The sequence below is a fragment of the Acomys russatus genome, chromosome 11, assembly GCF_903995435.1.
Source record: "Acomys russatus chromosome 11, mAcoRus1.1, whole genome shotgun sequence".
Lineage (NCBI taxonomy): Eukaryota > Metazoa > Chordata > Mammalia > Rodentia > Muridae > Acomys > Acomys russatus.
In genome coordinates this window covers 25,346,872-25,635,229 of record NC_067147.1, presented here as the reverse complement: position 1 = coordinate 25,635,229, position 288,358 = coordinate 25,346,872, and the positions used below count along the sequence as shown (strand labels likewise).

Sequence of the window (288,358 nt, the reverse complement as noted above, 5' to 3'; positions counted from 1 at the left end):
GAACAACAAAGTGGAATGTGTCTGAGTGATATAAACTGAGACAGACTATTGATTTCTACCTGCATGTGAACAGCACAAACAAACAACTATGTACACTTTCACACACCATAAACTAAATTCTTGTTTGCAAATGGTGATCAATTAGAGTTAGTTTCCGGATTAGAGATGGAGACACATGTCCACTTGTCCCTTCAGCTCTAGGATCCCATCTGAAGCAGACCTGTGCATGCTACCTGATTCTCTGTGAGTCCCTATGTAAATAGATCTTATTGACTTAAACGGCCTTGTTTTGTTGGTGTGTTCAAACCCTCTGGCTCGTATCATCTTTTACTTACTTCAACTCCTTGTCACATCTCTTCTTATTCTTTGTCATTCAGATTGCTTTAAGATAAATTTTCAAAGTAATTTTGATTTGCATTCCCCTGGAGAATGAAGATGTTGAATATTTCTTTATGTGCCTCTCAGTCATTTGAGTTTCTTCTTTTGAGAATTCTCTCCTTACATCTGTACACCATTTTAAAATGGAATATTTATTTTTATGTTATCTAGGATGTTTGGGGGTTATTTTCTTGTAATTTGAATATGAGACCACTAATGGATGTATAGTTGGTTAACACAATATTTCTCAATTCTGACATTTATCTAAATACAATGTCTCTTACTATACAAAAAATTTCAGTCAGATGTGGTCTCATTTATTACTCATATTCCTATTGCCTATATTAATAATGTTCTGATCACAAAGTTTTTCCTGTGTCAATGAGTTCAGGATTATTACTCACTTCCTCTTCTGTAAGGTTCATTATATCTTGTTTTATGTTGAGGTCCTTTATCCAATTGGATCTGAGCTATGTTTAGGGTCATAAATATGTATCTACTTGCAATTTTCTACATGCAACCTTCCAGTTTGACTAAAACCATTTGTTGAAGATGTTGCTTTTTACAGTGTGTATTTCTGTCTTTTTTATTAAAAACTAAGGCTGTCATATGTGTGCAGGTTCATGTCTAGGTGTTTAATTTTACTATATTGATCAATGTGTCTGTCTTATGTGACAATATCAATCTGTTTTTGATATTGTATCTCTCTAGTACAAATTTCAGTCAGAGATGATGATACCTTCAGAAATTCTTTTACTGTTTATGATTGTTTAAGGTCATAAACAATCATAATTTATTTGTGTTTGCATATGAAGCCAAAAACTTGCTTTTCAATACCTATGAAAATATGTGTTGGAATTCTGATAATGATTGCATTGAGTCTGTATTTGTTTTCGGTAGGTTGATCCCTTGTTAATTTCATTAATCCCACCAATCCATGAGTATGGAAGGTCTTTCTGTATACTGATAATATCTTTAATTTCCTGTCTCCATGTCTTTAAAATTTTATCAAACAAGTATTTCATTAGCATGATAAGGGGTACACCCCAGATAGTTTATGTTATTTGAGGCCATTTTGTCAACCCTCCTTGGATTTTTGTCCATTGTTGTTTGTATATGAAAAGGCTACTAATTTTTAGGAGTTTATTTTTTATCCAAATGCCTTCCTGAAAGTTTTTCTCAGCTGTAGGAGTTCACCGGTGAATTTTAGGGTTACTTACACTATCATATCTTCTGCACATAAAGATTCTTTTACTTCTTCCTTCCAAAGTTATATCCCCTTGTTCTCCTTCAGATCTTATTGAGCTAACTAAGGCTTCCTTTAATATATATGAAGAGAGTGGACAACCCTGTCTTGTACCTTAATTTGCTTTGAGTTTCTTTTCATGTAAGTTGATGTTGGCTCTGGGCTTGTTGTAAATTGCTTTTAGTATGTTGATGTATGTCCCCTGTATGCCTAATCTCTCTAGGACTTTTATCACAAAGAGTTGTTGGATTTTGTCAAATCTTTTTTCTGTATCTAATGAGATGATCATGGTTTGTTTCTTTGTTTTGTTTTGTTTTGTTTTGTTTTGTTTTGTTTTTTTGGCCCATCAGTTTGTTTATATGGTAGCTTACATTTTCATTTTACTTATGTTGAATTAATCTTGCATTTTTTGAATGAGCCTAGGAAATCATAATGGATGATATTTTGAGTGGGTTTTTGATACAATTTGCAACTATTTTAGAGTAATTTTGCATATATGTTCATAAGGAAAATGGGCTTTATTATCTTTCTTTGTTGTGTCATGATAACTCTGTCCTCATAAAACAAACTGAGCAATGTTCCTTCTGTTTCTATTTTGTGGAATAATATGAGGATTATTAACATTAACTCTTCTTTGAAACCTGATAGTATTCTGCACTAACACCATCTGGCTCAAGGCAATTTTTGATTGAGAGACATTTAATTACTACTTCCATTTCACGAGCATTTATAGTTATGTTTTAATTGTTTATCATAACTTGATTTAATATGGTAAGTGATAAGAGAAAATTACCCATTTCTTTTGGATTTTCAAGTTGATGGATTAAAAGATATTCGTATACATATGTACATATACATTGGATTCTTCTCTCTAACAGTACATCTCATAGATCTCAAATACAGTTTCCCCTCTCTGCACTTCTCCTAGTCCCAATCCTACCACCCAGATCTACTTTTCTTCCATCTCCCAGAATAAAAGAGCAAGCCTCTAAAGGACAACAATCAAGTATGACAAAAGAAAATACATTAAGTCAATGTAATAGTCCTCACACAAAAGTTGGACAAGGCAACCTACTAGGGGAAAACGAATCCTGAGAGCAGGCAAAAGAATCAGAGACCCACCAGTAACGGAGGAGTGTTCTCCTTTCTGCACATCATCACCAACATGTGCTGTCATTTGAGTTTTTATCTTAACCATTTGGAGGGGTACATAAGAGAGATTCTCAGAGTCATTTTGATTTGAATTTCCGTGATGACTAAGGACATTGAGTATTTCTCTAGGTGCTTCTTGGCTATTTGAGATTCCTCTGTTTAGAGTAGACTCTTTAGCTCTGTACCCCATTTTAAAATTGGATTATTTTGTTTGGGGGGGCTTTAATTTTTTGAGATCTTTATATATTTTGGATATTAGCCCTTTGTCAGATATAGGACTTGTGAAGATCTTTTTTCAATATGTAGACTGCCGTTTCATTCTATTGACAGTGTCCTTTGTCTTACAGCAGTTTTTCATTTTTAAGACATTCCACTTGTTAATTGCCAATTTAAAGCCTGAGGAACATGCCTCTATTACTGGTGGTGGTGTGTAAACTTATATGAACACTTTGGAAATAAATCTGGTGCTTTCTCAGAAAATTAGAAATAGTTCTACTTCAAGACCTAGCTATGCACCTCCTGGGTATATTCCCAAAAGAATCTCTACCACACAACAAGCTCACTTGCTCAACTCCATTCATAGCAGCTTTATTTATAATAGCCAGAATCTGGAAACAATCTAAATGTCCTTCAACTGAAAAATGGATGAAGAAATTTTGGTACATTTACACTCAGCTATTTAAAAAAAGAAAATCACGAGACTTGCAGGTAAATGTATGGAATTATAAACTATCTTGAGTGAGGTAACCCAGACACACAAGGACACACATGGTATATATTCACTTACAAGTAGATTTTGGCCAGTACACTAAATACACTAAAAATGTACGGACACAAAGAATGTAAGTAACAAAGAAGACACAATGAAGGATGATTAAAACTCCCTCAGAAGGGGAAATGACAAAATAGACAGCGGAAATAGTTGAAGAGAGGGATCACAGAGAAAAATGGGGGATGGAGTTCAGATCTGGGGACAGCAGGGACTGGAGGATAGTGGGCATGCTGAGAGAAGAGAAACCATGGTGGGGGGAAGCATCTCAGTAACAACCTGGAAACCTAGGACACAGTATGCTTCTGGGAGGATAAGGGGTGACTCCAGCTGAGATTCCTAGTAACAGGGGTCATGCAGATTGAAGAGGAAACCCTTTAGCTAGACAGCACTCTTAGTGGAGGTGGGAGAACAACAACTCATCCATAAAAACTTGAATGAAAAATCTACCCTCCCTACAAGATGTACAGGGATACAGATAGAGCAGAGGTTGAGGTAAGGCCCAACCAATGCCTGGCCCAACCTGAGATCCACCCCATGGGAGAGAACCAACCCCTGATATTACTAACAAAGCTCTATTATGCTCACAGACAAGAGAGGCTCTGTCCAGCATCAGAACCAAACAGGTGTGGAGACTCATAAGCAAACATTGGATGAAGTGTAAAGGGTCTTGTGGAAAAGTGGGGGGATGGATAGAAGGAACTGGAGGGGACAGGAGCTCCGGAAGAAGCCAATAGAGTCAACTAACCAGGGCACAGTGGGGATTGTGGAGATTGAAGCACCAACCTAGGACCATGGATAGACTGGATCTAGGCCCTCTACACAGATTTAGAAGATGGCCAGCTCAAGCTTCAAGTGGGTCCCCAAGTAAAGGGAGCTGAGATTGTGTCTGACATGGACTCTGCTTCCTGCTTTTTGATCACTCTCCCATGTCTGAATCACCAGGCCACAAGTCCTGGTGTGACTTGATGAGCTGGGGTATGTGGGTAAAGGGGTCCCCTTTTCTGAGGAAAAGGGGAGGGAGGATGGAGGAAGAGGGAGGGAGAGAGGGACTGGGATGGGAGAAAAGGCCTCTGAGATACCACCATCTGTATGCATCATTAAGTATCCTCCTAGATAATAATCTTTAAATTTAGCTTTTTATTCCCATTAATATCATAGCATATACAATTGGGTTGTTACTTAATAATAAAAGTCTGTAAAAAGACTAAATCCCACTAAAATTATAGTTCTGATACTTATTTGCATTTATATTTAAGACATTAATATTTTGATAATATTTGTAATTATCAATACCATCAATTATTTAGTAAACACATTATATTTTTACAAAATATTATATATTGACCTCTAGGCTTTTACTTTATCTTGTCATCCCATTGTTACAAAAAATAACTTATTTAAAATGTAATCATTTTTTAATTATATTAAGTCCCATTTATATAGATCAAATTATCCCTTAAATATGTCACTAAAATTAGTTACAATTATATACATAAAATTCAAGTACATAAATCATGCATATATACTATATTTATGTAATACAATACAATGCATTTGATTTATAAGTTTTACTACAACTATTCTAAAACTACTGGCTTACAAAATACAGCCCTTACTGTAAGGATTGCAGCATGACCATGCTTTTGTTGATGCCTTAGTCTAATTTTTTAAATAGGAAAGTTTTTGACAAAATGAGTACTCACAAGTGAATCACAATTTATTTGCTACAAATTAACTGCATTTTGTTTCCATGTCAGTTTTATCTTCATTTAGTTAATTTGTATCTTTGCAAGAAGCCAAGTAAGAGCCAACAATATTTACTTGAATCAGACTGCAGCAGCTCTTGTCTGCCCAGCATCCTTCTTATGTTACTGCAGTTTTACAGTCATCATTATTTATACTACATTGATTGCACCCTCTGTCCTGATACATTACTGCTGCCAGTGACTCCTACACTTAGCTCGCTAATTAGTCCACTCAGTCCATTCATCTCTCCCTCAGCCTCCTGTCCATTTGCCAATTTGTTGGCTGCACATTAATGAGCAGTACCTATTATACCTTACACATCATAGTATTAACTTTACCCCTAGTTGATCCTGCTGCGGTATGAGATGTGAAGAAATTTATTAAAATTATTCATTATTGACTATAAATTGATCTAATCTTACTTCAGTTATAGTAAACCACAGTAATCCCATGAGTTTTTCAGTAGTTTTCAAGTGCACTAGAGAAGATGGTTCTCATAGAAATTATTTTAAAATGTACCTTAAATCCAAACTCACGTCTTATAAGTACTTAATCCGTTGCAGTGTCCATTTATAAATATTAGTATTGAATGACTTCCACTGTAAGTAATCCTGTGAGATAATCCTTACTACACACACACACACACACACACACACACACACACACACAAACACACACACACACACATATATATATAAAGTTCTCGCACTGTAATTTTTAAAACTTTAAAATAATTATAGAAAAAACAGATCATTTCAATCCACAATTATATATTCTGATAATCTAGCCTTTAACAACTATTTTGAAAGTTAATAGATAAGAAATATTTAAAATAATCAGGCTAAAGAGATAGGTAAATAGATAAAAGGCCTGCCCACAATAATCAAGGAACTGTCAGTTCATGTCCCCAGTACTCACATAAAAAAAACCAGGAACTACTGCACACACCTGTCATTACAGTGCTATGGGTTCCCAGATAGGCCTATCCCAGTAAGCCTCGGTGAGTCAGTAACCGTCAGATCACTGAGAGAGCCTGTCTCAAACATGAGGTAGAGAATATTGATGACAATATACAGCAACGACCTCTGGCCTCAACAGGCTTCCATACCCATGTATATACACAAACATATTGTTATGCCACACACACCACATACACACAGAGAGAAAGCCTGAAGAAACGGCATAGGTCGGCTGTTCCTAAGCAGACCAAAATAAATACAATTTATTTTATAACTGATTTTATGCATTCATTAATTTGTTAACTTTACTATGAAATCCCAAGTCTTTGCATTGCTATTTTATTACATATAACATTGAGGAAAACTAGTGGTGTCGATAGAAAAGTCCACTGAGTAAATAATAATATTACAAAGCTATGCATTTTTGAAGGCAAACTTGATTTATATATTCATTTAAAATTGCTTTGTTTAGAAGGATAATTATAGTCTTTTGGGCAGTGTTGAGTCTTATTTTAGCCTTACTTTTATGCCACATCGATATAAAAATATACACAAATATTTATAATTCTAAGTGAATTCTAATATAATTCTAATTGAATTCTGTTCTGAATAAACCTCTTTCTAAAGTATTGCTCACAAGTTTTCATACGAAATATATGAACTATTAATTTCTTTTTTATTTACTTATATTTTTATATATTTATTTTACATCCCAATGTCAGTTTCCTCCCAGTCTCTCCACCTGATCTCCCATCTTCCTCCGACTCCGCACCCACTCTCCCTCGGTTTCTCTTTAGAGCAGACCTGGCATCCAATAGATATCAACCAGCCGTGAGATATTCAGTGGCAACAAGACTAGTCACACCCTTCCTTATTAAAGTTAAACAGTGCAACCCAGTAGGATAAAAGGGTCCCAAAGGCAGAAACAGAGTTGGGGAGAGCCCTTCTACAGTGTTAGGAGTCCCACAAGAAAGCCAATCTACACAACCATAACAGATGTGCAGAGGACCTAGTGTATGCCCATGCAGGATCCCTGTTGGTGGTTCAGTCACTGTGAGCCCATATGGGCCCAAGGTATTTGATTCTCTGGGCTTTTCTTATAGTGTCTCCGATTCCTATCACTCCTATATCCTTTCTTCCTGCTTTTATACAGGATTCGCCAAGTTCCTCCTAATGTTTGGCTGTGGGTCTGTGCATCTGCTCCTGACAGTTGCTGGGTGATGCCTCTCTGCTGACCATTGGACTAGACAGCAATCTGTAGGTATAGCAGAATATCATCAGAAATCATTTCATTGCATTTTTTTTTTTTTTTGCCATTCCCGTTTGGTTCTATAAACAAATTTATAAATCCACATTCTTACTTTTAGAAATATTTGCTTCTTTACTGCAAACTACTCAACAAAAGAAGGGGAATTTTAACTAAATATTAAATATTTTTACACTGGAGACAAACAATATAAACTAAGTTGACATGTTAATTTGTGTAACCACATGTACATATGAACAGGGAATTGCTCATTGCATTCCATAATATTAATTAGAGTGCTAGAAGGGCACTTGTTGTCATTGTGCTTTGCAATAACTATTTGATTTGTATAGCCAAAACAAAATTGTTATTCTTTTAATTATTTTGTAGGACAAGAAGTAAATTGTACTTAGGTGGATGTTGTTCTTCATCTTAAATTAGAAGTGGAATAAATCCACACAGCTACTAGAGTGCCCTTGATAGAAAGGGCTCTGAGGAGGAATCCATTAGCAGCTTGTAGAAGTTGTCTGGGACAAGCAAGCATAGAGGCCACAGTGACAGCCTTCAGCTATACAATAAGTAAATTTAGTTTTTGTTGTACTGGGGATTTTTTGTTTTGTTTTGTTTTATCTTTTGCTTGTCCTGTCTCTTTACATTGGAAATTTAAGAAAATAATAACAAGGAAATTATTACACAATCCTAATTAGAATCAATTGTTAACTTGAGACAAGCCAGAATCATCTGAAAGGAAAGCACTGATTTAGGAATTTTCTGGATCAGATTGGCTTGCGGGCATGGCTGTAGGAAATTTTCTTCTTTGGGAATTGGCACAGGAGGACCAGGCTCACCCTTGGTGGCACCATTCCTGGACAGTCTTGTGCTGTGTAAGGCAGCAAGACAAGCAAGTTGCTCTGAGGGAGGCAGCATCCTCACCACCTACATACTTTCTGCATCATGTATTGCTTGAGTTTCTGGCCTCACTTCCTTCAGTGGTAGACTAAGACATAGTTGTTTAGGATGAATAAGTCTTTTAGCTCATTAGGCTGATTATTTTCAGTGCTTTTATTTATTTATTTATTTATTTATTTATTTATTTATTTATTTATTTATTTTTGCTTTTTAAAATCGGTTTCTCCGAATTTGTTTTAATTTGAGTTATGAATCAAGATGTGAACTATTTCTTAGGGATCACTATTATGGAACAAAGTGTGAGAATGCAAAACTGTAAGGAAGAAAGTTAATCTACTCTACACAGCTATCAGACCTTGTTTACTCTAATGAGGGTCTTAGAAGTAAATATAATCTAAGAGACCTGTCTCACAACAGGGACATGGCTGGTGCCTGAGTCAACAGTTCCTCGGGGTAAGCATGCAGGCTGCTCCAGAGTAGGATGTATCTGTGGCCTCTGACGGCTTTGGCAGCCAGAAATGCCTTAGCTTACTTCCTGTTGTTAGGCAGGTAACGCCCATTAATTTTAATCATTGAACCAATATTGTTCTATTGAAGTTTCTTTCTTTTTAATTTTTTTCAAAAAAAAAAATCTTTGTGTTACTTTACACGAGTTCAGCCTTAAGGATTTCACATGAGAAAAACTAATATGAAGATACACATGACTTTAAACAAAACAAACATGGATACGTGTATATGACTCAATATACTTGTAAACTATTGAGGGTGACTCCGATGTCCACACTGGTGTTAAATGGTTGAACTGATGAAATACAGACATTCTTTTCCTCAATTTCCAGAATAATACTCAGTACAAATTTGTGCTGCTATACTTGCTCTTGACAACAAATTTGAAGCTTTTATTTAGTTTTATAATCAGCATGTTCCTTATATTAACCCCTTTCCCCCAGTGATCACAGTATTAATGCGAAATACTTGTTTCATATGACAAGAAGCGAACATGTTATTTTTTTTTGCATAGGTGATTATACACTGTAAAACTTGCAAAATGTATTCATACTTCAAGGTTTGCAACCATATTTTTCTGATTAAATTTTATACTGTCTCACCGTACAATCAGACTCTATCTCAGACTTCTCCAAACAGTTTGTCATAAAGTACTCAAAATGGAAGGACAAAAACGGTGACCATTCATTTAAATTAAGGCCAATCTTCAGAAATATACACAGCATTTTCTATTTACTATGGCTTTACGAATTTACCTATTCCTAGAAAAAGCATATGATGGTATCATTACACTTACTCTGAGTGTTATTACTGATAATCTTTGCACTCACATGTTCCTGCATCCATACCCACATCTTTCTGATCCTCCAACATCTTGGACACTGTGTAATCACATTTCCTGGAATCCTTTTGTATTGTACTTGTGGATAGTGAATATATTTTGACCCTTAGAGATACTTTAGAGAAAGATTTTAATACAAACAGAAAGTTGTTTTGATGTGTTTTTCCCACACAATTATTTATTTTCATTTAAGATGTAGATAAACTCCATGAAGAGTAACTAATATTGTTGTGGGAGCTACCAAGAAGAGACTTGATACCCTATGAGCATATACAGGGGGAGGAGGTCCCCCTCAGTCACAGTCATAGGACAGGGGAGTAGGCAGAAAGTGGGAGGGAGGGAGGAATGGGAGGGTACAAGGGATGGGATAAGAATTGAGATGTAATATGAATTAATTAATAAAATAAAATTTAAAAAGAAGAAAAAAAAAGTCATAGAGCTGGATTTTTACTAAACTATTGTTCTATCCAATCTTAAAATAAAGACAAAGACAGGGAGATATGGAGGGTGAAACAGGGAAGTGAGTGCCCCCACCCCAGACCTCTGTGTTTTTTAAACCAGGGGTATCTGAATCACAGGAAACACACCCAAGACAGGTTTGTCTCCAGGGTAGCTCTTATTTGTGTTTCTTCAAAGAGGTAGCTTTGACACCTTTTGGCCTTGTGGACTGTTACCAACATGGGGAAACCCACCTATTTCTGAGCAGGAAGCTTACCTGTAGGAGGCATCTCCTCCACGTACAGACAAAGGCCCACAACTGAGGATTCTTGGTGTGTAATTTGATGTAGAGGCAATACAAAATGTACCAAATCATGAAATGAATATTTAATTTAATGAGTAACTGGACTACTGAACAGAAGCAAATGGCATTTTATTTAAGAAAATATTTGTTGAGCTTCTACTTATATATTTTAAACATTATGTTCAGTAGTTTTTTTTTTTTTCAGAAAAGTCTGATAGTTTAATAGGGAATATAAGTTTACATTTTATTTATTATTCATTATATATTATTATACATATAAAAATATGTATTATTTTACATATTTTGTCAATATAAATTCATATATTAGCTTAAAGAAGGCTGGAACAGGATGAGAAAATGGTTGTGTATAAGTAATAACTGGATTCTTTGAGGGTTTTGTGGGAAAAAAACAAGGATCAAGATACAAAATAAATGCACACTAAGTCAGAATCTTTTATGTCTATGGTTTTGTTGATTCTTTGAATTATTCTCCCTGTGTCTTATCTTTTATTTTAGTCCTCAATTTGATGATTTCCAGCCTTCTACTCCTCTTGGGTGTGTCTGCTTCATTTTATTGCTAGCATGAGATCTCTCCAATTTCTTTATAAAGGCACTTAGTGCTATGAACTTAGTACTGCTCTCATTGTGTTCCATAAGTTTGGGTAAGTTATGCCTTCATTTTCATTGAATTCTTTGAAGTCTTTAATTTCTTTTTTATTTCTTCTCTGACCTAAGAGGTCATCGTGAAGGGAGTTGTTCAGTTTCCATGTGTTTGTAGGCTTTCTGTTGTTTCAGTTGTAGTTGAATTCCAGTTTTAATGCATAGTGGTCTGGTAAGATTATGATTTCTCTTGGGTGCTGCTTCACCTGCATGCCTCTCCTACAGTAACTTCTAGAAGATTTTAAACTGAAAATGACAGCTGCTCCTGTTGACTCTAACTGTACCAGTTTGTTCTGCACATGTGGTGTTGTATATATGCAGCTGGGAAGTTTGCTAACTGGTCATTCAGGGATTTAGCAGTATTTCTGGTAGCTTCCCTGATTACTATAGACAGTGATTAAAAACAACAACAAAAAACTATGGATTGTTAAGGACTATTAGCAAAGCAGGATCTGGAGAATGGAACTCAGACTTGCTAATTGTGCCTTTAGGGATAAACGGCCCTGGCATTGTTAACTATGTGGTTGAAAGCATAAACAAAATTAGCTCTTGGTGATAATGCTGCTCTCTACTGTACTTTGTGCAAAGTTCAACAGTGTGAAGCTGTTACTGTGCAGTGATAGGTCAGAGGACAAAGGACAAATACAAGCATTTGAATAAATACACAGGATGCACTTTAAAGCATCATAGAGGACTGTGCTGAGTTTTCTTACAGCTTCACTTTTGTCACTGATTTTTACTATTGCTCTTCTGTCCTAACACATCCACAGGTGTGCTGTTTCACAGACTAAGCCCAACTCAGGATTCCCATCACTAATATACATATATCATACCTGTGTATATAACATACAAAATTTAAAATCCCCATTAGCATAGTTTAAGAGCAATGCCATATATAAGAAGAGCTTAGACATTTCTAATGTGATGAAAAAAGAAAATCATAGTAATATTATATAAAACTTAAAGCTTATTTCTAAAATGTCATAAAAGTGGAACAGAGTGAAGTTTCTTGTCCTAGTTGATGTTTAATTATCTACCTTTGTTATTTATCATTTTTCTTACTAAGGGTAAGATTGCTGTGATGAAACACTATGACCAAAGAAACTTAGGGACTAAAGCATCTATTTCAGTTTAGGCATCCTTATCACTGAGAGAAGTCAGGGAAGGATTTCAAACAAGGAGGTATTTTTTCTTCTTCCCCTCACTTTTCCACAAGACTTCCAATGTTTGGCTGTGAGTCTCAGCATCTGTTTCGAAGTGATGCTGGTTGGAGTCCCTCAGAGGATAACTCTGCTAGGATCTTGTCTGCAAGTATAATGGAGTAGGGTGGATGTGAAGGGCGTTTTCTGTTTTCTGAGGAATAGGGGAGGGGAATGGGGGAAGAGGGAGGGAGAGAGGCCATGACTGAGAGGTAAGGAGGTATGGGGTTATGACCAAAATGTAAGTGAATGAATGAATCAATCAATTAATAAAACAAGGCAGGAACCTTGTGGCAGGAGCTGATGTAGACGCAATGGAGTGATGATATTTGTTGGCTTGCTCTTCATGGCTTGCTCAATCTGCATTCTTACAGAACCCAGAATGACCTGGCCAGGGAAGACACCATCTACAATGGACTGGACCTTCATCCATCAATCACTGCTGAAAAAATGCCTTATGGATCTTATGGAGACGTTTTTTCCTGTTGGTGTTGCCTCCTTTCAGATAACACTACCTTGTGGCAGGTTGACATAAACCTAACCAGCACATCATCTACAGCAACACCATTGCTTTTTCAATAAATGCATTCATTTTTCTTAAAGCAGCAGCCAGAATCAGGAAACAACCAAGATGTTGCACAGTCACAGAATGGATAAAGAAACTGTGGTACATTTAAACAACAGAATACTATTCAGCTATTAAAAACAAGGAAATCTTGAAATTTCCAGGCAAATGGATAGAACTAGAAATGATTATGCTGAGTGAGATAACACAGACCCAGAAAAATATACATGGTATATACTCTTCAACTGTGGAGAATATTCTGACCATTGGCTAGATCTGGGAAGGGGTTTAAAGTTTACCTCCTGTATTGTCCTTGGCTGGTGCCTTAGTTTGAGCGGGACCCCTGGGCCCAAATCTGCCTATCATATTGTTCTACTTGTAGATTTCTAGGACCCTCTGGATCCTTTTATTTTGCTGTTCTCCCATGCGTCTCTCATTTAGAGTCCCAATAGGATGCCTTCCCCTCTGTCCCAGTTTCCTGGTAAGTGAAGGCTTTCGTGGGACATGCCCCTTGGGCTAGTATGCAGATATAAGTGAGTATATACCATTTGATTCTTTCTGCTTCTGGGTTAACTCACTCATTATGATCATTTCTAGCTCAATCCATTTATCCACAAATTTCGGGAATTCCTTGTTTTTAATAGCTGAGTAGTATTCCATAGTGTATATGTACCACAGTTTCTTTATCCACTCTTCTACTGAGGGACACTTAGGCTGTTTCCATGATCTGGCTATTATGAATAGTGGATGTTAGCCCAACATGGATGTCCTCTGAGAGTCTTCACTCATCCGGGAATAGGGACAGATACTGGGACTGGCTATTGGACTCCATATGAGAGGGGTATGGAAGAATGGAGAGATAGACTGACCCAGAGGGTCGAGGAGCCCCACAAAAAGACTAGCAAGGCCAGTGGATCTGAACCTGCACAGACAGCTCATTCTGCATGGTTGTGGATAGAGCAGGGACTGCCTCTGACATGAACTCTGGTGCCCCTATTTGACCACTTTCCTTTGGTGGGGATGCCTGATGGCACTCAGAGGAAGGGGAAGCAGGCTATCCTGATGAGACCTGATAGGCTGTGATTATATGGTGGGGGAGGAGGTACCCTTTTGCCACAGGTCTAGAGGATGGAAATAGGGTGAAATAGGGAGGGAAGGGGAATGGAAAGATACAAGTGAGGAGATAACTGTCGAGATGTAATTTGAATAAATTATTTGAAAAGTAAAAATTAAAAAATATGTAAAAGAGCTAAAAAAGAGTTTTTTTTAAAAAAGTAGCAACGGGTCATTACATCTTCCCAATTAAACTCAGGTGAGTTCTAGTAGACCAAAGAAGGAAAACTAACAAAAAAATGTTCAGAATCAGGATCTATTTGCTTTTTTACTGTTATATTTTATATTTAAATTAATTTGTCTTTCTTTTCTCTAAAATTTTAACGACACATATTAATAGATAATTATGTTAATTATAGAGTATAACATTTTTCATCTATAGTTTCCAAATCCCTCCTGAAAGCAGAGAAGGGTAGAGAAGAATGAATGTCATTATGTTCTTCTATGGACACAGATTACAAGACTTGAGCATGTGACCACTGTGCAAATCACCTTCAGGAACTGTCACACATCAGGTAAACACCAGAAAAAATAAAAGGGATGTCATTGAAGTGACTTTGATGGAGTTTAGTGTACAAATACTGTAATAGAACAATATAAGGGATTTTATCAGACTTTTATTATACACAAAGGAGAATTCTAGTTATGTGACAAAAGCTTAAACATTCACTGCATTAATAACCCTGTAGAGTAGTTCATCTTATTTCATATCATAGCAAATTACCTATACATTTATGTGACCGTATTGAGGAGGACTCCAGTCAAAGACACAATCTGCAATTTCCTCATCTTTTTCATGTAGATAGGAACTAAAATTAGTTCACACTGGGAAAGGAGATCACTTGTTTGTTGTTTTCATTTTACTTTCTGAAAAGTGAGATGAGGAATTAGGCTTATATCACACATGTCTATGGAACATAGAAAATTTAAAACACTTAAAATCTCTATCTTTTAAAAATCTATGCCATATGTATTTAAAAAAAATTTCACAAGCACATTCCATTCAGATGAATTGTAAGGAGTCTGTGGTCCAGCACATGGTCACTGACAGATCACCACGCTGACACCTTGTGTGTGCATCTCCTCCTGCATCTTTTCCTCTCCTCTTGCATTCACTCTCACTATAAAGATGCTACCATCTAATGTCATTCTATCAGTTATTATTAACACCTATCCCACTCAGTTATTGAGAGCTCTAATCAAATTTGGATTGTCTTAGAATCCCTGGTGAATCCCATGGTCACCTTACTAAAATGTAAGTTAGAAGCAGAGAGTTCATGGCCTTCTCCACAGACTTTCTGTGTTATCATTTATAAGTAGAGCAAGGTTGGAAAGATTCAAGAACAGGAGTTGTTTACATTATAGTTAAGTTATTCTCATAAGACAAATATTGAGAAAACGTAACTGGATAATTATTAATCTGATGAAACACTGAAATGAGAAAGAGGACAGGGCAAATGTATAATGAAAGTGTTGACAGAGACAGTTGTATTTCAGACTGAAATACTGTTAATGCCAGAATTATACAAGCACATCACTGTATAAATACTGAATCCATATTAAGATACGTGTGAATTTTGGGATCTATTTTTAAATATATTTTATTAATTTTTTCATATTACATCTCAACTGTTATCCCACCCCTTGTATCCTCCCATTCCTCCCTTCCTCCGATTTTTCCCTTGGAATCTTTTATAAATGACAGTTTATTTATTTTAGCATGGTGATAATGTTTGTATTCATCAAAATAATCTGAAGTTTATTTAATATATCCACCCAGCACCATTGGTTAAATATCTATATACTTATCATTGCAAAATATCATATACTTGAGAAATAATAAGGATTTTATTATACTGCTTTAATCAAAGACTACAGTACTATCTAAAATATGTATCGCATTTTAATAAATTTTAAATATGATGAAATATGAACTAAATATTTGGAGGAAATAAATATAGGTAAAAGTAAGACATGGAATTTTTGTTTGGCTTTGTTTAAAGTGTGGGATCTAATAATATGCTTGTTTTCATAGTTATGTTGGTGATTTTGACATTCTGATCTCTACAGTTACTTCACTTCCCTCCTTGTTCATCTATAAAGTAGAAATAACAACATACATCTAAGAGTTGAAAAAACAAGCTTCTAGAAGCAAAGGAACAAAAATATCTTTCACAGGAGTCTGTGAAACTGTTGTGTAATTACTATACAAATCATCAAAAACATCAATTAAAAGTAATTAATCATAAGGAGTCTTTTGAAAATTATTTCAGAATTCTAAATTTAATAGGATATTTTTTTTTTGAGATAGCATCAGATAGATTTCCAAAGTGGCTGTACTAGTTTGCATTCCCACCAGCAATGAAGGAGTGTTCCTCTCTCCCCACATCCTCGCCAGCATGTGGTGTTGCTTGAATTTTTGATCTTAGTCATTCTGATGGGTGTAAGATGGAATCTCAGAGTTGTTTTGATTTGTATTTCCCTGATGACTAAGGAGACATCTTATTGATTGATAAGTTATAGTTGGGTTTTCAAAACACTTGAATATTCAAAAGCTGAATATTAGGTTAAATATAATTATTTTTATATCCTTACATATAGTTGTTGTGTAATATCATAGTGTTTTTATGAATACACTTCTCTTAGTGTATAGGAACATAAATTGCTAAACAATCAGACCATTTATCTAGACATTATTTCCTTTTGTCCACAAATAATTCTCCTTTACATTTCTCTTTTTTCTACCCAAAGAATGCTTATACAGTTTTATTTCATAATTCATTTTCTTCTTCTTCCTTCTTGTTTTCTCTCTCTCTCTCTCTCTCTCTCTCTCTCTCTCTCTCTCTCTCTCTCTCTCTCTCTCTCTCTCTCTCTTTCTCTCTCTCTCTCTCTCTCTCTCTCTCTCTCTCTCTCTCTCTCTCTCTCTCTCTCTCTTTCTTTTCTTATCAGTTACTGAGACCATGCATGCATGACTGGTCTGGAACTCACTATTTTGAAAAGGCTGGCTTTGAACCTGTGGCATTTATCTTGCCTTTGCATCTCATGTGTTTAGATTACATATATCTGCATCTACATCTGTCCTATAACTGATCCATTCCAGTTGGGAGTTTTTTCAGACTTAAAATTGGTCATTTGTTTAACTTTTATGCAAGATAAATAAATGTAAAATACCCAGGAAGTTATGAAAGGCTTACTCTAATTCATAGTTGTCAGGTGAAAATTACCCAATTCTCCTAGACCCACAGGCTTGTAATAAGTTTTGTCTCTCATATACATTCATATATACACAATTTCAAGAGGACAGCTGCCCATCAGCTCTGTCTTATGATTGAGTGGCTTCCTTCCTTTCACTATTTGTCACCAAAGGTTATTACTGCAACTCTATTATATTTCTTTAACTTATCCTTATGAAAACATTCATCTTACCTCAACAAATTGCACAGAGTATGTACCATGACAATATATTTTATACTATTTCTATGTTTTTTATTAATATAGATAGTGCTTTTGAATATTTTTCCTTTATCTATTATTAAGTAATAATGCTTTAAACTGATAATCTATTTTTATATTTACATTTATTTACATTTTAATTTTTAAATTATACTTTTATGAATTATTAAGTGCAGTTTTAAAACATCATATGTTAACAGACACTATTTGGAGTTTGACCTTAATTTAATGGGTCTGATCCTATTTGGGTGCACTGGCTATGTTTGCAAGGACATGCTGGATAGCAGGCCAGGTGATCCTGAAGAGGGAGACAACAGAAAAGACCAGCAAGGGAGTGGTCTGTTGATGGTCCAGTTAAAATTTCAGTTACCTTCCCTTTGTGCCCTAGACACTCAAAAAGGGTTCCCTTTATTATCTGTTGAAATGGGAGAGAAAGAGCATTTATCTGCTGTGTGCGAGCTACCTGGGGAGACTCAACTTTCATACACTTAGTAAACCATGCTCAGCTCCACACTCTAGTTTCCAGTAATTCAGAGAGAGCCCTCTGTCAGAACACAGGCATCTGGTTTCTGAAGGACAACTGAAGTTAGATACTTCCAGCCTTAGAGTTCTTTCACAAAGGTGTTTCCAAGTCCATAAGAGGACAGAGTTGTTGCTCGTTCTGGGCTGTGATATGAGGTGGACAAAGAATATTCAGCACTGTCTACCTCACCCCACCACGCACACATCTTTGTTCGCTAGTTACATCTGCTGCACAGGGTATTTGGGAATAGTGGTCAGGCATGCCTCTGTGAAATACTAACTTAGGAAAGCTGTTATAAAACTGCAAATTCCTGTGGAATAGCTCCTATCCCTATCATATTCTCTCTTCTGGACCATTGCAGTGGTTTAAAATAAAATTTAAAAAGAAAGCCAGGCATGGTGGTGTACACCTTTAATCTGAGCACTCAGGAGGCACAGGCAGGTGGATTTCTGTGAGTTCAAAGACAGTCTGGTCTACAGAGTGAGTCCAGGACAGCCAAGGTACACAGAGAAACCCTGTCTTGGAAACAAAATAAATAAAAAAGTATTTGTCTGCAAACATACATACAAATAACATTATATAGACTGAACAGGTTATATGTAGGAATAGTTATTCCAAATTGAAGGGGTAAAATAGTCCCAAACTACTGGCAAACAAAGTCAAATTGTCACTAAATAATTCAAAATATTCTTATGAATTTTAAAAGTCTAATAAACTTTTATCTTATTGAAAACGATAAAACAAACAAAGAAAACCCTGAAACATTCCAGAAATCTTGTGTGAGGCATGGTCATCTCGGATTACCATTCAGTTCATTCCATTGACTGGCCCAATAACTGTATTCTTCTGGAACAAAGGTACACAGTCCAGGTAGGAAAGAGAAGTGACAGGTGAGGAGAGAAGGGACTGTGACAGAGAGTGACAGCCAGTGATCAGGATCAGACACATAAAAGCTGCCACTGCCTAGAGAGAAAGCAGCAGAGATCATGACAATCCCTCACAGGAAGAAACAAACACAGATCTGAGGCAGAATGTTTGAGGGAGCTTAGGTGAGAGTGAGAATGTGAAAGAAGCAAAGACTTTGACAACCTCTGGTGGAAAAGAACTGTTACAGAGCAGCACACAGATTGCTGGGGAGTGGAGAAGCACAGGCACAGAGTAAACGAGAGAGGAAATATTGCAAACTTTATCAGAACAGACAAAGAGCACCCATCAAGGGCCTCAGAGGTAGCAGTACACCTGGGTTCCATCGGTCTGAATTTTTCATGTTTTGGGGGACACTCCTCCTACTGGAGGTCAAACTTTGTAGTAAGTGAAGATTTACATCTCCAAAGAACAGGAAAATAACATTGCTATCTTTCTAAATGGAATGTTCTAAGAGAAAATACTAGATGCTATCAGCAAGGAATAAATTTGTCTAAACTTTTGGGTGGATCAGGGGTTAATCACTGATCATGGTCAATATCAATAATTCCCTTTTGATTTACTATTCTATTGTGTTTTTATATCTACTTTTCTATTGAATGTAAACTACTAAAAAGAAGTGTAAAAATTGCTTCTTGAGTCAGGTGCCGTAGCACACAGCGTGCGGTAGCACATACCTGTAATCCACGCACTCTGGGAGGCAGAGGCAGGAGGATCGCTTTGAGTTCCAGGTCAGTCTGGTCTAGAAGCAAGTCCAGGACTGCCAAACAGCCAGGGCTACACAGAAATACCCTGTCTAAAACACACACACACACAAACACACACACACACACACACACAAAAAAAAAACTAAAACAAAAAAAAAAAATAAGAACAAAACATTTTAGAAGAAAATTTACAGAATAGTGTTGCAATAAACTATTTATTTAAATGGGAATTGCAATTTGACCAATTTTTAAAAATTAGAAAACAATAGCAGCAAGTTTTCTTAAATGTTACAGAAACATTCATTAATTTTTCTGAAGGTCATAGCAATGTAATTGAAATATTATTAAGATATTCAAAAATAATGCATTAGAAAAATCTTTCATATGCCTATGCAATTTGAGACAAATGAGTGTATTGATTTTACAACATTGTTACTATTTATTACTTGATGAGATGAATTTACAGAATTCATATGATTAGGCTTTGAATAGAAATTGAATGAATTCAGTAGATTTGGTTTTTTTCCTGAAATGTAAAAAGCATGTTTCTTCAGTTTAAGCACATTAGACACGGCATCACACAACACTGTTGTTCATTAGGCACATATTCTGTATTAAAAAAACTAATAAAATTTACAACTATATTTCATGGATAATTTGTTACCACCAGGAAGATGTCCTTTAAGGTTTGAAGAATGGATTCTGTGTCCACTTTGATTTAAAAAAAAACAAAACAAAACAAAAACAAACAGGTTAAGCTTGATCTCAGAACTCAGCCAAATTTATTCAACGAGGAAGCCACTCAAACAGAGAAAAGCAAACAAAGGGAACTTCTTTTCCAGGTTGGAGGAAACATTTGCCCTAGTGTGCCCCAACAGTTGAGGCTTTTATATTGTTGGGAAGAGGATAAATTCTCATTCTTCCTAAGAATTATGTTTGGGGATATTTCAGGGATTGATTGCTAAAGAAAAATATGAAGAAGTTTGTTGGTTCCCACATAGAAGTCCAAAAGATGGAGATTTGAAAGTTTCCCCAAACAGTAAGCTCCCAATGCCAGACAAAAGTTGGGAAGCCATTTTGTCAGATGATGACCATCTTAAACGTACGCATGAGAGCACCATCAAGCTGCCTAAATTCTTCCTCCCTGCCTTGTCTGCGTCGTGGGGAGCTCTCTGATCCTTAGCTCCACGTTTGGATTTTCTGAGACAGTTTTCCTTTTGTAAATAAAGAGATATTAAAGTCTCTAATATTTTTCACATAAACACTAAGGCCACCAAGTAAGGTATTTTTAATGCAATATAATTTTTATTTGCAACTTAAAAACAATTTCATGTTATTTGGGGGTGCTTTAGAATTACGTATGTATGTATGTATATACATACATATATAATTTTAATATAGTGCCTCTCCTGTCTCTGCTTAGTTGCAAAGTAATGTTACAATACAGACATTGCAAAATTCTTTAATGACCCTTTACTACAACTGTTTCTGTTGTGGTGGCCCCCAAGCATAAAATTCTTCTCATTGTTACTTTGTAACTGTACTTTTGCTACTGTTAAGAACTGCAATGTAAATATCTGTGTTGTCTTAGTCATACCTGTTAGAGTCCTTTGACCTTAAAAGAGGTTGAGATTAACAGGTTGAGAACCACTAATCTAAAAGATATACAAAAGAAAAATTAACTTCATGTCTAGCAGAGAAGTGAAAAAGAAAAAACAAACAAACAAACAAACAAACAAAACAAACAAAAAAACCAAAACCAGGCTGGCTCACTGTAGACTCACACTGAAAACCCTATGTTTCTGCATAGAGGTGATAATTCTGGGAAGGAAGCATAAATATTCCTGTTCTTTGTTCATGATAAAATGGAAGTGAAACTCTGTCAACTTGTTTGCTGTGAACTTTCAATATGGAAGAGGCTGCTACATGAATCAGGAGATACCAGAAAAAAAGTAAAATGGTAAAATGATATGCTTGCACATGAAATTAGAACAATGAACTGTTTTCAAGTTAATATTATTCTAATCCTCATACTGGTGAGGCAAAAATTTTCCTGATGACAATATTTCCACAATATTTCTTCAGATACTCTTTGTCCTATATCGCTACCCACTAGCACTGAATGGATTTAGTAATTTTTATCACCGTTTTGTCGGAATTTTCTTTGAGACTTCATGTTATTATTAATGTGTGTGTGTGTGTGTGTGTGTGTGTGTGTGTGTGTGTGTGTGTGTGTGTGTGTGTGAACAATGTCATATGAGAGAAGGATGCATGCCAAACGTGTATGGATTTCAATGGACAACTTGGTGAGGTAAGTTCTTCTCTCCCCCTTTAAAGTTTTGAATATTGAACTCTAATCTTGAGCTTGCCTGGCAAACAGCTTTAGCCACTGGGACATTTGGTTTCTCCATGCGTTTGTTTTCAGTTAAATTGTAATGAGAGGTAACATCAACAATTATTGAAGAAAGCATTTAATAAATTTATAATGAAATTAGCCTAAAACAAAGTTAACCATCATTCTTCATTTTAGGAATCTGTCCCCATCCTTTCTCTCTGTTCACACATCAAAAGCAGTTTTCCTCCACAATCATCTTTTATTATAGTAATCATGTAAAAGGTTTATACCGAAAGCAGGAAAGCTGCGAATTCAAATGTAAAAAACACAGAATGATCATAGATCGCTCAAACTTGTATTAACTTGGATGAGCTTCAAACATTAATATTGGTATAGATTTTAGCTGTTAAAGGCATAAACACATTGAAAATTATTCATTGAATCAGTCAGGAGAATGGAAACCAGACTGACATGAGTTATTAATCTCTCAATTGGTTATACGAGGGTCAGTAAGTTCATGTTTTATAACTGAATTGATATGTTTGGCCAGTATAAATTTCCCTCAATAAATGTCTCCCCTATTTATCAAAGACCAGTAGGTTTTACTTCTTCTGAAAATGTAAGATCAACTAGACTGTGTTGAAATGGTATCAACTTAACCTGTTCGTATCAGTAGACAATCCATCACAGGGTACAATCTGAGATTGAATAAAATGCGAAGACTATATCTCAGAAAGAAATGACTCATAACTGTACAATAAAGTCTAGCAAATATGTTCTCCACATAATTTGATTAGTACTAAAGAAAGTAAGAATAACTATCTCATGGTATTAAACTTAAAAATCTAAAATTAAAATTAAATATTTACTGCAATGTTGTAAATTAGGCAAAGGTGTGAAGTACACATGTTTTAATTTTAGTGATAACAGTTGCATACACTTATAGACCACAATATGTCATAGAATAAATCAATCAAGTTAATTAATTAGGCTTTACCTAGTTTATATTGGCAGATTAAAACATTTTCAAAGAATGAAAATATGCATTATTTACTGTGGCCATGAAACAGTGCAGCGTGCCAGCATTTTAATTTTGTTTTTGTCTTGTAACAACTGAAAGCAAATATATCTGTGAGAGTGTGCTCATATGTGTATTCATTAGTCTCTGTGAAGTTTAGTTGTGTTTTGGAAAAATTTTTACAAAATGAGTTTGTCGCTGTCAGACATGTCTGGCCTCATCCTGACTCCATCATGTAGGTTGTCGCTGCACTTATGGTCCTTCTGCTTTAGCTTACTGAGACCTGTATTTATGATTCTGCAACATCACGGTCTAAAGACTAGAGTAAAAGGAATAATGTATTTCACCAGAAATATCTTCCTGCTTCTTGACCACACCCCATGCTAAAAGGATATTTTGTTATACTGCACAGGAATCCAAAGATTTAATCCCAGGGTTGTATAGGTCACCACAGGATCATCGTGTTTGTGTTTCTCATTTCAAAATATTTAGGAATGTCTAGAAAATAAACTCTAACACAGTTGACATTATATATATTGCTTAATTATCAAAAATTATAAAAAACAGCATTAATGCTTAGATTTCATAGTAAGACATTTTAAAACAAAACCTACCTGCTTTGTTTTGAGCTACACCTGGAATTGTTATGGGCATTCTTAAACCTTTATGTGATAGTACAATTGAATTGTTCTTTTGCATATGAAAACCATCACTGAAAATCTAACCAGTGGGAAAGCTCTGGAAGCTGAGAAAGTTGCCTAACTGAAAATAGACACAGGCCATTGAAACACAAGAAATAGCACAAGCTGCAGAATATTTGCTCTTGTTTTAGAAGTGAAACCTGCAATAGTTCCAAGAGATTGGAAGTAAAGATTGCCAGGAACTCTAACAGTCTAGGAGTGCTATGAGATGTCTGACTCTGCAATAGCCTCTAACCCTTGCACCTTCACACAAAGAGATAACAGTGATTTCCTCTATGGTAAGCACCGCCATCCAGGCAATTTCTCCTTCAACACAATTGAGCAGGCTTCCTCAATACGCATGAAAACACAGCAAGTTTGGCTTAAGCTTATTGAATGATTATCCGTGAATAGCCAGCCTCCTACCCATTCATTCTTAGGCAGAAATACACATGTTGTGGGTTTTGTGTTGAATGGAGTTATGCTATTGATCTCAATCAATTCCTGTGTATGACAGATATGAAAATCATGTGCTATGTTTACAACCCATAACACAGTCTGCGTATTTCAGTTAAGCATCTTTTTATGAAGAGAGATGGTGAATGTTAAAAATGAAGTTGAAAAGGTTCTATCATCGACAAGTGTGTGCTACTTAATTTTGTCAGTTAAGAGTTACTTTTTTTCAAACTTCTTTCTTCTCTCATTACATCTGTACAGCATTTTCCTCTCTGTTGACTCTTCCCAGATTCTCCTAGTACATTCCCTCCCTCCTAGATTAACTCCTCTTTTTCCCTTCAAAGAGAGAGAGAGAGACAGACACACACACACACAGAGAGAGAGAGAGAGAGAGAGAGAGAGAGAGAGAGAGAGAGAGAGAGAGAGAGAGAGGCGTCTTGTGTCACCATTGCACCAGAAAGTCCTGCAGGCAGCACAGATTGTAGTTCTTAGGCTGTGTAGTTGTGTGGATGTCCTAGTTTCACTGTTGGAGTTTTGCCTAGTTACAGAAAATGGCCAGTTGCTTCCAGCTCCATATCCTCATTTCCAGGAGACTTTCCTAGGGTCAGTCTCATAGATTCCAGGGAGACGCCACCACACTAGGTTTCTATGGCGCTCCTCAAATGTCACGCAATTCCAGGAGTCTCTCTCACTACTCTCCTTGTTTCTCTTCCAACGCCTGCCTGATCTCTCTTGTTCTCGTTCCCACCTTCACCAACTCCATCCCCGAAATGTAGTCTTCCCTCTCAGAGTTGTAATAATGCTACATGTTTGCTAAGCACTCGAGATCTAACTGTTCAGTAGGAATGAGTTTATGTAAAAAAAAAAAAACAAAACAAAAAACAAAACAAAAAACAAACAAACCAAAAAAACACCCTCTCAGAACATCACTGGATTTTAGTCTGAGTTACTTGCTGAACGGATTGGTATCCATAAAGTAAAGGCACTGTGCTCTCTCAGAGGGCTGCTTCACAAGAGCATAGAGATAAGAGTGAGAATATTGTTTAAGGGATGTCAAAATAGCTCTGTGGGTGAAGGCATTTGCTCCCAAATGTGTTTGAATGCCCGAACCCACATTGTGAAAGAACAGAACTCTGACTTCTCCTTATTTTATATAATGTAAGCATGTACACACACACACACACACACACACACACCAACCTAAGGTTTTCTAAGATATCAGAAAATTGGTAAAATAATGAAAAGATAACTGCTCAAGCTAGAGTAACTTTTTGTAAATAATTTTCCAATAGAACTCAATGAAGGTAAGCCTATCTTCAAGTTGTGATACAAACTGTAGGAAGATAATAATAAGTTAGGTCTATTTGTGTGTGTGTGTGTGTGTGTGTGTGTGTGTGTGTGTGTGTGTGTGTGTGTGTGTGTAAGAAGTATTTACTCAATAAACAGTACAAACACACAATTTATTTTTTTCTTCTTTTTTGGACTTTTTTTTTCCTTTGGATTTGGCAAAGTGACTTTAATATAGATAGCATTGATGCAGTTCAATTGTTCAACAGAGCCATGACAATCAAGAATCTAAATATTCTCAACATCTTTTTTTGGTACATATCTTTTAAATAAATGAGTCCCCTTACACTAAATTTTACATTTAAAATATTTTATATATGTCTGTAGACATATAAATCAAGTTTATTCAAATTTTATGTTAATCCTGGAGGCTTTATCTCTTTAAAGGCACCTGACACATTCTCTTAGCAGTGTATGACAAGTAGGGGAAGAATTTTATAATATTATTGTCTTTTTAGTGTTAACATGAAACAATTTTATTGTCTGAAAATGCAGTGATGTTCCAATTTTCTGAAAATCCTACTATTTATATCTATATCTGTCTGTCTGTCTGTCTCTGTCTCTGTCTCTGTCTCTGTCTCTCTCTCTCTCTCTCTCTCTCTCTCTCTCTCTCTCTCTCTCTCTCTCTCTCTCTCTCTCCCTCTCTCTCTGTCTCTCTCTCTCTCTGTGTATATAAAGCTACAGAAAATAAAATATAATTTTTTAATCACATGAACATTAAATCAATAAAACTAATGCACAATTAAATTACATAAAGTGATTTCAATGATAATCTTTTGTCCTTTAATACATTAGGAAAGTCAAGAATCTACTATAAATAATGTAATGATCACTGCCCATTGTGGATAATGGAATCTGAAAAATATAATCAGTATCAGAAACGTTGAGCACAGACTGTTATATACATTATGGAGGAATTTGTGAGGAATTGACATCTCCAGTGTTGGGCATTGATGGACCACTTTTCTTTTAAACACCTGTAGTGAGGAATTAAAAAGGAATAAAAGGGTAGGTTTGGACCCTTGACAAAATTGAAGGGGAATTCTATGATTGTAGTTCAAACACAATGATGAAGTTTAATTCAGAAACCATCTGAAAACATAAAACCAAATTGCACATAATTTTTAATGAAGTAAATAATTTACTTTGCAAAAACTATTTTTACTTTCTAAATTTTCAAAATGCTCTCAAACCCAGATTAACAGAAAATGTAGGATACTTATTAAAAATACAAGTTTACTGTCTACAGATAATTAAAATATAGTTGATGACAACTACCGCAGGTTACAGGAAAGAATAGGCATCCTTAAAATGTCAATTGACCTTCATGCATGTACACTTGCGTGCCAGATCCCCTTCCACATGGATATTTAAAAACTTTTAGATTGTAAGAAACAAGAATAAATTACATTTGGTCATTTATTATTTTCTGAAATTCAGAATAGTTCATTTTTGCTTTGAAAATGTTTCTAAATAAGCTTTAGGACAAGAACTATACACATATATGAATCTGATGTTTAATATCAAGCAAGACATGATTACTTAAAATATATAGCATCACTTAGTTCTGGATAAACACAAATTATGTTACCCTAGTTTACTATTCTAAATGATTTTCTTCCCTACTCTCTATCTATAGATGAATACTGTACAGGGTCGTCTGAATAAGCCACCATTAAATGGTTGCTTACATTTATACTTGTCTGTTCTGGGAAAACATCATATAGAAAGTGATAAACACTTTATTTAGACTATGGTCATTGAAATGTGATCCAATGCAACTTCTGATGTTGGGAGGGCATTAATAGCTCTGAAACAAACTTTCTTTCTCTCCTAGCCAGTTAAAAAAAAACCATGAAAATCTGAAATATATTGCCTATGGTTTCTGCATCCTTAGAGATGACAATGAATAGATCTGCCACTATGGACTTTAACTAGGCTTGTGTTCAAACACTGAGCTGTCGCTGTTTTAACTCCTGCCATCAGTGGTTCTCCTGATCATTTTATGCTACACTTCCTTGGATGATTAGTTCCATTTTATTCTGTAACATCAAAGGTGGATGCTATTGAAAATGGATGAATGTCATAATAGTCTATTCAAGGGAAGAGGCAAAATGAACACATTCTTCACACTGACAAAATGTGCAGTCTGGTGAATTCTCAATTATTATTATATAGTTACAAATGAGACAAGGTAAGAGTACAAAATCGGATACATTGAAAAGAAAATTATACAAGAAAGGAGCCTCTTTAAATGACACATGAAGGACATAGCCAATTATAATAAATTCAGAGAAATTTTATCATCATATCAAAATTCAGTGTCATATTCCCTTTCAAAATCTCAAAATGTAAACTTCTGGTATACACATACATATAAATATATTTAGGTTTACCAAAATTTTTATGATTTGCTAATGCTTTGCAAAAGCATAAATATTATAAAGATTTCAAAATAAATGTATGTCACCTTTTCAGGTTAAAGTTCATGTTAAAAGGAATAAATACCCACATCTCTGCATTCTGGCGAAACTGCTGCTATGTTCACTCTGCTGTGAGACACTTGATTCTTTTGGTTCAGCTTCATCAGTAGGTTAGAATATAGGTTCACATTTGTAGTTCACATTTTTGACTTATGAGAAAATAACTATTTTCCAATTCTTTTCTTTGAAGAATCCACAGGCTAAAAACTTTTATTTTCTTTTCATTTTAACCTTTAAAAACACTACTGATGTGAGGACAAGTGTTATCTACTAAATAGGAGAAGTGAGTCATGAAGTGTTACGGCTAGCTGTGACTGAAATGCAGACTTGAGATTTAACATGCCAAGAATAATGCAGCCATAGTCTAAAGCAGAAGTCTTAAAAGAATTCCATATGGATGGCTGTGACACTAGGTTATTATATCTGAGGAATGAGTAATAGGCATCTGGCCAAGGATTAGTTTGTGATAACTTAAGTACAGGGTGTTAGTTAGTATCTCAGGCCATAAAGTTCTGTGGGAGATGTGGATTCTCAATTGCTCAAGCCGATGCTGTATCATGAGCTGATAAAAAAAAAGTGAAATACATCAAACTCAATATTTAATCTCATAAATGTAGTTTAATCATCTTTGGGCTAATAACAGTTATCTGTATCAATCTTTAGGGTGTGGCCATAAAAACCTCTAATCAAATCAACTTTCAGTTTCTCAGTGTGTCCAATGTGCCACCTACTATACTTTCATGCTTCTATTTTTAAGACATGAAGACTTGTTTCCCTTTTGAAAGTAGCCTCTGACAAGTGGCCTATTTATAATGAATATAATTTGTTAAAGTGATGAGATTTCACTTTTAAAGTTAGGCCTTTGAGCCACTACTGCTGCCCAGTGCTCCCTCTTGCTAGCTTGGCAGGTATGCTGCAATGACACGGGAAAGCCTCTCGGTGTAACAGTTAAGGACATTGGTTAAGCAGTGATCTAGGAGACTTTAACCCATCCTCAAGTTGTGTTGATTTCAACTATTACATGAACATTCTTCTAACTTGACATGGACATGAGGACAAGTCATAGAGGTTTTGCTTGACAAATTTTCAAAGATGTCCAGCTGATTAATACTACCCTAAATATTATGTATGGCCCAGGTATAATTTTTGCCAAAAAACTACTTGGAAATCTACTTTTTTTTTTTCCTAAACCTGTCTTTCTATTTCTCAGCCCTAATGAAATTTACACTGGAATAATTTTTCCCACGTAGAATGTTGAAAGAAGGCATATGGGCAAAGCTTTAAGACAATGAGAGTTTCTTGGCATTGACTGTGAGCAGTTAGGCAGAAACTGCTTGAAAGAAAGTTAGGACCTTGACATTACAGGATATGGCTAGATATTGTTAGCTACAGAAAAATTTCTTTAGAATTTGCTTTGAAAGCAATAGAAAGTAGGCTTGGGATGTCATGCTTTACAATATTTTACAATAGAGGACCCACTGGCAGTTAGCTTAGGCTTGGATAGCACAGCTGTTGGTTTGGGATTGGAAATAAAATAAAACTTTTCTGTGTTGAGAATATTTAGTTCTAGCTATACTGCTATGACAATCATGTAAACACAATGGCTTTAATCTAGGAAAATTTATGATTAAACTTTCTGGAGTAATATTTAAAAAATAATAATCAGATCATGCTTACCATTGCTTGGAAATTGAGTGATTTTTACTATATGGTTTAATGTAGGCTATAAAGAAGTGTTTATATCTCTTTGTTAGATTGTTTTATTACTCTGCTGATTTTTAAAGGTGCTACTGATTGTAAAGGATGAGATAATCATGATGGAACCAGCAATGAAAAAAGTGAATTTCATTTTAAATAAAGTACTGGGGTTGGCCCAAGGAGAAACAGAGAAGAAAAATAGAGTTCCCCTGAGCTACAAGACCGTTCAGTTTGCACCAAATATGCCTGTATCTCAATCTTTCTTTCTTTCATTCTTTTCTGTTTCTCAATCTCTCCTAAACAGCTAGTTCTTCTAGCTAGTTGTTTACCAACAGTTGTCTTCCCTTAACCAACTGTTCACCACCTGCTTAATTCTCACAACCTAGAACCACCAAGACTTTCTCTTCTCTCCTCTTTATTGGTTGTCAGAGCTGGTCTGTGGGAGTAACTGAAAACCTCTTAGAGAATGTCTGGGTATTAAAAAATTTCAGCATAAGCCTATCTAGTTCCCAGCTTAATGTATGTGGGTCAGTCATCTTTAGTCGTGGTAAAATGAAGGGATCACATTTTAAGTCTTTCTCCTTAACCATATTCCGACAAGGGAGTTCAATTCCAACTTGTTTCATGTTTTGCATTTCTAAATAAGTTTATGTATGCAAAAATAACATTGGAAACCTTTACTCTGATCATTTTAAAAAATAAGATAACCTACTACCCACAAGAAAACCATATATGCTGCGCACATACCTTCTCCTCTCTCTGTTCCTCAAGACCTAGTTCCTTCTTCTTGTCCCTAGCAGTGCAACAGCCTCCCCTCCCTGCTGCCCATGTCTCCTGGGACTCCCACAGATCATCTATTCTTAACTCCCTCCTTTGACCTCTTACTGTAACTCAGTCTCTAGTAGGCATACCCTTTGCTTGACTATAGACCATGTCTTCCAAAAAAACCAGATAGATTGCTCTAATGCCCCCAAACCAACCTTTCATTCCTATCCCCAGATCTGCAGCAGAGTACCTGTGGCAGCCTTACCTGTAGCCCTGCTGCCATCACCTGAGGGTCTCACAAGTCTTCCCCCTTTCACAACTCCCTCTCTCATATGCTGGTTTGTCCCAGACCCCAAATCTAGCATAGGCACCCTGCTAACTCAAAGAACCAAGTAACCCAAAAGGAGATTCACAACCCACCTACTGTTCTTGAGATCCCATCCCCCAGTCTCATTCCTAGTTCTGCAGCAAGGAAACTGCTGCAGTCTGTCTGTTCTCTCTGACCTTATTCCCGATGAATCACAGAGACCTTCTCCAGCTTTCCTTTCTCCAACATATCCCAACATCTCAGCCTCTAACACCAGCAGGCAGTCCCTGTGAACACAACAGCTGAGAAGGCCAGTAAAACAGGCAGCACACAACTATCATACTCTCTGAACATTCAAAGAGGAAACAGAAACCAGGAATCAAGACAACCACCCAATGAGGATAAACCCAGAAATCAAACCTATACATACAATCATTCCAAACCGTGATGCTTAGATACTATCATATAAACACAACCAATTACTGCCAGGGAAATTTGTCTCTACTTGCACCCAGCTGTGCAACCATAGCAGGATCTGAATATCCCATCATACTGAAGCAAAAAAAAAAAAAAAAAAAAAAAAAAAAAAAAAAGACAAAAACACCTTTAAAACCAACTATATAAAGATAATAGATGGCCTTAAAGAGGAAATTAAAAAAAAAAAAAAAAAAAACCTTAAAGAAATCCAGGAAAACATAAACAAATAATTGAAAGGAATTAAAAAAACAATTCAAATTCTGAAAACAAAATATATATTGACCTCCACTGTCCCAAATTCTACCTACATCAATAAAATGATAAAATTCTTAACTTGAAGATGAATAGAATAAACAACTGTGTAAGATAGGACATTGCTTTAGTATATATGTAAATTGAACTAGAAAATTTGAAACTATCATGCAGCTTCTTTCTAAATGTGTCACCTAAATGATTTCTACCATTCTGAGTAGAGAATTTAAGAGTTAATATTCACGTGAATACTGGACTAATCAACTAAGAACAGGAGTCAATATTTTTTTCATGATTTTATTTCATTATTCTTCTTTCTTAATATTAGTTGTGGATGTGATTAAAAAACATAAGCATCAATTTATACTCACCCCTTTATAACCTAATACATGTAACTTCTACATTTGCATTTCCTTTTTATTTGAATTGTCATTCTCTAGAAAAATATGATTACATTAATATAATTATTAAATGGTTTGCCAATTAAATTCATTGTACTAATTTTAAGGGAGTGAAACAATATATCACTGTGAGAATATATTTTAATACATTAATAAATACTACCTAACACTGGCAAATATAGAATCCCATTTGTTTTCTTTTATGGAAAATAGAGTCTTTTCTCATGCAATATATCCTGATTACAGTAATCCCTTCCTCTTCTCTTCCCAGTTCCTCCCCATCTACCCTATTCTCAGTATCGACTTTATTTATGTGTCTCATTAGAACATAACGGACTCCTAAGAGTTAACAACAAAATATGACAATACAAAATATGAGAGGAATCAAAGGCTATCATGTAAAAGTTGGACAAGGCTGCCCAGCAGGGAGAAAAGCATCACAAGAGAAGGCTAAAGATCCAGAGATTCATTCATTCTCACAACCAGGATTCTCAGAAAAATACTAAGCTAATAGTTATGGTGTTTATGCAGAGGACCTGTAGCTCCATATAGGCCCTCTGTTTACTACTTTCATCTCTGTAAGCTCACACACACATTTCTTAATTGATTTAGAGGTCTGGCCCTTCATTTCCTCTGACTTTTACAGTAATTTTTCCTCCTCTTGCTCAGTGAAAGGAGGGATTTGATTGAGAGCTCCCACTTAGACTCTTTCTTTCTGTATAATGTATAATCTCTGAATGTGGTTTCATCACTGCCTGTACATCTCTCGGAAGATGACTGGATATAGCATTGGTCTATGAATATACTAGAAAATCATTAGGACTCATTTTATTGACTTTTCTTTTAGACCAGTCATATTTGGCTTTCCTAAGGTCTCTGAAATATCTAGTCTATGATTTTTGGTTACCCAATAAGTGTGGCAAAAGGGGTTTTTTCTTGAGGAGTGAGGCCTAAGTCAAATCAGATATTGGTTGGATATTCCTCTAAATTCTGTGCCAACATTGCCTTAGCATATTGTAGATCAAAAGTTTTTATGGCTGGGTTGGTGTCCAATTTTCTCTTTTGGTATCCAGAAGAGTCCAATCAGGCATCAAAGGGACTAAATCATAGGGGTTTAGGCTCTATGTAGGCAACAGCTCAACTTCTTTCTGTTGTTGTTGGGGGGTTTTCTTTTTATTATATGGGCCTTGTCATTGTTCTTGAGCATTAAAATAATATGAACATGTCGGTAAGAAACACACAAATGCTATCGTGATGATTCATGTTGAAAAGTCCAAGCTACAAAATTAGGTTAAAGAAACTGGTTATTTGTTTCTCTATTCAGAGAAAGACAAACTCTTCTGACTTGACTACAACAGAGCAAGGAGGTAAAAGCATAAAACCCTGAAAGATCTGGGTTAAATAGAATAAGTTTATATTTACACAATGCATATTAAAATATGTGGATTCTATCAAATATCTAAATTAAATTTAATTAAGATGTATACATATTTAGACTATATTAAAGGGAAATCTTAAAGATGATATACATAGATCAATAGAATCCTGTCTCATCTACAGTTGAGCTGAATATATTACTGCTCTTATATACTTAAGTTTTTTTTGAATCTTACTTTATGTTTATTTTTTTAATTTTTTATTAATTTATTCTTGTTACATCTCAATGGTTATCCCATCCCTTGTATCCTCCCATTCTTCCCTCTCACCCCCCCATTTTCCCATTATTCCCCTCCCCTCTGACTGTTCCTGAGGGGGATTACCTCCCCCTGTATATGCTCATAGGGTATCAAGTCTCTTCTTGGCAACCTGCTGTTTCATTTTTAACTGTTTCTGAAATTTTAAAGCAATTGTAAAACTTAGTATATCTTCTAGAACTTCAAGTCTAGAAGATATACTTAAGTTTTACAATTGCTTTAAAATTTCAGAAATAGTTAAAAATGAAATATAGCTTAATAAGGGTACTTACTTTCATCATATATCTTATATGGAGGCAATATAGAATGATATAAAATATTTCATCAGTGGCTATACTCTATAGTTGACCTTCAAAGTCCACGTGATGATTGAAAGTCATTTTGAAATCACTCACGCAATTTTATGGAGTGTTAATAATATTCGTTTCATCCAAATTGCATCCAATGAGGACATTTAAACTTCTTTGGACAAAAAGAGTGACTGAAAAATGCCTTTTGATATGTCTGTGAAAATTAAGAGTTCCTACTATGTGCATCAGTTGATTTTTTTTTTAGTTCTTTTCTTTTTCTTTCATATTTATTTATTTATTGCACAGTAATGTCTCATTGACTCTAACATATCAAAAAGGCTTATTTTATTTCTATGACTATAGAAAAGGAGAGGGGATCAGGGAATGGAGGGGAGGAGGTCCTTTTATTCAAAATTTAATCTAAATTAGAGAATGAATAAAAGCAAGAGTTCATCAAACAAATGAGAAAACTATTCATGGCTAGTGAAATCAGAGAAATTGTTTCACAGGGAAGCCACCCATTCATGGGTGTCTTTATTTTGACTCTAATGCTGGTTTGGCATTAGGAGAATTGCCACAGTATAAACCTATCCAGCAACTTCTTACTCGATACACTGGGCACACCAAACTTAATGACTTGAAGTAGTAATGATGCCAAAAATGGACCTGAATTCCTTCAACATGCTAAATGAATAATGCAGTGAAATGTGAATAAAAATAGAATGTGAAGAAAAATAGAATAAGTTCTATGACAACCAGAAATGCTATTGTTTATTAAAATATACACTTCAGCAAAAATTTTTAGATTCTTAGTTTTAGTTTACCTTATGAAATTAGGCTTTTCTCATAGCTTTGCAAACATTTCTCAGAATAAGCAGTGTCCTCTTGATAGGAGTCTTCTCATTAAGCTGTACTAGAACTTCACAATGCTACTCTGCTGTTGAGAGGTGAAACACATTTATTATAGAAGATCTATATCTGTTGTGGTTTTGTTATTCTAGGTATTTGGTCTTTTTATGTTCTGGAAAACTTTACTTTTTATTTTGTGAGAGAAGTTTTGTATAAAAAAGTTTAGGAGTTTTGTATAATATCATTTTTGAAGAATGATATTTATTTGTTATTTTCTTATATTTTCAAGAAACTGCAAAAAAGGATAGCTTATTGTTTACTCCCTTTTCATTTATCTTTATTCCTAAAACACTATCAATTAACTCAGACAGCTCAACTAAAATATTTTATAATAGCATCTTTACTTTTTTGAAACTATATCATTTCCCTCCTTCCCTATTCTTCCCCTAACCTCCTCCCATGTACCTCTCTCCTTGATCTTTCTCAAGTTCATGACCTCTTTTCCTTTAATATATATACCTGAACACATCAATTCTATCTTCTCAGTTCATTCAATGTTATCAGTATTCTCTGTTCTCAGGACTGACCATTTGCTCTTGGATAGAGAACTGAAGAGCCCTTCTTTCAGAAAGGACATTTCTGCCACTCTGCGGTTTCCTGGTTGCTTGTAGTTTCTATCTAGACTTGAAGCCATACAGGCTTTTCCTCCTCCATTTAATCCATCAGATGTTGTCACTGTTGTTAATGTCTTGTTTAGGCAATCATGTTGATGAGATTTCATGGGTTTAACATATTTGATGTTGCTAGGAGATACAATCTCACTTTAAGTCTCCTGGTCCTCCAATTCTTATGATCCCTGGCACTTAGGCAAAGGACTTGTGCTGCAGATGTATCAGAAAGTTGTTATTGCTATCGCTACCATCAACTTACACACTATGAGATACAAATACTGTCTTTCTCTCAGGAGTGGTGCAGAAGTTGATAGGACTTTGAGGATTTCCTAATCCTTTAAGGGCTTCCACTCAGTAAAAGCCACAGCCTTGACCTCACAGAAGAATATAATTCATTACAAGCAATTCTGAAACAGGGATGAAGTTTATCAAAAATAGAAAAGGAGGTGCTCAGAAAATCCATGAGGCCACATGCAAGACTGAGTGAATACTCAACAGGGGGAGTCACTTTTAAATATCTCAGGGGCAAATATATATAGGATTTTAGAACTTCTAGAATTTTATTACTGGTAGACTTCTAAGTAACAACTCTGTTTTGTCTTTTTTTTTTCCCCACTTTTTTTTTTAATTGAGAGAATAGGTTGACTCCAAAAGTGCCTAGAATGTGAATATAAAGTGAAAAATAAGCACATCAGCCCCAGGCTAACACAGAGGCTTAGAGTAAGTCTTTTACAGTAAGTAAACTTTTTACAAGGATTTATAGAAAAATTCAAATTTAAAACTGGTAAAGAAAAAAGGCTGTTTACACTAAGATGTAAGCTTGATTAGTTGTTATTTTACCAACATTACTTGAAATGTCTCTCTATATGAAGAACGCTGTCTCTGTAACTCCTATGGCAAAGGCCATTGTATTAGAGTTTATTCTCAGAAACAAAAAGCTTCATTTTGGCTCAAGAGTGTGATGGTCCTCCTTCTCCTCATGACTCCATGGTTTCCCATTATTCTGCCTGCCTCATTTTCAGTGGTATAAGAAAGATGAAGTCTCCATGTGATACTATTTCTGGGTGCCAGGTGCATTCTGTTTGTTCTCTCAGGGACTGAACCATTTTTATTCTGCATAACATTTGTAGTTACCTCAAGAATAAATTTGTATAGAACATTGGGCTCATTTCTAACTTATCTCTTTTTCTTGGTAATCTTTTCCCCCGTGGGAGCTATTATGCTTTTAAAAACTTAAAATTTCACCTCTTCTTTGTAAATAACATTAAATCTGTAAAATATTATGCACAGCTTTTCCACATTAGGTATTTCTACAGTACTTGTGCATAAGCAAATACCCCAGAAAAGCTTCAGATACGTTAATTAACATCAATGAGTTTTCTCAATTGCCACATTCATTGTTTCCACAGTATTGACTATCTTTAAAACCTATGCAGTATTTGCAAAGTTATTATATATATATATATATATATATTTAAAACTATTATCTGTGTTATTTGTTGCAGGACTAGTCTAACGATATTATTGAGCATCGATACAAAGTCCCATCTAGAAGACCCAACTTTCATACACTTCTAGATCCCGAAAAATATTTATTAAATCAGATTTAACCATGTAAATATGTATTTCAATAGTGTATCTCAATATATTTGATGACTTCACAAATATATTTCATTAAGCCATCCTTGGATACTTTTCTTTAGATTTCATCTTCTCTGAATTTATGCCACATTACAAGTTTTAGAAGGGAAAAAGAGAATGTAATCACATAGTTCCAGATGCCAGGAGCCTCCTGATACTCTTGACAATAGTTAATTTACTGCTCAATTTATGCACTTGTAAATGTTTCTTTGAGAAATAACAATTACAGAGGTAATGATGTCTCTATAGCACATTTACACTAGTCCAAACAAATCTGCCAAGGAGAAACTGTATATACCTTAGAGTATTAAAATGTTATTTTATAAAGATTTATTAATATGTCTGTGGAAAGTTTATTTTATCTGTAAATACACATTTAGAACTATTTATGGATGTGTGCATATGCCTTGTGCATATGTGTTACATGTTTGCTTGTGTGCAGACATGTGTTTAAATGATTAACTCTGAATAGATTGGGACGGTCTAGTTTTGCATTTATATGAGTTTCTTCCATATCCTATTACTAAAGTATGCCAAGAAAATGTAGTAGGTGAACAATGGAATTATAAAAGCTAATGCTGGATAGATAGATAAAAATATATTGCCATATTTTCCCATCTGAACTCATGGAAAATTTAGGATTCAGCACAGGAGAAAATTACTTCTTAAGTCTGATATTAGATGCGAAGGTTATGGAAATTTTCTCCCTAGATAGTTCCTTTCTCATTCAGCACCCAATTACCATTAACATAACAGCTGTGTCAGCTAGCCAGGCTGCTTCAGAGAGCAAACAGGAGTTGCGTAATCTTTCACTCACTGTCATGTGAGATAAAGTGCGATTTTACATATAGAGTTCTACATAAAAACTAATTATAGGGAAGTGCCATATTTATTGATAACAAATGTGAAAACTTATCAAGAAGCAGCACACTTCAAGTTCATAGGTTACAGTGCCTATGAACTGACCACAATGAGGCAACCTTTCATTCTACAGCTCAAAACATAGAGAGCCAATTGGTGTATTCCCCCTGGCTGTGACAAGCTCTCCTGCTTTTGGCGTTCCTTCCTTGCCTCAAGTTCTTTGTCTACAATTAAGGCTTCTTGAGCTTTCCTTTTCCCTGTCCACATTGTTATGCCTATTGCTGTTAGTTACCCTTCTAGGTGCCTGTTGTGGGAGTCAAGTTGGTGAGATTTTATGAGTACAGATTCTGAAATTCTGATATTTCTATGAGGCAAACTCCGCTTTCTTCCTGCAAAGATCAAATGGTTAGTTCTGAAATTGTGACTACATGTAGCCTCATACATACTGTATTTATGAATATATAGTTAAAGAAAAAAAAGTAACCTGTATTTACAAGAGAGAAAAAGGTCAGTGGGAAGAAAAGAAAGATTATAATTATGTAATTATAATCTCAATAAATAGAATAAAAATTACTTAAAATGCTGAAACTATCTGCTAGATCCCATGAAAATTCTAGCATTTAAAAAGCTCTTAGGCTTGAGAAAAAAGAGAGATTAATAAAACACATGTGACAAAGGGTAGGGCAGTGAGAAGTAGGATCAGAATATAATGGGGAAATATATTAAAATAACATGATGAAAACCATCATCTTGTATTATCTTGTATGTTAGATGCTCTAGTTTGATCCTCTTTGATATGACAAAGCACTGACGAGAAGCAGCTTGGGACAGAGCCAACTTTATTTTATTATGATTATTATTTTACACTTCACAGTCTGCCATGGGTGAAAGCCAAGGCAGGAACTCAAGCTGGACCCAGCAAACAGGAGTGAGAATAAAGTCTTTGGAGCTAAACTGCTCACTGACTTGCTTTATTTGCCTTGCTCTACCATCTTTCTTTTACATCCTATGGCACTGACCATAGAATGCTATGTCCTCCAAAATCAACTAGCAAATAAGAAAATGTCCCACAGGCTAATGTTCTGGAGGCAATTCCTCAACTGTTTTCTGGTCTTTCTAAGTGACTCTACGTTATGTCAAGTTAACTGAAATTAACCAGCATACAACCTTTAAAAAAAGTTAGTAAGGCCATTTTCACTGTGTATATTCTAAATATCTATGAGCATGGGAGACCTTTCCATCATTTGGTATCTTCCTCAATTTCCTTCTTCAAAGACTTGAAAATTGTGTCATACAAATATTTCACAAGCTTGCTTAGACTTCCCAAGATATTTTATATTATTTGTTGCTATTGAGAAGGGTGTTATTTCTCTGATTTCATTCTCAGTCCTTTTGTGTATAAGAAGGCTCCTTTTTTTGTTTTAGTTCTTGTTTCTTCTTCTTCTTCTTCTTCTTCTTCTTCTTCTTCTTCTTCTTCTTCTTCTTCTTCTTCTTCTTCCTCTTCTTCTTCTTTTTCTTCGTTATTGTAGTTGTCATTAGTAGTGTATCCAGCCACTTCAATAGAAGTGTTTATTGGCTGTTGAAGTTCCGTAGTAGAATTTTTGGAATCCCTTCTGCATAATATCCTATCATCTACAAATAACAATATTTTGATTTCTTCCTTTCCAATTTGGATTCCAGATCTCTTTCAGCATTCTTATTTCTCCAGATAGAATGTCAAGTCCTTTATTGAATATATATGGAGAAAGTGGACAGCTGTTTCTTGTTCCTGATTTTAGAGGAATTGCATCAAGTTTCTCTCCATTTAATTTAACATTGAGTATAGACATGTTGAAAATTGTATTTATTATGTTTAGATATGCCCCTTTTGTCCTTAATATATCTAAGACTTTTAACATGAAGAGGTTTATTATTATTATTATTATTATTATTATTATTATTATTATTATTATTATTAATTAGTGATATTATATTTTCATTTTTATTTTTTCCCTACTCCTCTCCTCTCATTCTTTCTCTCTCACCTCCGCTCTGTACCCCAGTCCACTCCTGCTTCGTTTTTCTTCAGACTAGGGCAAGCCTCCCATGGATATCAACCAAATATGCCATATAAAGTTGCAATAAGCTTAGACACCTCCCTTTTAATTAAGGCTGGATGAGGCAGCACAGTAGGAAGAAAAGAGTTTCAAATCAGGCAAAAAGTCACAGCCAGCCCCAACCCCTACTGTTAGGAGCCCCACAAAAAGACCAACCTTTACAACTGTAACACATGTGCAGAAGGCCTAGGTTGGTCCCATGTAGGCTCCCTTGTAGTTTCTTTAGTCCATGTGAGCTACTATGAGCCCAGGATATTTGTGGTCAACTTGAACCCTATGGGTCCTAGAATCCTTCATTTCTTCCACAGGATTCTCTGAGTTCCACCTAATGTTTGGCACCAATCTAAGAGTATAACACATTATCGTTGGGTATCATTGGGTATTATTTTTCCAGTGTGTTTGGTTCTATACTAGGTTTCTGGGCTATCCATCTTCTGAATCCTGGCCCTTCAGGCAGTGTCAGGGGTTGGCCCCTTCTAATGGCATGAGTCTCAAGCTGTCATTGACTGGTCACTACCACAATTTCTGCATCACCTTTACCCAAGAACATCGTTTAAGCATAACAAATTTTAGGTTGGACGTTTTGTGGCTGGATGGTGTCCCAATCTGTGCACTGGAAGTCTTGCCTTGTTACAGGAGATGGCCAGTTTAGGATCTGTATTTTCTATTGCTAGAAATTTTAGATAGGAATACTCTCATAAATTCTGGGGGAATTTCTATAACACAACATTTTCAGCCTGTCTCTGAGATGCCCTCCAATTCAAGATTGATTATTTCCTGCCATCTACTTCTCATACATACACTTGCTTCTTTTCATTCTAGATTTTCAGGTGTGCTGTCAAGTTGCTAGTATGAGATATCTCCATTTCTTTTAAAATAGGCACTTAGTGCTCTGACCATTCTTCTTACCACTGTTTTTATTCTGTCCTATATGTTTGGGTACTTTGCACATTCATTTTCAATGAATTATAGGAAGCCTTTAATTTCTTTATTTATTTCTGTCTCAACCCAGTAATCATTCAGTATAGTTGTTTAGTATCCATGAGTTTGTAGGCTTTCTGCTGTTTCTGTTATTGTTGATATCTAGCTTTAATCGATGGTTGTCTGAAAGTATGTAGGGGATTATTAAAATGATCTCTTATCAGTTGAGATAAGACTGAACATGGGACTGATCATGTGATCAGTTTTGGAGAGAGTTCCGTGAGGCGTTGAATGGAAGCAATACTCTATTTTTGCTTGGTTCATGAATTTTTCTGTAGATAACTGTTAGGTCCATTTTGTTTATAACATCTGAGCCTAGTCTTATTGCTTGTTTGGGTGATATTACGGGGAGCATTGCTACTTTCTGAATGGAAATAGAGGAGCAGTGAATCTGGGGAAGAGGAGAGGTGGGAGGGAAATAGGAGATGTTGAGGGAGAGGAGGCTGAAGTGGGATGTATTTTATAAGAGAAGAATGAATAAAAAAAGAAGAGTGAAATAAGGGAAATAGCTTTAATTTTATGTCAATCTATGTAGTCCATGAGCAATTAGTCAAAGGGACATTCATAATTCATTGTTTGATATAAAGATGAAAATAGTCAAGTGGATTTTCTTTGAAAAAGTTAAAAGTCATCAAAATTATCCATAATTGTAGAATTTGAATGCTTCAACACAGACTTTCAGGAATATACCCCACTGCTCAATAGTGGTATGAATACTCTTGGGGTAACTTATTGCTTACTTCTTGGATTTGAGCTTGCTCCATGGGAGGGAATATATGCCTGGCACTGTAAATCTGGTGAAAAAAAAATATCTGTGGCTAGAACATTCATTATCAAATTAGACACACAGTTAAACTTCTTCTACAATTATGTGTATATATAGTAGAGTGGTACAGCTCTCAGCCTTGGCAGTGCAGAACAGTCAAAGTGCAGACTTGTAACTGATTTTGATGCTGAATAGCCCCAGAAGAGATGTTTATAGCAAACTTTTAAAAATAGCATCTAATTTAATATTTCATGTCTTTAAATATGATAAAATTCTAATAACATATCACTGGTTTCTCTTTTTTCATACATTCTTAAATATTCACTTGAATTTTGAAATCAATTAGATTTTATTGAAGGAAACTAGTTAAAAACATGGGCACATAAAGCCTGGGGTGCTTTTACAAGGATCAAAGGTAACTTTTCAAGTAGGAGTGGTGAAAAGTACCTGCAACGCACGATTCAGGTGATTGAGGCTGTGGTATCGCCAGTTCCATATCAATGTGTGCTACACAAAGGGGACTTGTCTTACGAACACCGGCAGCTGTCACGTGAAATGACTAGTTAAACTAAAGTCAAGAAAATAATGAAAGTCACAAGCTTGTATAAATAAAAACAGATATTTGCATATTGTGTTTGCTTATATTTTCTTATGATCATGTTCCAAGGTATAAAATCCCTGTGTGGATCTATGTGTATAACATCTTATCATGACTAAGGTAGAAAGGAAAATGAATAATAATTTTTGCAATTTTCAATAGACTGTACCCACAATTTGAATATAAGATGCAAAAATCACAGACAAATATGTTTATATTAATAAATATATAAACATTTCCATATTTATATGTATATGTGTATATATATGTGCAAGGAATAAAAAGATTGTTGATTTTGCTTTGCTTTGTTTGTTTTTGCTAATATTACTTGAACTTGATATTTTATTTTATATTCACATTAGATATTAGGGTTTTAGAGTAAAACGACCTTATACTGTAATAATATGATACAATATTTTACTTTTGTTTGATTTTTAGGTTTTGATCATTTTGATTTGCTTACTTGACATTTGAAGGACATAACGATAACCATCACAATGTTGAATCTGGCCACTTCTTATGTTTACTGATTTCAATATTTTTTTCTGGAAAATAATAAGCACATACTCATAACTAGTATTTTTCCACCTGTCTGGTAATCCTGTATGGTTATCAAGTTGATATACAAATTTTTCATCTACCATCTCTTATAGTTTAGTCCTTACCAGAGATGAAAAAGATGGCATGCAGTTACTCTGAGGGATACATGAGATTAAGACATTAACTATACATTATTTGAACAGTTATTAATTTTATAGGCTGTGTATAGTTTGCCCTTTGACCGAGATTATAGCTAATCCCTTCCTCGCAATGCATTTAATTTTTTCAATAAAACTTAAACGTAAATAATTTTTGTACTTTTCTGGCTTGACATTACACTGGCATTTTGCAATAGTATATGACTATAATATACTAGTATTTTCTTATACGTTCAAAGTCTTAAACAAACAGAATTTACTTTTTACCAGGTCATACAAGTCAAGAAGAAGAAGAAGGTATGATTTTAAAAAATTTGTTTAAAATGTAATTATATCATTAGAGCCTTAGTGAGAATGATGATAGTCGCATATCACGTTTTTAAACTGTGAAGAGTGTTTATCCTGTGAAGCCATTAAAACCTGTCAGTAACACATCTTAACCTTATTAATATAAATGTTTTTGCCCTGCTAAAATTATACCCTTCCTAGGAAAGAATGATTTGTTGGGATTCTTGTAGAAAATTCACATACATCACTGCTGCTCAAAATAGCGAGACACATGTTCTCCTATTCAGGATGTGCTTAATTTATTTCAAAATGAATGGCATTGGTAATTGACACAAATGAAAATAGTTTCTTCTCTAAATGTCCATGATCGATGGCTGAGGGGAAGTGTGGAAGAAAACAATCATCATTTACCCTTAAAAAAAAAAAAAAAATCAGCCGGAGTAGTTCTGATGGTGAAGGGGAGAAATTGTGCTTTCAATCAGTGTCTTGTGAAAGTAATTAGAAATCTGTTAGAGAAAGCAAATCAATGAAAGCTGTATGTGATATCCTGTTACGGCACCTGCTTTGCAGAGACTTTGCTTTCCTCACATTTGTAGGAACTTTGGAAATTAGAAAAAAATACAATTTAAAGATGAAAATAGCCATTCCTTTTTTAGTCGGAAATAACTTGAAAGTCGTTTATAGGATTAAAACATTGAGAGTTAATAATACTCAGCTCAGTACCACAGTACAGCTACCCCAAGGATGTGCATAGTGTTAGGTACATGGTTCATGTGAAGCTGCTAAATTCATAGGAAATGAGAGTAAAAATAATTAGTCATAATCACTAAAATGAGGCCAGGTACTTTGGCTCTTCTATGGCCAGGTAAATAAATTTATGTTATAACTGAAATTGGTAAACCCTTACGGAGGACATCTACATATAAAAATAGTTATATACACTATCATGATGATTAAGACTGTAATAAGAAAAGGGGTGTGTCCTCAAGGAATAACTTGCCATTCCCAACATGGTTAATGAAAACTTAATGAAATTCACATATTTTATTCACTGAAAATTGTTCTGAGATTCTATGGCTGATGAAGGCATAGGTGTTTTAATTTTTATTGCCTCTGGGATCTCTCAGTTCATAATAGTTTTAACACCTAGTTAAATTTTTGGTTAACACAAGACAGATTTCAGGTTCAAACTAATTCTGTCATTAAATTAAATCTAAACTTATTCTTTATAAATATATCAAAATATGAAATTTAATATTCATGGTATACCATACGTTGCCTGAATTTACTCAATGTATAAGTAAGAATAAGGATATTTATCTCCCCAAATATTTGTCATTTCTATGGTAAAACCTTAAGTGTTTATTGACTAGATTAAAGGAAGGTTATTGGCTTATTTATAATTATTTGTTTGTACAGATTTCTGTAGTGATACAATACATAAGAGAGAAATGAAATACATTAAAAAGAAAAGAGAAATGAATGAACAAACATGACCCATATTTAATAAGCATATCTTTACAAGAATTTGTTTCTAAATTCCTATGGCCTCCCCATTTCCTGCCCAGTTTAACTCTACCTGTGCCAATACTCCTCTTTCACTCTTTATACTAGTGTATAAAATGTCACAAAAGTCTTTTCTAAAAGATAATATGGAAATCTACTTGAGTATTTCTGTCTGGATTCTAGATTATAAATATGTTTACAGAATAGATAAAACATGCCATAGGTATATTTGGAAAAAAACCACAGCTTTTAATCCATTGTGCCTGTAATATTTTGACATTTTTAATGTGTTTTAACAAATGTATACATCTGACATAGTACCAAACTGAATTATAATAGAAATTATTTTAGAAAATTTGACAAGTATCCAAATTTAATAAAGTATACAATACTTTTCTAAACCCCTGTTCTCACAGGTTTATAGTGTTTTGGTAGGTTTTTCCTCTTGGCTCCATGTTCCTGGAATAATGACTCATGAGATTCAAAATATATTCACATATACCTAGGCTATATATCTAGACTCTTCTCTGATATAGCTCATAATGTAAAATGACTCACAGATACTAATCTACATTCTGCCATGTGGCTGGTTGCCTGAGATCAGGTACCATGCACCTGTCCTCCTCACATCTTGCCTGCTGAATCTCACATGCCTAGTTCGATCCCAGAATCCTTTCTGCTTACTGGATGTCCCACCTTCTATTTCCTTCCTAAGCCATAAGCCATCAGGTTTATTATTGACGGGTGCTATATCAATCCAATACACAAGATACTCTTTTTATAGTACTCCTGAATTCTCGTGTCGCTTTCATACAGAGCCTGCTCTTTACATTAGAGTTCCTAGTACTATATGGAGTTTGGAGTCTGTTGATGTTGCCAAAAGCAGAGAGAATATACACTGCACATCACGTACTCTATTTCCATTTGGTTAAATCCAGTCTTGGCATTCTTGCTTTCTTCTGTATTTCATCCACTCAGACCACCGATCTTACTTGCTTGCATAAATTTTTCCTCTTCTATAAAGCCATACAGATTGCTGAGAGATATTATTGATTAGAACAGAATTTAGTGGTTATGACCTTTGACATAAAGTAGCTCTCAAACAAAGTGTAGTGCAGCGCAACATCTTTGTGTGTAGGATTTATGCTGGTCTGGTTTTATTGTACAGCAATCTTTCCTGTTTTGATGCTTACAACAAAGTAACCTCAATTTTGCTTTCAAAATTTAAGCCTGACACTTTTACATCTAGAGAGCACTCATCCACATACTGTCATTCAAATGCACAGGCTTTATAGAGTACTTGATTTGATTCTAGAACCATTCAACTTTGTAAAGCTCTAAAGAAAGGCATCATAATTTACCTTTATAAAAACTGAACAGGGATTTCACAAGAAACCGATGGAAAGCTGATGCATGAGGAAGAGAATTTGGTTGTTAGCTTACTTACCCTGTAGTGAAAAACTCTTTGCCTGAACATACTACTGGTTTGCAAATGTTAAGGTTTAAAAGTAATGCCTTGGGTTTTTGATGTGTAAGCATTTTGTAAATGCAGAACAAATCACCATGATTCATTTGCTTTCTATAAAACATTTTGATTTTCCAATCTCATAGGGAGTGAAACGATTTACAAAGGCCTATAAAATGTTTTGAATGTTATACTGCACAAAGTACTGCTATTCAGCTTCACTGAAGATTGTGTGTGGTGGACAATGAATTGAATGGGAAAGTTTGTAAGAGATCATAATGCTCACCCGATTCTTTCCTTTGGGGAAGGTGATTTAATGTTTCTAAGTTTACCTTTCCTGATCAGTAAAGTAGAAACAGACTAGTGTTGCCTGCAGCTTTTTGATTCATTTATAGAAATGTTGTGTAAAGTACTGAAGCTTATTTCAGCTACAAAAAAAAAAAAAAAAAAAAAACCTCTGATGATGTTTTCTGTCCTTAAAAGAAGATATCTAAAAATGTGAGGAAGAGAAATATGCAAAATGCAACAGTATTCTAAATGCATATTTAGTAATAAGTAGTTTCTTTTAGTGGCCTGTAAAGTGTTCCCATTTCTCATACAGAAGGGTCAGTAAGTTGTATTTTTTTGGAAATAATGAGCCTCTATAAGTAAAAATATTGACATATCTGTGAAATTTACCACATGTAGGGAAAAAAAGTTTGAAGTTCTTTTGTATCTGATTTATTTGACATTTTATTACAAATGCAAGAATATCCTTTGTCCTCACATCCTTCCTACCAGAATCTAAAGTACCTTAAATGCTATGGTGTAAGAACATAACTTTGTTCTGTAGTTGGTCCAAGGATGAAAAACTGTATCACAAGGTGCTAAACTTCAAATCCAGGGGTCTAAATCAACCATGATCTTAACAGATGTGTGAGACAGTAGGCTTTTGAAGATATAGGCTGTGTTGAGGTGCGTGTTTGGTCCAGAACTTAGTGGTGAAATTTTTGTTTATCTGAGGGTAGGTGGGACACAGTCAGGTGATAACTGATATGCCTTTAGAAACATGTAGAAATGTGCAAAACATTCCGAGATTAAGGCTGACTCTGTTCCCTCTTTGATTTATCCAGTCTCCACTCATATTGAGTCTGATGATGGTATTTCCAATAGGCAGTAAAAGTGGGTGCCCTACATACATAGCAGAAGGTTGGCAGCCTGGTATAGAAGCAAGGAGGGGAAGGCACTGTTTCACTAGCTTCAATTGTGAAGCCAAATATAATAAACACTGTACTATTACCATATTATTGTGAAAATTATATTTACTAGCACTGGTATTCTCCTTACCGCTGGGCAAGTGGCCATCAAAACATATAGCTGAGAGAAGCAATGACCATTCCACAACTTAGAAGCTGCTATCATAGTGAACATTGTGCCTGGCATGAAGGTGTGGCCCACTGATCTATCAATTACAGATGGAAAATTAACAAATAGACCACATTTTCAAAGATGCCTCAGTGAAGCTTATGTCTAGACATAGATGAAAGCAGGAAGCACAATATTTTTAAAGTTAATATCTTATATATTCAATGCTGCATTTTCCTTGCTTTTGGAAGTAAATGAATTAATTAGTTATCTCTGAAGAGCAAGTATTCTGTTGCTTTTCTGTGAAACATCCTGTTGGATATACTTTCCTTCTTAAAGATTGTAGCATTCTTCTCATTTAGAAAAACAATATTTGAACACACATAAGATCCAGAAGATACTTCACAACCAATAACATTTTGATAAATATTTTAAACACATGAGTGATCACCACTGTCAACTTGGCAGGACTTGATATCACTGGGAGAAACACTTCTTATTATGAATGTGAAGTAATTTTCAGAGAAGTTTAACTGAAGGGAGAAGAATCACCTTGTGATACCTGGTATATCAAATGAATTTTAAAAATGGATAAAAAGAGAAACCACTGAGCAGAAACTCAGGAGCGCTCTCTCTCCCCTTCCCTCCATTCCTACCTCCATCCCTCCCTTTCTCTCTCTTTCCATCCCTTGCTCCCTCCCTTCTTCTCTGTGCATCCCTTACCCCGCTCCCCTCCCCGCACACACACACTCTCTCTGCTTCCTGACTGTGGATATAATGTGATTGGCTGTTGCCATTAGAATCATAGCTCTTTTTGCTAACTTTTCCCACTATGGTGGGTGAAACCCTCAAAGTATTTAGAAAGTTGGCATTCATTGTAACTTCTTACAAGAAAATTTTGGTCCCTTATCATTATTGTAATGTATCAGTAAGAAAGAATAAATTTGGCTTGTTGCATCAAGGTGAGGTCACTGTCTGTTGGGAAGAGACTTTCTCTTGGTGGGAAGTGAAGACTATGTTTATCTGTGGATATAAGGATACATGTTTTAATTCTTTTTTGGGATTATGCAGGCTAAATAAACCTCCTCCAATAACTATGATTTACTAGCATTCGGTAGGTAGCTAAGTAACCTGAAGCAGGCATAGCTTCCCTTCTGTTCAAAAGGTTTTAAGCACAACTAGAGATCTTTTTGTTACCACCTAGATTGTATGTCACTACTGCTCTCTTAGAGTTGCCAAGCCATGCTGACCATTGAAAGGGTTCATATTCATCATAGCTTCCTTTTGAAATTTTCATGGTGCCTTTTGGTACAATGAAAACTAGTCCTCAAAGAGGAATCATTAGGATCTGTTCTAGCTCAGTGCTCTCTGGACTCTGCCATGTGTGTAGGCTTCAGCAATAGGGACTTATGCTCAGTCTCTGGGAGCAACCAGGGGCAGAAATCATTTGCTGTATGTTTTGGGAATACAGACAACAACTCAAAATCTTGGATACTCGTCTGGATTTTTTTCTTCAGGTGGTCTTTGGCTATTGGAGAAAACATTGTAAGCACAAAGAAGAAAAGTTTATTACAGCTATACATGTATATTTATACACAGAATCACATATATGATTGAGTTTTAGATAAATAGATAATAGTATTATTCCTAATGGCCTTTATTCAGATAGCCTTATTAATTTTTTACCTCATACTACCCCTAAAGAGCTACCATTATATTTTATCTAATCACTTGACTCATCTTTGACATTTTGTATTTCATATTATGATGCTACTTAAAATAAAACCATTGTAAATTATTTAGATAACATGAAAACCATTTATCTCCTGTAATAACAAATTCTGTCTTTAACCTCATTTGAATAGCTGTTCACCTAGCACTTACTAAATGTTAAAGAGTGTGACTAGTCTTTAGCACAGGACATTGGACAGTTTAGCATGTTCATCATACCCACTGTTGATGATAGGACTCAGGAAGACAGTTTCAGTACCTTCCTTAAATTTGCAAAGCTAAAAGGTACTTAGGATTGAAATTGAGATCAAATAGTTCGTGTCATTGTGATATTTTAAATGTCCACGGCAGAGTTACATGTAAGTAAAGCTATCAATGTACCAGAAATATATGTCTTTAGTGAGATCCTCATTAACATGTGACACTTCTTTCCATAAGAATGGCATAAGCAAAGCCTGACTACGCTTGAGGCCTAAGGTCCAGGCATGATGTAAGGCTACTTTGATAGTAGGGAAAATATGTATGTTAACTCAAGTTGGACAAAGTTCTCTTTTAGATGAATAAGTCTGAAGCCCTATTCCACGTCTAGATAGGAGTGATTTCCAAGTGAAAGGTGCCCGGAGATGGGGGGTCAGTTTTCCTTAAGGGCAAGATCATTGGTACATTGACTCACCTGGATAGGCAGATTTCCAATATATACACATCCCAGCTCAGACTATGGCTGAATATGGCTAAACTCAAAATCTCAAGTGACAGCACATGCTAGAGAAGATGTAGAGAAAGTGAAACACTCCCCCCACGGCTGGTGGGAGTGCAAACTTGCCCAACCACTTTGGAAATAAATCTGGCACTTTCTCAGAAAATTGGAAATAGTGCCACCTCAAGACCCAGCTATTGCTCTCCTGAGCATACACTTGAAAGATGCTCCACCATACATGAAGGACATTTGCTCAACAATGTTCATAGCAGCTTTATTCCTAATAGCCAGAATCTGGAAACACCCTAGATGTCCCTCAATCAAAGAATAGAGACAGAAATTGTGGTACATTTGCACAATGGAATACTACTCAGCTATTAAAAATAGGGAAATCTTGAAACTTTCAGGCAAATGGATGGAACTAGAAATGACCATCCTGAGTGAATTAACCCAGACCCAGAAAGACACTCATGGTATATACTCACTTATAAGTGGATATTAGACCAACATAGATGTGTCCTCTGAGTGACTCTACCCAGCAAGGGATGGGGACAGATACTGGGACTTGCAGCAAGTTTCTGGGGGAAGAGCTGCAAGTTTTATGAAAGAGATAGTAGATGAAAGAAATGGGGAAAGGTTGTCGGGAGCTCCACAAGGAGACTAACAAGGTTGACGGATCTAGATCCATGGTGCCTCCATGGCCTGATAACACCAACCAAGTACAGTGCAAACAGGACCTGGACCCACTGTTTGGGTGTACCCAATGGACAGCTCATTCTCCACATGGAGTAGTGGGGAAGCAGAGGACTGCCTCTGACAAGATCTCTGGTGCCCAGCATTTGCTCACTCCTCCTTGGCGGACAGGCTCTGTGGAAACACAGAGGAGGGGGATGCAGACTGTATGGACGAGCCCTGATGGGCTGTGGTCAGAAGGTGAGGGAGGAGGACCCCATCTGTCAGAGGTTTAGGGGAGGTGAATTGATCAGAGTGGTGTGGAGGCGTGGGAGCAGTAAGATAAAAGCAAGAGGATACAATCTTAGGTAATGTGAATAAATTATAACAATAATATAAAAACACCAACAAAATGGTGGATAGAGATAAAGTTGTGGATCCCAGAAGATCTAGGCGAGTAGTGAATGTTATCAAAATACATTATATGAAAATTTCAATTTACTAGTAAAAATGAGAGTGAGAAAAATGATGGAAGGCCAGAACCATTTTTACATGATTAAGATTTGTATCTATAGCATATAAAGTACTTAAAATAATGTCTCTACAATTCAATTTAGCTTGATTTCTTGTATGTATTCAGACACCTAGCCAAATTTAGGTGATCACAGTTTTATAAACTCATGACTAAAGTATAGGTTGACCATTGTTTTGACTTGAGTGAGCCATTTCAATATAAATTATTCACAAGGAATTCCTTGGAATCACATCTTTACATTACCTGAAAATTATCTCCTATTAATGGAGCAATTGTCATAGCATTTTTTCTTATAATAAAAGGTTTATGAAGACACAATAAAATATATTCCTTTACCCTTAAAGGCAATGAAATAGCAAGCATCCTATATATTAGCAATGGTGTTCAGGCTTCTTATATTTTCTTCAATGAAATCACTCACACAGTGGCTTTCTCTTAGGTTTCTGAGAGGTATTAGAGATATCAGGCTTTATTTTTGTTTTTGTTTGGTTTGTTCTGGCTTTTTGGGATATGGTTTCTCTGTGTAATAGCCCTAGTTTTCCTGGAACACTCTCTCTCTCTCTCTCTCTCTCTCTCTCTCTCTCTCTCTCTCTCTCTCTCTCTCTCTTTTAAATTTTATTAATTTATTCATATTATGTCTAAATTGTTAGCCCTTCCCTGTTTCCTCCCATTCTTCCCTCCCTCCTACTTCCCTCCTTCTGCCCTCCCCTAAGTCTGTGATTGAGGGAGACTTTCTCCCCCTATATATGCTCTTAGTATATCGAGTCTCTTCTTGGTAACTTGCTATCCTTCCTCTGAGTGCCGCCAGGCCTCCCCATCCAGGGGACGTGGTCAGAGAAGGGGCACCAGAGTTCGTGTGAGAGTCAGATCTCACTCTCCACTCAACGGTGGAGAATATCATGTTCGTCGGCTAGGTCCTGGTAGGGGTTCGAAGCTTACTGCCTATATTCTCCTTGGCTGGTGCCTTAGTTTGAGGAGGACCCCAGGACCCAGATCTGCCTGTTATAAAGTTCTTTTGTAGGTTTCCAGAACCCTGTGGGTCCTACTATTTCTCCATTCTTCCATGCTACTCTAGCCTAGAGTCTCAATAGGATGTCCTCTCTTCTGACCCACTTTTTTTGTAAGTAAAGTTTTTCATGGTACGTATCCCTTGGACTAGTGTTTTGATATAAGTGAGTATATACCGTTTGTCTCTTTTTGCTTCTGGGTGAACTCACTCATTATGATAAATCCATTTGTCAACAAATTTTGGGAATTCCTTGTTTTTAATAGCTGAGTAGTATTCCAGGCCTTAATGTCAACAATTAATAAATGGGACCTCATGAGGCTGAGAAGCTTCTGTAAGGCAGGAGACACTTTCAGTAGAACAAAGCAACAGCCTACAGAATGGGAAAAGATCTTCACCAACCCTTCATCTGACAAAGGTTTAATATCCAAAATATATAAAGAACTCAAGAAATTAAACACCACCAAACCAAACAACCCAATTGTGAAATGGGGCTTGGAACTTAACAGAGAATTCTCAACAGAGGAATATCAAATGGCCGAGAAACACTTAAAGAAATGCTTGTCCTCGTCAGTCATTAGAGAAATGCAAATCAAAAGGACACTGAGACTCTATCTTACACCCATCAGAATGGCTAAGATCAAAAACTCAAATGACACCACATGTTGGCAAGGATGTGGAGAAAGAGGAACACTCTTTCATTGCTGGTGGGAATGCAAACTAGTACAACCACTTTGGAAATCTATCTGGCGCTTTCTCAGAAAGATGGGAATAGGGCTTCCTCAAGACCCAGCTATCCCACTCCTTGGAATATACCCAGATTATGCCCTACCACACAACAGGGACATATGCTCAACCATGTTCATAGCTGCTTTATACATAAGAGCCAGAACATGGAAACAGCCTACGTGTCCCTCAGAAGAATGGACTAAGAAACTGTGGTACATTTACTCTCTTTTTTTTTTTTTTAATTTTTATTAATTTATTCTTGTTACATCTCAATAGTTATTCCATCCCTTGTATCCTCCTATTTTTTCTTCCCTCCCATTTTCCCCTTATTCCCCTCCCCTATGACTGTTCCGGAGGGGGATTTCCTCCCCGAGTTTATGCTCATAGGGTATCAAGTCTCTTCTTGGTAGCCTGCTATTCTTCCTCTGAATGCCACCAGGTCTCTCCCTCCAGGGGACATGGTCAAATATAAGGCACCAGAGTTCATGTGAAAGTCATACCCCACTCTCCACTCAACTGTGGAGAATGTTCTGTCCATTGGCTAGATCTGGGTAGGGGTTTAAAGTTTACCACATGTATTGTCCTTGGCTGGTGCCTTAGTTTGAGCGGGACCCATGGGCCCAAATCTGCCTATCATAATGTTCTATTTGTAGGTTTTTAGGACCCTCTGGATCCTTCTACTTTGCTATTCTCTCATGGGAAATCTCTTTGTAGACAAGGCTGGACTTGAATTCACAGAGATCATCCTGCCTCCAGAGTGCTGCGATTAAAGGCTTGTGCCACCACTTTTAGCTTAAAGCAGTTTTGTTTTGATAAAGGGTTTATTTGTGGCTGAATGACTCTTTCTTTAGCCATAAAGCAGAAGTGTGCCTGTGTGTATGCATGTGTGTATGTGTTTATGTGTGTGTGTGTGTGTGTGTGTGTGTGTGTGTGTGTGCGTAAAATTCATTGACAATGCACAGACATATTTGGGTCCATGCAACATAAGCCAAAGGCTTTCAGAAAAAATAACTAAAACAGTAATTATATAAAACTGTTCCAATGACACAAATAGATTCAGTTAATCTTAATGCAAATATGTGATTTATTGCTGCCATTATCTTTTAAACAGAACTTTCCCCTCTATGCCTGCAACTCTGCTTTGTATTTGTCGTTAGTACTATATTTCAATACCCTGTCTGGTGCCTCATATTTGACCACGTTCCCTGATGGGGGACCTGGTGGCACTCAGAGGAAGGACAGCAGGTTACCAAGAAGAGACTTGATACCCTATGAACATATACAGGTGGAGGAAATCCCCCTCAGGAACAGTCATAGGGGAGGGGAATAAGGGGAAAATGGGAGGGAGGGAAGAATGGGAGGATACAAGGGATGGGATAACCACTGAGATGTAACAAGAATAACTTAATAAAAATTGAAAAAATAAATAAATAGGAGAAAAATGGAATCTACAGGGAGTTTCCTTCATCAAGCTGCATTCTTCTGAATGTAGTACTTGCAGCAGTGATTGTGATTGAAGTTTCCTAACTCGTTTGGATAAGTCAGCTCAACTTTACTTAGAGAAGATGCTGTGTGCTCTGTGGAATCCTCCCTAGAAGTGTGCATGCACAAGTATTAACATTTTGAAAATAGAAGATCCTAATATTTGTTGAAATTTCTACTGAAAATGTGTGTCGTATTGACAACTAATGCTCATAGTAAAATTATTCCTATATTTTGATTCAGAATTTCTGGTTCCATAACTTACTGATCAAGAAATACTTTGAATTAGACACAAAAAATACAAAATTTTTAATACATTTCACTTCATTATGTGTACAGATCTGACTTAATAAAGTAAACAAATCAAGGTGGAATATCATTTAACAAAATATTTACAGACAGAATGTGATAATGTAATGATAATATGGAAAAATTTAAGGGATGTGAAAATGAAAATAAATGACCTAAATGTTGTGTGTTACTACTTGTCACTAACTTCTATTATCTATAAACTTCAGTGGAGGGACAGAAAGAGCAAATGTGAACATTTTCTATAATTATATGTCTGCGGTTACAAAGATGATTTTTAAAAAGTTTTTCCCAATGAAATATTTAAATATGCTTAAAATAAATATTATAAGTCTTAATGTTAATGTCTGGTTCCTTTATGTTTTTGAAATTTGTGGACAGACATACTATATATGATGATTTTCTGAATTGTCTTTGGTTGCATTTGCTACTGAAGTTAATCCTAGCATCCAAAGTGAGGTTACTACTATGGTGGCTGCCACATTTAACAGTTATTCCCCTGGGTAGAATAGAAACTTGATGAATGAGAGTAAAATGTAGTGAAGAGAAGCATGTTACAGATTATTAACTCACAAATCACAAACAAAATGTACTGCTTTATGGACTATTGTAATGTATTTTATGGAGTTGCATAACCTTGGATTAATCATCATTCCTTTTCATGAAAGATGTTATTTTACAGGTCTGAGATGAACCTCTTTTTTTGTGGCATCCTTTAAAATCTTTGTCACTGAAGAGGACCTGCTGTCTGAGTTTTGCTTTTACTGAAGCTATAGCTTTGTCTTTTTATATACACTCAATTAAACTTTGTTCCCTTCCTCCTTTCCGTTATTGTCATCAATAACATGGGAAACTCCTATCTTCATTTCCACAGGTAATTGAATTGGTGAATTATTTTCACATTAATCTAGTTTTTTTAAATGATCATTCTCATCAATGCAACTTCCAACCTTAATGTTTTTTATGTCTTTCCCGTAATTAAATTGAACATGAGTTCTTAGAATCCTGAAGGTAGAAGATTGGAAAAGCACCATTGCTTCCCATGAGATCATTGAATTTTAGTGGAGTTTATTTTGTCAATAAATTCCTATTCACTTCTTTTATACCCCTTTAAGAGCCTGGAGTTAATGAATGAGAATATGTTGTCGAATGCTGACCACTGGACATGACATAGCTATTGCCCACTTGAATGGTCAGCAGCTGTGATTACCTGAAGTAGATCTTCAGAAGTTTGGGCCCATTAACTTTCCGTAATGGAGGAGTGGGAAAGAGCTCTCACAGACCCTTCCCTTCCCAAGATTTATGAATAGTTAATAGCTATTGGTGGAGAAGGCTTCTAAGGTCAACACTCTTAGAGATCAAGAGACAATGAACAGTGGATGTGAGAGCAGAGGCTTCTCAAGCCACATCCTCCCTAAAGATATCTACGGCTAGCTGAGAGATATTTTGTCTTTATTGTTGTTGCCTCTGTGTGGCCCATGCTCTATATGTAACTATCGACCCCTGCTTTTAGAAGTAACTTTAGTTAGGCTCATTGTTCAACCAAGATTTGGTTGGGTAGAATTGTTTCTTTGGTCTGTCATTGGCGCTCTATCTGAGGTGAATAATCATTTTCTTTTGCCCCATTAGAAAAAGTTTGTATACAATTTGGCACCTAAATGTAGTCCTCCAGAGAAACAAAGCTGAAATTAAAAAGGAGCCTTGCTATGTCTCTGCTGTGGGTGGTGAAAAATACAACTGAGATTAACGTTGAACAGTGAGGCATTTACATGGAAAAATCCTGAAATGGCCCTCCTTTACCATATGCTATGTAAGAACGTGTCTTCCTGATGGTATGGTACCACTTTCATTGTCTATATCTAAGTGAAGTTTAGGCTATGTTGCTCTGTCTGATCGCACAGGGCCTGTAATCCCAAGAAAGATACATTCCTCTTTGCGGTGCAGAGTGACAATCCTGAGTTATGTATGGATTTTGAAATGTGAGTATGGGATTCTCTCATACGATTGACAGACTAAGTAACACATTATGATCCCTAAGTGACACATGAGATAGAATCATAAGTGGGTTGTGGTATCAGTCACATGACTCTTGCAACTGAGCTGTCCACAAGGAAATGCTTCTCCTCATAAGAGAGAACCCACAATTAGTTAAAGACTTACATTGCCATCCATATGAACTTCTGAATTGGCAAGCAATATGAAAAAGAAAGAATTATTTGGAGGTACTGCTTTCCATTTCATACAGCTAGGAGGTGGAGGTTAAACCAAAAGTGAGAACAAATTTGTTCCATGATAATAGCCACTCCAGGGCTTGAAAAATGTAGTGTATGGAAATAATTGGACGGTGAAAAAGCAGAACTGGAGAGCAAATACCCCTCGAGTCTATTTTTTAATGGAGAGAAAAGAGAAGTCTATGGCACAACATACACACAGGGGTCTATGATTATCAGGGAACAGTCTTATTTGACCTGTTTGAATTGGGAATGGTTTTAAAAGAAGAAATAAGAGAGCCTCTCACAGGGTGCTCATTAGGCTTTGTGAGATGGGCAGCAGATAGACTCAATCTCATTACTGTGGAAGCAGAGAAAATAAGTAACATAGCAACCTATTCTGTCTTATGACATAGTGAGGTTCTTTAATCTGAGACAACAGGAAATAAATAAGTCCATGAAGGATTGTGTCATAAGAGACCTTAGGACAACTTGGATATCATCAGCTAAAGTCCTCACGGATACCCAGTACTAGAAGACTCTGGTAGAAATCGGATAGATGTTAACTGAAGTAACCAGATGTGAACAAGCCAGTCTTTGGTGCTGAGCTCTTGATGCCAGAGATGGACATGCCTGAATGAAAGGGAAGAAGGTGGTTGATTCTTCAGAGACCCCGGAGTTGGTATGGAACCTCGATGAATTTGCTGATTCCTATAGTAGGAAGTCCTGAATGCTTCACTCTCATGTGAAGGAAGTTGATGATGTGCTTAAGTAATCAGAAGTGATTGGGAAAAAAAAAACTAAGAGGTGTCAAAAGAAACTTTCTGGGTCAATCAAAACCAAGTGTTTGCCATTTTTGTCCAGTTAAAGTTTCTAAGTGATAAATAAGGATAGAAAGTGAAATTTATGCTTGTGGACATCTGAGAGGTTTTGAAACCTGAGCAAAATGTTAGAAAAAGTGTACAGAGCAGTGCAGACGAAAAACACTATACTTATTAAAGAACAGTTGTTTCCCCAGAATAAGGAACATGCATTTCTCCCACACAAGATGGTATGACGCGAGAGATATATTATCAGGAAGCTGAGAGACCTAGCCTCAGACAAAGGTATGGCCAATGAAGAGACAACAATATATTATGAATAGGCATTACACCAGAGAACCTGTGCCACAGTCTGTATGCGAGCATGGCTCTGCTCTTTCTCTCTTTTTCCTAGGCTGAACATAAAATTGAGAGACAGCCCAAATCCTATGAAGTAATCTGGAGTTAGAGAGATGCATCATAACCCTGTAGGGGCATCCCAGAGTGAGGAGAGAAGATTTCTCATGAAGAATGGCTGGGGCTGGTGCCTCCTGTCCACAACACTGCACTCAATATTGATCTTTTGAGAGAACAATACATGCAATGGAAGTTTTTCTTTGAGTTAGCTAAAGTTTTTCTTCAGTCACTTTCTAATCCAGCTGCTGACTCCTAAGAGCAGGCGGTACTATCGTGCAGTGAAAAATATTAGGACTTCAGAGACCCTGCCTACCCTGTGCAAAATAGATGTTATTTCTCACTTGATCTGCTTATAATTTCTTTGATGTTTTACAGATCGAGGAAAGCATCAGAGCGACACTGCAAGCATCTAAGTGAGAGAGGAAAGCAAATCAGTTCACACAGGGCACAAGGAGCAGATATACATACAAAATTATTGAGAATATCTATGTAAAGAAGAAAAAAAAAAACCCAATAGCCTTTTCCAATTAAACTACAAAACAGTTAAAGAGTTTAAATTAAGGTAATTTGAGTACATGAAAATAAAATTCCCCTAAAAATCACAAGGTTGTTAAATGGGAAATCAGGTTTGAGAGATGGTCCTACAACCCTAGGACTTGGTGGACAGGGAGCTCCCTGAGAATCCCAAGCACTACAAGGTTTTGCCGTTATTGCTGGTTACCTGCTAGAATGAGATAGTAATGTCCTATTGCTGACCACACTACAGACGTTGTTGCAGGGTGTAGTTTTATGTACCCTCCTATTGGCTGATCTTTATAATTTCATACAGGCTGACAGGAAGAAATTTTATTATTTTACAGCTGCCCTAAATTCATCAACATCTGAGATTTTATTTAATAATTTTGAGACATTTTAACATGTAATAAATGTATGGTTTCTGGTTACTTTTGAAGATTTTTATTATTTAGTGTTTCATCCTTTCTCCGTATCCCTTTAGTAATATGTTACACTAAGTTGTGTTTTGAGGACACAGGAAGTAAATTCCTCAATTCCTCTAGGATTTAGGCTCTAAGGGATGCGTTTTCTGAGTTAAAAAAAAATGTGCCCAGTCTGTCCTCCTTTTAATTAAAAGATGTGGCTATAATTTGTAATATCATTTAATAAAAGAGTCTCCTAGAGTGTCCTAGATGGGAGGATTGTTACGAATTATAAGCCAGCTAGAACACAGCAAGAGAAAAACGACTAATTATGTTATAGGATGGGACACTACCCATTCCTCTTTAAGTATTCCTCTTAGGAAAATACACACAATCTACCACACATTCCACGCATTTTCTGGGCCACTTTAAAACTTTTAATATGTTGATATGTGCTTTACAACAACAAATTATGTTAATATGCATTTAACACTATCCTTAATTTTCCTTAAGCATTTATTTAAAAATATCTAAGGTGCCATTGTTTCCAACACCAGTGGCTTCATAAGCATTGATACATTGAGATTTTGGTTTATTTCATGTAGTGTAAGGGGAGTATGAACGAGCTCAAAGTCAGAATGTGTGTTCACCATGCTGTTTCTGTCATACTTACATATCAACAATAAATTCAACATACTGAACCTTTATTATGAGAAAATATGAAAAACAATATCAAATGATTATTTCTTTCATCACAAGCATATGAATATTATAAAAATCCAAACTAGAGCATAGCAGTATAATAAAAACATGTGGTTTTTTGATAAGTGTTAATTTAGTGCATCCTCAAAAATATTTAGATGACTGCCATGAAAAGTTATTCACCAAAATTTGATATTTTAAGAATTATTTTAAAACAAAAAGGAGAAAATGGACACTAATTGTTAAGTTGGTATTAATATTAATTTTGTTACATAGAATAAAGGGGTGCTAAAAAGATTGACCTGAGGTGTCAACTATTCTAAGCATAACTACTTGAGGACACTTTAAGAGCTGGCATGAGTGGAATTCCAGTTGTATAATACTATTTAGGGAGAAAAGGGTTTCTAAGTCAGACAGGAGATGGAAATCGATGTGGTAATCCACACTATAACTTCAAACATTCTTCTCACTGATTTATTGCTTTATTTATTTATCCCTTCAATAGCAGTTTATTGAATTTTATTATATTCTATGCATCTGAAACTCAGAACTACTAGTGAAGACATTAGTAAGAAATCTCAAGGCCTTTATGCCATTGGCTACAATCTCAAACCTATAGCACAGCAGTGGATTATCCAATAACACAGAGTCAGTTGGTAAAATACACACCAATTCAATTCAGTTGAATTGTGAACAGAGACCATGTCAGATATGGCTCCCACTCCACTTGCTAGACGACCCACATGAAGACCAAGCCGACTATCAGCTGCATACGTGTAGGGAGCCTACATCTAGTCCATGCATGCTCTTTGGTTTGATGGACTGGGAGCCTCCATGGCCCCAGGTTATTGACATTATTGATCTTCTTGAGCAGTTCTTGTCTCCTCAGGGTCCCTCTGTCCTTCCCCCACTTCTTCCACCGGACTTCCTGAACTTGGCTGTTGGTCTTAGCATTTGGTTTGTTCTACTGTATCACCTGTCTGCAAGCATAGCAGAACACCATTGATAGCTTCAGGGCTCGGCTTTCTTCTTTTCAGTTGGGAACAGTTATTGGTTGGACATTCCCTCATTCTTTGCTCCATCCTTATCTCTGCATTTACTGTAGGCATGGCAAAATTAGGGAAAAAGGCTTTTTTGAGTGGGTTGGTGTCCTTCTACCTCTACTGGAAGTCCCACTTGGTGAGGAGGTGACCACTTCCATCTCCAAGTCCCTGGTAGCTAGGAGTCTCAGCTAGAGTCACCTCCCCCTTAATCTCATAGGAGCCTACTCTGTCACAGGTCTTCAGCTTGTCTCAGCAACAAACCAAATAACCTAGTTAAAAATGGTGTACAGAGCTAAACAGAGAATTCTCAACCAAGGAAATGCTAATGGCTGAGAAACACTAAAAAAATGTTCACTGTCCTTAGTCATCAGGAAAATACAAATCAAAATGACACTGAGATATCATCTTATTTCCATCAGAATGTCTAAGATCAGAAATTCAAGCCACACCACATGCTAACAAGGATGTGGAGAAAGGAGAATAGTCCTTCATTGCTGGTGGGAGTTCAAATTTGTACAACCACTTTGGGAATCAATCTGGCACTATCTTAGAAAATTGGGAATAGTTCTACCTTAAGATCCAGCTATACCACTCCTGCGCATATACCTTCATAATAACCCAAGGACACTTGCTCAACTATGTTCATAGCTGCTTTATTCATAATAGCCAGAAACTGGAAATAAGCCAAATGCCTCTCAACTGAAGAACAGGTAGAGAAAGTGTGGTACATTTACACATTGGGATACTATTCAGATATTAGAAACAAAGATATCACACAATTTGCAAGCAAACGAGTGGAACTAGAAAAGATCATCCTAAGTGAAGTAACCCAGACCAGAAACACACACACACACACAGGGTGTGTATTCATGTATAAGTGGATATTAGTCATATAGTGTAGGATAATCATACTACAATTCACAGACCCAAAGAAGCTAAGTAGAAAGTAGGGCCCAAAGAAGGATACCTGAATCTCACTCAGAAGTGCAAGTAGAATGAATGCCAGCAGTGGATGAAGAAAAGAAACTGCATGGGAGGGGGTGTGGGGAGAGGAACAGTGGTGGAGATTAGATAGAAAGAGAGTGGAGGTTGGAGGCTAAAGGACTGGGAGACAGGAGGGAAACTGAGGGCAGAGAGTGTCTCTAAGAATATTTACTTTTGACACTACTTGTTTGCAAATTCATACCAGTCTCTATCCACATACATATTAACCTCTATTAGAAATTACTTAGAGAAGACGACTTGAACATCCTATAAGGTTTCATTGCTCTCCTCAATTAAGTCAACATTAAGACTCTTCAAATACTCATACCCTTTTTCCCAATAATGGCTCATTGTTTAGAAATAGGTTTCACAATTATTCTTCTGTTGAGAAGAAAGGAGGCCTCAGCAATAGCCACAGGTCAGAGTGATGCAAAACTATTAATACTTATAGAGTATACCAATCATTGATTTTGTATAATGTGTTGAATACTTGGAAAAAAACTTGCAATTAAGAAATCAATTAATGATGGTGGGTGTTCCTGCACTTGGGTCATAGATGCTCAGAATTGAGGCATCATCTTGACTTATTTTTCCTTTGATGAAGGTGAAGTATCCTTCCCCATTTTTTTTATTACTCTTGGTTGAAAGTTTATTTTATTAGATAGTAGAATGGCTACTCCAGCTTGCTTCTTGGGTCCATCTACTTGGGATACAGTTTTCCAATCCTTTACTCTGAGGTAATGTCTATCTTTATTGCTGATGTGGGTTTCTTGTACACAGCAGAATGATGGTTCTTGTTTTCACCTCCATTCTGTCAGCCTGTGCCTTTTTACTGGAGAGTTGAGGCCATTGCTATATATTGTGAAGGGTGTTGCTTCAGTAATTTCTTTCTCAGCTCACTTATCTTTTGTATACAGAAAGCTACTGATTGTTTTGAGTTAATTTTGAACCCAGCTACTTTGCTGAAGGTGTTTATCAGTTATAGACGATCTCTGGTATAATTTTGGGGGCTCACTTATATATACTATCATATCATTTGTGAATACATCAGTATTCCTTGACTTCTTCCTTTCCAATTTTATCTCCTTAAACTCCTTTGGTTGTCCTATTGCTCTAGCTAGGACTTCAAATACTATATTGAAGAGGTAAGGGAGAATGGAAAACTTTATCTTTTCTCCAACTTTAGTGGAATTACTTTAACTTTCTCTGGAGAGGGGATGTGAGGGTGCAGAAGTGGGGATTAGAAGAAGGAAGTGCCAGGGGAAGATGGCAGGGTGGGATAATGAAAATTGGAGATGGGGGCACCTATGGGATTTTCCAGAGAACTGAGATAGGACAGGCCCTAACACATCTGTGGGGGCCACCCTCATTGAGACTTCAAGCAGCCTGCAATATGGAGCCTAAAGTAGCTACCACCTGTAGCCAGACAGTATTTCCAGTGGAGAAATAAAGACTCCAACACACACACACACACACACACACACACACACACGCACACAACTTTAGATCCTGAGTTTGTCCTGCCTACAAAATATGCAGGGACAAAGGTTGAGCAAAGGTGGAGGGAATGGCCAACCAAACACTGGGTCAACATCAGATCCATCCCATGAGAGAGAACCAATCTCTGACACTATTAATGTTAATCTGTTTTGTTTGCAGACAGGAGCCTAGCATAGCTCCTCTGAGAGACTTCACCCAGCAGCTGATGGAAACAGATGCAGAGGCCCACAGCCAAACATTAGAAAGAGCTCAGAAAGTCCTATGGAAACACTGGAGGACTGATTGAAGGAGCCAGAGGGATCAAAGTCTCCACAAGAAGACATACAAAGTCAACTAACCTGGGCCCATGGGGGCTCACAGAGACTGAACCCCCAACCAAAGAGCATGTATGGACTGCTCCTAAGTACTCTACACATATGTGGCAGATGAGCAGCTTGGTCTTCATGTGGGCCCCCTAAAAATTGGAGCAGGGCCCTCTGTGACCCAGAGGCCTGACTTTGGGTCCTATTCCCCCAACTGGGTTGTCTTGTCTGGCCTTAGCAGGGGAGGGTGTGCCTAGTTGTGCAGCAACTGAATGTGTCAAGATGGGTTAGTAACCATGAGGGACCTCCCTCTTCTTTGTAGAGAAGAAAGGGGAGAATGAGGAGAGGGTATGTGTGAGAGTACTGGGAGGCAAGAGGGGCTGTGATCAGGATGTGAAATTAATAAATAAATACATTTTTACAAAAGGAAATATTCCAATGAATGTGGCCTCTAGGAATCAGACCATGGAGGTCTTTCAGGGAGGTCTAATCCAGAAAATGTACAGTTCTTCATCATGGACATCCTTTCATTGCTCGACGGAAGCTACTTTGGTAGTGCAGTCGATGGCTGTAGATTCACAATTGATAAACAGGGACATAGCAAGCTTCTCTAACAAACTTTTTTCCCATGCTTCAAAAAAATATAACAGCCTACATAGAGAGCAATACAAGAGAACTCTTAAAGTTGTAATAAGGATGCTAAAGTGTAGCTCTTCACAGCTATAGTCTTCTGACAAAGTACAGATGGGGGAAAGAATCAGTTTCCTTTAAGGGGCTGGCCACTAGGACTTTGACTGTACTCTGGTGAATATATAGGCACACAAATTTGTCTTTTTTCTTTCTCTTCTGTTTTTTGGGAGTAATGTCAAAAGGGTGGGGCATGAGCTTGGAAGAACTGGTAAGTGAGTAAGACTAGAGTTCATGATGTGAAAATATCTAATAATCAATAAAAATATGCTGTAAAAAATAAAAAGGAAACTTCAATCCAGTGGTCTTGGATAAAGGATAGAGGTTTTGATTAAGAGTTACCACTTTTTTCATGGGATCCTTGCTTCCCCCTCCACACACACCAATGGGCACACATGTGCACCCACCCACCCACACACACACACACACACACACACACACACACATACGCACACACACCACTCAGATCCATGCACACACTCTTGTCATAAACGAAAGTGCTTCTATTTCACAGAAATCCAATCTCACTAAGATGAAATGAGTGTCTGAGTTTCTCTAAATTTTAATCAAAGAGCAACTTACAAAACAAGAAATACACACAAACACATGGACAGACAGACAGAAAGATAGACAGGTACACACACACATACACACAAACACCTCACAAAATAAAGGAAGTAAGGGAAAAGTAAAGAAAATTGATTATACTCTGTGTAATTTTAAGAAATTCCAAAAAAATTTTCCCAATGAATATTTGATATGATTTCCTAGTTGAAAACATGAAGTGCAGAAATTTACCCCAAGACTTTTATTATTTAATTACTGATAGTGTTATAAAGGCCTAAAACACTTATGTTACTCCACCAACTTTTCATTGAAATTTAGCTAAGAGCAAAGGAGTTTCTCAGTGAAATCATGATATTTGTAAACCAAAGATTGGCCTGGACAGAGGCTGTTAGCTTACTTTACACTGCCATGTACTTTAACCCTCACTAGTTATGTCTCACAATACACTGAATTTTGTCTATGTACATACTAACATATGCATGTCATTCCAATTAGCATGGGCACTTTTTGAAGAGCTTGGGCGTTTTAGAAACTTAAGCAAAGCACAGGTCAACACAAATGTGATCAGTATTCCCACTGCCATCATGTAAATTTACTCAAATAAAAATTACATATAACAGACAATTTCTGATCAATTTCTTGTGAGGTGAGGCTAGCCTTGAACTTCTGACCGTCCAGAATGATGGAGTGGTAGACATGGGCTACCATGCACAATTTATGCAGTGCTGGGGTGCAATCTAGGACTTTCCATACTAGTAAAAAACTCTACTAAATGAAGCAAGTGCCCACATTTCTACATGCTTTTAAAAAAACACTTAGCATAATATAAACACCAAATGTATAAGCAGATTTTTAGAACATCACATGTACATTTTTTTACCCAATTTTCTGAAACTACCATGTAATGCTATCGGGTTTAGACTGGTATAGTTTTACAAAGAATAGCAAAAGTAAAGCTAAACTTGGATTTAAAAGTTATGTTATTATTTAACATATGACCTAGAAAACTTCAAACTTATTCTTCCATTTATAGTTTGGAGATATCTTCTTAGATAAGGGACCCCAAATCACTGAAAGTAAAATGCAGTAGTAAGTTCTCATAGGTTCTGGAAGATGCCTTCAAGGTTATCATATCTTCAACAGAGTGCTCCCGCATTTCTGAGTGAGGCCCACGGAAAGACTTAGAAGGCTACATTACTTATAGACTGATGGCTGCTTGTAAATTTTTAATATTAGTTAATAGTTACCCTTTTCAAGAACAACAAAATAAATACTGGAATGTGCAAATTGTAATGTTGTACTATAAAAATAAATATATTCTTTAAATTTCATATTTAGAATGCAAGTGGTATATAAATGCTTAATTTTCTTGAAATAAATTGTCTTTCCCTAATGTGAAGTGCCATAGCATGGTCTGGTGCTCTGAATTTGATTGTTAATTATTGTCTGCAACAGTGAAATATTTCCTATCTAATGCAGCGTTTGCTAGAGTTGCCATGTGACTTACACAGATAAACTAGAATAGATGCACTCTCAACGTAGTCTAAGTGAACAAAACCACTAACTTTGTAACTAGTCTCTTAACTCCATGCACATATACCTGCATGTGATAGGAAAAAACCATGTTTGACAATATGCCTGCATGTTACCTTTAGCGCTAACCACCTTATGCTGTTAGATCCAAACAAGTAAATCTTAGCTTGACTAGAGTTTCAAACCATAACTTACAGGTTTGGGTTATTAAGAAGGTATAATCTTTTGTGTGAAGATTGTTTATCTTTACTCCATTTTATTTTGATACTTAAAAATAATTACTTTTTGAGGCAGGAAGATGATGGAAATGATGAGAATAACAACTAACTACTTTGATACAAGAAATCGGAGGTATATGACTAGTTGAGTGAAACGGTGATAGAGCAGAAACCCCCAGATTAGTTTACATAAAAGCTACCCGTGGTTTCAAAAGCAGTGATTCTTGGCATTATTCTTCATGTGGGATTACAAGGCTTCAAAGAGTGAGCCTAGTTCAGTACAATTGACTGTACGGGAACAATGAAGTAAACGACTTACATTCATACTGCTCACACAACTGCAACTCTCTGAGGAGCACACAGACAGAATTGGGTTGATAAATATTTCACAAAGCCATTATCCAGTAGTTCTGAGAGTTTCTTATTGACACTATCCAGGACTTTGAGGAGGCATTCTGCATAGTAAATGTGCTAATACAAATATAGGAAGGCCTTTGTTGGATAATGTCTTTTAATTTAATAGATAGGTTAGAGGAAATCAACTTGCCAGGGATTGCAACTCCATGTCAGCTCTGAGTCTTGATATTCTGTTGTAAGTTAATCAGAACATTCTAAGGTGGATCCAAACATAGAAACACCTAAAATTTCAATTTACATAAATGATATCCAAGAAGCCATTGAAATGTAAAGTTTACACTGAATAACTGCATGATCATCTTAACAGAACCTGTAGACTTGACCCAAACACATATCATGCAAGGTCAAAGAACACAATAAAATCAAACAACCATAAAACATTTATTTGTTGCAAATTACTCAGGGCTGGAAAAAGAAGTTTTAAGTCTTATCTTCTTGACTTTTTAAATCATCTATTAAATCAATCAATTGTCAGTTCAAACAAGTGCAGAGAATGTTTTACAAAATGGAAGATACGAAAAATAAAATCAATGAAAATCTCGAAACTGAGTATACACTAAAGGGATAGGAGAAGATTCTAGAATGTGGTCTAAGCTTTGTGAGCAGAAGTGCTGCTTTATCAGTGTAGACATAGTCTTTGCTTTATTTTAATGTGAATTACTAGAAATGTATACAGTTAAAAAACCCATAATTGGTTTTGTTTCAATCAGAAACATTTCATGACAGATGAATGTTTTGAACATTATTATAACTTAAAAATGTTGAAATATTTCAATAAGCTGAGCTCACAGGGATATAATATAGAAATATAAACACATATGAATAGTAGACATACACATATACACACAAGCATATTCAGTATTAACCATTCAAAAACATTCATACTAGTTTCAGGAAGCAATACATTTATGAACCAGTTGTTATTACTGTAACTGTATTATATTATGAGTTTAAATGGCAGATATCTCTGAGGAAATTTTGTATCCACCAGTAATTATATGTCTCTCAACTGTCTATCTATACCTTTCCGACAGATGCTTTTATGTACAGCACTAACTATAATGCTCGAACTGGATAAACAAACCTCCAACTATGTTTGGTGAAACTATTTTAATACACAATCCAAGAAACTGGACGTAAATGCCCAGCAAAATCATAAAAAATGTTAAATTATCTTTAATTAACTTTTAGGAAAACTAATATTGGAATCACAGAAAGATATCATCTCATTCCAATTATAATAGCTACCGACAACACAACCACATATAAGAGGTAATGCACAGGGAAAGAGGCATATATGTATGGTATCAGTGAAAGGAAACTTGAAGGTACTTTGGGAAACAATGAGCAGTTTCCTCCCAATAAAAAAATAATAATAGCAAACAATTCAACAGTTTCCTCAACTCCTGAGCAAGTATCCAAAGTAAGAGAACTTCTATGTCAGGGAGATATTTATAGTCCCATGTTTATTGCATCTTTATTAAAAAAATTCCTAGGTGTTTAGATACTTGAGGCATGCCTATATAAGATGGTACAATTATATAAAACATGTATGCACCACCAACTTTTATTCATCTAGCTGAAAGGAAGTACTGTCACATTTGACTGTAGATAACCTGCTAGGCATTATGGTAAGTGAAATGACACAGCTATCAAAAGGCAAATATGAAGTGTCTCTTCATTTGTGTATGCCATATGATTATAATTTTTAAAGAATATGGTGGAATAATGTTTGTTGAATAGTGAGATATATGAGGAAAGTCAAGAGGGCAATATACTTACATCATAGTCCAACATATAGAAATAGTAAATTAGTTAGGATTTAGAATTGTTTATTACACACATTTATTATACATGTATGTACATAATACATTATATAAGTAAAATATATAAATATATATCATAATGTATCCTTGATGTGAGGTGCCTGAGTATTATGTGTCAATTAAGTGCATATAAAAAAAACCCTGCATCTATATAACAGAATCATAGACCTTAATATTGGATCTGGAACAAGAAACACATTCAAAATAGAAATTGAAACTGGGATTTGAAATAAGCATTTTATGTTGATTTTAAAAAACTCAAGGAATATGGTCAAATAGTTGACACTAATCTGATTGGGAAGCATTTCTCCTTATTAGAGAAATAGCTGCTATTTCTACAGGAAAAAAATATTTTTTATCCTCACGGAGAACACTAATATGGAAATGACTCAGTCACATAAAACAATTCTGGATGAAGCAGCAAGAAAAGGACTAGAATAAATATCACTCAATTCTCTCTCTAGCGCCACCTTCCAACACTTCCTGGAACAGACATCTCTCCTCTCTAGTGCCACCTTCCAACATTTCCTGCAACAGACAGACATCTTTCCTGAGAGGTTTTCTATGGTGAGACACAGGCCATTTCCTGAGCTGTAGAGGAACAAAGTGTTTTGAAAACAGTTGGAGCATCAGAACACTCGCTTTCATGTTGTGCGACCCAGATATGTGCACAAAATTCACACTGCTAAATGAGGACAAAAAAGATATAAAATCTGAAACAAAATATTAGCAACTTAGATCTAGCTGTACATATTAAAATTGTGTTAAAGTATTTATACTGAAGATGAAAGTCCAATTAAGTTGTAAAAACATAAAACAACATGAAACCCATCACATTTGTATACTAAAGATAAAACAGCTTTTATCTTGGAAAAAAAAACTGAGTCGACTAGCAAAATTACAAAGAGTTTTCATGATAACACACTCTCAGCAAAGTAGCAATAACAGAAAATCTCTTGAATTAATGAAAATTTCTACATCTTAATTTATGGGGAACAGTTCAAATTTTCATTTCAGATTGGAAGTAACTGCAGATGTCCATGCTACTTGGAGTTCCTATTCAGTATAAGAATACTGTGCAGGAAATGATTATAAAGATTGGAAATTAGGAAACTAACTAGTCTTAGATTATGCCTTCATACTCAGAGGAAGCTCCCAAAAAGCTAACAAGGAACATTACTAGAATAAATGACACTAATAACATCTCATGACACAAGATGTCTGTCCAAGACTGTGGCACACCCAAAACTAACAAAGGTTTTGCAAAATAGTAATGAATGGCTGAAAAGTGCAGAAGTATTTGAAGAGGACCCACCCATAAATGTAACAATATATACTATGTTCTTGGATTAGAAGAAGAAAAAATATTTAATATGATTTTTATTACCTCTAATTTTATTTATGAACTCGCCACAATCTCAATCAACATGTCACAACAATGGAATGACTTTGACAAAAACGTCAGGTCTTTTATCATTTATATTGGGACTAATATAAAAGCTGTTAAAAACAAGACACTGTGATGGAAGTAGGGACTAGTCATTGCTGTAAAGTACTTCCCACATGGTAAAAGTAACAAAAATGAAAATAATATTTTAAGATTTTTTTTTGTGAAACTATTTTCCAAAGACATTCCAGAATCCCAATTGAGGGCACATTGGAAGCTTACAAATTCACATATGTATATACTTATCATCTTCCACAATATTGGATTTTTATGTTTCAGGTTGTCTTTTCTATACAGTGTACCCAGTTACCTGGGAAAGCCTTGGCTTTTTTAAAAACTATTACCTTATCAGAGACCTGTCATTGTCAATATTTCTACATAAGTTGTAATTATTTTAACACTTCCTAATTTTAATGGATAAAGCATATTTAAAAATACTATCTTACTGGCATTCTAGCACAGTATTCCAGCATTATTTAGTTCTTATGAGAGTTAAAACATAAATATTATCATAAGTAACATTTTAAATTAGGCTAAAGTAAGTGGTATGGTGAGAGTTGTATGATACCAAATGTGTGCTTCTCCAGACAAATATAATACTGTCTATTTTATGGATTATTTATCTGTCCTCCGAGTTAGCTTTTAACTTTTCTTTACTGTAAAACAAAAATAATTAGTTATTATAAAGGAAGAATTACTATAGAATTATCACAGTATGGACCACACCAAGGAGCAGGTACAGATTGACAAGTACTTCTTGGTCTAAGCTCGCATGTAGAATCTGGAAGACTTGTTTCTTCAAAGTTACAAGTAAATTGTGGCTTTCTGAGACCAGAGAGGGTGGAAATAATACTGGAGAAAGCTGACTGACATGAATCTATGACTAGAGGGAATAGATTTTGTATACCATTCTGCACACTGTGGGTAATGAGCAGCGATAATGTAGTCTAAAATTCAGATAGTTGGAGCATAGTATTTTGAAAGTTTTACCGTCACAAAATGAGAAGTGTTGTTTATAGTTTGCGTATGTGATTTGTGCACCATACGACTGACAGGACCATTATTCTTCCTCTTCGTTATTCTTCTTAGTGCCGACCAAGTCAGGCACAGTAAAATAGATGTTCATCAAGAGCACTAGTTTTGAAGTCCAGTGAGAGTTCCACAACGTTGAAACATGGGAGGTAACAGACTCCAGATGCTTGTTTTCTCTTAGTTGTTTGGCTATACGGTTGATGTTGTTTGCAACCCTTGTGTATATGCAGAGTGATCAGCTAACATTTCAAATCTCTACTTGGAGCGTACTGTTTAGGATTGACATGGACACTCAGCATAGGGAATCACTCGTGTTCCCTATTCACTCCGTATTAGAAGAAGTGGCCATTTAACTCTTTTATCTAAAAATCACTGCAAAAAAGGTGGATAGTTTTAAAGAAATTTTCACCAGGGTACCTAAACAGAGCTTTATATGTTTGAGTATCATTGACAAGCAGATGTTTTGCTAAATGTTGCATTGATACCCATGTTTTTGTTTAAGAATGAATAATATTGGTATAAATAATGAGAAGATATTAACTTATTACTCATGTAACTTGTTGAAATGATTAGACTATATATTGTGATAAACTATACATTCTGTGTATGGGTTATTAAAAAACTCAATTAAACTCTGTCTACTTCAATTTCCACTTTTGCAAATAGACCTAAAAATATGAATCGCATTTATAGAAATTTTCCTAAGAAGAGCCTTAACAAAAGAGCCTAATATAAAATATTTTAGGAAGTTCAAAGGTATTCAGTAAATACCATTAACATGCATCTTTCCTTCAACTCTGACATATATTAAGAAGTTCATAATGTTAACTTTCATTAGTATTAGGGGAAATGAAAGCTAATTATGCAACTATAAAGTATAATAAGTGATATTATAAAAATTATCCAAATTCCAGAGATATATCAAAAAGCAATAAGTATATATGTGAAGCTATAATTATTCCGATATTACCACTGAAGGAGAAAAACAATTTACAAGGAGCAACACTATAAATATGTAGACCTTGATACAAACCAACAGACCTATATAATGGATATATATGTGAAATATTAGCTGATTTATTATAATTTCCCCCCTAAGTTAGTAGAAGTATTTAGTCTGAGTTGATGTAATTAATAAAAGTATAAAATAATATGAATTAGGGTAATATGAAAGCTGGATATAATGAGTACCTTTGAAGTTAAAAGATCTTGAAATTTTAGAGGAATTTTAACAAACCAATATGGATGTTCTGGCAAGGATTCACATTCAAAGAACTTCTAGGTCTACGTGTCTGGATGTAATAGCACCCCTTATTCCTTATGGATGGAATACAGACAAACTCTTAGTTCTCACCTTTTGTCCCAAACAATGTAGGTAAGGAGAGTTTGTGGAAGGAGGCAACCATGTCTGAAAATGACATTTAAGTGATGGAAAACAAAGTGATGAAAGATTTAACAGAATGAGTCAGAGAGATAGAATATGCCAAACCCTCACAAGAACAGTACAGATAAAAGAGGCAATTTAAGAGAGAGCAGGCAGAGAGAGGAAGTGTTGAATCAGATCCATTGAGTTCAGTCTATTGGGAGTCAGTTCATCAAGTGCAGTTCAGCTGAGTTCAGGCAATGCAGTGGAGTTAAGTTGAGTGGAATTAAGTTCAGTTTGTAAAATTCAGAGGCGGCTTTTCCAAGCAGAACAATTCAGTGAGAAACCAAGGAAGGCAATTTGAATCAGTCAGCTTGTAGAGGAGTTTGAGCCAAGACAGCTGAGTTGAACCATCCAGACAAAGTTTAGAAAGAACTATAATGGGTGAGATTATTCAGTAGTAAGACTCTGAGACAACTATTACATCAGGCAAATAACAGATACTTTTACATGTGAATAAAAAAATCATCTTATCATAATTAACATTTCAATCAAATAAGAATACAGTTATTTAAGCAGATAATTTGCATTCCATATAAAATATGGTAATACAGGCTGCACCTGTGTGTTTAAGAATATTTAAAAATGAACTGTTACATTTGTCTTTAAAAGTACAAAGTAAAAATACACAGTCTCATCGATTTCTTGGCAGTTAAATAATTTATATCTTAAGTAGTTTGTTCTACATTTAGGAAGTGTGCCCTCTTATGTTTTTATTTCATACGATAGTGACGTGTGACTTCCATAGGCACATAGATTCCTCATTTGATCTGTTTTTAATGCTACATGTTCTGTTTCTTTCTTTTCAAACTATGATGATGATTTTGCCTTCAAGATTTCAAGAGACGATTTCAAATGCAAAATATAATTGTCCTTAAAATTTTGGTGTAATTTTAAAAAAATTTTTATGGTACTTCCCAAGTTCTATTCTGGAGCATAAAATAAAATAAAAGAAAAAAAAAACTCCCATGTTGAAGTGTTTGACACTTTTCACTGTTATCCTTTAAAGACATTTAAACACATTATAAAATATGATGGAAGACATAAAAGTACATAATCACTATGTGTATTCTTAGATGAAATGAATGTAGTAACAGCATGGCTATATAATTACTTTGAAATATTCTCTTCTGAAAAGATCTTGCAAAAATTACTTAGAGAATTGACTTGTGTCTTAGCATAATGCCATTTACTGGCTATTCTCTACAATGGCTTTGTGTGTGACTCACTGTTAGGAACAGATCTCTGTGGGGTTTCAGTAATTATCTTCTTATCAAGAGATGAAACAGTACACTACTCTGAAATTTTAATTCCAGTTTACTTTAATAATGTTTCAATTGCAATGTAATTACTAATATAGCTAAATAAAATTGACATCTTTTTTATTAGTAAAAGCAACAAGTTATAAATAAATAAAAACACAGCTGGTAAGAAAGGCTACACTTGTATGTTCAAGAAATGTTTGAAAACACACAGTAATGATCTTTCATTAGGTAGGTTTCTGGGTTAATGTCATGGAGACTTGTATATAGGTTATAAACATAATACATAGAAAGCACTTTATTCTTCCTCCATGAACTAAGAAAGCACAAGCAGTCACATGCTTAAAGTAAACATCCAAGAATGACCCAGAACATATGATTTCATCCTCCATCTTCTAAACCAGTGGTTCTCAATCTTCCTCATATTGTGGTTCTTTGATAAGAGTTCCTCATGTTTTGGTCATCTCCAACCGTAATATTATTTCTGTTTCTACCTCATAACTGTAATTGTGCTACTGTAATGAATTGCAGTGTAAATATTTGATATTCAGGATATCTGACATGTAGCTCTTTTGAAAGTGTCATTTGATCTCGAAAGGTATCATGACCCACAGGTTAAAAACCACTGCTGTATGCCATTATTCCATCAGCAGATTTTGTAAAATTTGTCATGATATTATGTTCCAATTTTTAGTATTATTTCTAGCATCACAGTTTTTACACCCCTTTCTTTCTTCTTCCAGCCTTCTCCCAACTGTCACACTCACTGTCATACCATCACAAGTCCCTGCCTGTGTTATCTTCCCTCTACTTTTGTTTCTATTCAACTCTTTCCTATTGTGACAATTTGAGTATGCAGGAGTTTATTCATTTTGGTTTTGGATATGCAATCAAACATAGAGAATAAAATCTAATATTTTACTTGGTTACAAATGGCTTTATGAACTAATATGTGCCTACATTCTCAGCTTTTTCACTCTCTCTCTCCTTCTGTTACTATTTTTCATATTGTCTCACATGCTCTTGCATAACTCTTCCTTCACCCTTGCCCCTGTTTCCTTCCCCCTTCAATGATCTATTTAAGATTTAAATTCATTTAACTATCAATACTAATTTTTGCATCTGAGACCATTGCCTTCATTTGCTCCAGCCATTGAGACTTTTTATCCATATTCCTGTCATCAGTACATATAAAATATTTATATTGTGCCATGTGAAGTATCTCCTTATAGAGATCAGACTGAGCTCTGTATCAATAATAATAAATCCCTGGATAATACCACATTATTACAAACTAAGTACTTGGCATTCCAAGATAGTTTTAAAGACTGTCACCTGAAAACAGAAATATGTTCATCTCCTCAACCATTATACATGTCAAAAGTAAGCACAATGTTTGACTAACATAAAATACCTGTGGTGATAAAGGAATATGTGAAATATAGACATACTTTTTAGAAATTAGACATAGATAACCATAGATAGATCTCATGGTTTCAATCATAGCTAACCTTTAATTTGTATAAAATTCCAAAGCTAGTTAACTCATACTTGTTAGAAATGATGTTTTTTTTATCTTGCTATATATACTATAAGGAGCCCTATTTATTAAGAAATTTAATTTTCTCAATACAGAAAGAAGGCTCTCCACTTACTTTCATGTTGAATTTTTGTATTTATGGATTTTTGCAAGTTATTTATTAAGATACTATGGTATGTGTAATAGAGTTAGGAAGAGTCAAATTAAATAAAGTTGTGGCAAAAGATTTGGCCTTGTACGGTTCTGTCACTATGTATTAATAGGATTTAGAGAAAATATATAATTCAATGTCATATAAAAACTCCACTCAACTGCAATTTTCCAAGGTTTATTATTTCCCTAACATTTCATTTTACTATCTATTTCCAGTTTATTTCAATATATATATATTAATATGGTTAATGTATTAGTATGCTTAAACTTGCTAAAAATTTTATTTCTACTACTTTGAGAGTTTTATGTTTTTATCTTCCAGAATTAAAATATTAAATGACTCATTTTAACATTTACAACAGTATGTACCACTAAGAATGTATGTATATTAACTTAGATCAATTTGTTTACATTAAATAAAATACAATATAGAATGAAACAGCAAAGGTTCCAACAGCAGTGTGGAAATAAATATGAGCAAAATATGATATTTATGTATTTGTGAAAATGTCATAATACAAATCATTTTTCCTATAATAACTAAAATCATTAATAAAACATCATATATGCATGTTTTCTACCTATATAATCTTTTAAATAATATTCCATATAAATTTTAATACAATAGTATTATTGTACTCCATTTTGAATGAAATTTCTAAATTTTTGTGATTTTAAATATTGGTTTGTGTATCAGCCAATGTTTGTATTATTTTGTACTCCTATATTGTTTATAAACCTGAAATAGAAGCAAACAAAATATTTATACATTTATATTATAAATGCCAACAAGGTTGACATCTGAACTACTGTTTTAAATTAGAATCAATCTTTTTACAAATATAATTTTAAATTTGTTATTTTTTAATTTTTAGTTTTTTACATATACATTTATATTATTACACATACAGACAATAGATTACCTATAACAGGAAGAACCATGACACAATCAGGAATTACATAAATGTTACATTCTTATTGTTTGGGCTATTTGTATTTGATAGTCTGGAAGAAAACATCTTTCCTATCTTGGTACCTCTAAATTTCTGAATGTATATCAATCTTCATCACCTATTGTCATTATCAGCTTAAAACACCTATCTAGACCTAAAAAGATCTTAAACCCTAAACAGCTAAGTTTCATTGTAAAACTAAGGTACTTGGTTTTCAACTCTATCAGACACCTGAGAATGAAAGAAATTGATTACCTGAGTATGCTAGGAGTGCAAGTTAGTAGCTTTCCAAATGAGAAGATGACAGAGACAGTTTCCTACCTCGATAGTCACCCAAACTCTCTCTATAGAATGAAGGAGCATCTCCTTCAGCCTTCTGGCCCACCATATCTGGCAGACATATTTGTGAGGGAGGAACTATTGATGACTTGCTTACCCTGTCTTGGCAGAGTTTGACTGTCAATTCTGCCTGCATCCAAACTTGCCCCTTTTTTTTTTACATCGAATTCTATCTGTGGTAGATATGAGGGTCTTTTGCCCAGTGACTTGTTTGCCATATTTGAAGCCATCTCCATAAGGAGGTTCTTTGATGCTCATTATCCTCCTGAATGTAGGCTGGCTGTTGCCAGGATTTAACCTGTCTTATTGTCAGTGGATCTTTAAAATAATAAAAAACATTTTTTAAATGCCATATTCTGTATGCATCTGACTAAAGCAGAAAAAAATAAATAAATAATGTTCTACTTGTAGGTTTCTAGGACCCTCTGGATCCTTCTACTTTGCTATTCTCCCATGCTTCTCTCATTTAGAGTCCCAATAGGATGTCCTCCCCTCTGCTCCAGTTTCCTGGTAAGTGAAGGCTTTCCTGGGACATGCCCTTTGGGCTAGTATGCAGATATAAGTGAGTATATACCATTTGAGTCTTTCTGCTTCTGGGTTAACTCACTCATTATGATCATTTCTAGCTCAATCCATCTATCCCCAAATTTCGGGAATTCCTTGTTTTTAATAGCTGAGTAGTATTCCATAGTGTATATGTACCGCAGTTTCTTTATCCATTCTTCCACTGATGGACACTTAGGCTGTTTCCATGTTCTGGCTATTGTGAGCAGATTTAGGCCCAGGGGGCCCGGCTCAAACTAAGGCACCAGCCAAGGACAATACAGGCAGTAAACTTTAAACCCCTACCCAGATCTAGCCAATGGGCAGAACACTCTCCACAGTTGAGTGGACAGTGGGATATGACTGTCTCACGTAGCAGGTGCCTCACATTTGACCATGTCCCCTGGAGGGGGAGACCTGGTGGCACTCAGAGAAAGGACAGCAGGTTACCAAGAAGAGATTTGATACCCTATGAGCATTTACAGGGGGAGGTAATCCCCCTCAGGAACAATCATAGGGGAGGGGAATAATGGGAAAATGGGAGGGAGGGAAGAATGGGAGGATACAAGGGTTGGGATAACCATTGAGATGAACCAAGAATAAATTTAAAAAAAAAAATAAATAAATAAACTATTTTGTTTACAGGTAAATCAGATAAAAATTTGTGTTATAAATTATACATATATATATACACACACATTTTGTTTCTATATGACATATACATACAGATCTTAATATTTGTGATACAATAATTTTAAAATGTTACATTTTTTCAAAAAATATTTTAAGGGGAGCCCCCGCCCCGACTACCCATGCCAGCAGCTCAACTGGCATCAGAACTGAGCTCATCCTCCACCAAGGCAGTGTGGCAAGGGAGCCCCTCCAGGGAGAAGTGATTGAAAAGTATGCAAGAAAGCCTTTGTGAGAGACAGCCCCCTCTCCCCTTACTAGAGGACACACCTGAAGACCAAGATGCCCATCCAGTGGGGAAGGGATGGGGGGTATGTGGTTGAGGCAGGGAGGATGGGGCAAGTACGACAGGAGGAAGAGGTTTACAATTGGGATGTAAAGTGAATAAATAAACAAATAACTTTAAAATAAAAAAGCGATTGATCTACATATCCAACACCAGAAAATGTTTTATATTTTGATAATAATTATTATAAATTCAGAATATTAAATCTTTTCTGGTCTAAAGTAGAGAGTGTTTGCTACATGCCCTGGTTAGTTTTACTGTCAATATAATATAACCTAAAGGCATGTAGGAATAGAGAATCTCAAATGAAGAACTTACTCGATTATATTGGCTGATGGGTATGTCTATGCAGGCATAGTCACGGTAACTAACGGATATAGGGTGGTCCCATACCACTGTAGACTGTCCCATGCCTAGACAGAATTTTCTGGGCCATAAGAGAGTTACCTCAGCCTAAAGCAGTGTGCCTGCCAACTTCAGCTCATTCTTGAGTCTCTGCCCTGACTTCCCTTATTACGGATTGTGTACTGGAAATGTAAGCCAAAAAATCATGTTACTTTCCACCCTTCGAAATTATTTGAATCTGACTTGAGCTACTCCATAGAGTGCCCTGAAACTCCTATGCTCCTTTTTTCAGCTATTACATGCTTTATGAAACTTCAGCTGGCAAACGTCCACCAGACTCAGTAAAGAGCAACCCAAGGCCTTTGTGAAATTAGAAGGGACAGTTTCCCAAAAAAACTGTTGTTCATGTCAGCTAGGGCCTCACAGGATGGTGTAATTAGTACCTCAGCACTTCATGGACCCTTTTTCTCATAAGTTTTATGACTTCGGTTCAGGATATTTTGTTGATAGTAGACAATACTTCATTTCTGAGTCAGTTTTTTACTGTAAAGCATAAAGAACATATATACTAAAAAAAATGAAAAAGAAGAAAAAATAAAGAACACATATACTGTAAAGCTTCTGAATAAACAACAGAATAAAAGATAGATATTTGAGTGTAAAGAATGTTTGATAAATCGGGGATGAGGAGACAGAGGGCCCAATATCCCAGCCAGCAAGGCTTTTTTTATTCAAGGCCTCTCAGGTTCTAGAGACAAAACAGAGTATCTCAGAAGAAGCAACCCTGTTTTAGTTTTTCTCATTCTAATTCAGGTAGAACAGAAATGGGTGGCATGACTGCAGGTAAAAATGTTTATAAAATTAGAAATTCAGAGTGTAGTCTAGGGCTAGATGGCTTGTTGCCTTGTGTCTTCTTCTCCTTTAATGCTGTAGAAGGATGAATGAAAGTCTAATTTTCTTAATGGCCTAACTAAGGGGATACGGAACTCGAATAGGCCACATCCTGTAGCCAAATGGGACTTCCAGCAGAGGGAGGGGATCACCAAACTACATACAAAATCTTTGACCCAAAAGGTGTCTTGCCTACAAGAAGTGTAGGGGAAAACATGGAACAGAGATAGAGGAAATGGCCAATCAATGACTGGACCAACTTGAGACTCACTCCGTGAGACAGAGCAAACCCCTGACACTATTAATGATATTCCCTATGCTTTTACACAGGAGCCTAGAATAGTTGTCTTCTGAGAGGCTTCATTCAGCAGATGATGGAAACAGACGCAGAGAACTTGGGGCAAAGGAACAAGAGGAATCAGAGCCACTACAAAAAGACCAACAGAGTAAACTAACCTAGGCCCATGTGAGATGACCAGAGACTGAACCACCAGCCAAAGAACATGCATGGGCTGCACCTAGGCCCTCTACACATACGAAGCAGATGTGCAGCTTGTTCTTCATGTAGATCCTCTACTAATTAGAGTGAGGACTGTCTCTGACTCTGTTGCCTGCCTTTGTGTCTCTTTCTCATATCTGAGCTGTCTTGTGTGGACTAGGTAGAAGAGGATGTGCCTAGTCTTATGGTGACTTGATCTACTAGGGTGGGCTGGTGCCCATGGGAGTCTCCTCTTCTCTGAGGATAAAGTGATAGGAATATGGGGGAAGACTTGAAGGGTAGATAAGAAGGTGCTGCAGTTAGGCTGTAAAATAAATAAAAAGAATGCGGTACAATACGTTGTTAATAAAGGTACTCTTTTATTATTTATAAAGCACAATATTTTAAGATACTTTGAGATAAAATATCACCAGTGTCAATATGACATTTTGAACCCAAAGAGAACAAGCAAAGTAACATATTCATTAAATTCAAAGTTCTATATAAAAAATAATTTTACTTTATATGCAAAGTTATTCTGACTTCCTTATCATGCACTACTTCTTTATTTGAAAAAGAAAGGTGTAGATAAAATATCTCATCAGATTTCCAGACTGCCAAAGAGACTTACTACGACAAGGAAGCTATAAACTCTGTATTGCATGTTAGCAATTCAAGTGTTACTTTGAATTACAACAGTTTCAAAAACTGACAAAAATATAATGCTAGTACTTTGAACTAGAGTCATTCTAGCAATTCTTCCCAAACCTTCTTGAGGGCAGATTAAGCAAGGACACAATGCTTCCTCGATAGTGTTCAGGCACTAAACTATGAATTATAGAAAGTGATTACCAATCTCACCTTGCCTGAAGTAATAATGTTCTGGTTTTTACAGGGCTATCAAAACCTGCTGTGTCAAAAGTGAGCATGATTTCTGCTATTATCAAGTACACAGACATAAGGTCTTGATTAAAATTGTGCCTTGATGATATCTGGAAAGCCTTGAAGCTAATTCAGTGTTGTTCACTACAAATTTATATTTGATATTAAAATTAGCTTTCACATTTTGAAATATTATCGAAGCAAATGGCAGGGATTATTTGAGTAGAGTAAGAAAACTGTGTAATAACTAAATGAACTAAGAAAACTGTGTAATAACTAAATGAACTAAGAAAACTGTGTAATAACTAAATGAACTAAGTTAAGCGGTAGAAGAAAAAACTTGGATGTTTTTTAAAACTCATATAAAATATGAGTAGGAAATATAACAAAAATCCACATACTTGGTTTTATCACTTGCATGTTCATGTATATGATGCTTATATCAAAAAATAAGAGTTGAATACAGTACCATTTAATAATATGGTTTTTTTTTTATTCAAGAAAGAAACACCACACATTTGTTGAAGAAAAAATGATTTCTGCTCATATTTCCCCAAAAATTATTATAAAATACTCCTGGATAGATTGGCCATACCTCATCCAACAAAAACTGTCTGACCTAGACGCTGTTTAGGATAAGCTCGAGGAAAATAAAAGACAAATCTGGGCCAAGAGGAATGTATATGAAACATATATTCAAAATCTTTATGTTTTTTTCTCTTCCTAAAGGAAATAGAATTAGAGAGCTGCAAGATAGAAAGATACTGTCAAGTTTATTTTCCTCATCAAAAGGTAATATTTCATTGAATGAAAAGGTTGCTCTAAAGAATCAACTGGAACAAGTACTGTGCCATTGAAACTAGCTAATTAATCAGAAACAAATAGCATTTCTTTAAACTAGTCTGTTTAATTGGAAGGCTGTTTGTTTAATTAAATATTCTAAAATGAATTAAAATGGACTGTACAGAGTAATGCACATTAAAATACAACCATACTATCATTGCTGGAACCTATTAATATTGCCTTATATGTACAACATTATAATAAGTTTAATATCATTAGCAGCAGTATTTGCACTGGATTACATGGAAGGTCCTTCAATGTACTCATTTGTGCTTCAGACAAAACAGAGACAAAAAAATCATCAGTACAGCCATAAATTAGGGTATTGTAGCCACAACCCAAGGAATCTCTACAGTAACTAGAAACTAAAGGCAAATGGGAGTGGTTTCTGTCCTAGAGGCAGAGAAGGAAATGAAGCCTGGGTTTCATTTCAAATATTGTACAACTTGACTTCATGGCTGTGAACAAACCAACATTTAATGGAGGTCTAGGGAAAAACACTGTTTGACGTAAAAGTGAGTTGTGCTCTTATAACAAAATACCAAAAAAAATCCAAGAAAGTGGCTTTAGGATTGAGAACTTGTCTTAACCTATTATCCTTAGAAAGTAGAATAGAGGGGTAGATAAAAATTATGCTCTTAAAGAATATGTATGACAGTTGAATGTAAATAGAAACTTACAATGTCTTTTGATATTATTATTACTTCACTCCTCATCTTGTACTTACTGCACTAAAAGAAGGAAATTTTACTGTCCATAAATTTTAAGCAATCATATTTTAAGGTATATTTAGCTAAAAAGACAATTTACTGGATCCTGAACTAATCAGATAAATTAGTAAAGATAATTAGAACATTATGCTTGAGAGAAAATTGACCTTATACTAGATAAAGTTGTCAGAAAGGAAAAATAAAACAAAGTATATTCACAAAAATGTTAATGGCTGGTAAGCTTCTATTCTGCACATTAGTCTTGGATCAGTTGATAGGTTCAAGATTATTTCAGTAATTAGTAAGAAAAAGAAGATTCAAAGTAACTAAAATTGAAAGCTGGTCTGAAAAATGTACACTTCTATTCAGTGTACCACTAAACATTTAAACTCAACACCTAAAGTCCAGCTACCATGATCAACTTATTTCAAGATTTAGCTCAACTATGGGATTTAAAAGGATAACATTTCTATTCTGAAATTCTATTCACGGCATTATTATACATTTGAGGCATTTCTAAAGCTATCTTGAAATTCACTAATTCTAATGAAAGAATCCTTAACACTGTATAACTTACAATGCTTTGTCAAGCATAGTGCTTCATCCATGAAATTATAACAACTAGGAATAGAAGGCAGGAGGATCAGTGAGTAGTTTATCATCAGCACTACCAATACAGGAACTCTGAAGACATTCTGCAGGACATGAGTGTCCACCTAAAAGTTATTATTGTTTAATAAAGGAAAGAATGCAGAATAAGGCAAACTAAAGCACAGAAGCACAGTTTAAAGTCTAGGAATATGTCAATGGCAGAGACTGTTTTTGTCCTATTTTCATGTCATCCTGACAAAAGTATGTTCTTTACTTGACTGTGACAAGAAGCATGAAGTATTGCCAATAGCATGTCTTATTTAAGAAATAATTCTGTAGGGGTCCATGGCAAGGCATCAGTTTTGAAGGTCCACATGAGTGGTGGATCTCAGTTTTGGGGTTAGATGACATGTTATTACCCAATTCTTTACTATTCATCACAATGTTGGTCATCCAAGAATGAACAGTTTTCACCTTAAATACGATCTAATGTGTAAATTTTCATAGTAGAAGTACAGAGAATATATATTTTAACATTTCCACCAAGCTGTTCATATTTGTAACAAATAAGATAGAAAGCCAAAAGAATTGTAATAAATGCAATTTGGGTTTTCTTGTTAAAATGCATACTATAATAATCATTCTTTTACCAATGTGTTTCTGTAACTATCCTAGCCCTTGTAAAATCCCTATTTATGCGGGGAGTTTAAAAAAGAATCTCTTTCTTAGATAACGGACATATTATTTCAGAGTTTCTGAGAATTGAGGAGTCATCAGTGTCATCCCTGTACGTCCCAGATTGATATTAGGAACTATAAGCAACTACAAAATATATATATATATATATATATATATATATATATTACATGTTTCATTTCACATACATTATTTATTAGTATTATTACTATAATGTAGTCTATAGCATTGAGCTCATTTCTGCTTTCACATTACAACATTATATCTATTGAAAAATGTTCTACTTTTCATTCAATACCTTCCTCAATTTTTGGTAAAAGCTATTCTATTCCATTTGAAATTTATTAACCAATAATCTTATTTTATCTTTTATTTTGTGCATACATGTTTATGAATGCATGTGCAAACATATAAATATAAATATAAACTAAAATCATACACAAAGCTTTGCTTACCATATTGAAAACTAAATATAAAGGAAACAAACACTATTAATACATAAATGCTATATTTTATTTGATTAAAACACACTTGCTATTCCTATTCTGATGTGAATAAAATACATGTAAGGTTACCTTTCTGGAATTATCTGCACTGTTGTAAGTTTAAGTGACATTCTTGGGAAGACAAGGAAAGCTCTGTCTTTCTGATGTGACCCTTTCCAAATGTACTAATATTGTAAATATCTTGAAATTAACTTAATGACCAGTTTCTAATGTAGTACATTTATATTCATACAAACCTGTAAAATGGAGAAAGAAAGGCCCTAACATATGGTTCGAATCCTAACTAGAAACCGTTCCTCTATTTGAAATTCATCTTTGTGTGGCATGCTGATATTGTATTTATTGGCCCGGGGCCATGTGGTGTAGTTAGCCTGAAGAGAAATAAGAAGTGTACTTTCTCTCACTCTGTGTATCAAGGTGAATGTGAAAGAGCAAAGAAAACAAAGAAGCTACAGGATGTCTTCACAATAGGAGAGTTCAGAGGTAGCTCAATTCAACACACTACAAATGAAAGGCTTAAAAAACAAATGGCAATACTTATTTTCTTAAAACTACGCCTGTATACTCCTTGAGGATTCTTCTGTTACTCAAACGTACACTTAAGAGTGCTCCTATGAAGGAATAGTGGGTACAAAGGTGGAGGCCAATGAAATCCAGGACTTAAGACCAAATGTGGGGCTGAGGTCATCACTGCAGACCAGCCCTTTCAAAAACAAAAACAAAACAAAACAAAACAAACTCATGTTCTATTTTCTTATTTGTCAAGGCTGGGAAATGAATCTTGTTTTTCTAACAGAAAGAATGAGGAAGACTGACAAATGTCTGAAGAGGAAATTATTTTCTAACTTACCATTTCTCGGTTATGCCACTAAAAAGTAACAGAACAAATAAGAAACTAGGATTTGAGGATAATGAACTAGAGGCCTTGAAGCAAACCAGTCCTGGAACACATTCAGAACCCTGTTCTCTTCTCTTCTAATCCACTGTGTTCAATGGTACCAAGTCAAGCACTCTCTCTGCTACTGGGATTGAAATCTCTAATCAAAAGCCTTGCCTCTCTCCTTTCGTACCTCATCCCATCAGACAAGGCACTGGCATATGAAGTAGAAAGTTCCAAATGCTCATCAGAACACTCCACTTAAAAAAAAAAATCCTAGCACAGAGAAAAGAGAAACGGTGGGGCGGGGCCATCTCTGTTACAAGCTGGAGACCTAAGTCAGGGGGCGGGGGATCTGGCCGAGCCTCCTAAAAGCAGGGTCTATAGTGTCTGAAGAGGACACTCTCTAACTAGACTAGAATCCTAGTGGAGGGTGGGGAACCCAACCCACCCACAAAACCTTCAACCCAAAATTTATACAGACGTACCACGACGGACAGTTCATGACTAATGTGGGTCCTCTAGTAAGTGTAGTGAAGGTTGTCTCTGACATTGTCTCTGTTGCCTGCTTTTTGATCCCTTCCCTCTGATTGGCTGCCCAGTCAGGCCACAGGGAAAGAGGATGCCCTTGCTCAGTCCTGATGCAGCTTCAAGAGATGGGGTTGGAAGACAGGGGAGGTTAGGAGGGGTGCTCCCCTTTTCTGAGGAATAGGGGAGGCAGTATAGGGGGAAGAGGAGGGAGTGTGGGATAGGGAAGAGAAGAGGGAGGGGCTACGACTAGGATGTAAAATGAATAAATAAAATAAAAATTAAAAAGTCCCAGTATCTGGGCATAGTGTTGCGTGTATGTAATCTCAGCACTCAGAGAGGCATAAGCAGGCAGATTTCTGTGAGTTCAAGGCCATCCTGTCCTACAAAGAGAGTTCAAGACAGCCAGGGCTACACAGTGAAAGGCTGTCTGTGCCGGTGGGGAGGGGAGAGGATGGGGGCCGTGGAGGGAAGGGGAGGGGAGTGCCAGGACACTGATCCTTGCTATCCAAGGCTATAGTTCAATGAAATTATTGTGGTATATCGAAAAGCAGACTAGATAAGTAGTCATTACTACATTTCAGATATAACTATTCCTTACACCAAACACAGTTTAAAAATATAATGTCCAAGTAATATGAAATTTGAAATTTGCAGCACAAATTGCTTACCACCTTTAACACTCTGTTAAATAAACTCTACTTGCAATAGGCTGTGATTATATTGCAGGATAACCACACTTGCTATGTAGGAGTACAAGAGATCTATACATTACTTATTACTTCCTCAGAATTTACTAACCATAAAGTGTATCTGTGAAGGATACAGGCATATATATTTATGTGATGGAAACACTGCCAAAAGTCACTCTTTCTGGGGAAAATGTTCTTTACACAATGCAACTGACTTTATTCTTTAAAGAACTAAAACCTTTGTCCAAAATATTAGGCATTTATATGTAGCTAGCAATGAGATCAAGAGTAACTTAATTAAAGGAGCTTTTTGATTGTGAAAAGCAATCAGAGTGCACCTTATTAATTCAAACAATGTGACCTCAAAAATCAGACAGAATATCTCATCATGACTATTTCTTAGCATGGATGATGCTAAAATTTTTATGAAATTCTTCTATAGATAGTCACAATCATATTCTCTCTCAGTTCTCTCTCAGTTCTCTCTCTCTTTCTCTCTCTCTCTCTCTCTCTCTCTCTCTCTCTCTCTCTCTCTCTCTCTCTCTCTCTCTCTCACACACACACACACACACAAGTGCACAAATGCATGAATGCACACACACAGTTCCTAGAAGTACTTACATAGCAGATGATATTACTCTTGACTCTAAAAGTAGTTCAATGAAAAAATAATTTATTTCAACATTTCTGAATTTTCGGTGTGTACAGACTGGCTTTGTATGTCAACTTGACAGATGTAAGAGTCATCAGAGAGTAAGAAGCCTCAGTTGAAAAAATGCCTCCATAATATCCAGCTCTAAGGCATTTTCTCAATCAGTGATCGATGAGGGAGTGTTCAGCTCATTGTAGGTGGAGCCATCCCTGGGCTGGTGCTCCTGAATTCTATAAGAGCAGGCAGAGCAAGCCGTGGGAAGCAAGCCACTAAGAGGCTGCTCCTGCCACCCCTCCTACCCCCTTCCCCGACCCCTCCACCCCCCATCCCCATGGCCTCTGCATCAGCTCCTGCTCCGGATGCTGACCTGCTTGTGCTCTTGTCCTGACCTGTTTCATTGATGGACTATGATCTCCAAGTGTAAGCTGAATTAACCCTTTCCTTACCAACATGCTTTTTGGTCATAGTGTTTTATCACAGCAATAAATACCCTAACTAATCGAGGTTGGTAGCTAATAATTAAACAAAATGAATCTATAACCTATACATCATATTAGAAGACATATTATAGTGAACAATGAAGCAAGTAGGAACTTAATATGTTCTATAAATAAAATATAAAAGTATGTTTCATTTTGGTGACCGCTTTTTCCTTATGTAGTGGGAGGTTAAAATGAAATACATTTGAAAAGGAAATAATACATATTTTCTTCTTAGAGCCAGTATAAATGTTTCTAATATCTGAATCATAAATTAATATTTAATAGGTATATCTGCATTGTACTATACTTGACAATTGCCAATATTTGTTTAATAAGGAACTTTTTATGTAGCATTGAATAACAGGAACAGGACTTCAGAAATTTGTTTAGACTGTGTTTATTTGTGTTTCATATAAAATACCTATATAACATTACACAACTGCACAGAAAAATACTGGCTAGAAACTCATTTTTACTCAAATTTAAATCCAGAATACCATCACTATATGGTTAATTGGTTTTAGGTCCACTAGCACAAAAAGTAAACAATTTCAGAGAAGAACTACAATTTGAGACAACTGATTGATATTTCAGTAAATTAAAATTTTCTCATCTTAGTACTTGTGTCACTGCACATTTTATTTAATTTGTAACTTCTGTGGTTTCCTGCTCATCTGTTCTACAGTATAAGATAAACAAGTTTCAGAAATTTTATATGCATGTGTTCAGAATTCCTTCTGTGATTAGCCTATATAAACTTTAGCTTTTACATCAACCTTCCAACATCAATATCCATAGCAATATTTGGCACACACTAAAATTGAAGGCATCTTAGTGCTGTCAACATCAGGCAGAATGTGCACTACTCTCTGGCAGAATATCTCCTCATCACAACACCTTTACCTTCCCATTAAATGGGTTTAATGTGTAAAACAATGGACGATGAGAAGCCTGGTATTAATTTCTATCCTTTCATGCTAGTTTACTTGAGTATCAGGAGCTATTTTACTATTATTTTATAATTGTGTTTTCTCTGAAAACAATGCACAATACTACTCCATTAAATTCTTTTCAGCATGAAGAGCAAATATATTCAGGGGGTAACCTGAAGGTTGATACTGGGACTTAGTACAAATTCATTTTTAGAGCTCCCCCATTAAACCTTCAGGCATAATAAATTGAGAGGAATAAATCCAGATTATATTCTTTATTGATATTAAATTCATCTTCCCATATTTTAACATTCTAATTAATATTTTATAACCCAAAGTAGTAAATTTTAATTGTTTCATCTATTTTAACCTCAATTTCTATCATATTTAATTAAATGACATAATAAATGACAAATATTGTAAGAAATTGCCATGTGATTTTTAAGAAAATTATATTTAAATATTCACAATTGCATACACAATACACCTAATTATATAACTACACTAACAAATAATCAAAATGTTCTACGTTTAATTACAAATATATTTTATAAGAGTTGGAAATTTTCTTTATAATTCTTTGTGGATGTTATTTTTCCTGATGTTAATAGTTTGAGAATGAACTTATTGAAGATACTATTTCCACTTTAAATGAGGGAAAATTCTCCAAATATAGGTGATCATTGCAAAATCCTTAAATAGTTCATATATCAAGAAATTCTGTAAATGATGCCTTTGAATCTTCTGTTTGTTATGTTATGCTCAATTTTCTTGGTCCAGTGCTTTTAAAGACTTACTCCACTTCTAAATTCGTCAGGAAGATTATATCAGTCATGTACCTTTGAGAATAAACAGTTTTGTCCTCTGAAGAACTGACATTACTTATTTATATTTACCTCTAACTCACATAGTTAAGGGGAAAGGATATGTTTGTTTTGTAGTTAGTACTTTTCAGGACAGATATTTTCCTGTTTCAAAATCATTTATGATGACTGAAATCTAATCATTACATTTATTCATACATCCATCTTATGACATATAATTAAATAATGATTTAGATAGCATCATCATAAATAGTTTTCTATTTCTTGAACATATGAAAGAAAACTTTTTATGATAATTGTATAATTTGGAGGTTGTGCTGTTTAATTATTAAATCATTTACGTAGTTACTTTATTTTAAAAATTTTGTGTTGTTATCCCTAGATAATACATAATAACAATTACTTGCTTACTATCTCTATTAAATAGTGAAGAATTATCCATGGCTGCTTTAATTACAGAGAAATCTGTTTATAATTTGCATATGACTTGTATGCAAATGTTCTGTTATTTTACATAGAGACCTACCTATCCTCAAACTCTGATCTGTATGGGGGAAATCTCAAAACTGAGATCCCCACCAGGATTCAGAAAGATGACAGCATATTGCAATTGTATGAGAGTTAATATAAGCCTTTCTGAAGAAGTCACATCCCTTCTCTGGCTTACTATAAATTTAATTAACAATCTTATTCTTCATGTTTTTTGTACACTGGTATATTTCAAAATTCATAAAATTGTTAGCTGAAAACATTAAAGAATAGTGTATACAAAATGTAATGCAGTGTTTATTGGAGGTAAAACTTTCAAAATATATGCAGGTAGCAATAAGAGACATATATTTGCATGTATATCGCTCTTTTAAATTTTATGATTGTATATGAATTATCCAGATTCTAAAGGACAACTGACTAACTTATAAGCTAAATTAGGTTCCTTTAGAAATCAGAGTTTAAGTCACCTGTGACCTCAGAATTAATTTTTATTTGAAGATAGATACTTCACCATGATGATTAAGTTCAAATGAGGTCATTAATGTATGCTCTCATGTAATGTGATGGGCTTTTATAAGAAGGAACTTTTGAAACTGCCCTACAGAGGTCAACAATAGAATAGCACAGGAAGAAGGCATCCATCTCCATATCAAAGGAGCTGGCCATGCTGACAACTTGATCTCAAAGTCTGAACCTCTGCAACTGTTTGGGTTGCAGTGGTACTTGGCCATTGCTGCACTGGAGACAAATGAAAATTTTAATAGGCAGTAAGAAATATCTTATTAATTTTTGATTTGTTAAATTTTTCTGTTAAATCGTATTGTTGGAAATATTCTCCATAGGACTATCTTTTTTCCCCCAACAGATATTAGAATGTTGTATTTTCATTTGTAAAAAAAAAAATACATCTTGATAGCTTTTTTCCCCCTATTTCCATCCAGAAGTGTCCTGCTAGTTATCCTTGGAATAATGTCTGCCATTTATAATTTTCTTGAAACTTAGCTTCTTTCTTTTGTGGTCAGATAGAATATAGGAGGCTATTTCAATTTTCCTAAATCTGATGATATTGTTTTGTGCCCTAATATATTGTTGATTTTGTGGGAAGTAGTGAGGCTACTAAGAAGGAAATGCATTCTTTAGTGCTTGCTTAGAATGTCCTATGAATGTACTTTCAATACATCAGATTTATAATGACATTTAACTTCAGAATTTCTCTATTTATATTTCTTTAGAGGACATGTCTATTGTTCAAAGTGAGGTATGTAAATTATTGACTATAACCGTGTTGGTGTCAATCTGCATTTTAAATCCAATAGTATTTATTTTACAAAATTGGATGCAGCTCTGTTTGATGAGTACATATTTAGAATTGTAATACTCTCCTTTAATTGAAGTCTATCTTTTCAGATATTAGAATAGCTTTGCCTGCTTGTCTCATTGTCCCATTTGCTTGAAACACCCTTTCTACCCTTTTAACCCAAGAATATAACTATTGTTGATCATAAGGTTATGTTTCTTTGATGCAGAAAAATGATGATTAATTTCTGACCGAGGCCATTAAGCTGCATTTTTTAATACAGGAATTGAGATTTTGAGTACTGAGAATTACTATTGAACAGTTTTTACCACTTTTCCGTGGTGGTGGACTTTATTAAAATACTTTTAAATGATCATTCTAGGGTTATATATTATTTGTGCCCTCTGGGCATATTAGAACTTCTATTCGGATGGAAGTTTTCAACCTTGAATCTTCTGTAAAGCCGAATGAAAGGACATACATTTCTTAAATCTATTTTTACCATAAATAATTTTTCTTTCTCCTACAACTAGACCTAAATATGGTTGTGTCAACCTGGAGTTTGGGCTCAGACTCCATGCAAGGCCATGAGGAGGGGTATGAAGGCCAGGTAGGTTTAGAATTAATGTAATGGAATTACCTTGAATTCTGGGTCTGCCTCTATATGGTCTATGTAGGACAGTGGGTACCATCACTGAGAAAAGGTGGGTCAAAAGGGTTTGTCCCTGGAGTTCCTAGTTAATTTCCCATTTACAGCCAATGCTTTAACATAGGGAAATACAATATTAAAGTGGTTGAAGATTAGTTCTTACAAGATAAATTCGTGTTTTTAGCCAACTTTCAACAACTCACTCTAAACATTAGAAAAAATTTCATAGAAGTCTTTAGTAGAGAGACATATCTATAGATATTACAAACCAGAGCAAGAACTATGAGTCTCAGCAATCCACAGACTGGTATATCTATACTTGTTTGCCCTAAAGTCACTCAAATTCCAACAGACATCATAACATACTCTATCCTTTATGTGTAACATGCACCACTAAAATCCAGCAGTATGCAAAACCATCCCTGTGCAGAACACATAGTACGTTCCATATTTCCATGTGATTTTCTTTTTCCCTATTGTTTTATTTCATTTTTATTTTATTTTTTTCAAGATAAGGTTTCTTTGGGTAATAGCCTGGCTTTCCTGGAACTCTTTTTGTACACAATGCTGGCCCCGCACTCACAGTGATCCACCTGCTTCTGCCTCCTTAGTGCTGGGATTACAAGCTGCACATTTTAAGCACCTGTTTGCATTCAGTCCTCATATTCAACATCATGGTTTTTATTAAGACCAATATCCTCTCTTACTGAATGACACAGAACGTATTTTCTAACTAGAATGCTGTATATCATGTTCAATGGTTACTGACTTTCTGAACTTCTCTCATGTCTCTTTTATTCTCTAATTGTTCTATCAGATAAGTTGGGATCTGGTAGATCCAAAGTTTTATTATGGATAGACCTCTCTCTCTCTCTCTCTCTCTCTCTCTCTCTCTCTCTCTCTCTCTCTCTCTCTCTCCACAACAATTGCTTTATATTTTATTCCTCTAACTCCCCCTCTGACTCTCCTCCTCAGGCCCCGCCCTAGGAGGGGGTAGCAATAGGTTTAATTCATAGTAGAGTTTGTAATTCAACTATTGTTACTTGCCAGTTTTCTTTAAATTTTTTTTATTAATTTATTCTTGTTACATCTCAATGGTTATCCCGTCCCTTGTATCCTCCCATTCTTCCCTCCCTCCCATTTTCCCCTTATTCCCCTCCCCTATGACTGTTCCTGAGGGGGATTACCTCCCCCTGTATATGCTCATAGGGTATCAAGTCTCTTCTTGGTAACCTGCTGTCCTTCCTCTGAGTGCCACCAGGTCTCCCCCTCCAGGGGACATGGTCAAATATGAGGCACAGTTTTTAAATTTACAAGATCTCAAGTTTTATTTTATACTGTGATATATCTACTAAAGCAAAATAGATGTTATATAACCTACTGTGTTCTATTTAACCATATTTTACACTCACTAAAATATAATGTTCTATAGTCTGAGGTTCATCTATAGACCTGATCGTTTTCTCTTCTTTTCTCTAGGAGGCCCAAGTGTTTCCATTATAAATAGTTATTGGCTAAACTATGCTTATTAGAATTTCCTATTCATTATGGAATTAAAAGAATTCTTACATCTACCTTTAAATGCTCTAGAACACTGCAAGAGCCATGTTAATTTCATGTTTATTCCTCAAACTGAGTTGTGTTTTTTCCCCAGCATTTCCTTGTAACGCACTTCAGAACTTTGAAGCAGCAGCACAGTTCTCTTGAAGAATGCCACTATGAACTGTTAACTTTAAACACTGATATCTCAAAATAATCAGCCCCTGTCCACAGTATTAAGGCAAGAACACTTTTATAATCCATTTGCAATTCCTAGTTTTGTGATGCATTTATTGTTCTGCCACGGTGCTTCCTTCCTTCTCCATCCTCTCTAGTGACACATGTGTTTTCATACCACTAGCCACCCACATTGCAAGCATAATCACCCTTGATGAGGCTCACAGTGCACTTTCTGTTTTTCCTATCCACATATATGTTTCCATTTTAACTTTAATGTGTACTTAGAGGGACAGAAAGACTACAGTATTCCTTCATTTAATCACCAGAGTCAACTGTATTCTGCCTGCAAGTTGTGTTCTTTTTATTTGGAAATATCTTCCTTCCTTTCCATTCCAGTAACTTTCAAAATTTAAGGAAATACTTTTTGTAACCACATGGGATTCTTTTAGATTTTGCTTCATAATTTTTTGAAATTTTTTATCTTTTCATGTTTGGAATTGAAATGGAATTATATAACTTTTCCCTTCATTTCTCCTCCCCAAACTCTCCCAGCTACCCATAAACTCTATGCTCCTCCCTACTCTCAAGTTGATAGCTTCTTCTTTTTTGTTTGATTGTATTGTTGCATATATACATAATTTATCTGCATGAGTCATTTTGTTGTTACATATATATGCCACTCTGTATTTGACAGCCAATGAGGGGTACTCATCGTTGGTTGAGGTTAATTCTCTCGGTAGTCAATGGTTACTAGTAGGTACTTTTACAGGTGTGGAATTCTACATAATTTCACTCTTCTATGTAAACATGTCCTCTGATGTTGCCATTATTTCAGTCTTGTTATATAGCCATAACTATGAGTTACTCTTTTACAACTGGTTTCCTGGTGTCCTGTCTCTCACAGTCATTCCCCCTGCACTTTATATATTGTTCTTTGGATCTGTAATGAAGATGTATCTTTGAGCCTGAACGCTCCACAATTCATTGGCCTCTGCACTATGCCCTGTTGTGGTTTTAAGATCATCTTTATTTTCTGTAAAGAGAAGCTTCTTTGATGATGTGTAGTAACTACACCATGTCTGTGGGTATAAGGATATGATTTAGAGTGTGGTAAAAAAATTATGCTGGTCTAGCAAATGACCCGGATATATCACGTCTTGGCACATGCCCAGAAGACTCCACATCATACTTTAAGGTTACTTACTTAGCCATGCTCACAATAGCTAGGATATAGAAACAACCTAAATGTCCTTCAACAGATGTATGGTTAATAGAAATGTAGTGCATATGCATGATGAAATACTATTCAGCTGTAAAGAAAAGTGAATTTGGCAGGCAAATGAATGGATCTATAACAGATACTATTGTGGGATGTAACTCAGATGAAGAAAGATGAGAACAAAATGTGCTCTCTCATCTGAGGTTCCCATGTCCAAATCCTCAGATTTTCATATACATCATAAAGTAACCACAGAAGCTAGAAAACTATAAAGATACCATGGGTAGAGAGTAGGGTGAGAGGAGAATAGCAGGATACTGCTGAAATGAAAAATGAAATGGAAGAATCGGGATGAGGCTGGAACTCAGGATGAGGGATGGGTATCAGTACAGAAGTAGGAGAAGAAGATAAAACACATTGTTTGATAAAAATAGCAAGGAACATCCTATTTAATATTTGTCTAAAACTATTAATATATAAGTTAAAGGAGTTTAAGCCATTTTGACTAACAATTTTCTTCAAAAACACTAGAAAAATACCTACATTCCAGACCTGAGAAGCTACCATTGGAAGGGCTGGTCATAGTATTCAATGTGACTTCAAAGAAATACAGAATATGAATGTAGTTTTTATTTGCCTTGATGCTTGAGATGTGACCCTTATTGCTAAATACATCACACACTAAGGGCAAAGGATTCAAACAATTTTAGTTGGATCTGGCCTAAAAGTGTCTTTCCTACAGCCCACCTTCCACAGTTAAAGAAATTCATATGCAAGATGCCATGGGAGATAAGCAATTAAAAATTTCTATGTAGCTACAGAGCTAGTGAACCAAAAAGTTGCAAGCATTGTAAGATATGCATAAAGGTGCACTAAGCTGTACTTTTACACTATTGCAAACAAGAGCTGTCTAATTTAACTCACTTACCATTAAGAAAACCATGTCTAGCCTTGGAAACATAGCCAGCTTCCTGTAGCTAGTAAGTCCATGGACCATGGAAAAAAAATCTACTCCTTCCATGTCAGTAGACCAGAATTATTTCTGTATGTTTCAAGACAACTTTCTATCAACATTTATACATTTCAAATAAAAACAATATTTATTTACACAAAAACATAACTGATGATGTTTTCTTGGTATATTTAAAAATGATATTCTATTGGTTGTGGTAGTGCATGCCTTTAATTCTAGCACTTGAAAGAGTGAGGAATGCTGATCTCTTAGTTTGAAGCCAGCCTGGACTATAGTGTGAGTTCAAGGACAGCTGAAGGTACACAGAGAAAAACCTTGTTTCAAGAAAAAATAATATTCTCCTTATCACCTAGATCTTCACATGTGAGATGAGCTTATACATTCTCTATTTTTTCAATATATCTATATGACCCAGGCCATACTAAGCATAATGGTTACTTGAGTGCTTAAGACTAACTAACATTTAAGTTTTAAACAAATTTGTTCTGATTACATAGTGAATTCCCATCACAATGGCTCAAAGAAAGCTCAAAATGCAAATAAATGAAAAAGTTGTTTCTATGAACATAGATATACATATCTCCCAATGCCATAGATTTTATTTCTGTTAGTCATGACTACTGATTTTTGCTAGCTAGTTATATAGATCCTTGAAGTGGAAGTTTCTGGTTTCTTTAAAAGATTCAGCTGTAATGAGGGAGGGTGATACAATTGGGATGTGAAGAATTTAAACTGCAGAACAAGCAGGCAGCTTATATTACTAATCCCACTGTATGGAAATAGCTCTGAGACTGGCTGAGATATGAATGTCTAGGTGTAAGCAATGCTTCTTGTTGGCTACAGAGCACCTATGAATTATTATTATATGCCATCTTTCATATGGCATGAATGAAAATTTACAGATGTCCTTTTTTTCTGCTCATACAAAGAGCAGAAAACCAGAATTAATTGTTCTGTGCATCACGCACACCTTACACACTTACAACTTTAGGACTGTATAATGCCTGTGAGAAATTATATGCTTTCAGAACAAAAGAACCAGACACTGACACTGCGTCAGATCTGATAGGATGCATTCCTCTCAGCATGCTGGACAGTGACATCCTGCATCCTTCATGTTCCAGCACCAAGTGCTTCCATTGCTGTTCCTCCTCAGAACGAGACAGCTCCCAGGACACTTTCAAAGAAAGCTTCCAAACCCAATTGTTCCAGCATTTCAAAATTCCCTGCACAGGACTCTAATTAAACCTGGAAGTTCTCAACATTCAGAAACTGGACCACAATTGCTGGACCATCATTTACACAATTTTATTTGGGCCCCTACAAAGGTAGTATTCATCCTAAATTAGCCAAATGAAACTGTCAGAGAATGTCACTTCTTAAAGGTGTTTACTTGCTTTCTTGGGCTATAGAGGGTTACTAAAAATGAGAGTTGGTTACAAGTTCGTATTGGTCTTACTTAGAGAGAAAACAAGGTTAGAATCAGTGATGCCTCTCTTTTCCTTTATCTTAGATTCTTATGTTTGGAAATAGACATTGAAAAGAATGAAGGGGAAATGTAGAAATATATAGGGAAAATAGACAAAAAATAGATTAATGAATCGACTCCTCAACTTAATGCCTCAATTGTCACTCACAAGGTTATTTTTAATTAACTGGTATAGCATTTTGTATATAGATGGAAAACAAGTTTAATTCTAGAAACAGTGGTATATAATTCAAAGGTAATTTTGCCACACACATTATATATATTTCTACTTTAGTATGAGGTATTGTACCCATATATTAGTACAAGGTTTACTTCAAATACTTTGAAAGTGCTATTGCAGGCTGTTTGGAATAAATAAGTTATGCAAGACAATTGTTAGTTGATCACATCATGGTCATGTCAATTACTAGTCTACTTTCATCACAAGAATATACATCTTAAAAAAGGGCAAGGGATATGTACCATGAAAAATTTTACTTACCAAGAAAGTGGGTCAGAGGAGAGGACATCCGATTGAGACTTTAGGCGAGAGTAGCATGGAAGAATGGGGAAATAGTAGGATCCACAGGGTCCTGGAAACCTACAAGAAGAACTTTATTACAGGCAGATCTGGGTCCTGGGGTCCTCCTCAAACTAAGGCACCAGCCAAGGAGAATATAGGCATTAAACTTCGAACCCCTACCAAGACCTAGCCTACGAACATGATATTCTCCACCGTTGAGTGGAGAGTGAGATCTGACTCTCACATGAACTCTGGTGCCCCTTTTCTGACCACGTCCCCTGGATGGGGAGGCCTGGAGGCACTCAGAGGAAGGATAGCAAGTTACCAAGAAGAGACTCGATATTCTAAGAGCATATATAGGGGGAGGAGGTCTCCCTCAATCACAGACATAGGGGAGGGGAGAAGGGGGGAAAGTGGGAGTGAGGGAGGAATGGGAGGAAACAGGGGAAGGGCTAACAACCAAGATGTAATATGAATAAATTAATTTAAAAATGCCAAAAAAAAAAAGGCAAAGAAAGGGCATTCTCAAAAAAAAAAGGGGGGGGGCAAGCTTGGATGCAGGCAGAGTTGATGGCCAAACTCTGCCAAGACAGGGTAAGCAAGTCCTCGATAGTTTCTGCATCACAAATATGTCTGTCAGACATGTTGGGCCAGAAGGCTGAAGAAGAAGATGATGTTCCATCATTGTTGAGAGTTTTGGGTTACTATTCAGGTAGCAAAACATCTCTGTCATTTTCTCATTTGGAAAGCTACAAACCTATACTCCTGGCATACCCAGATAATCAAGTTTATCCTTCTCAAGTCCCAGATGGAGTTGAAGGTCAGGTAGCTTAGTTTTACAATGAAGCTTAGTTGTTTAGAATTTAAGATATTTTTAGGTCTAGATAGATGTTTTAAGTTGTTAATGACAAAATGTGATGGGGATTGATTTACATTTAGAAGTTTAGATGCACGAAGATAGGAAAGATGTTTTCTTTAAGGCTGTCAAATACATATAGCTAAAACAGTAAGAATGTAACACTTATATAATTCCTTATTGTATCATGTTTCTTCTTGCTATATGTAGTTTATTTTATTTATATGAAATAATATAAATGTATATGTAAAAAATAAGAATGGTTAATTAATAAAAATACCTCAGCTGTATCATGTAATATTTTTCAGGAAACTGTCTTTTGAGAAGGCATGTGAAATTTTGCTGAAAACAGACACATGAGAGGATGCCTGATGTTTAGAAAGAATATAAATAGAGCACAAAAGACAGTAAGAACACATTTGTATTACCATGGTGTGCAAAGCTTCACTAGCCTTCAGTGTTCTTCACTTCATAGAGAGATATGCAACAGAGACCTTCTCGTGCTATCCTAGCTGAATCTGGCAGCTTCTACTGACGTGTGCCTTTTCAACAAAGCCTTGATGAAAGAGAGTGAGAGAGAGGGGGGAGTGAGGGGGTGAGGGTGAGAGTGGTTGTGAGGGGGTGAGGGAGATAAAGAAGGGGAGGGTAGGAGGGAGAGAGAGACACACAGAGACAGAGACAGAGACAGAGGGGAGAGGGTGAGGGAGAGAGAGAGAGAATCATAAAAAAAATCATGGTGATAAAAAGGAAACATCTGATATGGCATCATTGAAGAGCACCTGCCCAGTATATAAAAGAAGATATGTTTGTTCGCTAATATTGAGAAAAGAATTTTTTCTTGTATTGAATTGTTTTCTTGTAAACATCGGACCACAGTTTTCTCTTCCTCCTCTCCTTACATTCTTCTCTACCTTGCCTCTGTAACCTCCATACACTCTTCCTTCATTTCTCTTCATAAAATGCCAGACCTCCCATAGGTATCAACAAAACATGACATATCTAACCATTTTGAATGGAAACAATTTAGAAATAAACAAAAATTAAAACTTGATAAACAATTTCATTCTTTTATATAATAATAATATTTTAGTTTAAATGGTACAAATTGTCTGGCTAATTAATCATACTGGTTTTTTTTTTTTTTTGACATTCTCTTCATTAATTTAACTCTCACCATTTATATCAAAAGAAAGAGAATGTAACACAAACTTTATTTACCCAGTACTAGAAGTCATATAATATTCCTACACATGTCCATTAGGACTATAAACAGTGATCTCAATGTCACTGTCCTTCCCAATCCCAAACATGCTACACCATGGATAGAATTTAACAGATTTTTATCTCTTTACATTCAAAGTTTAATCATATAGCTCATAATGGTTGTGCTTATTTTATTGTCATGGAGGTCAGTTGGGGACTTTTACTTTAAGAATGTGTTTCCAGTTTTATAGTGAGTATTAGAAAACATAAGAGATATTCCATTTAAAGTATTTGAGTTTCCAGCAAAATGATTAATATTTGGAATTCAACCCTTTATGAGAAATGGCACTACTTCATCCTATTAATATTCTGCCATATTTTCATACGGGAAATACACTTTTTTCATTTTCTCTTTTTATGTGCCAGGAACATAGACCTAAAAAGGAACTATCCTCTCTGGAGAGTAACTAAGCCAAGGACATTTCCTTCATCAACTTTATGATAAACTGCAGGTTTCACATTAAGAGGCAAATTCTTCATTTCAAAACATTAACCCACATAGTATTTAATAATTGAAGCTTGTATGATTTAGAGTTCAGAAATGAATGAAGTACTGAAATAGCTTTCTCCACTCTCCTTTGATTTAGGTCTGGATTGGTTGCTATTCATTTTAGAAACTTGCCTTTGAGAACTTTCTTTTTAGGATCTTGGGAAGTTTTCAATATATACTAGGTCAAGGGGTACTCTTGGAAACGTGACAACATTTACACATCTCACTGAGCATAAAGAGGTCAAGATGGCGCCTTCATAAATTCTTTATCCCAGTGATTTAATCCTTTAGTGTCAGAAGGTACTCTGCAGACTACTAAAAGAGAAAGCTGAACACCAACCTAGCCATAAAACCTTTGACCTGCAATGTGTCCAGTTTGCAAGATGTGCTGGGACCACATATGTGGTGCAGAACTTATGGGAGTGGCCAGCCAAGCCCTATTTAATTTGACACCAATGTCAAAAGAGGAAGTCAAATACCTGCACTGAATGGATGGCCAGGATCTGGAGACTGTATAGTCAGAAACCTAAGGTAGAACCAAACACCACTGGCCATGAGTTAATTAAGTAATTAAAACATTTAAAATCAAGGTAATGATTTATTGTGATACCCTGGTATACTCATGAATGGTGCCTTGTCCAGCCATTGTCATAGAGGTTCCCTCTTGCATTAGATAGATGTGAGCAGGTCCAAAAACCATGAGCCAGACATTAAGCAGTATGTAGCGAGAGGCTAAATTAGAAGGTATTCATTGGATTCCTCCTCTCAGAGCTTGGGAACCACGTGAACAAATGATTTTAAAAGGCAGAGGGTAGGCTGATTTGGGCCCAGGGGTCCCGCTCAAACTAAGGCACCTGCCAAGGACAATACAGGCGGTAAACTTTAAGCCCCTACCCAGATCTAGCCAATGGTCAGAGCATTCTCCACAGTTGAGTGGACAGTGGGATATGACTTTCTCATGTACTCTGGTGCCTCACATTTGACCATGTCCCCTGGAGGGGGAGACCTGATGGCACTCAGAGGAAGGACAGCAGGTTGCCAAGAAGAGACTTGATACCCTATGAGCATATACAGGGGGAGGTAATCCCCCTCAGGAACAGTCATAGGGGAGAGGAATAATGGGAAAATGGGGGGGGGGGGTGGGAGGGAAGAATGGGCAGATACAAGGGATGGGATAAACATTGAGATGTAACAAGAATAAATTAATAAAAAAAAATTTTAAAAATACAGAGAGAGCATGAATATACTAGAACAATATGGCTCAGCAAATCAACGAAGTAGGACTTATATAGGCTCAGAGAGACAGAAGTGCAAATATGTGCCCTCCATAGGTCTGTACCAGGTCTTCTGCATACATGTAATGCCTGTTAGTTTTGTATTCTTGTGGGATGATAACAGTGCGAGTGGCTCTGTCCCTGACTCTTCTACCTGCTATTATGACTGTTTTTCTCCATTTGGATACCTTGCCCTGGTTTGATATGAAGATTTTTGCCTTATTTTATTGTATTTTGTTTTTCTTGTCTTTGGTTGTTGTCTCTTGGATGCCTATTCCTTTCTGAAGGGAAACAGAGGGGGAGTGTATCTGTGGAAGAAGAAAGGTAAAGGCAGACAATAGTGGGTACATCTTGTAAAACAGAAGTATCTAATTTATTTCTTTTTTCATTGTTTTTGTTTGTTAATTTGTATTTGTTTTGAGACATGGTTTCTTGGTATTGCTTTGGCTAACCTGGATTCACTCTCAAACCGGGCTGGCCTCAAACTCACAGTGATCCACCTACCTCTCCCTCCCAAGTGCTGGGATTAAAGGTGTGTGCCACCACACCTGGCTGGTGTGTCTATTTTCAATTAAAAAATAAAATAAAAGGAAGTCTACCTAAAATGAGTGTATTTGCTTGATCTCTACTTTTAATGCCATCAATTATTTTATTAGGAATTGCCTAGAATGCAAGGGACAAAAATTTAATTTAAGTGAGATGGACATGGTAGCTAGTGTAAGGCATTAGACCCAGGACTTAAGACACAGAGGCAGGAAGACCTCTATGAGTTCAAGGCCTGTCTGGCCTGCATTGTGAGTGCCAAGCCACTCAGAGGTTCATAGTGGAAACCTATCTCCAAAAAAATGAAACTAAATAAAACCATAAGAAAATCATCTAAAAAACCTATTTATGTTTATAGTGAAGGTGCTTTTCTTGTTCCATTACTAAAATAATTGAAAACTCCACCTTTCTGTCACTACCCTGCCAGTTTCTTATTACCATGAAATATTGTGAAGCTCAACCCCTCCTATTCAATTTTACCTTTTTCTCATCTTCTCTAAAACTAATTTCTTCAACATTTCCAATTCCATGCTTTAGTTTAGATAACAATAAGGATGTGTCTCAAAGGCATCCAACATAGTAAAACAGATATAGATGTCTCAGTGTTTTTAGATAAAAGGTATTTCAATCCATTATTGTGTTTCTATAAATCTATTGTATAGTTGTATATGATGAATATGTCATCCTTTCTACACATAGTACCAACTGTAACACAAATTACCAAAGTATAATGAACAAATTTTTGAAAGTATGTAATTATAATATTTAATGCTTCTAGCATAGAAGCATAGAATTAAAGATAGAAAAAATACATATATGGCTGGTTAAACTCTTGTGACCTACAATAGCACCTGCCTGCCTTCAAGATATGGTTATACATCAATGTAAAATGTATTATGGGAGTAACCATTGGATTTGATACCTCCTCAGTGAGATGGAACTCATACTTGGCACTACAAAAGTGGCCAAGAATCTGAAAGTCGAGAAGGTTAGTGGTCTAGGAAAACATCTACTACTTTTGCTAAAGCAATACAGAAATAAAATAACTCCAATTGACATATTGCTATACACAAAGATCAGTGCATTTATCAGCCATCCAGGGGAAGGAGATGAAAATTAACACAAACTCCCAAAACTCCACAACACGAACAAGGCAGGAGGCTTTGAATCACTCAGTCTTAAAGGATAAGTCATTATCAAAGCCCTCCTCTCTGGGATAAGGGAACTATACAGAAGAGAAGACAGACAGATTATAAAAGCCAGAGGTAGTGCATGATGCCCAGTAAACAGTGTCTCTCAGATACAACATGTCTTATGCGGATATGAACTCACAGAGAATATGACAACATGCAAAAGACCTGTACAAGTTCAAGCCAGAGAACCCCTCATAAAGAGAAAGAGAGGTAGATAAAGAGCCCCATTCCAGGAGCCTAGCCTGACTTAGGTCTCTAGCACTTCACAGAGATGCCACTCCCACAGTTCCTGTTTCAGGCATTCTGTTTTCCTACCCCTCTTCTCCCCAGGTCTGATCTCCACCATTACATCACTCTGTGCTCCCTATCCTAACTTGTTTCCTCTCTTCAAACATGCTCTCTGTCTTTTCCATGTCCTCTTCTGAGTGAGATTTGAGCATCCTCCCTCAGATACTCCTTGTTATGTATCTTCTTTGGATCTGTGCATTGTACATTTATTCTATTCTATCTGGCTAAAATGCAGGTTTTTTTTTAAATTTTTTATTTAATTAATTTATTCAGATTACCTCTCAATTGTTATCCCATTCCTCTCTCCCTCCTGCTTTCACCATATTCTCCTCCCTTATGTCAGTGACCTAGGGGGACCCTCCTCCCATACTATATGATCACAGGAAATTAAGTCTCATCTTGGTAGCCTGTCTATCCTTTCTCTGAATGCCACCAGGCCCCCCCCCACCAAAGGGAAGTGGTCAAATATGGGGCACCAGAGCTTGTGTCAGAGTGAGTTTCTGCTCTCCACTCAAATGTGTAGAATGTCCTGTCCATAGGTCTGAGTAGGGCTTCGCTGTTTAATCCATGTACTGCCCATGGTTGTTGCAGTAGTTTGAGCAGGACCCCAAGTGAGAACACACCACGTGTATCTTTCTAAGTGCGGGTCACCTCACTCAGGATGATCTTTTCTAACTCCAGGTATTTTCCTGCAAATTTTATGATTGTTTCTTGTTGTAATATCATGATGGGGGCTCTGGAAGAGACTTCTAATAGAGGGGCTGTAGTGAGTGGAGAGGATAACCTCTAACTATAAAAGTCTTCTAGTAAAGGGAAGGGAACACCAAGCCACCCACAAAAACTTCAACCCCAAATTTACCCTGCCTACAAGGTGTGCAGGGATAAAGATAGAGCAGATATTGCAAAAACTGAGGAAATATCCAACTAATGTCTGGACCCAAGACCCACCCTAAGGGCAAGAGAGCCAACCCCTAACACTATTAGCTCTGCTATGCTAATAGACAGGAGCCCAGCAGAGTTGTCCTCTGAAAGGTTCCAACCAGCAAAAGATTGAAAGAGATGCTAAGACAGACAAACATTGGGCGAAACATAGGGAGTCTTGTGGAAAAATTAGGGGAAGGAGAATAGGACCTGGAGGTGACAGGAGTGCCACAAGTGGACAAACAGGGCCAACTAACCAGGGCCCAGAGGAGCCTGCTGAGACTGAAGCAACAACCAAGTACAATGCAGACTGGACCCAGGCTCCTATACAAATGTTTCCAATTGGCAACTCAGGTTTCCTGTGGGTCTTCTAATAAGAGCGGGGGACTGTCTCTGATGTGGACTCTTTTGCCGGCTTTTTGACCACTTCCCCCTAGTAGGATGGCTTTGTTAGGCCAAAGGGGAAGATAGCATACTCAGTACTGATGTGATTTGATGATGTGGGGTGGATGGGAAGGGGAGCTCCTCCTTTCTGAAGTATAGGAGGGAAACGGGGAAGTGGAGAGAGAGCGTGACTTGGAGGAGGGGAAGGATGGGGCTATTACTAGGATTTAAAGTGAATTTTTAAAAAAGTCACATACCTCAAAAAGAAACTAATTGTAATTGCTACCTGCTAGGAAAGAGAAAAACCAGTTTTCTGCAATGCAGTTTCACCGAATATATCAACCACAGTCAGGGGAAGGCGCCATTCTGAGTACTTGCCCAACAATAAAGGAAGTCTATTTTGATTTTGTAGGCTTTCCACTTTATTTTCCTGTATTTTTGAGGATGTTTTTAATATAATTATTTTGGTTTTTATTTAATTTTGGGGTCTTTTTTTCTGTTTCTGTTTTATTTTGAGGGAGAGAGAGGGAGAGAGAGAGAGAGAGAGAGAGAGAGAGAGAGAGAGAGAGAGAGAGAGAGAGAGAGAGAGAGCGCATGGGACATGAAGTTGTGTAGTAGAGATGTGGAGATGTGAGGAGTATTTGGAAAGAGACTGAGAAGGGAGAACAGTATCAAAATAAGTTTTATGAAAAAATAGAATTGAAAAGGCTTATATGAGCCAGTAGTGATGCATGCCTTTAATCCTAGCACTCAGGGAGGCCAAGGGAGACAGATTGCTGTGAGTTCGAGGATAGCCTGGACTACAAAGCAAATCTATGACAGATAGGACTACATAAAGAAACTGTCTTGAAAAAACCAAACACACACACAAACACACACACACAGAGAGAGAGAGAGAGAGAGAGAGAGAGAGAGAGAGAGAGAGAGAGAGAGAGAGAGAATATACAAAGACCGTTTCACATTGCATAGGAATGTATACATATAATAATAAAGAGAACTAATGTATGACTTCATAATCAGAATAATGACCAATTTTAGAGAACATGGATGCTGGCTTGCAAATACTATGTTGGGAGGTATGCCATATCTTCTATTGCTGTTTGTTCTAAATCTGATAGTCAATCTTACTTTGGCATTTTTGTTTTTGGTTTTATTTGCACAAGTATTTTGATGTAATGAATGTCTATACACTACATACATGGCTGTTGCCCAGAGCAGTCAGAAACTTTCATAGGATTCCCATGGAATTTGAGTTACAGCTGGTTTTGGGTCACTGCAAACTTAACCTGGCTTCTCTGTAAGAGTAATAAGTGTTCTAATAAAATCATCACTCCAGCCACTGTAGAATAATAGCGTTAGGTTTTTTCCCATGGCAGAAGGTATCCTGACTGTTCACCTTCAAGCATTACCTAAAGACAATTTCTTATTCATCGTATTGACACAGCAACATGTCAGAGGTCTGTTTCTCCTGATTAGCACTAATTTTTCTTATTGTTTTTAAGGTAACAGCAAGCATCCTAATCTTTAGTAGCATAACCTCCCTACAGTAGCATGTTACTTAATACAGACGTTGTATCTGATTGTCTGATTACACAGTATACACTTATGACACTGTAGGGAAATTGTTTCTGCTAGAGAAAACATAGAGATTGATTTCTTCTAAAAAATCATTTCTTTTTACTAATAGTATATTGCTGTTAGTAAATATTCTTAATAAACTATTTTAACATCTTGCAGATATGTTCACTGGCAACTTCAGAGATTCTCCATTCTGTAGAACACTTCAATGTATTATAAGATATGTTAAAGATACTTTTATAACCTTCATAAGAAAATATATGAATAAATATTAGGGAAAGTTGAGTAAATATGGTAAGTTTATCTACTTCATATCTACAACAAACATGACTATATCGTTATCTTCTGAGTTGCTGGTTTCTATTTTCATTGGTTAGATCAAACTACCTATTTATATACTAAAACTCCTCACACATTTAAAAATTATTATTTAGATGATTTTATTTTATTTATTTTCATTTTTTCATTTTTTTATTTAGATGATTTTAAAGTTTAACTGACTGAGAACTTAAATGAAGAAAATATGATTAATATTTCACACTTTAAATTTCATACCATGTTTTATTTCCTCAATATGCATTTATGTGCTATCTTTGAATTTGTATTAATATTACAATACAGGGTATCAAGTCTTTTCTTGATAACTTGCTATCCTTCCTCTGAGTGATACCCTATGGGCATATACAGGGGGAGGAAATCCCCCTCAGGAACAGTCATAGGGGATGGGAATAAGGGGAAAATGGGAGGGAGGGAAGAACGTGCGAGGGCCAGAGTCCATGTCAGAAGTAGTCCCTAGTCCCCATATTAGGGAACCCAAAAGGTGACTGTGATGCCTGTCTACTGCAACTGAGAGAAGAGGGAGTATTGTTTTTTCTTTTTATTGAAAACAATTCTATTCTCTTAAAATGCATCCTGGCAAGTTTCCCCTCACTCTATTCTTCAAAGCCGTCATCTACCTTCACTTTCCCCAAGACTCACTCCCCCTTCATTTCCATTTAGAAAAGAGCAGCCATGTCACGTCCCTTCCTTACCAGTGGAAAATAAGGACACGACCCGAGCGTTCTTCTCCAGGCAGTTTATTCAGGAACCTTTTCAGCAAGCTTCTTCTTCTCCCGCTTGCTCGCTTCGACTCCCCCAACACCTCCGCGCCCCTTTATATCCTCTGCCTCAACCAATCAGCAGCCCTTACGTCGGTAGCTCCAATTGGTTCCAGACAAGGCGGGATGCATACGTCAGAGCAAAGCGCGGCCCACAACCCGAATAAGGACTTGTTTACCAGGAGCAGAATAGCAAGTCATCCCGCCTGGCAGGTTGCCAGGTGCCATCTTAGCGAGGGTGATAGCTTCAGCTTCCCACAGTCCCCCCTTCTTTATTTTAAAACGCAACAGGTAGGAGTAGAGGTCTGATCTCCAGTTTCTTCGGGGGCGTGGGTACTTGATGGTGCTATCGTGGATGTAGCACTGAGGCATCCGCCAGAACTTGTCGCCATCCCGGGACGTGTAGATGACCTCCCGCAGGTTGATGTTTATCCAGTTGTCGCAGTTTACCAGGCGCCCGTTGTATGTCTCCCCATTTTTTAGCTCCACCAGCATGGAGTGATTCTGTGTTGACTTCAGCAGCGACAAGGGGAGCATCTTCTCAGCGGAGACACCTCCGCTGCCGCTCAGCCGCTCGCGCTCCTGCCGGCAGCCTGCCGCACGCCACGGGCCCGGAGGCCTTGTCCACTGTCCTGTCCCCGAGCCATTCTCTCGAACGTAGGGAGGAGGCTGAGGCAACTCAGATAGAGGCGGCCCAGGAGCCGAAGGCGCCACCCTGGATTCCAGCTTCTCCATTTTCCGAATCAGCTTTTCTACTTCCTCTTCTGAGTCCTCCCCCTCTGAATCTGATGATGTTACAGATTTTGCACCTAACAAGTCCTTAAGTGCGATAAACATAGGGCTGAATGGTAAATTTCCCATTTTACTTTCTGTTTCACTTTGTCCTCTACCGGGAACCTTATTGCTCTTACCGAGTCTTTATAGTCCTAACCGGAACCTTATAGTCTCTGCATCCGAGAACTTTATTCGTCCCTCGCTTACCAGGGAACTTTATCGCTCGTACCGAGTCTTTATAGTCCTAACCGGAACCTTATAGTCTCTGCATCCGAGAACTTTATTCGTCCCTCGCTTACCAGGGAACTTTATCGCTCGTACCGAGTCTTTATAGTCCTAACCGGAACCTTATAGTCTCTGCATCCGAGAACTTTATTCGTCCCTTGCTTACCAGGGAACTTTCCAGTCGACTGCCCTGACGGCCAGGAGTTCTGAGCACTCGTGAATGCCAAAAGACGTCCCTGTATGGGGCTACCACTTGTCGCGTCCCTTCCGACCAGCGGAAAATAAGGACACGACCCGAGCGTTCTTCTCCAGGAAGTTTATTCAGGAACCTTTTCAGCAAGCTTCTTCTCCCGCTCGCTCGCTTCTCCTCCCCCAACACCTCCGCGCCCCTTTATATCCTCTGCCTCAACCAATCAGCAGCCCTTACGTCGGTAGCTCCAATTGGTTCCTGACAAGGCGGGATGCATACGTCAGAGCAAAGCGCAGCCCACAACCCGAATAAGGGCTTGTTTACCAGGAGCAGAATTGCAAGTCATCCCGCCTGGCAGGTTGCCAGGCGCTATCTTAGCGAGGGCGATAGCTTCAGCTTCCCACACAGCCATCCAAGACAAATACAAACATAAAGCAAGATACTATACAACAAGGCAAAAGCCCTCATATAGAGGCTGTTGAAAGAAATCCAATAAGAGGAAAAGAATCCCAAGAACAGTCAGAGATACACCCACTCCCATTGTTAATAATTCCATAAAACCCCAAGCTAACAACTATAAGATATATGCAGAGGGCCTTGTACACACCCATGCTGGCCCTGTGTTTGCCACTTTCGTTTCGGTGAGCCCATGTAAGGCCTGCTTAGTTCATCTAGTGGGCTGTGTTTACGTGGTATAGTCTATCTCCTCTGACTCTTGCAATCTAGCCTCCCTCTCTTCCAAGATGCTTACAGAACTCTGATGGGAGGGACCCGACAGAGACCTCCGACACCAAGTCTCTGCATAATGTCTGGTTGATGTCCTTTGTCCCTGCTCCTATATGATGTTGGAGGAAGCTTCTCTGATGAGGACTGGACAAAGCACCAAGCTTTGAATATAGCAGAATATCATTAGTAATCATGTCATCCATTTACTTATTTTATACACACACACACACACACACACACACACACACACATTTATCTTTCCCAGTGGTGTTTCATTCTACCTGAGGTTTCTGGCTTATCCAATTTATGTTCCCTGGCCATCTAGGCATGTTGGGCATTGGATCTCTCTTGTTGCATGGTCCTTGGGCTAACTAAAGCCAAAGTGGTGAACAGATTCAGTGTACAAATGAGTACTGTTGTGTCTTTTATTGTGTTCCATCATCACTTAGGAACTATTTAATAAATTGCAGTCAATATGTGTAGTTTATGGTTTTAAAGTATTCAAAAATGAAAGCTGTAATAATGTTCATACTATTATTGTAATAAAATACTTATCATAATATATAGGTTCATAATTTTTGCATGTATGATGTATATGTACATTTAGGGACAATGAACATTGATATGTGGTGTGTGTAAGCATGTATGTAGAGCCCAGAGGGAGACTATGGGTGTCCTACTTTATAATTTTTTTGCCTTGTTTCTTTGAGGTAAGGACTCTCACCAAAGCCGAGGTTACCTGGCAGCAAACTCCAGGAATGCTTCTGTCCTGGCCTCATGAAGTGGTAGAGTTACAGAAACGGGAAAAACTACTGCTAGCGTCTGCTCAGATCCTCATGTCTGCAGAGATGATGTTCCACTGAACATGACCTCCAGCCCCTCCTACAATGTTGCTAAATAATATACAGCCACAGTTTCATAATGTCAGAAATTTGGAGTCCATTAATTTTGCATAACATAGTAAACGTTTCATGCTTATCAGCACATTGAAACTACATTTAATTTTTAATTCCATGTTTTAAAATTTCTAGATATACATAAAAAATGGTATTAGAAATTATTTATCCTTCTGTGACTATTTGATTTTCTAGCTAAATGCTCTCCAGGTGCATCTAGTTTGACAAAACAAAAAACAAAAAAAAACAAAAAAAACAAAAAAACATAAAATTGTTTTTATTTTAAGGCTGAATAATGTTCTGTTTCAGGAATTTTATCTATTTTTTTCTTTAGTCATTTGCCTGTGTGCAAAAACATCTTCCTCATTGTTGCCTTTACTTTGAAATCAGATTAACAATACATGGGTGCATTGTTTTAAGGAAAAGAAATTATTTCAAGATCCAAACAATTTTCTCTAATCTTTTAGGGCCTTAAATAATAGAGGAAACAAAGCATATTTATTTTAATAAAAATGTGTTTCAAACAATATAAATAAGCATTTAACAATAAAAGCTTCACATTCCAAAGGTTATGCCACAAATAATGTAGCTCTCATTTCAGGACCCTTGGAAGATTTATTAAGAATATATTACAGTCTTTAAATGATGTTTACAAGTTACAAATATTCACAGAAATTCTTAAATTGAACAAGAGATTAGGGTCAAAATTTCTAGCAAATACTTTTCTATATCAATTATTTTTCCTCTAAGATAAATATATTTAGATTTAAATGTTCTTTTGTCCTCCTTCTACCCACATATGACTTCTTTAAAAATAATTACAAGTAGAGGAAAGACATGCCAAAGTAGACACAGTCTACAGGAAAGCCATTAGTGTATGAAAGTTCTGCTCTGCACAAAGAATCTCTTAACAGATAAAATACAGAAAAATAAATTTTAGAATCAGAAGAGAAGCACAGATATAACACCTAGTATGGTAAAGAATAAGACAGTAAATCACACACACACACACACACACACACACACACACATGTGCTCATACAAATGTATGCACACACTCACACACATACACAAATATTTCTCTCTCTTCTCTTTCTGTCTCTCTGTCTCTCTCTCTATATATGTCTGTCTCTCTGTTTCTCTCTCACCCTATATATCTGTGCACTATGGATGGTAACTGAAAAAAGAATACATCATGGCCACTCCTGTAAGTGCCAATGGAACTCTGTGAACACATTCGTGTAGCACATGTAAGGCATTTGGGATCATTACCAGGAACTGAAATGGGTAAAATGAGAGATTGCTTTTCTGTGCTCAGTGCCTTACTGGGTATCAGCTTCATTTCTTTCTTAACATACTCATTAGAAAAATAACAAATAAAACAGCCTGTGGTCATGAAAGTGATATAAAGACAAATGGAATACAATAGAGGACAGAAAAAATAAACCCATGCATTTGCACTCATGTGATTATTCTCAAAGTAGGTAAAAATGCGTGGTTTTTAAACAACCAAACTTTCTGGCTATCAGAAAGTTCTGAAAAATATGCAGAGTAAAAGATGTACCCTAGATCACTATCCTCATTCAATATGTCACTCAAAATGAATCAATTATCTTAAAGTAAGCCTGAAAGTTGGAAACAACTGAGTGGAAATTTGGAGTTAAGGCTATTTTGAGAATGGGATTTCAATTGTAGAAAACAATGAAAGAAAAGACAAACTGGTCTCCAGAAAACTAAGAGGTTTGTGTTGGGAAAAGAAACAGAATGGAGAAATGGCCTACACAATAGGAGAAAGTCTTTGCAGCATGCTATTCCCATAGAGGAGTAATATCCAGAATTTATGAGGAAAAGGATTTAAACATCAAAATAGCAAGAAATGACGTGAATATATATCAACAAATAAACCAAAAATATTACCATTAAAAGTTAAAATGGCCAGTATACATAAGAAAAGCTTCGATATGTAACCTGTAATATAAATGCAATTAAAAATAACTTGATGTATTATCTTTTATAAGCTAGAGTAGTTGTTATTTGTAGAACTCAAATTAGTGATTAATACTTGGTGATTATCAAAGGATAAACTGGCTAAAATAATGGTTAGATTTACACAATCAAATGTGATTCAGCCACAAGAAGAATAAGAGTCTCTTATTTGCACAGGAATATATAGAATTAGAGGGGACAAAATTAAGAAAATGATATAATGTCAATGTGCAGTAAAACATGCTTTCATTGTTAAATCTTCTACGCACATAGGAAATCTTTCAAAGGCTATTTTTATAGAGCAAGAGAACCCAGGTGAGGAAAAAATAGTGTAAGTGAATGAATAATGGTGGATGTGATCAAACTATGTTATATACATAAACACAATGAAACTCATTATCTCAAAATAGAACTGTCTAACTAAAAAGGAATTGCTATTAAAAACTCATCTCCACGTGAAATCTATTTTTAGCAGTGATTAATATTTTTTAAGCATTGTAACCCAAAAATGAAATGAAAACCTAATATCTTCACACATATAAAAAGAATCTAACATTCTGTCTCTGCAATAGAGTTTCTACTAGACGTGACATATTATGCCATGTCCAGAAAGGCAAACATATACCTTGCTATTGGGATTCTTATTCTAATTGAGGAAATAGGCAAATAAATCATGTGAGAAGTGATGTAATGGTCAAACAGCCAATTGTCACCAGTAGAGTAGGAAAAAAAAAATGATGGTTTAGGGATGTGTGGAGGTTCCAGGAAAAGGTGACTTCCATTCAGGTTTTATAACCACTAAGTACTTGAAAAATACTACAGATGATGTAAAGCCAGATGTAAGATTATCTAAACAAATTGTAGGGTTTTGCAAAAACTCTTCAGTGATCCATGTTGGCATTATTATTATTATTATTTAGAGAGAAGTGCTCAGGTTCTCTTTTTAAATTAATTAAGTTATTTATTCACTTTACATTCTGAGTATGTAGTCCCCTGCCTCTACTCCACTCCCCCTCTTCCCTCATCCTGGCTCCTCTATGCCTCAGAGAAAGGGAGCCCCATACTAACCACCTCACCTCATCAATTTGCATAGGGCTGAGAATATCCTCATACCCTGTGGCCTGGTGAGGCAGCCCACCCCTGTGGGAGTGACCAAAAAGCAGGACACCAAGGCTATATCAGTAACAGCCCTGCCCCACTCTCCAGGGGTCTCCCAGGAAGCGTGTGCTGCCCATGTACTACGTCTGTGTAAGAGAGCTAGGTCCAGTCTACTCATGGGCCTTGGTTGGGTGCTACAGTCTCAGCAAGCCTTTCTGGGTCCTGGTTTGTTGGCTCTGTTCATCTTTTTGTGGATCTCATGTCCCCTCCAGTTCTTTCTATCCATACTCCCCTTTTTCACAAGACTCAACACTTTGACCAATGCTTAGCTATAAGTCTCAGCACCTGTTTGGATCTGTTGTTGGGTGGAGCCTGCAGAGGAGAGCTAGCTGAGATTCCTAGTAGCAGAGATCATTGAGACTGAAGAGGACACTAACTAGACAGGACTCCTTGTGGAGGAAAAGGAGCAACAACCTAGAATTTACTCTACCTACAAGATGTGGATGGATAAAGATAAAGCAGAGATTGAAGGAATGGTCAATCAATGCCTGGTCCAATCTGAGTCCCACCACATGGGACCGAGCTAACCCCTGACACTATCAATGAGTATTTACTATGTTGGTCTGCCTCATTTTAATGGTATATACTTTCTTATACAGCAATTCCTTTAAAGGTATGGAACTCCTTTCTCTTCTCCCAACAGTTTATATCTTGGCAGTATGGTTTCTGGTTGAGAGGAGGTGTAATACTCCTCTCCTTACTATATGTTCATGGTCAGTATCAGGCACTCTATGTTGAGTAAGCTAAACCTGAAACTAGAGAGATCCATTTGCCTCTGTCTTCTGGGTGCTAGGATTAAAGACATGCACAAGCATGTATGGCAGTAATATGGATTTCTAATTTCAGTTCACTAGTTATTATGAGGAAATACATTATCATGAGAATTTGTGCAATGCTGTTGAGGCAGGAAAATAAACTCAAGTCATATACTTATAACTGGTAGTATACTGAGAAGTTGCATTTCATTCACTTAGACTATGAAGCATTCAAATATAAGTAATGGTTGTTCGTAACTGCATGGAACACAGGACAATATACAAACCATATATATACGTATATATATATATATATATATATATATATATATATATATGTATATATATGTATACATATATATATGTATATATATACGTATATATATATATATACATGCACAACATGGCTCTTATATTTAAGTTATAAAATTATTATAAATATCTTGGTAAATTTGAGGTTGTCAAGAAATATCAAAGTTAATAAATTTTGTGAGAGTTTTATACTTCCCCCTTTCTCTATACTAATGTCTTTTATTGGCGAATTTCTCAGTGTTTTCTGTGAACTGTATTTTGTAATGTATTATGTATATGTTCTGTTTAAAGTCTTACTTGTTTCTGACACAACATATATTATAGCTTTTTTTCATTATACAATTTACAAAGCACAAAATAAATGATCTCTACCAATTGCTGTAATTTTTACATATTGGATCAAAAAGGTAATAAATTATTTACAATACAGTTATCAATCATGATAGATATAAATTAATATCTCACAGTGATAATCTTAAATATAATTAATATGTTAACTTAATGTATAGGTATATAAAACTTTTACTTTGGAGGAATATTTAATCTACAAATAAAATAACCAAATGTAAAAATGTATGAATAAAACAGTAGCTACAGCACAATTGAGAATAATGATAAACTTTGCATTAGATAATATATGATATGAATGACATCCTTAAAATTTATCACTTGAAAACATAGTAAGGTACATAGATTGTGATGGCTATTAGAAACTTCACAGATTATCTACCTGCACCTACTGCGGTTTGAATGTAACAACTGTACAAATGTACTAAGAGCTGCAGCAAATTGATCTCCAATAGGTTTCTGAGGACTTTCATCAGGCCTTCCCCAATCATCTTGTTTAATATGCATATGTGACTATCAGATAAAAATGCCTTTTGGATAAACATCATTAGTGCTCATTTCAAACGTCTTGCATTATGGCAAAAGTTTTCATTGATTATGGTGTTACGTTAAATGCTATGATTCAAAGAACATATATTAAAAATAATTTTTTATAGATAAAGAAATAACTCCTCTAAGAACTCAATGATTTAAAGGTGGAAAGAAAGACAGCATAGTTGAGATAGAAATAAGTGCAAATAGCAGAAACATAAGCATGAAAGCAGAAAGTATAGATGGATAAAGTCAAGGCACAGGATTGGTGCTCTTGAGCATTATTGTTCAGGACAATCTTTTATAAAGGATTGTACTTATATAATGGAATACATTCAATTTTTTACTTTTTTTTAACTACAAAACACAGGTTTATATACGTTCCTCGATATATTCTTCAGTTGGACACAATGGGCACATCTAGTCATTCCTATGATCCTTAGGGGTGTGTTTAAGCCTATCTAATACCCGTTTCATAGTTTGCTTTTTAAAAAATCAGAAGTAATTGAACATAAAGTGTAGCTTCCTAAATTTAAAGTGTATTATATAATTCTGCTGAGTATAAGTGTTATTGGAAAAATCTCTGTGCCTTATGCAAGTTGCATAGCTGAAACACTTTATTGTTTAGTAAGTATATAGCACTTACTTTTAAGCACTATAGAATAAAATTACTTTCTAATATTTTACACCAGACACCTTCATAGCCTCTGTCAAACACTTTCAGTTTTGCCCATGTGACTATAAAATGAAATACAGATATATAAAATTTTGGTTACAATTTTCATTGAGGGTTTTTTAATATGGGAGGTAAACTTAGAATACTATAAACAAACATTTTTTGAGTCTCAGGCTAAAATTCCCACTTGAGTATCTCTTGACCAATATGCGAAAACAAAGGACTCAAGACAAAGAGAGAGTGGAACACTAAAGTAACTTTACAATTTTTACATGTGTGGTTCCCTATTTTCACTACTGTATATTTCTATTCAGACATGAGATTATTTAAGGAAAGGTGTTCTTAGAGCTTTTTCACTCATGATTTTTTTCACTTGAGAAATATTTAAGCAACTCCTTGTCCATGGATCTATAAAGAAGTATACTTTTTAAAGATTTCAAAGTTGTCTGAATATTTGATATAGCAATAAGTAAAACATGTTCAAAGAGTTTCATGGAGTTGATACTTTGGTTTTATAATTGTAAGGACATTTACATAAGAACATAGCACAAAATAGGAAAAGTATGTTTAGGAATGTGTCAGCAAAAAAAAAAAAAAAAAAAAAAAAAAAAAAACTCTCCTAATTTAGAGCCAAAATTTATTTGATGAATGTTTATATTTTAATATATTTCAATAAAATGGAGTCCAGCTGTTGACACAGATGAATAATGAAAATTGAATATATATATAAAAATGAAACCTTTTATTCTATACCATAAAGCCTTGTACATAACATACAATAGCGATGATGCTGCATTCAGTATTTTAGTAATAGTTTACTGTGATGTAGTGATATGACCATGTGTGCAACACAGTTTAAATATGTGTCTATAACCAGGCATACAGCAAAGGCCCAGCATGATTCACAAGAAAATTAGCCAGAGACACACGGATTTACTACATATTTGATGGCATATGAATATTTGTTCATTGAGTATCCAGAAACTATGTTCTGCCAATATTAATTGATTCCTACTTTCAGTTATGTAATCTCATGTGGTAGTTATAACCAGCAGTTATTAAGTTGAGATTTAGAATTCCCCTGTCTAAATATAGTTAGCTTTTATTTTATTTTCACTTCTCGAAACTGTCTCCTTCATTTCACTATTGCAAGTAAGAAAGAGTACTCCAAAACCTCTCATCCTCTGCACAATATTCAGCTGTAGATTTCTTTGTCCATTGTAATCTACACTATCATCTACTGAAAGAAGAAGCTGCTCTGAGGTGGGTTGGTTGCTGATATATGCCATGATACCTTCAAAGGGCAAAATTAATTTCTTTCAATGTAATGTCACTAGTAAATAAATCACATTTAATAGCAGAATTAAGTCTCAAAATTGGTTGGCCAATACAAAACGGACTCTATTTTATTGTGCATTTTAATTAGGGGCATATTTTGTCTTTTTAATTTTATTTTACATTACATGGTTTGATTTTGATTTGGGGGTCTTTGTTCTTTCTATGAAAGAAAATGAAAGAACATGAAATTGAGTTGATATGTAGATGAGGAGGAATGGAAGGACTTGGGGGGAAGAAAAACATAATCAAAAACTATTATGTGAATATATATATATATAAACAAATAACCAAAGAAGCAAGAACACCTACAAGAATACAAGAAATCCCAAATAGAAAAGACCCATAGGTGATTGATAAATTAGTGCTGGAAGTCCCACAGAGCATTTCCGAAATAATTATTGCATCACAAATTTACACTGTTTAAGCCTTAGTTCAAGTTTATATCTTTGAAAAAATCCATTAACATATATATAAAATGAGAAAATTTTTTTAGACAATAGTTTGTTAATTTTTATTTTGTAGTAATTTTGTAGTATTCTCCAAAAGTTGAGAATTATTTTATATTATAAGCCTAACATTCACTTTTGCCTCATTTGTCAAGTCTTTAAAATTGATTTTAATATGATGATAACTATACTACAGACTTTTATTTAGATTTTTAGCAGTTTTCTACTGCTGTTTATGTACTAAAGTGAAATGCACAATTGTGTTCAGATGCATAAGTGATGTAAAGTTCTCTCAGCTTTTAGGTATTTGTCATTCAGTTGCACACTGTGAATTAGTGAACTGAATGGTCCCCAGGCCAAGCTGAATTGTGTATTATTTTTATGGTACCTGAAAGCTCTGTCAGCTTACATAGTGGATTCTCCCCATAGCTGAGCATTCTTAATGATAAAGATAAATTTTATTCCATGGCAAACATAATTCATCCAGTTACTATTAAAATTTCTAGTTTTCTTACTGATTGAATTGTTAAGGGGCTAATGCAAAAGCATACTAACATGATTGAAGACAAGCATACTTTTATTTATATCCAATTCTCTTTTCCCTTAGCTTAGATATTTCAGTGTTATTCTGAAAAGAAAATGTACTTGGTAAATATTTTAGCTGGTCCTCAGAAACCAAGTCTTCCCTAGATGCTAATCATCTGCTTTCCCATCTTTGAAGACATCCTTTACTCATGTTCTTAGATACTATTTGAGTAACATAAATAATTCTCTGAAACAGACACACAGTACGTTATTATGAATGTCTTGGCTTCCTTCCATATTGTTGCTGTTCATATATCCCAAAGTCAGTTATTTGTGATTCCAGCTCACATATTTGCTTATACCTAAATTCTAATCTACTCTGCTCCCCATGTTGCTTTATCTGAGGGTTGCATTATTTTACACATGAATGAAATCAACATGTTTTTTTCTCCAATTTATTGGTAGTAAACAATCCATTTGAGCTGAGAGTAAAGCTTATGTGTAGAAACCCTGCCTAGCATGTATGAAGCCATTAATTACAAACATAACAAAGGAAGAAATAAAATAAACCATGCTAATAATGTCATAATTTTCAGAATGAACAACATAAAACTGTGTGACACTAAAAATGGAGAAGATATTTCAGGTGAGATAACCAATAAATGAAATTCTGAGAAAGCTAAAGGAAATGCATTCTAGGTAGTTGACTGATCTTTCAGACCATCTCCAGGGATGTTTCTCATCATTTGCGAATATTAACAAGACCAATTTGGATAGCTTGATATTGGCAATGAAAGGAATATGGGCAAGTAGGATAGGAAAAGAATAGTGCAGGAGAGAGCAAATCATCTAAATGCTGTCAAAAGGAATAATAATTTCAAGTTTTGATTTAAATGAAATGAGTAATGTGTAATAAATGTTGTTGTAGAAAACACATCATTCACATATTATCATAATAAGTGAACCTTTTACTAGAGATATGCATGGAAGGGGGAAGGTACTATGAAATGCCGTTATAAGAAAGGTTCCACTCTCTTTCTTTTTTTTTTTTAAATATTTTTTTATTAATTTATTCTTGTTACATCTCAATGTTTATCCCATCCCTTGTATCCTCTCATTCTTCCCTCCCCCCATTTTCCCATTATTCCCATCCCCTATGACTGTTTTTGAGGGGGATTACCTCCCCCTGTATATGCTCATAGGGTATCAAGTCTCTTCTTGGTAACCTGCTCTCCTTCCTCTGAGTGCCACCAGGTCTCCCCCTCCAGGGGACATGGTCAAATATGAGGCACCAGAGTACATGAGAAAGTCATATCCCACTCTCCACTCAACTGTGGGAACAGTATGATAGGCAGATTTGGGCCCAGGGGTCCCGCTCAAATTAAGGCACCAGCCAAGGACAATACAAGCGGTAAACTTTAAGCCCCTACCCAGATCTAGCCAACGGTCAGAACATTCTCCACTCTCTTTCTTTTATTTCAATTTTGTAGTGAGTGTATAAGACACTTGTTTCTATGACCTGATAGCATATAATAATTAATTCACGATTTTGATGGTATATTGTGTTTTGTGGTACAGGAGATACAAACTAGTGCAAAGATTTGCAAAGGGGCCAGCTCCAGTTCATGGAGCTAAGAGCCTACTTTCCATTTTGTTATCAGAAAACAAGAAAAGAAGAATGTAAGCACCAAGTTTACATTGTAAATTTTACGTTTTTTTATACATTATATGGGCTTTCCCCTGTGAGAAAGTGCCACCCACGTACAGCCTGGATTGTCCTCTGAGGATATTCCCTTATTGAAACATTCAGTGGTTTTTCTAGCTACTGCTCTAAGAGTTTATTAATTAATAAAATTTGCAATCCAAGTAAATCATTACAGTGGGGAAATAATGTTTTGGTAAAACAAACATAGTTGAACCTTTTTTTTTTTTTTTTTTTGAGGGACATCTTCAAAGGGTAGAGCTATGCTAAGAATCATTAGATTTGTGAATCCATAAGAATTGTACTAGAAATAAATTTTAAAATATTGAAATAGGATTTCAAAACAGTCTTCTCAATAGATATTGAACACAGAAAAAGCATTGATAAAAAGAAAAGAAGGAGGAGAGTGGTTCAGCAGAAAGGAGCAACTGCTGCTCTTGCAGTGGAGCTGGGATCAATCCCCACAACCACATGGGAGCCCACATCTGCCTTTCACTCCAGTTCCAGGGGATCTAACACAATTTTCTGGCTGCTGTGGACATCAGACATGTACATAATAAATATACATACACACAGGCAAACACTCATGCAGAAAATAAAATAGACAAATATTTTAAAAACAAATAAAGAATGAGAATAAGATTGACAAAATAAAAGAAATTGTAGAGTGAACAGCAATAATAAAATACAATAAAAGTGAAATCCACAAACCACACTCCCTATACTTGAAAGCAGATCACATATTTGTCTATAACGTAATAATCTTAAAAAGCTGTAAGATGTACCAAAGCTTTAATATTTTAGTTCTTAAATAAGTTATCCTTCAAATATTTCAGAAATAAAATATATCTAGCGCAAATACTTGTGGATTAGCTTTTGCTAGTTAATTTATATACTAAAAATATTCTATTCTCTATATATTGTAAGCCAATATAACCTGTTTTGAAATTAATTATATTTCAAAATGATAAATGTGAAAAGACACAAAGACGACCACAGACACAAAAATCTAAAAATGAGCACAAAGAAAGTTACTAATTATCTGTTTCCATATATCTGAATTTTTGTGTGAAACACGTTTGAAAATGTTATTATCTGTAGACAATGAGAGGCCACCCGAAGTGTGGAACACATACCGTACTTAAGACGAATCTGTCTCCCAACTCTTAAATAAGATTCCCTGTGCTCTACCCTGAAGATGTGAGTCTCAGCATCTGCTTCAAACTCCTGTTGGATGGGGTCTTTTAGAGGACCTCTTTGATAGACGCCCTTCCTGTTCCTTCTCTCCAATTGCTTCAGTGTCTATTCTATCTGCCTCTCTGAATGAGAATTAAGCATCCTCCCTAGAGTCATCCTTGTTATTTAGTTTCTGTAGGTCTGTTAATTGTAGTGTGGTTATACTGTATTATGTGGCTAGTATCTGCTCATAAGTGAGATAGAGCTAACAAATCTGGGCAGAGGAGAGTGTATTTCAGAGACTGATGCATCAACCAAGGGCCATACATGGTGAGAACTTAGACCCCTGCTCAGACAGGGACTCTGGTGCCTACTCATGGATCATGTCCCTCTGGTGGGGTAGCCTTGCCAGGCCACAGAGTAAGAAGATACAGACAATCAACATGAGACTTGATAGGCTGAGGTCAGATGTTAGGGGAGGAGGGCTCCCCTTTCTGAGGACTAGGGGAGGGAGGAGGGGGATGAGGCTAGGAGGATGGGGTGGGAAGGCAATGAAGGAGGGTACTACCATCAGCAGGTAATGTGAACAAATTTAAATAATCAAAATTAATCATTAAAAAAGATTAATCTGAACTTTTAAATATTGGTTTGCCCTTAAAACTAAGTATTTGAATAGTTACCTTTTTCTCCTTCTTCATATTTTCTGTTCTCAATTTTAATCATACTTCCCTATATATCTTTAAATCTACTTAGCCAACTATTTTCTAATCATATACATATAGAAATAGAAAATGCTTCTAAAACTCAATGTATGAAACAAATATTCTTCTCCCCATCCTCAAACACATTTATAAAAAATGCACTTTACATTTTCTATTGCAAATTAGATTTATTATCATCATAGCTACTTCTGCCATGCCAATGATGCTACAGTCAACTTTGCATTAAGGCTCATCCTCTCCCTCCTTCTAATAAAAACGACAGCTCCCTTGATGCAGAGACTCTCAGCCAAACACTAAGTGAGCTTAGGGGAACCCAAAAGAGACGGAGAGGAAGAATTGAAGAAGCCAGACACTCAAGGACATCGAGGTATATGACCAACAGAATCAACTCAGCAAGGTTTATAGGAGCTCACTGACACTGCAATCACAAAGCCTGCATGGGTACTCATTAGATCCTCCATGAATATGGTGTGGTTATTTAGCTTGGGCTTTTTGTGGGACTCCTAAGAGTGGGAGTGGATGTGCCACTGCCTCTTTTATCTGCTCATGGGACCCTCTTCCTCCTATTGGACGTCTCATCCAGCTTAACTATGAGGGCTTTGCCAAGGTCCAGGGTAGGATCTGGACTGGATGCAGAATCCCTTTTCACCTGGATGACTGAGTTGATTGCTTAGGCAACTAATTAGGATTGGAAGAAAGAGAGTAAGGAGCCTAGGGTTCCTGTTGTAGTGACTGGCTGTACTGCAGCTAATGGAGAAAACTTAAATTCACCACAAATTTCCTATAGACAGGTGTGTAAAAGTGACTTCTAGGCAATAATCTTAGGGAGGGGCATCATAAAAGGAGGGTCTTTGATCTGTATATCTTTGATCTGTATATCTTTGATCTGTATATAAGCCGCTTTGCAGAGCTCTCCTATAAGCTAAAGTATGCCTGCTTATCTGAGAGGGCTTATGTGGAGCCCCACCTCAAGTCTGTCAGCTTATTTGTGAATCTACAAGGGAAACAGAAATGAGAGAGAGAGAGAGAGAGAGAGAGAGAGAGAGAGAGAGAGAGAGAGAGAGAGACAGAGAGAGACAGAGAGAGACAGAGAGAGACAGAGACAGAGACAGAGAGAGACAGAGAGAGAGAGAGAGTATAAACCACTCACACACAAGCATTCAAGAGGAAAAAGTGGATTAAGTAAAACATTTATTCTTGGTCACTGTACTTATACTTATGAGAAAGGGAACTACCTCATAGTCAAAAATGCAATTCGTCATAAAAAAAAAAAAAGATGTATTTTAAAGTACAACAGGTTACATGTTTTAAAGCTAAACATTTCTTATTTAAGTATCAGTCCTTCTGTATGAGAATGAAGCATAAAACCTAGGGTCTTTCAGAATTGCTTCCAGCCTCTGACAGGATGTCAAGAGCCATTCTTTTAGGAGTTCAGTAGACACGTGTGCTTTCTGGAACATATCGAAAGTTTTGCAAGGGTGGAATCCTGATGCACTGGGTGCAAACTACCAGATAACCTCCTAGAAAGCCCACGTGCCTAATGAGCTCGTTTTACAGAATGGCTTTTCGCAGGGTTTGTGCTTAGTTTTATTGCATCTTGTTATGCCATGTTCAGTTGAAACCCCATAAGGGTCCTGCTGTTTTCTTTTTTCAATTAATTTATTCATATTACATCTCAATTGTTAGCCCTTCCCTTGTATCCTCCTATTCCTCCCTCCCTCCCGCTTCCCCCCTTTTCCCCTCCCCTATGTCTGTGATTGAAGGAGACCTCTTCCCCCTATATATGCTCTTAGATGATCGAGTCTCTTTTTGGTAACTTGCTATCCTTCCTCTGAGTGCTGCCAGGCCTCCTCCTCCAGGGGACGTGGTCAGAAAAGGGGGCACCAGAGTTCGTGTGAGAGTCAGATCTCACTCTCCACTCAAGGATGGAGAATATCTTGTTCATCGGCGTAGCAGGAAGAATGGAGAAATAGAAGGATGCAGAGAGTCCTGGAAACCTATAAGAAGAACTTTATGACAGGCAGATCCGGGTCCGGGGGTCCTCCTCAAACTAAGGGACCAGCCAAGGAGAATATAGGCAGTATACTTCGAACCCCTACCCGGTCCTGCTGCTTTCTAAAGGGAAAGTGAGAAGCAGTGTATCTGGGGAAGAGTGGAGTTAGCAGGCCGAGGACAAGAATGTGATGAGGGAGGGGAGAATGCAGTCCGGATGTATTGTTGGGAGAAGAAGAAAAGAAAAGATTAGAGAATAAAAGAAAAAAGGAAAATAAAATAAAATGGCAGCTACAATGAACTTTCTCTTATTTAAAATTACTGTAATTATTTTCTTATTATGTAACTATCTCCATAGAAAGAAGAAATAAATTGGATATAGTGAATACAGAAGCATAATTTTCTCTTTTATATTTTATGCCTGAGAATTCATTATTATAGTTTATTATATACATATCACAGAGTAGACTCTCAATAGCATTTACAAAAATGGTGTTCATTAAACCATTAAAATATGCCAGGCATGGTTCTGTCAAGTGCTTTAATTGTATATGTCATTCTCATTGCTTCCAATTAAATATTTCTATTTATAATATTCTTTCTCCACCAGAAATAAAGAAGGTTACATGCAGATGTGGAAAAAAAAATTCATGTGATCATAGAGTGAGCAATTATTGAGTCCAGAAAGATGATGAGAGATATTTAAGGACAAAGCTTATTCTCTATGATTCACTTTATATTCTTCTGACTTTATACTAATGGATTTGTTTTCTAATTAGACTTGTGTGTCTAATTAAGATATGAGAAATCCACATTGACAACTTGACTAGTTTCAGACTCATTTAGAAGACCCCTGAATGTGTCTTTAGGGAATTTCTAGATAGGTTTAACATAGAAAAAGAGAATCTCCCTGAATGGATTAGAACCATTTATGAAATTTGGCCATTTATTAAATAAAACAAGCAAGATAGGAAGCAGGCTAAGCTCTGGCACCCATTCTTCTGTGCCTCTACACTTGGACACAATGTGTCCAGATGCCTCAAACTTATTTCCATGCTGCCTTATATAGTGTGAGCTAAAACAATTCCTCCTCCTTAAAATTGCAATAAGTTTCTAGGATCTAGTAGGATCCCCACAATTAACTTACCATCTCTCACCCAACCCTACCACCTCCCACCCCCACTTTTCCACACCTGATGCCCACCCTCACCTTCATCTCCCTCCCACCCACTCTCCTACTGAGTTCCCTCTTTTATCTACTTCTGATGACTATTTTATTGTTCCCTCTGAGTGAGACTTAACTTTCACCCCTTAGGCCTTCCTTGTTACTCAGTTTCTTTGGGTCTGTGGATTGTGGTATGGTTATCCTGCTCTATATGGCTAATATCCACTTATAAGTGAGTATATGCCATATGTGTCTTTCTGGATTTAAGTTACCTCACTCAGGATGATCTTTCCTAGTTCTAACCTTATAGGACACCTCAGTCTCCATGTGGGTCCCTTAGCAACTACAGCAGGGTCTATCCCTGACATGAATGCTGTTGCCTGCTGTTGGTTCCCTTTCTCTTAGTTGGGTTGCCTTGTGAGTGGAAGAGGATGTATTTAGTCCTGATGGGAAATGAAGTCCCAGGCAGCATGACATGGGAATGGGGGAAAAGGATTAGAGTGTGGGAGGGTGCTGAGATCAGGTTACAAAGTGAATAAATAAATAAATTAAAGAGGAAAAAACTAAAACAAACAAAAATCAAAAAAAAAAATCTTGCTATATGTAGTGAATCACATCAATGAGAAACTAATACCTATTATGGCATTAAGTGACCCTGAAATTATACTATGTTCCTGTGACACGTAATGGATTACAGCAGCTGGTGAATGAATGTGATAATGTAGTATCCTCTGGTGGTTCTTAACACTGGAACCCAAAACACCCAGGTATCAATGCAACCATGTCCTATGAAGGCTTGAAGGAGGAACCTTCTCTACCTATTCCAGTTCTGGGGTACTAGCATTCTATTGCTTGGGACAAAATAACTCCAATAAATTCCTGCATCATGGTGAAGTTTTTGCCCTAATATTTCGGAGTAGCCATTTTCACTTTTGAAAATGATCTCTGATTAGGTTTAGTATTTCCTTTACTTCATAAATCACTCACTTCCATCCTTATCTTAATTACACTTTCAAGGATTCTGGCTAAAAGTAAGATCCTATCTGAATACTAGGTAGACATGGGCATTGGAGAATCACAACTCAATCCATTGATCTTGATTTCTGTGAGTATGGCCTTGAATATTCAATCACCTCAATTTATTGGCAACAAAAATTCAACTTTGAAAAAAGGTGGCAAAATAAAGTGTCTCTAAGTCACTATATAAATAATTGAACAAATTCCATTTATACTAGGTATATTTCTTTCTATTAATACTGGGATTAAAATGGATTGACATTCCTCTGCTGAGATGCAAAGCACCCAGCCAAGGTCTAAAATGATAATCTATAAATAAAATACTTGGAAATTCCATTATTTAAAAGCAGAAGGTTCTTATATTGTGAAACCCCTTTAGCTATAAAGTTAATAAAATATTAGATGATTTTAAAATATAGCTTATCGACAGGGAAAGTACAGTTCTCAGAGATCAAAGCAAAATGTGAATTGTGAATTCTGAAAGATAAGCATGCTCTGAAACTAGGGCATGCCCAGTGGGTATGGTGATTCTAAACAAAGAGAGTTCCCCCTAAAGACTTAATTATTTTTTAAATAATTTTGGGTTTACTGAAAAATTATATGGTTACTACACAATGTCCCACTTACACATTTATTTATGTCCTCCCTTTAAAATCAACCTGTATCATACTGGTGTATCCTTTTGTACAGGATATATTAATATCACTCAAAATACTTAGTTTGCTACAGTAGTAATTCTTCAGGCAATTCAACCTTAACTATAGGTTGAATAAGTGCATCTTGAATTGTATCAGATATGTTTTTAGAGAGGAACATGGCTCCTAGAAGTCAAGTACATTAGAAGTGAGATGCAGGGAGGATTTAAAACAAGAACATGGATTACTGTGTTTAGAAATTTGTTCATGAGTTCAGACACAGAAAACGTCTTAAAGATTTTTAGTTAGAAAGGTAGGGGAATTCAAACCCTTTTTCTTTATACACATTTTATTTTCTCTGATTAGTCATAAGTATAATCTTTTAACAACTGTTTAAGTTGTAATAGTTTTATCCATTATATGTTTGCTCTCTAAAGCAACCACACTCTGCAGAGGTGAGACAGACCTCAATAAGTTTGTTCAGTGAGGTTTTCCCTGGAAGAAGATTCAACTAGACCTTTGTTGAATGTGATGGATAATTAAATATTATCTTTACATGAATAAAATAGTTTCTGATTCCTCAATACTGTCTTACAGGATGAACTGGTTAAAAGTTTAAGGGTATTTTAATTTCAAAAGCAAAACTGTAAAATAATTAAGGAAAATTCAAAAACTGTTACTTCATATATGCAAATTTTTATAACTGTCCGTATTGGTGATTCATTTTCATTTTCTCAGAAAAAGCTGAATTTGGGTTAAAAATTGCAAGACTCTATCTAGAACAGAAAGCCAACACTTTGCTAGATAATTACATCCTATTCATTAATACATAGTTCACTAACATAACTGTCACAAGAAAGTAGATTCCCCTCTTGAGATAGTGAAGATTATGACCCTGCAGACTTGAAATTACATCTCATTAACAAGAGTGTAGTCTGTTAGACTTAGTCCAAATACATCTGGCTTCAGAACAGTGAAATATCATGAAATAGGATAATTTGTTATCTGATCTTCATAAGAAGTGTTACGCAAGTGAAACTGAGTGAGAATCGTTACTTGCCGAGAGACCACATGATGAAGTTCGGTTGATGTAAAGCTCTTAATGCCTTACTGGCAGTTTAGAACAGAAATGGAGAAAAAGTTGTTTCATACATAGAAATTATATATGTACATATATATCATATATGAGGAATAATACATAAGGATTTTTTGAGAGAGACAGAGAGATAGAGAGAACATAGGACCTGAGTTTGTCTGCAGAGGTGGAAATCACCTAGGAAGATTTGCTGTAAGTTTTTCTAAGGCAGTAAGATTATGAGCTGGATGAACTTTAAAAACCTTTGTAAGTTTTATAAGCCTGTGACATTTCCTTAGCACTCTAAATTATATCCCAGTACAGTGTATATCTATATCTATACATATATATGTGCATATATATATATATATATATATATATATATATATATATATATAGAGAGAGAGAGAGAGAGAGAGAGAGAGAGAGAGAGAGAGAGACAGATTAGATATAGATAGATAGATATAGTTTGTGAAGACCAGAATTCTAAGTATTTCTATATCTAAATAGTATTACTTTAAGTATTCCAATTGCTTAAGTTGTATATAATTATTGATACCAAAGAAGTAAAGAGTTGCTAAGCACTTGAGATAAAGTTTATATATTAAAACTTTAGATGTTTATATGTATGTGACCCGCACTCATTTGCATAGGTATGTGCTAGAATATGCAGCATTGATATAGAGGCCAGAGGTTGGCATATGGTGTCTGTTTGGTCTCTCTCCACTTTAATTACCAAGCTAGGCTCTCTGAATGAGCACCAAGAAACAGTTTTGGATACTTTTTCTCTCAGACTTGCTTGTGAGACCCTTGGCTCTGCCTCAGGAGAATTAGAATTACAGATAGGCCACACTGCTTTCCTAGCATTCACTGTGTTCTGAGGATTTGAGATTTAATCTTCTGGTTTAGGAGGCACATTCTCTCACAACCTCTGAACCATCTCTCGAGTTGCTTCAAGTGGAATTCTCAACAAAAAAAAAAAAAAAAAAAAAAAAGATAAGTCCAAAGCAAATTCACTGACCATCCTATGATAGTAATGATCCTATCCGTGCACACAAAGTGCTAGAGGGAAACTTTAGCCTGTTTTCACTGAAATTAAGGCAAAGAGTTGAGGGTGTTTGTGGAAGAATGCTGAGTGAATGTACCAACAGTCAATAAAGCACTGTTTAGCCAATCAGCTGGGCAGAAGGATAGGAAGTGGAAGGCGGGACTTCCTGGAGAGAGGAGGAAAAGTTGGAAGATTAGAGAGGGAAAAGAGTTTTGGACAGTTGGAGGAGTACTGTGGGAACTTGACGTGGACCAGCCCAGGTGTCATAGCGTCAAGTGCCTCGAATAACTGTGTGTTATAAGGTTTAGAGTAGTTTGTTTAGTTTTTGAGTAGATTAGAATCAGTTCAGACCCTGCCCAGCGAAGTGCTGGCAGCTTTAAAGAACGCTTCAGTCTCCCTGTGTCAGTTATTTGCTTTGTAGGCCGAACGGATACAAAATACTGTAACAGGTATTATTCAACTTTCCTAAGCTTCAGAAAATTTTACTGAAAATAATGTTTTCATAGACTATACAGTGACAATGCCTTCACCTCCCCCAATATTTCTTAGATCTATTTCCCTTTCCTACCATCCACTCAATACACACCCTGCCTATATGTATTTCCTGAGAAAACAAGCAAATATGCAAACAAATAAATAAGCAATGTCCAATAATATCAGACATTTAAAAAAGAGAAAGTCTAAGAAAATTTTTTATGACTCACAAATTTTGATGACCGACATGTGAGGAGGGAAGTTTATACATATTTGTAAATATTTATCTCTAATTGCCTACCATTATTTTTATAAAACAACTTATTTTTTATATTTAATTTATTCTCATTACATCCTGATTGTAGCCTCCTCCCTTCTCTCCTCCCAATCCCAAGATCCCTCCTTTTACACCCTCCCTGTGGTCCTCAGAAAGGTGCTCTTGCATCCCACCATATGATCCCAGCCTATCAAGTCTCATCTAGATTGCCTGTATCCTCTTTTACTGTTGTCTGGCAAGGCAATCACACCAAGGAGAAATGTTCAGTGAGTGGGCACCAGAGACCATGTCAGAGGTAGCCTCTACTCCCGATATTATGGGACCCACAAGGAGACTCTGCTGCCTATCTACTGCATCTGGGCAGAGGGTCTACTTCCTAATCATGCATGGGTCATGAATGGTGCATCAGTCTCTGCAGCCCAAATCCCCTATCCCAGGTCAGGTTTGTTGGCTACCATTGGTCTTCCTTGTGGAGCTCCTGTCCCCTCCAGGTCCTTCTGTTCTCCAACATTCCTATAAGACTCCATGCATTCCATCCTGAAGTTTGGCTGTGAGTCTCAGCATCTGCTTCAATCACCCAGAGGGTAGAGCCTTTCAGAAGATCTCTATGGTAGGCTTTTATTCTGTCCCTTCTATTCAAACACTTCCAATGTCTATTCTATTTGCCATTCTGAATGAGAATTAAACATCCTCTGTAGGGTTCTCCTTGTTTTTTTTTTTTTAGCTTCTTTCAGTCTGTGTATTGTAGTGTGTTTATCCTTACTAGTTGACTAATTCTGCTTCTAAGTGAGTATATAGCATGTCTGTCTTTTTGGTTCTGGGTTACCTCACTCAGGATGATCTTTCCTAGTTCCATCCATTTGCCTGAAAATTTCAAGATCTCCTTGCTTTTAAGAGCTGAGTAGTATTCCATTGTGTAAATGTACCACAATTTCTTTATCTATTCTTCCACTAAGGGACATCTAGGTTGTCTCCAGATTATGACGATTACAAATAAAGCTGCTATGAACATAGTTGAGCAAATGTCCTTGTATGGTAGAATGTATTTCAGGTATATACCCAGGAGTGGTATAGCTGGACCTTGAAGTAGCACTATTCCCATTTCTGAGAAAGCTCCAGATTGATTTCCAAAGTGGTTGTACAAGTTTGCACTCCCAACAGCAATGGAGAAGTATTCTCCTTTATCTGCATCCTTGCCGGGCTTGTCACTTGAGTTTTTTATCTTATTTTTATCTTAGCCATTCTAATGGATGTAAGGTGGAATCTCAGAGTTCTTTTGATTTGCATTTTCCAATAACTAGGGATGTTGAACATTTCTTTAATATTCTATGTTGTTCTTTTGAGAATTCTCTGTTTAGTTTTGCATCCTATTTTTAAATTGGATTATTTTGTCCTGGCATAGAAACAGACAGATGGATTGGTGGAATTGAATCAAAGATCCAGAAATAAGTGCACACCACTATGGACATGTGATTTTTGGTAAAGAAGCCAAAACTATACAATGGAAAAAATAGCATCTTAAACAAATAGTGGTGATCTAACTGATTGTCAGCATGTTGAAATATGCAAATAGACCCTTACTTATCACCCTGCACAAAAATAAAGACCATATGGATTAAAGACCTCAACATAAGACCAGACACACTAAATCCTTTAAAAGAAAACGTGATGAAGAGCCTTGAGCTCATTGGCACAGGAGACAACTTCCTGAACAGAACTCCAACAGCTTAGGCTCTAAGGTCAACAGTTAATAAATAGGACCTCATGAACCTGAAAGCTTCTGTAAGGCAAAGGACACTGTCAACAGAACAAAATGACAGGCTACAGATTGGGAAAAGACCTTAACTAACTATATCAGACAGAAGGCTAATATCCAAAATATATAAAGAGCACAAAACAACTTTAAATAACTGCACAGGATAAATCCCTAATGTGCTTAGAATTACCCATTATATGTTTATGTCAATGTATCTCTTGGCATTTCCCTGCATTAGGAGGCAAACATGGATTGCTCTGTTCTACTGAATTTTAACTAGACTAATATATTGCTAAAATAAAATAATAAAATTTAGGTACAACATTTTAGTGAACAAATATGTTAGCCTATAAATAATTGTGTTTATAAGCACATAGTTACACTCTTATGAAATTTTTCATTTGGTTTATATCACATCATATTATCACAAAGTTTATTTTAAATGATAGCACTATCTATATTGGAAGACATTTTACCACATTTGCATGGGTTTATATTTCATAAAGGCATATTCCAGGATGCTAGAATTGGAGGAAAGTTGGCAACTGTCTTACTGTGCACACAGGAAACTGACTTTAATGAAGATGAATGACATAACCTACATAGTTAACGTCTTTCAGACCAAAAACTTATAAGCAATTGATATGTTTAAGTGTGTAGCAAGTGGAAGGTTTTGTTTTCTAACTACATGTAAATCTGCTCATTAGCTCTACTGGGCATTTTATTTGGTGGCTTCCTTTGTCTTTTCTATTTCTCCATCCACTGTGGTATTCCTATTTGGTCCTGGAATAAGAATAATCCTTGCCCTGTATAATGCATTTTCCAGGAACCTCTAGTCTTTTGTTTTATGGACTAAAGAGAAGTGACATTGCTTTTCTGGCCAATACTTGGTAGAAGGGAGCAGTGATGCTTCACAGCGATAGGCTTTTATTTGAGCAAAGATATTATTACTAGGTGAATCTTGTTGGTTTTAATAGTCTGTTCTTGGCAATTTTTCAATCTTCAGTCTTTAAAACTGAATTTTGTTCATGAATTCTCCTGTCTTGTATGATATCAATATTTTTAGTTTAGAGAGATTGATAGTACTTACTAACATGTTGGGTTTGTAGGCACCTAGGAATAATATTTCTCCTTTTACTTCTTATTTTAATTTAATTATATATTCTTGATTAATGATCTAATTGTCTACATTTATTTTTTAAATAACAGTCCTTTATTCATTTATCTCTCTTTTGCAATTTTACTTTCTGTCATTTGTTTCCACTTTAATCTTTACTGAATTGTTTCTTTGTGATAATTTTAATTTCAGTTTATACATCCTTTTCAAAAATGCAACCTTTGATTTTTACTAAACCTCATTTTAGTCTTTAAGTATAACCTTCCATCTATTTTATCTTCCTTTTCCTTCATGTCAAGATGTTTTAAGTCCTTCTTTGCCCTTTTTTATTGACTGGCTGAGGAGTAAGATATATTAAATGGTGGCTCTGTTCTTTTCTTTCCTTCTGGTCTGATACCCTTATTATACATCATGTGGAAACATCCTCAGTCCCCCCACACTTGTCATGTTTTTTGTTTTGTTTTGTTTTGCTTCTGTTTTTTGTTTCCAAATGATTTAAAACATTTTCACTATTATGAGAATATAAGCACTGTACCAAATAGATTTTGCTATGACATTTTATATATATACATATATATATATATGTATATATATATATATACATATATATATCATGTGCTTTAATCATTTTCCTCTCCCATTAAATTCTTTCTTCTCTTCCTATGCACTGGTTACCAAGTCCTTACCAATATCTCCCCTTCCACTTTCATTTTATATGATATTTGAACCTTTTACTTCATATAATTATATATTTAAATATTTGTATAATGAAATTTCAATTTTCCCCCAGTCATGTCAATTCTAATGACGAGATCAATAATTTTATTCCTCATTTCTCTCATAATGTTTCAGCTGTCTAGCATTCCCTTTTATCGTTCCATAATATATTATTGATGATGCTTTTAAATGCCTTCTCTGAAACATCAACCATCTTTGCCATATCCCATAAAGATTCCTACAGTGGGAAAGATGTATACTTTCTCATTCATTAAAGAGTTGAAGACTACATGTAATGGTTTAGAAGAAACTGTCCCCAGTAAGGAGGGGTTTAGTGTATTATGGTTAGGTGTGGAGGTAATAATGTCATTCTATATTCATGAGATTAGCTCTCATTCTTTCAGTGACCTTATGGCCTAGGTGTGAGAATTCAAGTGTTTATCAGAGAAATTTGTTGTTCTTCATCAATTTCAGCATTAGAGTGGCATGGAATAAAGGTAGGTAGTTGCAGTTGGACATTTTTCTTCCTCCAGTAAGTTACATGTAGATAAAAACCATGCAAGTCAAACACTCATAGGATAGTGTCTCATGAGGGAAGGATTTATAACAATAATAAGATAGTGTAGCATTTTTCAAAATGGATAATTTCAAGCCAGACATTGTGGCATACACCTTTAATCCCAGCACTCAGGAGGCAGAAGCAGGTGGATCACTGTGAGCCTAGTCTACAAGGAGAGTGCAGGACAGTCAAGGCTACACAGAGAAACACTGTGTCAAAAAAAAAAAAGAATATTTTCTGCATTTACTGCAGATGTATTAAGTAGTTTTCTCTCACCCTTCCTGTGAGGTTCATGAGACTGCTGGAAGTATGTGCCACTAAGCTTTGACACCCTCATTTAGGAAAGTGTTTTTACTTCCTTTCACTCAACCTTTATCAATTTCTAAGTCCATGTTGCGATTTGTCCTGTGCTGTGCTGATACTACAGAAGTCTCTCCTTGTTTATTTCTGGTCTGGGAAACTGAAGGCAAGTGCTTTCCTATAATTGCCTGTCCTTCAATTTCCATACTGCCATTTTTTTCCTGTAATTGCAATTTCTGACAGATGTAAGAAAACTTGTTGATTTTTTTCATTTGGCTCAGCATTTTAGAGGGATGACTTCCAAGCTTTTTGCATGCAGGATTGGAAATCGCATGTGATTACATTTACTTTTAATTTCAAACAACAACAAAGAAATCTTTCACCAACCAAGGACAATAAATACATGCAGTAAATATTGAACCCCTATTCAGATCTAGCCAAGGTATAGGGCACTATCCACAGACATGTGGAAAGCAGGGACTAACTCTGCCATGAACTCTGATGCCCCATATTTGACCGCTTCTTCTTGGGGAGGCCTGGTAGCACTCAGAGAAAGAATAGGAAGGTTTCCAAGATGAAACGTGATAGGCTGTGACCATACAGTGGGGGAGGAGGTATCCTTCTGTCACAAACCTAGGGGATGGGAGTAGGTGAAAGAGGGAGGAAGGAAGGAATGGAAAAGACAAGCAAATGGATAAAAATTGAGATATCATCTGAATAAATTAATAAAAAATTCAGTTCTCAATTTTTATTTGCTACACATAAAATATTTTACCTAGACTGTGAACAACTTTATTTTATTACACTTAGCATATGTTAAGTTCATTAATTCAAAAACTGGAAAAACACAAACCATAAATATTTTTGAGCTAAAAATGGTAGAAAATATATTTTAGGCTATGCTTGAAAATTTAATATACTTATCTTGAGATAAACAGAGCAAATAGAAACTTCAAATAACTTACAAATTATTATCTTAAATGTAAATAAAGCAAGCTTCTAAATAACTTCCTGCATTCTATTTGACAAAAAAAGTTAAATCTGAATATCAACAACAATGGAAACAATAGAAAATGCAGAGATTCATGAAGACTTACTGCATACTACTGAATAAAAATTGATTGAAGGAGTAAATCCAGAAAAATAAAATAGGACATTGCAATATAATGAAGATAAAGTACAACATAGTCAAAGCTATAGGTCAGTGTGAAAACACTTAAAAGAATTTTATAGCATGCCCCCAGATACCATGAGTCTGATAGAAGAATGAGTACAAATTATGCTTGAACTCATTGGCAAAGAAAATATTTTCTTAACTGATATTGATGCATGCAAAATCCATTAAGATGAACAACTACTAAATGCAATTCCATTAAAATAAAAATGCTTTGTATAACAAAAAAACAACATTATTCAAGTGAGAGACATCCCCATAGGGTAGGGAAATTAGCATATATATATATAATATACAAATTATTCAAAAATTAAATATCATCTAAAAAAAACCACCCAATTAAAATAGGCATGGCAATACTTGTAGATACATCTACAAAACAACCTCCATACGCAATAGTTAGGTAATATTGTAAAAAGCATATGGAAAGATTATAAAAGCCAGAGAATCAGGGATAGTCATCCAAATAAAATCAGAAGGTATAGCCACAAAGTCTCAAAAACATAAAGGCCTAAGAATGAGCTGAACAAAGATAATGCAACATACATTGTGAAGTTGATGGTTTTAAGCTCATGAGCAACAGACATTGTGAAGTTGATGGTTTTAAGCCCATGACCAACAAACATTGTGAAGTTAATGGTTTTAAGCTCATGAGGTCTCAACCCTACCCCAAAAAACCACAGGCAACTGTGAAATATTGAGAGGAGGAGAAATAGCCAAAACCGAGGAAAACCGTAACAATTGATTCTCTCATAAAAAAATAGTCCATTTTAAAAAATACATACAAATAACATTATATATATTGAGCATATTATTTTTACATTGTAGGAATAGATATGTATGTACATATGCATATAACAAAAACAAAAAGGAGCCCATGTATTTGAATGAAGTACAGGTATGGGGAAAAGAGGTGATCTAAATGATGTAATTATATTGTAATTTCAAAAATAAAATAAATTTTGGAAATGTAACATGGAAGTAAGCAGATAATACTCAAAAATAAAATGCAAATGGCTAAAAATAATTTTAAATATTCAATGTACTGAAATATTAGATAAAAGAAAAATAAAACTGTAGAGTAAAGAGCAGAATGGTGAAGCTGAAAAAGAGAAATGTTTTCATAGGCTTGAGAAAAGACAAACACTCACTGCTGATTGAAGTGCAAACCAGTCCTACTGCTAGTATAAATAACAACACACAACAACAAGACAGTACACCATGGAAATGCTGAAAGTAGTTCTGCTTCATGCTCTGGCAGTAACACTCTTGTTTATGCATTCAAAGAACTCTATGTTGGACTATAGAGATACACTTCATTCATGCTCATTATTGAAGTTGTTTCCAGAGGTCCCATTGATTCCAGAATATTAGAGACTCTGTGCTTTGTTCTTTGTTTCTCTCTAGGTCAGTGGTTCTTAACTTTGGAATGCTACAATCCTTTAATACAGTTTCTCATGTTGTGCTGACTCCAGCCTTAAATTTATTTTGTTGCTACTTCATAACTCTAAATTTGCTACTGTTATGTAAATATCTGATGTGCAGGATTTCATCAATACAGTCAGAATAGGAAAACCCCTCATGCTTCCCTACCCACTGCTGCTCTCTAGTATACATACTCACTTTTAAACTCCTGCAAATAACTACTGCATTCTTTACTCATAAGGTGGATCTCAAATGTAGTAGTATATTTAAAACCCTTTTTGGTATGATTTTTATAATGAACACAAATTTAAGGTGATCACCATAGAATTTATTTTAAAGATTCAGCATTTTATTGCTGAAATGAGTTCCAACAAATGTTGTTCTAATAGTTTCTTAGCAAGTCATGACTATAGCACATCAAGATTATTTTTAGATTTTTGTCTTCACTATATAAATCTGCTAAAGGAAATATTTGTGCCACAGAGTGATGTGTACATACACATGTGAACGGCTTGGCTTTATGTATCTCTTGGATAAGTTCACAACTGTTTGACAGAATGCTTAACATCTTAAGATACTGCATGAAAATAATTTCTCAAAGTGTGTATTTCATTTTACTTTCCATAACTAAATTTTGGGAATATTGTTTTGTTTTCATTGATTTTATTTTTAGTCCTTCAACTAACAATATAGTAGTATCTTACTGTAATTTGCAATTTCTTTTTTGTGAATTCTCAAACTTTTTATTAATTAAGTTATTTATTTACTTTACATCCCAGTCACAGCCTTTCCTCCTTCCTATTCTCTCAGTCCCTCTGCTCCCTCACAGCCAGTTGTCCTCCCCTTCCTCTCAAAAAAAGAGGATGACTCGTACCGATATTAACCAGCCTTGGAATACCCAGCTTCAGTAAAATTAGGCTCAACTTCTCTATTGGGTCTAGATAAGGCAACCCAGTTTGGTGAAAGGGATCCAAAATCAGGCAATGTAGTCAGAGACAACCCTTGCTTCTACTTTAAGAGCTCCACTTGAAGACAAAATTGCACAAATTTAACATATGTGTAGAGGGATGCCCGTCACGTGCATGCTCTCTGGTTGACAGGTCAGGGTCCAGGAGCCCCAGTGGGCCAACGATAGTTGATTTTACAGGTTTTCTTGTGTTGTATTGCAATCCTTCTTCCCCCCTCTTCCACAGGATCCCCCAAGTTCCACTTATTATTATTATTCATTTTTTTGGCATATGTCTCTGCATCAGTTTTCATCAGTTGCTGGGTGAGGCGTCTCCAATGGACTTCATGCTAGGCATCTTTAATGTTTGTCTTTCTGGGTGTGGAGTTCTTCACTTAAGATGATCTTTTTTAGGTCTATCTATTTGCCTGCAAATTACATGATGTCATTGTTTTTAATGGTTTAATAATACGCCATTGTGTAAATGTACCACATTTTCTCTATCCATTTTTCAGTAGAGTTCCATTTGAAATATTCTTTCCATGGAAACTTCCATAACTCAAGGACAAATCAAACAACTGATCCCCTCCAAATGCATACAGCTTAACAAACTTGCTGGAAAAGGGCAGACTGTTATTCAGACAGGCAGGCAAGAAACCTTCATGGTGACATGGATATTTACTGAAGGACAGATGATCAAGAGTGCAGTTGGATCAATAGATCTTCATAAGAACATTCAGAATGTTAAGTTTGTGGGATTGAGAATTGTTTTGTTGTAATAGTTATAATGTGCACAAATTTTAGTTTAAACAAAAAAGGAGAGACATAGAGGTATTTTAATCCAGCAACAAGGTTTCTCTGGCAAGAGATCATTTCTAAAGACCTTTTAGGTTTATGTGACCCAGAGAGAATGCAGACATGCCACACATATTTAATCTCTCTAGCTAGAATATAGAGACACCTTAGTACACACATCCTTAATCCCAAACAATGACATCTAATTAAAGGTCAGACAAGATGATGAACCAAAGAAAATTGTAACAGAATACTTCAGAAATATGATATTTCCAACTATCACAAGGACAGGACAGAGAGTATACTTAACAGCAGTGCAGAGAAAAAGCAAAAGAGATTTTGGAGACAGTTCAGTAGGCCTAGGTTGGCAGATGGAGGCTGGATACTGACTCTCAAGGTTGGGGCTTGCAGAAGTTTAGATGTATGGAGGCTAAAAACTCAGGCCTAGGCCCAGGGATATCTAGGTAGAAATAATCTGGGCTCTCCTCAAGACCCAGCTATTCCACTCCTTGAAATATACCCAGAAGATGCCCCAGCACACAACAAGAACATTTGCTCAACCATGTTCATAGCAGCCTTATTCATAATAGCCAGAACATGGAAACAGCCTAAGTGCCCCTCAGTAGAAGAATGGATACAGAAACTGTGGTACATTTACACTTTGGAATACTACTCAGCTATTAAAAACAAGGAATTCTCAAAATTTGTGGTCAAATGGATTGAACTAGAAATGAGCATACTGAGTGAGTTACTCAGAAGCAGAAAGAGTCAAATGCTGTATACTCAGTTAATCTGGACACTAGCCCAAGGGACATGTCCCATGAATATCTTCACTTACCAGGAAAGTTGGACAGAGGGGAAGACTTCTTATTGGGACTCTAGGTGAGAGAAGCAAGGGAGAGTGGGGAAATAGAAGGATCCAGAGGGTCCTAGAAACCTACAAGAACATTATGATAGGCAGATCTGGGACCAGGGGTCCTGCTCAAACTATGACACCAGCCAAGGACAATACGTACAGTAAACTTTGAACCCCTACCCAGATCTAGCCAATGGACAGGACATTCTCCACAGTTGAGTAGAGTGGGGACTGACTTTCACATGAACTCTGGTGCCCCATATTTGACCAATTCCTCTTAATGGGGAGGCCTGGTGGCACTCAGAGGAAGGATAGCAGACTAGCAAGAAGAAACTTGATGCCCTATAATCATATACAGGGGGAGGAGGTCACCCTCAGTCACAGTCATAAGGGAGGGGAGTAAGGGTAAGGGAGGGAGGGAGGAATGGGAGGATACAAGGGATGGGATAACAATTTAGATATAATATGAATAAATTAATAAAATATATTATTAAAAACTTGAAAAAAGAAATAATCTGGGCGCACCTAAGCTATGTACTCAAAAAGCTGAGCTATAGCTCTCATGTTATCCTCATCATTTTCATGGTGGTTTGAAGGAGTATGCCCACTCATATAATTGAATTCTGGGTCTATATATCATGCAACTATTTTGAAAAAGACTGGGAGATAGGGGCGATATGGTCTTGTTGTAGGAGGAATGTGTCATTGTTGGTGGGCCTTGGGGATTCAGACCTCATGCCAGTTCCAGCTTCATTCTGATTCTAACTTGTGGATCAGGATGTAAATTTTAGCTACTGCTCTGGTAATAGCCTGGCCTGTCTTATGCCTTGCTCCCCACCATGAGGGTCATGACATACCCATTAACAATGTAAGCAAACCCCAACTAAAGATTTTCTTTTATAAGTTGCCTTGGTCATGATGTTTCCTCACAATAGTAAAAAAGTAAGTGATACAAATTATCAGAACACATCTGTGATTACATTTGCAGTACTTCTTTCTATTATGTGTAAAATAAAGGACAAAAAAGGCAAAACATAAAATTAATAACCAGAAGTTTAGAATATTCTATGTCATAAAGAATGAAGACACTTTTTAGGAGAAAACATGCCAAGCCAGGCACACCCAGAGATCTCCTGGCAAACATTTGATGATATATGTATGAACAGCGTCATAGCTACTTTTCTATTGTTTGAATCAGACACAAAGTCCCAGACAACTTAGAAATGAGAGTTTTCATCGGGCATACAATTTCTAAATATTAGAATAAGAACATAGTGTCGGGAACAGTGAGAGGTTACATCTTGATCCCTAAGTAGGAGGCAAAGTGAAAAACAGAATGGTTCAAATCTTTTGAAAATTTAAAGCCCACATCCAGAGCCACACCTCTCAATCTTTTCCAAATAATTCTACCAACTGGGAATCCAATACAAGAGCCTATGTGGGCCATTCTCATTACAACCATCACCGAGCGAAACATGAGATTATTCTTTATCACAATAGAAAAATGGCACAGAAAACATTTTAGAGATTTTCAAGACTGTCTCTGGTAGACCCTGCAAGGGTCACAAGCTCTAAAGCTGTACTTGTTCTGGTGGAGGTAGTCCCAACAGAATACAAAATACACAAACTGAGTGTATTGCTACCTCAATCTGGATTTCAAATGCTGCCAGTGAGAGTGTTGATGCTCAGACAAGAAAGTGCTGCAGGGACAGGATCATTGTAGAATACCTCCTCTAGTATAACGTCCAGAGATGTTTAAGAAAGAGGTGTTAAACAAGGCCTGTACAGTGTGTATGAGATTTGTATTGCAGGGTCAGTAGAGAAATCCTCTGGAACTGTGAAGTTTGAAACACTCCTTCCCTGTCCTGAAGCCTGGATTGAGATTCCACTCCAGAGAAAAAAAGATTTAGTAACCCTGCCTCAATCTCTTACAGTGACTGCAGTGTAAACTGCAATGCATATTTCAATAAAATGTAATCTATTTCTCTAAGATTAAAATACAAGTATTTGTCTAAAATACACATTGAAAAGTGGAAGACCATGCAATGTAGAAAACTGAGATTTGTCTACAGTTGTGTAAGGTGTAAGTTTAGATATGAATATGGAAAAACTCCAGGAAGATTATCCAGTTTCCTAACCAAAACATCTAGTTCAAGCAGCAAGCATTTGGGGGGGGGAGTACTTAATTATTACTGAGAGACTTTAATAAAACACTGTTTTAATATTTCACGTTGGCTTAATGAGATAGTTTTTAATTTATATGCACTCCAGAAGATATTCACTTGATAAATTTGTAAACCACAAATATATAGAAAGCAGCTCTATTTTATTAGCTTCAATAACATTTCAAAAAAATACACACATCAGTGATTTATCAGAAGTAATCACAACACATTGAATTTTATCTGTATGGTTTTGATCATGCTGTTTGGGGACTCTATCTTGACAGCTAGCATCATCTTTCACTTGTATAACAACAGTGAATGCTGCAATATCTCAAGTGTTTGATACGTGCTTATTGGAAGGACAAATGAGTAAATGATTAGATGAATGAATAAATCTCCTGCAGAGCTGACAGATAAAGAATAGTTGTGTTATTGTTCAGCATAAAGTAAACCTCTGGATAAAATCGAACACAGTATTTCTTGTTCTTAGCCACAGTGGACTATCTGTAGGTTGAGAGATAGTTCCCCTCTGTGCCTGTCCACATTCCTAAGAAAGATAAATGGAAACTCTGCTCTCTCTTTGCCTCTGTCTTATTTCTGACCACAAAAAGCTGTCACCATGATCTATTAACATTGTGGATTTCTTTCTTCAATCCAAGTGACAGGATGGCTATTTTTGAAATAAGTTCTATCTTTTTTTGTTACAGGCACAATGAATGATTAAAGGTTTCAGCTCTGAGAATTACCAAACCTTTGTCTAAGAATATAGGCGATCTTAAAGTTGACTTACTGTGATAAGAAGAGAGAGGAGACTTCTCACCCCATCTGTCTACTCAAAATGGACAAGATATGATATGATGGGTAGTAATGAAAGGCAAGAGTTATTCTTTTTCTACTTTCAGTGGAAATTTCTTTTATGGAACAGAGAAGTGCATTACACCAAGTCTAACTCCAGTGAAGGAAGAAGATAAATCTAGAGTCAGAATAAAATCTCGTCAATCTTGTCTCACATGGAATTGCTAAATCTGTCTGGATTTCCTTAATGTAGGGGACACATATCACAGGTCTGGTAAAAATTGAAACGAGCACCTCGTGTATTTAACTTATACTACAATTGGCATCTTACCTTTAATTACACTCAGTAAGGTACTTTCTTTAGCTTTTTATTCTTTAATAATGTGGTAAATGATTTTTAATATGATATAGGCATTATAATAATTTTGTACTAGAGATGAAAGCATGAAAATGTTATTATCTTAAAACATCACTGAAACTCTGTACCTAGTTTAAAATATTATTGACTATCAAAATTGAGAACATTATCAAACAGTTATACTAGTAGTAGTGAGGAAACAGAAAAGCATCCTAAATAAAATATTAACTACTCTACACACCTTATTAAGTTTTATATAGAAATAAAAAGGTTTGTATTTTGCTGGCAAATATTATCATGAAAACACTAGGTTCATATGAGTATGAACAGTTTGAATTCTCTCTCTCTCTCTCTCTCTGTCTGTCTGTCTTTCTATTTCTCTCTTTCCTATACCAGAGATCAAACTTGGAACTTCATATATAGCCCTTGCCCACAAAGTCTTAGCAGGCCTGTTATTGTTTCAAGTAAGCTTTTTTTCTGTAGTTGAAGATAAAATGGCATTTACTATGTACACCAATCTGGCCTGGAACTCGTGCCAATCAACCTGCCTTTACTTCCCTGGCCCATTGCAACAAGAACATCCAGGTTATACTCCTCGACTTTCCTGCTCACCTGAAATGAAACCAGATGCACTCCCAGCTTCCCTGATTTGCACTTTGTCCTGCTGAGCTCCATTGTCTGGCCACTGCTTCCCTGGCCTTCACAGGACACTCTGGTTAGATCCCTTTACCTACCCCATACTTCTGACTGCCAAGGTTCCTGGGGAATACCCAGTTCTCCTGAGCTATGTATTGTCCCACAAGCTGTAGTTCTCTGTATGCCCTTACCATGCTTGCTTCACTGGGAGCATCCAGGTTTGGCCTGCCTTCCCAAACCTACTCTACCAGGAACATTAGGGACAACCAGATGGCTAAGGGACAGCATAAGAACACAATCAACAAGAGACAGGGCAAAGCCATTCCTTCACAGCACAGCTATGCTATAACAATCAGTCGTGGATATCCTAATATAGTGGAAGCACAAGAAAATGTCCTTGAGCTCAAACTTCTAAAGATGATAGAGGCCTTTAAAGAGAAAATGAACAAATCCCTTAAAGAAATACAGGAACACAATATTAAACAGGTGAAAGAAATGAATAAAACTTTTCAAGAGCTGAAAGTGGAAGTAGAAGCAATAGCGAAAACCTAAACTGAAGGAATTCTGGAGATGGATAACCTAAGGAAGAGAACAGGAATAACATCACCAACAGAATACAAGGGATGGAAAGCAGAATCTCAGGTGTGGAAGATATGATAAAAAGAAATTTATGCATCAGTCAAAGACAATGTTAAAACTACAAATTTCTAGCATTCAGGAAACCTAGGATACTATGAAAAGATCTAACCTAAGAATACTAGGAATAGAAAAAGCCAAAAAGTCCCACCTCCAAGGACCAGAAAACATTTTCAAGAAAATCATGGAAGAAAATTTCTTCAACCTAAGGAAAGAGTTGACTATAAATGCATAAGAAGCATACAGATCATCAATTTTTTTTTTTTACCAGAAAAGAAATACTCCCTCCCAATAATAATCCAAATAATAAATCTATAAAACAAAGAAAGGATACTAAAAGTTGGAAGGGAGAAAGGCCAAGTAACTTACAATGTCAGCCTTAATTCTTAATGAATCCAGAGCTAGCAGGTCAATGGTGTCCCCACTCACATTGGACTGGGACCTCCACATCAATTACAAATTAAGAAAACAAACAAAAAGCTTGTCTACAGCCAGACTGTACAGAGGGACTTTCTCAATTGAGGTTCCATCTTCCCATTAGACACACAAACACATCCCTTATTTTATACATATAACCTTTTTGTCCATAAGATCCCATATTAATATTTATATTACAATATAAAACATTACAAACTTCAAAGTACCACAGTCTTTAAAAATTCAGCTGTTTTAAAGTTCATTCTTTTAAAAAATCCAAAGCCTCTATAAAAGTCCAAAATCTCTTTTAAAAGTTCAAGTCTTTGAATCATAGGCTCCAGTAAAATTAAGTATAAACTAAATACGTTCTTATTCCAAAAGGGAAATAAAAACATGGCACTGTGATCCTAAAAAAAAAAAAAAAAAACAAACAAAAAACAAATTCCAACGGTAAAAATCTCAGTGTCCAGTGTCTAGAATTTACTCACAGTCTTCTAGGCTCCTCTAAATGGTTTGCCTGTCTCATTGTCTCAGGTGAGCTGCATTCCAAATCCACTATTGTTAGAAGGCACTGGAATCTCCAATGTGTTTGCGTCACCAGCTTTACCTGCACGAAATTATCAACAATAGTGTCTCCTGGTCTCTTTCTGATACCAAGCCTCAAGTCCTCTCTCTGGCTCCAGCATGACCTCAGAAATCTGTAGCACAAGGCAAACTCTTAAACATACCAAAGTTTGTCTGTCAGCACAAAGCATGACCTTGGCTACTGAAATGCAGCCTCTGTGTTGATTCAGGGGAAATATTTTCAGATTTCACTATAGTGATGATGGTTTGATCTTTCTTTGTTTTTCATTAAGTATATTTATTCATGCAATATATTCTAATTATAGTTCCCTTTCTCCAATTCTTCCCAATTCATCAGCATCATCCATTCACAATAATTCAAAGTTTTCTTACTCTCACCAGAAAACAAACATGCATCTTAAGAAAAAAAAAAAAAAAAGAAGCTATAAAAAGGTGATATCATAAGATAAAATGAAAACAAACAAATGAATAAGACAAAACAAACAAAGGAAAAACAACAACAACAACAAAAAGACTAAAAGAGACAGTTAAACCAAAAAAAAAAAAAAATTAATTTCAAGCAAAACAACAAATATACTTGAGCCTCCAAGAACTTATTATAATCTTATAATATGCGTGCCTATATATCCAACTAAGCAATAAATTAAAAGTGTAATACAACAAGAAAATAGAATCTGTGTTTTTATAAGGATGGCACCAGAGGCCTTCATTCTTATTTTAATTTTTTATTTTGGGAAATTTGACATATAAAAAAATACAAATGGGACAATAGCAATAAATCTTAATGAACAAAGCAAATAATTCATTAATTACAAACTTCTTGGAAAGTTTGTTTCACATAGAACTTAAATCACTTCTTCAGTGCATTTTACTTTCTCAATTGAAAAGAATTTTATTTATAAAATTTATCCTGATAAGCTTTGTTAGGATTTAAAAATAAATAGAGTAAGACATAACAGAACTGATATTGAGGTATTAATCTGGGGAGAAAGGAAGTGGTAAGGAGTTATGACTTGTGTGAGCCATGAGAGTAGAGAGACAATGGGAGAGGGAGAGGGCCTCCTTAGAAAAAGTGCAAGAGTAAGAGCGCTAAGGTGATGGGTTAGTCCTTTTATGTCCTGGTCCTGACATGCACCTGGTGGCAGGTAGCCTGTGATGATGTCAGAGGTTACTAAGCAGCTGGCAGACTAGCAGATCTGCTTGTGAGCTGACAAGCTTCCTCTTTCCCATCTTTTTCCTTATTTTCCCCATTTCCTCACATGTTAACCAACCCAAAAATGCCATGCCTCACTTTATCTCTCACTTTGGAAGACAGACAAATAAAACAAATAAAAAAGAAAGAAAGAATATATGAAACAATCACAGAAAAACAAAATCCGTAAAAACACAAAATTAGAAACGATAATACGCAACCAAAAGATGTTGTTTTGGTTAAAAATGTACAAAAAAAGAAAGATGACAAAAAAAATTTAGAAAAAGATCATTGAGTTTGTTTTGTGCTTTCTATCTACTGCTGAGCCTTCCTTTAGGTATACAAAGTGAGTTTCTACTTGAGAAAACTATATTTTTTTTTTCTTTGCAAGTAGCTGTTAATTGGAGAAAACTTCTTGGTTAGTGATGGGATGTTGTATCTCCTTTCTCCTCTTACACTGAGTCTCTTCCATGTAGCTTGGGCCTGTTCAGTTACTGTGCATGCTCCCACAGTGTCTGTGAGATCATATGTGTGTCAGTCAAGCTAAATCTGTAAGACACTATTTCCTTAGTGTCATGTATAACGTCTAACTCTTAGAATCTTTCTGCATTGTTTCCTGAGCCCTGGGGTGAGGGGTGAGCCACAGGATCTTAATTTAAAAGCAACTGGACCTAGAGTATCTTAAGATACTCTCAAACTTCTCTCTGAAGCCTCACAAACCAGGGCTCCATTATCATAAGTGCTCTCACCATGCTTATCTTGCAAGTGTCTGTAGAATAGCCAATGATATCCAATGGCTTTTCTAGCTCAAAGTTCAAATATCCTTCCATAATTCTTCCCAAAATAAAGTGGTCAGTTTTGTCACAGCAATATCTCATTATTCTGACATAAATTTCTGTTTTAGTTAGGTTACTATTGTGATGAAACACCATGACAAAATAACAACACAGGAGGAAATGGTTTATTTTGCTTATACTTCTAGAACTATACGTCATCAAAGGAACCCAGGACATGAATTCAAAACAGGGCATGAATCTAAAGTCAGGAGCTGATTGAGAAGCCATAGGGGAGTGCTGCTTACTGGCTTACTCTTCATGCCTTGTGTCAGCCAGTATTTTTTTTAAAGAATCCAAGACTATCAGCCAAAAGGAATTTTCCATCCACAATGCATTATTTGGGTTCTTGTAGGTAGCCATATTGTTAAGGTATTGTGGATGAACCTTCTCTGTCATTTTCAGGAGCTACAATTTCACAACAGCTCTTACAATTTGTCTATTCTCTCTTCTGTGATGCTACCTGAGTCTTAAGTACATGAATTGTGTTGATGATATATTCTTTAGGGCTAGATACACAAAATTTTTATTTTTAATTTAATATTCTAAAGAATTTCATAACTGAGTACCGTCTTGAAATAATATTTACCATTTCTTTTCTCCCCTCCAATTCCTCTCAAATTTACCACCTTTTCATTTGTGTTGTTACATATATGTGCGTATGTAACTATTACATAACAATATATAATATATGTACATATATAAGTATGTATAAATATAACCTGTTATACCTACTTGTGTGTGTGTATGTGTGTGTGTGTAAAATTGCTATGTCTATTTGTGTTGTTCCAACATGTATGCGTTTGAGGCTTTCGACTTGGAATTGAGTAACTTGTTAATGGGCTCATTCCCAAAGATGACAACTTCACTTTCCTCAAGCCATTAATTGTCAGGACCTCTTCATTTAGGAGTCAGGCCTTTTGATATCTCCCCATCCCCATTTACAGTTTTCTGGTGCTGCCATTGGGTATTTCTTATTTAGCTGACCATAATTTTGAGATGCCATGAATGCATCTTTCTTTCAAGTTTAGAAGACACTATTTAACAGTACAGTTTTGATTCTCTGGCTCTTATACTTTCTCCTCAAATACTCATCTGTGATGTTCCCTGAGCCTTAAGTATAGGAGTTACAAACCTCTATTGCTGTTGAGGGTGCAAACTGGTACAGCTACTGTGAAAATTAATGTGTTGGTTCCTCAGAAAATTTTGAATTGATCTACGTCAAGACCCAGTTATACTTCTGCTGGCCATATACTCGAAGAATTCTCTGTCTCACCATAAGGACACTTGCTCACCTATGTTCATAGCAAGTTTAGTTATAATAGTCAGATTCTGGAAATAACCTAGTTTTCCCTCAACTGAAAAAAAAAATGGGTAAAGAAAATGTGGTACATTTACACAATGGAGTATTACTCAGCTGTTAAAGAAATGGCATCATGAAATTTGCAAGCAGATGGCAAGGGCTAGGAAAAATCATCATGAGACAGGTAATCCAGACCCAGAAAGACAAACATGATATGTATTCAATTATAAGTGGTAGATATTAACTGTTACGTAAAGGATAATCCATAGGCCTAGAGTGGCTCAGTAACAAGGATTGCTCAAGGGAGGTCACATGGATCTGTCTGGGAAGGGGAAATAGAGTAGATTTTATGGGTAAGCTTACAGTGAGTGGGGATAGAAATAGCAGGAATCAGGGGGGAGGGTGGATGAAGGGAGAGAGTATAGTGGGAAACTACTGGTAGTGGAGGACATTTGGAGGGCAATGTAGAAACATAGTGCAGTGGAAGCTCCGTGAAACTTTCAATGTTAACCCTAGGGAAGAATCTTAGTCATAGGGGAAATAGGAGCACCCAATTGTTATGAGTATTCATACAGCAATTGATTGGAACAGATGCTGAGACCCACAGCCAAGCATCACCCAGCACTTGGGAAACCCCAATGAAAGAAAGGAAGGATAAATTGTAGACCTACTGATAGGTTGACCTGCTTTTCTCCTTTGTCAGCTTGCAAAGAATCTTAATGCACTATGAGCGCTTTCTGTGTATATGTCTAAAATCGCTATCTCCTGTCTACATATCAAACTGTTTGACTTTGATTCATCATACAATTATGTTCTGTGATATAGTCAAAGGTTGGGCTTGGTCAGTGTTGAGACAAGACCTCATGTTACTGGTGGCAGTGCTGGCGTGCAACTCCATACAAACACTGACATTGTGACTAATCTTTACTGTTCATTTTAAGCAAAATGTCAGTACATCAATAGAAGTTATCTGTTGTCAAATAAAAAATTGCTTAAGTTCTGAGAAAAACTATTTTATTTCTGTAAATAAATATGCAATATGTGCTCCAATATAAGGATGAGCAGATTTGGAAAGGAGATTATGGGGTGAGATTTGGAAAGGAGATTATGGGGTGAGATTTGGAAAGGAGATTATGGGGTGAGATTTGGAAAGGAGATTATGGGGTGAGATTGAGGGTTAGAAGTTTATTTTTCTAGATGCCTTGAATTCAAATAACAAAGTGATAAAAGAAAGACTATATTGTGACATGGAAGATCTTTGGGACTTAAGAAGGAGATGGGCAGATAAGAAACATTTAAAGAACCTGAGAGGTAAGGAAGAAGGTAGAGAAAGGCTCACAAGCAAACCATGGCGGCTTGGGGAAGGGAAGCCTAAAGCTGAAACCACAAAATTACCCTGGTGATTGTAGGTGACACAAATGAAAGCCAATAGTGCTTCATATTAGCAGTCAAATGCCACGGTTCCTCAAGCCTAAACTGCAGTTAAGGGGGATAGAGTGATATGATACTGACTCTTGCCTTTTGAGCTATTCCCAAGGGATAAAAAAAATCCACTGTATCTTTGCCATATCTCTGAGTGTTATTATACAGAACCTTTTTGAGAGCAGTCCTATAATTTAAGGTAGAGATGCTCTGGGACCCTGAAAATAAAAAAGCCAACAGGTCAGGAAACTAACTATAGCTTGCCCTGATGATTGATTGGAAAAACTCCCACAAAAAATACAGTCATATAAAGGTGTTGGGGTGGATTTAAGCCTATTGAGATATTTAAGGAAGAGTGAGCTCATACTGTAAAATCTGTTGTGGTAACTGGCCTCCCCCATCATGATTAAGAGTCAGCGTGTTGTTTGTTTGACACTGTGGAGGGTGAGTGCACATGGATGTCAAAATACATGCCTTCTTAATTTTCCCCCTTGCCATGTACAGTTTGCTGATTGGCAAGACTGAAAGTTCTGGGCCCAGGTCCCGAAGACTTCTCTCCTTATGTGCTCTACACTTTTTAAAAGTGTATATGTTGTGTTTGGAATAAAGCTCAATAAGGCTACTACATTTTTCTCAAAAGTTTTCAGGACGATATATTTAGTGTTCTACTATTTCACGATCTCCCTCACCTCCATTTGTGATCTGAGATCAAATACCAATTGTGCTTTCTTCTTCCTGACGTGACTTCTAGCCTCCAGGCTATGTTGTTTATAACACAGTTTGGTGGGAATAATTTCATCCCGGTTACAAAAATCCACACAACCATTTTAATATTCAGTAAAAATCTTAAATACAAAAGATGATCATTATCAAAAGTCTGTATGCTTTCTGTCATTTTTCTATGAAAAAAATTACACTATATCTATTATGACACGTTTTGAAAATATCACATATTTCAAAAGTCTATCCTGTGGCTCAAAAGGCCCTATAATTTTACTTAACTGACAAAAAGCAGCCATAGTCTCCTAGAGAAGCTCCTCCCTTTGCCTCTTGCGGAGTAAAGTATGTGGCTCATGCTTTGCACTTCCTAATAGGAGCTGCTTTCGGGGGTTTCTCTCCAGAGGCTGCTTTACTGGAAACCTACACAGAATCACTCTCCATGTTTTTCTGCCGACACCACTTTTTAGATATAATTCAATTGTATCCTAATAGAATTTAGTTCATTAAGTGGAGACCTTGGTGGAAAAGAGAAAGGACACTCCCTCATTTTCATTTAGATCCCTCCCACCGCTCTCACTCTCTGCTCCTGGGGCAGTAAGGATTGTGGAAACCTTTTGTTCCAGACTCTCAGCTTCTATACTGATATATCTGACCCTTGGGCTGTGTGGTTCCCGTGGAGAAAAATGGAAGAGCAGGCAAGGGAGGTGCTTTCTCCATTTTATCCTCTTGTTTACAGTACCAGTGAGGATAGAATTCTTGACTGTCACTTTCATTTGGGCTTCCTGTGGTAAGGCTGCTCTGCTTCTTCCTTCGCTGAGATCCAGAGGAAATCACTTCCTCTTTTCCTTGTCTTTCTCTCGCCCTCTTGGTGAGTCACAGGATAAATTCTAGATTTTTACTTTATCCTGCATGACCATAGATGGAGATCACTCTCTAGCCTCTTAAACAATTTTATGTTATTCACCAGCCTCTGGAAATACCCAATATTTTTCTTTTTCTGCCTACATCTCTGTATTGGTTCTGTTATCTTAGAATAGCATTTATTTAATTTTATATGTTAGGGTTTACTAGGTCTTTGGAGGACCTGAATTGACTTTTTTTTTTTTTTTTTTTTTTTTTTTTTTTGAGTGTTTCTAATCTTCCCTTACCTTCTCTTTTTCCTTACATCTTTGACTTCATCTTTCTCTTCACATCTGGGACCTCAGTAGCAGGTGTAGTGCCTGCCAAGATATTTATACAAAATCATTTACTTTATAAATATATTCAGTGAATTAACAAAAAAAAAAAAACAAAATGAGGAAATATGTTAGTTTCCTACATTGAATTTTTATTTGTCCTATTGATTTAAAACTGTTTCCAACTCTTTTCCTTCAAGCACATATTTTTACTTTGTATTTATGTCTTATCCTGTGGTTGTGCCTTATATTATTTCAGTTGTGACCTAGTATTGATGAATTGTTATTAGTCAAACAGGCAGAATTTGACAGATATCTTCACCTGTATTTGGGTCTACCCTTGGCAAAAGAGAGGGCTTAAGGTCAACAGTTTTAGCTAAAAATGGAATGACTACAGGTACCATAAAGTTTATTAACTGAAGGCCACTAAAGATAATATTAAAATTTTCTTTCTTTAACCTCCCTACTCTTCCTCCAGTTCCAGGCCTCCCACCCATCCAAAACCATCTATCACTATATCCTGTTACCCCATGCCAGAGTCCCTTACTTTAAACCTAACTTCTGTGCTTCTACGTATTGTGACTTAGTTATCATTGACTCAGCAACTAATATCCATACATAAAAAAAAAATAATACCATATTTTTCCTTCTAGGTCTGGGATACTTAACACAGGATGATTTTATATTCTAGTTCTATCCATTTACCTGAGCATTTTATGATTTAATTATTTAAGTCTGGGCAATAATCTATTGGGTAAATGTACCATTTTGTTTATCCATTCATTTGTATACATTATTTGAATATAAGAAGGCTATTGGGTTTTACATTTTAATTTTACTAAATGCAACTTTGATGAATGTGCTTGGCAGATCGAGAACTTACCTGGTTGGGAGTCTTAGGTTCTTTCATATATAAAAGCATATCATTTGAAATTAAAGATAACTTCATATCTTCCTTTTTAATTTATATATCCTTGATCTCCGTTGTCTTTTTTTTTTTGTTGTTAATTTATTCTTGTTACATCTCAATGGTTATCCCACCCCTTGTATCCTCCCATTCTTCCCTCCCTCCCATTCTCCCCTTATTCCCCTCCCCTATGACTGTTCCTGAGGAGGATTTCCTCCCCCTGTATATGCTCATAGGGTATCAAGTCTCTTCTTGTCTTTTTGTTCTAGCTAAAAGGTTAAGTACTATATTGATCAGGTATGGAGAGAGTAGAGAGTCTTCTTTCTAATTTTAGTGCACATGCCTTGAGTTTCTCTTCATTTAAGTGTGTTTTGGATGTCATCTTGGGGTAAGCTGTCTTTATTATGATGATATATGTCCTTGTTGTATCCTGATTCCCTTGAGGACTTCTATAACAAAGTGAAATTTGGATTTTGCCAAAGGTTTTCTGCCTCAAACTGGTTGTTCACGTGTTTTTTGTCTTTCATCTGTTTATAAGATAGATTATGTTTATCAATTTATGTATGTATGTTCAATTATCCATGCATCTCTCAGATGAAGTCTACTTGATTATGGTGGATAATCTTTTTATATATTCTTGGATTATTTGAATGGAAAAGTAAAATTTTTAAATATTTAAAATATTTAATTACGCATGTTCTCACGCGCGTGCGCACGTGCGTGTGTGTGTGTGTGTGTGTATGTGTGTGTGTGTGTGTGTGTGTCTTGTCTGTCTGCCTGTCTGTATAAATATATGATGCAGGTTTCAACTAAGGCTAGAAAAGAATTTCAGTTACCTTTTATTTGGAATTGCAGATGGTTGTGTGTCACCCAATGTGGATATTTTTAACTAAATCTAGCTCCTCTACAAGATGAGTACATGGACTTGATCATATCATCTTTTAAGTTCCTGGGATTCAAATATGCCTTTCTATAATCCCATTAGTATATACATTTAGTTGAAAATAATTGTTATATAGTTGTTAGGAAAGTAAAACATAGAAAGACAAAGACTGCTAAAAATGTTTTTTAAAAATTTTCTTTGGATTATTTGTTTGACAATTCTCCACTTGGCTAAGTTTATAAGAAAATAATTGCTGCCAATCAAGAATAAGAAATGATTCAGGCTTCCCCATTCCCATTGGAAAAGGTGCTTGGTGGGTGGAAGACAACTCAGTCAGTATAGGAAATGCTTTCAGCTTCATTGTGCAAGCCTGTACTGTGAGTAGCAGAATCATTCAAATCAACAGATAAAATACCCCACTCACACAGTGCGCACACAACTAAAATACACAGATTAAAGAGAAGACTAAATAAATGAAGTAAGGAAGAGAGGAAAGGAAAAGAAATACAGTACTGTCTAGTATTTGCAACTGCACACCACAGAGGTATATGGTATTCAGGAGGAAAATTTAGATTGCTACCATACCTGACTACAGTAATAGTTCAGAAAGACTTTAATGTAAGCCAAATATGTTGTAGAAGATCTATCTATAGTAGATATTGGGATACACATTAAACCCATTTACTTTTCTGCAGTGAAAACATCAGCACTCTATTTATTTGTAGCTTTTCAATTACTGTGTCGTTGTCTTCAGAAACAGCCCTGATTTTCACTTTCCAATTATCTCCAAAACCGTATTATTAAAAAAAAAATTTATTGAAACCATATATATTAATATCTTCTTATGATTGTAGCAAAAACCTAGAATATTTGAAATGGAAAGGGATTTTTTTAATGTTTATATTTCTGAGAGATTGAGTCCATGATTAGCTGGTCCATCGTTTTGAGTCTTCCTATGGGAAGTATGCCATGATAAGAAATGTGGTATATCAAATCTCTCTACAATACCTCAAATGTGGTAGCAAAGATAGCGAAGGCCCGGATTGCATTTGTACTGTTTGAGGGCACACCCCAACCTGTAACACATCTAAGTAAGGGCTCTCCTTTTAAAGAACCTTCTCTCTCCTGATAGCACCAAGACAGATAAGAAGCATTTGTGCATTGGTATTTTAGGGACAAATAGGAGCTATGCAACTAAAGTGAGATACTCTATGAAAAGTGTGGAACTTTGTTCATAGGAATATAAGTGTGTCAGGTATGAAAGATAGGCCAACAGAAATCTTTGGGTCTCAAACAATGGCAAATATCAGGGTTTGATGATATAGTCACAAGGATTGCTTAGGTACCTCTCTGTCTTTGTGTCTCTGTCTCTCTCTCTCTGTCTTTGTCTCGGTGTCTGTCTGTCTGTCTCTCTGTCTCTCTCTCTCTCTCTCTCTCTCTCTCTCTCTCTCTCTCCTCGCTCTCTCTTCTCCTCTTCCGCTCTCCTCTCTCCTCCTCTCTCTCTCTCTCTCTCTCTCTCTCTCTCTCTCTCTCTCTCTCTCTCTCTCTCTCTCTCTCTGTCTCTCCTAATTCCTAAACGTGAAATTGGTTAAATGAAAAAAATCAAGAAAGACCAACAAACAATTTTGCAATACATTCTTCAGTTTAAAAACAGTTTTATGTTTAAAGGCTACTGTGTTTACTGTACTTAGCCTGGTTACACCCTACAGTTTTGATTAAAAATGAAGGTTAAAAGTGAAGGTTAAAATATAATATTTAAGAGAAATAATTTCAAGATGGGTATTTTTATTCTTCAGAGAATAACTTTTGAAAATCGATATCTCTTTGATACATAAGGATAAATAGGCAAATTATTAACATTGCCAGAGTAATATTTTATTATTCCATTATTCAGAAAAGAATGAACTTAGAGTAGATTTCATGATTACAGATTCAATTGCAAAAAAAATTTACTCTAATAGTTATCTCAGTAGGAGGTCTGCTAACTTCCTCATCTCTAAAGCATGGCTGCCTGTAGTTTTAACTTGTATTTCCATTATATTTATTTAAAAAATGGTATGAATACTTATTACTGAAAAGCAATTGAATTCCACACAATGGCAAAAATGTAAATAGGTAACATTAAGGAGAGCAAAATAAACCACTCAAATATTTTAAAGCACATACACACTTTGAGAATTTTTCAAATTAATTTGCTACCCAGGAGCCTAATAAAACATACTACTTAGAACATAAAGTGATAGTGAAAGGAATATACCTCTCTTTATGGTCAGCACTGTCATTATGCAAAATATAAAGAGCCTTCACTGGTACATTACGGGAAGTGCTAATGCCTTACTCTGCTTACAGCATGACGTAGTTTGTCTGTACCACGGGAGGTCGAGTACACACTTTATGGTTTTTGTTTTATAAGATACAATTTGTATGCACTTGCTATTAAGCTTGTCAGAAAAAAAATCTGTTGTAAAACATTCTCAAATTATCTCTGAAGTTTATGCAAGCACTTCAGAAAGCATTGTTTATAACCCAGCATTACTCTCTATAAGTGAGTTCAACAGCTTATGTAGTCGGGATCGACTCCACGAAGTCATAACAATAAAATTCCTAAGAGATGCTGTTTCCTTTATTTTATTTATCTTGCTTAAAATTGTTATTTATTTGTTCTGGAACTTACTGGGGATTGAAGCCAGGGTCATGTGCTTGATAGGCAAGTTCTAAACCACTAAGCCTATTCCCCAGCTCTGCTTTCTTGTAATATATAATTCCCTGACATACTTCATATTAATGACTTAGAATTCAATTTAGACATTTGCTTTCTTAAAATAAACTATACAATATATTTGACTACATAATAAAATGTGTGTGTGTGTGTGTGTGTGTGTGTGTGTGTGTGTGTGTGTGTGTGTGTGTGCTATGCATTTGAGTTGGTCAATTCTCCCCTTCTAGGTTTACATGGACTCTGGTCACCTGACCTGCATGGTAAGCATCTTTCCTGCTGAGCCTTCTCTCTGGCCTAACTAACAATTCTTTTTATTTTTTTTTATTAATTTATTCTTGTTACATCTCAATGGTTATCCCATCCCTTGTATCCTCCCACTCCTCTCCCCGCCCCCATTTTCCCCTTATTCCCCTCCCCTATGACTGTTCCTGAGGGGATTACCTCCCCCTGTATATTCTCATAGGGTATCAAGTCTCTTCTTGGCTACCTGCTGTCCTTCCTCTGAGTGCCACCAGGTCTCCCCCTCCAGGGGACATGGTCAAATGTGAGGCACCAGAGTACGTGAGAAAGTCGTATCACACTCTCCACTCAACTGTGGAGAATATTCTGACCATTGGCTAGATCTGGGAAGGGGTTTAAAGTTTACCGCCTGTATTGTCCTTGGCTGGTGCCTTAGTTTGAGCGGGACCCCTGGGCCCAAATCTGCGTATCATATTGTTCTACTTGTAGATTTCTAGGACCCTCTGTATCTTTTTATTTTGCTGTTCTCCCATGCGTCTCTCATTTAGAGTCCCAATAGGATGCCTTCCCCTCTGTCCCAGTTTCCTGGTAAGTGAAGGCTTTCATGGGACATGCCCCTTGGGCTAGTATGCAGATATAAGTGAGTATATACCATTTGATTCTTTCTGCTTCTGGGTTAACTCACTCATTATGATCATTTCTAGCTCAATCCATTTATCCACAAATTTCGGGAATTCCTTGTTTTTAATAGCTGAGTAGTATTCCATAGTGTATATGTACCACAGTTTCTTTATCCACTCTTCTACTGAGGGACACTTAGGCTGTTTCCATGTTCTGGCTATTATGAATAAGGCTGCTATGAACATGGTTGAGCAAATTTTCTTGTTGTGTGCTGGAGCATCTTCTGGGTATATTCCAAGGAGTGGAATAGCTGGGTCTTGAGGAAGCCCTATTCCCATTTTTCTGAGAAAGCACCAGATAGATTTCCAAAGTGGCTGTACTAGTTTGCATTCCCACCAGCAATGAAGGAGTGTTCCTCTCTCCCCACATCCTCGCCAGCATGTGGTGTCGCTTGAGTTTTTGATCTTAGCCATTCTGATGGGTGTAAGATGGAATCTCAGAGTTGTTTTGATTTGCATTTCCCTGATGACTAAGGAGGTTGAGCATTTCTTTAAGTGTTTCTCATAACTAACAATTCTTAAACTCCAACTATTAAAGGAAATTACTTTTTTTTTTTTTAAGGATTTTGCTATTATACTTGTCCAGCTGTAATTTGTGCAAGAGAACTTTTATAAACAAATAGAATATATAAATGTCTATAAGGATCATTAAAACACGTCTTTATAAAATTCATATAACATTGTTAAATTAAGTGATGATAATAATATGGGCCTCTGCATGCCAATCATGCTGTTTTGTTCTAGTATGGGATCTGTTAAACCTTGTCCATTCCTGAGCCTTTTTACTTGAAAAACATTTTATAGAACCCTGGTAGAAGAATATATAAATAAGTATACAAAACATACAATCCCTGATAATAAAGTATTTAAAAGGAGCTAAAGAGGTTGCCTAACGCTTAAGAGCACTACTGCTCTTGAAGAGAACTTGATTCAGTTCTCGACATCAATACCAACTGGCTCACAAGTTTCTGTAAGTCCAGTTCCTGGGAAACTGATATCTATATACTCTGAGCACATCTGCACATACTTGTTGTACATAAATTTATGCAGACAGACACACATAAATTAAATAAATACATATTAAAATTAACTAAAAATAAATGATTTCATTTTATAGCATTAATAACATTTTAAAGCCTCACATTCAAAGTGTTAATTATGACTATCTAATATAGCTGAGTGGTGGTGGTGCATGCCTTTAATCTCAGCACTAGGGAGGCAGAGGCAGGTGGATCCCGGTGAGTTTGAGGCCAGCCTGGTCTACAATGCGAGTCCAAGACAGGCAAGGCTACACAGAAAAACTCTGTCTAGGAAAACCAAAAAACAACAACAACAACAACAAAAAACAAAATACAAAAAACAAAACAACAGTAAAATAAAATAGCTTTTTTCTTTTTGTCTTTTTAATATTAAACTTGTTACTCTTAAGCCTTTCTGTATGATCATGCCTTCAAGTGGTTGTTTAATTTCCTCTAGATGATGTAATACATAAATACATAGGTAATACATGAATATAGGCAGAGTCATTCTAAATCTCTGTGTGATATATCTTCTCTTTCACCTCATTATACCAACTTTAGTTTCTACTTTTGTGTTACACAGAGTGGGGAGAGGACGCTGCACTAACTATAATGTGAGCTGTAGGTTAATACTTATTATTTTTCTTTTTTCTTTCTTTCCTTTTTATTTTTTATTAATTCATTCATATTACATCTCAATTGTTATCCTATCTCTTGTATCCTCCCATTTCTCCCACCCTCCTGCATTGCCCCTACTCCCCTCCCCAATGACTGTGACTGAGGGGGACCTCCTCCCCCTGTATATGCTCATAGGGTATCAAGTCTCTTCTTGGTAGCCTGCTATCCTTCCTCTGAGTGCCACCTGGCCTCCATATCAAGGGGACATGGTCAAATATGGGGCACCAGAGTTCATGTGACTCAACTGTAGAGAATGTCCTGTCCACTGACTAGATCTGGGTAGAGGTTCAAAGTTTACTGCACATGTTGTCCTTGGGTGGTGCCGTAGTTTGAGCAGGACCCCTGGGCCTAGATCTGCCCATTATAATGTTCTCCTTGTAGGTTTCTAGGACCCTCTGGATCCTTCTATTTCCCCATTCTCACATGCTTCTCCCACCTATAGTCCCAATAGGTTGTCCTGCCCTCTGTCCCACTTTCCTGGTAAGTGAAGTCTTTCATGGGACATGCCATTTTGGCTAGAGTCCAGATATAAGTGAGTATATACCATTTGACTCTTTCTGCTTCTGGGTTAACTTACTCAACTAGTACAGCCACTTTGGAAATCCGTCTGGCACTATCTCAGAAAACTGGGAATAAGGCATCTTCAAGACGCAGCTATTCCACTCCTTGGAATATACCCAGAAGATGCTCCAGCACACAACAAGAACATTTGCTCAACCATGTTCATAGCAGCCTTATTCATAATAGCCAGACCATGGAAACAGCTTAAGTGTCCATTAGTAGAAGAATGGATAAAGAAACTGTGGTACATTTACACTATGAAATACTAGTCAGCTATTAAAAACAAGAAATTCCCGAAATTTGTGGACAAATAGATTGAATTAGAAATGATCATAATGAGTGAGTAAACCCAGCATCTTGGTTTCTTTCATGGACTCCCCATCCCTCCACAGTTTACCATGATATCCTGCCTTAGAGAAGAACAGGTTTATTTTAACAATTTGCAGTTCATCATGGGAGAAGTCTAGACAACCAAGACATAAATAGTAGTGTCTAAAATTATATGCAACTTTTTTGATCTATGCATCTATATATTGTGCTATTGTTAATATGCTGGAAGATCTTTATTTAGGCTTAGTACTGTAGATTTTGTATAGTTCAAATTCACTTGTCCTGCATTGGCCAACTTAATTATTTTATATCACATAATATTTTTAATTCAAATGAAAGCATTTAAATTTAATAATTATTCAAATAATAGTTTCTACTATGGTATTTCTACACATGCAGTCTTCATGAATTTATATGTCCATCCATTCTACTATGACGAATGCTTTATTCACACCCTTTCTCCACCCAGGATCATTTTAGTCTCTAAAAATTCTTAATTTCCTTTAACTTCCTCTGCTTTGATATTTCACTTCTTTAGTGTCCACTATTATATTATTCAGTAGTTTCTGGAATAGTTATTGATCCTTATAAATGAGGGAGCAAATGTTTCTTTCTTCCTGTTTTCTGATGTTGCAATTGACAGCATTCCATTTACCTACATATGTAGGGGAATTTAAACTCAAAACATGGCTGCTCTGGGAAGAAATAACATCTAAAGACCTTCTAGGTCTGTGTGATATGGATGAAATTCAAATATGCCTTTAATCCAAGAGACAGAGGCAAGCATATCTGAGTTCAAGACCATCCTGGTATAGAGTAAGTTTCAGATAAGAAAATTTGACAAATCAGAGAAGATTTGACAGAATAGGATATGCCCAACTTTCATGAGACGAGTGGAAAAGGAAGCTACTTAAGAGGCAGTGCAGAGAGAGGAGGAGGCCGTTTTACAGGAAGAGTCTTACAGAGAGGTTGAATGCTGAATGAACCAGAGAATGAGAAGGAACAAGGACATTAGAAGAGATTATTGGAGTTTCTTTAAGGCCAAGCAGACAATTCAAAGGCCCAGAGAAATACCCAATTGAATAAGTTAGCCAGGAGAGAAGTTTGAGCCAGAACAGCTGAACTGATCCAGCCTGCTATGAGCACAGAAAGAATAAGAAAGGTTGAGCTTATTAAGCAGTAAGTCTCAAGAGGCTGAAAACATTCTAGGGCTAGGTTAGATTGTACAGAGGCTAGAAACTTCCAGAAGTAGGGATAGGTTAGTGGAAGGAGGCAGTAAGCCTCCCAGACAGCAATTGAAACAGGCAAATAGAAGTTCCTTTTACATACCTTGGTATTATTCCAATGTATAAAAATACCCTTTTTCCTTTATTATTCATCCACTGAAGGGCAGCTTTGTTAGTTTCTTGTAAAAGTCCATTTTATTTCTTCTGATGATAGTATGAAATGAGACCTATACCCAAGCTTTGTGAATACATTGCTTGGGCTGAGCCCGGAGCATTTCCATGTCTGTTCTATCTATGCCTAGGCCTGGGCCTGGAAGGGTCTAGCCTCTGTAATATCTAATCTTCTATAAGCGCGGACATTGAAGACTTCTGTTTCCAATGTTCATCTAGTACTCTAGGCCTAGAATGTTGTCAGCCTCTGAGACTTATTGCTGAATCAGATAACCCTTTCTAGTTCATCCTGAGCTCTGGCTAGCTGGTTTAACTCAGCAGTTCTGGCTCAAAAATCATGCCTAAGCTGGCTGATTCAAACTGTCTTTTCTCTGGTTTTCTTTAAGTTTCACCTCTTGGAAAAACTGCTCTGAACCTCACAAACCAATTGCACTCAAATGAACATCACCAAATTGTACTGTAATCCCAAACTCTATTGCCTCAAGGACTTCCTCTGTAGTCCTGCACTGTACTCTCCTCCTATATTTATTATCTATCTATCTGTCGATCGATCATTTATCTATCTATTGATTATCTATCTATCTATCTCTGATTTGTCACTTTGTTGCTCCTCATTTAGACATCATTGTTTGGGAATAAAGTTGTATACTAAGGGTGTGTCTGTATTTCAACCAAATGGATTAAGGGTGATATTAAGTGTGTATCTGTATTCCAGCTGGATTACAGACACTTGAGTGTTTAGATGTTCCCAGAATAGCAATGTCGCTTCAATTCCATCAGTGGGTATTTTGAATAATGCTTAATAAATAGGTGGCTTGAAATTTTATCATGAAATTTTGTACTTCAGCTGGATATGGTGGCTCACACATGTATTCCCATTAGAAACAGAAGAACTGGATACGATTCTAAGTTATCTTCCACTATAGTGTGAAATGCCAGCTCAAAAGAATAAAACAAAGAAACAAAAATAAACTGTTATTGCTTCATTATGTATCCATTGGCAGAGTTATGAGATCATTGGCTGTTCTATTTTTGGATTCAGTCTTTTCCTTGTTTCTGTTTGTTTTGATATTTAGAATCTCTGCATTGACTTCCATAATGTTTCTTCATTGTCATTAGATTTTGCTATTTACTGTATTTTGATAATAACCACTCTAACACAGGTAAATTAATGTCTTTTGGGTCATTGAGGAGTTGAGTAGTATTTCTGATGTTTAGCAAGTAATATTAAATATATTATTTCAAGTATTCAATTTTGTTTCTTTTGGAGGAAATTTAAGAGTTAGTTGGGTTATGTGTTATTTTTATGAATATAATATATATTTAATACAGACAAAATTGTGAATATTTTATGTTTTTAATTTAATATGTAATTGCTTTCTTGTACTCCTTCTTATCCTTCCTCCTAAATCCACACCTTCTTTAACCACTGGTATTTAACTGTCTGTTCACTGGAGGGGTAAGGCATGTGACTGTAGAGGATAGAATAGGGACTCAGATCACCTGGAGCTGGAATTATATGTGGTTATCAGCTGCCTATGGCTTGGGAGTCAAACAGATTCCTTGGTAGTTTGAATAAACTGCTTTTCTTTCTTTCTTCTCTTTTTTTAACAGCTACTACAAATTAATTGATACAGGACCTCAGCAGAAGCTTCACACATTCTGAGCTGCTGAGACAATCTCTCCATCCGTATAAGCTAATAGTTCCATAGCACATTTTCTTTTTACTTTTCCTTTTTCTTCTTTTTTCTTTTCTTTCTCCTTGTTTCTTGTTTCTTATTTTTTTAATAATATTTTTTAATAATGTGCTCTTGTTACATCTCAATGTTTATCCCATCCCTTGTATCCTCCCATTCTTCCCCTCCCCATTTTCCCATTATTCCCCTCCCCTATGACTGTTCCTGAGGGGGATTACCTTCCCCTGTATATGCTCATAGGGTATCAATCTCTTCTTGGCAACCTGCTGTCCTTCCTCTGAGAGCCACCAGGTCTCCCCCTCCAGGGGACATGGTCAAATGTGAGGCACCAGGGTACGTGAGAAGGACATATCCCACTCTCCACTCAACTGTGGAGAATGTTCTGTCCATTGGCTAGATCTGGGTAGGGGTTTAAAGTTTACCGCCTGTATTGTCCTTGGCTGGTGCCTTAGTTTGAGTGGGACCCCTGGGCCCAAATCTGCCTATCATAATGTTCTTGTTTTTTTCTTTCTTTTTTTTATTTTTCTTTTTTTGAAATAGATTCTCCTCTCATATATATATATATATATATATATATATAATCTTGACCACAGTTTCTTCTTTTTTTCTTCCCAGCACATACACAGGTTGAGGAGTTGGTCTGGTGCTATGTATCCTGATGCTAACTACTGACCACCAAGAACTAGTTGCTGCCCAGAATGTGTTGCAGCACATTCTCAGCTGCACCTGTCTTTGTTGTGTTAACCTTGCTCTATCTTTAAAGTTGATTGGTTAATACAAAATACTGAAGCTTGGGATTTGGTAGGGGAGAGAGAGAGAGAGAGAGAGAGAGAGAGAGAGAGAGAGAGAGAGAGAGAGAGAGACATAGTTTGAGATTCGGTTCGAAGGCCTGGGGTCAAGGGACAACAAGGCAGGAGAGAAAGGAGGAAGAAAGAAAGAAGAGGTGGAGATGGGTTAGCGTGGAGAGAAGCACATAGCCTGATCAGCATGGATAGATGAAAGTGGCCCATATGAAAAACATTAGCAATTATGAATTGGAAGTAGCCCAGACAAGAGTGGCCTGGTATGGGTTCTGAGAAGTGATAAGGATAGTTCAGAAGGTTAATATTTGCCCAGTCCCAGGTAAAATGAGGCTATTCTAAAACACAAGAGTCTGTGTCTTTATTGATATTGGTAGTGGGTTAGATAGTACCACCAAAAATAATGATAGGCTAATTTTATAATAAACATTACTAGCTAAATTTTCAATTTTCTCTAACATACCTACCTCCCATCTCCCTCCCAATCTACTCCTCCTCTGCTTCTTTTGGAAAAGGGCAAGGCTCAAAGAGACAACAAACAATATACAATAATATAAGACACACTGAGGCTGAACAAAGGAGCACAATATAAGGAAATAATCTCATGATCAGAGAAATGCGTCAAAACACACACACTTCTCTTAGAAGGTGAATGAATATAAGGCCAGAGAATGGAGGAAAGATGTGTGGGAAAAGGAATAAAGGTAAAATAAATATTAATTCACTTTAAATATTAATATATTCCAATTAATTTTCATTGACATTTTAGTTTATCTAATACAAATTTAATAATCAATCTCTGTTTCAAAATATTTTAAAAACCCATATCTGGGGTGGTTTTCAAGTCTTAAAGTGTATCAACATGTCTTCTTAGGATCTACCTGCTTTTTGATCACCTATGCATAATGGAGAAATTAATGTTTTTGAATGCTAGGGCAGATAAAGAATAACAAACAATAGTTTCAAAACAGAAACCTGTATGTGTCTGAGTCTAATCTCATGAGTTTTTCCCAATGCACGATGTTTACATTGAATTTTATACTGCATGTGTTTCTATAGTGCTGTCAAAGTAAATCTTACAAGATACATAACCAATACATCAATTTAACTGTTATATATTTTCAAATGGTATGATATAGAAGAAATAAATCATGCTATGAAATGCTATCAAAATTCTTGAGATTTTCCCCACTATAGAATTAGAACTAGATTAAAATTTAATTTAAAATAAATTATTTTTTGGTGAGTCTTATTATCCACTTTATCCATCCTTGTACAATGACCTCATCCTTTCTCTTACGAGCCAATGTTCTGAAAGAGATACCTTCTCACTGCTGAGAGCTAATAGATCCCCTCGGCCCCTGCCAGATGCTTTTGTGATTTGAAAATATATTCTGTTGTTTGTTTTCTTTCTCCCAAAAATTCATCTCTCCTAAATACAGACTATGTGGAATATAGAGCTTCACATTTTCTTTCAAATTCTATTTATGATTTTAAACACCCACTTATTTGTTTTTGTTACTCTTTTTGATGTATATTTTAAAACTAGGTTATGTTAATGTAGGAAAAAATGAATTAATTTTATTCAAGCTGATATAGCTAACTGATGTTTGTTATAAGAAGGACTTGTTTTGAGTATCTGCATAGTGTTTAATGACTTGAATATAACCACAAAATTCACAGTTCAACCTGGAAGTTTTTAAGGCACCTATCACTGTATGAAAATGATTTGTAAAAGACTTCTCTCCAGTTTTTAAAGGTGGTTAATGTTTTGTCTGTTCATTTAATTCTTGCATCTACTACATTTCCTGTATTTCAGAGAAGACTTTATAGTTAAGACAACATAAAATAACTTCTACTAGTTTAGAGAAGTTCTTCTTATAGAAGAAAAGATGAGCAAATTTTTCAATGCTACGCCATCAGCTATAAAAAGAAAACTGAAATTACAAAACAGAAGGCATGCCAATGGCCTTAGAAGAATTATTCATTAAATTATAGAGGGTAGTAATTACATTTTTAATAAAATTATATCTTAATATGAGAGTTATTTTATCCATCTAAATGTAAGATGATATGAATGGATGTATATTTATGAAGTAATAGTATGAAGTAGTGATGTTATTATTATTTTTATTAAACATACACTTGAAAGAAAAAGCTATTTTCATTTTCTCAGTAATAATCAGGATTATTTTTAAATTTTATATATCAGGATGAGGAATAAATTCTTAAACTATGGTTATACAGAATTTTATGGCTAATAATAACCTCTAGCTATTCTGAAATATAGTTTGTAAATGTCATAGAATTTTCAATATTATGTTATCTTCATGTTGAAGTCACATTTTGCAAGAAATATATAAGTGTGTGTATTTTGGGATTTTTATTTCAAGTTATTATATCCAAGATTCAATACAAACTATGAGCTACAAATAGTATGGTATTTTGATGGAAAACAATGGTTGTTTATAGTTTTCTAAACCACTTTCAGAAAATGCAAATATTTATGCTGTACTATTCATAGGAAATATGTTATGTGCAATGCCTTATTAAATCAGAAACACACACACAAATTCCATGTGTAAGTAATATTAAGAAGATCAATGTTGTATATGTATTTTACTTAGATACATTAGCATAGGTTCTCTTGTTTGAATCTATCTCCAAATCCACTGAGAACAAAATCAGGGATTATAGTGTGATTTATCTCCTTTATTTATTTCTGGAAATGGGTGTATTTTAAAATAATGATTTTTTTTTTTTTTTTACTTTATTACTACTCAACCCTTTCAAGTTTCTAAGGAAAGACAGTACTTTATTGTCCTGAAATGTTTATTTCTGCAGTGTAGCATAGTTTTTAGTGGTCTATTACTGAGCCACTTCTTCCTCCTAATAGATATATACCACTGAGTTAGTTCATAAACCATGCTATGTTAATAGACTGAATGATACAGTTAGTCTTTACCGTTAAATTGCATGTGTGAAAGAGAGTATATGTACTCTCTTTTTCCAGATGGAATAAAGCATTATGTTTCTAATGCAAAAGATGCTCATGATGATGAGTAAAGGGACTGCATGAAGAGGCCAGCTAGACACTGAGTAGCCTGAAGACATCAGCAACACAATGGAGACACTCTGGCAAGTACCTGAAGGTGCAGCTATCTCATCCAATTGTCCTCAACACTTTCCTATTATCTATAGCCCACCCAATTACAATAATCACCACCAAGACAATGGAGTTACCATTGTTCTGAGATCACCCTTTTATATTTTGTCCCCCCTACTTCACAATAATTAAGTTTCAGATTAAATAATTTATCTAGCATATGAACCATAGCCTTTGGGTGGGTTAACTGAATTATGAAGCTACTAACACATTTGGAATGAGACGTGTTTTTATAACCATATTTCAAAAGAAAATAACTCTTGCATAGTAAGAAGCAAGAGAGTTTAGGTTACTCCTGGTGTTATGGTCAATATTTAGTTCCAGTAATAACTTGAAAAATTGTAGCTGCATTTAAATACCTCTACTCTCAATCAGCTGTTCTATTTTACATTGTAGTCAGAGAGTTTCAGATACTCTGTGCTCACCAAGGGTAACTTAAAATATTCAAGGCCATGAATTCCACATCAGTATCAATAGCAACATAACATCAAACATGATAATGAACTAAGAACAATGGCACTCAAAGAATATGTCATAGTTTCACACGTACTCTGGTGCCTCATATTTGACCATGTCCCCTGGAGGGGGAGACCTGGTGGCACTCAGAGGAAGGATAGCAGGCTACCAAGAAGAGACTTGATACCCTATGAGCATACAAAGGGGGAGGAAATCTCCCTCAGTCACAGTCATAGGGGAGGGGAGTAAGCGGGAAATGGGAGGGAGGGAGGAATGGGAGGATACAAGGGATGGGATAACCATTGAGATGTAACAAGAATAAATTAATAAAAAATATTTTGAAAAAAATATGTCATAGTTAGAATTAACAGTTTGCCAATGTTTTACAGAAAGAATTAAATGGGGTATTTTCTTCAAGATTTTGTCAAAGGATTTTTCTGTGTCTGTTGGGTTGATCCAGTGAATTTTTTCCATTGATTTTTCTTATGTGTTGTAATATGCTAAATGATTTGTATATGTTGTGCCATACATTTGAAGATTCAAAACCAACTTCTTAATGATTTATGTGTTTTATATTGATAATTTTAACTTGCATGTTTTTATTTAAAAACTGTTATTATTAAATCTGACAATTATTTTCAGTACAGAAATAGTATATGAAATAAACATAAACATTATTTTTCTTGTTGCTGACAAATGATGAATGATAAAAAAAGATATCACAAAACTATCATTTACTATAGCCTTACAATGTGCTTGTAAATAAACCTAGCAAAGGAAATGAAAACTTTATCTTTAAGGAATATAAAACTTACAAGATACAGTTGAAATCACAACAGAATGTTAGACATTATGGGTTAGCAGAATTAATGTTATTTTGGACAGAATATGGACAATAACCAATAAATTTAACGTAATTGACATTTTACTGTAATCCATCATATGACAAGAAATATATCACATTCATATGGAAGTACAAACATTCTTTACTAGTCAAATAAATTCTGAACACAAGAAAATTGCTATGGGAAGCATGGTAAATGTTGTCAAATAATAATATAGGGAAATAGTCACAAAACCAGCATGACACCACATTGAAGGCATGCATACCAACACAGGGAGAGTAGAGGAGCAATAAATAAGACCAACCACTATTGCTGTCTGATATTATGCCTGAACCATGCGTTGTATACAAACATTTTACACACATAGGCACCTATGTGTAGGCACTAAAACCCATATGTGCCAATACATATATAAACATGAATGTGCCCTCAGAGAAATAGAAAATAAATACTTTAAGAATAATTTCAATAAATCTGTTTTAAAACATTGAGATCATGTTTAACAAGGCAGGAAACTTAAGAAAATTGTTAAATGTAAGTGAAGGTGCAAAAAACAAAAAATGAAGTCAACATACACTTTAGGTTCATTTTAAGCTATCAGAAAATGTTTCTTTTAGGAAAATTAAGCTATTCCTATTTTTTGTTCCATTAAGGGAAAAAACCCAACAACCTAAACAAAAGAGGAGGGGAGGAACTCAAAATAAGAACTTCAAGACAGAAACTGATGCAAAAGCCACAGAGGAAGAATGCTGCTTATAGGCCTTTTCCCCATGGTTTACTTGACTTCTATCCTCATGTAATCTAGGACCAATATTAAAATTTTTAATCATATCTCAAAAGAATATACATAAACTACCTATTTTTAGTATGCTTGTTTTTATTGCATTTCCAATATGTACCTAAATATTATACAGTGATCACATTAAACCTGACTGAATACCTCAGATAAATATTTATGACATTTAATAAATTGGTTAATGATTTATAAAGCAGAAGTTATCAATATTAAATAAGAGCAATTTATAAATTCAACTGACTGTATTTATGAGGCTTAGTTACCAAAATATATTATTCTATTTAAATAGTCCATTATATTTTGTCAAAGAAAAACACATATATTTAAGTACCCTAACTGAAAAGTGGATATTATTGTTAGCTATATATATATATATATATATATATATATATATATATATATAGGATATATATATATCCTATTATCATGTGAAAATTCTTAGTCTGTTGCACACTCTTTGAAAAATGTTGTCAAAGTCACCTTACGTACTTACTTTCCCTAAACACACAAAAAGGAGAAAGAGATACATAACATAAGGTGCTGAATGCCCCCTAAAATTCAGCATTATAATTAAAGAATGACAGTATTGATGAGTTACTAAGAGAAGTATTTATTATTTATGATTATATCAAACCCTAAGTCCTTGTGTGGTTCTTCCTTTGCTGAATAATCACATTATGTCATTAAATCTTTATACAGCCATGTGAGAGAAGTAGAATTAATCTCTTCTTTTGAGCAAAATTAGCTTCAAAACTTGACCTTGCTGGGTGTTATGGTTTATGGTCATCAACTTGAGAGGCTCTAGGACCAGCTCTTATGCCATATGGCTGTGAGGAATTATCTAGATTAGAGTAGGTGAAGTTGGAAGACCCACCTAAAATGTGAGTGGGTCCATTTCATGGCTGGACTGAATAAAAAGGGATAAAACAAATTATCCTCATTTGCTCTTTACTGTTGTGATTAAACAATCTGAGTGAAAGCAAATTGTGTAAAGGAGTTTATTTGGCTTATACGTCCATGTAATTGTTCATCATTTAGAGATGTCAGGGCAGGGATTCATGAAAGAACCATGAGGCAGGATCTAATGCATAGACCATGGAAGAATGGTTTTCACTAGTTTGCTTTTCTTGAATTTCTCAGTTTACTTTATTATACACCTTAGAACTACTTGCCCACTGTGGCACTTCCCACAGTGTCCTGGGTATTCCAGCACCCATTATCTGTCAATAAAATACACTATTTTACCCCATAGGCGAAGCTAATGGAGAGGATTCCTCAGCTGATGTTTCATTTAGCCAACAGGCTCTAGTTTGTATTAAGTTGACAAAAGCAAATCAGTATACAAGTTGAGTACTAGCATTCCTTTCCTTCTGTGTCTGGTGTGTGAACACATGAGTCCAGATAAACATTGGCTTCTCTATTTTGATGTCATGATATCTTCTGAGTGTGATTCCTAATAAGCTTTTCTTCTCATTAGTTTATTTTTTTTGGGGGGGTGCTTTGGAACAGCAATGTGAAAAGTAAATAGTACAGAGGGCAGTGTTTTCACACACAAAAAAGGGAAACTACAAGAGTTTGAATAGTAAACATTTTTTACCAAAGCATGAGTTTCTTATATTATAATGGATAATTATTAGTCTATATTTAATAAAACAGATGAAAAGAAATCAAGAATTTTTGGTACCATGCACAGCAATATTTTGTGATAGATCTTACTTAGCTATCTATGCAATCTTAAGTCATAGAGTTTTAATAAGCACCAGTAAGTGTTTATGTCACACTGTATCACATCATGTAAACTTATATCATAGCATATACAAAGACACTAGGGGATGTGTATTGTAAAAATTCAGAAAAGGGAGGACTTTAGAAACCATATCAGATTAGGAGATGTCTATAGAGCCCTGCAATAAGAAGAAAGAAAAATAAAGCAGACACTTCTGTTCAGGAAATAGCTATTTCACCTGCAGATAAACAGTTGGTGCAATAGGTCTCAGTTATTTTTCTATTGCTATGAGGCAGCATCATATCTGAGACAACTTATAAAAAACTTAATTGGGTGTTTGCTTATAGTTTGAGAGGTTTGCTTCACAAGAAGTGTAGTTGGGGAATATAAGAAAAGGCAGAAGGACATGTCACTGGAGCAATAGCTGAGGGTTTACATCATATCTGTAATTTGGAGGCAGAGTCTGAGAAACTGGGCCTGGTGTGTGCTCTTGAAACTTCCATGTTCAGCTCCAGTGGCATGCCTCCTCCAGCAGGTTTTACAGCTCCTAATCTTTCTCAAAGCAGTTCTACTAACGAGGGAACAAATATTTAACTATATGAGCCTGTAACAGCAACTCTCACAAAAACACCACAATGAGGTTGCCACTTCTTGATGAGCCATGGAATCAGTACATTCTGGTCAAGGGTGTGATTGAAACTGTTTTCCCCGAAGTTCAAACTAATGAAATTTGGGCTAGAAAAGTAAAATATGTTGAGTATAGAAATTCTTGCCTTTATCCTTTTCTTAGTCAGTCACAGAGCTGACATGTGTAATGGCTAGTTTTATGTTGTTCTGATGATGTTCATTGTGACTAAAACAACTCATAGAAGAGTTTAATTGGTCTTGCTGCTCCAAAGAAGTGGTCTCATGGAAAAAGGGGTTCGATTCCATTCAGTTCCATTCAATTCGTGCAGTCAGCATAGCCAGTGCACTTGAGATCTTGGAGTATAAAGACAGGTTTTCCAACAAAAGTTATTCCGTGTGAAGCTGATAAGGAGTTTGAATCAGTTTGCTTAGAGAGGAATTCAACAGGTCAGTGGAACCAGGCAGCCAGAGTTCAGAAAGAACTAGAAAGAGTGAGCTTTTATTTAGCAGGAAATCTCAGAAGCTGAAAATATTCCGGCCTAGATTAGCAGAGGGAGGCTGGAAGCTGAAACCTACGTAGTCTAGTCTTGCAGATTAGATTGTATGAAGGCTGGAATCTTCCATACCTAATCCTAGGGATATATAGATAGAAATGCTCTGGGACCAGCTCAAGCCATGCATTTGTAAAGCACGAGTGTGGCTTTCATCTCATCCTCCCACATTTACGCAAAACAAAGTGACATGTTTCTACATTTCCTACATTTTATTGCATTCTCTCTCTCTCTCTCTCTCTCTCTCTCTCTCTCTCTCTCTCTCTCTCTCTCTCTCTCTCTCTCTCTCTGTGTGTGTGTGTGTGTGTGTGTGTGTGTGTGTGTGTGTTTTCCACACACTTAGAATGCCACACATTTGCAGGTCAGTTCTACCAACATAAGGCTAGAGATCAAGCTCTGGTTAACAGGTGTAGCAGCATCATGGCATGATGATGAAACCATCACAGTAGACTATATTTGTACATTTTAAAGCAAAGATTTTTAACTCAAAAATATGAAAATGAATATATTAAGCTACATACTAGAGGCTTGGCATTGGGAGGCTACTAATTGTGAACTACAAATGGCGTTGATAAAAATTAAATCAAGATGTAAACTTTCCTACCTAAAAATCATTGCTTAAAAATGTTGAGTTACTTTTTTTCAGTGTACTGTGCAATTTGATCCACTTTCCCTGAGAGTTAATAGACATGGAGACATTCATTTTAGGCCAGTGAGAGAACCAGTTGCTAAACGTGCTTGCTGCCAAACCCAACAAACTTGATTTCCAGAACCCACATAGTAAAAAACAGAAAAACAGTTCTCACATGTATTCTGGCTTCCATCTGTATGTCACAGCATGCAGCTCACACACATAAAAAGTATCTGTTAAAACAGATTTTCATTTATTAATATAAAATGATGCAACTATTGGCAGTTTTACCTCTTCCTTTTCCATCTATTTCCTTTTTCTTATTTTTTAAAACTTCACACACTATATATTGATTGTATTATTTTCTCTTCATGTCATTCCAAATCCTCCAATTCCGTACTCACCCAACTTCATATAGTTTTTTCAATAAAACTTTCCCCAAAGACATTATTAAACCACAAAAAGAACAAAATCAACAAAAACAAAGCACACACAATATCATGGATCCTGAGCATGGTACCCATCCTAGACATAGGCGGACATAACTTTTGTCACTCCATTGGTTTCTGAAATTAGGTTTTGTTCTATTTTTCTTTCATGATACTGTGATAAAACATTATAAACTAAAGCAAAAGGAAGAAGAAAGGGTTTATTCTAGCTTATAATTTCAAATTATAAACTTATTCTAGCTTATAATTTCAAATTATAAACTTATTCTATCTTATAATTTCAAATTATAAGCTTATTCTAGCTTATAATTTCAAATAGGCCATCACTGTTGGAAATCAGGGCAAGAACTCAGGGCAGAGACTCAGAGACGAGAACAGCAAGAACTGAAGGACAGACCATGGAGGAACTCTGTTGCTTACATCCAGGTTCACGCTCAACTACCTTTCTTATACAATATAGGCCCACCTCTCAGAGAGGACATTACCCACAGTGGGCTCGACACTCATCAGTTAGCAATCAAAAGTCAGGCTAATTTGATTGTGAAAATGCCTCAAATGAGACTCTCTCTGGTAACTATGGACTATGGAGAGTTAACAGTGGAAGCTAATTAAGAGACCTCTCTATCCATAGTTTGATGCTGGCTTCTTATATGTTGTTTTGTTGCTTCTGCTGCAGGTGCTGCTCATTTAAAAACAATTTCAAATCCTGGAATGACTACCTTTTTTGCCATGTATTATCTCAGTCTCTGAACACTTATCTTAGTTTTCAAGAAATGAATGGAAAAAGGCTTCCATTAATTCTTTCTAAAGCTGTCTTCCTATTTTGCTGAAATTTGTATGTTCATCTGTAGTGTATCGACGCTGTTCTGTAAGGTGGTTTTCAACTGTGCCCTTACTGCTGATTTCCTGCCTACAAAAGACTAAGTAAAATGTAGACAGCGATGATTGTGGTTTTTAAAAGCCGGGCGTGGTGGCGCATGCCTTTAATCGCAGCACTCGGGAAGCAGAGGCAGGCGGATCGCTGTGAGTTCGAGGCCAGCCTGGTCTACAAAGTGAGTCCAGGATGGCCAAGGCTACGCAGAGAAACCCTGTCTCAAAAAACCAAAAAAAAAAAAAAAAAAAGATTGTGTTTCTTTTTTTCAGGAATTGCTACACACATTTATAATACTACACATGTAAATGGCTTCCACAGCCTCATGGATGTATTTCATCTTTTCTAAGAGCTTTAAAGACATTTCATTTTTCAGCTTAAGGTTTCTTGTTGACCTCTAAATGTTATGACCCCTTAATCAGTGAGATGTTAAACCACTGCTATTGATTGATTTTTCAAATGCCTGAGGAAAACTGATGTTCACTGTGGAAATAATCTAAACCAGACCAATTAAGAAAAGCCCAGACAATAGGATTCCTGCACAATTACCAGCCAGGTCACACAATAATAACTGTTTTGGACTGGGCGTTTTGAACATCTCCTAAACTGCTTGGCCTCTTCCTCCGGGGTGCGTGCCTTTGCTTTACACAGATGCTGTGAATGTGAACCTATTTATTTTCTTTTCATTTAAGATTGTCATGATGCTAACAAGATGGGATTATGAGACTTTGATATTCTCTAATTTTTGCCACTCTCAACTATTTTTCTTTATTATGTTTGCTTAATGTTTGAATTTATAATTTTGATTTGATAATTTTTTGCCAGTTTTTATGTCAGCACTCATGTCAGATGGTCTACAATCACCTGAAACTTCAGCTATAAGGAGGCAGATATCTTCTATCTTTCACGGGTACCATACACATATGGCATTTACATACAAACCACACAATCATACACACACACACACTCATACACACAGACAAATGCAAAAACAAAACAAAACAAACAAAAACTACCCCTACAAGTAAATTTAAAGACAACATTTAAAGAAGATGAAAAAAATTAAAGACAAAAACTAAGTGGTGAAGAAGAGAACTCTCTGGTGTGAGTGCACCTTACTCCATTTTTCATTCCTTTGAGAAAGCAAACTTCAAAAGCAACTTTAAAAGGTGACAAATTGAGTCAGAATTCTAGAACTGTCAATGTATGGGCCTCCTGATGAATCAATCAAATTTTTTGCCTAGAGACTGAACCCATGACAGATAGCAAATCATCAACAGTTTTAGAAAAGTCTTTTCTCACAATATAAAATATAGACATTGCACATTTAAAGTGATTAGAAGACAGGCTAAAATATGGATATGACACACCAACACAGACATATTCAAAATAGCAAAATAGCACTGTGCCTATGTCTGGAATATTATTTAAATTTCTCAGATATGAAAAAAAATGATGCATGACAGAACACAGACTTGAAAGTCTTGTGTGCATCAAGGGGACTGAGCAGCAAATGCCACACACTGTTTCAGCTTTAAATGTCCAACATGCTTATCCAGAGTAGGAAAATTTATCATATCAGAAATATTATTGAGTTCTTAGGGAACCATGGGTACTTGGAGGAAGAAGAAATGAAAAATGAAACAGTTTATTTGGGAGGTTGTAGAAATATAAAAGTAAGGTGGCTGTAACTATACTAGCTGAACATAAGTGAACTTTGTAGTTTAGAAGGAAAATTTTTATAATATGTTACTTTGTTAATTATATCTCTACTACATGGTTTTAAAAATCACTGTAGTAACACAGAACGATTGTTCAAGGAAAATCTTGAGGTGCAATTGCAAGAACTTTAGGGGGACACAGATTTCAAAATAAAACACCCACTGCTTAATTACATGAATTATTTTGTAGAATGATCAGTTTAACATCATTGTATTTAGTTAGGGTTATGATAATGTGTTATAGGTAGGATTCCCACCTCCTCCATATTACTAATTTATCGAACTGTAATTACAGGTTCACTGATGGAAGACTTGAAAATACCTCCCTCTCAGTCCCAAATTGTCATTGCTGAATTTGATTTTGGTACGAACAGGAGCACTAATAATGAGGTGTCAAACCTCATTACCATTGAACAACTATTGAAAAAAAATTTTTTTTTATCTCAAATAGCATTTATTTTTCTTTCTTTTTTTTTTATTAATTTATTCTTGTTACATCTCAATGTTTATCCCATCCCTTGTATCCTCCCATTCCTCCCCCCCCCCATTTTCCCATTATTCCCCTCCCCTATGACTGTTCCTGAGGGGGATTACCTCCCCCTGTATATTCTCATAGGGTATCAAGTCTCTTCTTGGCTACCTGCTATCCTTCCTCTGAGTGCCACCAGGTCTCCCCCTCCAGGGGACATGGTCAAATGTGAGACACCAGAGTACCTGAGAAAGTCATATCCCACTCTCCACTCAACTGTGGAGAATGTTCTGACCATTGGCTAGATCTGGGTAGGGGTTTAAAGTTTACCTCCTGTATTGTCCTTGGCTGGTGCCTTAGTTTGAGCGGGACCCCTGGACCCAAATCTGCCTATCATATTGTTCTACTTGTATATTTCGAAAAGTTCTGAGATAGGGCTGGAGTAAGAGTTCTGCAGCTAAGAGTTCGTACTGTTCTTGCAGAGCATCTGAGTTTCATTCTCACCACCCACTTACGGCAGGCCACAATGGCCTACAGCTGCAAATCAAGAAAGGGATGGGGAACATGTTCTGTGTTCTGTCGGCACTTATAATCAGGTGCTCATATCCACACGTAGACACACGTGGTGTTGTCTCTGTGTTGAGATGCCAGGTATTGTCTAGATCATTCTCTTTACTTGTGTCCAATCCACTGGTAGAGAGGGTGGATGGAAGGCGGCTCAGTTCCTTTTCAGTTATTATTTAGAGTTGGTAATCCCATCCATGACCTTAGGCTGTAATATTGACCACCTCCTGGACGCGTTTAGTTCCGAGTTCATCACATTGGTTATTGGGTTACAAAATAGGAATTTTTTTTTTTGACATTTATTTGTTGTGGTTTTGTGTGATAGGGGAGATGTACATTCATGTGTACCCATGGAGGAAGCTCATGTGCTTTGGCACAAATGTGGGAATCAGGGGACCACTTGCAGTAGCTGATTCTCTTTTTCCTCCATGTGAGTTCTAGGGATAGCTCACAGGTCATCAGACATATGGGCGTGTGTCTTTATGTAAGGAGCCATATAACCAGCCCACGGGTTTTATATGGTTTTATTTTATTAGTGTATGTTAATTGCAGAAGCTAAAATGATTTTATTATGAACTGAAATAGAAAAGAAACATTCAAACTACATTATTTCATGTTTATCATTCCAATTAACATGCTTTTTCTAGTTATCCTATTGGGCACAGATAAATAACTAAAGGGAATAAAGGATTCAGTGTCTATATCCAAGAATCTGAAACATTCCAAGTTATCACTTAGCTGTATTTTTCATTTCTACGCACCTTTCATTCTCTAGAAAAACAAGTGTGTATCTTTAGCAATTTCAAATTGATAAAAAGACAAAATTAATTTTATATAGATCCTGAAAAATTTGACTTAGTAGAAAATACAATTCTCATTCCTGTATTTATCTGTCAAAATTAGAATACACTTCATTAGGGAAAAGCTCAAAAATATTGAAGCCTGTAGTTCCTACTTTTTTCTAATTAATCTCATTTGAATGTAATATGATGGCTCAAGTTTACTCTTGTCTCCCCTTTCATTAATAGCTCCAAAATCTATAGTTGGACATTCATTTTCTAATCTTGATCCTTCTAAATAAGCACCTTAGAGTCACATGGTACATTCTGAGTGCAAAAAAAAATCACTTTTGGTAAAATGCCCTGTGTTATATGCTAGTTAAAACCTGAGAGTCATAGGGCATTTCCTCATTTTAGTGCCACTTGACAAGGTCTAAATTAGATGACCCAAGGTATTAGGAAGTCTAGTTCAGCATCACAGGACATGTTAGCAAAGATGGGACTCCTGGCAGAGCCATGAACACTTCTGAGATTGTTGTGGGAGCTCTTGATGGGCTGGTGGCATTTAGAACTCATTAGTAGATACAGTCACAGGCCAAGTCAAGAAAAAGGCCAAGACATTGATGAAGCATCAGAGACATTTGTGTGATCTTCCCTTGATCTACCGATTTATTCCTACAGCTTGGGGATGTTAGCACTCATTAATCATCCACATTAAATCTTGTTGCAAAGTAGCCTCTACTGACATTGTTGAATAATTAACTTTCCTTGAAATTGTTACTAATTGCTATATAGAAGACAGTGGCTGGTGGCAACTTTGGATTCTTATTAAGTGCAGTCCTGTGACACTGACTTCTCACCTTGATCATCACTGGTAACTATTTGCCTCTGGTCTGCCTTTATCTTGCCACTAAAGAAAGTAATGTTCTTAAAGCAATAATCGGAAATTATATACAAAAAGCCTTGTTATTTGGCACAATACTTATTGATTCAAATAGAAAACTGCCATACAAATATAGCCACATATTTATAAACAGATATGACCTTCCCATCTTTGTTTATGTGTGGGTGCCATCATATACTTTTGAAAACCTACTTTAGTGATATTCTGTAACCTCAAGTATTTTATAAATTACTTTAATTATTATTCTGTTATCCTAGCAGATAGGTTTGATTGACCATGTATATTATTGCCTGTGCTTCTTTCTGTCTCTCTTCCTGGCACTTGAGCCTTCTGAATTTGGAGCACAATGACCACAAAGAACTAAGCAGCCATGTATGACATAGCATTGTAAGAAAATATGTGCTCTATGGCCTGGAGGGGTCCTAGGCTCATGCCAGGCTGCAAGTGCAGGCATATATTCCATAGAAAGTTGAATGACACTAGAGGACCTTTCCCCTGCAATTCCCTATGGTTATTTACTTGGATCATTGCTTTTTAATACCTTTCTCTAAGATGTCCTTTGCTTCTTTGAGATGGCACCTGTTCTTCCTTGCTTCTAGAAATAATTCCCTAGAGCTCTATGCTGACTCCTATCTGTTATAACTCATATCAGATGCATGGGATGTTTCTTTATGTTTTATGCATCCTTATGTTTTCTTAAGAAAGCCTGATTAATTAAAATGGCTACTCTAGGCCATTTCATGCTTGATCCACCATCAGAAATGATGCAATTTTCCTGAGCCCAGATAATAAAGGGGAAGACACAGCAGTCTACTAAGAGGGATGACAAAGTTTAAGCATCATATGTGATTATATTCAAGAACCCTTTGGTGATCTTCCCTATAATCTTAAAGTACTGCATTGTTCTCCATTCTCCCTCTCTGCCCTGCTTTCTCTCCACAGCCTTTCCTGCATCACTGAATTGTGGATGTTGGTTGACAGGCTTGCTGTCATTAACTTTTTACAAGTCCAACGTAGTTGCCTTAATTGGAAGGCAAGATCAATTGTTGTCAAGCCTCGGCTGTAACTGAGCTTTTAAGTTTCCAAATATATTTTGCTTTTTCTGTTTTCTGAGTGGGAATCGGTGGCTGTCTTCTTACATAGAAATGCTTCTATGCTGAAATATTTATACACCAATGTTCTTAATCGTTGACTTTGCTGTCAGGTTCATGATATTCATACATAAACAAATGATCAAGGTACCAATAAAAAAAAAATGGAACAGCCAGGGTCGGATTTACCCATGCTTTTGAAAGAGCAACCAAAACTTCATGATATCCGGGAAATACTACGAAGACTTTTGAATAAATGAGGGGAGTGGTGGGAACTAAGAATGTGAGTGGAAGAATTTCACCTCACAGAGAAAGTTTTAGTACACAAAGCAGAGAAGTAGTGTTCCTGGGAGATGGGAAAACACTGATTTGAGGGAGAGAGTATAGAGTGAAAACAGGACTCGTATGTTTTGAGCATACAAGGCAGTGTCAGAGTATTAGGATTCTTCAGGGAGCAAACTTTCTGAATGCCATCAGAGGTCTCCCTCTATGTCCTGCTGAGCAGTGGTGAGCACACACTCCTGCTCAAGGTCATAGGATGCTTTCAACAACTCAAAGCAGAGGAAGCAATTGTCAAGGCCCTGAGAATACCTGAATTGTTCATGTGTATGTGGAGATTGGACTAGTGCCCCACATCCACCTTAGAGTACTTCTGGTGCTTCGCCTTCACAGTAAGGGAGTAAGCCATTACATCTCACCCTGCCTTTAAGTAACGCTGATTTAAACCAGATCTCCAGAGAGCAATCAATTTAGTACTTTAATTAGGCTTTAAATAAAACCTCAGGAATATCTGCTTTTAAAAGCAGATGAATTAAAAAAAAATAAAAAGGAATAGAATAATTTCAATCAGCACAATGATAACAAGGACAGACAACTGGACTAATGTGTTTTTGATATTTTATCCTCCCAGTTTTCATGTAAGGAAACTGGAAGTTGTCTGCTCTGTAACTCTCATACCACTGAAAAGGGAAATCTCACCTGAATTTTAACATGGTACAGAATCTGTGAAAAACAGTGAAAGGAAGATTACAATCTTTACACAGTCTAATTCAGTGATGAGTAGTCATCTGTGCTTTCCTGAGTGTGTTTTCTAAAGAAAGTTCTGTTGGCCTTCCCTTCAGAGCACGTCTATTGATAATTATCCATCAGCAGTCAGAGCCATAGAGAAGCATATTTTTGCTGGGCCACATAGATAGTAGTTGACAATTTTTAAGTTTCCATTTTCTTTCTTTTTACAAATATTTATTTATTTATTTAGTCATTTATTAGTTTTTAAGACAGGGTTTCTCTGTGGAGCCCTGGCTGTCCTGCAACTGGACTGCCCTCAAACTCACAAAGATCTGCCTGCCTCTGCCTTGTAAGTGATGGGATTAAAGGCATGCACCACCACTGCTTGGCTTAGTTTTGAATTACGACATGTTACTGTGTCTTTCTCCAGTCTCCTGGGTTAAGAATGTGCAAGTCTCCAAAACAATTGTCTGTTTTTGCCCTGTCTATGCAATTGTTGTCTGGCTGCATTGTGACTTCAGATGTTGAGGATCGGTTTTAGATAAATTAGTTGCAATATTTCTGTCCTTGGTTTGAGTATGTTGGAAGTAGTGAAACATTTTATAAAATTAATCTGATTCTGAAAGAATTTTATTTCTTCAATGTACATTTTCCATGTTGAACATTCAGATTTTACATATGTCAATGTTAACCTATATCCCTGAAAGGTGACTACTTTATAATATTTCTTTCTTTCTCAGAGATCAACTCAATTGCTCTATTTTCAAAGTCAGTTCCTTTTCCTGTTAGCATCATGTAACTGTTGAGTAATATACTAACTTATATTGCTAACTTTCCTTTTATTTACCTAAAGACAATTTCTGATATATATATATATATATACATACACATTTTTAAAGTTCAAGAGCTGTAGTACTTTCAATCATGGTTACTTTAAAGGACGTGGTTGATAACTGGACATCTAGCTCACATTACTCTTGACAATAGGCATTGGTTCTCTTAAGTCTAGTTTGGTTTGAGGGTGGATGGAGGAGGTTTCTTTATTCTTTATCTCTTAGTCATTATATGTCAAAAGTGTTTGCATCCTTGCCTTGACCACTTTCTTTATTACACTATAAGGCTTTAAATCCTCCTTAAAATGTGATTTTCTCTCTTTTATTGCATTTCAGTTTAGCAAGTAAATATAAAATGACCTTGCTCCATAAATTTCAATTGCTTACCAATGCTTCATATATATATATATATACATATATATGTAGCATATTATATATGTATATATGATATACATATATATCAACAGAGCTTCTATATATTCTCTACATTGATAATCTCATCTTCTAAATTTATGTTGAGGCTACATCTTACTTGATTACACATAATGAGTACTTTGTAGACTTTTTAAAATAGTAATGCTTAAATAAAGCTCAAGCCTGTCATTGTCTACCTAAAGAATTAGTGATCCCTGACCAAGTCTCTGGTGCACACTGACTGATTTATTTTCTGTAGTGGATGTAAACATGTTTTTGTTTTGATCCCAAGTGTGAGATAGGGACCAGGCTTGTGAGAAAACATGTGATGTTTATCCACTTAGAAGTGGAACCACTTCGCTTCATGGGACAGGGAGGGGTGAGGGACATAGGGTGTTGGGTTTTGCCAGCTGAAACAAATCCTAGTTCAAACTCTGAATATATATATATATATATATATATACACACTCAGTATATATGAGTATATTTATATATGCTCAAAACATGAGGGGGGGCTTTTTGAGTCTTGGTATTGCTTGGCTGTTCATTGCTCCACTCCAAGATGCTCCTACAGAGGACCGTGCCAGAGAACGCTTCACAGTTCAAGGTTCCGGCTACTGCTCTGGGTTCTGGCTACAGTGACTGCAGTGTCCTGGCTGAATTGCTGGTTTGCTATTTAAAGGGTCTGCTTAAATAGCTCCCAGGAACTGAATTTAAAAAGGTCTACTTCTCCTGTTCACATAAATCTCCTTCCTCTCCTATCTAGAGTAGGTGGGTTGGAAGGGAGGTATAAGCATTTAAAGAACCCCAAATAAAGTACGTTTGGAAAAGACAAAGCCTACAATTTACCTAACAATTTTGAGTCCTTATGGTCTCTTTCTCCTTTCCTTGCACATATATTATGTAGTAGATTGGTTTTTTTTTTCTTTAACACTTTAAGCTTTCTTTTTCTCTTTCTGTCCCAGGTGCTGCGGTAGCCCCAGGGGTACCATGCAGACATGGCCAAGTCCAAATCCACACTACACACAACCAGTCCTGCAAATGGCACAGAAACGGCACAGAAACCCTGTTCACAAAGATATGAATCTCTCAAGCTGCTTGACCCCAAGGTCCTGAGGAACATGCGCTTTGCCAAGAAGCACAAGAAGAAAGGCCTGAAGAAGATGTAGGCAAACAGTGCAAAGGCAGTAAGTGCCGTGCAAAAGCCATTAAGGCCCTTGTGAAGCCTAAGGCCGTTAAGCCCAAGATGCCAAAAGGCACCAGCTGCAAACTCAGCGGGCTTGTTTTCATCGCTCATCCCAAGCTTTGGAAGAGGATTCGAATCTACATTGCCAAGAGTTGTAGACTCTGCCAACCAAAGCCCAAGGCCCAAACCAAGGCAGAGGACACAGCTCCAGCTTAGGGCCAGGCTTAAGCCCTACCTCAGGCTCCCTAAGGTGCCCAGGCCCCTGCGAAGTCCTCACAGAAAAGGCTTCTGCCGATGTGAATACAGATGGACTGGTGTGACACACCTACCCACCCCCTATTTAGAGATGACCAGTGTCCTATACTGTTTTTACAAGTAAACCCAAAGGCAAGATCAAAAATAATTATGCTTTCATAATCTACTATTTTTGGTGTCAATTTCACACACATAAAGAGTCCACATTAGGTGTAAATATCCAATAAGTATGCGCGCTTGTGTACACACACACACACACACACGTGCGCACCCAACACCCCACATATGCATATTGCCTCTGCACTTTTGAGTTGTCCCAGGCCTGTCATTGTTATAGTTCATAGGCGTCCTATCTAGGCAGGACTCTCGGTTGGGCCCCTCCTTGGAAGTGTACATGGAACATTATGATACTGTGAAAGCAAGTCCTCAGAGAGGAGGATGACAGGTCAATTCCAGCTCATAGATCTCTGCCAAGAATGTCTGAAGTGTATGGCGTTCCCAGAAATTAGGGCTTACCTTGCACTTCTGTGGGGCAATGGGGGAAAGGTATACTTCATGAGTCTCTTCAACAACTCCAACCAACACTTAAAAGAGAGCTTCTTGTGCCTGTTTTTAGTGGGTGGGACTTACAGGGCCCTTGGTATATGAAGGAAACATTGTCAGCCCAAAGGAGAAAATTACATTTTAAATATATGTTTATTTATACACAGAATTACATTTATTATAGGCCTTTGTGAAAAATATATAATAGTCTGTTTGCTTTTGAATTTTCAGACATGCTTACTGCTATCGTACCCTACTCCCTTATTCTGTATTCCTGTTTCTCAGGTCAGATCACCTGCACACTTGTATTTTCATCTGTTTCACCCCCAAAACATCCTTTCCTGTCAATATCACATTTTACTTTTGCTTACTTCAATGACTACTTCAGCATATGCCGTTCCATACAAGTATTTAGAGCCAGGAGCTTCAGGCAAGAGAGAACATGCAACCTTGATCCTTCTAGGTCTGAGATACCTCAATCAATATGATCTCTTCTAATAATATCCATTTTCTTTCAAAGTTCATTGTTTCATGTTTCTTTATAGCTGAAGGGGGATTTCATAGCCCTTATAGAGAGAGCAGGAATATGAGTGAGATGTATAAAAGATTCAACCAAAACAAAGTGTGTATTAAACTCACAGAGGCACTGGTTTCTTGGTACAATAATTTTAAAAAAATCAAATATTTTCTGATATGAATAACAATTAAGTTTATTTAAAAATAAATTAGTAGACAAAGAGATGGTAGATACTGCTACAGTGCTAAAATAAAACAAAAAATAATTAATATTATTACTATTACTGCTAATTGCAATAAACAGTAGAGTTTCCTAAAGGAAATAGACAATTAAGAAAATGACTGTGGCACCAGAGTACGTGAGAAAGTCATATCCCACTCTCCACTCAACTGTGGAGAATGTTCTGACCGTTGGCTAGATCTGGGTAGGGGCTTAAAGTTTACTGCCTGCTTTGTCCTTGGCTGATGACTTAGTTTGAGCGGGACCCCTGGGCCCAAATCTGCCTATCATAATGTTCTACTTGTAGGTTTCTAGGACCCTCTGGATCCTTCTACTTTGCTATTTCCCATGTTTCTCTCATTTAGAGTCCGGTGCCTCACATTTGACCATGTCCCCTGGATGGGGAGACCTGGTGGCACTCAGAGGAAGGACAGCAGGTTGCCAAGAAGAGACTTGATACCCTATGAGCATATACAGGGGAAGGTAATCCCTCTCAGGAACAGTCATAGGGGAGGGGAGTAATGGGAAAATGGTGGCGGGGGGAAGAATGGGAGGATACAAGGGATGGGAAAGACATTGAGATGTAACAAGAATAAATTAATAAAAAAAAAATAAAAAATAAATAAAAAGAAAATGGCAGTGGAAAGCAAGTGAGTGTAGATACATGTAGAGAGATAGAGCATTGGTAGATAAATAAATGTCTTACCTTCCCAGCTTCCTAGTTTCGGATATTAGTATTCTCTCTTTCGTGTACTCCCACAGAGAGATGGCACTGTCCTCAAATATCACTTGACCCTAAAACCATGGGTTGTGAATTATGAACTTTGAACACCCCGAATCCTAAACTAAATATATCCCTTTGTTTTAATTTGTAAATATCCTTCTTTTCCTTGAAATGGAAAGCAAACTATTACAATATGTTTATACCACATATTCTTTACTTGTTCATCTGCCCTGTCTTTATAAAATTATAATGCCTGTTGTGTCTTCTATCACAAAAACAAAGCGCTTGAGTCATTTGAGTAGGATTTTCTGTTATTCTGACATTGCATGTGCCAGAGTAGAATACACAGCTGGCTTTGTTATATGTGCTTCATGGTATGAACAGATGTATGTGAGGATGTTCAGAGTCACATGTGTATTTAGTACGTGAGTTGCTTAGATCAAAAAGTTTTTCCTTTATGCTAATGTCAGGCCACATTGATTTAGTATGCTAAACAGGATCACATTTTTTAAATATTTAAAAGGTTTTTTTGTTTGTTTGTTTGTTTGTTTGTTTGTTTGTTTGTTTTTGGTTGGCACGTCAAAACATCCAGAATCAGGGCTACAAGACTTCTAGTTATTGACTGTATTTTGCTGAGGTCATTGCTAGTGCTTTCTCTCCCGTGAGGTGATTAACTTGACTCACTTCCCAGCATTGTGCCTGCTTCTCAGTTACTTTTCATTGAACAGTTTTAAAACACATTCCATTTTCTTTATTGGGATTTGGCAAATTATCCTGTTAAACATCCTTTCGAAATGACCTTTAATGGCCTATGGTATATCAGTTTCTTCACTGTATTGATTTCTTTATGCATTAGCTGAACTTGCTTTTGCAAGGCCATTAAAACACTGCTTTTTCCAACCATGTAACTTCAGTTTGGGCTTCATCAACAGAACGCTTCTGTCCAATTGTTAAAAGTTTCATGAAAACAAACAATTTTCTCCTTAAATCTAGTTTTTTCTCCTGTTAACTATTTATTTTTTAAATGAAGAGTTAAAGCCACCTTTTCAAACAGAAGAAAATAGAAAAGCACTTAAGTCAAAATTACATATTCTTTTATGAGGTCTTGATACTCACATAGAACAAAAGTTGTGAACAAATTTATTATAGTTCAGTTATCACATATTTATAATGGTTATGTAATTTTATATTTAATGAAAAGGAAACTTTCCAAGCAACAGAATGATAGACTTAAAAATAAATTAGCATAAAAAATGAATGACTACTAGGTCTTAGAGAACATGCCCCTTAATCCTAGCATTCAGGAGATAGGAGCAGATGTATCTCAGTGATTTCAAAGCTAGCTTGTCTACAGAGTGAGTTCCAGAATATCTATATCTGTATCTATATCTATATCTATATCTATATCCATCTATATCCTGGCCTTGACTAGGTTGCACTGAGGTCATTGCTAGTACTTTCTCTTCCTGTGAGGTGATCAACTTCCCAGCAATGTGCCTGCTTCTCAGTTACTTTTTATTGAACAGTTTTAAAACACACACACACAGAGAGAGAGAGAGAGAGAGAGAGAGAGAGAGAGAGAGAGAGAGAGACAGATAGACAGACAGACAGACAGAGACAGAGAGAGAGACAGAGACAGACAGACAGAGAGACAGAGAGAGAAAGACAGTATTCCCATTAAAAATTATCATGCTCTCCATGCCCTGCCACTATATTCTGTTTCCAGTGCTCAAACCCTGCCCTAGAGGCCCTTGGTAGCCACTTGGGAAAGACAGATGAGGTTTCTAGGAGCCAGCCCCCTGCTTGCACCAGGCCAATGGGCAAACACAGCAGAAGTGAGCTATGGTTGGCTTCCTGCACCATCCATTAGCTGGACCTGACTCCCACATGCATTCCCAGAGGCCAGCGGTTCCCAGGGACCACCAGAATCTCAATTCCTAGAAGGTCCTGGCAGATACCTCTGAAGGACAAGTAGGCAGACACCAGAGACCACCAAGGGAGACCCCATGGACCACATCTCCTAGCTTTTGCTGTCCTCCTGGCAAAGCTAGCATCAGAGAGATCAACCTTGTCTCCAGTGTATGTGATTCCCTGTCCAGCACCCCATCCCTGGAGGCTCTCTGAGGCCACCTGTTGAAGACAGAGGCCTACTGCCCCCAGGACTCTTTAGACTGCAGGGAAAACAGCAGCAGTGAGATGCACCTCGTCCCAGACACCTGAAACTACTGGACCTCACACCTATGTGCATTCCTGAAAGCCAGTGTGCCCCCCCCCCCCGCAGGAACCACCAGCCAATACCACAGATAATCAGATGGCTAGAGGCCAGTGCAAGAACACAAATAATAAGAGCCTGCGCAATATGTCAACATCAGAACCCAAGAATCATCCTACAGCAAAGCCAGGATATCTTAACACAGCAAGTAACAAGAAACTACCTTAAATCTGGTTTCATGAAGATGATAGAGACCTTTAAAGAAGAAATGAATATGGGAAGTACGGAAGATATAGGAAATACAAACAGGTGATGGAAATAAATAACACTGCCCAAGACCTGAAAACATAAGTCGAAACAATAAAAAATAACCAAGAGAAGTAGATGGCAGGAAATGAGAAGACTACTCCATTCCTGATGGGAATGAACCTTGGAAATCAATTGAGGTTTCTTAGAAAATTGGGAATATTTATACCTCAAGACACAATAGCTATATCACTCCTGGGCATATACTCTAAAGATGCCCCATCATAGAACAAGGACATTTCTTCAACGATGTTCATAGCAATTTTATTTGTAATATCCAGAAACTCGAAACAACCCAGATGTCCCTCAACCAAAGAATGGATAAGCAAACTGTGGTACATTCACACAATTCACTCAGCTATTAAAAACAAGGAAACCATGAAATTTGCCGACAAATGGGTAGAACTAGAGAAGATCATCCTAAATGAGGTAACCCAGACCCAGAAACACACACACGGTACACACTCACTTATAATCAGATACTTGACATACTACAGTTCACAGACCCAAAGAAGCAAAGTACCAAGTGGTGCTCAAGGGAGGATGCATGAATCTCACAGGGAAAGGGAAACAGAACAGACAGAGGAAGTGTTTGAGGAGAAGGAACACGATAGGAGAGGGAGTGTTGGGGGAAATAAGGGTGGGGTCTGACATTGGGAGAGCTTCAGAGGCACAGGAGAACAGCAGGCTCACAGGAAAAAGGGGAACCATGGCCTGGGGCACCCTAAGACAGGCTGGAAACCTACAACACCCTAGACTGCTACTAGCGATGGATAGAGAGACTGAGGAGGACATCCTTTAACCATATATGTCTCCTGGTAGGGGGAGGTGAACACCGTCTTACCCACAAAAACTTCAACCCAAAATTTATCCTGCCTATAAGATATGCAGGTATTAAGGAAAGAACAGAGATTGAGGAAAGGCCCCACTAATGTCTGGCAACACCATGCAAGAGAGCCAACCCCTATTAAAGACACTCTGCTATGCTTGTAGAAGGGAGCCTAGCATAGCTGTCCTTTAAGAGTCCTTACCCAACAAGGCATGGAAACAGATGCTAAGCCTGAAAACCAAACATTGGGTGGAGTTCAGAGTGCCCTGTGGAAGAGGAAGAGGAAGGACAGAAGGACCCAGAGAGAACAATAGCTCCACAAGAGGACCCACAGAGTCAACTAACTTGGACCCAGGGGTGCTTTCAGAGACTGAAACACCAACCAAAGACCACCTATGATCTAGATGTAGGCTCCCTACACATATGTACCCAATGGATATCTTGGTCTTCATGTGGATCCCCTAGTAAGGATAACAGGGTGGTGCCTCTGACAAGGCATGCTTTTCTTTTTTGCATGCTTTCTGATCATTATCCTCTGGTGGGTCTCATTTGCCAAGCCACCATGGCAGAAGATGTGCTCAGTCTTGATATGCGTAGGTGGGAAGGGGCTCCCTTTTTCTGAGGGCTAAGGGAAGGGGCATACAGGAATGAGGGAGGGACAGTGGGACAGGGACGAGAGGAGGGATGAGGCTATGACTGGGATATAAAGTGGATGAATAATAAATTAATAAATTTTTAAAATGATCAAGGTGAACATATTTTTCACTGTTGAAAACATTCCTCTCAAATGATAAAATTGTATAGAAATAAAATATAAAAAGCAATTAATTATTAGTTCTTTTAACAAATAAAACTATTATATAATATGATATATTTTATTGTTATGAAGACATGGGTACTATTAAATGCAGTGGAATTAAAATTAAACTGTATTAAAATATACAAATATACACAACAAAGAGAAGACGGACTCAATCCTCCTCAGTACCTGCAAGTAGGGAGGAGGCAGGAGAGAGGGATTCAGCCTCTGTGTAGCACCCAGAGAAGCAGACCAAGCCCTGGATTTCCAAGGTAGAAGTGCATGGGAAATGTAGGAGCACCTGTGATCTGGCTGCTCTGCCTTAGCATGAGAAGTCCAAGGTGGTAGAGGGGCAAATGACCCAACACAAGATGGTGAGTAAAGAGATGTTTGAAGATATTGTGGAGGAGCATGCCATCAGCGAAGAGTATAAGACCTGGATGAAGAGTTCAATGGTTTTGTATGATCTAGTTATGATTCATGCTCTTCAGTAGCCCAGTCTTTACTCTTCAGTGACTTCCTGAAGTGACTAAACCTGAAGGAAAGGATTACGCCTTCCATTGGCTTGTTCTGGACACTAATACATCTGATGAGAAGAATGTAATCCTTATATTATATTAAGAGGTCACCAAAAGGTAAAGCTATGGTCCTTCCTAGATTACTAATTTTAGTGGACAGTCCCATAGTCCTTCTGATGACCATACTGCCTGCAGGACTAAACGAAGGCAAAGTTATGGATGCTAAATCAATCTTTATTGGCTACTCAGCTCTTGTAGATGTGGACTGGCATCTTCTGCCTGAGTCCTTACTTGGAACTGTTGCTGATAATCAGAAACTTATGATTTGGGGCACCAGATCCAATAGCACTTCTAAGCCAAGCCACTTAGTGGATGCACACACTGCTGAGGTCAACTGCCTCTCCTTCAACCCCTACAGTGGGTTTATTCTAGCAAATGGCTCTGCAGATAAGACTGTAGCTTTATGGGACCGTCGTGATCAAAACTAAAACTCCATACCTTTGAATTGTAAAGGATGGAAATTTTCAGGTCTACTGGTCTCCACATAAAGAAACTATTCTGAGCTGGGAGGTGGTAGCAGATGCCTTTAATCCCAGCACTTGAGAGGCAGTGGATCACTGTGAGTTTGAGGCCATTCTGGTCTACAAAGTTAGTCTAGGAGAGCCAAAGCTACACAGAGAAACTTTGTCTTGAAAAAACAAAAAAACAAACAAAACAGAAAGAAAGAAAGAAAGAAGGTAGGAAAAGAAACTGTTCTGGTTGAAGTGGTGCTGATTGCCTCCTGAATGTGTGGGATTTAAGAAATATTGGAGAAGAACAAGTAGCAGGAGATGCAGGAGATGGGCCTTCAGACCACCTCCAAGAAGAGCAAACAGCCAAGATTTCCCACGTCAGTTGGAACCCCAGTGAACCTTGAGTCATTTGGTCAGTATCTGAAGATAACATCATGCATATATGAGAGATAGCTGAAAGTATTTACAAGGATGAAGAGTCAGATGATACGACTTTGGGACTGGAGGGACAAGAATATTAAACTCAAAGTATTCGGTGTTTCTTTTGAATGTGTTGCTAAATGAATGCTTCATTCATCAGATTCTGGAAGGGCATTGTATAGTAGGAAATGTAAGCAGCATGGGTTATCATGTTCTTTACCCTCTGGTTCCTGCACTTTCAAGTGACCTGTGTGTTCTGTATCATATTGTAGTTATTAGGGAGGTAAAGGAATGTTGCTTAAGAAAGGACTTCACTTTGTTTTAAAACACGCGTTGCTGGTATTGCCTTTGATTCAGCTATTTGAAGTCCTTAATTTTTCAAACTTTAAATGCTTGCTGAAGTCCCCAAATATGCACAGATAACTTTTACACTTTTTCTTTCCAACATTTATTGATTGTGTTTTCAGAAATAAAGTTAAAAACAAAGCAAATATACAGAAAATATGTATACTTACCTTTGTATTGTCAAAAATTGTGCATTTGCAGATTATATATATATATATATATATATATATATATATATATATATAAAACACTTAAATTTGTGTTAGTACTAAATATACACATACTCATATACTATGTCATAAAAACCCTTTTATATACAGTGAAACCTATCACTCAACATATACACAGATTTTCAATAAATTTTTACATACACATAAATAAGAATCCAGAGATTGTTTTCAAGCTGTACAGAGAAATGGAAGTCTGGGTTTCTTTGTAAGTTCAGTTATGTAAATGTTTTTGTTGTAATCCCAAGTGTGGGATTTTAGTTTGGGCTTAGTTTGTCCACAGCTGAAAACTATCTTGTATGGGGCATGTTCATTGACAGGTGGAGTTAGTTGAATTCTGAGCAATCTAAGAGGTGTAAGAAAGTGAGTATATAGGCAGAAGGTGGCCGTTTGGAAGTGACCAGTGGAGGACTGCCTGCTGCATTTGCTCTTGAATGGCATTAACCCATAAAGAATCTGAGGACCCTACCCAGCTAGAGGAAGTAAAGAGGTCTATGTCCCCTTTTTTCCTGCTTCTAACCTTCTTTCTTTCCTACCAAAGGTTGGGGGGGGGGGTTGAAGGGCGGTAAAGGTGTATAAGAATGGTAAATATAGTAGGTTTGGAAAAATGTAAGCTTACTGTCCGGTGTGGGATTTTTTTTTCATAGTGATATTATTAAAAGAAAGTAATGCTGATCTCTATAAAGTTTTGCACACTACAAAGGTGTAATAGATGTAAACAGGATTTTGTTTTGATCCCAAGTATGGGATGTGAAATAGACTTGTATGAGGGTGTGCAGCGTTTGTTCAGTGGAAACAGACTTGTGAGAGGACACGTGGTGTTTGTTCACCAGAAAAGAAACTGCCTCTTGTGGAAGCACGGCCTTTGCCAACTGATGAACTGGTGCCCAAAACAAGATCCTGGGATTTTTGGTCTTGGCAACATTTCATATTATTTGGCTGTTCATAGATCCAAGACGCTTCTAGAGAGAAACGCTCCAGAGAATGCTTCAAGGTTCTGGATTCCAGGCCTGCTCCAGGTTCCAGCAGCCATGGTCACAGTCACTTGTGTTGAATTGCTGGTTTGCTGTTAAAAAGGTCTGTTGGAATCCTGCCATCTATGCCAGTGGACTCTCTCCAAGGAACTGCATCTAGAAAGGTCTACTCTCCTGTTCCCGTTAACTATTTTTCTCCCCTATCTAAGATAGGTGGGATGGAATGGAAGTATAAGCAATAAGGACCACCAAAAGAAGTATGTTTGACAAAGATCAAAGCCTACACAAAGTAGTAAATAACCACTTGTTTATATTTTATGCATATTTATATACTTGTATATAGTCATATAAATTAGCAAGTAATATAAAATGTTTACTCCTAAGAAATAATCAAATTTTATGATTTAGCAATTTAAAATTTGCTTTTTGGAAAGGGTCTAAATTATATCACCCTTCTGGATTTGTTCTTTGACAGAGCTTCAATTAGAAGCTCCAATTTTATATCATACAGAGCATCATGGGTAATATAACACGTATTTTAGTTGTGAGGTAAGAAAGTAGAGAGCCTAGAGAAACACATGGTGATTAATATGTGAAATGATCTAACTGGCAGAGAAACCCTGGAAAGTCCTTTCCCACCTATATTCCATACAACAAATGAGCATGCCTAAAACTCTTTCTGGAGAAAGACTGGAAGTCATTCCTCACCCGGGTTTAGTCTAATGAAGCTGAATCCAAGACATAAAAGAGATTTTTTTTTTAACATTTCAAGGTTTTGCAATTTCTTCCCTTGTATACACTTATGTTTCCTAAAATATTTAATTTCTTCATTAAAAATGTGAATATATATGAGTCCAATTTTTCTGTGATTCTTATTTCATGCCACTTTATTGCTAGAAGTAACGTCCAGAACTGAGTCTCATTTTACACAAAATTGGCTTCTTGCTGTGTACTCGGCATCCAGAGAATGACATCATCAAACTATGAGGTTTCACAACTTTACCAATCACTAACAAAGAACATTTTAGGTTTGAGACCTGTCTAATTTGAGACCTGTTCATTTCTAGTATCTTAGTCTTATACATGACAGCTGACAGACAGCTCGATTCTCCTCAGATTTCCCTGTTCTGTTCAGTTTTACCACTTCCATGACCCTGAAAATTCTATATGCCTTTATACCAAGTCAGATTTTATTCATGTCACTTTCCTTGAAATAATCCAGAAGATCAATTAACCTTGCTATATGGGACTTTCCCCCTGTGTTATTAGAATATTAAGCCCACCAACTTGCCTCATAACTATGTATTTATATACTTAAAGACAAAGTTGCATACCTTCTTTGATATCCTGATAATAGTATCATGCTCTATTAAAATTCAAATTTTTCAGAATTTTTGTGATTTCATCAAACAGCCTTGTTTGATCTTTTTTCTTTCTTTCTTTCTTTTTTTTTTATTAATTTATTCTTGTTACATCTCAATGGTTATCCCATCCCTTGTATCCTCCCATTCTTCCCTCCCTCCCATTTTCCCCTTACTCCCCTCCCCTATGACTGTTCCTGAGGGGGATTTCCTCCCCCTGTATATGCTCATAGGGTATCAAGTCTCTTCTTGGTAACCTGCTGTTCTTTCTCTGAGTGCCACCAGGTCTCCCTGAATTACATGATAGGAAATAATTTTATTGGTATACAAGTGGGTGTACTATTATCTTTCCTCATTGTTTGCCTGTTCAAATATATTTAAGACTTCCTTCATAGACTTGTTGAGGCATTTTTATACTTTGAAAGCCAATTATTGAAATCTGTGTCATTTTTTTCCAGCCTCAAAATATCTATCCCTAGCTCTCTACTTAATATTTAGAGCATATGTTTCCTTTATTCTTTCCCCAAATTGTCCTATGACACTGGTAATCTACATTGAACACATTTATAACACAATTCATACTCTTATACGAGGAACCTTTTGTTCAGCCAATCTCTTGCTAATAGTTGCATTTTTTCTTTTTATTCCTCTCCTGAAGGGATCAATTTTACCTATTTAATGAGCCCGGCTTTTAGCAATATGAACTCGAACACCTTCATGTTCTGTTCTGAATGCTATAGGCATGACTGGTCATTCAGCAAACTGCTGCTATGCCAACCAACTAGCAGAGCCATTTTCAACAGATGCGTTTCTCCTGCTGATTTCGATTTTTTTTAAATATTCACTCTACAAAGTGTGCAATTAAAAAGCAATCTGACAATTAAGGATTATACTCCTTTGCCTTGCCAAACTTCTCTGTAAAGAAATGAACAAAAAAATTCTGCCTTAATATTTATAATTTAGAACCCTTTAGTGTTATGTAATTGTTCCTGGGAGGTACATTGTGGGAGCTGTTTACAAGAGATGAATGGAACCATGAATTTATAAGTGCATGCTCCATTACACACATAGTATATTGCTTCTTAATTTACATCTTGCTTTGGGCTATGAAGATTATTCTAGCAATTTTTGAAGAGTTGTTCCCAAATCTGTAGACTTGTTTCCCAAGGCTTCTTTTTATGCTGTGATTTGAAAACCATTTGGTAGTAGAAATTCTATCATGCAATTGTCAGATAAATTTGCCACTTATCTTTGGCTTATGGCAATGCAGTGGTTTTAGAAGACAGTGTGGATCTATGACTTACTTTAATGGGACAGGAATATGTAGAGCCAGAAGAAAAATAATATAATTACTTTTCTTTAGTGAACAATCTTGCAAACATATTAGCAAAATTTTCTTTTAAACAGCATAGTCCAATGGAGGACAAAGAAAATAATGTAAGAAGTGAGACCAAAGATTTTTTTTTTTGTAACTTCTTGACTGTTTTCAACAGCATGTGAAAATCTTCACCTTTCCATGTCTGCTTAAATGTGATATAGCTAAGAATATTACTGTCATGAAAGCTAAGAGGGTATAAAAATAATAGTTAACTTATAAATCATAAGAAACAAAATAATCAGCTTAATTTAGAGTAAAATAATAATGAACATGCTCGTATTTTCTCATTACTAAATTTCTCTTTGTTAAACAATTCAATAATGTCAATAGTTTTCGTTATTTTAAGGAGCGTCTCAAATATTTTATAGCCAGCATGTAAGAAAGCCTTTAAAAATATAGCTTTTCTCAATATACCAGCCTTCTTTCAAATGCACTATGCATGACCATTACACTAAGCAAACTAAGCAATAAGACTTGTATTAATTAGTTGTAAGTTCTCTGAGAGTTTGTTAAGTTCTCTGAGAAAAATGGTACCACTAGTGGCCAATAGAAACTCAAAACTTTCCAAATGAGAAGATGACAGAGACAGTTTGCTACCTGAATAGTCACCTAAAACATTGGAGCATCATCTTTAGCCATCTATGACCCTGTGCAAAACTCAATGAAGGACCTCAATGTAATGCCAGATATCCTTAATCAGACAGAAGAGAAAACACAATATACTTTAATTCATTGGCAGCAGACGGAGTCTGAACAATACCCGGAGTGCCCAGGTATTAAGCCTAAAATGTTTTCATAAATCATAAGCTTTGCTACAACTATATTTTGTTTAATGTTCCAAATATAACATTTGTAATAATGTTAACTTAAGTGCTAAATAAATTATACTCTGTTATGTTATGTTATCCTGATCCCAGTAATGGAGGAAGTTAGTTTGTATGCTTAGTGAGCCTACTGGGTAATCTGTATTGGTTTTATGTGAGTCTTTGTTAATTAACTAGAAAAAAAACCATTAAATATTTTGTTTGTGGAAACATCTATGCTAAAGGCTCTACTTTTCTCTATAAGTTGAAACTCATTAGTGAGGTGCTGTTGAGAACATTACCTTGTTCTGTGAAACTTGTTCCTTATAAAACTTCTCCCATACTCTGATGATAGAATCCCATGAGGGCCATGCCCTGAGACGGATTCTTCTGAAGCTCAGGGATTTTACTCCCTCTGCACTCCAGGTGTTGGAGTTACATGGCTTCTGGAGTTGAAATTCAGGTCCTTGCTTTTGAAAACTGGATATAATTGTTTACTGAATGAAATACATTTCTAGTCCTAAACTTTGACTTTATTTTAAACATACAATTCTACCTGAATTCTGTTTGCTACTATATTATACTAACAGCTATCCAATCATAACCGGTTTTGGCATTTATCACATGCATCTAGAATTTCAGCAGCTTAATTCCATGCTATACACTCAACAAATACAGAATAGATATTTTCCAATTTAACTATTTAAAAAAATAGTATGAAAAATAAAATCAGCTACTTTTCTTTTCAAAATTATTTCATATGTGATGAAAATAACAACAGGAGTATTTTCTTCAGACCAGACTGGCATATGAACTGGATGTACAAACCAGGCTAAGTCAGGGTATCAAAAAGGGTGCAGAAAGCCTGGGTTGTACATCCCATTCATATGCCAGTCTGGTCAAAACCGTAAGTCATACTCCACCTGCCTAGTTCCAAGTTTCTAGATGTGGCCTGCTCACAAATGCTTTTTGCTTGTCTACTCTAATGAGTCCCTGGACTCAAGTCTACCTGTATACTTTCTACCTCCCTGACTGTTCCAGGTGGTGCATTTTTATGCCAGCCTACATTGTATGTTCCTGAACCTTGCCTGTTCATGCCACCTCTAACTCTCACTCAAAGCCTTGGTCACATAGTGTGTACAGCCTGTAAGTGGCTAAGAACCTGGCATGACCAAACATCCTCACACTCCCAGGCATAGCTCAGGTTCATAGCTTGCAAGGTAGCCTAAGCATATCCAACTGTTTGTTTTATTTGTTTGCAGTTTTGCTTAGTACTGAACTGATATCATCACTATTCCATACAATCAAAGGACTGATATACCGACTCATTATATCTTATCTGAACTCAACCAAGCATAGTCAACAACAGAAACAAAGCAAAGCTTCCACTCAACACAGGCACCCTAGAATTTTAAATCAGACACAAACTCAAAAATTTCAGGAGTCCACTTGCTCAGCACTTTTCATTAAGACACGAAAAATGTGAAAGGCCAGGGGCTGGGACACTTTGTCTTTCCAGACCAAAAAAAAAAAAAAAAAAAAAAAAAGAAAGAAAGCAAAAAAGGAAGGAAGGAAGGAAGGAAGAAAGAAAGAAAGAAAGAAAGAAAGAAAGAAAGAAAGAAAGAAAATTCCATTAGTCTTATGGAAGTATTCTCCAAAATTTATTATGTGAGGATTTAAATGAGATGTCCTCTATATTTAGATTTAGACTTTTGAATTATTGTCACCAGTTGGTGGCACTGTTTGGGAACACTTAGGAATTGTAGCCTTGCAGTAGGGTATCTTTGTCATTGGAGGGAGGCTGTGAGAGTTTAAAAGACTGATGCCATTTGGAATTCACTTTATTTGCTTCTTGAATGTGGTTTGAGATTTGAGGCCTCAGCTCCTGTCCAAGCCCACATTCTTCCTGCATGCTCCCATATTTCTTCATTTTGATCAACTCTTATCCTCTCTGGAATTATAAGTCCAAACAAATCCTTCCTTTTAGTCACCTTTTTTGTTTTGTATTGTTCTGTTTTGTTTGTTTTATTTTTCAACACAGGGTTTCTCTGCATATCCTTGACTGTCTTAGAGATTAACTCAGCAGAGCAGGCCAGGCTGGAACTCAGAGATTTACCTGCCTCTGCCTCTTGAATGCTGTGAATAAAGAAAGGCATGAGTGACCTCCCAGGCTTAAATCCTCCTTTTATAAGTTGCCTTGGCTGACCTCACATTTATCCCAAGTGAAGACTTTCGTGGGACATGCCTTTTGGGCTAGTGCCCAATTATAAGTGAGTATATACCATGTGAGTCTTTCTGCTTCTGGGTTAACTCACTCATGATCATTTCTAGTCCCATATATTTGTCAACAAATTTCGGGAATTCCTTGTTTTTAATAGCTGAGTAATATTCCATCGTGCAAATGTACCACAGTTTCTTTATCCATTCTTCTACTGAGGGACACTTAGGCTGTTTCCAGGTTCTGGTTAATATGAATAAGGCTGTTATGAACATGGTTGAGCATATGTCCCTGTTGTGTGCTGGAGCATTTTCTGGGTATATTCCAAGGAATGGAATAGCTGGGTCTTTAGGAAGCCCTATTCCAAGTTTTCTGAGATAGCACCATATAGATTTCCAAAGTGGTTGTGCAAGTTTGCATTCCCACCAGCAATGAAGTAGTTTCCCTCTTTCTCCACATCCTCACCAGCATATGGTGTCACTTGAATTTTTGATCTTAGACATTCTGATGGGTGTAAGGTGGAATCTCAGAGTCATTTTGATTTGTATTTCTCTAATGACTAAAGACTTTGAACATTTCTTTAAGTGTTTCTCAGCCATTCAATATTCCTCTGTTGAGAATTCTGTGTTTAGTTCTGTGCCCCACTTCTCAATTGGGTTATTTGGTTTGGTTGTGTTTAATTTTTTGAATTCTTTATATATTTTGGATATCAGATCCTATTGAGACTCTAGGTAAGAGAAATATAACAGAGGTGGGAATATAAGGACCCACAGGGTCCTAAAAACCTCCAAGAAGAACATTGTGATGGGTGGATATGAGCCCGGGGTGACTGCTCAAACTATTGCACTAATCAGTGGCAATACAAGTAGTAAACATCGAACCCCTACTCTGATCTAACCAATGGACAGGTCTTTCTCCACAGGTATGTGAATAATGGGGAGTGACTCTGACATGAACTCTGGTGTCCCATAATTGACTGCCTTCCCTTGGTGGGGATGCCTTATGGCACTCAAAGAAAGAATAAGCAGGCTGCCAAGATGATAGAAATGAGATATGATAGATATTAAATTTCATTCAGAGATTTAGACCCAGCAAGAAAGGAAAGATGTTCACTTCAAGTTTGACAAATACAAATAGCCGAATCACTATGAATGTAACATTTATATTAACTCGTGATTGTCTCATGGTTCTCCCTGTTGTAGGTAGTTTGTTTTATTCATGTGTAATCAAATAAATGTATATGTTAAAATAAATAAATAGGAGAAAAACTGGAACTCAACAACAGCAGAAACAACAGAAAATGTATAAACTCATGGAAACTGAATAACTCCCTACTCAATGGCCTCTGTGTAAGGGAAAAAATAAAAAAAGAAATTAGGAACTTTCTAGAATTCAATGATAATGAAGGTATAACATAGCCAAAGTTATGGGACACAATGAAAACAGTGCTAAGAGGAAAGTTCATGCCACTAAGCACCTTTATATTAAGTTGGAAAGATCCCATACTAGCAATCCCTTCACTTGTATCTTCCAATTCCCTCCTCCCTCTTTCATCTTTATCTCCTGCCCTAGGTCTGTGACAGAGGGGAACCCCATACCCCACCATGTGAGCACATTAACTTAACAGCACACCTGAAAGCTCTAGAACAAAAAGAAGCAGACACACCAAACAGTAGTAGACTGCTGGAAATAATCAAATTCAGGGCTGAAATAAATAAATTAGGAACAAAGAGAACAATTAGAAGAATCAACAAAACCAAACTGGTTCTCTGAGAAAATCAATAAGATAGACAAACACTTAACCACATTAACTAAAAGGCAGAGGGAGAGTATTCAAATAAACAGAATCAGAAATAAAATGGGAGATATATAATGACAGACACCAGGGAAATACAAAGAATCATTAGTCTTATTTCAAAAGCCTATATGCCACAAAATTGGAAAACTTAAATGAATTAACAATTTTCTTAATAACTACCAAATACCAAAATTGAATCAAGATCAGGTAATCAAATTAAATGGTCCTATATCTCATAAGGAAATAGAGGCAGTCATTAGAAGTCTCCCAACGAAAATAAGCCCAGAGTCATTTGGATTCCACATAAAATTCTACCAGACCTTCAAAAACAAGCTAATTCCATTTTTTTCAAACTATTCCACAAAATATAAACAGAAGGAAGATTACCAAACACATTCTATGAGACCACAGTCACCTTGACACTTAAACCACACAAACACCCAACAAAGAAAGAAAAATTCAGACCAATTTCTCTAATGAACATAGATACAAAATATACTCAATAAAATGCTTGAAAACTGAATCCAAGAAAACATCAAAAATATCATTCACCATGACCAATCAGGCATAACCCCAGACATGCAGGTATGGTTCAATATAAGGATATCCATCAATGTAATCCATTATATAAATACATTGAAAGAAACAAAACACATCATCACCTCCTTAGATGCCAAAAAAGCATTTGACAAAATCCAACATCCGTTCATGTAAAAATGTTGCAGCAGTACCAATTGCAACTTCTTTTTAAGGGGTGGGAATTTATGCCAACATCCCCAACATCATGCTGGAACTTTCACTGGATCAAAATTGTTCATGTCCTGTGAAGTCTACCACTATCTCAGTGAATTTATGCATATAAGTCCCCACAAAGCTGGGAACATGCTGCTTCCTTGATATTGTTCACCTCCTTTGCTTCTTACACTCTTCCAACCCCCTCCTCTCAATAGATCCTTGAGCTTTCATGAGAGTAGTTTTGTAGACATAGCCCAGTTAGAACTGACTGCTGCAAGGCCCCTTCACTGCACAATGTCCTGTTGCAGTTCTCTCTGTCAAGTAGCACTGACAACAGCATCTATTATGAGGGTTGAGTGATACACCAATCTTTGGGTGTATCAATATGTCATTACGATTCATTGTATTACTATATTTACTTAGCAGAATAATTAGAATGTATTCCCCTAGGACACATGACCTCTGTTGCCTCAATTTCTTGGCCTTGTACACGCACTAAATGTGGGCACCATCTCACAGAAAGGGCTTTAAATTCAAATGTAAAAGTAGTTGTTTATTGGCATAAATAAGTGTCACTGTTTTACCACTGTATCGTGCAGGCAATTTGGTGTTGTAGGTCACAGCATTTGTAGCTGGGTGATGATTACTTTTCTTCTCTGATAGAATAGTCTCTATGACCATGATGAAAACTAGTCAGTAGTGTGAATCTTCTTGTTGCATCATCTTTGTTGATAGTCTGCAGTGTTGGATGTGGGGTGACTACAGACCTCTTTAGCCAAAGCTCAGGGGAGCTCTCATCTATTTGTGGATCTGGTTGTTTTGTTTCGCAGCATACAGTGTCTAATCGGTTCATTGCTTCCTCTATTATGTTTCAACCTCATTTAAATAATTATAGATATTTTATAAAGGTTATAGAACAGCAGCTTTTCAGATAGCTTTTCAAAAGATTTTTAATGCTTCTTATTGCACTCCATCTTTCTTCTTTTATCCTTCTCTCCCACTCCTCCCCATTTATTGTCTGTATCCTAGTTTAAGTTTTATTCCTTTATAAATTATTTCATATTTTCACTCCTTTAGAGGATTTACTCCTCCACTCTAATCCATTATAAGCTAACTATACTTTGTGGGTGTTCTAAATACAACGCATTTATCTGAAGCTAAAATGCAGATATGTTGATAAATGAAATAGACTAGAAAACATAGACGTAACTCTACATATCTACAAATACTTGTTTCTTTTGATGAATCAAAAGTATGCACTGAATCTTCAGTGAATGGGGCTAGACAAAACAAAAAAAGATTGCTTGCATGTAGGGGAATGAGAATAGATCTATATTGGTAATTCTTTACAAAACTCAACTCCAAAGGATCAAAGACTTCCATATAAGACCAGGTACTCCAATCTCATAAAAGCAAAGTAGGGAATAGACTGGAACTCACTGATTTAAGGAAGGAATTTCTAACTAGTATTCAATAGTATCATCAATAAGGCCAATAATTAATAAATGGGACATTATAAAGATCTTAAAATTCTATAAAGTACAGGACAACATTATTTGAGCAATGTGACAACATAGAGAATGGGAAATATTAAGTAGTAATACCTGGCAGAAGCTTAAAATACTATATATACAAATAACTCAAAAGACTGACCACTAAGATTACAAATAGTAAATTTAAAAATGGGATACAACCTAAGAGTTTTAAAAAGATAAAAATCGAGAGGCAGAGAGACGCTTAAAGAAATATTCAATATCCTTAGTCATAAGAAAAATGCAAATTAAATTTCTTTGAGATTCTTTCTTACTCCATTCAAAATGGCTATGATTAATGCAGTAAATAACAGCAGATTCTGATGAAGATGCAAAGAAAGGGAATGCTTATTTATTGCTCACAGGAATGTAAAAACACCCACTATTGGAATCAGTGTGGAGGTTCGTTAAATTTTAAAAAAAGATCTACCACAGAGCCAGCAATTACACACGTTTCAGTTTATAAGAGAGATGTTTGCTCATTTTTGTTTATTTCTTAAAACATCCTAGATACCAATCAATGGATAAATAGGTAACACAAATGTGGCATATTGTACCATAAACTATGATTCAGCTGTTAAGAAAACTAAACTTACAGGTCTGTTAATGGAACTAGAAACAATTGTCTTGAATGAGGTAACCAGACTTAGAAAGAGGACGATTGCATGTATTCTCTTTTTTGTGAATGTTAATTGATTGTTAGTGTTTTATGATTATTGATGTTGACCAGTATAAGTTTATATATATATATATATTGCACATTATAAATGCCTATCAATTATGTTGTTTTCAATTGTTTATATTACATGACAGCTTAATTTTGTTTATCATTTCCTTCTCTGTGAAGATATATGACTATTCTTTTTTTCTTGGTTTTCTTACTTGATTTTTTGGTGTTTTACAGGATAGGTTTTTTCAGTTGGACACAAAGTGCAGTCACATGTGAAGAAGCAATCCCATTTGAGGGGCTTCTTCCACCACATTGGCCTGAAGTTATGCCTGTGGGGCATTTTATTAACTGATGATTACCAAAGAAGGGCCCATCCCACTATGGCCAGTGATCCCCTCAATGGACAGATTGCGCTGGGTCATATAGAAAAAGTCATGTCACCAAATCATGGAAAACTAAGATAATAAGGATGTATAATCAATGTTTTTTGCTTTAGTCCTTGATTCCAGGTTTTTGCCTTGGTTTCCTTCATGGACAGTGACACAGACCTGCCAGCTGAAATAAACCCTTTTCCCCAAGCCTACTTTTGGTTAGTGTTTTATTACTTGAGGAAACCTGGAGAGTTCTGAAATTGAAAGTCACTTCCAAGCATGAAAATATCAGTGAACATAACCTGTGTATTACAGGATCAACTTTATACTCTGGGTCTTTTAAATCCTTATTCCATCTTGAATTATTTCTTAATAATTTGAACTACAGTATAATTTCATTATTGGATATATAGATAGACACACATGTTTTTAAAATGAACATGGAAGAAAGATCTCTCCATAACAGTGGGAATACTAAAAGTATAAATAATTCTTTTACTGTGTCTGGACACAGACGAACTCTTGAAACGGAAATGTAACTAAGGTCATGAAATGCTTCCCATGCCTGCACACTGGAGCCAGGTGGATTACAGCAAAAAAGGATTCTATGGTGCCAAGCTTCCTGAGTGAAACTGTACGAGATGCAAATGATACTATTTAGAGATTAAAAGGAGTGCCTAAGATTTCTAAAGACTAAGACAAAGACTGCCTTTGAAAACACTGAGTACAGAACAGCTGTGAGTGAGAGAGACAACAGTCTGTTCGTCTTTTATATTAGTTTCTATTGACCAGTAATTATGGGCAACTTCATATAAACAACGTGTATGCATAAAATAGGAGCATATTGGAAAAGTTACTTTGCAATTACAAAAGAATAAGATAGGCAGAAGATAAAATTTGGCTTGCTGTCTTTTAAATTGATCCACAATTTTATATACCATTGATTTTAAATGAAATTATATTATTTGCTGTGATTACATAACGAATAAATTAAGAAATTAAATAAGCATAATCATTTTGACTGACAGGTTAGGTTTGCTGTCTCAACATGAACAACACTCATTGGAAATATTGCATAGTGCATTAGAGGAGGCATTGAGTCTCAGATTTAAAAAAAAAAAAAAACAACAAAATGCATAAAAGTTTTAGTACAATAATCAAATTTAAGCATTTGGAATTAAAGATGTTGGGCCCAACATACAATCTAGTTGTGGTGTGGTAAGTGCTGTGCCAATAGAGCTGAAGTCTAAACAATTTCCAAGAAGCTATGGTCCTCCATGGCATTGGTAAAAGGGGGTTGCTCTGTAAGCCAGGGATAATGAAACACACATATTTTTAATCCAAGTGATGAGGAGGCAAAGGCAAGCAGATCTTTAAGTTCAAGGCAAACATGATCTGCAAAAAAAAAAAAAAAAAAAAAAATGTTCCAAGAGGCCAGGGGTACAGAGAAACCTGTCTTCAAAGAAAACAATAAAGGAAGGAGTGAGGGCAAATGTGATGTGTTGTTAAACTTTGTCATCTGTTTTCAGGTAGATGCTTCAAACTTCTCACAACATCCTGTAAGTTTTGTTCTGCCTCTGCTGCTTGACAGCTGAAGTAGCTCCCTGCTGTCCCTCTCCTAAAGCTGGTGTGTCCTGGTGAGTTCTGCTGAGAATGAAGAGTATACACAACCAAGGTGAAAAGATCACACCAGAAAGCCTGGGTTCCATAGTGTTCCATGAGTTCAAATTCACTAATTTAAAGTCTTATGTAGCAACAGAGTACAAAATGTTGTCTCATTAGTGACATTCACTCAATATATTTAGAATTCTGATGCTAGTAAACAGAGAAATACATCCTTTTTTTTTTTTTTTTTTTTTTTTTTTATTAATTTATTCTTGTTACATCTCAATGTTTATCCCATCCCTTGTATCCTCCCATTCCTCCCCCCCCCCATTTTCCCATTATTCCCCTCCCCTATGACTGTTCCTGAGGGGGATTACGTCCCCCTATATATTCTCATAGGGTATCAAGTCTCTTCTTGGCTACTTGCTGTCCTTCCTCTGAGTGCCACCAGGTCTCCCCCTCCAGGGGACATGGTCAAATGTGAGGCACCAGAGTATGTGAGAAAGTCGTATCACACTCTCCACTCAACTGTGGAGAATATTCTGACCATTGGCTAGATCTGGGAAGGGGTTTAAAGTTTACCTCCTGTATTGTCCTTGGCTGGTGCCTTAGTTTGAGCGGGACCCCTGGACCCAAATCTGCCTATCATATTGTTCTACTTGTAGATTTCTAGGACCCTCTGGATCCTTTTATTTTGCTGTTCTCCCATGCGTCTCTCATTTAGAGTCCCAATAGGATGCCTTCCCCTCTGTCCCAGTTTCCTGGTAAGTGAAGGCTTTCGTGGGACATGCCCCTTGGGCTAGTATGCAGATATAAGGGAGTATATACCATTTGATTCTTTCTGCTTCTGGGTTAACTCACTCATTATGATCATTTCTAGCTCAATCCATTTATCCACAAATTTCGGGAATTCCTTGTTTTTAATAGCTGAGTAGTATTCCATAGTGTATATGTACCACAGTTTCTTTATCCACTCTTCTACTGAGGGACACTTAGGCTGTTTCCATGTTCTGGCTATTATGAATAAGGCTGCTATGAACATGGTTGAGCAAATTTTCTTGTTGTGTGCTGGAGCATCTTCTGGGTATATTCCAAGGAGTGGAATAGCTGGGTCTTGAGGAAGCCCTATTCCCATTTTTCTGAGATAGCACCAGATAGATTTCCAAAGTGGCTGTACTAGTTTGCATTCCCACCAGCAATGAAGGAGTGTTCCTCTCTCCCCACATCCTCGCCAGCATGTGGTGTCGCTTGAATTTTTGATCTTAGCCATTCTGATGGGTGTAAGATGGAATCTCAGAGTTGTTTTGATTTGCATTTCCCTGATGACTAAGGAGGTTGAGCATTTCTTTAAGTGTTTCTCAGCCATTTGATACTCCTCTGTTGAGAATTCTCTGTTTAGTTCCAAGCCCCATTTCTCAATTGGGTTATTCGGTTTGGTGGTGTTTAATTTCTTGAGTTCTTTATATATTTTGGATATTAGACCTTTGTCAGATGTAGGGTTGGTGAAGATTTTTTCCCAGTCTGTAGGCTGTCGCTTTGTTCTCTTGACAGTGTCTCCTGCCTTACAGAAGCTTCTCAGCCTCATGAGGTCCCATTTATTAATGGTTGACACTAAGGCTGGGAAATGGCTTCTGGATACAGCAGGGCAACTGCACATACAAACATATAGTAATCTTGGCAGCATGCGTCAGTCAAAGCCATACTGAATTCTAGTACGGAGAAGGGAATTTTGCGTAAAGTTTACCCTTTAATCCAGAAGATATTGACAATTTTTAGCTTCTGGGACAGGGAAGGTCAATTCTCTCTAAGATCCACCCATTTGTAAGTTGACCACACACTCTAATGCAAGGTCACACATCCAAGAATAATTAGACAATACAAATTCTCGCTGATGGGAAAGTGAAATAATATTTTTTCTTATTTTATTAAAAATAGATACTTTCCTCATACAAAACATCAGAACCAAAGTTTTCTTTTTCTCTTTGCTTCTCTTATTATATATATGTATATATATACATATATAATATTTTTATATTATATATAATTAAATATATATTTAATGTTTAAGGTAGGTTTTCAATTGTTTTCTCAATCTGGCTTTGAGCCCAGTTTGTACCTAGGCTATACTTGAATATGGAATTTGCCTGCTTCATATTTGCAAGTGGGTAAGATTCATATGTCATCAAATATATTTTAGATATTTTAATGAAACACATGACATCTTTGGTGGTGATGGTTTAGAAGCCCTGAATGCTATTATCTTGTGATAAAAGGTTATGAACTAATTTTTTGGAAGATAATGAAACTGTTGCTTATTAATTTTAAAGGCAAGTACACTTGCTTAATTCTGAATTATAACAGGTAGGTGGAATGTTTCATGGGTTTTTTAGGTAACCTAACATAGTGTATATTTTAATTTAAAATTGCCATCTACATTACTTCAGCTAAGTTTTACATCTTCTGTGACTGTATTGTATCTTAAATATTTTATCATTATTTTCCTTCACTATTCCTAACTGGAGTTTTCTTAGGTGAAAAACTTGAGCAAGTCTTACTTATTATGTCATTATCAGTGCTATATGACATATCAGGGTATTGATCCTCTGTGATTTCTTCAACCTTACAACTGCTGTCTTTAAAAATCCTATACTTTCTCTCCTACAATAATGCATCTGCTCCTACAGCATAGATATTTGTGCCAACATACATCTGTATGTGATGAGAGACTCCCAGCTGCAACACAATGTGAAGAATGATATCACAGAGGCATGCCATGCATGTGGGAGGGCTCAGAAATTGGCCAGTCAGGATATTTAGGGGATAAGATTTTTCTTTTCTAGCAGCCCATTTTCAAGAAAACTTGTCATGATTTTTGGTCAATTACAGTGTCTTCCAAGGTAAGCATTCACAGACACCTAATAAGCTTCAAGGAGACCTCAGATCTTATAGCTTTCACTCTTCTTAACCTCAACACTGTTAGACTAAGGGTTTGTTGATCCTGTTGGTTTTCTCAGCTCTTGATTTAATTGATCCTTTGAATTGTTCTCCTTGTTTCTAATTCTTCTTTTAAAGGCTGAGTTTGATCATTTCCAACAGTCTGCTCCTCTTAGGTGTGTCTGCTTCTTTTTTCCCCCTAGGGCTTCCAGCTATTCCATTTAGTTGCTTGTATGAGATGTTTCCAATCTCTCTATGAAGACAATTATTGCTATGAACTTTCCTCTTTGCAATGCTCTCCTTGCGTAGCATAAATTTGGAATTCTTGCATCTTTATTTTCATTGAATTTTAGGAAGTCCCTACTTTCTTTCTTTCTTTTTTCTTTGACCCAGTTATCAGTGAGTAGAGAATTATTCAGTTTCCATATGTATGTAGGCTTTTTGCTTTTTCTATTGGTGTTGAGGTCAAGCTTTAGTCCATGGTGGTCTGACAGGTATCAGTGCAGTCTTCTTGTATCTGTTGAGGCTTGCGTTATGATCTATTATATGGTCAATTTTGGAGAAAGTTCCTTGAGGATGCTGAGAATAAAGTAAAATCTTTTGCATTTTGGTGAAAATATCTGTAGATATCTGTTAGGTAATTTGATTCATTACACCTGTTCATGTCACCATTTCTCGGGTTAGCTTCTGTTTCATTGACCTATATTTTGGTGAGAAGGGGTTGTTGACCTTTCCCACTATTAATGTGTGGAGATTGATGTGTGGTTTAAGCCTTATTAAGGTTTCTTATACACCTGTTGGTGTTCTTGTATTTGGGGCATAAATGTTCAGAATTGTGATGTCATCTAGACTGAGTTTTTCTTTCATGAACATAAAGTATCCTTCGTCATCTCTTTTGATTAATTTTCATTGAAAAACTATTTTATTAGATATTAGATTGGCAACTCCAGCTTGTTTCTGGTGTGCATTTTCTTGGAAGACCTTCTTCCAGCCCTTTACTCTCAGATAGTGTCTATCTTAGTGGCTTAAGTGTGTTTCTTTTATACAAGAGAGTGGTGGGTCCTGTTTCATTATCCAATCTGTTATTCTGAATCTATTTTTCAGAGAGTTGAGACCATTAATGTTTCCATTTTTCATCTTCAGAGCTTGAACCATTTTGTTTATTTTCTTCACCTGATTGTTTGCATTTTCTGAATTGCTGCCAGTGATTTCTTCATTTCCTCTCTATCGGCCTCTGTCCTGGACTCTCTAAGGACTGCAGTCAGTTTGGCTTATGAATGTTATTTGTTTCCTTAGTTATCATCTTCATTAGGACAGATTTGAGGTAATTTTCTTGCGTTTAAGTTGTGTTAGACTTTCCAGGGCAGATTGCTTAGGAATAATTGGGTCCTGGGGATGACAAATTATTTTTGCTTTTGTTGTTTATGCTTTACACTGCCCTTTAGTTATCTTGCTGTTTCTGGCATTGGGTGGTAGTTTCTGATGTCCTTCACTGGTGGCTGAGAGTGGCTGGTAAGTGAGGGGCTATAGGTTGAGATCGCTCATCTATTGTTATCAGGGAACTCTTCAGGTGGAGAAGGTAGGTGGGTGATCTGATATCAGAACTAGCAACTTTCCCTTGACTTTCCTGATGATCTGATGTCAGATCTAAGTATGTTCCATACTTAGTGTCTTCTCTCAACAGGAAGACTCAGACACTAGTATTTTTAATCTTACAGATACTTCTGAGACACAAAGCACAGGTGCTGCACACCCTGCCAGGACTGTGTCTAAACCTTGAAGCCTGCTGTGCTCTTACCTGTGTGGACCTGTGGACTTTCAAATCCACTTGTGTGTGCATTCTATAGGAACTCTTCTGGGCTAGAAAAAAAACCAGACACTTCTGTATTGTAGCCCACAGTTCTATCTGAGACACAGAGAACAGGTACTGTGTGTCCCAGCCAAGCCCGTGGTTAGACCTTGGATCTTCTGCCCATGTCTGCATGAACTCAGGAACTTTCTGTAGATTGGCCGAGAGACCTGAGGTTATATTCCATGCCTTGCAGTGTCCTCTGTGTTAGAAAACCAAGACACTGTTGGTTTGTAGTCTCCAGTTTAGTCTGATAACTACAGTGTAACCACCAAACCATGCTGGCCAATGGCTAGACTATGGAGACTGGGCACAAACCTGCAGGGACACAGAGACTTTTACATGGATTAGTAAGTGGCTCAAGGTCAGACCCACATGTTCTCCACACCATGTGTACTCCACTGTCCTGGGAATCACCAGCTCTAAGGTTTTGTAGTTCTCAGTTTGGTTCTTAGGTTGCTGTGCTATCACTGAGCAGAGAAGGTTCTTGGCACTGACATTTTGGATCCACCCCTAGTAATGTATTTTAAAGCAAGTAATGGACTCACATTCTGCTCTCTCTCTCTCTCTCTCTCTCTCTCTCTCTCTCTCTCTCTCTCTCTCACTCTCTTTCTCTGTCCCTCCCTCCCTCATACACACACACACACACACACACACACACATGCACACACACAGCTTTGAAAAAGATAAACATGAGAAAAGACTAAAATGGTGATTATTATATAAATGTAAAATGAATAAACATGTAAATTAAAGAGCACAGGCTTAAATTGTACTAAAATGATCCAAAATTTCTTTTATGCCAAACCAAATACAACAAAATAACAGCAAAAAAATAAATAAATAAAAATAACCATCTCATACAATAGCCCAAGGAAAACAGAAAACAAATTAGCCATATCCATGTGAGACCTTGTGGCGAAGGCAAATTTTAACTTCTGTAGTAATAATCAGTTGTGGTAATAAAATCAATATATGAATATACATATGTTTGCTATAAAATACAAGACTGAAACAATTCATACCTGAAACATTTAGGATCTGTCTTACAAATATCATAATTTGCAACAGACAGTACTGAAAACACAGGACCTTATGACGATTAAACCATACGCCATTGAATGATGAATGTATCATTAACAAAATCAAGAATGAAATAAAAACTGGAGCTTTAGGAAGATGAAAGCATAATATGTTAAAACCTCTGGAATTCAATACAAGCATTTCCTACTTCTTTATCTTTAAATTACTTTTATTTTTCACTCTTGCATTTTTCAATAGCCATTACTATGAAAACTCAGGACCAAAATTCATGGCAGGAATAGAAGCAGAGGCTACTAAAAAATCTGGGTTAGAGCCTGCTCCTCCTGGCTTACTTAATCTGCTTTTATATACACCACAGAACTACCTGCCCAGGGCTGGCACAATGCAACCTTGGCTGGGCCCTTTCACATCAATCACTAATTAAGAAAATGGTCCAGAAGCTTGCTCGTGTACCAATCTTGTAGAAGCACATTTGCAGTTCTGGTTCCCTCTACTTAGATAACTCTAGCCTGCATCTACGTGATAAGAAGGCAAACAGGGTATCAGGGAAGCCAAAAATATTCCAGATAGCAAAACCAATCTTTGAAAAATGATGCTGAAATCATTACCATTAAGATATTATATCAAATTATAGTACAGAATCATCATAATTAAAATGACATTGTAATGGTAATAAAAAGATAGACATGCAAATCAATGGACTAAATTGCAAGAGTCATGTATACATGCATCAAATAACAGCCACCCTGATTTTATCAAAATATTAAGAAAATACTAGTAAAAGAAAAACATTTACCACAGTTTCTTTATCCATTCTTCTACTGATGGACACTTAGGCTGTTTCCATGTTCTAGCTAATACGAATAAGGCTGCTATGAACATGGTTGAGCAAATTTTCTTGTTGTGTGCTAGAGCATCTTCTGGGTATATTCCAAGGAGTGGAATAGCTGGGTCTTGAGAAAGCCCTATTCCCATTTTTCTGAGATAGCACCAGATAGTTTTCCAAAGTGGCTGCACTAGTTTGCATTCCCACCAGCAATGAAGGAGTATTCCTCTCTCCCCACATCTTCGCCAGCATGTGGTGTCACTTGAATTTAAACCCCTACCCAGACCTAGCCAATGGTCAGAACATTCTCCACAGTTGATTGGAGAGTGGGATATGACTTTCTCATGTACTCTGGTGCCTCACATTTGACCATGACCCCTGGAGGGGGAGACCTGGTGGCACTCAGAGGAAGGACATCAGGTTGCCAAGAAGAGACTTAATACCCTATGAGCATATACAGGGGGAGGGAATCCCCCTCAGGAACAGTCATAGGGGAGGGGAATAATGGGAAAATGGGAGGGAGGGAAGAATGGGAGGATACAAGGGATGGGATAACCATTGAGATGTAACAAGAATAAATTAATTAAAAAAAATTAAAAAAAAGAAAAGAAAAACATTTACCATAAAGTGGTTTTGAGAAAATTAAATATTTACAGATAGAGAATTAGAAGTCAGTCCTTATCTCTCTCCCTCTTCACATGAAAGTCCATTTCAAGTAGGTCAAAGTTCTTAGTATTAATCCCTAAATATGTCTGAGGATATGCATGGAATATGCTAAAAGGACCAGGCAATGCTAAGGGTTTTTTGATATATGACTCTTTGTTTAAAGAGAAGATCAACTGTTGAAAAATGTTGATCCTATGGAAATATAAAGTCTTCTATACAGCAAAAGATGTATGGAGTCAAATAAAGTATTAGCCTAGAGAAGAGGAAAACACCTTGCACAGAGGACTAAATATCTAGATGGCCCAACTCAAAAAACAAACAAAACCTTACAGAAAATACGAACTAAAATTTGATGTTAGGTCATTAGATAAAAATCACAAAGGAAGAAATACAAATTGCTAATAAATATATTTAAAAATGTTTTATTTCTAGAAATAAATATTAAATTTAGTTTAGAATATCATTGTACTTCTTTCAGAATGGGCTCCATTAACAAAGAAGCGCTGGCTTTAACGAGAAAAATAGCATTATTCACTGTTGGTAATTATGCAAACTAGTGCAGTCAGTATGGGAATTAGTGTGGAGGGAGGTAAAACAAGCAAGCAAGCAAACGAACAAACACTATAAATATATCTACTACAGGAATTATTTTAAAAGTACCACCACATAAATTTCATGTACTACCACAAAGATGTTTGCACATCCTTTTTCATTGCTGCACCATTCATACTACCTATGACACAGAAAAGCCTATTGTCTATCAGCTGGTGAAGAGATAATGAATTTTTTCTCAGTACAATCAAATTTTTGACAGCTCTACACACACACACACACACAGAAAAAAAAAAAAAAACAAAAAAACCCAAAAACAACAAAAACAACAAACCATGAAGTTTTGGTGGAGTAAAAAGATTGAGTAATGTTATCCAGAGCCAGAAAGATAAATGTTGCATTTTGACTTTTGTCTTTGGATTCTGTCTTTGAATCTTTAAATTCTTGTTCTTAATCAGGAATACTTAAAAAAAAAAAACTGTAGATGAGAAAGAGGACCGTGAACATGGGGGGGGATGAGTTAACAAACAAGGTAAGGTAGTAGAACAAAATTGCTATAGAATCAGAGAAAAAGAATTCCAGGGTTGAAAATTTCTCAGGTTTGGACTGGCAGATGTTGGTGGAGGGGTGTCAATCATACAGAGGCTGTATGAAAATACTGTATAGAATCCTGCAATTCTGTAAATCAATTAAAACTACAAATTTAAAGAATGAGTTGTAAGGTCAATATCTTGTATTGTTGGAAAATGTTGCAAAGAAACCAGGGTTTATTAAGCAAACAAATAATTGCTGTGTAAGGAATAACAGCTCATGAGGTTTTTTTTATAATTGAGATCTCAGAGATATCCCCAAACAGTAGTGCAAACTGTTGGCATCATTTTCAGTTGCCCAACATAATTTCATAAGAAGCTATTGCTCAAGACACTAAATGCCTTGGACACAAGATATAGAGAAACCAAGGTACAACTGAGCTAAAAGCTTCTTCCCTGTTAATTAGATTTCATAATGCCCAAAGGTGCTATACAAAATGCTAGGAGAGGAAAGACATATTAATAGCTATGGACTCTAAGAACAATAATACAAATCTGTCAGGTAAAAGGTGCTTACTGTGAAATAGTAGTACTTCAACTGATAATGGGGTAACTGGCTACACTGATTATGTATTTTTTCTTTTACTTTTTTATAATTTTTAAATTTTTCTTCCATTTATTTATTTATTTTTTATCATTTTGCATCCTGATCCCAGCCACTATTCTCTTCTTTCCCAGTCCCACCTACACTTCCCTCCTCTTTTTCTCCCTTCTCCTTCCTCCAGAGAATGGGGGATTCCTAATAGGAACCAATCCACCCTGGTATTTTAAATCATGGCAGGACTGAGCACATCCTCTCACACCTGGTAGTGACAAGGTAGGCCAGCTAGGGGAAAGAGACCCAGATTCAGAGACAGTCCCTATGCCTATTCTTAGGGGACCCACATAATGACCAAGCTGTACATTTGCTACATATGTATATGAAATCTAGGTTCAGTCCGTGCATGCTCTTTGGATGGTGATTCAGTCTCAGGCATCAGCCCAGCTTAGATTACTCTGCAGGTCATCTTGTTGTGTTGTTGACCCCTCTGGCTCCATTTATCCTTCCTTTCTCCCACAGCACTCCCCAAGTTTGGCCAATTGCTTGGACTTGGGTCTTTGCATCGGTCTCCATGGAGGAAGCCTCTCAGAAGACAGTTATGGTAGACTCCTGTCTGCAAGCAAAGCAGAGTATCACTAATAGTGACAATGGTCAGGTCTTTCCCATGGAGTGGGTCTCAAGGTGGCCCAGTCAGTAGTTTGGCACTCTCTCAATGTCTTTTCCATCTTTGCCCCCACAACTCTTATAGAGAAGACACATTTAGGGTGAAAGGTTTTATGTGAGGTTTGGAGTCCCCCTTCCTCTGCTGGGTGTCCCACCTTGCTACTGGAGGTGCAGACTTTATGCTCCTTAACACCTGTTGCTTGGAGTCTCAGCTTGGGTTACCAATATAGACTTCCGGTATCCTCTCCTGTCACAGAGATGCCGCCCCACTCAGAATTTAACACACTAATAGAAAGATGTAGGCTCTGTTTATTAACAATTAAACTTTATTATACAATCCAACTAGCTTACACAAGAGGGAAAAAAGGTTAAAGGGAAAAATGAGTGAACTTTCCGGTATCCATTCCATGGGACGGGTCTTAGGCCTCAGTAGCAAATTTACTGCTATTTTATGCCTAAGTTGACATGACTCTTAATTAATTTCTAGATACTAGGTTGTACTCAGATAAATGTTACTCTTAGCTCTACTTTGATAGACTTTTCCTTGCTATAGGTAAAATGACCGCTCAAGAGGATGAAAATAAGCAACTGCTGAGTTCTCAACCCTAAACTAAAAATGTATATTATCCAGAAAGGCTCAAGTAACAGTTATGAGGAGAGTGAAGAAAAAAATTCAAGAGCATAACGATAAGGAAAGGAGCTGGTAAGTGCTCTTCTCTCCATCTGACAAAGCCGTTATAATAATGATCTTATACCAAATGTAGCTGTATACACTGAGCATGCTTAAGGCCAAGAAGTCAGGAATCAATCATATATCAGGAGGATTTTTAGGGGGCCAAAACACAATGCCTGCAAATGTTTGCTGCTGTTGGAACCTGGGAAAATGATGTCATTCTTTTTAGCTGTGTACCACTAGACTACCACCAGATGCCAGCGAATATTTCAAACATCAAAAAAAAAAAAAAATATATATATATATATACATTTACTAATATTTAATAAAAAACAATATACACTTACTAATACTTACAGAACACTAACTAGGAAATAACATAGATAAATTTAAATTGACTTGTAACTCAAAATAAAATAGGTCTTTTATTTGCAAAAAAAAAAAAAAAAAAAAAAAAAAAAAAAAAAACACCCATATGTTTTACTTTATAAAGTTCATTATCCTGTAGAGGTAATTCATCTTCTACAAGATTCCCCAAATACACCTAATGTTTGGCTGTGCATCTCTGTATCTGCTCCCATTCGTTGCTGAAAGACATCTCTCTGATAATGGTTATGCTATTCTCTGGTCTACAAGTAAAGCAGGGTATCATTAGGAATCATTCCACATTTTTTTTTTTTTGTCTTCTTTGCTTCTATCATATGTTTCTGGGTTATCCAGGTTTTGGTTCTTGGCCCTCCAGGCAGTGTCAGCCCCGAACCCCCTCTCAGAGCATGGATCTCAAGTTGGACTAGTAATAAGTTAGCTGTTCCTACAAGTTCTGTGCCACCTTTACTCCAGTGTATCTTGCCGGCATGGCAAATTGTGGGTTTAAGTATTCATGGCTGGGTTGGTGTTCCAATCCCTCCCCTGAGAAGACTAGCCTATGTTGGTTGGATCAGACTTTGTATCCCTTATTAGCAGCAGTCTTTGCTAGGGTCACCTTTGCACATTCCTGAGAATTTCAGTTGCACTATATTTCTACCTTAACCACGAAATACACCCCGAATACCAGTTGTTTCTCTCTGTACTCTAAGCCACTTAGAGTTTTTTAAATGAGCTATAACTAATAATGTCTCTCAATGATGCTGTCTTGTTTTGGTTTTTTAAGACAGGGTTTCTCTGTGTAGTTTTCGCTTTCTTAGACTCACTTTGTAGACCACGCTGCCCTCAAACTCACAGAGAACTGTCTTCTTCTGCCTCCCTGAATACTGGAATTATAAGCATGCTGTGTTTATGTGTGTGGTCTGCATAAACTACAAAAGTATCATTCTTGCCTCTAAGCTCACCAATTTGGTATTTTTCTTGGTATTATTAAATGTAGATATTCATAAATACTGCCAAATTACCATTTAATAATTATTACTGAAATATGTGTAAAGCATTGATTATTTTCAAGTAATTTATTTCTGCTCAATATTTCCTATTATAATATCGGCATTTTGGAAAGGATTAGTAAACATGGTATTTAATTTTCATGATACTTACATGCTTCTCTATGGAGCAGGGAAACAAAGCTTTAGCTGCACATATTTGTACTGTGTTTAATAACAGAGAAAGTCACTCTGTATTTCATTAAAAAATGTGAAAAGGTAGGTTTTTGTTTTGTTTGTAGTGCTTTTCTTTTGATGGTGCCCAAATGTATCTGACTCAATCAGTATCCTGCTAATCCCCAATCCACTGTCAGTAATTTCCTTCTTGTGTGTTTGTTTGTTTGTTTGCTTGTATTTGTTTTTTTCAAGACAGGGATTCTCTGTGTATCCTTGGCTGTCCTGAACTCATGCGGTAGATCAGACTGGCTTTGATCTCCTAGAGATCCACCTGCCTCTGCCTCCCTGAGTGCTGGGGTTGCAGGCCTGAGCTACTGTGCCCTGCTATTGTCACTAATTTTCAAGACGCAAGTCAGTAACAATACTAGCCATCCACCTGTTCTACAATGAGGAGTTGGTATGTCTTCTCTTGCATCATGTTTTGTTTGGTCTCTCTTCTGTCTAAACTCCTTCTATTGACCTTTTATATCTCTTTTTAATATGAAAAAATGCATTCCTTATAATATTTATCATTATTGCTACTAGTGTAGTTGGCACATTTTTCATAGTAGCTAAAGTGATAACTCAGTAAGACATATAATTTTTTACTACCTTTATATCATCCTCTCAAATAGGAAGTTCAACTTATGTTTCAAAAGATATTGCTTTTGCTGAGTATCTATAGTATCTTTACCATCTTATATGATTCATGCTTATGTAATAATATGGTGTGTAGAATAGACAGAATAGAAATTTAAAGCTATACCCTCATTTTATGTTTGTGAGTGTAGGTCTTCCCTAACTAGATTTCTTCCTTTATGTAAATACATAAGCATATACATGAAAATACAAATAAATTTTGGTTTATTTCAACTGCCCATAGTTTATTAACAAAATCTAACAGTGGAAGCTAACGTATATAAAGTTGTATTTTGTACAATCAGCAGAGCAAAAGCAATTGTTCTAGAGATGTGTTCTCATAGCTTCAAATAGTGGGCTGACCCTTTTGTTTTTATGACAAACCTTTAATTTTATGACTATTTAGATTTTTCTGAGCACAAAATATTGGCTTGGCATGCCGTTAAGAGAGAGAACCATAAAATAGTGACTGTTTAATGAAGTGAGATACGCAAAGGCTTTGTGGATATGAATTACAGTGGAAATAAAACAAAGCTGTGACCCTGTCCAGCTTCATCCAGCTGCATAAAATGCTTTCATATACATACTGTATTACTCCTACTTTGATGATGGCTATTAGGGGTGGCCTAACTATCTCCCAAACATGAAGGTGATTGACATGGCAACGTTTATCATCATCTGTTCACCATCTATAAACTGTGGTTGTTCTTTTGCTGTCAGAAGAGCTCAGGTGGGAGGAAAGATAAATTCCTTTATGAGATTAGTCTGATTCTTCACAACTGATGAGATTTTTATGCACACTATGAAGATGGAAATACCCCACTCGGTGAGGGCACATGTGTTTCCACAGAGGATGAATACAGTAGTGATCAGCATTGCTGTGTGATTCAGATATTTCTGCTTTTGTTGTATCTGCCATGAAATTGTTTTTCCAGCTAAGCCGTGACATCTTTTCAAGTGGATTTGTAAGAACTGAGAAAAAAAAAAATACAAAGTTTCCCAACCACATAATGTTTGCTGGACTAATAAAGCAGATCAGAGCATAAGATGAAAGAAATTATACTCGAAAGCTAGCAGAAATTCATTCTTTCAAAAATAACAAAAGGCTCCTGTTGCAGAATTCTCACAATGAATAGACAATGTGCAAACAAAACTAAGAAGAAAAACAAGGGTAAAATCTGTGAGATGTGTCACATGTATAGATGTAAGGGAAGAAAAGCTTTAAACAATCCAGTCTTCCGGGTCATCACTGGGAGCAGTACTCTGTCCACGGTTGGATGCTCTACGAAACGTACCTTAGAAAGACAGCTATGCAAATTCAATTTCATTTATTTGCAGACGGAAACCTGCAGATATTTGGAAACCCTGAAAACTGTAGACGGTTACTTGTGCTCAGATGACCTTAAAATTGAAACATGGGTTTGTAATCCTTTCCTGGCTGACACAGACAGCAAATCAATGATCCAGACCTTGCCAAAAGTGACCTCATTGACTTCAGGACAAAGATAGGATGCTTCATGAATTTCACTCAACACGCAGAATACTCTTTTGTTCTTTGATTCAGGTTTATCTTTACTTATCAGATAGAGAAAGACACAAGTTTTGTTTTTCCAATATGCTTTTATTTGTTATTTCTAATGAAAGTATAGGGACATTTTGCCATAAAAGTAAAAAGTGCAAAACTGGCCACACAAAAATTTTAAATTACAAAAAAAAAAAAAAAAAAAAAAAAAAAAAAAAAAAATACTCAATGGTTTGACAACATCCTTTTAAGATGACCAAACATTTATTGTCTGAAATATACAAAGAGACATGAACTTGAAATTTTTATTTATGTTCGCAATTTTCTCCTTTTGAAAACATGGAAGATAATGAAAATCTCCTCAGAATGTTTGCTTTCTAATATATATTATTGCATATTATATATTACATGTATAATATATATAATGCTTTCTTGATTATTTCTCAAGGATAAGCTGAACATCTCACCAAATTCCTTTTCAGTCACAGTAGAAAACCATTTTCCCCCTGCACCTTCTTAACTCTCTTTTTAAAATGCTTTTTTATTATAATTTTTTACATTACATCTCGATTGCAGTCTTCTCATTCTTTTCCATATGCATTTCTCTGTAGAATATTTCTGTATTACTTTATATCAATATATTAATATGCTAATATTAGTATAATAGATATATACCTTCCAGTTCATTAAACATAATTAACTAAAATATGAATAAATTTTGGGAAATTTAATTTTTATTCTAAGTTTATGATGAACAGTTTTAAAAAACTTTTTTGTTGTATTTTGTTCAGATTACATTCCAATTGTAATCCTCTCTCTCTTATCTTCCTGTTCCCACACTCCCCTCCTCTTCTGTTCTATTCCTCTCCCCTAGACCTCTGAGCACAGCCTATCATGTCTCATCTGGGTAGCCTGCTTCCCCTCCCTCTGTCTTCCCACAGGGCCTGTCTGCCAAGGGAAAGAGATCAAATCACAGGCAAAAGAGTTCATGTCAGAGGCAGTGTCCTGTTCTGTCCTCCCCTCTCCATGTGGAGAATGAGCTACCCATCAGCTACATCTGAATACGGATATAAGATGTAGGTTCTCTGCCTGCAGTGTCCTTGCTTGGCTCCTCAGTTTGTGCAGGCCCACCTTGGTCTTGATCCGCCAGCCTTGATAGTTTCATTTTGGAGTTTCTGACACCCACCTACTCTGTCCTTCCATGCCCATATCTCTTCCATACAGCTCGCTGCTCTTAATCAAGAGTCTTGCTTTGAGTATCCATATCTGTCTCGATTCCCCCTGCTGGGTGAAGTCTCTCAGAGGACATCAGTGTTGGACTAATAAGTGAGTATATACCATGCATGTCACTCAGAAATACTGTCTCTAGTCCCATCCCTTTGTCTGCAAATTTCAAGGTTCCCTAGCTTTTGATAGCTGAATAGTATTTCATTGTGTAAATGTACCATAGTTTCTTTATCCATTCTTCAATTGAGGGACATTTGCTGCTTATATTTTAATTACAACATTTTGTCTTCTCCTTTCCTCCCTCAATACTCTCCTATTTACCCCTCCCAGTTCTGATTTATATTCATGGCACTTTTCATCAACTACTATTTATACATATATGTATATACATAGATTCATAAATAAAACAAATTGAGTCCATTAAGTACTACTTGTATGTATGTTTTCTGAGTTGACTACTTGGTACTGGACAACCCATTGGTGTGCTCTTCCCAGGGAAAGATGACCTTTTCCACTCCCAGTATTCCTCAGTTGTCTACAAGCCTTAGGAATTCTTTGAGTCCAGTTTGGCATGTCTATTGATGCCGTCTTTATTCAGCTCATGTTTGGGAAACTTTATTTGTACAGGTTCTAACACGAGACAATCCCACTGTAAAGCCCCTGAGTCTCTGGCTCTTACAATCTTTCCACCCAGTTGTCTGAGGCTTTCCTGAAGCTTAGGTGCCCAGGGTTGTCTCATGGGCCCCATTCTCTTAAAGAGATTTTCATTTGATACTCTAGTCATCTTCCAACAATTATTTAATAATTATGATTAGTGCTTTACCATATAGATTTCGATAAACCTTTTTCTTCAATATCACAAATTGTGCTTCACATTTGTGACCTCCTCTTTCAAGTGACTTCATTTCTGTGGACTTGAAATTAACCAGAACTCTCTTTACTGTCTCCAATATCTTACTTTCTAATTCTTGTCATATCCATAATTTATTTTGTTCAATTTTCATAGTCAGATTCAGAACAAGACAAAAGTCCAGCCTTGAAAGCAGGACCTATATTGAATGTCCTAAACCTCTCCAAGAAGTTACATGCAATAGATATCTTATTAGAAAGGAAAAATCAGTTTTCTCAAATGGATGTCATTGGGTATATCACTGACAATTCAGGGCAGGTCACATGCCAAGGAATAGTAGGCAACACAACCGAACTGAACTTTATATATTTTGTGTGCTTCCCTTTTGTTTTACTTTGGTAGTCTTTTTATTTTTGCATGTTTGGATTTTTTTTTATTGATTTTCCTTTTCTTTGAGAGATGAGGGAGAGAAAAGAGAGAGAGAGAGAGAGAGACAGAGACAGAGAAAGAGAGAGAGAGAGAGAGAGAGAGAGAGAGAGAGAGAGAGAGAGAGAGAGAAGCATTAACTTGGGAATGTAACTCATGAGAGGATTTGTGATGAGTTAGGGTAAGCGAAAGAACCAAAACATATTGCATATTTTTAAGTAAAAAATGTTAAAAAATATCAAAAGACAAGAATCTAAAGAGATCCATATCTATTATCCTGCATAACACCCAAGTCCAAATGAATTGAAGACCTCAACATAAACCAGGTATATTCAATTTGATAAAAGAGAAAGTGGTGAATGACCTTGAATGTATTGGTACAGGAGACATATTCTTGAACAGAAAACAATAGCTCAGACACTAAGATCAACAATTAGTAAATGGGACCTAATTAAACTTAATAATCACAAATATAGTTACCTATGCATAAAAAAACCCACAATAATTACAAGAAAAAAGACAATTATAATCTCATTTTAGTCAGTCAGCATCTCAATTCAACCTATATTTCAATTTGTTCTCTTTGTTCTTAAGTGAATGTATGCATTTTCAATTGTCATTTTCAGCATAAAAACAAAACAAAGCAAGCAACAACAACAACAAAAACAAAATGTCCTATTAGTTTCTACACTTTTTAAACAAAGATTTAAAAAATGCTTTGCACAGCAAGCCCCACAATTTACATTAGAATGCATGGCTGAGAATCACTAGATAACTGTGCCCCTGCTGTTTTGTATTGATTGAGCAAAATGTGTTTCATTAGACCACCTTCAAAAACTTTATTCCAAACATTCTATAGATTTTCTAATTTCTGTAATTGCCCCTGAAATTTTTCCTGTATCTGTCAGTGATTAAACATGAGTACTATGGGAGGGCAGCATCAGCTGGTGATTTGGTCATACTGTTATTCAAAAGTGAAGACTCAGTGTGAGTTTAAGAATTCACATTGATTGGGAACACTGTTGGTGAGGCAAAATTTGAGTCTGGCTTCCTTATTCCTTCCATATGTAAATATGAATTCCTTGAATTTTGGTAAATTTGCTTTTACTTTTCAACTGTATCCATGGCAACCGCAGCATAGAGTCCTTTGAGAAAAATTCCAGTGCTTGATTATGTAATAAAGCACAATTGGCAAATGCTGTCTGTCCCACTCCTGGGTTGAGCCTGGCAGCCCAGCACTTTACATTTCTCTTCCTTGGAAAGTCTTCCCCAAATAGAAAGTTCATTGCCAGCTTTGGGACAAGGTCCTGTTTTTATAGTAAGGGTTTTACTTTAATTATTAATTTACTTGTATTCTATGTGATTTACTACTTAGTATCCCACACAGTATTCATAGGGATTTAAATTTTGGTGTAAAAACACATAGTTGAATTGTGGTGCTATTGCTCTGCAAGGAAACACCGCTTCTCTAAGACAATGAAACAGCTCTGAGTTGACAGGTTCTGCCTCAAAATTATATATTTAATGACTTGCATTTAAAAATTTTTTCTTCAAAGCCAGATAGCTGTCCTTTAGGCGCTGAGACAAGGAGGACTACAGGCAGCCACAGAACAAAGGAATTCCTTACTATTTGTGGACATTAGAGAGTGGAGGTTTTAGCATTTTAGTGCCTGGCAGGGTACAGGGTGCTAACTCAGGAAGCTAACTAGCCCTCTGTCATATCCGCCTTGGGGGATGAATTTAGCTCTTTTAGGAAAGTACTGGGCTGGGTAAGATGGTGTCTGTGATTTAACTGAGCCCACTGGTTGCTCTCTGTGACTTCTTTAGATTTCAGACCCATGTTCACCATGGAAATGCCAGAATGAGCTCATTGCAAGATGAGGTTATAGTTTGCAGGGTTGTTATGAGCAGCCATGCATGGGGAATGGGAGAGAGGGAGAGAGGGAGAAAGAGGACAGACTTCATCAGGTCTGTTTTTGTTGTTGAAGGAGAGGAAGGGATGGGATGTTGGGTCTCCCCTAGCTGACTGGCCTTGTTGCTGGTGCACACTCCGCTCCGTTCAGCTCCAGATGGCTGGACGTGGTCCATCAGTGATGCTTTCTCCAGCCTTCAGAGGCAATCACTGAGACCCATGCCCTGACGAGACAAAGTCTCCTCTGGTGGCTGGGGCCAGCAAGGGCAAGGTTGGCTTGACCGAAAAAGAATGCTCAGAGAGGAGGAACAGTGTGCTGGGGTACACAGGCCCAGAGAGGAGGGGCATGCTGGGATACACAGGCTCAATGTGAGGGTTCTGCTTCAGTCTGCCTCCCTATGATGTCATTGCCTACCTACCATGGGGGCGTGGCTTTGCCCAGTATATAAAAGGACAGACCTACCTCACCCCTCCCTCTCTTACCTCCTTATCTCCTTTCCCTCTCCCTTTCTCCCTCCTCCTCTCTGTCTCGAACTCCCTCTGGGGTAGCCCTCCCCCCTCTCCTCTTCTCCCCATGCTCATTTAATAAACCCCATATAATATAAAAAAAATTTTTCTTATCTTTTCTGTATGGCCTGGATCAATCAAATATTTTTGCTATCCTTTGGAAATTGCAAATGAACATATTTCATTGCTACTGCCAAAAAAAAAAAAAAAAAAAAAAGGCAATTTTTGATTACCAAATAGCGACAGTGGCTAATAAATTCAGTAAAGAAATTCTGAAATCATTTAAGAGAATAACAAGCAGAAATCTTTAATAATAAGACTTCAAAATTATAATTTTACAAGATTTTCTCCCATTAGAAGCTTCAAATTAAAAGCAGAAGCTGACATTAGAAAAGTATTCTTATTTGCTTTTGGTTTATAGGCATAAACAGGGACTTAATTTATGGATTTAGTGTGTTTTTGTCTATGTATACATGTATGCATGTGTGTGGAAGAGGTGGTTTCTGTGTGTAGACCCATGGTCCCGTGTTGGTGTGAGTGCCATAGTGTGCATATAGACATCAGAGGAACACTTCTGAAAGTCAGTATTATCTTTTACTCCCTTTGCCATGCCAGTTCCGGGGGGTATAATGCAGGTTGTCATGGAGATTTTCAGTGAAATACTGAGTTCATTTAAGCACAATGGAAAACATGAATAATAAAATAGAAACCAACAGTTTGAATTTATTATCAATTACTTTTCATGATATATGTATTTTTGTTGTTTCTTTTACTTTTGAGAGTGTAGTAGAATTAAAAATTGCCCTCATCCTCTTCGCCCTCCAATAGTTGAATCTTCTGGATCTTTTTCAAATTAATGGCCTATCTTTAGAATTAATTATTGTTACATGCATATACATGTATATTCCTAAATAGCCCCAATTCAGCGTGTAAAATGTTATCTATATGCATATTTTCTGAGGTGGGTGCCTATTTCTTCTATCCTCAAGGCCCCTTACTCGCCTTTAGTTCTTTGTGTGGGATGGAAACCTCCTTCCTATATGAGCACTAACCCCACAATTTGAAACGTAGAATTTGGGTTTTCTTTCCACATGTGCTTTTTAAACTATTATTATTTGTTTAATTTATATATTTATTTATGTGTTTACATGGTTATGTTGTTTAAGCCTACATATGCTGAGGCATGCCCATGCGCACTGTGTACATTGTGGTGATCAAACTCAGGCCCTCCATCTTGTCAGTAAGCATCTTTATTTAGTGAGCCACCTTGCTAGCTAGGCTTTGCCCTTTGCTGTGTCTTATCTATTCCTGGAAGTCCGATTGTGAGCCAGAGTCCAGAATCGATACAAAAGCAAAGGAATGTATTAAGCTGACGTGTCAGGGTCCACCATACTCCAGGGAGATGAAGAGACCCTGTTCTGTAATGGCAGAGGGTTTAAATACCCTTATAGATGCAGAACTTAATACAAATATGCTGACCTTTAAAATGATTGGTTACTAGTTATTTTATCCCTGAGGGGGCAAGAGCTCAGCTTGGGACATCACATGCTGTCGGGGGCCCGGGATCGGTATGAGGATGTGGTTTTTCTAGGATAGAATACAACAGCCCTGAGGCCATCTTGGAAAGTGCTGAGTGGCCAGGGCTGAAAAACTACTTGTCTATCTCTTCACTAATGTCAGCTCTTATGCCTTTAAAACTGGCAATGTTACTATCAAAATTTAGTAGAAAATCTAGAAAGTCTTATATCTATTCTTCTTTGCTTTAAAATATTTATTTATTTATTTTTGTTATTGTTGATGCGTGCATTCATGCGCAATGTATTTACATCATTTAAATGTCACATTATGGCCTCAAACCCTCTTCTTCAGTTATTGCTATACACATATTATGTATGAAAGACACACACACACACACACACACACACACACACACACACACACACATACACAGAGAGATATCCATTTAGTGTTGCTCATTTGGGTATGGGCGTAGGGATAGACACTTTGGATTTAATAACATATAAGAAAGTTAATCCCTGGAGAAAACTGATCCTTCCTATTTCAGCAGACTTTAATTGGTCATAATTCTCAACCTCCTGTTCAGGTTTTCTTTTCTAATAGCTTTGCTGGGAATAAAATGTCTTCTACATGATTAGGTAAATGGAAGTGAAAGATACACTGGTCATTTTGGGTTATTTAAGGGACGTTATATAGACGTTATCATTCTAGAGAAAATTCTTTGAACATTCCTGAAAAGATAAAATTAGCTATAATGATGACGGTGATATGGTGTGTGGAGACCACAGTTAGCAATGTTGCTGGTGCTTTCCATTCCTATAATGAATACCAAAGCAAGAGTGATGCAGTTCTTTTAGAGTTAGGACAATACAGGTGGTAAACTTTAAACCCCTACCCAGATCTAGCCAATGGACAGAACATTCTCCACAGTTGAGTGGAGAGCGGGGTATGACTTTCACATGTACTCTGGTGCCTCATATTTGACTATGTCTCCTGGACGGGGAGACCTGGTGGCACTCAGAAGAAGGACAGCAGGTCACCGAGAAGAGACTTGATACCCTATGAGCATATACAGGGGGAGGTAATCCCCCTCAGGAACAGTCATAGGGGAGAGGAATAAGGGGAAAAGGGGAGAAAGGGAAAAATGGGAGGACACAAGGAATGGGATAACCATTGAGATGTAACAAGAATAAATTAATTATTATAAAGGAAAAAACCCAAAATTATAATAGAATTATTAAAACAATAATGTTTAAAATTTTGCCATTAATTAAATTGAAAATTTCCAATCTGCTTCTTTGAGTATTTCTTTTTCTTTCCCACTGTTTGTTCATAAAAAGGGATCATGATTCCTTATGGATCTTTGGTCTGTTGATTCCTGTCTACAGTGTCAGATGTTGAACCTTAAGTAATAGTTTTCAGTATGAGTCTATTATAGACATGAAATCTTACAACATGAAAGTAGATAGTCAATAAAGTATTTGATAATACAAAATAATGTTCATTAATATAAAGCTATTATTAGTACAAAACTGAACCAAATAAGAATTCATATATTTTAAAATCCATTGCTAATCTTATAATTTCTAAGTGTTGTTTATGATGTTAAGTTTCAGATATGTAGGCCAAAATTACTGTGGAGTGCTGGCTATTTAGTAACTGCCTATAAATCTAGAAATAAATCAAAATAAAAATAATGAAAAGATATTCATCAATGACATATAATACTTGTAGTTTAGCAAAGGAATGATCTTATACTTAAATAACTCCTTTAATTGTTTTTTTTTACAATGTTCATTGACTTGTGAAAAATTAATAATTACATATGGATTAATAGAACATTATGATATGACATGAGTCATAGTAAAAAAGACACATGTGTTATCTATAATAGAATAAACAATTTTGTTATAGATAATTATGCATATTCATATAACATTTGTCAGAGTGCATATGCATGACTAAGTATATTTCTTATCTTCAGTAACTAGAGACTACCATACACGGCATGTCATCAACAGTATAGATTTCTTCTGTTGAGATACAGGATTCTTGGTGCCAAAGCATTTTGTTCCTGGAAATACCTTTTTTTTTTTTTTTTTTTTTTTTTTTTTTTTTTTTTGCCATGTCCTATATACAATTTCCTTCTCATTGTAATGGCAACTTATGTGGCCAGAGCTTTCCTGTTATTTCTTCCTGTAGAAACACTGGACTATTTAGCTTTAACTGGAAACTTAATACAATCTAGAAAAACATGAGAAAATATTTAGTTTTAACAGGAAACTTAATACAATCTAGAAAAATCTGAGAAAAGAGTCTTAAATAAGGTTGAATTGTGGAAATTATATAGAGAATCTTCCGTTGTTAATAGACATTAATAGACCATGCTTATTTGCAGGCAGTGAAGCTCACTAAACGGAAAAGAGCATTCTAAGTACTATAAGAGAGTAGAAAGCTATGCAAAAACAAACAAACATGGATGAATTTATTTTCGCTCTGCTCTTGCTTCAGATGTTATGTAAATGGTTACTTGAGTTACTTGCCCTGGTATCCATTCAATGCTGGACCTAAAACTGTAAGCAGGGTAAGCCCTCTCGCCATTAAATTGCTTATGTTGGGGAATTTATCACAGAACCAGATATGAAATTTGGACAGATAACAATCCCACTGGAATTGGACCCTACACTGAACCCCTCATTTAATATGAATTACTTCTGCACCGGGCATGTCATATCATACAAATACGTAAAATGATATCTAGTGTTAGGAGCTCAATCTTATTTGTTTTTGTTTGGTTTTCATTTTTGTCATAGGGTTCTGTTATGCATACCCAAATAGATTAAGCTAATGTGGTAGATCATGCTAGTTTTGAGTCTTTTTTTTTTTTTTTTTTTTTTTTTTTTGGTTTTTCGAGACAGGGTTCCTCTGTGTAGCCTTGGCCATCCTGGACTCACTTTGTAGACCAGGCTGGCCTCGAACTCACAGTGATCCGCCTACCTCTGCCTCCCGAGTACTGGGATTAAAGGCGTGCGTCACCACGCCTGGCTTAGTTTTGAGTCTTAAAACTGCAAAAATCATCTAACCTTATATTTCCAAGTGGTACACATAGAGATATACATCATTCTGCAAACTTTCAGTTTGCCTTTGAACTCAGTCACTAAATGTGAATGCTTTGACATCAGAGAGATTTGAGATGCTTTTTGTGCAAGAAGAAGGCTGATCTCCATATTTTCACAATGATAATACACCTACCTGATCATTTCCCTTTAAGTCACTTTATTTCAGAAAACATCAGAAACAGGATTCTTTTCAGTTAAGGTGTTGGTGTGTTTGGGTGAAATTGCTTGTTTTTAATTTTTTCGTAAAGTTCAGGCCTTAAGCAAGAGGTTACAAGCAAAGAAAATTTTCTCATATATGTGTAATATGATTATAGCCTTATAAAAAGAAAGTTTATGCATTTTCCATAAAGTAAGACTAAAGAGCTTTCCCAAAGTACATATAAAAACTCACAATTGTACATCTAGGCTAAATGAGAATGAGAGTGTCCCTACTAGATCCAAAACCTTAAATAGTAAAAAAAAAAAAAAAAAAAGTGTTAGAAATTTATTAATTTTGCTTTATTTGTTGGCCACTAAGAGCCTATTGATTCCACAAACTATAGAACATTGACATTAGTTTTAGTTACTTTCCAGAAATTGACAGTAAATGACTATTTCTGAAGACACCAAATACTTAAGTCATAGAACATGAAAAAAATCAAACTGATATGTTTATGGGGGCTTTATTATTACTGAATAGAGTTCATATTTCTAGAAGGTACTATGTAAGGTGCTTGAGTTGATATGTAATCATCAATAAAATCCAACTGTTAATGCTGTGAGATATAATAACGACTTGCCTGGCAAGACATGCTCATGGTACACTGGTGCCATGGAAGACATAGGACTAGACAGTCCCTTTCTGATTGCATTTAAAAGTTTTGCTCTACAATATGAAATCAATATCTGGCACCATTACTGGGCTATACACTTAAAGGCTAATATGGTTACGGTTCTGAAGATAAAAATTTTATTATGCTACTAATGTACGTAGTATTAAACAGACTCTTAATGTCAACTTTATGTCCCTTATCTGATTGACCTTCATCTGGGAAGTTTCTACTTTCAATAAATGCTGATTAACTCCATGGCCTGTAAGTGGCCACGGTATAGAGACTATGACACGGCAAATTTACCAGACTTTAAGGTAATGTATATACAACAACTACCCTCAAAAACTTTCAGGAATCATTAAAGAGGGGACAAAGTACAAGAACCAGAAACAGTAGATGACTACAATGAGACGGTATATTTGGAACACATGAGGACAGCTGTATATATGACCTCACAGTTACTGAGAGGGAATGCATAAAATCTCTGCAAGTAGAATCCAGAAGAAATCTCATCAGGAAGAGGGGAGTTGAACCCATAATCCCTACCTACAGCCATGAAACTATTGGCAAATTATTAAGTGTTGGCTGATGAAAGAAGGTTTTACTAAAAGTTTACTGCACTCCAATGGTAGACCAAACATCCAAGAATAGTTAGGATTCAAAAATATGGTCAAAAATTACTTAAAAGAGAAAGGAAAAATTCATGATTACTTTCTTTTCATAGATTGTCTTATACATAAATCATAGAAAGGCTGGATATAATCAGCCTTTTGGAACCAGAAAGAATAGATGGTTATGGAAATAGAAAATTTGAACCCCTCTGTTCAATGTCAGTGGCCTCCTATTTGAAGCATTCACCCATGAGTTCCCATAAAAAGAATACACAGATGTGAGAGGAGAAACTGAAAAGATTCCTGAGGGCCCATTCCCAATAGTTTCAGGAGGATGAGTGCGGAGACACTCATAGCAGCATATCTGCAGAAAGAATTCTTACACTGTGTGTTAAGCTGCATACAAGATGAGAGCTTTCAGGGTTTAAGTATGTGATGCATCACTCATATCAGTGTCTAGAAGGGCTTTAGGTGATGCAGTTTCTTTAGAATCATCCCTGATACTTCTAAGTAAACCCTCACCTATGGTCCCATCAGTAACCCCAATAAAAATCTCATTGTTTCACCAAGTTATACATCAGTACAATTGCTCATTCATGGTTTTCCTTTCTGACAAATAGGAGTGTGTGTGTTGTATACCTCCCCAGGAAAATCAGTCACAAAACACCCTCCCCCATCCACGGGAGATTGTCATTGGTATGCAAGAAGGAAGAAAACTTTTATCTAGGAAAATTGTATTGGTTTATAGCTTGTTAAATAAAAAGAATCCAATAACAAATGATTAAAGTGGAAATAGAAAATGTCCAAATCTGTGTAAAACTATTAAAATAAATTTCCTATAAAAAGTGGATATATTTATGCATAAATGAATTCTCTTTAGATGTGACCCCAAAGTAAAACCAAATGTGTGTCTAATTGACAACATGCAAGTTGTTAGAGGATTGCTATAGTTCATTTTAGTGGTTTTTTTTTGGAGAATATAAGATCAACACTTTCATGACATCCCCTTTGGTTTAGCAGAGCTTGTGGGAAGATGCATATTCATGTACATTAAAATGTGCAATTAAAATCTTTCTATATTGTAGAGCTAGAGATTTTTAAATCTAGCTGGACATGGTCCTGATCTAATCAAGTCTTTATATCTAATGAATTAGCATACTACACTGAAACACCAAAGTTTATATTAATTGTATTAGTCATTTTTGTATACATTCCCTGGGAAAAGAGCTTTTGAATGTCTAAATAGGCAGTATGCGATTTTTTATCTCAGATATCCCTCCTTACACCTTACATCAGTGGTTCTCAAGGAATGGGTCATGACCCCTTTGGGAGTTGAACAACTCTTTCACGGGGGTTGTCTAAGACCACCAGAAAGCTCAGATATAAATATAAAAATTCATAACAGCAGCAGAATTATACTTACAAAATAACAACAAAAATAATTTTATGATTAGGTTCATCATCACATGAGCAAATATAATAATGAGCCTCAACATTAAAAAGGTTACCAACCAGAGCCATACTCTGATAACTTCTCACTGAATAAAATGAAAAAGAAATGAAAAGGAAAATTTGGATCTCTGTTCCTTATTTTTTATCTAACTTTTATCTGAGTAGTCCACAGTACCAAACAAGGTTGGCTGCATTTTTTTTTATGATTTTATCTTTCATGTGAAGATAATGATGTGTTAAAATCAAGTATATTTTGTTTGTATCACTAAATTTCTAGCACTTTCTGCTTAATATACTTTAATGCTCTGTTATATGGCTCATAACATTTTATGACTGTGATATTTTCATTGTACATACTATTTTGTATCAATATAAAATGATGTTTTCTGTCTCCGTGAATGCTTTCTTCATTAATTATACATTGTCTTAAATGAACAATTCAACTTTTAACTTTCCTTGTTTTCACAGTATATTCTTGACTATCTTTTTGCTTTGCTTTGCTTTTTCTCAGGTTTATTTAGACATACTATAAGCAGTGGTAAAACATATTTTTGGCCACTGACTATTTTGTATACCTTATTTTTCAGACCATACAATGCACCCAGTATTTAGAGCAGTAAAACAAGAAAAATTGTATATATATAAAAAAAAAGATATCAGACCATAAGGTGCACCCTAACCCCCTCTCATTTTGGGGGGAAAAAGTGCATCTTATTGTATAAAAGATATGATATATACTTTAACTCTGTTTTTCATAGTGTAAGTTATTGATATAAATTGATATTATGGATCTGTTTATCATCCCCTTGTACTCAGCTTTAATTCCACTTATTTGTTTTAATTTTTGATGTTTTTTAATACTGATTAATTGAATTTTAGGATTTATTACAATAATTTGTTTCTGAAGTGAGTTTTAAAGTAACTGCATATAGGGTAGCTTTCAGTTTTTATTATAATCATTCCTATTATTAATAGTTGTACTATTACATTTTCCCTTATTATCAAACTTCATATACCTGACATAACTTGTAAACAATAGCACATGCATATTTTCAATTTTTAAATATATTAGTAGACAGCCATGAAACAACATGCAATCACGAAGACATTTGAATTTGTTTCTGTTGTTTTAATTTTTATTTTCATATATTCTTTTCATCCAAAATAGATTTGTTCAATAGCTCATTTATTCTCTATTATTTGATTGAGCCATGTATTTTTGTCTTTAATTATTTTTTTTTAGGAAACATTCCTCCTTTAAAACCTTTAGTGAACAATTTTAAACTATATTAAAATTTCCCTCAATTTTAGAAATTGAATGGAATGAAATATTTCCTTTTCATTCTAGCAGAAGTCACTATTAGGGAGTTTTGAGTCTGTTAATTCCGTACGAGGCTATTATAGCTGAGTGTAATGAACTTAGACACAAAGAAATGAAGAATTAAAAAGAAATAGAAATAAAAGTGTTTTGCCTTGTTTTTAAGATGTTGAGATTGTCTTATAGTTACGTGATACTCCATACTTGCCTAAAAAGGTAAGATGATATGAAGTTGGAGGCAACTTTGTTAATTTAGTAAGATGCTGTATCAAAACTAATTAAAAGGGGTCAGGGAAAATAGCTCTGTGTTTGGACTTTGGCCAGTTCAAGAGCCAAGAATCTGTTCCCAGAAACAGAAAGGTCATGTGTCATATTACATTTAACTGGATATAAAGTAGTGATTTCATACCTGTTTCTCTCATAACATTATAGCAAAGTCTTTATCATGATAAATCTTTCATTGCAATGTTAGTAAATGGATAATGTGCTTTAATTATTAGTTTTCATATATATTTCCGTCTAATTTATCAAGAAAAGACTCTCTGTGTTCCCCCAGACCCAATTTTCAGAGTAGTCTTTAGCATTGCAACAGACTGAAAGCTGCAGCCTCCTCTATATCTGTCCCTACCTCCTCTGTAGTCCACAGACCTTCCCCTCCACTGGCCTCCCTTCCCTGTTTCTGGCTGTGACCCTCAACTTGGGCAGATACCCCTTACTCAGTCACAGGACATACCTGCCTGAAGACCAGCCAAGATGCCTGAAAACCATCTCCAGTATCTCCCCAGATTTAATCCTCAAGGTTGCTTTTAATGCTGCAACATACCAATTCCATGGCCTCCCCTTTCCCGACCTCCTACACCACAATCCTCCCTCATGAACATACCAGATGAGCAAGTCATTAAAATGGACAATACACTAATGACACTTTCTCTGAAAATCCAAAGAAGAAATATAAACCAAAACCAACCACAACACCAGGAACTGGAGACAGATCATGGGGTAAAACCAATTATGACTGGCAAAAAAAAAAAAAAAAAAAAAAAAAGAATGAAAGAAAGGAAAAAGCAATGATATGATTCCTAATGATATTCTGGTATACACAGAGATCAGTGCCTTGTTCAGTTGTCATCACAGAAGTTTCCTCTGAAATCAAAAAGGAGTAGGTACAGAGATCCATAGCTAGACATTATTTGGAGAGATTCTAAATTGCATGTCCCATTGGGCCCTACTTCTTGTAGCTTGGTGTACCCCATGGGAGAGAGATAAATAAATTATAGGAGGTAGAAGAAGTGGAAGTCACCAGGAAAACTTGGCCCAGTAAATAAACTAAGCACGGCACTTACAGTCTTACAAGAGACTAAAATGGCAACCATAGGGCTTGCAAGGGTCTGGGCCAGGTCTTCTTTGTTTATGTTATGAATGTTAGCTATGGGTTTTTGTGGGACTTTAAATAGTAGGAGAGCAAACTTGTACAGCCACTTTGGAAATCATTCTGTTGTTTTTTCAGAGAATATCAGATTGGAAATAGTTCTACCTCAAGACCCAGCCATAGCATTCCTGGGCATATACCTGACAAATGTTCTACCATACAACAAGGAAATTTGCTCAACTATGTTCATGGTAGCCTTATTCATAATTTCTAGATTCTGGGAAAAACCTAGATGCCCCTCAACAGAAAAGTGGATGAAGAAATTGGGTTACATTTATACAATGGGATACTACTCAGCTGTTAAAAAACAAGGAAATCTTGATATTTGCAGGCTAATGGATGGAACTAGAAAAGATTGTCCTGGACAAGGCAACCATGACCCCAAAAGTTACCCATGGTATATACTCATAAGCAGATATTAGCCAAATGATTCGTGATAATCACACTACAATATACTGATCAAAAGAAACTAAATAACAAGGAGAATCCTAGGAAGAATGTTTACTTTTTATTTGGAAGGCCAAACAGAGTAGAAGTCAGAAGCAGTTGAAGAGAAGGAGCAGGAAGGGAGCCTACCACAAAGGTACTCTGAAAGACTCCACCCATCAGGAGATCCAAGCAGGTGCTGAGACTCACAGCCAAACTTACTGGACCTAGACCCTCTGCTCGGATGTAGTAGATAGCCAGGCAATATAGTCTCCTTGTGCATCCCATAATATGGGGATCAGGAACTACTTCTGACATAGGCTCTGCCCTACCCCCCCCCCATGTTGATCACTTCCTCCTGGCATGCTGGCCTTGCTAGGCCACAAAGGAAGAGGAAACAAGCAGCCTATATGAGACTTGATAGGCTGAGATCAGATGGGAGGAGAGCGCCCCTTTCGGAGGACGAGGGGAGGGATGGTGAGGGTATGAGGGAGGGAGAGTGAGATTGAGAGGCGAAGATGGAGGGGGCTTCAATCAGAATGTAAAGTGAACAAATTTAAAAAAAAAGTAAAATTGTTGTTGATGAATAAGTGATTGTGTAAAACACAAATAATAGAAAAGTATTATGAAGTATCATTATCATGCAAATTATGTGTGGATTGTCATGCAAAGTATTTTGAAAAGTATTGTTGCAAGGTAGTTGGTGTTTCCCCCCAAAGTTAAAAGTGCTCTACTATGTTATCTAGGCTTGTACTCTTAGTGTGTATCAAGTGAAAATGCACACATATCTTCAGCTTAAACCTGTCACATAATATGAGTTTTATTTATAAAACTGGAAATGAAAATAACCAATAAATTGATCAGTGTAATTCTATACATGTATATATTATACAACACTCAAATAATTGAGCTATTAAGATGTACAGTATCATGTATGAATCTCACAAGTTATATGCTTAGAGAGGTCAGAAGTAAAAATGCATGTGTATTTTACTTAGTTTCTACTATTAAAAGAATTGATTGATGATTAAAAAACTAACAAGTGTTAGAATGGTGTAGGGTGCATAAATAGCGAACAACAATGGAAACTTTCAGAGTAAAGAAAAAAATCCAAGAAAATATAAGTATTGTTTATAGTAGAAGAAAATATTTATATTAAATAAATGCCACATTACATCCAGAATATATGGAACATATATATATCAATAATATCATAACAAGCACTATCAAATTCAGGGTGAAAATATGAAAGAATGATTTGTAAAAACATAACTGCAGAAGCATTTAAAGATGTCTACAAATCATTGGGTACCTAAGGCATGGGAATTAAACATACAAAGGAATATCATTGTATGTCAAAAGTAAAATACCACGAGAACATGTAATGTTGGCGTAGACAGATCAACCAGAGTGTACCTGTTCTAATTATGAGAGAATCAACACAACTATCATTTTGGAATCGAATTTTGAATATTTTAGAGAGAGAAATGTGCACTTAATCAATGCACTTAATAACAGGAATCAACAAATCAGTAAATTTACTATCATTTTCTTCATATGTAAAATAAAAGGAAATGAGAAAAATGTTCAATTATCCATCACCAGCAAATACAAAAATAAACAACAAATCTCAGTATATCATAAGGAGGAAATGGTCACATGCTTCTGAATCTGCTATGTAGAGCAAAAAAGAACGCACAACAAAGTAGAAGTTTTCATTTTCATTAACTGCTTATTGTTGTGGTTAAAGGCAAGTAAGTGGATGCCTGTTTCTTGGGTCAGGCAGAGGCTCATTGGGAACAAGCACAGAGAACTACTACATGAAACAAACTTTGTTGTCTATTTGGGTGACAGTTACAAACAGTTATAAAGTTTATTCATGTGTCAAAATCATCTATTTTATGCAAAAATATTTGTACTTCCATATATGCTACATTAATTCATTGAAATTAGAATAATGATCTGTAATAGGGTATTTTTATATTTTGAGTCGGCTAGCTAATTTTTTTTTTCGTTTCTGTTTTCTTTTTTATTTTTATTTTTTCCAAACAGGATTTCCCTGTATAGCTCTTCCTGTCCTGGAACTTGCTGGCCTTAAACTCACAGAGATCAGCCTGCGTCTGCCTCCGTGAGAGCTAGGATTACAGGCTTGGGCCACAACACTCAGTTTTCTAGGTAAATTCTTTTTTTTTTTTTTTTCTTATTAATTAATTCTTGTTACATCTCAATGGTTATCCCACCCCTTGTGTCCTCCCATTCTTCCCTCCCTCCCCTTTTCCCCTTATTCCCCTCCCCTATGACTGTTCCTGAGAGGGATTACCTCCCCCTGTATATGCTCATAGGATATCAAGTCTCCTCTCGGTAACCTGCTGTCCTTCCTCTGAGTGCCACCAGGTCTCCCCCTCCAGGGGACATGGTCAAATGTGAGGCACCAGAGTACGTGAGAAAGTCATATCCCGCTCTCCACTCAACTGTGGAGAATGTTCTGACCATTGGCTAGATCTGGGTAGGGGTTTAAAGTTTACTGCCTGTATTGTCCTTGGCTGGTGCCTTAGTTTGAGCGGGACCCCTGGGCCCAAATCTGCCTATCATAATGTTCTACTTGTAGGTTTCTAGGACCCTCTGGATCCTTCTACTTTGCTATTCTCCCATGCTTCTGTCATCTAGAGTCCCAATAGGATGGCCTCTCCTCTGTCCCAGTTTCCTGGTAAGTGAAGGCTTTCGTGGGACATGCCCCTTGGGCTAGTATGCAGATATAAGTGAGTATATATCATTTGATTCTTTCTGCTTCTGGGTTAACTCACTCATTATGATCATTTCTAGCTCAATCCATTTATCCACAAATTTCGGGAATTCCTTGTTTTTAATAGCTGAGTAGTATTCCATAGTGTATATGTACCACAGTTTCTTTATCCATTCTTCTACTGAGGGACACTTAGGCTGTTTCCATGATCTGGCTATTATGAATAAGGCTGCTATGAACATGGTTGAGCAAATTTTCTTATTGCTAGGTAAATTCTAAGTAGAATAAAAACTTTTGAAATTCAGGAACTGATTTTATAAAGACTTTGCTAGAAAATAACTTTGAAACTATAATACAAAATAACAAATTTTAATTTTACCAGTGTGTTATAGATAATACATTGCATATGTTCACTAACATAAACAAGCCATTTATAAAATCTAATTTTGTATAATAAATTGAGTAATGCATATTTTATCTAAATATAACAAGTTGTCTCAAAATTATATGACAGAAGTTTCTAGTAGAAACTATCCTCTCGTTGAGAGACAGCAGTGTATAACTGAGACTCTATTAAGGTCGGTAAGAAATGCCATTAACTGAAGACAAATTGCTTAGCCAGAAAGCTTATAACATAATGACCAATCTCATCAGGAGATTATGGGCATCGGGTTGGTATATATTCATGGTAATCACAGTTGTATATTTGTCTTTGAAAAGACCTGATATACTTCTAACAGATTTAGTGTGTCCAGTTTTATGTTGTGGACTTTACACCACTTGGACTTTTGTTTTATGCATGGTGATTAAAAGAAATATATTTGCATTTTTCTACATGTAGACATCCAGTTACACCAGCACCATTTGTTGAAGATGCTATCTTTTTTTCTTGGTAGGCAGGCTTGTGTGCACACAAACAAAGGGATGTAGGCCGTCCCCATGAGAAATGATAGGCTGTGGTCAGATGGCCAAGGACAACCCTCCTTTCAGAGGCCTAGGGGGAGAATAGGACAGAGGAGGGAGAGAGGGTGGGAAAAAGAAGATAGGAGAGAGGGGATAACAATCTGGATGTAATCTGAATAAATTATAATAAAAAAAATTTTTTTAAAGCTCAAACTATGGCACCAGGCAAGGACAATATGTGCAGTAAACTTCGAACCCCTACCCAGATCTAGCCAATGGACAGGACATTCTCCACAGTTGAGTGGAGAGTGGGGTCTGACTTTCACACGAACTCTGGTGCCCTTATTTGACCACGTCCCCTGCATGGGGAGGCCTGGTGGCACTCAGAGGAAGGATAGCAGGTTACCAGGAAGAGACTTGATACCCTGTGAGCATATACAGAGGAAGGAGGTCCCCCCTCAGTCATAGTCATAGGGGAGGGGAGTAAGGGGAAATGGGAGGGAGGATACAAGGGATGGGATAATAATTGAGATGTAAAATGAATAAATTAATGAAATATATTAAAAAAGATAAAATAAAATAACATTATTTTAAACCTTTAAATTTTTTTTATTTTGGATCTTCTTGGTAATGTTATCTTCAAGATATTACTAAGTGGGCATCTAACTGATTCCTGAAGGACTTCGGGACTCTCAAGACCAACCTATTCATATATATATATATTCTGCTAATAAACCTATTAAGGATTTTAAGTTATAACCCACTTCAGTATTATACAGTTTGTTAATTTAACTCTCACTAGAGACATGGCTGAGCATTTAAGAGCCTCGGTTGCTGTTATTAGGGAAAACCCTAGTTCATAGCATCAATATCACTTCAGCTGTATCATGACTGCCTATAACTGCAGATCTGGGGCAATTGATGTGTTGGGCCTCCACAGACATCTGTACTCATGTGTACATATAGACATGAACACACCTCTCCATATAGTTAAAAATCATATAAATAAATCGATAAAAGCATGGCTCCTATATGTGACTACAGTGGTGAAATTAGAAAGAATCAAAACAACTCATTCTAGTTTCTGTTAATTGTCCTATGCACTTAACTAACTTGAATAAAATTTGTTCTGAGTATTTATACAGTGTAAGGAACTGATTTTACATTAAATTAATGAGTACATGGTGAAATAATATAAACATCACTAATTAACTTATATATTGATAGTATATTGTGTGGAACATCAAATCATTAAATTACATATATAAATAAGTAATAAATAACAACACTCAACAGGATTACAAAATATTACTTAATATGAATTTCAATATATGTTAATAGAATAGGCAATCTATTAAAATTGAAGCTATTGTTTATTATTCTTTAGCAGTTATGTAGGCTGAGTCTAGATTATATAATCAATTTTAACAATCAACTGTCACTTTCTTAATTGTTGAAAAACTGTGGTTTAAGTGTTATTAAGTAATTTTGGTATGAAGGTAAGGGAAGTTAATACACAATAAACCAGGTAGATATGCAAGAAAGCAAAAGCAAAATCTGGCTAATTTCATATGTATAATAAAAACATTGTCAATTTTTCCTCAAACTCTCTCTGTGTGCATATTAATTAAGTTCATTCCACTATATACTTCTAATCTGGATAAATTTGGATGACTACAAAAATGAAATATAACCTTCAATATATTATATTGTAGATCTGGAAATGAAACTATGCAAACTGATAAGATTGGTGTTATTTTTCTCTATTTCCAATTTAATTTTTGTTTAATTATTCATATACTTTAATTTATATCATACAATTATTTGTATCATATATTTTCTTTCTCCAAATTCCTTCTAAATTTGTTTCCCTCCTTTCCTGCCCTATTTAATGCCTTTAGCCCTAGCACTGAGGAGGCAGAGGTAGGTGAACTGCTGCCAGTTTGAGACCAGCTTGGTCTACAGAGCGGGTTCAGGACAGCCAAGATATCATAGAGAAATCTGTCTCAAAAACAAAACAAACAAACAAATTTAAGCAAAACATAAAAGAACCAAAGTGCGAAAACCCAACCAACCAAATGATGAAACAAACCGAGAGGATACAGTGGATTCCAATTTGTGTTGACCAACTACATGTTCAAGTTACAAGACCACTATGGAATGTGGACCATAATACCAGTGTCCCTACATTGAGAAAAACTCCAGTAAATATGAATTATAAATGGGCAAATGTTTAGATATGGTAGTTGTGCCCACTTACATTCCTTTTCCTGTTACTTTGACTGAATTATTCTTGTGGAGGTCTTTGGCATTTTGTTACACATGCCATGAGTTCTCTCTGCATCTGCCTTGCTGTGTCTAGAAAATGCTAATACCCTAAAGTTGTTCACCACCTCTTGCTCTTATTATCTGTCAGCCTCCTCTTTTACACAGATCTTTGAGCTTTGAGAGGAGTTTTATATGATCATTCCATTTAGGATCAAGTTATCCAAAATCTCTCACCTTCTGTATATTGTCAAGTTCACAGGTTTTATGTTAATTTCTATCTAGTACAAGAAGAAACTTCTCCAATAAAGGTTTGAAAGATCTTTGGTTATGACACTATTTCATTAAGATTCTACTCATGGGTATGTCATTCTAGCAAAAAATACTAGAAATATGTTTTTCCTTAGGGCATATGACTTATCTATTCTCAGGTTATTGGTTCCACTTCAAGTATTGACCTCATAAAGTCATACTTACCTACAATTTTTAACAAGTGCTCATTTACTTGAATAACATTGGTGCTACTCTTATGCACCATTGGTCATTGCAAGCGAATCCCCATTGTAGCTCATAGGGTTCATAGCTGAGTGAAATTAACTCGGACTTTTCTTGTCTCATAGACTACGTAGTATCTTCCAGAATTACGACTATAGTACTAGGATTTCAGCATGAACTTGTGTCCCAGCTTGATTTCTGCATGTTTAATGATATAAGTATGTGGTATGGTCAACAATAGGCTCTTAATACCATGATGTGGAAGATAACCAAAAGCATTAGAAATAGCCAATAATGTTTTATGTGGTTAATCTATAGCACTGCTTTGGCCAACAACTTAAAAATATGTAATCCCATTCCTAGTACTGGAGGTTTTATTTGTTAGAATACAATGTCTAGTTAGAGTATTGTCTCCTACATAATATGGTGACTACGTATTCAATTTATTATATATACATATATTAGACAGATTCTATGCTTTCTAATTGGGTGCTTTGTTGTATTTTATTGCTCCCAATATTCCATCTTCTACCCTACTTTTCCATGCCACCCATTTACTCTTCCAATAATGTTTTTCTTTATATCCTTTATAGTATGATACCTATTTTCCCTTCACTGAAAAATTCCTTTTTTTTTTTCTTACCCTGGTTCCTTACTAGCTACAAAACTTCTGTAAATATTCTGAGTGAAACAAATCTGTATAAAGTTAATAGGTAACATACACATACAAGAGAAAATACACAATTTTTGTTTTTCTATGTCTAATCTACCTAACTCAGATTGATATTTTCCAGCTTTTTCCTTTAATCTGTAAATTTTATTTTCTATCAGAAAAATAATGTTTGTGTAAATGCACAATATTTTTGTTATCTATTCCTTAGTTGATCAAGATCTATGTTGTTTCCAAATTCTGGATCTTCATGAAGTTAAAAAGCTTCGATGCAGCAAAAGATATCATCATTAGCTAAGAGGCAGACCAGAGAATGTGTGAAATATATACTAAGATTATATTTGGCCGGTTATTAATATCTAGAATATTCAAGTAACTAAAATCTGAATACCTATATATCAAATAATCAAATTAAAATGGGATGCAATAATAAACAGACACTTCTCAAAAGATGAAGCCCAAGTGGTTAAAAACCTAAAAATTATTCACCACCATTAACTATTACAAAATGTAAAATAAAAGCACTTTAATATTTCACATTAACACGTTAAGAATGGACAAGTTTTAATACAACAAATGTCACCACATGCTGATGAGGATGATAGAATGGTGGAACACCTATTTATTCTGTCCAGGTTCCTCAAATAGCTTAAAATAAATTTGCTACAACATTCAGCTATACCAATTTTAGACATATACCAAAGAATCCTACATCTTATTACAGAGATACTTATTCACCCAAGTTCATCATGATTATATACAATATAGCCAGAATTTCTAAATTATAACTAAACTCAGTCCCTGCTATTCTATTTTTTAAGTAAGATGGGAAACAGACTTTATTTCTTTAGATTATTGATTATTTATAGAAAATGTCATCATATAAGTTATGTCTACATGTGATCAAAATATATCCATGTATGCCATTTTTGTGCATAAGATCAAAGAATGTTTCTATTATGTCATAATTGAGGGTTTTGAGAAAGACGTTCCAAGCAACATTGACAAAGCATTGTTAAATAACATAGTAACAGACTTTAATAGAATACTTCATGGAAAAGATTCACATAGAAAAAAATACTTCATATATAGAGGAACGTTAAATATCAAGGTGAAGAGTAAATCCAAGCAAATTATTTTGAGATTAGGAAAGTAATGTATTGAGGTACTTTTAATCACAATTTAGCTGCTTCTACAAAGTATTGCACTAACCAAGGACAATACAAGTAGTAAATATCAAACCCCTACTCTGATCTACCCCACAGACAGGATATTCTCCACCTCCTTCGTGGGGAGGCCTGATGGCACTCAAAGAAAGACTAAGCAGGCTGCCAAGATGAGACTTGATAGCCTATGACCATATAATGGGGGAGGAGGTTCCCCCTCGGTCATAAACCTAGGGGAGGGGAATAGGGTGTAATCAGAAGGGAGGAAGGAATGGGAAGATACAAGTGATGCAATAACAATTGAGTTGTAATCTGAATATATTAATAAAATTAAAATTAAGAAAATAAAGAAGTCTTCTCCATCCTTTTGCTGTGCACTATCTTTCTATTAGGCATTTATCTCTCCCTTAATCCATGTCCTTAAACTGTGGCAAAACTGTTCTTTAAGAAACCCTAAAATTATTTCACATTAAAATTACTTCAAACCCCCACCCCAAATTTTAATCAGTAATAATATTTCTTTACATGTCAAAAACAAAATGTCTTAATCTTATTAAAAATCCTTGGAAGTGGGAAACAAGGTAAGAGTTGTGGGACATCTCTGCCCTAGACTTCCATTACCATTGCCTTGTTTCAGTGATTGACCAAGTTATAATCAAGTCATATTTTGTTCATTTTACATTATCCAAAGGTATTTGGCATTCAGTTGTTTTTTCCAGGAAAACACTCAATGTCAAAATACGAAATGAGGCTAAAAACCATCAGTTGAAATGTTTTTATTTGCTCACGTCTTCAGTTGCTGCTGCTGTCCTTTTTCTCATTGCACTTGGTCCCACAGGAGGCAAGATATGTTGGTGAAGGCTTCATTGTGGTTGTTGTTGTGTTGTTTTTTTACTGAAGAAGAGATGAATATGTGAAGTGCTGACCAGAGTACTTGGAGGGGAGTAAATCTGAACTTAAAAATAACCCTGAAAATGAAAAAAAAAGAGAGAAAATGCTGAATAAAGGTCGTCAAGAGCTTGTTATTCATGGTACACAGTGATGTAGAAAGCCCTGCATCCAAATATAGGCTAAGAAAGTGAGCTGTGTATATAGTTCTGATAAGAAGACACAAGACACTGTGACTTGGCTATCACTCTAATTTAATATAGTGATTACTATAAATTTCTATTCCATAAAATATGAATGTAATCATTTTTTATTAACAAATATATATTTTACTAAAATTATATCTATGTGTCTATGGATGTATGCATGCATGCATACATGTATTTATGTATAAGTGAAACAATAAATTAATTGAACTTTAGCAGTTAGATTTTCTTTCAGGAAGCAAGTTTCACTTAAGAAAAGAATGATTAATTCTATATAAAGTCATTAAAACTGTATCTATATATACTTCTTGTATTTATAGATAAGAGTGCTTTGTCTGCTAAAGGGGATGATGACTTCTGGGAGATAACTAATATATTAGTCAACCAGAACACCTTGTTATTTAGGGTACGGTGGCCATCAGTTTATCTAAGTCCATGTCTGTTTTCCCTCTAAACTAAATGGGAAACCTAGTGATGTTAAAATCAATGAGCATATTGCAAATAGTAGGAGTAACTGTGTGGGACTTGCTAATCAATGCTGATAAATAGCAATCACTACTGAGGAATAAGAATGCAAAGGAATATACCTACAAAGTAAGGCATGTAATTGCTATTATATTTGCTCATAAGTCACCAATATAAAAATTTATTTTAAAACAGGGTGTTTAAACATATATGTAGAATATTTTAAATACTAAATGTCTTGATGAGTAGACTTTCTACTTTAAAAAATAATACCAATAGACTTAAAAGCATTCTCAACTTCAATTACTATCTTTCTTTATTATTTAAGATGATAATGAAGCAAGGAAATAACAAAATACGTAAAATATATATCAATATATAAAAATACATATAATATATAAAATATATCAGCACTATATAATATCATTATTTAGATCTTTTATTGAGAAGAATGAATAGCTAAAGCAAGAATCCTCTGAGTGATCTATTAACAGTGTGACTGCTAGACATTTTGTGCCAGGAGATAAGATGTATAGCAATGCACAGAAACAGAAGCTAAACCTAACCGAAGCCCATCTCTAGAACTAATAACTAATTTTTGGAAATTACCTGAGTCTAAGGAAAGAAAAAAAGCATACATCACATAAGTAAAATACATTCAAAGTACAACAGTAAAACTTTAATAAATGAATGCATTTCTTCTTGTTATGCATATTAATAAAATGGGAAAAATTAAATGTTTACAGGTGAAGTACAATGAAGAAATATACTAAAAAAAATTATTAGAGGACACTGTTGGTTGTGAAATTTCTCTTAATAGAATACTTATAAGAGCATTAATAATAACATTTAAAAGTAGATAACAATTTACTAATATTGTGATTAGACTTTCTGAATTAAGGAGAATCACATGAAAATTTGGTGTAATTTTCCTGTGTATTTTTATGTATATTTTAAATATATTTTATTAATTTGTTCATATTACATCTCAATTGTTGTCCCATCCCTTGTATCCTCCCATTCCTCCCTCCCTCCCATTTTCCCCTTACTCTCCTCCCCTATGACTGTGACTGAGGAGGACCTCCTCCCCCTCTATATGCTTATAGGGTATCAAGTCTCTTCTTGGTAGCCTGCTATCCTTCTTCTGAGTGTTATCAGGCCTCCCTATCCAGGGGACATGGTCAAATATGGGGCACCAGAGTTCGTGTGAAAGTCAGACCCCACTCTCCACTCAATTGTGGTGTCAGGTCCCAGCCTGCAGGAAAAATTGAATCAGGGTTCACCTGAAAGAGGGGGTGAGGATTGAAAGTAGGATACAGAGACGTGAGAAATAATGAATCAAATCAGGAAATTTCTGATCAAGATTTACTTTCTTGCCAACTAGCAGGAACATATATAGGACAAGGTCAATAGTATCTGTTCTTATCTCACTCACTCTAACCCCCGGGCAAGAATGCAATAGCTTAAATTGCTCCCTGTAGAACTCCCTAGTTCTCTGAGTAGGTCCTTGTAAGAACTTCCTAGATCCTCTACGTGGTTCCAAGTTGAGACATCTCTACTTCTTTCAAAGGTAAATAGTCCAAGGATAGCCTAGAACACAAGACCTCCTGGTGAGGTAAAGGTCAGCAACTCGAAGGTCACAGCATACACCCTAAGCACTAGATTTCTGACATGGCAGAATTTGGCATGGGTTCTCACACTGTAGAGAATGTCCTGTCCATTGGCTAGATCTGGGTAGGGGTTCGAAGTTTACTGCACGAATTGTCCTTGGCTGGTGCCATAGTTGAGCAGAACCCCTTGGCCCAGATCTGTTCTTCTTATAGGTTTCTAGGACCCTCTGGATCCTTCCATTTCCCCATTCTTCCATGCTTCTCTCACTTAGAGTCCCAATAGGATGTCCTCCCCTCTGTCCCACTTTCCTGGTAAGTGAAGACATTCATGGGACATGCCCCTTGGGCTAATGTCCAAATATAAGTAAGTATATACCATTTGACTCTTTCTGCTTCTGTGTTAACTGACCCAGATATGAATCCACACACATATGGTCACTTGATTTTTGACAAAGAAGCCAAATCTATTCAATGGAAAAAGGGTAGCATCTTCAACAAATGGTGCTGGTCTAACTGGATGTCTACATGTAAAAAAAAAAAAAAAAAAATGCAATTGTACCCATATTTGTTACCATGCACAAAACTCAAGCCCAAGTGGGTCAATGACCTCAAACTAAAACCAGAGACACTAAGTCAGTTAGAAGAAAAATTGGGGAGGAGCCTGGAACACATTGGCACAGGAAACAACTTCCTGAACAGATCACCAACAGACCAGTCATTAAGGTCAACAATTAATAAATGGGATCTCATAATGAGAAACAGTAAAATTCCAGCCTTGCTTGCCCAGTGACCTGAGAATCTAAACTTCTGACCCCAGAGGCTTCTCCCAGTTCTCGGAACTGCTAACCTCAAGAGTTCCACCCTAATTCCCAGAATAGTTACATGCAAATTTGCAGATATCAGATGTCCTCACAAGAAGTTCCCTCAGGCCAGATGTCCTAATGTCCATATCGTTTCCAGTGATAAGCAAACCCACCTGCTTTGTGGTTTTTGCCTTTAAAACTAGCCTGTAACAGCTACTTGGGGTCCTTCACCTCCCGAGTGCTTAGGGACCCTGATACATCAACAATTGAGACTTCTAGTGTGTCAATAATAAATTTTACCTATACCTCTCAGCTGGTGTGACGTGAATGGTCTCTCGCAGTGACCCCCCCTTCCCGACTTGGACTCCCAGGTTCCAACATTTCATGCCAGGGTCCAACAATAAGGCTGAGAAGCTTCTGTAAGGCAGGAGATACTTCAACACAACAAAACGACAGCCTACAGCCTGGGAAAAGGTCTTCATCAACTCTACATCTGACAAAGATCTAACATCCAAAATATATAAAGAACTCAAGAAATTAAACACCACCAAATCAAATAACCCAATTGAGAAATGGGGCTCAGAACTAAAGAGAGAATTCTCAACAGAGGAATATCTAATGGCTGAGAAATACTTAAAGAAATGTTCAACCTCCTTCATCATCAGGGAAATGCAAATCAAATCAACCCTGTGTATTTTTTAAATAAATAAATATATTTAAAAATCTTACTATGTTAATTTAAAATATATTTCACAAATGAAATAATTTGAACCTTAAAACTGCCCATGTAACTAGATATGAAGTGGATTTTATCTGTTCTATTTCATAGTTATATTTTATGCAATAGATACTTAATTGCTCTTTATAAAATTTTACAACTATCTTAGTGAGTAGAAACACATAGTTTCTAATTTATCAGTTTTCATTATTCCCACATTCCTGTTTTATAAGTCTACATCCTTTTTCGTTTTCAAAATTTGCTTCAGTATTTGTATAAGCTTTAGTTTAATGAGTGTGTATCCAAGTGTTCACAGTAGGTTTGCAAAACAAGCAACACTTCTGAGCTACTCAGCACCCCAGTATCTTTACTTTTCACATGATGGATACTGCAGTGGGGGAATTACATAGTTTTTTAGAAGAAAGTAACCACTGAACGATCCTGTCATATAGACATGTTAAAAGACATGTCTTAATTCTGACCATTCGTCTCACTAATTCTGAAGGTTGGGATGAATCATCTGCCAGGTACCAAAGGTATTTATATGCTGATGTCACTGGAGATGAAAAATAAATGTAACTTAAATAATCCAACATCATAATAAAAGGCTTTGATAGTAAATCATCTTGTGATTGGTAGCTTAACTGATAATAACAAAGAACAAGAATAATTTTACTGCTTTTATTTCTCTCAAACTGCATTATGTCTTATTATTACTAGTGCCTAATACAAGAACACATTTCCCATAGGTCACCCAATTGCTGCTCAAAGTTCACAGTGCAACTACACTAATATTTCTACCTCTCCCTCCCTTCAACTCTAGCAAGCTGTGTAGTCATTTTCTATGGTACAAGCTGTGATAATCAACCACCACTTCCAACTATCTACTTTATGCTTCAATAATTTTCATATTTTGAAATTATGATTATATCAGTTCTTATTCAATTTCCTTTTTTTCCTATATAACCCCTTGTTTCCTTCAAATTCTTTACTATTTTATTTAAGAAAATAACTAATCCTTATATTTTTCTATTTCTATTATTTTTAAGTCATTTTGTTCCTGTATTCAAAGCTTGTCTTCTTAAATTGTCTTTCTATGACCAATAGATAGTCCATGACAACTCTGTGATAATCAATAGTAATGTCTCAAAGTCTTAATATGAATAAATCATCCTCTGGCCAACTAAAAAATGCTCATGGGGATAATCATAGCATCAGCAACAAGATTATTCAATTTTCCCCATTCTGTTCTTGTTTGAGGCAGATTATGGAGACCTTGTCTTAGAGTATCTCACATAGACACTGATATCAAGATGTACTATGAACTGGAAACTTGGTTAGGTGTCCTTAAGTGACAATTGGTGAAAGCTAATAATGATTACTGCAACACACAGGAACTAAGCACATTCTCTGTACAATTTTTCATTATGTACTTATTAAAATATTAGTATTTTTACTGCTTTTGCATCTCTATAAATTGTCTTTTTGATAAAGATTATCTTATAAACCCTTCTAAAGTAAATTTACATTGTTGTCAGTGTATTAATTAGGTAATTCCATTTCTTTTTTTATAAAGTTATTTTATATAAAGCTATTCTACATGTCAAGAAATTGATTGCTGAAGGTGTTCATTTACATGAAGGTCACTCAGAAACTACAGATTAATTTTTAATCAACTGTCTGTCTATACTTTCTATATTTTCTATACTTTTTCTTGAATATTGAAGTTGAATTACATAGGCTACTATATTTTTAAAACATCCCAAGTTCCTACACAGCAAAAGCTTTGGTGAGTACATGTGCTCATAAAATTATAGCTGTGCAACTTGTGTTAATTAAACCCTGGCATGCTCCTGGAATAGTGCCTTGTCTTTTTTGACAGTGTAGATGTCTTATACCAGTTTCATGAATTGAATACTTTAAGTCTCAATCCCTTGAATATGATTTGATGTAGCAGCCATTTCTGTAGTCTACCACAGTGAAAATAGATACCTTTATCCTGATAATGTCTTTCATCTAGGGATTTTTAATAGTTCCAAATGTTTCAGAAATTCATTGTCTAGTGTACCAAACCTAATTATTATCTCAACAGGCAGAAAGCAAACAAGCAAACACAAAGTAAGATAAATAGACTTCTATATGAAACTGAGAAAGAGGACAAATGGTATACTTAGGACAAAGCCAAAATATAAAATTACTGTTTAATTTCAAATAATGTTTTGGGTCTGGTCCTATTTCACTGTGAATAAGTTCTCATGCACAGACAAGGGGAAACTGAGAAAGGGCTGCACAACAGCCATTTTTTCCAAAGTCTACCTCAATGTCTAAAAACTTGATGCCAGATATTCCTCTTCACTCTTTTTCATCTATACCGCAGATAGGGCTTTTTCTTACTTGATGGAACTTTTCCAGAAGCAAAACAAAACAAAACAAAATACATAGCCTTCATGCCTAAGCTGAGGCCCATAAGCAGCTGTCAGTCAGCTTGCAGGGACTGCCTCAGTTTCAGAAATGTGCCACTGTAGTGTCACCATCTAGGGATTGGCACACAAGGACAAAAAAAAAAAAAAAAAAAAAAAAGATGAACAAAGTAAAAAAAATACTGTGTAATAATTATCTATGTTATTATTAAAAGATACTGTAACTGGTGAGAACTAGAACATGCCCAGGGTGCAGAAGGACTTGGTAATAGTATTTGAATGCCCAGTGCTAACAAAGGATTTATTTACTATCTCTAGACCATCATCAGCTTTGAGAATATCCAGTTTGTGTCTTTTCTTTTCTCTGTCCTCTGGATCTGACAGCCTCTGGGAATTGCCATTCTGAATGAGAAATATATTCTGGTTTTATCACCCTTCATTTAGTCCTTCCCAATCATAATCTTTCCTCTCAAAGTGGACAGAGTTTCTCCAAGCAGGCACAGTTATTACCAGAATAAAACTTCCTTAGAAGCAATGATTACTCAGGCAGGTTGGCCACCTGGATGATACATTTTGGTAAAGTTTGAAATAGTCACAGATTACTAGAGAAATGTATCATGGATTATTACAAGGCTGGCTTTGCACATTTCTACATGGATTCTTCATATGCAACTTGTAATTTCCTTGCCTTCAGTAGTGCCTTCGGGCTGATAATGATAGTCAAGTAAAATATATCCATATTTAGAATGATCTAAAAATATACTTAACCTTCATCACCAACTCTTCTTTGGTATATCTTGTTATCTTGTTTTGAACTGTCTGGTGAATTTGATGTAAGCTATTTTTAATGTTAAATTTTAAAAACTATATTGCCTTCCTTTCTCTTTGTGGAGGAAAGTCAAAAACAAGCAAGAGCAAAAAGACATGAGTGCCTTCTAACAATTGCTTCCGAATGAAAATTTTGGGATTTAGTGGGCTATAAAATATTTCATTTTGTTCCTGAATTCAGCTGCCCCAAATTAAGTGAGGATATGATAGAGACATTTGCATTTGGCTGCATTCCTTGACATGTTTTTTCTTGCCCCATAGGGGAGCAGACAAGTTGTCTGTCCACAGACATTCAGCGTGCAGTGGCAGCACATGTATTCAGACAAGGAGGAGGCTCCAGTCTCCAGTCCTGATCAGATCTGAAACATAACTGAGCATGTGGTGCCAATTTCTCCATTCTGATGGGTTCCTGCCAGTGACTTCCCTTGGTCTCACATTTTCCTTATGGCTTCCCCACTGATGCATGCTTATTACACTCAAAAAGATCTCTGCTTTGGAAGGAATGATGTTTAAATTGTCTTTTCTCTTTCAAGCTTTAGTGATTTAGTCTTCCTTTCACCTTAACTTCTTTCTGCCCTTTGCAGTCAAAACTAATACTGTTCTGTTCTGATTTCTACTATACTCTTTTAGATAGAGTTCCTATACATAAATGTTTGAGAAGGTTGGCTGTCCTATCTGACACACCAGTTAGTAGGCAGAGGACCAATAACTTTAAGAGTTTGGTAGTACTGTCCAGTGGATAGTGGATGGGGCAAAGGTCTAACTCATTCTTTACAGAGAAGGCACTGGAAAAGTCATTCTGAGGTCTTTACCAAAGCCCATGCAGCTAACTGTGCCTTGATCCGCTGGGGTTGTGTTTTACTGTGAGTACATTTAATTTTTTGACCATTGTTCGGTGGCTATCTATGACTTTACCAATGGAGATACAGCCCCAGTTCTGCATATGTCTTCACAGTGGTAACTAGATCTGGAAACTTTGTTCTTGAAGTTGTCTAGAGCTCCTTAGGTTTTATCTTGGGCAGAAAGCAGAATGCACAACTGAAGCTTTCTTCTTTCTCAGTATTTTTGCAGCTTCTGATCTGAATTCATTTTCACTGCAATAATCATTACCATGTTCTCATTTCCTTTCAAAACTTCCCCTAACTAAGGTATATCAGATTTAAATGTCACATGATCACAAAGGAACATCACATCTTCAGTGTTTGTAACATTTCACTCACAGTGAAAAAGTAAGTTCTGTTCTTCCATAGCTGCAAATAAAATAAAAATGGAAACATCACTCCTACCCACCAAAGTCACATCAGTATAGAAGAAATGTCCAGAGTCATAAATAGTTATGACTGCTTATATATGTATACAATAACACTGAGAATCCAGGGCCTGTTTTTTTTTTCTTTTTTCTTTTCTAATTCATTCCATTTTATTATAAAATTTAGCCAATTAACATCTATAATGTAGGTTTTTGTTAGGCTATCACAACAAATTTAAATTTTGTTTTCAAGTAGCAAATTATGTTTGAAACAAATTTTGTGGTCATTACAATGTTTTGTATTTAGGAACTTAAAGAAAGTCTTATGATTTTCTAATACAACACCCAGGAGCTTGTGTGAGCCATAGGTATATAGAAATTCACAATCACGTTTTCAAGTATAAACTAACACAAATATGTTTGCAGTATGCCATAGTTTATAAGGTAAGCCTTTCTGTAAGCTGCTATACTTGTCTCATAACAGACAGTGCTAGGCTGATTGGAAGAACACTACTGGCTATGGCATAAATTATTCTCCTTTCTTCTCTTTTCTCCCTCATTATTTTTGTTTATGATTTTTTTATTAATTTATTCATATTGCATCTCGATTGTTAGCCCTTCCCCTGTTTCCTCCCATTCTTCCCTCCCTCCCACTTCTCCCCTTCTCCCCTCCCCTATGTCTGTGTTTGAGGGAGACCTCCTCCCCCTATCTATGCTCTTAGAATATCGAGTCTCTTCTTGGTAACTTGCTATCCTTCCTCTGAGTGCCGCCAGGTCTCCCCATTCGGGGGACGTGGTCAGAAAAGGGGCACCAGAGTTCGTGTGAGAGTCAGATCTCACTCTCCACTCAACGGTGGAGAATATCCTGTTCGTCGGCTAGGTCTGGGTAGGGGTTCGAAGCTTACTGCCTATATTCTCCTTGGCTGGTGCAGGGCCTGTTTTCTATTAGTTAGTGTAGAAGCTTCCAATTGAAAGAGCTAAATGTTTGGGGTTATTAGAGTAGAAAGAGTAGAGAAAGACTGGAAAGGAGATGAACTCTAAAAGAATAAAATGTGAGTGAAAGATCCTTTCTTTTCTGTGACAGACAGCGTCAAGATATTAAGATATTAAGATCAGCTGTTTTTCTTTCTTTCTTTCTTTCTTTCTTTTTTTTTTTTTGCCTGATTCTAATTATCCTTACTCTAGCTTCTTGGAAAAAAAATCAATAATTCTGTAAAATTTTACTTTTGTCTGGAAAATACAGAAATGGGCAAAAAAGAGAAATGTAACATACAGAGTAGAAGTGTTTACAGATGAAAGAAATCATCCATAGAATGTTTTAATAAAATTAACGCTTAGAAAATGGGATATTCATGAAAATGATGTCCAATGAAGTGATAGAATAAAATACTCAAAAGAAGAAGATGGAATTAAATTTCAAAGTTAAAAATTATTAAAGATTTGAAAAACCAGATTACATGATGAGATGGCAGACTTAGGAAGGCAATGATAAAATGCTTTTAGATAAAAGAGAAACAGTAAAGAAAGAAGAAAATATTAGGAAGAAAACTTGTGGACCAAATGTAATGGGAGAAAAAAAGAATAAATAATATCATTACTTCTTATTTTTATTGTGTTAGCTGTTAATACTAAAAGGCTAAAGATTTGAAAAGACTCCTCTAAATTCTATCAGTTGCATTTTTGCAGATTACCCTAATTCCTCCTAAGGAACTGCCTAGAGGACATTATTAAAATAAAATTACAGTTTTCAAGTGAACTTAAGGACAATAAAGGATATAAAGATGAAAAAAAAAAAAAAAAGACTCCTCTAACTCTAGGTGATATTCTTGTCAAAACTCCAGGATTTAAGTGAATAATTTGCTGTTTGTACTCATTCAAACCTTCATGCATACACAGTGAATTTGAACTTCTTCAATCCACATTAAACAGGATCATATTTCATCCCATTTAAATTATGAATTTACCTCATGAAGGATAGTTATATTTGTTTGCTTTTGCAAAGGTATTTTAAATAAAATTATATTATATATATATATATAATCATATACATATGGAAGTTACAAAGTTAAGCTATAAAAGAATATGCACACAAAGAGATTTACATATTCTATATTCATAATGATAGAACTTTCATTGATCCTCATGTTTTGAAACACTTATTTCCAAGCAGCTATAGTACATGCAAATGGTGGTTCCCAGCAGAAAACTACAAAAGTGTAATCAGCAAAGGTAGGTTCTCTCTGGGCTTGGAGGGCATAGATCTGAACAATGTATTAATAAGTTGAAAGTTAATACTCTATGAGTGAACATTTTTGCCTCATGTTGGAAAGGGGAAGAGCTTTGAAAAAGATATGGAAAAGGATCAGGTTTAGTCAAGGAACTCTACACAAGAATTTTACTGTGTCTATTCAGCATGAAAAAGGTAAAGGAAATAAATGAATTAAATGTTTTTATTTTTATTTTGGAACAAAAGAAATAACAATAGATAATAAACTAGCATCAAAAACAATGCTTATGATTTTCATTTGCATTTTCTACTATTAACACATAATTATTAACTGAATACTTTAAATGAATATGCTTCATGTTTCCAGTTTTTACAACAATCTTAGCATGGATTTGTTTATTTAGATATTCATCCAGATGATAAATGATATTTATTTATCTTCAATTTTGTGTAATTTTCCAGCAGTTGAAAATATTTATTTTACTCTTACCAATAGTTGTTTAATTCTTCCTTACACTTCTGGTGAATAATGTTTCATGAACATCTTTCTAAGTGTTGTTTAAGGTTTATAAATATGAAATCTATATCTTTATATTCAGCTTTATTTTTATTGCCAAGTAGCACTTCAAAGTGACATTAGCAAAATTTCTCTCAGCCTGCCTGTATGCAATTTGTTTTGTTCATCTTTTCTAGCAATGCTGCAACAAATTTTACTTTTTATTAAAATGAATTTAAATTTCTCAGATGACAGAAAGAACCTACATTTTAAATCATGCCAATATTTATCATATTACTTTGGGGTAAAGATTAAGTGGTATTTTGTTCCATATGATTGATCACTTTTTTTGCATTTACAAGTTCAGTCCATCTGTGAATCATTCATGCTTGAGTTTTATAAAATGTCTTTTTCTGAAGTGCAACTTTCAACAGATGCAGCATCAAACTCTTTTCTTGAAAAAAATTTCACCATCTTTCAAGCATTCATGTAAAGAATGACTAAACCCTTATCAATAGATGATCATTGGTTAAGAACAAGTCTCTATGCTTTGCTCTTTAAGAGTTGTACTATTTCTTAGTCCATATTATCCTATGCAGAATTTACAGTCAGATATGCAGCCATGTAAAGATCCGTGGATTATTTTCAAGGCAAATGAAGGAAAATTGTATGTAATATGCATCAGCCACATTAATGATACAAATTCTTCATAGTAGTCAATAATCTATAGCTTTATATTTAAGTCTCTTAGTTACACTTTTATTGCTATTATAAAACACTATGCTATTTCTTGATCATAGTCTATCATGGACAAAATTAAGAACAGGAACTCAAACATATCTGGAACCTGTAGACAGGAATTGATGAAGAAGCCATGAAGAGTTGCTGATTAATAAATTGATCCAATTGAGTTTCTCGTCCTTCTTACTTATAATACCCAGGACTCTTAGCCCACAGCTGGTCCTGATCACAGTCAGCTGGCCCATGGCCCATATTAGTCATCAATGAAGATCATGCACCACAGGACTACCTACCAGCCAGTCTTCTCTTCCCAAATATCTCAACTTTTGGTCAAGTTAACACAAAATCAGCATAAACAATGACAATAATGCTTTCCCTCACTCAATTATTCTGTAATCTCCAACACCTTCCTACTAACTGGCTTGTTATAATTTTATTTATTTATCATATATTATTATTATTATTATTATTATTATTATTATTATTATTATTATTATTATTATTATTATACACTCTTAAAATTAAACAAGCAAAAAGCAAGAACTCAAAAACATCCGCAAAACTACTAACACAGAAACCCAGTATAGCTAAAATAATTCTGAATATTAAGAACTGCTAGAGATATCATCATTCCAGATTTCAAGTTGTACTATACTGTAGAGGTATAGTAATGAGATCAGCATGGTAAAGGCATAAAAACAGGCATGTTGATGAATGGATTTGAAATGATTCTCCAGAAAGAAGTCATAAACCTTTGAACACCTAACTTTTAACAACAAGCTAAAAGTACACACAGAAGAAAAGACATCATCTTTAACAAACAATGCTGACCAAAGAGGATGGCTGCATGTTGAAGGATGTATGTTGATTTATCACCCTACACAAAAGTCAAATATTAACAGCATAAGGACTTCAACATAACCACAAATACCCTAAATTTGATAGAAGAGAAAGTAGGAAATAGTCTTTGTCTTTTGGTAAATGAAAAAACATTCCGAACAGGATCCCAATAGTACAGGCATTAAGGACAAAAATTAATGAATGGGTTCTTTATGAAACTGAAAAGCTTTTGTACGGAAAAGTACACTGTCATTCAGGCAAAATGGAAGTCTACAGAATGAGATGATTTTTAAAACAATTATGCATCTAACAAGCTAAGTATCTAAAATAAAATTCTAAAAATGAACATCAAAAAAGCAACCAAATTAAAAAAACAAAGTACAGATATAAGAAGGATTGTCTAGAAAATTGAAATGTAAATGGTTGACAAAGACTTAAAAATGTTAGCATCCTTATTCATCACAGAAAGGCAAATTTAATCTACTTGGAGATATTTTCTTACTCAGTTCAAACTAATCAAGATCAATAGAACAAATGACAAGGCATGCCAGTGCTGGTGTAGAGTAGGGGGAGCACTCATCCATTGCTTGTAGAAATACAGTCATGCAAAGTCATGTGGAAACCAGTGTGGAGACTACTCAGAGAGTTGAGAATAGGTCTACTACTAGATCCAACTATAATATTCTTGAGCATATACCCAAAGACTCTATATTCTACTACCAAAATACTTGTTTCTGTGATGTTTATCACTGCTCTATTTATATTAGCCAGAAAGTGGAAACAACCTAGATATCTGCCAATGGATGAATAAGTAATGATTATGACACACATTTACAAAATGGAGTATTTCAGTTGTTAAGAAAAATAGAACTATAAAATTTTCATATAAATTTATGGATGTAGAAACAACCATCCTGAGTGGGGTAGACAAGACAAAGCAAAAACACAAATATTTTGTGATTACTTTCATATTAATATATTATATATTAAGCCTTAAATATCTATGTTACTATATATATAATCCCAAAAGTTAGTAAGGGACTAGAGAGTGAGAAGAGTATCTCTCAAGGAAGGGAAAATAGAAAATATTGTTATAAAGAGACAAAGGGGAAATAGGATGATAAAATAATGAGATTTATAAAGGGGGTGGGTAAAGAAAGGAACATGTAAAATGGAAAGGACAACTAATAATAAGGCCATTTGGAGAACTGTATGGACACCTACCACTAGAATGGCTTCCTAAAATAGATACACATATGAAAGTAATCTAAACAACTTACTAAATGATAAGTAAGGCTACGTATGATCTAGATATCTTATGACACCAAGTAAAATCTTGAGGGCAGAAAATGGTTGAGTTTACCAAAAGGGCCACATGGAAACCCCCAAACATCGCAGCCTATTGTTTATCCATTACCGTCTACTTATGTCTGTCATCAAACATGAAGAAATGTGGTACCTAATCAGAAGATATGCACTGAATAGTGCTCATGTTATTGAAATATACTTTGCATGCTAACAGAGGAGAAATGTAACCATCAGCCCAAGTACAAAACCTAGGATCTACAATGGTAACCTGACTGCAAGATGTGATGATGCAATAGTGACACAAATACTGTGGAAATAATCAACCACTCATTGAGATGGAACCCAAGACTAACAGTGACCATAAACTTTAGCTAATATGTCATGGGCCTAGCTGAAAATACTATGATTCTGATAAAGAATATAACAATAAAATGACCCCTAATGGCACACCCATCATCAGAGAAGCTTTTCTGCAACAAAAGGGTGCTATCACACGGAACTACAATTGGACAGTGTACAGAGGGAGAATTTGTAGTATTCCATCCTAAATGGATGTTTTCATCAAACTCATCTCTCAAGCCTCAGAAATCTGTAAAAGAGGAGGTCAGAAGCTTGTAAGTTGATGGATGACTCCACATAAACAGTATCTCCCAAACACACCTGACTGATGTACTCACAGAAACTATGACAGCAAGCAAAATTCTTGCACAGGTTTAAGATAGATAAGGTCATAGGAATTATAGAAGATTTCTACAACTGAAAATTGCTGCACAAAAAAAAAAAAAAGTATTTCTCTAATGGAATACTAATGGGTTTATTAACCATACATCAATGTAGGAACTATGTTTAACAATAATTGACCAACACAAAATAAGTTCAATGGTAGTTTTGGAAACATTTTGCCTCTGTTTTCTTTGTTGGGATTCTTTTTTGTCTTATTGGTCTTTTTATTGTTTATTTTGATAAGACTTCTATTTTTAAAGTCCAGTGTTTAAAAATTCAAACACTTTAAAATATTAAGCATTTCTTTAAAAAATAGACTTTCTTAAAATACCTTCTACTCTGAACATTAAGCACAGTGGTTTCCATAAATATTGCGGACTCTGGGTTTTCTATAGGCAAATCATGGTGTCATGTTTAGGAAACATCTTACTTTCCTTTTCAGACAGCCTTTTTGCATATCTAGTTTCCTGAAGACTGGTCTGGAGTCTTAGCTTCAGGTTACAAAGGCCTCCTCAGCAGATAAGAAGGGAATGTAGGCATAAGATAATTGTCAGGTTAAATTCTGATTTCCTGTCTAAATATTGTTTAAACTCTGTTCCCCAATTGTCTCTCTGATATGTCAATAAAGCAGCTTACAGCCAATTGATGAGAGGGGAGAGAATCAGGCTGGATTTCCTCCCAGCAAGGTAAGGAAGAGGTAGTAGAGAAAGTAAGAGATTCAGAGAAGATTCCGCTACTGGGTAAATCCAAGGAAGATCAGGGCAAAGGAGCAGGAGCTGAGGAAAACTATCAAGTGCAAACATTGCTGAGACGTTTGCTGAGAGTAAGACAAAATAGCGTAGAGGGTTAAGAAAAGATTTAAACCGCTCAGGTTATGTTAAGAAGCCTTGTATTTTAAAGGGGTCTCAATTATTTGTGGGATAGACTGCTTAAGAAACAAGCTAAGAGAAACACAGTGTTATAAAAGTAACTCCAACAAGGGAAGGTTTCATAATCTTGCTAAAATGAAAATTTGGCATATTGTTGTTTTTGTTTTTTTTTTTTTTTTTTTACTTTTCATACTGCCCAAGTCATTAATTTCTCTTATCACACTCACTTCACCTAAGATCATTTCAGTGTTTTCTATTGTAGAAAATAGCTTTCATTGTTGCTCATCATCGTCTTTGAGGTAGGCTCAGTACTAACCGGATTTAACCTGTCTTATTTTGAAAGAATCTTAAAAAAATTTTTTTTATTTGTTTTTGTGTTTTGTTTGTGTGCTTGTTTTGTGTTTTTTGTTTGTTTTGTTTTTTGAGACTGGGTTTCTGTGTAGCCTTGGCTGTCCTGGACTTGCATTGTAGACCAGGATGGCCTCGAACTCACAGAGACCCACCTGCCTCTGCCTCCTGAGTGCTGGGATTAGAGGCGTGCCTTAAAAGCCATGTTCTGTAGGTGTCTGAGGTTTTTGAAGACCTTATCTAACTATTTTACCTTATCTATCTATAGAACAATATCTATTCGTTAAACCTAGGATGTATATTATTGTGATAAAAATAGAATAGTAATTGACATGATCATGATCTGATCAACTAACAATTAATCTGTATTACTCAATTTCCTAAGGGGCCTGCAATAGCACTTTCAAAGTATTGGAAATAACCTTGTTTTATAATTGAATTGTACTTGTGCAGTACTTCATATTACAGTAGAAATAAATATGTGTGTGAAGAATAATCTTAAATTTGAATTCTATACAATGAATCAAAAATAAACTTATTTTGTATCGATATACACAATTCTATATCAGTGAATTAAAAATAACATTGTGAGTAACAATAAAGGTAGCAAGTTGAGGAGTAGATTCAATATGGAGATGGCTTCAAATGTGTCAAACAAGCCATTGGTCAAAATGTCCTTGTTGCTACCACTGACAGGTTTGTGCCTTAAAATGGGCAAGCTTGGTTGGAGGCAGAGAAGACAGCCAAATTCTGTCAAGATAGAGTAAACAAATCCTCAATATACCTGACAGACATATATATATATCTGTCCAAATCCTCAATATATATATATGTCTGTCAGGTATATTGAGCCAGATGGCTGAAAATTATGCTCCAACATTATAATCAGTTTTGGATGACTGTCTAAGCAGGGAACTGTCTCTGTCATTATTTTTTTCATTTTGGAAGCTCTAACCTGCACTCCCTGTATACTCAGATAATTAATTTATCCCCTCTAAAGTCTCTGATGGGATTGAAGACCAGATAGCTTAGTTTTACAATTAAGCTTAGTTGTTTAGTGGTTAAGATGTTTTTAGGTGTAGCTAGACGTTTTAAGTTGATAAAGATGGAATATGATAGATATTGATTTACATTCATAATTTTAGACTCACCGAGACCAGAAAGATTTTTTTCTTCAAGATTGCCAAATACAAGTAGCCAAAAAACTATCAATGTAGCATTTTTATAACTCATGATTGTTCTGTGTTTCTTCTTGCTTTAGGCAATTTATTGTATACGTGTTTAATAATATAAATGTATAAGCATAAAAAGAAATATAATAAAAAAAGAAAGAAAAGAAATTACCTTTTAATGGTGTGCTTCTGAATGACAAGATGAAAAATATTTTGAAACAGCATGTAAATTGTTCATAGGATTAATACATGACAAAGGCAAATTGGAGACCACACAGAGTAATTTATGCAAAGACTTTGCCCTCCTTTTGAGTTCTCTTTATGATTAGAGTGAAATATCATTTCACTGCCTTGTTTTTGAGAGGTTGCCTATTCATTTCATTGACATTTTTTCTAAATGAATTTAGCTGCATTTTAAATCTGAGATCCTTATTTTTCTTTAATCACCATAATTTTACTATTATGTATGCGTATGTGTGTGCCACTGTTATTAATCTTAATTTAGAAAAAATGTTTTGTTAATCTAAATATTCATGCACACCATTAAATATGTAAGAATTTAGTCCAGGTATTTTTTAATCTTTATATTTCCAATCCTGCAAACAGTAGAAAATGGAAATATTTCTAGAGCTGCAGTTACAATAACTTATTCTCTTCATTCAATATAAAGTTTTTCTCATTTTTAAGTTATTTTATTTGTCCGTAATTTTCAACATTCTTTCTCTATCCTCTTAAAATTCTTCTAATTTGTACCATGTTTTACATTGTTCTTGTCACAATAACATATATTAATTTTGTCAACAGCCTCTTTACTGATGTAAATGATCTTACATCAAAATTCTGACTACAGTTTTGCTCTCTTTTCCTCTTTTCCTCAGCATTCCTTTTTTCTTCAATGTGGCATATCCTGTATGTTTGTTTCAGCTTTGCTATAGGATTCAAAGATGTACATTTTCTTCCTAGTGCTTATACAGTGTTCTTGTGACTGTCTTCAGCAATAACTAATGTAAATATGCTACAGTAAATATATGCATCATGGACTTCTGAGATTTTTTTGTTAATAAAGTATACTGAGTGGAAGTAATGCTAGCTAGATATGTGCCAGCACCTCCTTGATCAACATGGGCTTTTACGTTCATATGCCCACCCAAAAATATGACATTATCAAGTTTATGAATGATTACTGGCAAAAAGAAAGTGAAGTGCAATTTCTTTGTTTTATACATAAGTTGTTAATCGGAAACATTTTGAAATACTTAATTATTATTTTATGTCTTAGAAATTTAATTTTCTAGGATATTTTGCCCTTTGACATTGTTGTAATGTGAATATTGACTTATCAAACTGAATGTTTTTTTACTACATGATATCAGGAGTGTATATATCTAATAATAGAATGAATCTTCGTGTTTTAAATTGGCAACAGATAAAGTCCTCTGCAAGTTCAAATTGTCTCAAAAGTCTAAATGATATTGGGTCAAATAAGCAATATGAGGCAGGTATAGCTCACTTGTCTTGGAATATATCACAAACTGCATCCAATGGATCAGAATGCACCTGCTTATAACTGCAGTACTTGGGAGGTGGCGGCTGGAACATTAAAACTTCAAAGTCATCCGGAATTCGGCATAAAATGAAAGCTAGGCTACGAAGTAAGTTAAAAATATGAAATTTGAAAAGACAATTCATGAATTAAAAGGTTTTCATGAATAAAACAAATTATGTGAGCAATTGACATATGCAAGTAGGTCTAATGAATTAACGTATTTAAATCAACATTTTAATTGATGAAGCTTTGACACCCATTTCTACAGATCCAAATATGCCTTTATAGTTGGCATTTCAATTAAAAAATAGAAAAGAAGAGATTTGTTATGTGTTCTTTTTTCCTACAACAAACCAATAAGTAACTGTTATAAAATATAGACTTTTCATTTTATTCTGCAGCTTGAAAGGTTAAAAGCCAATGGAAATCCAACATGGAAAATTTGATTCTTATGTTTCATAATGTGATATTGCCAAGAATCTTCATATGAGGGAGCTATGGAAAAACATTGTTTTAACACAATCTTTTTGTTTGTAAATCCCAGGTATTCAGCAGCCTTATTGCAGTGTGTGAGCAACTGAGTTCCTTACCATTACATTTTCCTTGGAATGATGGTGTACAAGCATTTGTATTGTTACCAAAAATTATAGACTCTAAACTTCTGGAGAAGTACACCTGTAATTTCTGGAAGTGTATTGCCTACCATTTCTTCACTTATTCTGCAATTTGGTAGCTCTCAGCCTCCTGTTTCTGGTTGTATGTGAAAAGAAAGAATAAAATGAAAATATATGAGTGCCAGGTACAATACCCTAATAGTGTCCTTTCTGATTCATATAGTAATAAAGCTTAAGTATATACATTGAATGGCACATTCTGTTGTTCTGTGTTCATGTTGATCTGTACCCAGATCACACTGTGAGAAAAATGTTAACACCATTTCTCATCAACCTGGACATTTTCCAAGCAAAACAAATGGACAAGCAACAGGAGGATGCTGTCAACACAGAGTCCCAGCTGAGAGACTAATACCTTTGAACCAAGGCCAGCTAAATAACCATGAGCACAGCTAGTATGGTGATAGATGTAGATGACACAAGAAGCCTGTGATTGATCTGTAGCTAAAGACATTTATATGTTCAGTATTAACTTAACCTATTTTTAAAAATGAGATTAATATTGTTCAAATTTTATCTATATTATATCTATACTCAATAAATTGAACTTAAAAAATTAAGCTTACTAAATGAGATATAAGCCATCATGCATTAAAAACTAAGAATCTTTTAAATCTATATATACATACATATATATATATATATATATATATATATATATATATATATATTACAGTTGTATTTATATTTATAGTGTCAGTAACTGTACTGATCCATTTAGGCTGAAAGAATAAATATTGTTGACTTGGTTTATAATGGAAATTGATAATAGGATAAAAACCTTTATATGAACAGAACAAATCAATATATATTATCCTCCCATTCCTCCCCCCCCCCATTTTCCCATTATTCCCCTCCCCTATGACTGTTCCTGAGGGGGATTACGTCCCCCTATATATTCTCATAGGGTATCAAGTCTCTTCTTGACTACTTGCTGTCCTTCCTCTGAGTGCCACCAGGTCTCCCCCTCCAGGGGACATGGTCAAATGTGAGGCACCAGAGTATGTGAGAAAGTCGTATCACACTCTCCACTCAACTGTGGAGAATATTCTGACCATTGGCTAGATCTGGGAAGGGGTTTAAAGTTTACCTCCTGTATTGTCCTTGGCTGGTGCCTTAGTTTGAGCGGGACCCCTGGGCCCAAATCTGCCTATCATATTGCTCTACTTGTAGATTTCTAGGACCCTCTGGATCCTTTTATTTTGCTGTTCTCCCATGCGTCTCTCATTTAGAGTCCCAATAGGATGCCTTCCCCTCTGTCCCAGTTCCTGGTAAGTGAAGGCTTTCGTGGGACATGCCCCTTGGGCTAGTATGCAGATATAAGTGAGTATATACCATTTGATTCTTTCTGCTTCTGGGTTAACTCACTCATTATGATCATTTCTAGCTCAATCCATTTATCCACAAATTTCGGGAATTCCTTGTTTTTAATAGCTGAGTAGTATTCCATAGTGTATATGTACCACAGTTTCTTTATCCACTCTTCTACTGAGGGACACTTAGGCTGTTTCCATGTTCTGGCTATTATGAATAAGGCTGCTATGAACATGGTTGAGCAAATTTTCTTGTTGTGTGCTGGAGCATCTTCTGGGTATATTCCAAGGAGTGGAATAGCTGGGTCTTGAGGAAGCCCTATTCCCATTTTTCTGAGATAGCACCAGATAGATTTCCAAAGTGGCTGTACTAGTTTGCATTCCCACCAGCAATGAAGGAGTGTTCCTCTCTCCCCACATCCTCGCCATCATGTGGTGTCGCTTGAATTTTTGATCTTAGCCATTCTGATGGGTGTAAGATGGATCTCAGAGTTGTTTTGAATTCAATGTAAAATGACTGATAGAGTACAAATGATTGTGCTAAGTATTGCCCTATTTGGACTTTACTCCATCAAATCATTAACATTTTTCTCAAATTTACTCAATTTTATTCCTCACATATGAAAACACAGTATTCTCAACATTTTATTTGCAAATAATGAAATGTGTGACAACAACATACTAATTTTGCATATGAAATTTTAAGAAAAAATTTCAGTTTACTATGTTCATAGAAAAAAAACCGCTTTTCCTAAAATATTAGCTAACTGATGTGAAAACATACAGAAAATATGTTTTACTAATCTTCTAAAATTTCAAATCTTAAGCTTTCAAAAGAAAATGCAAAGACACAGAAAAGACACCAACTATGAAATAAAAGGCTCTCATATCCTTCCTCCCTCTTATCCCTCTGCCCTTTCCTTCCATTTTCCCTTCCCTTCCAGTTCGCATTCCTACTCCTGCTCCCTAACAGTCTTTCACTTTCTGCCTCTCTTCATTTCTCCTTTTCTATCTAGGTACTTCTTTTCTAGGTTTTGAAAAAAATATATTTAACAACTGCTACAATCTAAGTGATTTCATGAGAGAAGAACAAAGCTGAGCCTCGGATGACTCTGACACCATATAAAATCATAGAAGTATGTGAAAAAGTAATAAGACCTTCATTGTAAAATTGAACACCTAATGTAAGCCTGGAAACTTGCACTAGCTCTTAGGTCTCAGTTATACGAAGTAATAAATCCTATTTATTGCTTGAAGAAACTGATGAAAGGAATGATGATCCCACAAAATGAAAAAAATGGTGTAAATTAGTGTACAAACTCATTCAGTTATCTGGGAAGCTGATGCAATACACAGACTTGGGTCCTTTTCCTTGAGAAGATTATCTAGTCTGATAAAACACATCTGTAGATGATCCTACTTACTAAATTCTAAAGGAGGAAGTGTTTTCTTTTTCTTCTAAAGTTTATGTGCCCTTCCTCATCTTACTGTATTCAATCACTAATTTTGAGTTGAAACATTCTACCTAGATATCATATTTTCTTTTTTTTTAATATTTTTTATTGAAAAATAAAATCATTCATATTACATCTCAATTGCTATCCCATCCCGTGAATCCTCCCATTTCTCCCTCCCTCCCACTTTCACCCCATTCCCCTTGCCTATGACTGTGACTGATGGGGACCTCCAACCCTTGAGTATGATGCTAGGGTATCACGTTTCTTCTTAGTAGTCCCCTATCCTTCCTCCGAGTGCCATCGGGCTTCCCCATCAAGGGGACATGGCCAAATATGGGGCACCAGAGTTCATGTGAAAGTCAGTCCCCAGTCTCCACTTAACTGTGGAGAATGTCCTGCCCATTGGCTAGGTCTGGGTAGGGGTTTGATGATGACTGCACATATTATCCCTGGTTGGTGCCATAGATCGAGCAGAACCCCTGGGCCCAGATCTGTCCATCAGATTGTAGGTTTCTAGGACCCTCTGGATCCATCTGTTTCTCTATTTGCTGTATTTCTGCCACCTTAGGATGTCCTCACCTCTATCCCACTTTACTGGTAAGTGAAGACTTTCATGAGGCATGCCCCTTGGCTTAGTGTCCCGTTATAAGTGAGTATATACTATTTGAGTCTCTCTGCTTCTGGGTTAGCTCACTCATTATGATCATTTCTAGTTCAATCCATTTGTCCACAAATTTCGGGAATTCCTTGTTTTTAATAGCTGAGAAGTATTTCTTAGTGTAACTGTACCCCAGTTTCTTTATCCATACTTCTACTGAGGGACTTTTAGGCTGTTTCCATGTTCTGGCTATTATGAATAAGGCCGCTATGAACATGGTTGAATATATGTCCTTGTTGTATGCTGGAGCATCTTCTGGGTATATTCCAAGGAGTGGAATGCTGGGTCTTGAGGAAGCCCTATACCCAGTTTTCTGGGATAGCACCAGATAGCTTTCCAAAGTGACTGTACTAGTTTGCATTCCCACCAGCAATGAAGGAGTGCTCCTCTATTTCCATATCCTCGCCAGCATGTGGTGTCGCTTGAATTTTTTATCTCGGCCATTCTGATGGGTGTAAGATGGAATCTCAGAGTCATTTTGACTTGCATTTCTCTAATGACTAAAGACATTGAGCATTTCTTTAAGTGTTTCTCAGCCATTTGATATTCCTCTGTTGAGAATTCTCTGTTTAATTCTGAGCCCCATTTCCCAATTGGATTATTTGGTTTGGTTGTGTTTAATTTTTTGAGTTCTTTATATATTTTGGATATTAGACCTTTGTCAGATGGAGGGTTGATAAAAATCTTTTCCCAGTCTGTAGGCTGATGCTTTGTTTTTTTGACAATGTTTCCTGCCTTACAGGAGCTTCTTAGGCTCATGAGGTCCCATTTATTAATTGTTCACCTTAAGGCCTGGGCTGTTGGTGTTTTGTTCAAGAAGTTGTCTCCTGTGCCAATGTGTTCCAGGCTCTTCTCCATTTTTTTCTTCTAACTAATTTAGTGTCTCTGGTTTTATGTTGAGGTCTTTAATCCACTTGGACTTGAGTTTTGTGCATGGTGACAAATATGGGTCCAAATGCATTTTTCTACATGTAAACATCCGGTTAGACCAGCACCATTTGTTGAAGATGCTATCCTTTTTCCATTGAATAGATTTGGCTTCTTTGTCAAAAATCAAGTGATCATATGTATGTGGTCATTTCTGGGTCTTTGATTCTATTCCATTGATCCACCAGCCTATTGCTATGCCAGTACCATGCCATTTAAATTACTGTTGCTCTATAGTACAGCTTGAGATCAGGAATGGAGATTCTTCCAGAGGATCTTTTATTAGATAGGGTTGTTTTTGCTATTCTGGGTTTTTTGTTTTTCCATATGAAGTTGAGAATTGATCTTTCAATGTCTTTTTAAAATTGTGTAGGTATTTTGATAGAGATTGCGTTGAATGTATGAATTGCTTTTGGTAAGATGGCCAATTTTACATTTTAATTCTCCTGATCCATGAACAAGAGAGATCCTTCCATCTTCTGATGCCATTTTCAATCTCTTTCTTCAGACATTTAAATTTTTTTTCAAACAAGTCCTTCACTTGCTTGGTTAGAGTTATTCCTAGATATTTTGTATTGCTTGTGGCTATTGTGAAGGGTGTAGCTTTCTTAATTTCTTCCTCTGCATGTTTGTCATTTTATATAAGAAGGCTACTGACTTTTTAGTTAATTTTGTATCAAGCCAATATGCTGAAGGTGTTTATCAGCTGTAGGAGTTCTCTGGTGGAATTTTGGGGATCACTTATGTACACTATCCTATCATCAGCAAATAGGGATAATTTGACTTCCTCTTTTCCCATTTGGATCCCCTTGTTCTCCTTTTGTTGTCTTATTGCTCTGGCTAGAACTTAAAGAGCTATATTGAAGAGATTAGGAGAAAGTGGTCCCTGGTTTTAGAGGAATTTCCTTGAGTATCTCTCCATTTAATATGATGTTGGCTATTGCCTTGCTGTATATAGCCTTTATTATGTTTAAGTATGTGCCTTGTATTCCCGATCTCTCCAAAACTTTAAACATGAAAGGATGTTGGATTTAGATCTCATATTTTCATTCATGTTTGTTTTCCTATATGTCTTTGATTGTGTTTTCTTCTAGAAGAAACTAGTATTTTAGATTCTGTTGCACAAAGAAGTAATGCAGTGTTGAAGAACGGCTTGTTAATGGCAGATGGTAGACACAGCTGATCAATGATAAGGCCTTATGAGATGAAGAGAGGCTAAAAAGAGGACCATTTTGGGGCACTTCAGGTCATCTCCAGGGAGAAGACAGAAATACAAATTTTGTTTATCAGACTCTAGCCCTTCCTAGTAAGGATCAGGACCTTTTCTTCCATTTTTTACTTTGAATTGTCTGATGGAGATTCAGAAACCTCTTGTCTTTCCTTGGAAACTAAAACTTTTATTTGTGGAAAAAGTCCTCACAGGAAACCCTGGGAAGTTTGATGGCATGCTGTAAACAAAACTGACAAAATTATGTTTTATAAAACTTTATCATTTAACATTTAGAAATGACTTAATGGAAAATATTAATAGAATTAAACCTATTATCATTTGTAAGGAAGGCAGGCATATGATAGCTCATTATACCTTTCTCTCCATGACATCAGTCTAAATAGATATTATTAGGAGCCCAGTATTTAATGTCTCATAGCTTGCAGTCTGAAAATGTTCTTCGAGTTTGAGCAGGGAAGTCTGGAAGAAAAAGACTCAGTTCACCACAAAACAATCAAAATTTTGCTAGAATAGAAAAACATATACATCATTCAAGTTTGGGAGATTATTAATTTTATGACTTTTTGAATACTAGATTTTTTTAAAAAAATATTGTTATTGTACACACATTAAATAAATTCTATTTAAATAGGAGGGGGTGTACCCATACAACTCAATTATAATACAAGGTTTACTTCCAATACCTTTAAAGCGCTACTGCAGTCTGTTTAGGATAATTAAGTAATACAAGTTAATTGTTAGCTGATCAACTCATGGTCATGTCAATTACTAGTCTATTTCCATCACATTTATATAATCCCTAATTCTTTCCATTGTCCTTCTTACTTTATGTAGTTTTGCAGTTTATTTTATGTATGGATAATAATATAAATGCGTAAAAGTAAAAAATAATAAAAATTTGGAAATTAAGGCATTTCCACTTAATTTGAAGTGCTTTCATTCCTTACACCATTAATTAGGTGACTATAATTAACAAGCTTTTAAAAACATTTGTAAATTTTATTTGATGTTTATGAGTGTTTTGCCTGAATATATTTATTGTATCACCTGCATAGCTGACATAGAAGTTTACTGCAACTAATAAAACTGTTTTGTTTATAAAATACCATATTGGTATAGGAAGTATATACACATACACATGTATGTGCATATCTATATACTGTGCACATTCATATGTAACTTAGATTTTTTTATATAAGAGAACTGTTTCTTCTTGCCTGGACACTGAAGTGAGAAAAAGAAACATGTCTTGATATATATATATATACATATATATATATATATATATATATATATATATATATATATATTCTGTCTTCTGAATGTCGTTCTTCTGTAGCATAAGGTATTTAATAAGGATTTGGCTTTAATACCTGTAAAAGTTTTTCTTCTGGCACTGGGTGTCTGGTTTATACTAGATTCTAATTAACTTTAAAGAAATCCATTAAGTCTTTAGTTCATCTGTTTTAGAGTAAGGGGGTCAATGAGAAGTCAAGATTTTAAATTCAAATTAAATTAACTGTGCTCTGTGAAAATATTTCTATTCAGAGCCTCCTACAAGAAATGACAAGGTTTAACCTTCTTTGAATTATTCCTCTACTGCTTAATACCTGTTTAAGGATATTCATTTTTCTGTTTTAGAATATATCCTGATCATTGCTGCTCAGCCTAGAGCACAGACATATTACTGTGAAACTATCTATGAACCATCTTGATGTATTAGTGCTTCATTTTCTGCTTAACAACTTTAGACACAAACTTCTCCCTGCTTATATTTAAAATTATTTAAATATATACTGTCATTTACTTTCTACTTTTTGTGATGTTTTACATAAATATTACATTAAAGCATAAAATATATTTATATAATAGAACATTATTTTATAAGAGTAGCTTACTAATTTGTTTAAAAATTATTTCATGAAACAGCTGAAAAAATTAAGAAAAATAAAGGTGTTCAAAATGTGTAAAAATATGGCTGCTATCTATGCAATCTATTTACTCTTATAGTCAACAAGACCTTAAATTAACATGTTAAGTAATTATGATTATGTTGATCAGGATAGAGGTCAGAGCAGGCACATAGTAATAGTACCACAGCTCTACAAAGGCCACAAATCTGATTATAAATGAAGTCATTCCATAAAGTCACGCTTTCATTTCTGCTGTTAGTGTGAAGTGCAGGACATTGCAACAACCTGAAGTGGACACCTGGAAGGCTTAGCCTAAAGGAAAATCATCGTACAAGTATTTTTCCTAGGCCTGGCTCCTCTAGAAATAATATGCCAAAGAAAGATGTTTCATGCTCAAGTGTGGAGTACTCCTGAAGCCAGATGTGGTATGGTGGAGGTGCAGATAAAGATACCAACAGTGAGGATGCCTTGAGGCTTTTTCTCACATAGTTAAAGCCTCTGGTGATTCAGGCAGTCTTAGAAGACACCCTGAGGAACACTAAATTACTAAATTTAGAATAATCTTGTAGGATAAAGAAGAGAGGGGATTTAGATGTCTTTAGCTATCTCATTCCTGTTACTTGCTTCCTCTACAGTTCATGCTACAATTTTCATTTTTTAAATATTTTTTATTAATTTATTCTTGTTACATCTCAATGGTTATCCCATCCCTTGCATCCTCCCATTCTTCCCTCCGTCCCATTTTCCCCTTATTCCCCTCCCCTATGACTGTTCCTGAGAGGGATTTCCTTTCCCTGTATATGCTCATAGGGTATCAAGTCTCTTCTTGGTAACCTGCTGTCCTTCCTCTGAGTGCCACCAGGCCTCCCCCTCCAGGGGACATGGTCAAATATGAGGCACCAGAGTTCATGTGAAAGTCATACCCCACTCTCCATTCAACTGTGGAGAATGTTCTGTCCATTGCAAATGGTATATACTCACTTATATCTGCATACTAGCCCAAGGAGCATGTCTCATGAAAGCCTTCACTTACCAGGAAACTAGGACAGAGGGGAGGCCATTCTATTGGGACTCTAGATGAGAGAAGCATGGGAGAATAGCAAAGTAGAAGGATCCAGAGGGTCCTAGAAACCTACAAGTAGAACATTATGATGGGCAGGTTTGGGCCCAGGGGTCCTGCTCAAACTAAGGCACCAGCCAAGGACAATACGGTGGTAAACTTTAAACCCCTACCCATGCTGCAATTTTCAAATTCTTCTTTGCATCTGCATCAAATCTTTGCCATGCCTGGAACTACGCAATCATACACAGAGAACAACAGCTGCAGCATGTTCCTGAGCATGTACAAGTCAGTCATCCCCTTCCCACTTGTCCTTGGAGCTAGTAAGCCTGAGTATACATTGCACCTATAATATATGAAGCCTCACACAGGAGCTGGAAGGGCCAAGGTCACGAAAAGAAGACCTACAGAGTCAACTAACCTGGGCCCGTGGGAGCTCACAGAAACCTAGCTCCATCCAAAGAGATTGAATGGGCTGGACATAGAGCCCCTCACTACACATATGTAGCAGTTGAGGAGCCTGACCATCATGTTGCTCTCCTAACAACAAAAGAAGGTGCCTTATCTGACTCTTTTGCCTTCATTTGGATCCCTTTCCACTAGCTGGGCTGCCTTATCTGGCCTCAGAGGGAGAGGATGTGCTTAGTCTAACTGTGACTTGAGATGTATTGGTCCTAAACTTCCCTGAGAAGAATGGGAGGGCAGTGGCTCTCAGGAGGACAGGACTGGAAGGAGAGGTGGAAGGGGGCTGAGATAGGGCTGTAAAGTGATTAAGTAAATAAAAAGTTAAAAAAGAAAGAGAAAAAGAAAGAACAATTAAATCAGATAAAGTTATGCTGTTGATTGAGTCATGGACCAGTGTTCCCTGATTGATTTCTCATGCCTATGCCTTCTTGCTTCACTGAAGCTGTGGTAGTCAGGTACCTGGATCATACTTTTTGTTAGAAACAAGGAAGTATGAAGGGAAATGGTGCTATTTCCCCTCTTACTTGGAAAATGTAGCTAAGATAAAGCCACCAAAAGATCTTCAATTTTATGATGAAAAATAGCTACCCAAGATATGTGATGAGATGAAAAAGAAGCCTCTCTTTCTAAAAGCCAGTTTACAAGTTTAAAAAAAAAAAAAGCTGAATAGAAAGAACACATTCAGGTTCCAATGTGTGGCTGCCAAATAAATTGATTGGCATCGCTTTTTGTAATAAATTCAAGAGACAAAAATATCCATATTTAATCATTTAACAGCACAAAACAGTTTATTATAAAATATACATCTGGAATTTGGCAAATACATGAGAGAGAAACAAATGCAGTTATTAGGAATATGTTATATATAGTCTAAATATCTAAGTACCCTGAAGTTGTTTAGATTGCAGATGGAAGTCATACACTTTATAGTTCATTGTTACTAGACATACGTAATAAGCCTCTGTTAATCAAATAACATATATGTTAAAACTCAGTGGAAACAAGAACCAGTTTAAAACCACATATTTTTCAGTATTGAGGGAAAAACCATATTAACTACAGAAACAACCATTAGTTCTACATTTTAACAGCATATAACTCAGCAATAGAAACAATAGCTTTAAATGAATTTGATAAAATGCTTTGATTGGCTGGCATGGATCACATTTTCAAAAAGAACACCTCTCTAAATCATGTGCTTTCCTCTGAATAATTATCTCTAATAGGTAGACATGCCACATGTGATTAAACACCCTGTAAGATTTAAACAGTGATGGTGAGTAATTAAAGTAACACTTCTCTCTCTCTCTCTCTCTCTCTCTCTCTCTCTCTCTCTCTCTCTCTCTCTCTCTCTCTCTCTCTCTCTCTCTGTATTGGCTAGACAGAAATAAATTGATATTCAATCTTATTTTCTTTAATTGGACTATGAGCTATTTTCAAACACTTGTCAGTTTTTAAATGCATGTTGTCTCTTCTGCAACTGCAGATGTATAAAGAAGAGACAGTTAGAACTACTTACTGTTCATAGTTGAATGAGTTTATTTTCAATATTCTGAGACTAGTAATAGAAAATAATTGGCCTAAGGGAAAGTGTCTAACCAATTTTTTGAAAATTATGGTGGATAATGAATACATTTTTGCTACTAATATAGGTTAGAGCTTAAAAAACATATGATAGACAACATGGATGTCCTCTGAGAGTTGTCACTCAGCACAGGAGGGGAATGACGTTAGGACTTGCTATTGAGACTCCAGGTGAGAGAGGAATGGGAGAATGGGAAGACAGAAGGATCCAGTGTGTCCTGAAACCATACAATAAGATCATCAAAGCCAGTGGATCTGGACCCAGGGGAAATACACAAACTACTGTATCAATCAAGGACAGTGCATGCAGAAAACCTAGACCCCTATTTAGATCTATCCAATAGACACTGTGTTCTCCACAGTTGTGTGGAGAGCAGAGACTGCCACTGACATGAGCTCTGTGACCCCTATTTGACCACTTCCTATTGGTGGGGAGGCCTGGTGGCACTCAAAGGAAAAAAAAGAAGATTACCCAGATAAGAACTGGTAGGCTGTGATCATATGGTGGTGGGGGAGGTCCCTTTCTGTCACATGCCTACAGGAGGGGAAAGTGTGAAAAGGGGGAAAGAGGGGAAAACTGGAAATTACAAGTGAGGGGACAACAATGGAGATGCAATCTGAATAAAGTATTTAAAGAAAAAAGAAAATTTTTAAAAAGAAAAGAAAAAAAATAAAGATTTAAAAAAAGATACATCTCTAAAATGCATGTTCAGCATTAGTAACCACTAGTGGATGGTTACTTGGTATACCAAGTGAACTCTGCATCCATGCCACTGGGTGGCCATCTGTATATTGTCAAACTTTATGAATTGAGCTCTGTACTTTTTTATTTCATTAAAAAATCATTTCTTTTATATTTTGATATTTTAAATATAGTTACATCATTTCCTCCTTCTCTTTATACTCTTCAAACACTCCCCTTTGTCCCATCATGTCCTTTTTCAAATTTCTGGCATCATTTTACATTAATTGTTGTAACACACATATATATAAGTTCATATTCATATATATTCAAAAACACATAAGTATGACTTGCTTATTTAGTATAAGGCTACTCAAAAGTATGTGTTTGAGGCTGACCATTTGGTATTGGATGAACAGTAAGTGTGAAGAAGACTATTCTTTTTCTGTTTTCTGTATTTTAAAAATTTGCCTGCAATTATTGGAAGGCCAAGCATATTTATAAACAAAATCCTACTTAGTATCTACTTGCATTATATTTTTACCTAAATACCTTTGTACTCTTTTCTGTGGTTTTCTACAAACTATATTAAGTACTTGCTTATTAAGTTATGAAAATTTATTTGTGCTTTCCCTTTTCAATATATTAGTATGAATTATGATTAACTGAGATAAATTCATAATTAAATAACAGATACCTGAAACATCGTCAAACCCAATTTTTTTTAAAGGGCGTGTCTTTTCTGGAATGTCTCTTGTATGAGCACAACATATCTGTCGGTGTCAGAATTGACACAAAGGTTGAGCAGAGTTCTGTGCAGCTTTACATTGCTGTCTTCATATCCTTTGGTATCGTCAAACTCACAAAGAGAAGAGAAGCCCCGATGATTTATCTAATTCTATTTAAATAAATATTGGTTCAAATTCAATATATAGTTTAATTCAGATGCTTCAATTATATTCACAGCATGTATGTTTTCTAGAAGCTCTGCCATGTATATGATTGAAGTTACTGATATTATAAGAGTTTAAACAGTGAAATGAAGTATTTATATACATAATAAGGATTTCAAAGAAAATTTAAGATGAAATGAAAATCTTGTGTTCACTTGAATGCTAAGAAGTAAAATAAATTACATGAGTCTCCTATATTGTCTTTAAGTTCAAAGAAAAAGATCCTCTTTGAAATTTAACTTTCATTATTTCCAGATTTTTCAATACAAAAGAGTAAATAGTCAAGCTCTTCTTCAATACCATTTGTTGAATGGTCGAATATTGGCAAATGTGTGAATATAAACACATCCTTCTGCCTTCATTTGTGATTGTTCCTATCTGAAATAGGCACAACCTGTTTTTAAATTTCTTGAGCAATGATAAAATTTTAGGAATAAATATAATAAAAAATGTCTTATTATGTATTTGCTTTGAGAGTGAATGAATTTCACTATATTGGTTATAAATACAGGGTGAGGTGAAATATAGTTGTTGGTGTTCAGTTCCTCAGGGGGAATTCATCAAATATTGGCTCTATGGATTCTCTAGTCACATTAAAAAAATAGAAAATTATCTGCATATAATTTACACTTAAATCACATCCACTTTAAATTGTTTCAGGGTTACTTGGGATGATATAAATGGTATCATTCAGAAAAAGCAAAAACAGAATTTTCTGCTCTCTTGGCTAAACAGAGAGAGAGAGAGAGAGAGAGAGAGAGAGAGAGAGAGAGAGAGAGAGAGAGAGAGAGAGAGAGAATTACACAGTAGCTCAGATCTGCAGATATGGAGTCATGGACAAAGAGGAATAACTAACTGCCCACATATCTATGCATAGCATGATATATAGAACCTTAACTTTGAACTATGTAACTTTCATCTAAATTTCTAAGCTTTTATGGTGTAAAATTCTGAATAACTTCATTTTCTATACTATAAATTTCTCTATAATTTCTACACCAATATATACTATAAAGATAGCATATATAAAATTTATGTACTATAAAAATCTATAGAAATTCTATAGAATACTATAAAAATCAAGTGAAGTAGTAACATATGCTAATTAGTTAGAACTATTCCATCTACTAGTATAGTAGTCTGTCTAAAATACTACCTATTATTATGTTATGACATAGACATTTACACATCTCTGATAAAGTTACTACTTAGCATTTAATGCTTTCTATCAATATTTTTATGTATGCTTGGTATTTGTATACAATGTGACTAGCTAATTAATGTCACATTCTGTAATTACGAAAGTAAATATGTTGTCTTTGAAGCACCACTGTTAATTGAGTTTGCTAGTAAAAAAAAATCCTACGATAAGCTGCTTATCATTGTTTTTTGTTCATTAGTGAAATAGCTTGATACATTGCTCACTGGTGATACTGCAGTATAAAGGTTAAGATTAAAGGTTTTCAAGTTTGATATATCATCAAGACTCCTTCCTGTGATCCTACTTCCATTGCATCAGAAATTATATGTATATACATATATTTTTCAAAAGAGAACTGAAGGCCACATCGGGGGAATTAAGAGACTGGAGAGAGGAAAGGGAAAAGAGACAGTTTTATGATTATATTTTAAGTAAAAATGCATTTTAAAAGATTGGACTATTTTCATTGGTGTGTAGAAGGGTTGATTTTAACCTTAAAAAATCCTTAATCTCACTCATGATCATTTCTAGCCCCATCCATTTGTCCACAAATTTCACCATTTCCTTGTTTTTAATAGCTGAGTAGTGTTCCATAGTGTAAATCTACCACAGTTTCTTTATCCATTCTTCAACTGAGGGATGAGTGGGTTAACCAGAAGCAGAAAGACTCACATGGTATATACTCACTTATAATTGGGCACTAGCCCAAAAGACACGTCCCACGAAAGTCTTCACTTACCAGGAGATTGGGATAAATGTGAGGACCGCCTACTGAGACTCTAGGTAAGAGAAATATAGGAGATGGGGAAATAGAAGGACCCAGAGGGTCCTAGAAACCTCCAAGAAGAGCATTGTGATTAGTGGATCGGGGACCAGGGGAGTCTGCACAAACTATTACATTAACAAAGGACGATACAAGTAGTAAATATTGAACCTCTACTCTGATCTAGCCAATGGACAGGACATTCTCCACAGTTATGTGGAGAGCAGGGACTGACTTTGACATGAACTCTGGTGTCCCATATTTGACCACCTCCCCTTGTTGGTGAGGCCTGGTGGCACTCAAAGAAAGAATAAGCAGGCTACCAAGATGAGACTTGATAGCGTATGACCATATAGTGGGGGAGGAGGTCCCTCTCAGTCTTAGACCTAGGGCAGGGGAATAGGGTGAAAGTGGGAGGGAGGGAGGAATGAGAGGATACAAGTGATGGGATAACAATTGAGTTGTAATCTGAATAAATTTAAAAAAATAAAAATTTAAAAATCTTTAATCTACCAGGTAATAATAGAAAGCATGGATTCTAAGAAAGTATGGATGGTAGTAGGAAATACCTTACAATGGTCTGATTTATTCCTAGTACTTGCTAAGGGATATCAATGGTCATCTAATTGGTACAAAAAGTGATGTCACCAAATGCTTTGCACAATATCATCCTAATTCTCTATTAATTGTAATTTTTAATTAAAAAATATGTACATAATATTTTGATCATTTCCAGGTAGCAAGGTTCTTTTTAAAAATATTTCTTTCATTTTCTTTCCTTAATACCTTTTTAAAATGTACATTGCTATCGAAGATTCTTCTTTACTAGCTTTATAATAAAACAAATATGTCACCCTGTTATAAAATAATTTCAAATTTAATGCATCCAAATCAGTTGACCTTATCTATCCAAGGATCACATTAAATAATGCAGATAAGCTTAATATAGTGTTAGGAATACCAAAAAGATTACGATGCCAACACTCTATCTCTTCATCTCATGTCCTTAGTGACTATGGTTATACTTCTATTAAAGAGAATTGGCCTATAAGGTCCCTCAAATATGATATGATATATATATATATATATATATATATATATATATATAATATTATAAAAGACATGTGCATTCAGTAAAATCTGATTCACATTTTGAGCTCCCATCTTTTCTGGTTCTATCACCAGAACAGAACCATCTCATGTTACCTGGCTTTTTCTCTGAGGGAGCTGCTACATTATCATATGGGTAAACAGCAATGTTCTATAGTACGCTGTTTCTGCAACTTAGCCAAATACATTAATTTTCACTTATATTGAAGACAAAATTCTTCTTTGGATGTGACTTAGTATAATCTAAAAAGTATCTCTCTGTGTGTCTGTTCCTAATCTCTAGATATTTATTTTTGGTGCTTTATTTTTTATAACACTTAACAGTATGTGTCTACCAATTCAGAACAGGTTACAACCTTCTAAGTCTGAGCAGTGAAGCCATGGTGTGTACTACTCTGTTTTTCAAATCTACCACTAGTTTCCTAAATCTACATATCAAATAATATTTAAGAACTACTTTTATATCAATTTTGAGTCCCTTTAATTTGAAGACTATGTTTTATAGCTGGGACCATTTTTTTTTCTATCCATCTTTCTAAAAATGGATCTAAGATACAATGTGTCTGCTTCTATTTATAGTTCCCTTCTTCTGTGAAACACTAAGATCTTGTTCTGCACTCTGGTCATGCTTTTTCCCTTAGAGGAAATCCAGGCACAGATGTGTTCAGATGATGGACTCAAAGGATACAGCCCTTTCAGTGATACAGCTCTGGGGGAGGGAGATAAAAGCTATATAAACCTTGGGGTGAGAATACAACATTGGCTGAGGCTGAAGTGCTGGGAATGCTTCATTTGCACAAAGAGGAATTTCAGATGATAGATGAGCATGTCCCTTTGAGAAAACCAGAATCCTGTTCACCAGGCTGTGACTACCCCAAGGGTAGTAAGGGGGTGGGGCACAAAACTACATTCACTCAGACAAGCAGTTCCAGCATAGGGAGGGATCCACCCTTTCTCCTGTCAGTCTCACGATGAGATTTTCAGTGTTTGAATGTATCCCAACTTTAATCTTGTTCCATGCTGGTTCCCATGTCACATGGTGCCTCTGTCCCCCACACAATGAGATCTTACATGTGTGTGCATTAAAAACCCTTCACAAACCCTTCACACACACACACACACACACTGTGGTTTATATATAGTTTGTTCCGTAGTTATCCTGCATTGGAAGTTCAGGCCTTTTATGAGACTGTAGTCTTTGAAATCTCTAAGCAGAAACTGCAAACCCATTGAGGTTGAGGTCCCTGAGGAGGACTGAATAGTTTTTCGGAGGTTGGTAGTACTCAGGGGAGAGAGTTGTTATGAGAAGAGTTTTTTCTTGACCTTCCTGTCTGACAATGTCATCTTTCTTTTTCATATGGTACCATTATTGTGATACTATTTGCTATGAGGCCCTCACCAAAGGCAAAATTAGGATAGTTCTTGAGTGAAGTAAATTTGTCCTTTAAAATATATCCAGACTCAGGTATTTTGATGTAGTAATGGAAAATAGATGAATATAGTAAGGTCACAGCCAGAATACATTCAAGGGGAGATTATGATACACATAAATCTGACTTGAGTTTCAGGGCCCTGAAAACATTATCTGCCTTTAGTGATAATCCCCACAGTGAGGGTATCTCAGGGACAAGCTCACAAATCTTCACAAGTTTCTTTGTCTTGTTGAAAGTGGCGTGCAAATAAAGATAAGCATAGAGGTCCCTCACACCCACTAAATTAGGCAGGCATTGCATCTGAAATTCTGCATTCCATACGCTGTGTGCTTTAACTTCAATATACACAGTAGTAAACATAAATACATTGAGTTCTAATAGGTCATGTGTACGTGTTGAAATACATGGAGAGATATGTGTTTTCACATCTCAGTTTTGAGTTGGAAATATGTATAATCAATATGTCTGCTTTGCTACCTCAACATCAAAACTAAAGAATAGAACAACACCAAAACACTGCACAGTAAGAATTATTTTATCTATTTTAAGCAAATATATTACTTATCAAACTATGCTGATTACCATTTCTCCAGCTTGTATTTCTGTTAGTAACCATAAAAATGGTAAATTGGCTACTTAATTACTAGTGGATAAAACTATGGCTTCATAAAGCAAAATTCATTTAAGATACTCATGCAAATACATACTACTACGTCACACAACAGCTAAGCTCCCAAGTGTGTAACTTGCATTTGAAAAACAACAAAAAGGTGATGGCTGAAAGCTCTATAAAAATTATTACATTGCTATACATGATATGCAAAATAATGTGTCACTTCTACAACACCATTTTCCCCTATTTTCATCCTGAAACAACTGCTTGTTTATGTTAATTCCATGGTGATTGTCATACGCCATGCTTTGAAAAATATTGTGGATTCAATATAATGTACAGGTATACTAGAATAGCTTGGAATTTATTTTGTTCTTTATGTTTTTCCATCAACTCTGAAAATATTTTCATACAGTAATTGAGATTTTTCAGTCTACAATATTTTGTTGTTGTTATTGCTGTTGCATTTCAACTGTTTGCTAATCTGTAGACGATGTGCTAGTAAAATAAAAAGCAGTTAAAAACAGTTTTTCCTGAACCGATTATCATTCTGTGTGTACCTCCTTCAACTTCCTGGTAGATAATAACTGGGTAAAATTTGGTAATGTGGTAATAGTAAATGTAAGAATGCCTTTTTCTTTGATACAGAAAAAGTAAAACATAAAAGGCATTCCTTTAAACTGGATAGGTCCTTCACTCTGTTTCACATTTGTCTACAAGACTCTTTAGCCTGCTCCCATCATAACCTGTCTAGTAAAATAAAATACCTGATGAGACTATATCTGTGGTGACGGTGAGCATAAATGCTTGTTCAGATGAATACCCACTTTCATGTCCATCATGACAGGGTTATATGGTTTTTTTTTCCCCCACTCTTTTCTAAAATGTATCTTTTATACTAGCCTCAAAATTATATTCATAATAATTAATGAAATAAAACATATTTTCATTCATAAAAATGATACCGTAAGAAAGCAATGCTTTTAGTTAAGAATGAAAAGAAAAAGTGGGTTGATAAAATGCTATTATTTCTACATGCGTTCTTCAACATTATAAATTCTACACTGTCTTCGTTAGGTGATTTAAAGAGTAAATCCAAAGAGTCAATTTGTTCACCAGTGCTTTATTCAATCAAATCATTCATACACACACAGTTTGAGCCAAAATATTTTAAAAAACATTGTTAATCAATTCAACAAAGTTATTCACATTATAATCAGCATGAAAGCAAGATAAATATGAAATATTGACCCCCAACTATAGTCACACTTCTTTGCACTGTAATAGATGGCAATGTCTTGGCTTATTATATAAAAAAGTAATATCTGTTAATACCCATCTACATTATATAAAACTTGGTTACTTTTTGGATCTGAGCATATATCCAGGTTTATTCTGCTACAGGTATATATATATATATTTTAATTTGTTTGCTTGTTTGTTTATTTGTTCACTTTACATCCTGGTGGTAGCCCCATCCCTCTTCACCTCCTAGTCCCATCCTTCCTCCCTTACCCTCCTCCCTATCCCCATTTCTCAGAAAGGGGAACCCCCCTATTCACTTCCCCCAGATCATCAAGTCACACAGGACTGAGCACTGAACATGTCCTCTTCCTCTGGGGCAAAGCAGTTCCGCCAAAAGGCTGGCAAGAGAGTCCATGTCAGAGAGAGCCCTGCCCCCATCCCCTCAAAGAGGACCCACACGAAGAACATGCTACCCACTCACTACATCATTGTGTGATGCCTATGTCCAGCCCATTCAAGGTCCTTAGTTGGTGCCTCAATCTCATCAGGCCCCTCTGGGTCTTGGTCAGATGACTGTATTGGTATTCTTGTGAACTTCCTGTTACCCCCAGGTCCTTTTATCCTCCCCCACCTCTACTTTTCCACTAGACTCCCTATGCTTCGCCCAATGTTTGGACGTGAATCTTAGAATCTGTTTCAAGGCACTTACAGATGTATTCTTAATCTCATTATGGAAATTAGTAAATCAGTGTAAACGTGTTCTACTTAGTAAAAGGTGGCACAAAATAACAACTACCAAAAAAGCAAAATAATCCAATAGAATCAATAAAATAAGTAAGATCCTTTAACATTTTTTAAAGTGCAAACAGGTTTACCAGAAGGTCTTAGCTTTCTTCTCTCCTCTCATTAAAGAGCTTACACACTGAACCAAGTGACTGCTTCTCAAAAATCCTCATAAATTAGTAAAAAGGATATGATTAGTAAAATTATGCATAAAACACACACACACATATACATATTTTTTGTACAGGCAAAGACAAATGATCATTTTTGTCTTATTTTTGGACAAAATATTCAAACATATACCTTAATTCATTCTTATGTTTATTTTCTAATAGAACTTAGCTAAAATTATAGAAAAGCAAGAAATGATCTTCACTAGGATTACTCTCCTGAGTTGTATTGCTGTCACTGTCCTGCCTCATACCTGTCATATACATTTCACATTCATAGAAAAAGTAGGGTGTACTCTATTGCCAACCTTACATGATTCAACACTATATCTGTGAGTAGCTTTCCCGTTTTGTAGATAGTGTCATGAAAAAAATAGCAATAACTGTAAAAGTTCAAAGTCTATTGATTCACAGTGCTACTGATGTACATCTGAGTTCTGAACACAGATATTAATCAACACAATTTCTATGAACATGCTTTTGCATGAATGCTCCCATGTCCTCCCCAATTTTCCCTTTATAGAGGCATGGGATTGAAATTGTTTAAATTTTACATAACTTCATATCTGGCTATATAAGGTATCAAAGTCTTTTCAACAATGATTACAAGAACTCAAATGGCTATCAACATATAGTATATTTTAATATTTAGGTTCTCCATAATACCTCTTCTATTATTCATTTCTACCTTGATCAGCAGGTACATAGCAAAACTGAATGAAATTTCAATTTGCCCTTTATGATAGTAATGATTTAAAATACCCTTGGTAATTATGTAGCCTGATCTGAAATAACCATTTCAATATTATTTGACTATTTCAATCATGTAAATATTCAGTACAGTCCCATTATTGAGCTTTCTCCATTTTTTCTTCCAAATACACCAACCAACACACTTCTTGTCAGGTCCTCTGACTTTCCTTTCTTTCATTCTTTCTTACTTTCTTTTTTCCTTCCTCCCCTTCTTCCTTCCTTCCTTCCTTTCTTCCTTCCTTTGGTTTGATGGTTTATTGTATTTATCCAGAGCCTGTCATGTAAGTATGGGTATGGCCCATCCACTGGAGAATGATTATCTCACTAACATTTATATTACTTAAAATAATGACAGTCTACCCATGCCCCTGTAACCACAAATTGCCATTGTTTACTGTGTATGCTCATGGCCCTATAAGCCATTCCCTAACCTATAGCTGAATAGCTACGAGATCAGTTTTGTATACCACTATGCAGACAATCACAGATGTTATTATTTCATAAATGCTACAAATTCGTTAGGCAATTAGACAAAACATCACAGTTCTCTCTCTCTCTCTCATCCTTTGCTTCCTACATTTTTAATATTTTCCCAAGATTCCCTAGTTTTTCAGTGAATTATTTGGTGAACTTTCAAAAATAATTATTGCAGTGATTTGAACAACCATTATTATCTTCATTAACTCTTTTCATTGAAAAATTTTTGATTAAAGATGAATATTTTTCTAATATATGTATGCAAAGATAAACTTTAAGAGATGGTTTAACTAGGTTTCTGTTTTTCCATACAAAAGTTGTAGGTTTATCCCTCATAGCTATATCTTCCCCACCATGAACTTTTGACAAGTCCTACAGTCCTGGACATATTTTACTCCATTGAGTGGGCCTCAGAGACAATCACAAATTAGTTGATTATCCCAAAAATAGTCAAGCCACATTAAAGTTATAAGTACATCTTTCCTAACAAATTGACATTGTAACTTTTAAGGTCTACTAAGATCCAAAATTTCTGCCTGGATATATATTTATATTTAGGTGTTAATGTTTCTTCCAATTATTTAACTTGTTTTATTATTGCATTGATCTATTTAGATGTAAGATCATTCTTTTATTTCCCAGTTTGGCTTCACACTTATAATCTTCCTCCTCAACCTCCTGAATACAGAGGCTTTAAGTGTATACTCTTGTGTCTGGATTTTCTTCTATTTCGTAATAGTGTAGTATCTATGAATGAACATAAATTCAAAATCTTAATGAAGTCCATTTCATCAAGACTTTTTAATGATTCTCATTAAAAATAAAAGTTTTGTGTCCCTATTAAAATTTATTCACCCATAAAAAAGAATGATATCCTCTCACTTGTAGCAAAATGGATGAACTGGGGGACATTATGTTAATTGAATATACCAGACACAGAAAGAAATGTACGGTATGTTCTCTCTCATGTGAAAGTTTAAACTATGTCATTTTGATTGTAAAATGATAATTACTAGAATTTGAGAAAATGTGGTACATATTGGGTAGAGAGAGGTTAGTAGAGCCTTGCTAACTGAAAAATAAATTGTGATAAACCATTATTTCTCTCTCTTCTATGAAAAATTTCAGTAAAATAGCATAATTTCTTTTGTAAGTTTTGGGGAAAATTTACTTGTGATGTAAACTGAGATGAACTGCTTAGGGAGAAGACTGTTTAGGACTTCATGTAGTATATTACAGAAATTCAGAGAAAGTGGACAACCTTGTCCTGTCCCTGATTTTAGTGGTATTGATTTAAATTTCTCTCTGTTTAGTTTGATGTTGGCTACAGGCTTGCTGTATATTGCCTTTATTGTGTTTAGGTATTTTCCTTGTATCCCTCCTCTCTCCAGGACTTTTAACATGAATAGGTTTTGGAATTTGTCCAACAATTTTTCAGCATCTAAGGAGATGACTATTTGCTCATCTCTGAAGCTCTGGTAGAACTCTGACTGAATCTATCTGTTCAAGGGCTTTTTTTAGTTGGGAGATTTTTAATGACTATTCAGTTCATTTACCTAATCTTGATTCAAGTTTGTTCATTAGTAGCTATCAAGAAAATATTCCATTTCATTTAGGTTTTCAAATTTTGTGACATAAAGGCTTTTGTAGTAAATAAAGAATTTACATCTTCCTGGACAAACATTACAATCTCTGCTTGTTTCAGTTTTCGCTTCAGTAGGACACTTCTGGTTGTTTTCAATCTGGTCCCAGGTTACATTTTAAATAAGTACAAATTATCTTTCCAGTGATAATCAGGTCAATTAGGAAAGGTTAAACCTTGCAGTCTTAGTTTGGGAATTTCTCCCTCCTTTCACTATAGTCCAGTATCAATTTTCCCAAATCTTTAAGTGAATTATTGATTTTCTATTATAACAGTTAAAAGTAAATCTATAATATAAATAGTGCTACATAATGTGTTGTATTATTTTAAATTATGAAAACTAAGTGTTTCACTATGCCAGAATTTAAATTATATTAAAATTTAAATATTAAATACTTGTGATTTTAATCACTGGTAATTTATGTTGTAATGGAATGTAATTCTACTGCTTTAAATACACTTATGCGCAATGATAAAATGTTAATGGGGAGCTGGAGAGATGGTTTAGAGGTTAAGAGCACTGGCTGCTCTTCCAGAGGATGCTGTTTCAACTCCTAGCTCCCATCTTAACAGCCACATCTGTCTCCAGTTTCAGAAGATCCAACAACTTCCTACCTACATACACACAGGTAAAACACCAATGTACATAAAAATAAAAAGAAAACATTTTAAAATTTAAAAATAAAATAAAATGTAAAGGGTATTATATGTGTGTGTGTTATATAATATACTAGCATATAAATGTTATAAATATATATGTCCTTCCCTAATATGCATATATTATATTATGTATAACATATATATTTGTATGATATATATATATATATATATATATATATACACACTTCCCAAATTCTAATAATATTTGATTTGTAACCAACAGTAAACTAAGCATCTGAGTATATTTAGTGATATAGAATACATATTCACTTATGCAGATCATATTAATTTTGTCTTTAGTAATGAAGAATATAGATTGATACTTTGGTTCGTTTAACATGTTTAGAATGAGATCTCTAAGAATTTAAGAACTAACATGTAAAAAAGGTGAGTGATTAGCACTAGTTTTAGCCTTTGCCTAGCATGAGCTTAGCTCTGGATTCAATTCTCAGCATTGGAAATGAAGAAAGCAGTTTTTGGGAGCTGTTTGATACTTTGTCCATTTATCAAATAATTGAACTAGGTTCGCTTCTAGGATGTGTGAACTCACCAAACACAAATTCTTGGCCGTCCTGAAAATTCAAGGCACATATTTTTTCATGTGTAGTGGGCCTTGAATCCAGTCAAGAAGGAATAAGTTATCTGTGCGGAATCCATGCCAACATTCCAAGCATAGACATTTTTGCCATGCAGGTCATTATCACAGTACATAAGCTTCACAGGTGGTTATGAACGTTAATGATTTTCCTTCCCAAGCTGTCTCCATAGCACCATCTAGTATTATGATGAAAGATTGCCAACAGATAGGAAACCCCTGATTAATACCATCATGTCTCCATGCACAGTGAGTAATATGGATGGTGTTCTCAACAATGGGCAATTATGATCACCAAACCAAGCTGTATTGTTTGATGGATTGGTAAGTTTCTTCATTCAGAGGAGGATTATTAATGCATAAAACTCACAAGTGGTCCACGTATAGACAGTAAATAATTGTGGACTGCTCAGCCATAAGTGGGAGAAGAGAAAAAGAGAGAGAGTCGATGGACCGGGAGAAAGTAGGAGATTAAGCTATGAGGAGAGGACCATGAAGCCTTAGGAGAAATCAACAAGAGCTAGGTGATGGTTAAAAAAGCAAACGTAATGGAAAATTTGGCTGGGGGAAACTTGACTAGCTTGGAGGTTTAGAATGGACCAAATATTGCTCAGTAGTTATTACTCTAAGGGAATTAAATAAATCATAGTCTCCATGTATCATTACTTGGGTAAATTGCTGGTTAATGATAAAGTGCATCTGTGCTAAATCTATAATTAATATCACATTAACAATCCTTCTACTGGAAGGATTAAAGGTGTGTCATTCCAACCACATCACACAGACCTACGCCTTTGAATGTGATCCCTTGTCAGAGCAGCCATATTGCTGGATTTAAATTCCTCTACAAATAACATCCTGTTTCTGTGTTACTGTAGTTCATAACTAGACATATAAGATATACCTGAGAGGTAGTTATTATTTGTGATAGTAAACCATAGTCAAAAGAAAGTTGGATTCTCGGTTTATCACTCTGCTAATTTGGGCTTTAGATACTCAATACCAATATTATCTGAACTTTTAATACTGGGTATTCTACTTCTGATCGATCCAACATGTAGACTTAATCTAGAAGTGTAAAAATATAATATCTTATCAGAAAGCATGTATTTTAACTCTAATGTGGCATTTGATATGATGACAAATTATACCACTTTCACATTACTGAAATTCAACTAACATAAAATAAATATTTTGCCATGCAGGATTTGCAGAGAGTGATAGAGGTCAAACTCATGCTTTAACCATGAAGCATTTGATGCAGAAATATATGAGCATCTAATCCTCTTAGCACTCATTTTACATTTCATCAGGTACTACATGGCATGAATATATGCTGTCCTGGTCAATTTGCCTGCTACCACGATTGAATTGTCCCATTCTTTCCTTCTGTCTTCCTGTGAAAGTTAGAGCCCCTTGGGGGACAGCTAAGTGATCATAAAAGTAATGAGGAGTTCTGATCCCTTGGGGTTTATCTACTAGGGATTACCTCATTCTGTTTGAAATAAACTCTAAGAACATGTTCCATAAATGAAATATTTTTTCCTGAGACTACATGTTGGCAAATGAAGTATCATATATTTCATACATAATATTATTAAAGGTAACACTAAGCAGCAAGAAACAGTCTTTGTAAAAAATTTGATCCACATACCAAAAAATAGTGGTTTATCATAGTTCAAAATAGATTTTAGATTGATATTTTCAGCAAGGCTTCTATAATAGTTTGTATGCAGGTCAGGAATATAAAAAAATCTAACTGACTGACAGGATCAGTGGCCTGAAACTCTTAACAACTTTTCTCAAACAGTTTAAGGACAAGAAATATCTTTACTTATCCTTCAAGGTGTATGTTATATTATTATGAAATTTAATTAACTTATGTTGTATTCATGATATTAGATAACAACCGAATGTAGTTTGAGTTTTCCTTTTATTATTGCTCCCCAGTAGATTGGTATAAATGTGGAGATATTTCTGGAAGAT

The 288,358-nt window shown here is 35.9% G+C and overlaps 1 pseudogene; it reads left to right on the top strand.

Annotated features, from left to right (window-relative positions):
* Nucleotides 1–189,813: 189,813 nt before the first annotated feature.
* LOC127195324 (histone-binding protein RBBP7-like) lies at nt 189,814–190,721 on the top strand (annotated as a pseudogene).
* The last annotated feature ends 97,637 nt before the right edge of the window (nt 190,722–288,358 follow it).